The following is a 267828-nucleotide window of genomic DNA, read 5'->3' on the forward strand; positions in this document are numbered from 1 at the left end:
GTCCCACGTTCGTTACAGTCCTCTGTTTTACGGCTTCTTCATCAAGGACATTGGGGTATAGTGCGAACGAAACAACTTGCTCGTCAGCACTGTACTTGGTTCGGAATCGATGCTGCGATTACGAATATGTGTTCTTCGTGCCCGGCGTGTGCCGAACAACAGTCCGCACCGCCGCGGAAAGTCTTTGCGTGGCCAAAAGCCACTTCCCCTTGGCAACGCTTGCACGTTGATTTTGCTGGTCCATTCTGGAATGCTCGATGGTTGGTTCTGGTCGACGCCTTCAGTAATTTTCCTTTTGTTGTCCGGATGTCTTCCACGACGTCCTCCGCCACCATCCAAGCGTTGTCTGCTATCTTTTGCATTGAAGGTCTTCCGCAGACTATTGTTTCCGACAATGGCCCGCAATTCATGTCCGCAGAATTTCAGTCATTCTGCCAGGCCAATGGAATTCAACATCTGACATCCGCGCCGTTTTCGCCTCAGTCCAACGGTGCTGCTGAACGATTGGTCCGGACTTTCAAGTCACAGATGTTGAAATTGAAAGAGTCGCATTCTCGGGAGGACGCATTGTTGCTCTTTTTGTCTTCGTATCGCTCTCAGCCCCGAGATGGTCGCTCGCCGGCTGAGTTGCTCCACGGTCGTCCTCATCGCACCTTGATGTCTTTGCTGCATCCGCCGCATCAGGTTCCTGCGCAGCGGCAGACTCCTGTTTTTGCTCCAGGCGACGTTGTATTTTATCGCAACTATCGAGGTTCCCGGCGTTGGCTCGCAGGGCGCATTCTTCGCTGCCTCGGCCGCGCGATGTATTTGGTTTTGGGGGCCTCTGGTGAGGTGCGTCGGCATCTCAATCAGCTGCGCCTCTGTCGTCGCTCGGGTTCTGCCGCTCCCCGTCTGCTTTCAGCGACGGTGCCGTCCGGTCAGCGCCCTGGGGACCCATCTACTGGCTCGCCTCATCCCCAGGTGTTACCGACGATGCCTTCCATTTTGCCCCATGGCGACGCGCCGCCGCCGCCGCAGCAGCAGCAGCAGCAGCAGCCGCCGCCGCCGCCGACCGCATTCGACGCTTCGTTGCAGCCGCCAAGCGCCTCCCAGGGTCACGCGCCGCCGATCGCTTCCCGTGACCAGCTGTCCTCCGCCATGGAACGCCCGCCCGCTCCGGACCACATGACGTCATCGCGCGTCGGCTACCCCGACGCCATGGACATCGACCCTTCGGTCCCTCATGTCTTATTACGGGCGCATACACCGCATGTTGACGTGCACCCTGGACTAGTTTTGCAGGCGTTTCCTAGCTCCCCTCGGACCGGATGGCCGGGTGCGGGTGGCACAGCCTCGCCTGTTGTTAGGCTCCCCACCTCATCGCATACGTCAACATGTGGTCCTCCCCACGGCGGGCGGAAGCCTTATTACACGACCGTTCGCCGATTTGCGGGGGAGGAATGTGGTGTCACCGCCAGACACCACACTTGCTAGGTGGTAGTTTAAATCGGCCGCGGTCCATGTAGTACATGTCGGACCCGCGTGTCGCCACTGTGATCGCAGACCTAGCGCCACCACCAAGGCAGGTCTCGTGATACGAGAGTGGACTCGACCCCAGTTGTACGAGAACCAAGCTACCGCCCAGTTGTACGCGAACCTAGCTATCGCCCAGTTGTACGAAGCCTTTCTCTCTCATTAGCCGAGAGACATAATAGCCATCAGCTAAGTTAATGGCTAAGAACTAGCAAGGAGCCATTTGTATCAGTGCCTATAGCTTACGAGTAATCAAGAGAGATGTATTCCAAGGAATCATTAAAAGTTAAGTAAAAAGCATCTACATACTTTTCTTCTTATTCATTCATAAGTTTTTATGTTCCAGACTTCACGCCCGTCTGCTTATTGCCGTTCGTGCACTATCGGCCACAGCGTTAGTTTAGCATTCCTTTTCAGCAATCAACATCACGGTGTCGGTCCAGCTACCGACACTACAAGATGTACATTTTATTAATGACACATGGAAAAGTGCTCGAACTTTGTGATTCCCTCACAGGGAGAGAAAACTTTTACTATTGTCATTTTAGTCCATTGAGGCCTTGTATACAAATTATTTACACAAAGCCTATATTCATGCAGTGTCTGTATGTTACATTACTATGTCCTCCCGACATACATGTATGTCTGAGGAACATTGTAATGTAGTGTACAGACACCGTATAAATCCAGAAATTGTGGAAATCATTGCTTGTATCATTTCAGTCTTAAGCCAGCTCAGGAGAAGATCTATATCTACATCAATACTCCGGAAGCCTCCTGACGGTGTGTGGTGAAGGGTACTTCTGGTAGCACAAACGGATCCGCCTTCCCTGATCCAGTTGCGAATGGCGAGTGGGAAGGATGATTGCCGGTAAGCCTCTGTATTATCTCTAATTTTTCATTGCGGTCATTTCGCGAGATGTATGTGGAACGAAATAATATGTTGTCCGACTCTTGCCAAAAAGCACTGTCTTGGAATTTCAGAAGTAATCCTCTCCGTGATGCCCAACGCCTCTCTTCTAGAGTCTGCCACTGCAGTTTGTTGAACATTTCTGTAACGCTCTCGCGCCCATTAAACTATCACGTGACGAAACGCGCCTCTGTTCTTAAATATTCTGTCTCTTCTATCACTTTTATCTGGTAAGGTTCGCATATAGATGAACAATTCCCAACCGGACGACTGCACGCATCATGACGGAAAGGGGCGCAACGTCATACTGGTAAGTGGGCCCTTCCTGCCAAGTTCTTTGAAAATTTGACTCCATGTTGAATCCACTGAAACAACATTACATGTCCCCTTGAGTAGCTAATTTTCATTTCCTCCTTTCCCTCTGGTGCTCCACTTTTTTTGTCAGGAGGTGTGGTTGTCAACAGTGTCATGCTGCCGAATGAGAGCGTGTGTGAGAGAAACAAAAACTCACTGTTCGAGGTCGTTGATCAGCAGCTGGTGCTCCACTCTGTGGCGGTAGAGATGCTCCCGAAATTCTCGCTGCAAGTGTGGGGGGACCCTCACGTCCACAGGGTGGCCGGCGAAGTGCGCCTGCGACCAGAAGTCGAGGTCCGGCCGCTGCCGCCACTCTGCCAGCACAGGCAGCTGCTCCTCCGTGGGCACCAGACGATACACTTCGTGTCTGTACGAACAACACAGCCATTAGAACAACGTCCAAACGCTAAGCACAATGAAAAATTGTGGACATGTTCCTGAACACAACTTTGGAGCAACTACAGAACACAAAACAAACACAGCACACAAAATACACTACTGCCCATTAAAATTGCTACACCAAGAAGAAATGCAGATGATAAACGGGTATTCATTGGACAAATATATTATACGAGAACTGACATGTGATTACATTTTCACGCAATTTGGGTGCATAGATCCTCAGAAATAAGTTCCCAGAACAACCACCTCTGGCCGTAATAACGGCCTTGATACGCCTGGGCATTGAGTCAAACAGAGCTTGGGTGTCGTGTTCAGGTACAGCTGCCCATGCAGCTTCAACACGAGACCACAGTCCATCAAGAGTAGTGACTGGCGTATTGTGACGAGCCAGTTGCTCGGCCACCATTGACCAGACGTTGGTGAGAAATCTGGAGAATGTGCTGGCCAGGGCAGCAGTCGAACATTTTCTGTATCCAGAAAGGCCCGCACAGGACCTGCAACATGCGGTCGTGCATTATTCTGCTGAAGTGTAGGGTTTCGCAGGGATCGCGGGTCGTAACACATCTGAAACGTAACGTCCACTGTTCAAAGTGCCGTCAACGCGAACAAGAGGGGACCGAGACGTGAAACCAATGGCACCCCATATCATCATGTCGGGTGTTATGCCAGTATGGCGATCATGATGCTGTAAACAGAACCTGGATTCATCCGAAAAAATGACGTTTTGCCATTCGTGCACCCAGGTTCGACGCTGAGTACACCATCGCAGGCGTTCCTGTCTGTGATGCAACGTCAAGGGTAACCGCAGCCATTGTCTCCGAGCTGATAGTCCATGCTGCTGCAAACGTCGTCGAACTGTTCGTGCAGATGGTTGTTGTCTTGCTAACGTCCCCATCTGTTGACTCAGGGATCGAGACGTGGCTGCACGAGCAGTTACAAAAAAATGGTTCAAATGGCTCTGAGGTCATCAGTCTCCTAGAACTTAGAACTACTTAAACATAACTAACCTAAGAACATCACACACATCCATGGCCGAGGTAGGATTCGAACCTGCGACCGTAGCGGTCGCGCGGTTCCAGCCTGTAGCGCCTAGAACCGCTCGGCCACCCCAACCGGCGATCAGTTACAGCCATGCGGATAAGATGCCTGTCATCTCGACTGTTAGTGATACTAGTCCTTTGGGATCCAGCACGGCGTTCCGTATTATAATCCTGAACCTAGCTATTCCATATTCTGCTAATAGTCATTGGATCTCAACCAACGCGAGCAGCAACGTCGCGATACTATAAAAGGCAATTGCGATAGGCTACAATCCGACCTTTATCAAAGTCCGAAACGTAATGGTACGCATTTCTCCTCCTTACACGAGACACCACAACAACGTTTCACCAGGCAACGCCAGTCAACTGTTGTTTGTGTATGTGAAATCGGTTCGAAACTTTCTTCATGTCAGCACGTTGTAGGTGTCGCCACCGGCGCCAACCTTGTGTGAATGTTCTGAAAAGCTAATCATTTGCATATCACAGCATCTTCTTCCTGTCGGTTAAATTTCGCGTCTCTAGCACGTCATCTTCGTAATGTAGCAATTTTAATTGCCAGTAGTGTACTAGTAGCCCCGAGGAGACAACATGCTACTACGACATGATACAGTCTCTAGCCCTGAAAATGGCATTAATTCATTGAAAAAGAGCCTTCACAAGCTATTTTCAGGTGTGCCACATCTAAATGAAGCCGCACATTCATTACTAGAACCAGCAGAGCTACTAAATTGCTATGATATTAGTTGCTACATTTCAACTGCTGGTCCAAATGATCCCATATTAAGATCACACGGTTTAGCGGGCACTTCGAGATGTGATAGGTTGCCTAAGTCTCACTCCAACTAGGAACGAATCCGTGCAACTCCGCGAACACTCATGTTGTAGTCTTGGAAGACGGGAGAGTCCACAGAATACTCTTCACTAAGATGTAGAAGAAGGTGCAACAATTGGTCACCGAGAATGCTGGATGCGTAGGCCCAAAATCATGACACGAAAAGCACCCCAAAAGCCAACAGGACCACCTCTGGTCTGAACTACACCATTTACACATACATGCTACCAGTCAAATGTCTCACTGAGCTGTCGATGCACTCGACGGATTGCGTCTTACGAAAAGCACAGGGGTGACTCTTCAGACTAGCCTACAAGCCACCAGCCAGCTACCGTCCAGTTTATGTGTTGTCTGTTTCCGCCAGAAGAGATTGGAATGGTTCAAATGGCTCCAAGCACTATGGGACTTAACATCTGAGGTCATCAGTCCGCTAGACTTAGAACTACTTAAACATAACTGGTATAAGGACATCACACACATCCATTCCTGAGGCAGGATTCGAACCTGCGACCGTAGCAGCCGCGTGGTTTCGGACTGAAGCGCCTAGAACCGCTGGAGGATTGGAATGGATGCTGCAACTAAAAGGAAGGAGATCTGTGACAACTGCATTCTGACGGAGTCACACTTTGGGTTGCGAACCTCATACATGCATCTCCATTCATTAACCCTTTTCCTTCAGCCACCACCTAAGATGAGAGTCGCCGGACTTCGATCAGTCTCAGTGCCCCCTTACACAACGACTCCACCATCACCAAACTAAAATATTTCCGTGGCATTACTATGGCCCAACTGGCTACCATTTTCCGTCCGCATGAATGTCTTTCTCGTCCTCTCAACAGAAACCATAAATTATTGACACATTAAATCAAAACACTCCACAGTACATAAACACACATGTATGGAGTAATACTGTACAGATTGATGCAGCGACACCTGTTTAACGTAACACATCCTGCTGCAAGGTGGTATTAACTTCTTGGGCATCGATTACGTTGGTGTGCTTTACTGACCTCACGCTGAACACTAATTATGGTTTGACCCTCTTGTCCTATCAGCCATTTTAATGACTTCTGGACGCCAAGCAGCTGAGCGTAAACCAACAACTACTAAATTTGTATGGTTGGGAACAGATTACACGAAGGGAAAGTGACCAATGCAGCACAATATGTAGTTAAATTGATGAATACACTATCAGTTTGTATTTTCAGTAGAACAAGGAGATTAAGCATGGGCTCAGTACATCTCAGAGTGCTTGGTAAAGGATGAAAGTCAAATGTACATTAATTATTCCATGTAGAACCCTGAATGCTTACTTTGGAAATGATACTCAGGGAACTTAGTGAAGTGTCGCCCCCGAGAGAAAAGTAGAGCTCCCTGCCACCTTCTGGTAGGGGTGGTGGTAGTAATAGTAGTAACAGTAAGAGCAGAAGAGTTCAGTGGACGCAACTCTACTGAGGTCTAGAGGCGTCTCGTAAAGATGATACTCTCGCCGTTCAAAACTTCGATGCTGTGTGTCTGCTGACAAGCTATCCGACAGATGATCCAACATGTCAACGGTGAGTGACGTAATAGAGCACAGCCACTTTTAATATTTCAGATTCGTCTTTTCTGTAGTTTCTGGGAGCCCAGTTTTCGTCCTTTTTGTGCCAGTAGGCGGTTGTAATTTTATTCTGCCAATCGTAATACTTGTTACCTGCCGTTCAATCTCCTTAGTTCGATTTCATCGCCAACTCTCTTCTACCCCCACAGTTTGTTATATTTCATCTAAGAAAACTGTCCTTAATGTATTCCATCAGTTACCATGCGTTAAACGTCTTCTCATATAATTTTAAACGAATTGGATGCAATTTCATTTCAGGCAACGCTACACTGCAACACTGCCATGGGCCTTATGTGCAGCCCACAGCGTCAGATATCCTAATATTTGCTTGCACTACAAGCAGTTGTAAGGGACAAAATCTGTAAGAAATGTTGTGATTGTTCTTGTCTTGAAAAAGTAGTGAGTTCAGGCAAGTATTGAGGAAGGAATGTTCTTGGGTGACGATTTTATAGCTGTCTTGTCTAAGGATTTGTAGGCTGGGATTGTAAAAGCACACCTCTCTTAACAAGGCAAGCACCACAGCAAAAATAAAAACAAGTCAGACACAGTAGACAAACTGAAACATGAAATGTAAACGTGACTGTCTAACACGTAACCAAGAAGCCTGAAACGTTACACAAAAATATTCCAATGCCATAAAGCAATAGCACATGAAAATGGAAACCTATAACAGAGGCACACACAAGCTTTTAACAATAAAGTATTCTATGGAGTGGAAAACGTCATAAGAAAACAGGGAGTGCAAGAAACCTGCAGATCAGGTAAACACCACAAAAATAGTTACGAACGCCAAGTGGAGTCTCAGAGGAATTCAGCGAAACAGAGAGATCCTAGTTAACATGTACTGACTGAAAATCAATACGCGTGTGATGTAGCGTATTAAATCTTTCGAATAAAATGTAACACATGAGATCAATAATTACCGAACTTCCACAGTCCACATTTCTAGATAATTTCATAGCACACAACCGTCACCTTAATGACATAGGTCTCCAGGCCTTAAAGCGAACACGCTCCTCTACCAGTTCTTATACAAAAGAAAATTACTATGTTTACAATGCACTTAAATAGGGATAAAAACCCATCAATGGCGAAACTGTGTATTGCACTTCTCTTTCTAAACTGAAACGTAATTACCATATGATTAATAATAATAATCATAATGGTAATAATAATGCTCTAACTACATTTTGGTGTAGAAGATTTTTCAACACACGTAAATTACGAAGCATCACATAAAAATGGTTTCACATAAAAGAACTGGTAAATTACGTCGACTTCTCTAAAACAGCTAAGAACATGTTCGACGGTCTTCCTCCAACGAAACACAAGGGCTTGTGTGCCCTGTCGGTACCATTCCTCCTCCTCGTCATGAAGCCATTTCTTCACTGCGAGCATTATCCCCTCGTCATCCTCAAAATGTCTTCCACGAATGCCATCCTTTAATGGCTCAAACATGTGGAACTCTAAGAGAGTTCGATGAGGGCTACATATGGGTGGATGGGGGAAGACTGTCCAACCTTGTCTAATGATGTATTCCGAAGTCCTCAAATTTGTGTCAAGCCGAGCGTTATCATCTGGTCTGTTACGATGCTGAAGTTACTGTAAGCGCTTCTTGAGTTTGGTCAACGTGTTCACATACGCGCACTCCGGAAACTTCAAATAATGCATACCTAAAGTTTCGCATTTGTACCATTGTTGTTGGCTGAGAAAAAAGATGTGGTACATTACTTTCTGGGCGACCCTTGTAATCTACTGATACCCACGGATGGAGTGCATCGCCTCATTGGTGATAGCTGTCTGGACATATCTGGAGATGGATAGGCCACAGACGACTGGTGGAGTGGCCTCCATGTTCCTCAGACTTAAAACCGATAGTTTACTATCTGTGGGGACATGTGAATTCAAGTGAGTATGCGATGATCACAAACCTTGCACATCTCAGGGGGTAGATTGCTGATGTTCGCATTTTGGTACTTGTGTTAGTTATGGAATGGGCGAGGCGGGTAATAACAACCTTACAATACGCTGAACAACACACCGAGCACATCCTGCGGTCGCTATATGTTATCATCAGCGTTTTTCTTGTTCTATAAAATTGTAACTCGAGAATGAATAAAGCTATTTTAAAAAAGACACCATTGTTTTTCTCGTGTAGTTCTCTGTTTGGTATGTGACTTGACCCTCTTTATATGAAAATTACGAGTTTGATCCAAGAACGCGACTTTCAAAATGGCCATCATGTTGCTGACGTAGCTTCTCAAATTAGTGGATTTCAGGTCCATCTCTCATGCAAACAGCTATTTTCTGTATACACCTAAACATTTTTCAGCGCCTTTGAGCTATCGTCAGTGAGTACTCTATTCAGTTCCGTAATATGTAAACATGTTTTGAATAATAATTATTCTAACGAATGAAGATCATAGAATTAGTACAGAGCATGGAATACTGAAACTACTAAGCAACGAAATATAGACGAAAGAAGTGAACTGCCGCAACGACAAGGCTTGGCTTTATAAAATGTTGATGAGCTCAACTGATTCATTTGGTCTTTTCATATAAAAATGTTGCATCGATAGCAAGTGGTCTGCAATCAAACGACAAGGACCAGAGTCATCATCTCCTAGGAACCTGTTATCAGGACGTAGATGGCAATTAATAGCGTTATCGAACACACCATTCATAGTTATTCTGAAACAGTTGTTAGTTTTTAGGATCTGTTCTCACAATGACTTGGCCTATAGAAACTTTGATCTTGGTATGGAATAACAGATGTCGCGCAAATTTCATTAATATTGATAGAAAGCAGTTTTCTAAGACTTTACTTGGAATTACACCCAACGGCCCAAAGTCTGGATCACCTTTCACGTATCTAAGATGATTTGCTAGCATTGATTACAACAGTTACAACTTGGTAGTTCTCCAGAGTTGTTTGACACACAGTGCACTTGAAGCCCGCTAGTCTGGCCAGGTAATTTGCTCGTGCTGCTGTTCAGACTCACGCAACGTATACGACACTTCGGTGTGGCCAACGTCACCAAACTGTCAGAGCAGCAGTGCGGCTGCAGCTGAGAGGTATCCTGGTCATGCCAAACACTCACCATCTGTCTTTACAAACGTTGCCAAAATATTTAAAGAAACCCGAAGTTCGAATGATACAATACACCAACGAATAAGTACAGCAGCAGGTGAAAGAAATACACCTTACATTCAGCAGCAGTAACACACAGCCCACATCTCTTTACGTGGCAACTTGGTGTGCAAGTGAGATCAGCGAAATAAGTGTGTACGAATGATACGTTCTAATGCATATCATTTTTTCCACATTTCGCTCCATGCACTACTTCGATGTAATGACCTTCAGAATTGGTTGGATTTCTCCATTTGTTGTCTAAGACAACTACAATGCGTTGCAACGATTCTATGTAGGATTTTTGTTACGTCTGAAGCATTATTTACAAACCACAATGAAATTAATCCTGACATTATACACCAAAGGTCAATTGGAGATCCTTGCTGGCTGAGAGAAGTGGATAAACAATGACCTCGTCAACGTGTGATGTAATTTTCCAAGAGTCGCATCTTTGGTTACTTGTTTCATTGATGAGACTCTAAACAACGACAGATACCTTCAGGTCCTGGCAGGCATGCTGCCTCAGTTATTGGAAGTTATCGCACTGTTAGTAAGGAAATCCTTGTGGAGCATGGATGATGGCCCAATCATTCTGCACGGATAATTGCAGACTTCCTCAACAAAAAATTTTGACACCATTTGGCCCGTCGTTCGGGAAACACAAAATGGCCTACACGTTCGCACTTCTTAACACCTCTGGACTTTTATCTGTGGGAATAATTATAAGATCTACACTGACACATCGACGACTGTGGATGATATTAAATACGGTGATACTCTGCTCTGATCTGTGAGTATGACAGTCCGGAATCCCATTTAGCAGGTATAAATGACTGAGGTCAGCATTTTGAGCACTTGATGAGACAGTCATAATAATAAACACCACAGCTTTATTATGTATTTGCTTACTTTTGGTATTGTGGCACAGATTTTTGTGGCACCTATTCTGCTGACGGCGAGACAGTGGTTCACGGTGCTTTTGTCTTGTTACTGTCTGATCAAGCCCAACGCATGTAATGTCCATAAGATCTCATCGAAGGCTCTTTGCAGTGCCACTGAAGAACTATATATATTTCCATTAAAAAAATTGTTGTCATGACTCAGCCACTATAAATTAGCTATATTGTCCGTTATGATATACAAAACCGCAGCTCCATACATTAAATAGTTCTGGATATATGTTTGGGGCCTGTCCAAGTTGCCTTATCTTGTATCTCCTTTGTTCCACTGTGAGTAGTACGGATGATTTAGCTCCCTACTAGATGCATACATCTCCGGTCACATCTAGTACAGAGGCAGTAAAAAGCGAAGTGTATAGCTGAAAATCTTCAGTCGAGTGTGTCTGGTGGATCGCGGGACGAAACTTGTGTTTCATACTGTGATAACGATCACCCTCTTGTAATCAAAGCAAGAATCTCATCGTTACAAATTTCTCTGAAACCATTGATATACTCTCTTTCATCACATAACAAGAAGGAGAACTGAGGAGAAGTGGAAGGGTACAGTGTTGGAATATTTAAAAAAAAGTATTACAACAAGTATACCAGTTATATTAAGCATTTTAGACAGAAGGATTTAGAAAGAAATTTCTACAGGAATATGTAGTTTCTTGTTTGTAAAATCTCTGGTTCAAATGGCTCTGAGCACTATGGGACTTAACATCCGAGGTCATCAGTCCCCTAGAACTTAGAACTACTTATACCTAACTAACCTAACGACATCACACAAATCCATCCCCGAAGGAAGATTCGAAACTGCGACCGTAGCGGTCGCGCGGTTCCTGACTGAAGCGCCTAGAACCGCTCGGCCACAACGGCCGGCGTAAAATCTCTGAAACTCTTTCACACAACACTCTTATCTTTGAAGAGCATGCACATGTCTCTCCTACTTGCGATGGCTGATAGCAGTATCTCAGTTAACAGAGATCACATGATTTCGACAAGTATTGCCTGGTTCTTGATTGTTGCCGGCGTTAACTAACAGACGACACTGAATTTAGAGTGTCTATAACCACTAAACCAGAAATGACTGACGGACTTGATAATCACTGAAGTGTTGTGCGTAATTGACTAATCGATGTACTGACACGTTAGACGTAATATGCACTGTGTGTCATCTGGTAGCTAAATTTGCTAGGTCCCGGGAAGTATTCAAAGACGGTCAACGTATTTCGATTTGAATCGATTCAGGAACTCCCATAAGCAACTTCGCCAAGGATCATAGCGAGGATGTGAGCTATAGATGGACCTCCACTTCAGGTGGCGTAACATTAGCGAGACTCACCCCCTGTAGGAGACGGCGGCCAACGCAGGCGCCAGTAATGCCAGCAGCGGCAGCAGACACAGTGCAGAGGCGCGCATCCTGCCGTCTGGTGACTCCTCTGCTCGCCCCCCATCTATACCCGGCCTTATCTCGTTGCTAGCCTCTAATTATCCACTTCACTTAATGCCATATTTAGAAGCACTCGACCGCAGATCGATCGTTCATCATCATTTTTATGCACTGATGAGCCATTAAGAGCGTTACCCAGCGTGAGAACGCATGCTACATGTTAACGTGGCGGGCACGTGACGCTATAAGCAAAGTACAGTAGACCCTCGTTATTTCGAAATCGGATAAAGCGGTACTAGCTGTTCAATCCCTGCCGAATTACATCGAAAAAATCTACCTCATAAACCGAAGTTCGGATAATTCGTACTACAAACTAAAATTTGGTACCCACATTACTTGGTCCATGTCTTATTCTTCGTCTAAACTGAATAAGTATGTACGAGGGTGAGTCAAATGAAAACCTTAAATATCGTTTTAATTATTATTTATTGTGCAGGAGTGGTACGAAGCTGTATCATTTATCAACATAATCTCCCCCACGCTCAATGCAAGCCCTCCATCGCTTACAAAGTGCATGAGTTCCTTTACAAAAAAATTCTTTTGGTAGTCCGCGCAACCACTCATGCACCGCGTGGCGTACCTCTTCATCAGAACGGAACTTCTTTCCTCCCACTGTGTCTTTGAGTGGTCCACGGAAATCACTCGGGGCAAGTTCTGATGAGTATGGTGGATGAGGAAGACCTCAAAAAGCAGGTCTGTGATTGTTGCAACTGTTGTACCGGCAGTGTGGGGTCTTGCATTCTCATGTTGCAAAAGGACACCTGCTGACAACAGTCCATGTCACTTTGATCCGATTGCAGGCCGCATATGAAGTTTTAAATCTATGTATGATGCACTGGTGACAGTGGTCCCTCTAGGCATGTAAAGCTCCACAACGACGCCTTTTCGTCCCAAAAGAGAGTCAGCATAACCTTCCCTTCTGATGATTCTGTTCGAAACTTCTTTGGTTTTGGTGATGAGGAATGGCGCCATTCCTTGCTCGATCTCTTTGTTTCCGGTTGGTGGAAGTGAACCCAGGTTTCGTCCCCAGTAACGATTCTTGCAAGGAAGCCATCACCTTCTCGTTCAAAGCGCCGAAGAAATTCTTCACAAGTATCAACACTTCGTTCTCTCATTTCAGGACTCAGCTGCCGTGGCACCCATCCTGCAGACATTTTGTGAAACTGGAGCACATCATGCACAATGTGGTGCGCTGATCCATGACTAATCTGTAAACATGCTGCAACGTCATTCATTGTCACTCGGCGGTTTTCCTTCACTATGGCTTCAACTGCTGCAATGTTCTGTGGAGTCACAACTCGTTGTGCCTGACATGGACGAGGAGCATCGTCCACTGAAGTCACACCATTTGCGAACTTCCTACTCCATTCGTAGACTTTCTGCCGTGACAAACATGCATCACCGTACTGAACCTTCATTCGTCGATGAATATCAATAGGTTTCACACCTTCACTAAGCAAAAGCCGAATAACAGAATGCTGTTCTTCCCTGGTGCAAGTCGCAAGTGGGGCGGCCATCTTTATACTGGTACTGCGACGGTATGTGTGCATCTGCACCATTCTGCCACCTACAGGCCATTCTGCACGCTGTTTGGAGCATGCTTACCAACTTACAGGATAACGGCGCGAAATTTCGATTTGTTGTTACAAATTTAAGGTTTTCATTTGACTCACCCTCGTACATATGTAGTGCTGCATACTACGATATCTTCCATTATGGATTCCACATAATTTTTCACAGTAATATAATGCACTGTAATTTTGTAACAGCCGGCCGGAGTGGCCGTGCGGTTCTGGGCGCTACAGTCTGGAACCGAGCGACCGCTACGGTCGCAGGTTCGAATCCTGCCTCGGGCGTGGATGTGTGTGATGTCCTTAGGTTAGTTAGGTTTAATTAGTTCTACGTTCTAGGCCACTGATGACCTCAGGAGTTAAGTCGCATAGTGCTCAGAGCCAAGCCATTTTGTAGCAATGGCCCAATCGCTTGCTTGCTGCTCACGCGGCGCATTCACAGTGTAAGAGAGGGAAGGGAGGGGGAAGAGAGGGGTTCGCCAGCAGACAGGGATGGCGGTTATCGCTGAAACAACCGATTTTCGATTATATCGCTTTTTTCTATGCCAGTTTAACCCAACTGTTAAAACAGCTCAAGATAACCGATTTCCGGAATAACCGATTTTCATTTTTTTTTTATTCCTCTTATTTCCTGTAATAAATGTAGAAATCGAACAAAGACTGCAAAATTTTGACTCTCTCAGTTCAATATAAGTAGAATTAAAATATTAAATTAAATAGGCAAATAAAAGAAAACTTAGTCCGTCCACACTTCACCCCTTTTTCTCGAAAAGTGATAAATGGATGAATACTGCAAAAAATCGGCAATATTGTCCTATTGTTTCTAGTTTTTTGAAAATCTGCTCAAAAATCTTGTTGTAATCGAGGAATATGATCATTACGAATAGCCATTGCTGAAGGGTGAAAATTGAAGTTTAAGGATATGTTAATCCGTCCGTTTTCAAGGGCTATAAGCAGGTGAAGGTATACTCTTTAAACACAGGCAGAAGATTTTTAACGTAAACTATGAATGAAACGTTAAGTTTTAAGTGTTCTCCTTTGTTGTGGCTCCTCCAGTTTTTAATCTTTTAAACCAAATATAGCGTTGCACTTCACTGATACCGCACTTCGTAAAACACAGACCAGGGATGTCGCCATTCTGTGACATAACTGCTGTCTGAAGACGTCAGTGAAAACTGCTGTGTAGATCAGATGGGGCACGCCATGCACACTGCTTGTACATGCGTACCAGGTAAACGGCCACGCCACATGGCAACAGGGACAGTATTGTCTCAGCAGTGCTGTAGCAATTCTTATGCCACGTGTTTGTTGCTCGTTTCTGTCGGCATTCTCATTAAAATAGCACTCATCGCTTTTACAATATTGTGTTATAAGCAATATTTCCAGGCAGTGGAAGTTTTACGAATCAGAATTACTCATTTTTAAAAGGGTTAGCCGGCCGAGATGGCCGAGCAGTTCTAGGCGCTACTATCTGGAACCGCGCGACCGCTCCATTTACAGGTTAGAATCCTGTCTCGGGCATGGATGTGTGTGATGTCCTTAGGTTAGTTAGGTTTAAGTAGTTCTAAGTTCTAGGGGACTGATGACCTCAAAAGTTAAGTCCCATAGTGCTCAGAGCCATTTGAACCATTTTAAAAGGGTTTATTTGGAAACGAAAAATTTTAGCACTGCTGCTACGCCGTCAAAACATAAACGAGCTCATAACGCTCTAATGCTATAACAAAGGCAGAAAATACTACATGCGGTTGCCAGTGGAGAGAAGACAGAAAAACAGGTTGCAGAACACTTTTAGATCCCAAAACCTACTCCCTCACCGATAATATGTTCACGACAGAAAACAGAGGCAAATCTGACAAGCTGTTCATTCAGCAACTATAACTAAAGCACGAGACAGCCGATCGTGAAGAATTGGAGGAATCGCTGTCTCAGTGGTTCCAACATATGTGCTCGCTGCGAATTCCTTTGTCCAGCTCCATGCTTCAAGAAAAGGGTCGTGGAATTGCCCACAGAAAGACAAATGCTGTGTTTGTGCGTTCTGAGATCTGACTAAGACGTTTATAGAAGAGACGTTAGACCTGTGCTGTCAGTGTCTTTGTCGAAGCACATAGAATAATTGAGGAAGCTCCTAACGAGTGGACACGGGAATTTCAGTCGCTCTCATTTGTTCACCTAAGCGATGTTTTTAATATGAGTGACTCCAGCCTTTTTATAACATGATGTCTGAAGAAACATTACATGTTAAGGACAAAAACTGTCATGGAGGAAAATGTGGCAAGGAGAGACAGACGGTGGCATTGTGCTTTAATGTGGGTGAGTAGCTCAAACCATTAGTGACTGGAAAGTACAAAAATTAACATTGCTCTAAAAACGTCAACCTATTCAATCTGCTGTGCCACTAAAGAATAACAAAAAAGCTTGGAAGAGGATTGAGAAAGAGTGTGTGGGGAAATAGAGAATTCGCTTGGATATAGGAGATCGGCAGAGGCATGGAGGACGATAAGGAAGATGAAAATGGCTAACAATCCCGCACCCACAATACAACTTACATCTATTGCACAGTGGAAAAACACTTCATAGAGCTCCTGGTAGAAAAAAAGAATACGCCACTTGATAGATGTCAACAACAAAAGCAGTATATTAGAGAGTACGAAACCCATGCTAGAGGAAGAAGCAAAAGAGATGCTGAAAAACGCAAGAAATGGAAAAGGGAGAAGTTGTGATGGAATTGTGGAAATATGGGCCCCCTCAAATGGTGAGACTTATATGTAAACTATTCAGTTAGATTGTGGAGGAAGAGGAAATACCAAGGGAGTGGTGTGTGTCAGAAATATATACTATCTATTAAAAAGGGACACAAGAATCAATCAAATAATTATAGGGGAACTAGTGCATCTGTTAGCAGACCTTTTAGCGCTATTCTGAAAAACATGTTGGAGAATGAGGCTGAGGGAAATATGCGAGAGAAACAGGCAGGTTTTACTGTTGGAAGATCTTACGCAGATCATATTTTTAGTCTTAGACAAGTAAGTGAGAAGACGTATTCTGAGGGTCAAGAAGTACACCTAACATTAGTGGATTTAGGAAAAAGCGTGTGATTCTGTATCCGTTAACGTACTATGAAAAGCGATGTAGTATATAGGTGTAGAAGCACAACAAATATCCCTAGTTCAGAGACTATAGCACCAATCGTATTTCGCATTTAAAGTAGGGAGAAAGTTGATGAGACATTCCAAAAATCGAAAGAGAGAGGGCTGCAGTATGTTGCCGACCCTGTTTAAAATATATATACAGTATGCAGTGATGAACTAAAACAGTATGACCACCTGCTTAATACCTTACTTGTCAGTCTTTGGAACGAAATACATTTTGCGCATTATGGAGATATGCAGCATTAGATGTCTACACACAGGTCATCTAATTCGCGAAATAACGGGCCACTGATTTCCGTACGCGGTATGGCACCCGATCGCAATCGAGATGGGTTCCATAGGATTTACATCAGGCTAATTTGGTCGCCGAGACATCAACATGATTTCACTGTAATGCTTTTAAAACTACTGTAGCACCGTTCTGGCTCCGAAACACGGACAATTATACAGCTGAAAGATGACATCGCCTTCAGAAAAGACATTAATCATGAAGGAATGCAGATGGTTCGCAGCTGTTAGCGTGTCGTTGATTACTATCACAGGCCACATGCAAGTGCAGGTGAATGTCTGCTATACACTGATAAGCAAAAACGTTATGACCACTGCCCACTGGGACGTTGGATACTGCATGCTGGCGTTGCCAGCACGTGACGCAGAGACAAAAGTAACTGAGCCGAACAGAGGTGGACGGGGATCACCCCAGCAAAGATATGGGCTGCAAATTGGGAAATCCACTGAGATAAGCACCTTTGACAAAGGACAGATTATTAATATGAGGAGACTGTGAACGAGTATCCCGAAAACGGAGAAGCTGGTCGGATGTTCATGACCTCCTCTCCCTGGCACCTACAAAAAGAGGTAGGACAGTGAAACTAACCACTGGGCGCTAAATGGTTGGATGTCAAAGACTCTTAACAGAACGTGGGGTTCGTAGGCTTGTCTACTCAGTAAAGTAGGATACATAGTTATCTGAGGAATCTCTCCAGAAAGAGCACTACACTGGAGCACGCACACGTGCTCTATACTCGCAAAGCCTTCATGAGATCTATCCTTTCTTAGCTCTAGAAACGACACCTTATACTGTGGCAAGAAGATTCTCTATAACATCCTTCCTTCCAGGAATCCTGGTTTAGCAAGATATTTGGGAAAGCGACAGTGATGTTTGGAGAGTAGGAGATTGCTTGGCTAGCTCAGTCTGCCACTCTACCAAAGCTGAGGGTCCTGTTTCTTACGTCTTGCTTAAATTATTCTCACCTGCAATGTCAGAACAGCCTCGCTGGTTCCTTTACGTTCTCTAAGGCCAACCTGGCCATCAACTAACAAATCATCAATTTTCTTTTCCATTCTTTTGTATATTACTCTTGTTAGCAACTTGGCTGCCTCAGCCATTACACTTATTGCGCGATAGTTCTTATATATATATAGTATAATATAATAATAACTATAATAAAAAATCACTAATTTTACATACATTTCCGATAGGTGAATGTAATAAATATATAATAGATATAATTTATAATAAATTAAATATATGAAATTATTTAATTTCTGCTTTAGCAGCTATAAGATTATTATTTTTCCTTGTTTGTAAACGTTTTTTAAGATTACTCTTGTTTATATTTCTACTGCATTCACAAGTAACTTTAATTTTATTATGTTCCTTACAACATTCTTCACATACAAGTTTATGTGCACCTGTTCGATATTTATCTTTATAAAATTCCTCAATACTTTTTTAATCATACATTCACTACACTGTCTTAATTGTGGCCTAGTGTTTCCCTTCAAAATAAAATAAAATTAATGAGAAGATGATTTTTTGAAAATTTTACTTTTTGAACATAAGTAAATAATTATAATGTATTAACTAACAAAAAAAACTATTTTAAACATTTTACATTGCAAATTCTAAATCATGAAATTCGTTGTTTCTATTTTTAAGTATCTTCAATCTTTTATATCTTAATTTCATTTGTCCTTTTTTAATTATGTCAGAACCAAAATCGTCAATCAATTTAGAAAATCTAACTTTGTTAAATAACTTTAAAATCATTATTGAGTTCTACACAAAGTTGTTCTCCAAATTGAGTATTTAAATATTCACAGTTCATAATTTTATATAAAACATTTATCTCTAGCTCACTTACTTTTCTAGTTTCTTTAGAAATATTTAAATTATATAGCTTCTTGATTAAAGTAGTTTCCATTTATATAAAAAATATTTTTATTAGTCTATACAAAAATAAATTTATAGTTTGTATTTGCATATTTAAAAAAATTGAATTTTTGAACTTATAGCTAAATGATGCATTGAAAATTACTAATTTCATTTTTATAAATCTAATAACAATTATTTCTTATAAATAGATAACAAAAAATTTGAGCTATAAAATGGTAGTTATGAAATAATTGAGGTATGTGAAAAGATATTGATTGTCCTATTTGTTAAAGTGCTGAAAATAATAATCAATTTGTTAAAACAAACTGCAATCATATTTTTCATATAGACTGTATTGATAAATGCTTAAAGGGAAAAGAAGATTGTCCGCTTTGTAGAACAATTATTAAAAACAAACCACAAACATTAGCAGATGATGAAGCTGATATTGGAACTATGACATTGGATGAAATTCTCCATCATACAGCAGAGAATATACTTAACAAGTCATATTTTTAGATGGATTAGAATGATGATAAAAATTACAAAAATTTACTTTTTCATAAATCTAATAAATTTATTTTATATATTATGCAGCAAGCTCGAGCTGAAACAGGTTTATAAATGTGTCAAGTTCAACAAGAATCTTCTGTAAAAGCTAAATTTTTTAGATATTGTAATACAGAGAAATCATTATTAGGAAGATATTCAAATTTACGTACAGTTCATTTACTTAGATTTATTAATAGTAACCTCTGAATTATTATTAATAATCATCCAAATATTGTTAGAAATAATACAACAGTAGTAAGTGAAAATAATACAAATATTGTTCAAAATAATAATAATAAATCAGAAGTAAGTGAAAATTATATAACTGAACTAAGTAAAAATTATAAAAATATTGTTAATATTGATATATCTGAAAGCATTATTAAGATTGCTACAGCTGTCGGTAAAGATCAAACAAATAATGGTAAACATAATAAAGCTGATCGCAGCTCTGAGACTGCTTCAGCTATCACTGAACCCAGTGAAAATCTTTGGAAAAAGTTACCATTTCATGATATTTATGATGTTTTTCTAACTAAAGGAGATAAACCATTCTAAAACAATATTTCGATTTTCTACAAATTTATTTGTGAAACCGAAACCAAAAGATAATTAAAGATTACTAAGCTAAAAAGCATTTGAAAATAGATTACAAATCTTGAAAATGATATAGATATACTTGATCCTAAACATTTCTTAAATGTAGTAAAAATAAAAATTTTAAAAATTGTTAATGAGTGTTTGAAAGTACATCATGATTTATGGATAAATTAATAAATATGTTCAATTAAAACGATCATCTTATATTGTTTTAACTTAAGTAATAAAAAACAAAAAACTTGTATTAATGTAAAAGAGTGATAAAAATGTTTTCTATGGTCTACAAAAGCCGATTTGTTTCCTGTAGATAATAATGCAGAAAGAATAACAAATTATAAAGATGCTGCTCTTGATTTGTATTAGTTGATCATATTCCAAAATTAGAAAATATAATTAACTTAAATATTATTGTTTACTCATTTGATGATGTAGATAAAAAACATCAAGTAAAAAATAACTGAATGTAAAAAAGAAAAACATGTAATTCTACTTTTTTTCAGATAGACGGTATTTCACACTATTGTTATATAAAAAATTATCTAGAATTGTATCAAGTCAGATTACCAAAAATGAAACAGTTAAATTTATTTGTGACTTATGTTTACCACATTTTTAGCAAAGCAAAACTAGTTAATCATTCACCAAATAGGTTTCACTAAAAAAAAACATTAAAAGTTGAAATGTCAACTAAAGCTAAATATGTATATTTTAAAAATTATCTTCATACACCTAAAGTTCCATTTGTCATTTATGCTGATTTTGAAAGTTTAATTATAAAAATAGAAATTGTGAACCAAATCCAGAAAAACCGTATACAATGAAATATCAAAAACATCAACAAGTGGTTTTTGTTATTGTATTAAGTACATATAAGGAAATTATAAAGATCCAGCTGTTTATAGAGGACCAAATTAGTATAAGAAATCTATAGCATGTATAAAACAAGAAGGTGAAGAAATTGGAAGTGTATATTCTGAAATTGAAGAAATGAAACCACTTACAACTGAAGAAAATTAAATACAAAATAATTCTAAACGATGTACATTATGTAAATGTTATTATACAAAAGATAACAAAATAATTTGTTATCATGATCATTTAACTGTAAATATATTCCTCCATTACGTAATAATTGTAAAATAAAACTAAAACAACTGGATTTCTTACCTATTTATTTACATAATTTATCTGGTTAACGTTTACATCTTTTAGTAAAGGAACTTTATTACGATTATAAAGAAAAAGAATTAATACCAAATAATGAAAACAATTATATTAGTTTTGGTAAATATACAAAATTTTTAATAATGAGATTTTTTGATAGATTTAAACTAATGGTTTCTTTGCTTGATAAACTTTCATCAAATTTAAAGATAAATCAATTAAAAAATATTAAAAAGTTTTTTTTCAGAATGATTTAATTTAGCAATTAGAAAAGTTATTTATGCATTTGCTTATACAGTTTCTTGGAATAAATTTGGTGAAGCACAATTGCCAAAAAAGGCAGACTGTCATAGTAAAATTCTATGATAGTGATAGAAATGATCATGATTATAAACATCCAAAATTAGTTTGCAAAAAATTCAATATAAAAAATCTTACTCACTATCATGATTTATATCTAAAAACTGATGTATTATAGTAAAGTGATGTATTTCAAAATTTTAGAAAAACATGTATACAAACATATAATCCAGATCCTTCTCGCTATTTAACAGCTCCAGGTTTCTCCTGGGATATGATGTTAAAAATTACTGAAGAAAACTTGAGTTATTATATGATTATGATATGCTTGTAAAGGTTAAAATAGGAAAAAGGAGGTATAACACAATATTGTAAAAGGTATGTAAAAGAAAAATAATAAATGTTTGAAAGATTTTAACAATAAAGAAATATCAGATTTTATAACATATCTAGATGCAAATAATTTATAAGGTTATGCTATGAACCAATATTTACCATATGGTGGATTTCAATGGGAAGAACAAAATACCATTAAGTATACATAGATAATTGAAATGTAAAAACAGTAGCCAAGATGGATATATAATCAAAGGTGATCTAGAATATCAAAAAGAATTACATAACTTACCATTGGCTTCTGAATCAAAACTTGTTCCAGGTTCAAATGAAAGTAAATTAATAACTACTTTAGATAAAATTCATAATTATGTAGTCATTTATAGAAATCTTTAATAACATTTGTCTTTAGGAATGCAGCTTACAAAATTACATAAAGTTTTAAAATTTAATCAATCTGATTGGTTAAATAAGTATATAAATCTAAACACACAGGTAAGAACTAAAGCAACAAATGATTTTCATAAAGTTTAGTATAAATTAATAAATAATTCTATATTTTGTAAAACAATGGAAAATGTAAGAAACAGACAATAAATAAAATTAGTTTCGAATAGTAAAGTATGGGATAAACTTGTAGCTAGAGAAAACTTTAAATGTAGATCTAAATTTAATAAAAATCTTGCTGCTATTCATATGAATAAAACAAAAATTAAACTTAATAAACCTATTTATATTGGATTAAGTATATGTGGTTTATCTATAGAATTAATGCATGATTTTCACTATAGAGTTATGAAACATAAATATCGAGAAAATAATGAATTATGCTATCAAGGTACAGATAGTTATATTTATCATATTAAAACTGAAGAAATTTATGAAGACATCACATTAATGATTGATTACTTTGATACAAGTGATTTCCAACACATAATGTATATGGTATTCCACAAGTAAACAGTAAAGTTGTTGGTGAAACGAAACATGAATGTAATGGAAAGATAATGAAAGAATTTAGTGGTTTAAGAGCAAAGATGTAGGGTTATAAATTTTGTAGTGAAACAGAGAATAAATCTAAAGATATAAAAATGTGTCGTTAAAAACACAAAGAATTTAGATTATAAAGATTATATGTTTAACAATATAGAATAATATAGATAATTTAATGTAATTAAACAGTAAAAACATGAAATGTATACAATGCAAGACAGCACTAAATCCTCATGATACTAAAAGACATGTATTGGAAAATGAAGTAGATACATTACCATACGGCAATTATAGGTTATTAAATTATTAAAATTATTTCTATAAAATTTCTATTTAAATTGAACCTTTTTACAAAGTTAAAATAAAATATTTCAAAACACAAAACTACAAGGATTAAATAAATTAAGAAATGAAATAACTGAAATAAAAAATGATAGAGTTAACATGAAAGATGAAAGTATTAAAATAAAAACGAAAGAATAAAATTAAATAATTATATCATTAAATCAAAAGATGATTAAAATATAAATTAAAAACTAATTGACTGTTAAACTAAATAGTAAATTAATTCTTATAAAATCTAATTGTTTAAAAACTAATTGATTGTTAAACTAAATAACTTAATAGTAAACTAAGTAAAATATGATGCTTTAATTATAGCTGGTAAATTGCTAGGTCTAACTTATAATGAAATATGAAAGAACTTAATTAATTAATTAATTAATATTATATTCTCTTGTAATGGCTAAACAATTTAAAAATGCATTACAATTAATGCATTAAGGATTACAAATTAAAATAATTTAATATATTAAGTTATTTTCATTTACAATTTAATTTAATCATTATCATCAAGAAATACAAACTACAAATTTCAACTACAGGTTATTTTTTGCAAAATTAAAAAATATGTTTCTCCTAAATGTTACCGATTAGAGATCTAATCAACAAAAAACCTTACTTGCAACAATAAACTAGTTTTCATGCTTATTGATTAAGATGAAATTAGAAAACATGTTGATATTGATGATCGAGTAAGATACGGAAATTTATCTAAACCCGAAAAACTACTGGTGTTTAAACATAATGAATAATCTTCAATATTTTTTAATGAAGTTGAATATATTCTTAAATTTTATCTTCCAAAAAAGAAGAAGCTTAACAATTTAAAAGAAGGTTACACATGATTTTTTACCATCAATTAAAAACAGGGAGAATACAAAATTTACTTTTTACAAAGATATAATAAAATATAAAGATAATTGTATACAACAATTACAAAAATTAAATATACGAAACAGAAATTATTCAATTAAAAAATGGTCAAATAAAAAATTTGATAGAAAGAGTTCATACTGCTTCAGAAGCCGTAGGTAAAAGAAATGAAGAAATAAATAGTTTATTACCAGATGTAGTAATTAAACAATTGGTGACAGTTAAATACCAACATTCATTCTTTCAAAATTATTGAATGTTGATCGTGAACATTACTATTATGTCATTATAACACAACGAAAAAATTTACAAAAAACAACAAAAGTGTGTAGAAATGTTGGGATTGTACTATAATCCTAATTCAATTAATTTGTAAAAGAATGAAAGAAAATCTAAGGATTGTCCATCATCTGTACTATTTCAAAATTTTGGACAACTATAATCAAGAACAATTGATTAATTATATTAAAATGCTTCGTCAAACTGAACTAATATAAAATTACTTTATCTTTCTGTATCCAACTGCTATGTGAATTATCAAAACCAAATCGTTTAACAGAAACTTTATAAACTTTCTTTTTTAAAGCTTTTTCAAGTAGGTATACAACAGAGCATTTTGTTTTCCTTCTATATCTTTTAATTTATATGTAATTGGATAAGAAAAAATAACATATTCAATTTCAAATATTTCTATTGACCAATTACCTGTATATCCTTTTTCAAAAAGACATTTAAGTTCACTAATTCTATCTTTATTACCTTTTTAAAAACAGTTGTTTTGATGCTGTCAATAGACTGCCTTAGCTGTCGTTCATTGGTTCAAATATTATCGTTTCTAAAATTTTTCATTAATTTCTATTGGTTCCATTCTTATTGCAGAATGTTTTGTGTTATTACATTCATCAATTGCATCTATAAATATATATAACCATGTATATTTTCCATGTAAAGCAAATTCTTCCACATTTTTTCTTTCAGTGTGTTAAATCGTTCAACAACTGATACTTTTAATAAACCTGAAGCATCAACAATATTCTTATCTGCTTTTTCTTTAATAGGAGTAGCAAATGCATATTTTGAGAAAACATCAACTATTGTTAATAAATATTTACAACCTTTGTTTATTTTAGAAATGTCTTTCAAATTACCATAATTCATTTCAACTAAATCAAATTGCCATAAATCGTCTATATTAAAAGAAACAAAATTTTTTCTATTAAAATTCATTCAGGATGGTTTATGTAATAGATTAATTATATTTTCACGAATATTATTATTATATAAACCTTCACCAGCAACTAATGAAGCAGTCTCTGAACTTTGTTCATTTACAAAAATTTTTTAACAAATTTAGTTTTCTTAGATTTTGAAATTGTACAAAGACCTTAAATTCTTTGTCTTCCATTTTTAGTTGCTACTTTATATGGATTATGTGTATCAGTAAACCTTTACATTCTAAACAATGAATATGATAATCATGTGAGCATGATTGTGATTTTCCATTTATATATATAAAACTTTAAATAGATTTAAAAAATTTAATAAAGTCAAGATTTATCTAATTTTTCCAATACTTCTAGATCCTTACCTACTTTTTGTGTAAGCTATTTTTAATTTATGAATCTAACGATTTTCATAAATTTCTGCTGAATCAATTTTATTTAATGCATTAAAAAGATTTCTTTTCATATCGTTTATTTCTTTATTATAATGTGTGTTAATTCCATCAATAATACAGTTTCTTTAATTTAAATCTGAAAAATACTTGTTATAATCATCTTTATTCACATAGTTATTCAAAGCTTTTTCTTTTTCCTTTTTTGAGAAATAACCTGAAAAGTTTTTTCTACTTCCATGAAATTATTAATATTTATATTGTTATTTAGAAGAATCTGGTTTACTTTGTCATTACAGCACGTAGTGGTAACATAGTTATTAAATTGTGTTGGAATGCTTGTGTATTATGGTTTTGTAACATATTGCTTTTCTAAGTATTGTTTGTTGACTACATTTTTTACATCAATTGGATCATTTACCTTAACAAACGAATGTAACCTTTAGCTATTTTATAAATAACATTAAATACTTTTTGAAATTGTTTAATTGCATTAGTTATTTTATGATCTTTTGATGATTGTCGTTGTTGAATACTATTTTCGATATTTTCTAAATTTATTGACGATGTATTAACTATTTGTTCATTTTGTTTACATAAATTCTTTTTTTTTTCCAAAAATGTCCATTTATTAAATCTGAAATATCATTAAAATTATAATTTGCACAAAGCAATTTTAAAACAAATAAAAAACTAATGACCACATATTACATCATAAAAATTTTGTATTCTTTCTGTATTGTAGTATAGGTCCTTTTTCCATAAGTAGTTATCAAATTGTTTTGGTATATTATGACCAAATGTCTCATAAACAAATTTTTTATGGATGCAGTTTGAAAACTGCTTTAGCTGTCACCCATTATTTTTTTTAATAAGCCGTCCAATGAGTACCAGGATTATCAGATTATCTAAATTTACTATATAACATTTGATTTTAAATGGTTTATTTGGCAATTCATCAATCATGAATACATCATGGAAGTTTTTAATTATTTTCTGTTTAGTAAATTTTTCTATAACAGAATTTCTTAATGCATTAGGATATTTGTTAATTATTCCAGTGCCAGCTGAAGCAGGCTTAAGTCTGCACCCATTTCCAACTTTCTTTACAATTACCGAATTATGTCTTTTTGGTTCTTCTAGGTCTTTATCAGCATTCTTTTTATTTATAGTTGCATTTGCAATTGCTGCAGAACCACCAGCTAAGGAACCAATTGTTGGTAAATATGCTAAAGCAGATAATAATAATGGTAAAATTCTAACTTCATGTTGTGTTAATCTTTTACCATATTTCTTTTTGTTTAATATGCAATAATTTTTTTAACAACATGAGTACTTAATGTAATAAGTATATTTCCACCTATTTTTTATCTTTTTTACATTGTTGTGGTTCAGTTAAATTGGTTCAAATGCATTTAAGTGTTCATTATTTTACTTTAGTTTAATTAATTTTGGTTTTAGAAAAGTATAATTGGTTGTAAAGTAATTTATTTACATAGTTAAAAATTTAAAAAACGTTTTTATATAGTTTAAAAATGTATAACTATTTTTATAAAGTTTAATTATGTATAAAAAATTTATATAGTTTAAAAACGAATAATGATTTTAAATAATTCAAAAGGGAATAATAATTTTTATATAATGTAAAAATTTTTAAGCATTTTTGTAATCACCAGCCATTTTCGTCAATATTAACATTAATTCAAGTGCCAGCTGAAGCATGCTTCTCTGCACCCATACCTAATTTTCTTTTTCCATGCATTATTCTTCTAACTGCTATTGCTGATATTTTTTCACAAAATGTAGCATCATTTGCATACATTCTTTCTTTTGCAGCTAATTATAGTTCTTTATCAGCTATGTGTCTTTTTTCTAAAATCTTTTTTACCGCTTTTCGCGTTTTTTTAATAACGCATATACGAAAAGAGCCGCGAAATATCTGTTAATAATGCTGTGCTTTGAATTTCTTTATCATCATTACCTTTTAACAAAGCAAAATATATATATTGAGATCTTATTGTTCTGTATCTGGCCTACAATTAAAGGAACGTTTTTTTTCGTGACTGTAACTCATTCTAAAAATCAACATATCTTCATACTTTATAGTTATTGAAAATTGAAATTATTTGGTTATGAACACTGATGTTACAGTTCGTATGATCGTTCAACAACAAAATTTTGCAGTGGATTTTGTTTCTCGGTAAAACACCATTCAATACCACGACTAGCACAAGAACATGAGACTATTAAAAAAAATACCTTTTCACTATAAAGTTTGCCAGACCAGAACGGAGCACAGCAAGATTCCTATTACATTTTGACGGTACATTAACTTATTTGTACTGTGAGTTATATACTATCAGCAGCCCACGTCAACCTGCAACACATCATAAAATCTGCTGATCTGCACTGCAAGTCTGGGAGCTAAAAGAAATAATATTATTTTACTGTTACTTTACCGCTTCCTTGCGGTATGATAGACTATATTGGAAGTTGTTTGAATACGCCGCGGCAGCGGCTCTTTCGTTCGCCACGCAGCTCAGCACCACAGATAATATTTATATAACTGAAAAATGTCTCAACAGGATGGGATAATAGGCAAGCAAGCTTTAACAATTAATAATGCAAGTTTTCATTTACATAACTCTATTAAAACATTTAAATATTTCTATTGTTACACACCTTTATGAATTCACACGTAATGGCGTACATCTCTTAGTCTCGACAAAAGAATGCTACACTAGCGTTCGCTATTACGACACAGGATATCTTACTCGCTCGACTCCCAAATGAAGAAGACAAAGAAATTGATATTCGTCACGTTTTATATACTAGTTACTTATTTTAATCTTTGTTCGACATTTATCGTCTGTGGCGGTTTCATTACTCGCCGACGCAGATATTCTCAAAAATAAATAATAAAAAAATACATAATTTTATACAATAACACAATATGATACATATAATTTTCTCGTTACTACATAATATGTTGTTTTTGTTTCTTACTAGACGTTACAATGCCCCCTGGCAGCAATTGACTAACGTTAAGAATGTTCGGCAATATGCTGCCACTAACGTCTGTTTGGTTATTGTCTGTTACCTTGGTTGGAACATTCACATTAAACTTCTTAGTTCTTTTACACTGTAGGTTTAATTACACTTTTTATACTGTTCTTACACTTTGCGAGGTGACCATAAACCTAGTCCCAGGGTCATTACATTTATCTGGCTCCCCCATTCGGGCTACATGTGATCAGAAAACCTGGGAAAACTGCGCCGGAGCCGTAGTCATCTCGCCTGGTTTGTTTTAATACCCAGTTTGATCACAAAAGTTCAGACTCTATCCAATGTTCACAGATAACAAAGGCTATTTATGACAACGTGTTAAACTTTTAGTCTCCTTGTTACCAATATACCTTCTACCCTTTTTCACATTTGTGTTCTGTATTGAAATGAAAGTCACTCATTAAACAGTTTTACAGTGGTATAATGAATCGTCTCTGCACTTACTCACGACAATTGTTTTAAAATGTTCTAGCATTCGTGCAAGTTTACTTCATTAACACGACGAAAACATATTATATCTATACATCACTGAACCGATGAATACTTTGAGTCTGCATCGAGTAACTAAAGAAAAACACAATGCTTGTCACGTCATTTCGTGTCCAATATACCGTTTTCATATTAGTGCATTAACCACATAGTTGGTAGTTCATTTGAATGACAACAATGTTGTACGGAGCGGGCGGCGCGAAGCAATTGTTGAGTCGCGTCGTTTGGAACGCCACGTGCCGACGGCCGCTGGGTTCGACGACCAGCTCTCAGTAACAGCGACGTCGTGCTGACGTGGCGCAAGCAGTCGCGAACCGCGCCGAACCATTCGCCGATGTCGGCGAGTTGCCGTGGTTTACCGCGACCGGCCGGCTGGCGGCAAGGCACTCGTCTCTGCTTCTCCGCATGGCTCCCCGTCGTAGTGCATGAAACAAACATTCCACAACGGTGTACTGTCTCTAAGGACACAGATTACTAGCTGTGGAAGAAAATGCAACTTCTTTAAAAGTGTTTATTGTTCATTACGCCGTCGCTTCGCTGGTATGCACAGGATGTTTTGGCATGATAACAGGTTTCTTGTGGCATTGTGACACTGGTATTCAGGGTTCGTCACACGCACATTGTACTACACACTTTCACTTGTTCTCACGGTTGATACACTGCCAGAGCATCTTTCAACACGCGAAAATATTTCGGTACACACATACTAAATGTCTCCGTCGAGCGATGTTTGTTTGAATCGACTCCGAACGGATCACTAACTACCGTTTTTACTCATAGTGTACTACTGTTCGTTGAGCACTGCACTATGACAGTTAGTCACTCAACACTTAACTTATACCGACGTCTATATTGGTGCAGATACAACAGTCATTTTCTGTCCCTACTACACACAATATTCCGTCCTTTCCTAGGTTGTTTATGCACACAGTTTATTTTTAATGCATAACAACTGTTCTTAGCATAATCACTCTCATCTTCATTGAGCCCATTGTGTTACCTTCTCATTACACACTTTTAATACTATTACTAGGCATATATTGCTTTTTTGTAATTATTTAAAGGTGTGTGATTTTTTTTTGTACATAGCTTTCTTTTCCTCTTTTAGTGTAGCTTGCCAGGTTATCACCCATCTAGCAAACAGATTTTACCATGTGCATGACAGCTTGACTTGGGCATATTGTTCAATAAATACTTCATTTAGTATTAGTATTTTTTTTAACGGTCCGTCCTACAGGACTACAGTGTAGTTTCCGCGTAACTTGATTCGCGTACCGCATAATTAATATTCAAGAACGTGTGCCAAGTACACAGGCTTCAATTGAAGCATTAATACATACAAAGCATAGGTTACACGGAACGGTTATGTTTTTTATAGGATTCTGCTCCAGTGTCGTTCTCAGATCACTATTGGCAGTAAACATTACATCACATAATTATTTCGTACTACAAAGTCAATTTTTGGCTAGTATAGACTCTCTCTCAGGGTTCCTTGATTCTAACACAATTACATCTGCTACATATTTATATGAGATTTCATCATTAATTGTACTTACTTACTACAAAATGATTCAAGAAATTAATCATTATTTTATCAACAAAAGATTATTCATTGCTTGAAGAGCATGTAGTATTTTAATGACACTAACTGTCTGCAAACCAAGTCTTCCATTTGCATATTATTGCTCAGTTTACTGATTCTACTTCCTCAAAATTGTAACTATACATAAATTCTTTCTTAAAACTGACATACTTATACTGTAAAACACAATTGAAATCTTCTTACCAGTACTATTTACATCAGACATGTCACTGAATAAATAACTTTACATCTTTACGTGGACACAGTCCTTTTATTTTCCCCGTCTGGGGATGTGCTAACAAATAGCTACATTCGTGTGCCAACATCTTCCGAATCTCTTTAGCCACTACTTCCCTCCTCGACCAAGGGATGGAGTAAGTTGCGCGACAGTATGTTTTGTGGGGCATCACCTCTATGTGACAGTGGTACCCTTTGACTATTCCTGGTCGGTCGGTAAATACCATAGTATATTCCGATAGCAGCTGTGTCAACTGTTGCTTTTGGATATCGCTCAAACCTTCAGATTCCTGCACTTTGGTTTGAAATGTCTCAACATTTGTTTCAAAATTTCGATCCTCTAAATTCGGGTAATAGAGGTCTGCTACATGTGAAAAATCATCGAGGTGTAGTACCCAGGGGTTCCTACATTTGATTTTAATTCGATTACAACATGGCACAAGTACCTCCTTCGATTTCATCATAGACAACTCAATCCTCCTACCTTTATTAACTATGCTTAGTTTCCCCAAGGAGAGGTCGATCACTGCGTCCCTCTCACGGAGAAAATCTACTCCCAGAATGCAGGCCACCTTTAGTCCTTTAACAATGAGGAACGAGCTCACTATGGCTTCGCCCTCCTTACAAATCTCTACCTGCACCTGGTATTTAACTAATTGGCTCTGTGCACTTATGGCTCCAGACACCTTACAATTATTAACCGGGAAAGTCGGTATGCTACGTCCTTTTCCCAGTGCTTTAAATAACTCTATACTCATTACACTTACTGAGGCACCTGTGTCGATGATTATATTCACTGCAACATCATTGATTTTCGCTTCTATTATGGCTTGCGCATTTTCGTTATTATCTTTCTTACATTCGTGTGGTTCGTTCAGTAGATCTTTATCCATACTGATACCGTCGTTGTATCGCAGCATACATATTCCAGGTATATTATTATCATTCGTGTTGCTCTCACTCCACCCCTCGGCCAGCGATGGAAAGCATATCAAAGCCGATCCTAGTTTGTTGGATTGCTTACTTGTGAGGTACTTGGACGGCTATTGTCCGTGACCTCCACTATGTGTACATTCTGATTTGTAGGCCGCCACGGCTGCGCAATAGGCGCGTTTTGCGGTGGGGGTCTATTGTTGTCATACCGGTCATTACCCTGTCGCTCTGGGCTTGTTCTCTGATTCTGATGCCCATTTCGATTACTATCACTATAATTGCTATGCCACTGACCTCACGCATTTTTCCAGCGGTTGGTCCCTGACATTCCGGATTCGTACCGGTCGTCAAATCGACGCTTTTTGTTATAAGTTGGTTGCCCATACCCGTTCTGGCTTCTACCATTACTACCATTTTGCGAATGCTCTTGCCGCTTGTTACCACCCCCACCATTTCCATGGTTGTGGTTTTGTGCACTATTATTTCTGTCATGGTTACACCCTGATCCATTATTCCGCGAGTGATCGCACGCTGATTTTGCGTCTTCCTGGATCAAGTCTATTGAATCTAGAACAGACAGGAAGTTTTCCATGTCGCTTTCTGGTACGTGTATTAATTTCTCTTTGATATGAATGGGTAAATGTGATTTTAGTAGTCTTATTATGTCTCTTGGTGATATAGGCTCGTCCCAGTAGCGCGTTTTGTTTATATACTTTTCAAAATACCGTCTCAAATTCCCAAGACGGGGTGAGTACGGTTCGGGATTATATACTTCTTTTCTTAGACGCTCTTGTATACAAGGCGACCAATATTTCGACAGAAACGCCCTTTCGAACTGTTCATATGTCATGCAGCTGTCTGCTACTTCCGTAGCCCACAACGCTGCATCACCCTGAATGTATGACATTACGTATTGAATTTTCTGTGCTTCGTTCCACACACTAGGCAAGATATTTTTAAAGCTTTTTATGAATACTACTGGGTATACTGACTTCCGTTCAGTAGTAAACGTTTAAAACTGCCTATTTTTGATTAAACTTTCTTCAACTAATATTTTTGAACTATATGAATTTGCTCCTGGGACATATGCTGTCTGCCCCGAACCGAAGCTACAGCTCTTCGCATTATCGACTACAGATTCACCATTGTTGCATCGCGTATAAGTTTGTGTGTTGCCAAAAACATTGGCTGTTGGCGACATAGTTTCATGTTCAAGATGTTTGCTACTTTGTGTTAAACCCTTTTCCAAGTCTGATACCCGTTTGTTAATATTCACTTGCCACTGTGGGATATCCTCACTGAGTATTTGTTTAATGGTTTGCACATCGTTCTGTACCTGACTATTTACTGCGGTACTGAACGATTCGGAATCTCTATCTGCTATTGCTGCTTGTACCTTAGAATTAATATTTTTTTCGATCTCACTCTCCTTCACTTCTAGCCATGAGTTGAATTCGGTTTCAATTTTAGTCGCTTGTTCGTTCCACTTCTGCTCTACAAGCTGTGTGGAATCTACCTCTAGCTTTTCTAACCGGTTGGCTAAGACACCTATCTCATCTACCATGTTAGTGTTTGCTACTTGCAGGTTGTTGACCTGTACAGTCAACTCCTGCACGGCCTTAGGTATCGACTCATAATTCTGTTTCATACAGGCAATCTCCTTTTTCATATGTTCTAACGATTGCACAAGTTGCTGGTCCCGCTCAGCTTGCTGGCGATCTCGCTCCACTTGCTGGCGATCTCTCTCAGCCTGCTGGGCAAGTAAATTTTCTGTTAATTGGCGATCTCGCTCAGCTTGCTGGGCAAGAAACTTTTCCTCTAACTGGCGATCTCGCTCAGCTTGCTGGGCAAGTAAATTTTCTGCTAACTGGCGATCTCGCTCAGCTTGCTGGCGATCTCGCTCGGCTTGCTGTTGCGCAAATTTTGCCTGGTAATCCAGCACGCGCTCTAATATCGCCTGAAGTGAATATCCACCAGGCAGATTACCACTCTCTGGTTCCTGCTTTTCTGGAGGTGGTGTAATTTCTTTATCTACCTCTCCTTGAGCACTGGTGGGCGGTGGCATCACTTCCTGTGCCTCTGCCCCCACATTTTCGCATGGTATATCCTCAAAGAGAGTACTTGTGCTGCTTAATGCACCCGTTTCTACATTTCCTGCACTAACTAATGGCTGTTCCTCAGTATCCATATTGCTCGGACGTTGACTACGCAATTTAACCATATTCATAAATTACCTACTCGAACACAAGATCTGACAGTTTTGCCACTTACACACAAAATACGTTAATTTATCTACACTACACTGCCCACTAAAAATTACTATCTACCATCAACTTTGTCCTGTCATAACACTAACATCAAACTACGCACAATATGCACACCACTAGCGATATGAGATCACTTCACTGGAGCTCAGCTTCTACAAACAGGACAACTACACTGTAGTCTTACCTTTAGTTTATCTGATCTCGGGGTTCGGCTGCCCCCGGATTACATAGTCGTTACAGTTTCTCAGTACTATCAGGATCGTCTTCTCTGACTCGCTTGCAGTAGTACGTTTTTTCATGAAAGAGTGGTTGTACATTCATTAATACATTGCATTAATCATGATACACATACATACATTTATCACTAAATACATATATATATACATATATAACAATAGACACTGAAAGGAAAATACATAAAAATTTTGTGGCCACTGCAAATTCGGGCCCCGCGTTTTTGGGCGACAGTTTCGCGTTTTTTAAATAACACATATACGAAAAGAGCCGCGAAATATCTGTTAATAATGCTGTGCTTTGAATTTCTTTATCATCATTACCTTTTAACAAAGCAAAATATATATATTGAGATCTTATTGTTCTGTATCTGGCCTACAATTAAAGGAACGTTTTTTCGAGACTGTAACTCATTCTAAAAATCAACAATCTTCCATACTTTATAGTTATTGAATATTGAAATTACTTGGTTATGAACACTGATGTTACAGTTCGTATGATCGTTCAACAACAAAATTTTGCAGTGGATTTTGTTTCTCGGTAAAACACCATTCAATACCACGACTAGCACAAGAACATGAGACAATTAAAAAAATACCTTTTCACTATAAAGTTTGCCAGACCAGAACGGAGCACAGCAAGATTCCTATTACATTTTGACGGTACATTAACTTATTTGTACTGTGAGTTATATACTATCAGCAGCCCGCGTCAACTTGCAACACATCATAAAATCTGCTGATCTGCACTGCAAGTCTGGGAGCTAAAAGAAATAATATTATTTTACTGTTACTTTACCGCTTCCTTGCGGTATGATAGACTATATTGGAAGTTGTTTGAATACGCCGCGGCAGTGGCTCTTTCGTTCGCCATGCAGCTCAGCACCACAGCTAATATTTATATAACTGAAAAATGTCTCAACAGGATGGGATACTAGGCAAGCAAGCTTTAACAATTAATAATGCAAGTTTTCATTTACATAACTCTATTAAAACATTTAAATATTTCTATTGTTACACAGCTTTATGAAATCACACGTAATGGCGTACATCTCTTAGTCTCGACAAAAGAATGCTACACTAGCGTTCGCTACTACGACACAGGATATCTTACTCGCTCGACTCCCAGATGAAGAAGACAAAGAAATTGATATTCGTCACGTATTATATACTAGTTACTTATTTTAATCTTTGTTCGACATTTATCGTCTGTGGCGGTTTCATTACTCGTCGACGCAGATATTCTCAAAAATAAATAATAAAAAAATACATAATTTTATACAATAACACAATATGATACGTATAATTTTCTCGTTACTACATAATATGTTGTTTTTGTTTCTTACTAGACGTTACACGCTGTAAGCAATATCATGTTTTTTACAAGCTTCATCAAATAGATTTATACCTTTATGACCTTTAGCTAATCTTTCTTCTAATTTTGTACCTTGACAACAATAATTATAACCTGAACTACGCATTTCAAAAGGTAATTTATTAATTAATGGATTTACTAATCCTTTTACCTTTTTATTAGTTTTTCATAATGTATGTGGAAGATTATCTGAAAGTCTAATTAAATATTAAATTCCTTTTGGATTATCAATTATAAAATCGCTAAAATTATTTGTTGACATTAGTGCAATACTAACTTTTTCATTATGATAATTCTTATTGCCAGCTAATACTTCACCATGAATTACTGCTAATCTATTAATTAATCGTCTAACATCATGTAACCTAACATATTCAATCTATTTATCTGTATGTTTTTCATTTAATACTTTACCTTTCCGTTCTGGAGAGTTATTATCTGAAGAATCAATAGTTTGTTTTCTTAAATTTGGAAAATAAACATTAACAATTTCTTTTATTAAATTATTATATTTATTACATCTACTTGAACATATTTTATTTCGATTATTATCACAATATAATGTTCCTGAATTAAATAATATATCTACATGTTATGATAAATCTACAGCATCAAACTTTTTATTCAAATCTTTCATATTAATTTATTTTTCGGTTAAGAGTTTCATAATCAATCTGTACCATCATATGTTTTATCACTGATTTTTAAAATATCACCATTAAATTCTACAGGAAAATCACCAACATATTTAAACATAGCAACTGGTTTTAAACCAATACTTTACCTTCACTATAATAATTATATTTTAACACCTTTCACTAACATTTATATTTTGGATTCATTCAATTTTTACTTTTATAGTCATTTAGGTTATTTATATTTATATTTTTTCTTTATTATTATTTAATATATTTTTAATTTCTGTTTAACTTAATGTATCATTATATTTTCCAGAAATATCATCAGACCACCTGTTAATGGTGTAATTGGTGATACATCTCCAAAATCTTCTATATTATGATGATATGGAATCATTTGTTTTTCAATTTTCTTCAATTGCTTTTAAAACATTATCAACTAAACCTTCAATAACTTGTTTTACTTTTTCAATAGCATCAATAACAGTTTTATCTTCTTTTTTTATGTTTTTCAAATTCTGTTCTTGGTTGCTTTTTCTAAAGTTTCAATTTTTCTTTTAGTTTTTCCGCTTTCTTTCTATTTTGTTTAGCTAGCTTAACAACTTTTTCATCATACTTTGCAAATGTTCATTCATGAAGGAAAAACATCAGTTATGTCTATGCTTATGTTTACATTTACATTTACACTTTTGTTTGTGTTTATGTTTTTAAGAAATGTTGTATTCTATTTCTAAACTTACCTTCATTTGATTTTCTTGACATATCTATGGGTAAAAAACCAAATTCTTCATTCCAACATTTCCTACATGTTCCTTTAAAATTATCGAACTTTAAATCTTCACCAACAAACCCATGGTAAATAATTTTCAATTTGTATCACCTTGTTTGAATATATTTAAAAAAATTAAATTATCTTTAACCAACTGTTTTGGTAGTTTTGAATAAGTTTGAGCTACATAAAAACAATCTACACCTTTGTGTCTGCATATGGTAAAATAATCTATAACAATATATTGATATTCTTTGCTTCATTACTTTCAATGAAGCTATTAATTTATGTATTACCTATATTATTAATTTTTTTACATTGTTTTATAATTTTTGACACTTTGGTTAATCTAAACTTTTTGAATAAAGGTGTATATGTTTAATTTTATTCCAATTCCACCATCCTGGAGTTAAAATATAATTATCAATGATTAATGTTGTTTTACCACAACCACTTGGTCCAATTGTTGCACATCTTATAGAATTTGGTAAAGGTTTACTATGCTTGTTTTTAACTTATTTTCTGGAATTCTTACTTTAGGTTCCCAATCTGTTTTGTTCATTCATTAATAGTTTTTTTCACATAGTAAATAAGTAGATTGTTTCACCTTACTGATAAATCTTCAATACTAGGAAAAGATTAACTGTCCCAATACATGATAGCTGTACTAATGTTTCACTAGTTGGTTTTTATTCAACTTTTTAACAACAAATATTAAGACAGAAAATAATGAATTTTAATGTGATGGAGAAGAGAATTCCTATAGGTCAATATAGTTCTCAAAATTAAAAAAAAATATTTTTCGAACAAACTTAATATACATATTAAAGCAGATGAAATTTTAAATAGAATTACTATTGAAAGTGATTTAAAATTATATATGAATACACAAGATAGTATTGGTAGTTTACTTGGTTTTAATAATCAAATTGTTCAGCTAATGAAAAACCTATATCCAAAGATGTTCCTAAAATTATTCCTTTTGAATTAATAAATATTAATTTTAATCTTGCTGAAGGATCTATGTAAAACATAATGATCACTTTCATAAAGAAATTAATATTATTGCTTCATTTAAACATAATGCAGAATTTGGTGGACAAATAATTTATGAACCAAATTATCCTTAAAATGTTCCTATTTTTTATACAATTCGAGATTTAGAAGTTACTATATCCGATGAAAATGATAATTTAATTGACTTTACTGGTGCTATTGTAACAGTTATTTTAAAAGTATCTTATTAAGTTTTTTCCTTAATAAATCAGTGATAGCTAAAGCAATCTTTGACTGTGTCATGAATAAAAATGAAAATTTTCAGTTTTATTCATTTCCTGTTAAAGAAAAAACTAAAAATAAATGTTGGTGATGGTTGGCTACATCCAAATCGTGCACAATTATACGTGAATTTTAGTATTACTGGAAATGATGGTACTGATTATACAGTGTATGATGGAAAATCAAATTAAAAATTATTTGATAATTATAAGGCTAATTGTTTGACTTTATACCAATGAAAAAACGAATTATATTTTATCTAGATTTGAACATCCTTTTACTTCTTCATCAGTTTTACTTCATCTGACTTCATCTGATACTGACAAAATAAGTTTACACATACTTCTTCTTGAGATGCAATTTTATGTTGGTTTGATAAAAATGATGCAGTTGAAATTAAAGATACATTACCTAAAGTGGATATAATTATTATAGAATCTATGGAAATTCGAGAGCCTGTTATTAAATATGAACCAAATTGTGAACTTGAACATCATGAAAGTATTTTAAAAAATCGTAAAATTCCTATTTCTTTTTACGAACTTCAAACTGAAGAAGTTCCTGGTTTATCTAACAAAAACAGTTTTGAACTAGATATAACAAATTACTATAACTCTACAGAATTTTACATCCCATATTTTGTTTTTGTTATATTTCAGACAAATAATAAAAATAATCAGTTAGTGGATTTGTCATTATTTGATCATGCTAAACTACAGAATATTTCCAGAATGAGATTTACACTCTGCAGCGGAGTGTGCACTGATATGAAACTTCCTGGCAGATTAAAACTGTGTGACGGACCGAGACTCAAACTCGGGACCTTTGCCTTTCGAGGGCATGTGCTCTACCAACTGAGCTACCCAAGCACGACTCACACCCCATCCTCACAGCTTTACTTCTGCCAGTATCTCGTCTCCTACCTTCCAAACTTTACAGAAGTTCTCCTGCCAACCATGCAGAACTAGCATACCTGAAAGAAAGGATATGGGGAGACATGGCTTACCCTCAGCCTGGAGGATGTTTCCAGAATGAGATTTTCACCCTGCAGCGGAGTGTGCACTGATATGAAACTTCCTGGCAGATTGAAACTGTGTGACGGACTGAGACTCGAACTCGAGACCTTTGCCTTTCGTGGGCTCGTGGGCAAGTGCTCTACCAACTGAGCTACTGTAGCGTTGCTCTTGGGGGACGAAAAGAAAAAGAATTGTTATTTCTTTTTTAAATGTCGATAAAGTGAATATTTTGCTGGGCCACTTGGCAACAGATCAGGGATTGATTACACTATTATAATAACATACGTTGAGCATTAAATACCTGAATAAGAGCAGCATATTGATATATATATTTGAGATCATTCAGAAGAAACATTATCATTTCTGTGCATTTTTAGAGTCGTGATGTAGTCATACCCGAATCAACACTAAGGAACCAGAAGATTTATAGACTTTAAAAGAAATGCACCACTACACAAAAAAGTTGGTTCAGAAATAATAGGAGGACGATAATGTTCCTTCTGCCTCATGCTGCGTTTGGCCCATCAGCGTGATCGTAATTTCTGATGATGAAGTAACACAAATTAATTATAATTCAAGTAAATGAGGAGAAGGAAATCATCAAGGTTAATTTACTAAAATAAGCACACTTATCTGTAACACACCTTTTTTTTAATGCTACATACCTTTTCATATTAAATTACAATAGATGACCATTGTGGTTAAATACTTTATACATAACAGTCAAAATGTCCTCTTGATGCTGTCTGTTCGTAATTAGTTACAAGAAACTACATGTTTTCTGATTGAAAAAAAATAACGTTTAGCATATTCACTCAATATTTTCACATAGAATATAAAATACTGTTGAGGAATGCAGCAAGTCCGTGTTCGCCTTTCATAGAATACAAAACAGTAAAAAAGGTGAGGTGCCAAAAGCCTCATTTGTCTTGAAACAACAGAATTCTTTTTTATACCATTAATCGATACATGTACATAGAGATTTACAGGTACCGCGCAAGAACGGCAAAGATAAAGAATAATAGACTCTGTTGCTGCTATGCAATGGTTCATTTCTTTTACTTTACAATTGTTCAATAACTTTAGGCCATCAGGTATTTACTATTGTGCGTATATTAATGTTTGTGAGGCGAAAATTACTAATATTACACTGCCTCCCATGAGGAGGGAAGGAATACCGAAGGTATTACTTTCATCCTCATGCCCATTGGAATATTTGTAATTTTCGGGTGTAACATACAGGTTATTAAAAGTTTCATTTCACATTCATTCCATAATAAAAGAATTAACATTTCAATTTGTAATTACTGACAGTGGACCATTGTGAATTTGTTCTGTGTTTCTATCAGTGTTAGCATGGATTAAGTCTTTCTTGATGATTCTTAAAATTAAGGCTATAAGTACACATATTTACAAAATTTATAAGGAAATAGAGTCACACTTCATTTTTCATTGTTGCAAAAGTAATTTGAGTATCGCGACTGGTACACAACTTTCTGTTTTGACCGTATTCATTATATTGTCACCGTCTTGTCGATTGATTGCCTTGTCCATTGTCACACTTAATTATACATTTATTTTCATCGCACATACACTATTTATGATAGATTTTGATTGTAGAGTGGCCACTGGTGATGGCTCCGACAAGGAAGTCCATATCTTTCACTTTCAGGGCTCGAGTGTGGCTCTCTGAATTATTTCACATACGAAACAGATAAAATATCTTATATTAGAATAGCTTACAAAACTAATTTTATATACATGTGGGATGGGATATAAGAAGGATCGGATCCTTTGACGTATTTTTGTGTGCTTATTTTCATGCGTATCGTGACCTCTCGGTAAAGTTTACATTTCAATAGTGTTCATAGGTGAACTTGTGACTTATCTCTGTGTACAATTAGTCATTATACTAATTACGCTAACTTCTCTATCTTAGACTCTCTCAGAAGGTTTATGATACATACAAAAATGTTTTCAGTACTGGATGTGAATGTTTTTGCTACAGAATAGAGCGCACAGCAACTGCTGTTGGCGGCTGAAAGTTTACATTATTTCGTCACATGGTGGCTGTCCGCCTCCACTGTTGCGACCAATCTTGAAATTCGGTCTGTGTGTGCGCACGTGACCGGAGCTTTCTTGCAGAGCGTTGATTTCCCGTTTGAGATGCCGTGCGTCGCTTGTGTTCAGTGGATCGTGGCTCTGTGCTTTTTAGATTGCTGGAGGGAGCTTCTGCCACCGAAACTGCCTCACATCACTTCCTATCCACTATCCAACTACGGATTCACAGGTAAGTGGTAGCTACCGCTGCAACTGCGTTTGTGGAATGACATTGATTATTACACACTGCACACATCAATGAAATTTTTTTACATATATGGTGCAGTAGAATACTGCCACTAAAAATCGTCGAACTTTAAAACTTCACTTGCACTGTGGTGAGTGTCTGCGTGAATGGTGTATTAAAAGAAATTCTTGCTTCATAACATCGCGCTGTGTTTACAAGTTGATTTACATACTAATATTTACAAGAGTTCATTTAAATCGAGAAATAATCTAATTGACGACTTTGAATCAGAACAATTGTTTCTTAATTAGTCTTTTTTTTATTTATGCCTACGGTCACAGGTAAGCTATTATAAGTCCTTTTTCTTTGGCCAAATTCATTCCAATCTCCTTTACAAATTAATTTCATTCATGGTAATCTTTATCACGCTTGCTTATTCATTTTGTAGGCTCAATACATTTTCTTTAATGCTCATCTTATTTAGTGACTTGTGAGGGGAGCCTCATTTATGTCAAAGTTTCTCTCGTATGTGTTTGTCTTTAAAGAAAGTTCGAGGACAGATTTGAAAATAGCAAATCCGCCTCTGGATTTCGTCTAGAAACACAAGCAGTCGAAAAAGAAAAGTGAGAAAAGCGGGCCTACTCGCGGATCGTCGACAGAATTTAAATTACTCCTCAACCAGGTCAAAAATTTAATTTACATTGCGCATTACAAAAGCAATATACGCGTCGCGAACCTACTCATTTTTATATGTAGTGCCTCACTTTCCAAGCTCACGTGCATCTCTACAAGTTGATCCTGTGGGGTGGATAGGATCAAGGATCTTAAAGGATTTGCTCTTAGGAAAGGGATTCAATAATCACAGAGAAAACAATATGTATTGCAGTGCACACTTAAAATGAAACTTATCACTTCAAGCATTTATATCTAATATGTATCTTGCTGCAGCTTGCTTACTACTCTTTGTTCATTTCTTAGACTAAGTCATTTTTATGCATTACGCATTTGGGTATTAATTATCATTTGTATATATAACCCTCTCACTAGAGTGTTGTTGTTTGCTGCTGTCGCGACCTGTGAAGCTTGGGCGAGATTCTTATTCTATTTGCTGCTAGCTTGTGAATTTGCAGTATTGCTAATGCTCAATAGTACTGTGAAGTTGCCATAATAAACGATGTTACTCATATGTTCTTTTACTCAGCTTCTTTATAGTCTGGACTCATCTTACTTTGCGTTATATAATAAACTTCCTTTTTATTCCATCACGCTTTTACTTAATGTTAACGTCAGGCCATTTTAGAACAATTGCACTGCATTATCAATCTGTTCATGCTTAATCCTAGGTACCTGTTTACTTCAAAGAGATGTTATTTTATCGCTGGCACAGCACTGTGCTGGAAGTTACAAGTTAAATCTACCGACTGTTTAGCGCTAACAGGTGGTGCTTTATTTACGTCACATTTGAAAATAGGGAATAACCTCATGGAATCGAATCTTTTCACACAACTTTCCTCTTTTGTCTGGACGTTTAAGTATTTCATTTTAAAACAGGTCATTAATTTGTCCTCGATTAAATTTCACTTACTAATACTAAGCACATGTAATCATCATTTTCATATTACTATTTAGCGAGAGAAGTGCATTATGCGCTCCTTCCTGCTCATTCTCAAATTACTATTTAGCGAGAGAAGTGCATTATTCGCTCCTTCCTCTTTCCTCATTTTAGTACCTCAGGGCTAATTAATACCTCTCGAGTACATCATTTTTCTTACATACTAACTTATAACTAAAATTGAAAATCGCCTCTAGGACATGTCCTCCTGTTTACATAAAGATTATTCATATAAATACTTGTCTACAACTTATTCTGTATTTTATTTTCCAGACACGTTGTTTTAATACATAAGGTCTCCTTTTAGCACCGGTTAACGTCTGTAGTCAGTTCAGTTCAGTTCTTGTCACTCATTGGTTAATCCTGATCTCCAATACCTTAGAATTTTCTTACAGCATAAATTAACTTAATTCCTGGCGTTATAAAATTTTCTTCAATCATGATGGTGGAACAATCCTTTGATTTTATTCGTGGCAGGGTCAGATAACAAATAGCTACCAATGTGTGGTTTCCTCATTATTACAAAGGGACCTTCATAAATGTGTTGCCACTTACAATTCTTCTTTAACAACAGGGATGGTTTAAAGTGAGTCCTGACTAATACCTTTTCTCCTTCTTATCAAATGCCTTTTTTCGGAGGTTAGCATACGTTGTCAATGATATGAGAGCTTGCCTGATTTTTGCATCTAGGTCCAATTCGTTGTCTTGTAACTTTGGAAGGGGGGTCTATCCATTCATTCCTTTCTTTTGATCTCGACATTAACTCATGTGGCGTGAATCCGGTCGACAGATGAGGAAGGTGGTTTACAATCTGTTCGAAAGGTGTTACGAAGTCTACCCACTTAGATTGCTTATTCGGAATGTACGTCCTTATAAATCTGTTAAATTCTTTGAAGATTCTTTCTGTCGGATTCGATTGCGGTCTAAACAGGGATATCAAAATTTGCTTGATTCCATGGCGAGTAAGAAATGCACGCCACGGGCGTGATGTGAAATTTGAAGCATTATTGGACAAGATTGATTCTGGAACCCCGAATCGTGGGAAATAATCATTTTCAATGCGACGAATTATCGGATTTGCACAAGAAGATTTCACTGCGTACAGTCTTACGTGCATAGAAATATTGTCCAGGTTTGCTACTAAGTATTTAGCGCCTCCCCTACCGGTGGGTAGTGGACCTGCCAGATCAATACTAAGAAGCTGGTTTGGCCTTTAGCAATTATTGGATTTAGTGGGATTGAAGTGGAAATGTTTAAAGATTATGCCTTTTGACAGATGACACAGTTTCTCAATAATTTATGGATTCTCTGATGTAGATTCGGAATATAACAGTAAGTCGAGATTTTCCTTTTACATTTTTCTGGTCCGTAGTGACCCCATGAAATGTGAGTGTACCACAGAAGATGTTCAATGAAACTTCGAGGGAGCCAAACACCCCACCTCTCAGATGACTCAGACGTCTTATGAAATAGCACTTGGTTATGAACTTTATAAAACTTGGACAACTTGTGGGCTGGATTTTCGTGAAGAATTTGTCTAACGTTTTTCCATTTTGGATCTGTATTTTGAAGAATCTGAATCTGCCTACATAACTGAAGAAAATACTTTCTGTGAATTGGATCTTTCATTAACAAAACTTTGTAATTAGACATTTGTTCCACCAGTTCTCTGGTTTCTGGTAAGCCCTCAGGTAAGCGAGAAAGTGCCTCTGCTATAACATTATCTTTACCTTTTATATACACAATGTCAAAGTCACATTCCTGCAGGAATAAGCACCATCGAGTAAGACGAGGATGTTGCAACTTGCATGTAAGGAGGAATGATAAGGCTTGATGGTCTGAATAGACTTTAATTTTTCTTCCATAGATATAATAGTTAAATCGGCTAAAAGCCCATACTATGGTGAGTGCCTCCAACTCCGTAACCGAATAAGACTTTTCACACTCAGATAACACGCGACTCGCAAAGCTGATCACTTGGATTTGCTCGTATCCATTTACTAATTGAATCTGGAATAGACAAGCGACGATACCCACAAAGGAAGCGTCTGGAGTGATGCAAAATTCCTTATCCATCTGAGGATGATGGAGAATGTTACTGTTAACCAGACTGTCTTTAATTCTCTGAAATCCGTCTTGGCATTCCGGCGTCCAATTCCAATGTGAATTCTTTTTTAAAAGGTTGTGAAGAGCGGGATTGTTCAATACCTGATTGGGAACGAAACGTCTGAAAAATGACGTAAGACCGATAAATCCTTTCAGTTGCCTTTTTGTAACAGGGGTTGGAAAGTTTTGTATAGCAGACAATTTTTCCGGGTCAGGTTTAATTCCTTCAGGGGTGATGATATGTCCTAAAAATTTAATTTCAATTTTTCCAAACTTGGATTTCTTAAGATTTGCTGTAACACAATACTCTCTGAATCTCTCTGAATCGTTGAAATACCTTTTGCAGAAGGGCAACATGATCTTCCCAATTTTTCGATGCTACAAGAACGTCATCCACATAGACTGTTACCACATCTAAAAGTTCAGGACCTAGTACATAGTCAAGGGCAGAAATAAACATTCCGGATCTCACATTTAGTCCAAACGGTACAACTTTGAATGGTAAGATCTACCTGCAAATATAAACGCAGTGTACTTCCTAGACTCCTGCGCAAGTTTTACTTGCCAGTAACTGCTTTTCAAATCAAGGGTGCTCAAATACTTAACTCCATGAAACTTCTGCAGATCCTCTTCAAGAGCCTCTGGTCTCGTTCTTATGGGTACTATAATTTTATTGATTAATCTTGCATCTAGGACTAGCCTTACGCTACCATCTGATTTTAGTACAGACAATAAAGGACTCTAATAAGGTGAATGAGATACTTCTATCACATTCCGGCGTAACATTTTCTTGATCTTGCACTTGACAGCTTTGCCTCTCGCATATGGAATGGAATAGCTTCTTCTACAGTAGGCTGAATGGGGCAGGACATCCATTCGATATTCAAAGCCTTTTATTAGTCCAGGTTTCTTAGAAAATACTTGAACATAATCTGTTAACAAATTGTAAAGCTCATTCTTCTGTTGTTTGGATAATTCAGTGGACTCACTAGCTTTACCGTATAATTCATTCTGACCGGGAATTAGGTCTGTATACTCATCGTCATTAACACTTTCAAGATCTGTCATGTCTTCTGTCTGACTGTACTGTTGTCGTTTAGTCCATGGCCGTACTGCTATTTGAAGCACCCCAAAGTTTGTCTTCACCTTACTTCTTAACAAATTTACAGTTACTTGTTGCTGGCTCGCTACTAGAGTACAGATTCCACACTAGATGTCAATTTTAGCTTTCGTCTGCCTCAAGAATTCCATACTCAAGATACATGGCACTGATAGGTTTTTAATAATAAGAAAAATGCACGTTACTGAAATAGACTCTATCTGGATTTGAAGCTGAGTCTGAAGATTTACACATTGTGTTAGCGGACCAATTGCTCCCGAAACGGTGCAACCTTGAATTGGAAGTGATAAAACTTTGCATACAGAGGATATTTGCTTAAATGAACATAAAGATAAGACGTTTATATTAGCTCCTGTACCTACAATGGCTGTTACTGGTATGTTGCCAATTGATACTCTTATGGAAGCTTGAACTTGTTCGTCCCATACGTCATCATTGTCTTTCGTCTCAGTGTCTGCTGCTAGATCATCTCGTAAGTTTGTCTCTTTGTCATACCTAATTGCTTTAATTTCGTGTGGGCTAAGGGACAGGGTCCCCCCATTCAAACCTGCAGCATCCTCTAGAAGGCTCAAAGGTGCTGCTTTTAATTTTCCCCTCGACGCTTACATTCCTGCTGATTTATATTTCTTAAAGTTTCTTCCGTCTGGAACTGGCGTTGGTTTTGTGGTACGAACTCGGTTGGAAATGGATCATGTTGTCCTGGCGTATTCGCTTGCGCATAATAAATTTGCGTATTATGCGGGCGTTTAGGCTTCAGACTTCCCGAAGGTCCGTTCGCTTGTTGCGTGAAGTGTATATTTTGTGGCTGAAAGGTATTTTGCTGTGGCTTGTGTTGATTGTAACCGTTACTGAAAGGTGTACGTTGGTCTTCACCTTGATTATGCCACTTATTTCCTTTCCACTGACGATTTGAATCGTAAGACTGATCGTTTTGATAATTACCGTTGATCGGTTGCGTGTTTCCATATTGCTGGGGCTGTGTATTATAAAGTGCATTTCCGTACTGAGGTGGTGACGAATTGTATATTGGATTGTATCTCTGGCCGTTATTGTACTTATTTTTGTATTTGCTGTTGGAGTACGTAGTGTGTTTATTTTTGAAACCGTTGTGGCGTTGGTACTGGCCGTCGCTGTGACGCGCTTTCGCTCGGCCACCTTTGTTGCCTGCGTATTCTGTATTGTGCTGGCCGCCTGCACTGAAGTGGGCGTTGCCAACATCAACTCTAGCGTCCTCGTAAATCAGATCTAACGAGTCTAACACAGATAGGAAAGTGTCCGTATCGGCCTCAGACACGTTTACTAACTTTTCTCTGATCGCAATCGGCAGCTTAGTTTATAGAATCATAATAACGTCTTTGGCGGTGATCGGCAAATCCCAGAACTTGATTTTCGCTAAATACTTTTCAAAATATCTTCTCAAACTACCGCGCTTACTGTTAAACACTTCGGCGTTGTAAACCTCTTTTCTCAGGCGCTGCTGCACACCAGAACTCCAGAATTTAGCTAAAAACATCTCTTCAAACTCTTTGTAACTTTTACAAGAGTCGACCATTTCGGTTCCCCATAACGCAGCATCGCCTACGATAAATCCAGTAACGAATTGAATTCGCTGGCGGTCACTCCAGCTATTCGGGAAAATTCTTGAAAAATTTCGGAGGAACACTATAGGATGAATTTCTCTTTTCTGTGGGTGAAAGGTCGGAAAAACACGATGTTTGATCACGTTTTCCTCCTGCATCAAAATGACAAAAGTGGGTGGGCTGGTACTCTGGTTAAATTGTGCTTCTATAGAAGGCTTTGAGCACTATGGGACTTAACATCTTAGGTCATCAGTCCCCTAGAACTTAGAACTACTTAAACCTAACTAACCTAAGGACATCACACACATCCATGCCCGAGGCAGGATTCGAACCTGCGACCGTAGCAGTCCCGCGGTTCCGGACTGCAGCGCTAGAACCGCACGACCACCACGGCCGGCCTTCTATAGAACTATGAGTTTGAGCGTTATCAAATGGTGAACGGTAATGTACCCGCTGTTGTTCATTATATCGTGGTGAATTATTCCACTCTCTTGACACGGGAGGTGGGGAATTTTCAACCTGACATTTTAGTGTACGAACTTCATCAACTATCTGTTGACGCCATTCAGGTAAATCTTGAGCTAACGTTCGTGTTATCTGGCCTAATTCTGACATCAACGTGTCTCCTGTTTTTCCAGGGGCTGCCAATATTTCAAAGGTCACGTTTTGACAGTTTCTCTGAGTCCGTTCTTGACTTTGTTTTCTATGAATTCGTCTTTGTTTTTAATCCACTCTTGGTAGTGGTCGGACAATGCTTCAGCATGTGCCTTAACAGTATTCTTTATTTGACCCTCTACATTAAGAGTTTGAATCTGTTTGGAAAGATCATCAACAACATTCTCGATCGTGTCTACTGCGGTTTTAACTCCTTTGACCTCATCAGAGATTGCAGTATAATCTTCTTTTAAGGTCGCAGCTTGTTTTTGATATTCCATCACTTTTGAATTTATCTCTCCCTTGGCTGCTTCGATTTTTTCATCTAACCGTTTTGAAATATCCTCTATTTTTGACTCTACTTGCGTGTCAATTTCTAGCCTCATGGTCGTGATCTGACTACTAATTTGGCTTTGGACATTACCCAACAGGGTATTAAATCAGCTGTTATGTCTGCCTTTAGTTCGGCCTTTACCGAATTTAACCCTGTATTTAGGTCATTGACTCCGTTTGCAGATCTGTTTTTACTGAATTTATGTCTGTTTTTACTGAATTTATGTCTGCTTTTACTGAGTTGCACAGATTTGTAAGGACCTGATTTTTATTATGCCGTCTTTCGGCCTTCTCTTTTTCTTCACGGGCCTTTTCATCTAATTTTTCCTGCTTTTCACGTTCCTATCTTTGCGCTTCTCTCTGTCTTTGACTTTCGGACTTGCGTTCCATTATTGCTTCGATCATTGCAGCCAAGTCATTTTTTTCAAAAGCGGGAATAGTTTACACACTAGGACCGGCTTCTAAAACTTCGGTCGAGGCTGCTTCTGCCTCCGCTCGTGTACCTATCGCACGTGATTGTAATGGATAGTGAGGTCCATTTGCATCACCGCTGTCGTCTGCTTTTGTTTGTGTCCGTGCTGTTTACCGTCAGCCATGTTCATGAATTATTTGTCAAACGTCAAAATGCTACAGATATTGTTTGTCACTGCCGTCAGTCGTTTGTCTATGACGTAGTGCTATGGCTTACTGGGACCTAAGATGAAATTTTAACTCTGGGTAACAACTGACGTTCATGTACGCCAAGAAGACAAGATGGTTCCTACTAATTACAAACAAATGAAATATCATACGTTTTACCAGTTTTGAGCGTAATTATCCGCCATATCGTAATTTCTTTTATGCACTGACAACGATGGTACACTTTCACTGAACTTAACTACATAAGAATGGACTATGGACAAATTGAAATAAAGCTGTTTCAAGGCAAGGAAAGACAGGTTTACGTTCTGATCATCTCGAAAAATGCAACATCACTACGAAAGCTTGGCTACTGCGTATAAAAATTTCACTTCGTATGGCTGTCTTGCTGGTGATACGGCTGGATACTCGCGTTTTTTGGTAATTTCATCAATCGTTCTTCTGAATTAATTAAAAGGTTTTCCCACTTCTCTTTCTCGGTTGAATTGTATACACACGAAAAAATGAAACAATTATTAGAACAAGCACTGAAAAATTTTTAAACACATACATGAAATGATTTTTGATCACGTCCCTGTTCGGGCGCCAAGTGTAGCGTTGCTCTTGGGGGACGAAAAGAAAAAGAATTGTTATTTTATTTATTTTTTTTTTTTTTGGAAAAATGTCGAAAAAGTGAATATTTTGGTGGGCCACTTGGCAACAGCATCAGGGATTGAGTACACTATTATAATAACATACGTTGGGCATTAAATACCCGAATAAGAGCAGCATATTGATATATGTATTTGAGATCGTTCGGAAGAAACATTATCGTTTCTGTGCATTTTTAGAGTCGCGATGTAGTCATACCCAGATCAACACTAAGGGACCAGAAGATTTATAGACTTTAAAAGAAATGCAACACTACACAAAAAAGTTGGTTCAGAAATAATAGGAGAACGATAATGCTCCTTCTGCCTCATGCTACGTTCGGCCCATCAGCGTGATCGTAATTTCTGGTGATGAAGTAACACAAAATAATTATAATTCAAGTAAATGAGGAGATAGAAATCATCAAGGTTAATTTACTAAAATAAGCACACTTATCTGTAGCACACCTTTTTCTTAATGCTACGTACCTTTTCATATTAAATTACAATAGATGACCATTGTGGTTAAATACTTTATACATAACAGTCAAAATGTCCTCTTGATGCTGCCTGCTCGAAAATCAGCTACAAGAAACTACATGTTTTCTGATTGAAAAAAATAACATTTAGCATATTCACTCAATATTTTCACAAGAATATAAAATACTGTTGCAGAACGCAGCAAGTCCATGTCCGCCTTTCATAGAATACAAAACAGTAAAAAAGGGGAGGCGCCAAAAGCCTCATTTGTCTTGAAACAACAGAATTCTTTTTTATACCATTAATGGATACATGTACATAGAGATTTACAGGCACTGTGCAAGAACGGCAAAGATAAAGAATAATAGACTCTGTTGCTGCTATGCGATGGTTCATTTCTTTTACTTTACAATTGTTCGATAACATTAGGCCATCAGGCATTTACTATTGAGCGTATATTAATGTTTGTGAGGCGAAAATTAGTAATATTACACTACCCAAGCGCAACTCACTCCCTGTCCTCACAGCTTTACTTCTGCCAGTATCATAGCAGCGCACACTCCGTTGCAGAGTGAAAATCTCATTCTGGAAATATCCCCCAGGCTGTGGCTAAGCCATCTCTCCCCATATCCTTTCTTTCAGGAGTGCTAGTTCTGCAAGGTTTGCAGGAGAGCTTCTGTAAAGTTTGGAAGGTAGGAGACGAGATACTGGCAGAAGTAAAGCTGTGAGGACGGGGCGTGAGTCGTACTTGAGTAGCTCAGTTTGTAGAGCACTTGCCTGCGAAAGGCAAAGGTCCCGAGTTCGAGTCTTGGTCCGTCACATAGTTTTAATCTGCCAGGAAGTTTCATACAGAATATTTATTTAAAAATGGTAGAAATGTTGAATATTAATCCACCAAATAATTTTCTAAAGGGATATGATGCCTTTCTTGATTTCATAAGGATTACTTTACTGAAATTAGATACTGATATTAATCGATTTATAACTAAATATCTAATTTATGTAATCAATATGACCCGTAGAAAGAATGTTGTAACTACACAGAAAACTACTATGAAACTTTGTGCAACTTTTAATGATAAAATTCCAAATGATACACTTGCTTATATAATCATGTATGCTAAAAAGAATCTTACACATGATGCACAACACAGATTACTTACTGCTTGCTTATATATTAATGAATGACAAACTTTTAACAGTTATAAAAGTGTTAACTTCATGCTTATATATGTTTCTGAAATATTTAAAGAGGGATAGAAAAAATAAAAACTGAAAATTTTACAATAATGCACTTTGTTAACTAATGTATTTTAATTAACTTACTTATCTTCATATATGTAAGAAACGCACTTTACTTTCAACAAACAAGTTTCAACTACTTTTTCAAAACAATTTAATTTTATGAATGTGGTAGAATTGTATTAAAGAGATCACTAAAAAACATTTACAAACAACAAATGATAATAATCTTATGGTTCCTAAATCAGAAAGTAAATAATTTTAAATATTTAATTCATTATGTGTTATACATAAATTACATATTTATTACATTCACCTATGGAAAATGTATGTAAAATAAGTTATTTTTCATCATCATTATTATTATATTATTATGTATTACACTACTGGCCATTAAAATTGCTACACCAAGAAGAAATGCAGATGATAAATGGGTATTCATTGGACAAATATATTATATTAGAAAAGACGTGTGATTACATTTTCATGCAATTTGGGTGCATAGATCCTGAGAAATCAGTACCCAGAACAACCACCTCTGACCATAATAACAGCCTTGATACACCTGGGCATTGAGTCAAACAGGGCTTGGATGCAGCTACGGGTACAATAGCACAGTTCATCAAGAGTAGTGACTGGCATAGTGTGACGAGCCAGTTGCTCAGCCATCATTGACCAGACGTTTTCAGTCGGTGAGGGATCTGGAGAATGTGCTGGCCAGGGCAGCAGTCGAATATTTTCTGTATCCAGAAAGGCCTGTACAGGATCTGCAATATGCGGTCGTGCATTATCCTGCTGAAATGTAGGGTTTCACAGGGGTCGAATGAAGGGTAGAGCCATGGGTCGTAACACATCTGAAATATAACATCCACTGTTCAAAGTTCCATCCATGCAAACAAGAGGTGACCGAGATGTGTAACAAATGGCACCCCATACCATCACACTGGGTGATACGCCAGTATGGACATGACGAATTCACGCTTCCAATGTGCGTTCACTGTGATGTCGCCAAATATGGATGTGACCATCATGATGCTGTAAACAGAACCTGGATTCATCTGAAAAAAAATGACGTTTTGCCATTAATGCACTCAGGTTCGTCGTTGAGTACAGAGTCGCAGGCGCTTCTGTCTGTGATGCAGCATCTCCGAACTGATCGTCCATGCTGCTGCATACGTCGTCGAACTGTTCGTGCAGATGGTTGCTGTCTTGCAAACGTTCCCATCTGTTGACTCAGGGATCGAGACATGGCTGCACGATCCGTTACAGCCAAGCAGATATGATGCCTGCCAGCTCGACTGCTAGTGATACGAGGCTGTTGGGATCTAGCACGGCGTTCCGTATTTCCCTCCTGAACCCACTGATTCCATATTCTCCTAACAGTCATTGGATCTCGACGAACGCTAGCAGCAATGTCGCGATACGATAAACCGCATTCGCGATAGGCTACAATCCGACCTTTATCAAAGTTGGAAACGTGATGGTACGCATTTCTCCTCCTTACACGCGGCATCACAACAACGTTTCACCGTGCAACGCCGGTAAACTGCTGTTTGCATATGAGAAATCGGTTGGAAACTTTCCTCATGTCAGCACTTTGTAGGTGTCGCCACCGGCGCCAACCTTGTGTGAATGCTCTGGAAAGCTAATCATTTGCGTATCACAGCATCTTGTTCCCGTTGGTTAAATTTCACGTCTGTAGCACGTCATCTTCGTGGTGTAGTAATTTTAATGGCCAGTAGTGTATTAATCAGATTCCATTATTCGCCCGCCCATATATGCCACTATTCATTTGGTTGTGCGCGAGATATGATTAACACTTAGAGAAATCGTAGTTTCTGCCAAGTAGTCCTCATCTTGATAATAGCTATTTATTCACATGACGTTGCGTAGTAAACCTTCTTCCTGTCGGTATATAGCATGTGTACTCTCAGACTTACTGTGTAACGGTTCCTTCTTTATACCTTATAGCGTTTTTCCAACTGCAGGAACGCATCATATTACTGTGAGTCAAAAACGCCTCTAGTATTGTTCTCTTGTTGAACATTTATAGTCCTAGGTTTTCAGTGATTAATATAATCCACCTAGAACGGATTTTGAGTACTTGGTTGTTCACTTGACTTTCCATGAGATGACGTTAGAGATTTTCAGTCATTGGAGTTTCAGTCATCTGAACTTTCGTATTACACTTTTCAGTGCTATCGCACAACAATGTATTTTTTACAGATTGGATTTTCAGGATTTTTGTATATCATTTTAATTTTCAGTGCTATCACTCATCACTTGCATTTCTGTAGAATGTCATTGTTGATTCATGCAATTTTGGCATCAACATACAAATGTTTGTTTCATCTGTACATCGCCCTCTTAAATGAACGCAGGACATGCACTGAATTATGTCCAAAGTGTAATGAATAGTAGTGTAATAAACTTTTATCATTGTCTATGTATACATACAGGTCATTCGTATACAGTATACTGACACAGTTCTGTATTAGTAAATTACCTGTTTACTGGAAATTCCTGGAAATTTTGTCTTCCTCACCCATCACTCAAGTTTCTTGTTTTATCGGTAACTAGAAACCTGTACTGTGTGTTTCCAGCAATCTCCAAGTATGATATTAATTAGTATCATATCAGTTTCTATGTGTGCCTGAAAAATTTTTTTAATCGGTATTGTATTCTTTGAAAGCTATAATTAGATTTCCTTTATCACTTAGCAATTATTCACAATTCTAAAATACGTGCAATTCAAATAAAAGACGTCAACCCACATATGATGACCGAAACAGAAATATTTCCATAATTGATCCTGGTTTTCTACAGCAAAATGTCAAATATAAAGACAGTCATATTGCCACAGTCTGATGATTCAGTGGTTATCGATTGCATATTGTCAGAAAAGAGTGTTACATTCATCATCATCTTCCTCTTGGTACATTTTTTCTCATAGAATCTGTACATATATGGCTGTCTTAGACATATGTCTAGAGCATGCTGGATCACTTAATTGGTATGCATTAATATTTAAACGCCTACTCTTGCACGAGAGTGCATTCTCTTTCGTTAAAAAGTTTAACCGTTCGTGGTAAGTCCTCTGTAGCAATCGCACGATCGATTTATATTACTGAGCCTAGTAACTGTGCAGAAGTCAGCACCAGTAAATGCTGTTGAATGGAAGGACTGGACCTCAATCAGCATTAAAAGGAGCAACATCTTTATTTCACACTCAGAATTTAAAAGGATAACAATTTCGAACTTTAACAAAGTTATAAATTATTCTTTTTTTACTTTACTGTTCAAGAAAACAGTGAGTGGACTCAAATTTTCTCGGCAGGAAAATAAATTAATAATGTTAAACAATCAAAAAACTAATCCATAGAGAAAAAGGACTTTTAAAATTCAAAATAATGGAAGTACACATAAATAGTCAAATTACAAGAGTCTTAAAATTAGAAAAACACTTATCTCTTTCTTTGATTGTGGCAACAGGGACCCAAAAAATGTTAATTTGCAGAATACGCTCAGCCCAAGCTGCCGGAAATCATGACTATTATGTAGGTGTAAACTGATCAGTAGCACTGAGAGCCGGCCGTGATTGAAAACCAAAATCAAGTGCTGACATAGATCAAAATACAGCAACAGTATAACCTTAAGGAAGTTTCTAAACAACTAATTTAGGCCCAGGCGCATCATTTATTTATTTATTTTTTATTTATTTATTGATTTATTTAACCTGGCAAGATTAGGGCCATCATGCCCTCTCTTACATCTAACCAGGCATTCTACTTATTATATATTCATTTGTTTTAGTAGGCATGTTAAACTACATCTAGTACAAAAAGTGAAATAAACAATTAGAAAGGTAAACCTGTAAAAATACATACATATAGAGTTTATATTCGTAGATCATAAGTACTGTTATAATTTGACTTTATTTAAGAGACAGATTTTAGATAGGAGTGCTGGCAGCAGGGAGTATGAGACTCATGGTGAAGGGAGGAGAAGAATAGAGAGACATGATGAAACATAATTAAGTAAATATAAAGGAAAAGAAGATTGCGTGGCTAATAGAGATAGATGAAGAGGAAGGCATCTCAGAAGCAAGATAGGAGACGCTAGCTTTGCTATTTGACAGATGAGAGGATTGGCCTTGTACATTAATTTTGTGGAGAACTTTATGAGGATGATAGTAGGAAATGCTTCAACTTCTTCTTAAAAGCAGCAGGAGATTGAATTTTGCGCAAGGTAAGGGGCAGTTTGTTCCAGAGGCGGACAGCGGCAACTGAGAAGGAGTTTGCAAAAGTTTTTGTTTTGTGAGTGGGCACGGTTAGGATACCAAATAAGAGTGACCTCGTGTTTCGATTATGATGGCATGACAGGTTTCTAATCTCTGAAGCAAGGTACTGGGGTGCTTGCGTGACGAGGAGTCGGTGAAGTAGACATAGAGTGTGGTAGTCACGCAACTTGTCCGGCCGCAGCCACCCTAGCTCGGAGTATGAAGCACTAACATGATCATATCGGCGAGTGTTGCAGGTGTAACGCACACAGGCATTCATGGTTAGCTCCAGCCGTCTTTTGTTTTCACTACTCATGCCTTGTTGAATCACATCACAATAGTGGAGGTTCGGTAGAACGAGAGCTTGCACGAGCTGGCGTTTCAAATCCTGTGGAAATAAGTTCCGAAACTTTTTGAGAGCATAGAGACAAGCAGACGTCTTTCGGCACACTGCGACTGTATTCTCCGCCCAGTTGAGACGCTCATCCAAAGTTACACCCAAGTTCTTCACTGTTTTCTGATATGGTATTGGAGTATCGTCGAGCAGAATAGGAGGTAGCCATTCGCGGAAATCTGAACTTATTAATTTCTGATGGGCTATTAAGATTACTTGCGTCTTTTTTGCATTTAGTTTAAGCCCCAGGTTTTTCGCCCATGTCACTACTGAAGACAGATCATCATTCATCTGAGCGATTGTAGTGTTTACATCTTCAGGTCTGACGCTTAGGTAGAGCTGGAGGTCGTCGGCATAGAAATGATATTTACAGGAGGACAGAACTGACGAAATATCGTTGACATATAAAGAAAACAAAAGTAGTCCTAAGACTGATCCTTGTGGCACTCCTGAGGAAACATGTTTCCTGGAAGATTTTTCATTTACGCAGACAACACATTGCTGTCTGTCTTTTAAGTAGCTTTCAAACCATCTCATTGCACTATCAGAGAAAATAAGCTGTTGCATTTTTCTGAGCAATATGTCAAAGTTAACAGTGTCAAAAGCTTTGCTGAAGTCCAGTAGCGTCAATATTGTTGCCTTTCGATTGTCGATGGAATATTTCAGGTCATCAGTTACTTTAATTAGAGCAGTGTTTGTGCTGTGATATTTACGGAAACCGGATTGAAATTTGTCATATAGGCTGAATTCATGCAAGTGTTCAGTGATTTGGTCATGAACAATATATTCAAGTGCTTTGGAAACAGCAGGCAGTATGCTAATTGGTCGATAATCACTAGGCAGTTGCGGGTTTTCGATCTTAGGGAGGGGTCGAATTATGCTTCTTTTCCATGCCGGGGGGTATATTCCGTTCACGAGGGAAAAATTAAATATGTCAGTTAAGACAGGTACTAAGATATCAGCAACATTCTTAATCATGGTTATACCGATACTGTCGTTGCCTATTGCATCAGAAGAGATACTCATTATTGCTTTGCTTGCCGTATTTGTTGTTACATGTTTTAGATGGAAGGTATCGTTGTTAGTTATCTTGTTTGGGGATTCTTGTAGACGGTAATTATCAGCCGTGCTGGTATTCAGAGGTGCAGAGAAGAATTCATTTAATTCGTTAGGTGACACATGAAAAGTAGTTTCCGATTTTGCGTTTCCGACCCCCAAGCTACGGAGATTCTTCCATAGAGTCGTGGGCTTCAGATCGCTGCATACAAGGGAGCGAGCGTGCCTGATTTTAGCATTGTGAATGCATTGTTTCACTCTGTTCTGTAGCTTTCTATATTCTCCGAAACGCTCGGGTTTCGGATCTGCCTTGAAACGCCTGTGGGCAGCATCCCTATTAGTCATCATTTGACGTAATTCAGCTGTCAGCCATGGAGCAGGAGATTTTCTTACACGGATTGTGTGCACAGGTGCATGTTTGTTATAGAGGGCAGTGAGTTTATCGCCAAGTTCTTAATTTTGCCGTCGATTGTAGGTTCTCTGATTATTTGATGCCATGAGATTTCTGAGCAATCGGCTGTTAGAGCGTCAAGGTCAATACGTTTCATGTTCCTACAAGTTATGTAACGCGATTTGATCCTTGGGGGCTGCACAGAGTAGGCCAGGAATATTACATCATGTGCTGAAAGGCCAGGGGCCGATGTTTGACAAACATCTCTTACTTTGTCAGTCTGTTTCGTTGCGATTACGTCTATAAGAGTATGACTGTGCGCCGTATGGTGTGTAGGTTGTAATGGAAGAATGTTCATGCTATTGCAACTAAATAGTCTTCTTAGGTTTATTGCGGAGGGAGTGTCTCTTAGCAGGTCTATGTTCAAGTCACCCATTACGATGACATGTTCGTATTGACACTCAAGTGAATGTAATTCCGACTGGAAGGAACTCATTGAGCTTATTTTTGGCGGCTTGTACTCGACGCCAGTCAAGAATTTCCGACTTTGTGTATTTACTTCAATGAACATGAATTCAGCCTATTTTTCTTCAGCAGGATTTGACGTACATAAGACTTTCGCTTTGAGATCTGTTCGTATATACGCGCGGACCCCGCCACCTCGCTTTTTTGATCTGTCTGCCCTAAGAAATGTGTACCCTGGGAGATGAATAGATGCAGAGGATATGTGTGGTTTCAACCACATTTCGGATAAGAGGATTACGTGGTAGTTTAGTTGGTTGAAGAGGAGGCTAAGTTCTTCATAATGTGCAGGGAAAGATTGGATGTTGCAGTGAGCTGCTAAAAGCTCTGACGCGTTCCGCTGAGCAGCCTGGAGTTGGGTGGCAGACTGGTTTGTCCCTTTGTTAGGCACTACCTGCCGCGAGGGGGACTGGCCGCTGCTTCCGCCCAGTGACATAACACAGGGTTGTCCGAGATTTTGCGCGCCCTGTTTGTGACTCCGCGAGTGCCGAAATAAAGGCGACTGCAAGAGATTTCCTGAGGTTGCGGGAGTATAGAAAATGGATTAGTGGTATTCGGTGCAAGGAGAATATGACCAAAATAGTGACGGCTGTGTGTCACTGTGTATCCTATGTCGTAAGAGGAGAAATGTAATTAGCGTATTTGAAACAGCTTAGGGTGGAAATAAGGGAAAGGGGAGTGATTTAAGAGGCTGATGCTGCCAGCAGAGAGAAGTAAGCTTAATAATTAATAGATTATCGTAGGAAGCTAGAATTAAATTGAAATTCACTAAAGTGATACTGGTAGTGATTATCGTAGGAAGCTGCAATTGGATTGAAATTTGCTAAAGTGATACTGATAGTGATTTTTGTCATGAACAATTTAAACCGAAGAGATCGGTGATTAATGAACTAAAGGAGAGACTAATAATTGCAATAGAACTATTACAGAATGGAAGAGAATAAACTGATAAAATGAAAAAAGTATTAGCAGTAACTAAAATTAAGTAATGGTTAGAGTTTCAGACACAAAATAAAAAAAAATAGTGGAAAGTTAATACAGTTACAAAAACAATTAGTTGAAGGTACAAATATGGGTATAATTAAAAAGTTAATACAATTACAAGACTATATCTGAGTATAGGGCTGTTACAATTTGCAAATGGTGTTAAGTTTGCACTTTTGGCTCGAGTAGCTTCACTTAATGCTATTCATCATTAGTACGGAGAAAAGGCTATTAGTTAAGATATAGTGAATTTTCAGTACCAGATTCGATACGAAATAGAGTGTAATGTGGGGGTTTTGAGAAAGCTAACTAAAGTAAGCTACAAATAGTGGGAATAAGAAAGCTTTACTAGTTGCTCCCTAACTTTGATCAGTACTGTGCCAATAGTTCATTAATTACCTTTATAGCCGAATGAAGAGAAGACGTCTCAATTAGGATTAGCCTAAGTACAAGCTGCACCTTGACTCATCCATTAATCACACTAATCAGAAGATAACATTCACAACAGTAGTACACTTTAAAATTTTGTTGCCTTAGCGGCCCAATTAAACCGATGAGAGCTACTTCAGGGCTTGCTAATCAAAATCTAGGTACTCAAAACAAATATCTCTAGTAATATTAGCACTACGAACTGTCATCAGCCTTCAGAGGAGCTCAAACATCGAAACTGAAATAAGCGGCATTTAACAGCTAGCCAAAGCCAAGTAGAAGCTTGCTACTTTCAATATAAAAATGGAGAACAGTTTTCAACCAGCTTTTCTGCACCCAATACACGGGTGCGTACAGAGAAACACATGCCCAAAGCCTCAGGCGCAGCAACAGGACCGTGCCCTGCATCCAGAGACACTTAGCGGTAATCGAAGGGAAAAAAACTAAAACTCACAAAAGTTTTAATATTAGAAAAAAAGATAATGGTAGCACACAGTTCACTCTCAACATCATAGAAAGAGCTCCTTTCTTATCACGTGCACGCTACCTCAATAGGCAGCTTAAATAACGTCCATAAGCAAACCAACTGCTATTTCTTCTCTTTTCTTTTTTTAAAAAGGAGATAACATACAACATGTCGAGACTCAGAACCTCATGTAACAGCTTAAAAAGCACTTTCTAAATCACACAATTAACAGCGCCACAAGTAAAAGCAGAAGCAGTTCCTAAGAGTGAGAGATCTTCCCAATATGAAACAATTGAGCTCCCGGCTAGCCAAGAAGTAAATGGCTGACCAAAGCTCAAGAGGGCGCTACGGAGGGAGCACCAGGAAAGCCCGGCACACCACACTACGGCCAAGCAGATGCCAAATCCCTTTACCCAGCCGTACGGAGAAGCATTCAGTGTCTCTGCTCACTGCACAGGCCGCCTGTACTCGCCACAACAGTCCTGGTGCCGCCGCATGCCACCCAGCCGGCTCAAACAGCAGGAAACCAAAGAGCGCAACCTTTAATAAATATAGGATCTATACGGGCCGCCATGGCTCAGTCACTGAGGGGATCTGAACACTCCCGATGAACATGGCAGTAATTTTCACTGAAGTGTCACATAGACGAATCCAAGGATAATTTGTATAACTATATCGAGGATTTTCGAGAACCATCACCCGGGAGGACTCACGATCCAGCATCATTCCCGAGCTAAAGCGTTTGTTGCCACTGCTGTTTAAACTCTACGCTGAATTAAACAGCATTATATTATACATCACATGGTTGTGATGGTTTGCCTCTCCTGCACGAAAAAAAGGTAATGAGTTACACGTAAATACGGTACATTCTATTACAGTCATTATCACCGCTGATAATTACATGCCTGCTGCATTGAGGAGGGAAACTACATTGCTGCTATAGTTTTCGACATGTTCATTCTTGAAGGGCTTTTATGCGACAGAGAGAATACTATTTCATCTGTTCATAATACATCTCAATTGCGGCAGACTGTGCAACTTCAAAATACAAAAAATCTACCACCCCTACTTTTGGTATTAAAAACCATACTGTGGTGGTCTAAAGCCAGTTCATCGCAATTGTCCGTGCTGTCACCATGGATACTATCGAAAATTAGTAAGATTAAGATACATGATGCCAAATCTCAGAAACACAGGACGGTAGTTTTAGTTGATAATGTACGTGATTGTAACGAGTGTATACTGTCGGTTCTGAACAGTGGAGCATCTTTCAGTACTGTGAACTCACCGATTAAGTTAACTCAACAGACTGTTTTTTGTATTGTTTCACAAATTTTATTATTGTTACTGCACAACCTACGTTTACCAAGAACCCACAGTTGATTCAATTAAATTCATCCATTAAGTAACTACAAAAACAGAATGATATCCGCAAACCAACCAAGAAGATCAACAAGTATCTCCGAGAAGCAAAGGACAGAAAGGTCCCAGTTGCAATGTTTGGTATGTACCACATACCCTACACGCGTGTAAAAGTCTATATGGGAATGACCAGAAGGTCCATCAACGCCAAGATCACAGACAGTGAACGGCATTACAGGCTGGCACAAGTGAAGAAATCGATCGTTGTGGTGCAAGAGCGTTCTGAGACCCACCACATAATAAAATTTGATGACAGAGAAGTTCTTACTTTGTAGGAGAGATAGCACATCCTCTTGTTCAGAAAAAAGTTATAAATCCACATGCATGACAATTCATTCAATAAGAAAGAGGAAAGCTCGAGCCATATGGCTCTTTGATTCCAATTCTTCAGCGAACTAACTTTACAGTTACCAAGGGAGAACCACAGCCGAAATAACTCAGGAAAAGCCTTTAGACATTTTCATGACAGGTACAGTACATCTAATCTCCATCCGCGTCAGAAAACATCTTCTGTCGGCACATTTGTAAATGTTCCTTATTGACTTTTCCAGAAGAAGAAGTGACTTAAAATATTGAACTCATGAAAAAAACTTTGTTGAAAAAAACTCGCGGCCCAAACGTCTAAATTGGCACTTTGAAAAATTGAAACAGAGGTAACAGCAAGTGTCCATATGCAGATACCGTTGACTTTATTATACAGTTGTGTGTCGTGTTACTGACGGACTACACGACTGTATCGATGTCTTTCGTTCTTTTTCAGTAAGAGATCAACTGGACTTGATTTCTCAGTTACATCCGCTCTGAGCCATATCGTACACATTCTGTCTACTGACAGGTTCCATAATAGCTCTGATCTCAGCGACAAGCTCTTTACATGCAATAAGTCTGGATTTTTAGTTGTAGTAATGTGGGTTATCCTTTCTTCTTGAAAGTGTACATCAATCCAGCAGATGCTTTAAAATCCATTGCGGTTTGAACGCCCCCTGCCGCAAATTAATATCGCAGATGTTCATCTTCTCCTGAATGCGTTATCAAATTTATCTACATAGAATGTGTTGACCTTCGAAAACTGGAGATTATGCGTACTCAAGTTTTCAGTGTATTTACTCTAAATATACAGATTCCTTTTTTGTTTCAATAATTTAAAGTTCCTCTCGACAGTTCTGAAAGACAGATTTCCCATCTTTGCACTTTCCCAAAAGGTGACAGCTTGTTTCATATCATCCTCTGTTACAGACAAACTGGTACCTGCCGTCCTGGTTTTTATACCTGTGTTCCGTTGTACCAATATGGCAGTTGATGACTGTAAATGTTTTGAAAGGACACCCTCATCAGCATCTTCATGCTCACGTACAGAAGTATACAGCCGAGCCGCTGTTTCGCTCTATATGTAGCACGTCTTCACTTGTGAAGGTCTTTGATTTCTGCAATTAAATTTCAGTGTATAAATAATGGCACAAACAGAGCTCCAAACACTTTTATTTGCCTCATATAAAAGTTAGTCGAATAGACACATATAATTATGTTACTAACATGACAACATTATGAACACAAAACTGCCTACTCAGTACACTGTACAGTACTTCGCTCTCGGACAGTAATAAACAACCAGCGCACATGAACGTTTAAAAGTTGTACGTTCAGATAGTTCCAATTGCGAAGTATAAGAATTACTGCAAAAATTTTCATGTTGGGTCGATTGCTGCGACTGATATGCTGCAAATGCGCGTTTTTCCCTGAAAATTTTAGGTCAAGGTGATGACGTTCTCTTCTAAGGTAAGATCAGGCAATCCGCCCCAGCTCTGCAGTATATCCCGCCAGCATAATTGAAACTCTGACACAGCGTTAGTATTGTAAGGGTTCTCTTGTGGAAGTGGGTTGGCAGGACAGGTCACAGGCACCTCAAAGACAGTTAAAACCTTTATTTGTTTCTCAATAGTTCGTAACAGTAGACTCTTACAACCTTGGATAGGATCAGGGTGACAGGCGTTGCACCTGTACTATCAGGGGCCTACTTCTACTCTGTCAGCAACCCACGTTGCATCGGAGTTACGCGGGCTGCCGCCATCCCTGCAGATTACACACAAAGGCTGCTACATTCCGACGGTCAGTAGACGATAACCCATGCGCCGTCAGAGGTCGTTGACTCTGCTAACCTTTTCCTTTTACGAGCCACGTGAATGGAAAGAGGATGGGCTGTATACTTGTGCCGGGCTGTATTTAGACTATCGCAAGGGCAATGAGTTATGTTTTACTCCAAGTGGGCTTCCTGGACCAGGTGCCAAATGCATCTCATTCAATCAGTATGGAACTCAGTTTGAAGCTGCTGCAATGATGACACCGAATTTCGTGTTAGTGCTTCTGCGTAGGGACTGAGACTTCCTCTAGTGCCTTCTAGACTCTTAATTCTAGCACTTAGTGTTTGTACTTAAACTGTGAACTTTATTTAGTTACTTGAGATATCATCATCCTTCTGCCACAGTAACTGCCTATTGTTAACTTCAAAGGATTTTGTTTTGTTTGGTTACTGATTACCAAATTACCACAATCGGAAATTAATTTGTTAATTGTGTCTTAATAAACTTGAGATTCTTTGGATACCTGTACCTTCTTATCATGTCCACCTGTGGTGGAGTAAAACCCACGGTCCATGGTGTCAGATTTATAGTCGTGATGTTTCTTGCAGGTGCTACACCCAGTGTAGCTCGAAAGTGCAGAAACATTGTGTTGTAAGCATTTCAGGCTAGTGGCGGTGTGGGCTGTATCAGAAGCTGGCGTGGCAGTTTGGACCCACTACGTACTATCAAATTGAGTGGGAAGCCTGTCCAGCTGTAGCGAGTGAGAGAAGCTTAGACATATGGGACACGAACTCCATTACCATCATGTCGAAAGTGATGCTTAGCGTTGGCAGTTACCCAGTGGATCGGTGGCTGAAATGGCGTCAGTTCGCCCCATAGCCCATCAGCGCTACAGCTGGACTACTAAGCAGGCAGTCCTGTCAGGATGATGACTTTGTGATGGCGACTTCTTGGTGGAAGCCTACACTTCAGTGGACGCCGACTCAATGACTCGCCAAATTCTATCCAAGCCTGAACAGACCTGCCTGCAGAAGACCAGATTCGTTGTTGAGTCGTCACAGCTTACCGTAGTAGTTATGTCCCAGATCGTGGCAACTGATGGTCATTGACCAGACAGTCGTGCTGCAGCTACTAAGCAGATAGTGTAGCATTATGATGCTCTAACAGGTTTCGGCAAACAGTATGCTTATGGCAACGAGCACTTGCCTTGCCACATTCTGTTACATCCTTGCCCTCTTAGAAGAATTTAACCATTCAAATATATCGCTGTGATTGAACCTGAAGTTAATCAAGTTTTACATCATGTTAGACACATTCAGGTGAGTCTTTTTGGGTTCCACTATTTACAGGAATTTATTCACGATTTTACAACATGGATGCCAACACTGCTGACATAGGCTTGCTGTTTGAAGGTCAGTAGGGATAGAATTTGTGCTACTCCACTCTTGGGGCAGCGGGAGATGGCGCACAAGATTAAGAGTTCAGCGGACTTGGAGGTTCCTAAAGCGATTAATCTGCACTGATGTTCGTTATGGAACTGGGTTATCTGCACAAAAATAGTTGCTCCATCTGAATGTCACAGTTCTGGGCGGCTAGCATTTGCTTCAGCGGGGCAAGAAGTTTGGAGTCCATGGCAACGTTCAAGTAGGTTACCTCTAGGAATAATTTCGAAAGACTGGTCATGTGTGTAGTGTAGTGAGTATGCGGTTTTTAGCGGTGTGGTTCGGGTAATGAAGACAGGAAGGCGACGAGAGGGGCCAGTCATGTCACAAAAGCTGCCACTGATTATTAGAACTAGTTCTTGTGGCTCTAATCATTGCTTACTATTGGTCATAGCATATGCAGATGATAATCACCATCTGCATAAGCTACTACCAACAACAGATGATAAATACCTTAGAGAACCACCTACTAACTGCACTAACTATTTGACCAGTCTTCCGAAATTATTCCTAGAGATATCTTGACATACCTGAACGTTACCATGGATATGCCACTGAGAAGAGGCAATGTGAGCCGACACGTAAGATGCATTCAGTTTTACTTGTAATGATATCCTAAGGATACTCATACATGGGTTTCTCAATTCGGCACAAGTCGAATTCACTAGACTCAGGGCTTTGTATGGTTTACTGTGACTTGCTCGATACTGCACTGTTACAAGTAGTATGTGGGACTATCTTTCAGGCCCAGTTAATAGTATGTCTTGCACCTTCAGTGATACGAACTTCTTTGGAGTCCTCTACGCTGCTGAGTAGGAGATGACAGCACTCGAACGCGCACTCTCTACATGTCAACGGGGTATTTGTACCAAAACCTGTGAACGGGTTCCACCCTCGGTGACATCAACATTGGCTACATGGTGGTGTAAGAGTATGGACCCATCCTCCAACGTCGCTAGCAATTCCAGGCGTGCTGATAACCATTCCTACACCCTTTGCTGACTTTCTAGAAATTGCTGCATGGGTAAGAGTACTAGCGGTATGTGTGCATAGTTAGTGCGTTTAAATGATTCCTGCAGGTTGGTAGCTTCAATGTGAGCGTCAGTGATATTGTCTGTGAGAATCTAATAAAGCCTTGCGATGGTCAATTGGATAAAAAGTGTACCACAATCCAAAGGATATACTGTGAGTGCCCCTGCCTTCCCATATGTACCAAACATGCCCAAGACTGTCACTGTGATGAGCTTCTTGCTCTCCCAACTAACCTTGCCCGATACTTGAAGGCCTGAAGTGGTGTTGGCATATGCCATCTTCTGAGGACTGAACATAGTTTGGGTCTGGACCTCACTCTAGAGCCAGAGGATGTCATCAGTTAGTCCCCTAGGCCACCCTGTGAAGTTAAAGTGTACAGATAGGCTGAAGTATTTTTCTTTTCTCTCTTCCCCCCTCCCCCTTTTGTTTTCGAGAAACTCGCTGGCAGTTGCGGCAGGGCGTCAGAGGCACCCTCTGGTTGACAGACTTGTTTTGGGTGTGGCACAATGGTACAATTGGTAACTGAAACTTTGACCAGAGTGGTCATTTCGACCACCTGATATGGCCTCTGGTATCGCATAACAAAATTTTTGTGCTTCCATTTTGGAATATGTGGGATGATAAACATTACTTATTGCTCATCATGGTATTTCGGCCGCTTGACATCTTTTTCTGTGCACTTTCTTGCCCCCAAATGTCTTAGCAATGTTACATGTAGCTGATACATCTTCATCATGAATGGATTACACAGTTCGAACGAGTATGGAATCTTCTCTCAATAAACAATTTCATCTGGTTATAACAAAATACTTTCATGCACATTTGAGCTATAAGTTGCTACCAGAAATGGTAGTAAAACGTCCCAGTCACTACCGTAACGGCCGTGCGGTTCTAGGCGCTTCAGTCCGGAACCGTGGGACTGCTACGGTCGCAGGTTCGAATCCTGCCTCGGGCATGGATGTGTGTGATGTCCTTAGGTTAGTTAGGTTTAAGTAGTTCTAAGTTCTAGGGGACTGAAGACCTAAGATGTTAAGTCCCATAGTGCTCAGAGCCATTTTGAACCACTACCGTAACAACACACACATAGTAATGTAATATCTTCCCTGTGGTACAGTGAACTTGTTCTGCGCTCCCATTCACTTGCAGACGCAGTGCACTCGAATGGTAAAAGTACAGACAACTGATTCGTCAACTCATATATAAAATTAGTACCCTGACTGGATCCAAGGTTCTTTGCTGTGCTGCCGACACCAACTGTCGATGGTTTACGATGTTTGGTGAACAACCATTCTGCCATGGTAAGGTGTGCTATGGAATGATGTGTCTGCTGCGTGTTAGAGGTATTTATATCTGCCAGTCCAGTGTTTGGGCCTCATTTGTGTTAGTAGTGGGGGAGAGGGGGGGGAGGCAGGCGTACGGATGCGGTGGGGGCGGGGGAGAGGAATATCAGTGGTTTTTGAGACCCAGGTCCTCTTTAACTGTCTATAATAGACCTCGTATTTTGGCTGGTCTTATGTGGTATTTTCACAGTACTCTGCCTATTTTTGACGATACATTGTCAGGGAACGGTATGAAAGCGGTCTTATTATCGTCTCCTTCCTTGTTTTCAACCTCTGTGTCGGTCTTAGTGCTCTCGCGCTGCATGGCCGTCCGAATCTGTCGGTTTCTGTATCCATTCATATGGGGGACGGACTCCAGGTGCCTCAGGTCTGCCATCATACATTGTTTATCTGAAATGGCGTGTACTCTCTGTACTAGAATGTTGAACACTCTCTTCTTCTGTGAGGGATGGCGGATGCTGTACACACATTGATGTAAATCGGTAAAAATTTAATGGTACACACTGTGGGTAAGCGGACTGTGAGGCTTATGCTGAACTTAGACGTCAAGAAAAGACCTTTACCATCTTTTCCTACTTCCACGGTAAACCGGATATTTTCATGAATGTAATTCAGGTCTAAGATTTTCTGTAGTGTTTGAGATTAATGCGGCCGTGTAACGGAAGACCCAGCGGCATATGAAAAGAAACAAACAGATTTTAGTTTGGCGGTTTTCAGCGCTCCATCCTCGAAGTACTCCATGAACAAACTTGCTACAACTGACGACTGGGGACTGCCCATAACTGCCCCATCAGTCTGCTTACAGCATTGCCAATTGAAAATGAAATAGGTCGATATAAGAATGTGTCTATAACAGTGCAGCAAAGCATCTCTGCTTCATTAAGTAATGGGGTGCTTAATGATGACGCTGGCAAATCACTTCGCCAGTGCATTGCTGTACCAGCTGGCAAAGACCCACGAAGATGGCATTCGGCCAATAGTGGGCAACATGAGGCGCCAACATATTCCCTGGCGAAGCATCTGACTTGTATGTTGGGCCCTCATGTTGACAAGTGTACACATCACATATGAAACTCGAGTGATTTCATCGGTCAGCTGAAGGAGCTAAGGCTGCAGCAGTCTGACGTTATAGTCAATTTTAATGTCGTCTCAGTTTTCAGTCGACTTCCCTTGGAAGACTCTCTAAAACTAGTCAACCAGAAGTTCAGTCCTGAACTGACACAGTTTTATAGACACGGTCTGGCATCGACCTATTTTGGCTGACTGATGGCATAGCCATGGACAGCTCCTGCTCGCAGTTCTGGCAAATTTTTTATGGCGTACTTTGAGAACAAAGCACTGGAAACTGCTGAACTAAAACATGTTCGTTTCTTTCGGTATGTCGACGGCACTTTTGTCATCTGGTCACACAAATCCGAAAAAAGTTCTTAGAACATCTGAATTCCATCCGTAAAAAGTCCAGCTTACCACGGATAGCTCGCTTGCCCATAGTGTATACCGTAAGCCAATGCATAGTGATTAACACCTCCATGCCTATAACTGCCACCATCCCTCACAGAAGAAAACATCATTAGCGCTCTAATACATAGGGCATACTCCATTTCAGACGAATAAAATCTACGGCAGAGCTGCAGCACCTGCAATCACCCCTGCGATGCAAGAGCCCTCAGAACGACACAGAGGACGAAAATATGAAAGAATTATTCGACGGCTTTTATACCGGTTGTTGGCAATGTGTCGTCAAAAATGGGCAAACTACTGCGAAAACACCACGAAACGCCAGTTTTCTGCCTGCCAACTAATATATGAGCTTCATTAGGGACAATGAATAACGACCTGGGTCTCAGAAAAGCGGGGCTGTATCAAGTATCATGTGAATGAGGAAAAACTTATATTGGACAAACAATCCGCGCAATAGAAGATCGATATACAGAATATGGACGCCACACTGCCTTACTGCAGTCCAACAAGTCCGCAATAGCAGAACACAACACCGAGAGTGAACATAAAATGAATTACCACCAAACTAATGTCCTGACTAGCACCTATAAATTTTGAGACTATATTGTCAAAGAAGCAATTGAAATCCATGTGACATAAGTTAATCAACAGGGACTCGGGCTTCCAGCTGAGCAAGGCCTTGCAGCAAACACTAAGCTCCATCAAAGCAGGAAGTAACATCCGAACACAAGATGCGACACGGACAGTGTGCGGAAGGGAACTGGGAGTCTCTACCCCCAGTCTACCACGAATACAGCCACATGCCCCCCCCCTCCCCCCACCCCACCACCAACACCACTGAGCAGAGCACGGGGACAACGAGGCCTGAACTCTGCATTGGCATAAATTCTGGCAGCACCTTGTAGAAACATCATCCATAAGAACCACCTGATAATGGCAGAATTGTTATTTACCGAACTATTTTGGACCTTCGACAGCTGGATCAGGCAGTACACCCGAGAAGCTTGGAAACAGCATATATGCCGAGGAACCCTCAGACCCCACAGCATCCTCACTGGTTGTCACTGTCTCAAGTGCACCAAACTTCAAAATAACGTGGTTAACCATTGCCTGATCTACAGTTTCTACCTGCTGGTTTGGAACACCAGTTGTAGATAAATAATGCCGAACGTGATCATTATAGTCAAAACATACGAATTTGCGCACAGGTTCTAAGAATATCCATACCAAACATTCTGAACGACTTGCTGTTGTCTGGCAATCTCTGCAATGAAGTTCGCTGATGAATAAGCTCTGTTGATTTCACACACGCTATACACTGTGTCAAAATTTGCTCCATGTCCTACTCCTGTGTTTCCCATCAATAATTCTGTGTGATACATCATTCAGTAGTTTGACGACCACGGTGCAAAGCTAAGATAGACCTGTGGGCCTCGTCAGGTAAACTCACCGGAACAACTGTTTGTCGGCTACAAATTGTTTGTTTCTTCAACACACCATCGTCAGCACACATCTGAGCTTGTGGGAACTGCTTATGGTCTCGATCAGCTGCCAGAGCCTTTCGCCACTTATCTACAGACATGTCAACGTTTTCCACTCGAGTACTTTATGACTCAGCCCACCGGTGCTAGCAAGCATTTTCTGGCGCAGTACACAGCCAAATTCATTAAGCTGTAAAGCCCATTGTATCAAATAGCTAGTTGAAACTTTAAGGCCTATCAAACATATTAATGCTGTGTTATCCGTTATAATTTTGAAGAGTCTGCCAGAAATACGTGGTACCATAAATCAGGATAAGCATCTCCTTTTATGTGGTTTTATTTTTCTGCCTTATTTAGGTGGCTAGGCTGTCAGACAGTCTGCTCTGTCTCTTTCTTGACTTAATACGCATCCTAAGGTGTGGCTGCTGGTATCGTAAGTTAATATGAACTGTTTCTGATAATCTGAAAAAGTGAGGACAGGACCACTATCGACGTTGAGTGACTGTAGGAGGATACAAGTTGACTAAGAAAAAATTTCTAGTTAGTGTGAAGAAGGGCAGCTAGCTCTAAAAGAAGTAAGATGTAAGTTAATGCAGATAAGTAGGTTAAACAATCCCATAATGCAGCATTAGTAGTGTGTTACTTGAGACGGACACATCGATTAAATATCTAGGTGTAACGTTGCAAAGTGATATGAAATAAAACGTGCGTGCAAGAATGGTAGCAGCTATGCCGAATGGTCGACTTCAGTTTGTTGAAGAATTTAGGAAAGTGTGGCTCATCTGTGAAGGAGACTGTGTATTGTACACTAAGGTAAACCATTCTTGGGTACTACTTGAGTGTTTTAGCTCCCTTCCATGAAAAATTACAGGAAGAGATCGAAGCAATATAGAGACAGGCTGTTAAAGTTGTTACTGGTAGTTTCGATCATCATCGCAAGTACGAGTATTATAGAGATGCTGTGGGAATACAAATAGGAACCCCTGGAGGGAAGGTGACATTCTTCTCAAGGAATACTTTTGAGGAAATTTAGGGAACTGGCATTCGAAGCTGACTGCAGAACGATTCTACCGCCGCCAATTTACACTTCGCGTAAGGACAACAAAAGTAAAATAAGAGAAATTACGGCTCGCATGGAGGCATATAGACAGTTAGCCTTCTCTCATTCTATTTTCTAGAAGAATAGGAAAGGAAGTGACTAGTACTGGTACAAAGTACCGTCCACCACACACCACACAGTGGTTTTATGAGTATGTATGTACAGTAGATGCAAATGTAGAAGAAGTTTTAAAATTTGGCAAAGGCTTCTTTTCCGTCCAAGTCCATCGCAATTTTATTGCCTTCTTTAACAGACGGCCAAGGGGGCTAGATACTTCATCAAATTCCGTTACAAATTACGCCTAATAATTACCGAAACGTAAAAAGGACTGCAGGAAAATGTCACGTGGCTTCTACAAGCTGGAGGTCTGTTCCCACACCATTCTGGCTGATAACATGACCCGAATAGCGAACTTCCATCAACACGAGGTGACTTAGTATAAATGTACGACATGCTATTTAATGTGCTTAGGAACACAACTGCGTTAGTTAAATACACAACACATTGTTTCAGTTTTTGGCCATCGTAGTACTCCATTTTATAGGCACTGCCCATCGCTCGCCATTCTTAAATCTTTTCGGCATTCGGCAGCACTGGGAACGACCGTATGGACCCATAAAAAAGGTCTTGGATCGATCTTCCGGCACTACCAGCAACCGATGAACACATTTCGTAAATTCATGATCATACGATAATGATATTGTCCAAGGTTATTCAAAGTTTCTGTGACGTTTGACACTGGCTACGTACCCGATACGATCTTTTTTAGTCGTCAGACTCCGGGCTGGTTTGAAGTGACCCGCCGTGAATTTGTCCCCTGTGACAACATTTTCAACTCAGACTAGCACTTGTACCCTTCTTCTTCTTCTTTTTCTTCTTGTTGCAGATTCTCTACCCCAGTGGCTATCTTCTTCTCTCTTACCTTCCCTCAATATTCATATTACCATTTTCAATTGCCTCCTCCACATCATTAGGCAATTGCATCGTGTGTGACCCCTTTTCTTCTGTTGGGGTGGTAAACTATTGTAGAATCCTATTTGCTTACCTGTCTTCATTCTATTAACATGAACATGTCACATCAGCTGTTTTTGTTGACTGTTTTTATAGGAGTTCATCACTTATATCCCCATCCATTTCCATCCATTGACAGATAACATCATTTTTAGTCTATCCATACTAGTACAATTTGAGCCTCGTCTCCAGTAATTCATCTCAGTGGGAAGCAATTTATTCTTTATTTGTATTTATTTATTTATGTTATTAAAATCCCAGATTTCTGCTCCACACATAAATGCACACTGATTTTATATATTATTATACAGTCCCTTCTTTGTTGTTCATTTTATCCTTTTATTCCACAGAATACAGTTCGTTGCCATTGCTAACGGTCGTCCTTTATTAATCCTACAAGTGATTTCGTACATAGGTGTGCCTTGTTTCTTAAATAATACCCCAAGGTATTTAGCCTTCCCCACACGCACAAACACAATAACTTCAACATTTGCTTCCAAATTATTTATTTTCCCCTTTCCAACTGTCACTATTCACACTTCTTCATGTTCGTCTTCCGTTCCACCTTACTGTATTCCTCTGTAAGCTTTCTTATCATATAGCTCAGATCATCTTTCACCTTAGATCGTCAGTTGTTTGTTGGGTGTATTCTAGTCCTTGCCTTCCTCTACAATTTTTGCTCTCTACAGCTCCCTCTAGTTCTATGAGAGTTATTCCCTGATGTCTTAACACACGTCCTGTCATCTTGTCCCTTCTTCTTTCCAGTGTTTTCCAAATTTCGGATCTTCGCCGATTCTGCAGACAACTTCCCCATTCCTTATCATATCAATCCATCTACTTTTTAACATTCTTCCGCAGCATCGCATCTCAAATGCTTCGACTTTCTTCTTCCCAGCTTCCTCCAAAGTTCATTCATGGTTCACTTCCATACAATTCTGTGCTCCAGAAGTACAGTTTCTGATGTGAAACTTCTCACATTTCTCATTCATTTCTGAATGCTTTCGTCTTTCTTCGGTTTACTTTTAATCCATATTCTATATTCGTTAGACAATTCATTCTATTCAACAGAATCTACATATAATTCCTCTTCATCTTCACTGAACTCCTCTTAACATTTGGTATCCTTTCACCCCGAATTTTAATGTCGCCTTAGAACTTTTCCTGTAGCTCCGTCATTGCTTCTTCGATGCATAGACAGAACTGTAATGCCGAAAGACTGCATCCCTTCCTTACATCCTTTTTAATCCGAGCACTTCGTCCTTGATCTTCCAGTCTTTTTGTTCCCTCCTGACTCTCGTACATATTGCGTATCACTATTTCTTTCTGTAGCTTACTCCTATTTTTCTCAGAGTTTCGAACGTATTGCACCATTTTACACTGTTGAATTTTTTTCCAGATTGACAGATACTACGAAGGTGTGCTTTTCTCTTTAGCCTTCATTCCATTATCAAGTGCAACGCTAGAACCGCCTCTCTTTGGTCATTACTTTCTCTAAAGCCAAACTGAACGTCGCCTAACAGATCCTCAGTTGTCTTTTTAGTTGTTCAGTATATTAATCTTGCTAGAAACTTGGATGTCTGAGATGTTAAGCTGATTGTGCCATAGTTCTCGTACCGGTCTGTCCTTATATCTTTACTATTGTGTGACTGACATTTTTCAGAAAGACTGATGATGTTTACACGTACTCATAGACGCTGCAGACCAGCTTGAATTTTCGTTTTATTGCAACTTTGCCGAGTAATTGTAGAAATTCAAAACGAATGCTACTATGCGTTGCGGCTTGTTTCATCGGAAATCTCCCAGAGATCTGTAAAACTTTGACTCTAATACTGGGTTTCCATTGTCTACCACATTAACTCTGATTTCTTCTTCAATCACGTCATCAAACAGTTCCTGCAAATCGCGGAGGCCTATTTAATCCTTCCACTTATCCGCTCTATCCCTGCGTTTAATATTGGAATTCCATTTGTACTCTTATATGTAACCTTTGCTTTTAATTTCACCGACAGTGACTGTGGCTTTTCTATGTGTGAGTCAGTGCGTCTGAAGTTTTTTTTTTTTCGATTTCTTTGCCATTTCGCCTTGGTTTCCCCAAACTTATTTCATTCCCAAGTGACATATTTCAGTATTCCTTTCTTTACGCGAAGATTTTTGTACATCCTTGTTATTTGGATCACTTGAAGTGTTTCTTCCGTTACCCAATGTTTCTTCGCAGTTTCCTTCCATGTACAGTCGTGCTCAAAAGTATCCGAACGACCTGAATTGCATTTCGCCTGATTCAAATGGAACCCACATAGCGCAGCTGTCTAGCAGGTCCTCTAATCGCCCCTCGGTACAGTCGTTTGACTATTGAAAATGGTTCCAACAAGTCACCACTAGAAAACACTGCTCTGTATCGCAATAACTCAAGATGTAAAGTAATACCAAGGTACTACAAATATCAGGGAACATCTTATCACAGATAAGACGGTTCTTCAGGCTTGTAAGTTCACATTTATTACAATAAATGACATACATGAAATGTTACCACTCTCATTATTACGCCAGATAGGTAATTCACGTAGTAAGTTCGTCGTATTCATGATTTCCTCTTCAAAATAACATACCGTACTTATTATTTAACACAAAATGACATTAAAAATTTAAGTTATTCACGAGCAGCTAGTTGAGAATTTGTATGAACTTTAAATGGCACGACGAACCGTCTCGTTTTGCATATGGATTCAAACCCCGGTCACGCAGACTAAGCAAAGACTTCGTGACTGACGGAAACTAACAGTCATTCCTGACGATGAATACAGGGAGTGATATACCTCGATTTTAGACAGTATCAGTTAGCAAATATCAACTTTAAATTGCGTAACGTAAACATTGTTAACGGACGCGAATTCCTATCCAGCATCTATTGTCCTTGTTAACGAACTACGAGGGATGTTAAATATCGCTTCTTCACAAGTAACTTACTTGAAATGCCGTGAGGTAAAGCTTTGTGTTGGACAGGGATTCGAACACAGAACCTAACTAGATTGTCATCGAAGCACAATCAACTGTGACATATCGGATTTTCTCGGCAGTTGCTAGATGTTTTAACTGAAATGACGAGACGAAACATTAATTTTTTCTTTCCCAGGACTCCATCCTGGCGCCGACCGTGGTGGCCGTGCGGTTCTAGGCACTCCAGTCCGGAGCCGCGCTGCTGCTACGGTCGCAGGTTCGAATCCTGCCTCGGGCATGGGTGTGTGTGATGTCCTTATGTTAGTTAGGTTTAAGTAGTTCTAAGTTCTAGGGGACTGATGACCACAGCAGTTGAGTCCCATAGTGCTCAGAGCCACTCAAACCTGGCACCTATCGCTGTTATATTCTGGAGAAAACGAACGTTAAAAATGGGTTTGTTACACCAGCAGCGACATGGAGCATGTTTGAACTAGAAATAATATGACGAAGAGTTCAGTGCTGTCTGGGAATCGAGCCCCACACATATCGTTCACTGCACAAAAAGAGACTTCAGCCAGTGAATTTTTCTCCACCAGTAGCTCGGAATAACATCCTTGAATTTACAATGATTTCGCAAACAGTTCTGTGTCTCACTGGGACTCAAAAACGGCAGATACTGTTAGTCGTCTTTTCTTTTTCAAGTTTAGGTTTGGTTACTGATATTGGCGAAAATTTCTGTAATTCGGGCCTCTTCTTGACTAGTCAGCAATATGATATGATTAGATTAGATTAATACTTGTTCCATATATCATGAATACGACATTTCGTTATGATGTAGGATGTGTTATTTTAATGAAAGATTTCTTTACATACCATGATTCAGTTTCTTTGCAACAATTTTTTACTCTCTCTCTCTCTCATTCTTTTTTATTTTTATCTCTCTCGCTCTCTCTCTCTCTCTCTCTCTCTCTCTCTCTCTCTCTCTCTCTCTCTCACACACACACACACACACACACAGTCTTTTTCTATTTTTATTTGTTTGTTGTGCTCGACTATCGGCGAGGCACGAAAACGTTCGTCAATGATTTTCTTAGTTTTGAGTACACTTACGAAAGATATATAAAAACTACTATAAGAGTTACTGATTTATGAAGCTTGGTTTTCAGTCAGTTCTGAGTATTGTTAGTAACTACGCTCCAGTCCCTAAACCCAGTTACAGAAATGTGAATCAGACGGATTACGTATTCCAGGCCGTAGCAGCCGCGTCTTTGAGACGTCAGCTATGGTCACTTCCCAGCCTACTGTAGGATCATATCGGTTCGTCTTCTCTCTGCTGGTAATTTAACTGAGATTTGGCAATAAGGCAAGGTATATTTGGCAACACTGTGATCGACGAGTTCCCTTGATTTTTCCTGTCATTTCCATTGAATAATCTGAGTTATTATTAACGCTTGAGCTGTAACAAAAGACTGTAAATTTACGGTTTTCAGCCCGGGAAAGTCGCATCTAATCTCGTCCTTTAAATAACGGTTTACGAGTTCTAGCCACTACTGGTCTCGTGAGAGGAGACCTAGACGCATGCCTCTTCCCTAGCTCTGTGGAAACGTGCTAACCTGAGAGAAAGCGTCTGTTATGGTTTGCGGTTCCAGTCTTGCTGACTGTAACGTTTTTATCCCTTCTGTGAAAGAGCTACAAGCAGTCAGATCACACATCGATAAGGAAATCGCAAGAAAATACTTTCGGCTCATAGTGCAATGGTGAAAAACTTACAATACTGCACAACAGGTAACGCATCTATCCGCTGCTGACAAACAAATTTTGGGTTTCTAGGAATACATAACTTTATATATGAAATGCCACATTTGCATACCACTTGAGTATGACACAGCATACCAATCAAACAGAGACCAAATCGATATCTAAATGATTAGTATTTTACTAATTCGTGCCGATAGAGGCACGCTTGTGTACAGATACTCAGTTCTATTGAAACAGACTTTCGTCGTAAGTTTATCGTGGGTAGTTTTATTTCATTTCTTATAATACAGTGCACAATTTTCGTACGGTTTCTTTTAGTGTCGTTAAAACATTAGTTAACATGAGAGAGAAATTAATCATCAACGATATATGCGAATTCTCTGATGTTGTCTATAACAGCCTGACAATACAATGCAGTTTATCGATTACATGCATGTAGAAAACTTGTTCTGAGTTAAAGCTGTCAAACAAGGTTTTATGAAGAATAAAATGCCACTGCCACACGACAGATAATGTAGAAAATACTTTTCTGACGTATCTTGACACGATGCGCTCTCCCCATACATAATACAAAAGTTTCGAGATGCATCTGCAGCCTGGCCATCTATTAAACCTGAAAAGAACAAAATGTCGCAGAAGTTAGCCCTTTTTCCACATGCGACTGTTTTGGGTTGAGAAGTGAAGGGAATTATGTTCAAAGTTCCATTAGATCGCTAACTTCAGCAGACAGCAGTATGGCGTTTTAAAAAATGTAGCAGTGGATGTATCCAAACTCGCGACGCTTACCCTTACGCTACTAGCTGACACGCAGCTACAACACCTCCAAACCTCAACAACAATTCCTCCAGAACTTGCACATTCCACAGTGCTGTGAGATAATGCATATGGCCGGGTCTAGACTTCTGAGAGACAGACAGTTACAGCATTTCTTTTGCACTGCACGAAGTTTTTAACAAACAGATGGCGCAATTGAGTAGCTGAAGTCGAAAGGAACACTTCCTGTTTAAATTTATGCATCCTGCACTGTTGGCAGTTCTGTGTAGGTGTCAGTTACGTGATTTTATATCGGTGATTACAAAATAGAGTCGAATGTATGCACTGGGTAGCCGAGGCAGCTAGTTCATGGCAATTCGGCCAACCAAGTAAATGAATGTATTGAACATACTGCAAACCACTACAGGGAGTCTGTGTGTCAGAATTCTCATCCAGTGTGGCGCAACATTGTTATGATAGAAAAAGGAGTGATACAGCAGAGAATTTGGTGATCTCTTGGACTGATGCTAGGTTCATATACTTAATGGTCTGGGTTCGATTCGAACTTCTGCTGATGATTTTTGATAAGGAGAGACAGATTCTGTTCTCTTCTGGCTACGCCGAGTGAAGAAGGTATAATGGCATTGTGGTCTGACATTCATGTTAAGCATGATATTCCTTCTCTACCAAGTAGACGTTAGGTTGAACCACAATAAAGTCAGGAGTCGCGACACGTAGAAACTCTATGAACAGTAACCTTTCTTATACTAGTTATTTATTTCTAGTGACGAAACAAACGCTATGTAGGGTCACAGGACACTTATTCCACCTTTTATTTGAGCTTCTGTATGTCGATAAAATTGGTTCTGATCTGGGAATGCAACTCAGATCGCCCTTAACGCGGAATTTGATCCCTTAGTGACAATACAGCTCGACTGCAATTTGTTGTTTGTTCCAAACTGCAGATTCCTCAACACCTCCACATATTGCGCGTGAAAGGGTTCGAATCCTGGCCCGGCACTAAAGCTTTCATTGTGTATTATCAAGCTCTAACATGAGGACACCTATCTGCTGGTGGGTAATAATTTTGATTTTTAATGTATTTTCATTCGTTGTCAACACTAACGGTATCTGACGTTTTTGAGTCCCAGTGAGACACAGAACTGTTTGCGAAATCATTGTAAATTCAAGGATGTTATTCCGAGCTACTGGTGGAGAAAAATTCACTGGCTGAAGTCTCTTTGTGTGCAGTGAACGATATGTGTGGGGCTCGATTCCCAGACAGCACTGAACTCTTCGTCATATTATTTCTAGTTCAAACATGCTCACATGTCGCTGCTGGTGTAACAAACCCATTTTTAACGTTCGTTTTCTCCAGAATATAACAGCGATAGGTGCCAGGTTTGAGTGGCTCTGAGCACTATGGGACTCAACTGCTGTGGTCATCAGTCCCCTAGAACTTAGAACTACTTAAACCTAACTAACATAAGGACATCACACACACCCATGCCCGAGGCAGGATTTGAACCTGCGACCGTAGCAGCAGCGTGGCTCCGGACTGGAGTGCCTAGAACCGCACGGCCACCGCGGTCGGCGCCAGGATGGAGCCCTGGGAAAGAAAAAATTAATGTTTCGTCTCGTCATTTCAGTTAAAACATCTAGCTGCTGCTGAGAAAATCCGATATGTCACAGTTGATTGTGCTTCGATGACAATCTAGTTAGGTTCTGTGTTCGAATCCCTGTCCAGCACAAAGCTTTACCTCACGGCATTTCAAGTAAGTTACTTGTGAAGAAGCGGTATTTAACATCCCTCGTAGTTCGTTAACAAGGACAATAGATGCTGGGTAGGAATTCGCGTCCGTTAACAACGTTTACGTTACGCAATTTAAAGTTGATATTTGCTAACTGATACTGTCTAAAATCGAGGTATATCACTCTCTGTATTTATCGTCAGGAATGACTGTTAGTTTCCGTCAGTCACGAAGTCTTTGCTTAATCTGCGTGACCGGGGTTTGAATCCATATGCAAAACGAGACGGTTCGTCGTGCCATTTAAAGTTCATACATATTCTCAACTAGCTGCTCGTGAATAACTTAAATTTTTAATGTCATATTGTGTTAAATAATAAGTACGGTATGTTATTTTGAAGAGGAAATCATGAATACGACGTACTTACTACGTGAATTACCTATCTGGCGTAATAATGAGAGTGGTAACATTTCATGTATGTCATTTATTGTAATAAATGTGAACTTACAAGCCTGAAGAACCGTCTTATCTGTGATAAGATGTTCCCTGATATTTGTAGCACCTTGGTATTACTTTTCATCTTGAGTTATTGCGATACAGAGCAGTGTTTTCTAGTGGTGACTTGTTGGAACCATTTTCAATAGTCAAACGACTGTACCGAGGGGCGATTAGAGGACCTGCTAGACAGCTGCGCTATGTGGGTTGCATTCGAATCAGGCGAAATGCAATTCAGGTCGTTCGGATACTTTTGAGCACGACTGTACTTATGTCTGCCTGTGCAACATCCGTGATTGTTCTTCTCGGAGATTTCCATTCCTCTTCATCTGAACTACTTACTATGGTATTACTTATCGCGGTATCCACATCCTTAGAGAATTTCAAATGCGTCTCATCATTCCTCGTACTTCAGTTTTCCACTTCCTTCCCCACTGGTTCTTCTTGACGAGTCTCTTAAACTTCAGTGTATTCTTCATCATTGCCCATACTGCTCTCCACATATGCTTAATGCTTCTAGTATTTTGCCTAATTGCACACCCATAATACCTTTGCAATCTATCAATTGCTTCATCTGTCAATCTTCCTCTTCCTCCAAGGGTCTTACCATCACTAAGCTTCTGGGACCCTCATGTCTGCTTTAGTTTGTGCAAACAAGCCCCCATGCACTTCTGCACATGTCCAATGCTCTCCTGCTGTTTAATATGAATTTCATTGCCGGCCGCGGTGGTCTCGTGGTTCTAGGCGCGCAGTCCGGAACCCCGCGACTGCTACGGTCGCAGGTTCGAATCCTGCCTCGGGCATGGATGTGTGTGATATCCTTAGGTTAGTTAGGTTTAAGTAGTTCCAAGTTCTAGGGGACTGATGACCACAGCTGTTAAGTCCCATAGTGCTCAGAGCCATTTGAACCATTTAGAATTTCATTGCCATAAGGTTTGACTTCCTCTATAGCTTTATATCCCTTATAATCACCATCTCCAAGATGGTTAGTGTATCGTACTTTATACCACTCCTGTGATCTGGAAAAATTTGCTTTCACTCCCTCTACTTCCATGGCTCCACTCGTGCTGTGAAAATTTGCTTCACAACTTTCACTATGTTCGTCCATGGTATTGCTCTTAAATCTGCAATGTTTTGAGAGAATAGCAACATCAGTTACTTTGCAACTGTCTCCACTGGTAGCTGTCACAACTCTAATAAAAGATTTTGCCTGAAATTTAGCAACTTCGCTAATATGAATCCACTGCAAAACTGTAGGAGGTTAAAGTAAAGCACGATTTCCATTTGTTTTATTGTTATTGGTCTGGTGAATCTCATAAAACGTTTCCCAGATGCGTATCTGCAGTAGTTTTCCAGAACATCTAGAGAAGCAAAGATTATTATATAAGTAAATTTGTTTACTTTCCATTATGGATGTACAAAGGTTTATGTCATTGTTGGCAACCGTTAGTGACTTGTTTCAGTCGTTTCCTAACCTTGAAATGAGCTAGTTTTCTATATTGTTCATTGAAATAACATAATAATAAGAGTATATTTAAGTGAAACCACATAGTAAATGTTGTAGTTTGTAGATTATTTGTGAAATAGGGCTGCCTTTCAAATTTACGACACAGTAATACGCCGATATGGTGTTTATTTATGTCAAATGTGATGGTAATGTTACGAATATCGCGTACGTTATCCAACTCGGAGGATTCCGAATGCACGGATCATTAGTGGAGTATTTCGAATGTTACGGAGGCAAGTTCTGTACATAGCTATCATAATCTGAATGTTCTGGAAAACTACTGCAGATACACATCTGGGACACATTTTATAGGACTCACCAGATCAATAACAACAAAATAAATGGAAATCGAGCTTTACTTCAACCTCGTACAGTATTGCGATGGCTAAACTATTTTCTTTAGTTTCACTTGTAAAATAATATATTAAGATATTTGCATATCCTCGTGAATCAATCTGTATAATAATTCAATTTTTACAGCATTATCCAAATAATTCTCTTCTATATGCCTTTAATTCGGCCTGAATTGTATTCACACCTATAGGTGCAATTACATGTAAAGGCATTCCTTCAGTAATTTCAGCTTCCACAGAAGTTATGCTTGTATGCTGTCCAAATGCATATTTTGGTATTGGAGGCATGTCGTCATTTATTCACTGTTCTAATTGATTTATATCTACACTGTGCACACGCAAGTAGTCACTCAAGTCGCAATATGAAAGTGTAATATAAGGACGAAAGCAATTCAGTCAGTTTGCGACAATAAGTTAAGCATTGTACAGGTTGTTTAAATTCACCACACTTGAATGATTAATATGTATGACCGCTCTTTCACATTACAAGTCAAGCAATGCATCTCCACACATGCTGACAATTTACACCTCATTCTTTAACATGCTACTGTTCATAGGAGTATTCGATGCGTTATATTCCGTCGTCATCTTTCCCTCTATGACTATCACACTATACCGATAGTCCCATCTCCACCACGAATACTATATTCTGCTACTGCTACAAAGACTCTGAATGTTCTTTATCTCAATCACAACATCAAAGTCACAGTGGCGTGATAGACCTACACTGAGGTGACGGGATAGCGATAAATACATGCATACATGACCGTATATCATGTACACAAACTATAAAAGGGCACTGCATTTGCGGAGCTGTCATTTGTATTCAGGTGATTCATGTGAAAAGGTTTCCAACGCGATTATGGCCCAACAAATGGAATTAACAGACTTTGAACACGAATAGTAGTCGAAGATAGACGCATGAGATACTCCATTTCGTAAATCGTTAAGGAATTCAATATTGTGCCGAGTATACCGAATTTCAGGTATTACCTCTCACCACTGACAACACAGTGGCCAACGGCCTGCAGTTAATGACCATGAGCTGTGGCGTTTGCGAAGAGTTGTGAATGCTAACAGACAAGTACCACTACCTGAAATAGCAGCAGAAATTATGAGGGGCGTATGACGAACGTGTCCATTAGGGCAGTGAAGCGGAATTTTGTCGTTAATGGAGTATGACAGCAGACGACCGACGCGAGTAGTACCTTTGCTAACATAAACAAATCGCCTGCAGCGTCTTTGATGAGCTTCTGACCAAATCGGTTGGACACTAGACGACTGGAGAAACCTTGACAGGTCAGATGAGTCCCGATTTCAGTTGGCAAGAGCTAATAGTAGGGTTAGAGTGTGGCGCAGATCCCTCGAAGCCATGGACCAAAATTGACAACGAGGCACTGTGCGGGCTTAAGGTGGCTCCGTAATGATATGAGCTGTTTTTACATTGAATTTACTAGGTCCGTTTAGCCCACTGAACCGATCATTGATTGGTTATGGCTATGTTCGGATGCCTGGAGACTAACAACTTTGGAATTTTTAATCGATGACAATGATCTACGTCACCGGGCCACAAATGTTCGCCATTGGAGCGAAGAACATTCGAGCAAATACTTATCCAGCCAGATCGCCTGCCTGACGTGAATCCCATCGAACATTTATGGGACATGGTCGAGAGGGTAAACATTTTCTCAATTGTGAAAGTTTATAGAGGCAGTATGACTCAGTATTTCTGTAGCGGACTTTCAACGACTTGTCAAGTCCATGCCACGTAGAGTTGCTTAACTACTCCGGGCAAAAGGAGGTTCGACACGATATCAGGAGGTATTCCATGACTTTTGGCACCTTGTTGTGCAACTAGGGGAGCGGTAGATACCGTCTACAGGTAAATTAAAGAGATTTTCTGAGAAAAGTAAAGCAGCTGTACGAACATCAAGAGACCAGATGGAAACCCAGTTCTAAGCAAAGAAGGGAAAGGTGAAAGGTGGAAGAAGTGCATAGAAGGGCTACACAAGGAAATGTACTTGAACGCAATATCATAGAGGACGTAGGTGAAGATGAAATAGGAGACATGACACTGCGAGAAGAATTTGACAGAGCACTGAAAGACTAGGTCGAAACGAGGCCTCTGGAGTAGACGACATTCCCTCTGAACTACTGACAGCCTGAAGACAGCCAGCCGTAACAAAATTCCTCAATCTGTAAAGCAAGATGTATGAGACAGGGAAAATACTTTCAGCCTTCAAGAAGAATGTCATAATTCAAGTTCCAAGAAAAACAGCTGCTAAAAAATGTGAATGTCACCCAGTTATCACTTTAATAAGTGATGGCTGCAAAATACGAACAGGGATTATCTACAGAAGTACAAAATATTTGATCAAGTGAATCCCCTCTACTGACGAACATATTTATAGAATAAAAATCCCCTTCAGTTGCCAGTCATTTTCTCAAATTATTCTACGACCGGTTTCTAAGTTTAAAGGTCCATCATCACTTGGGAGAGCAATTGAACGGAATGGACAGTGCCTTGAAAGGAGGATACAAGCTGAAGGTTAACAAAGCAAAAGTAGCCAATGAATGTAGTTGAATTAAATCACGCAGTGCTTGGGGATTTACATTAGGAAACGAGACAGCAAAGGTAGTAGATGAGTTTTGTTACTTGAGCAGTAAAATAACTAGTGATGATCGAAGTATGAAGAATATAACATGTACAACGAAAATGACAAAATAATCGTTTCGAAGAAGCGGAACTTGTTAAAATCGAATATAGATTTAAGTTTTTAAAAGTCGTTTCTGAAGGTATTTACCTGAAGTGTAGCCTTTTATGGAAGTAAGATCGGACGATAAAGAGTTCAAATATGCCATTCCCAAGCCTCTAATACCTTCTCGGTATGTGTGTAAAGTGTAGTCTATGTGATGTGAAATTTCGTTACGCAACCGAGCGCGGCCAGCGGTGATACAGAAGTGACGGCAGCGAGTTCGCTATTTACTCTCTGGTAAGAGCGTCGCTTACTCCAAGAAATAAGATTATAAATTAAGAGATTTCCTTCGCGTTACTTCTAGTTAAAGGAAAAGTTGTAATTTATCAAATTAGGGGGTGTGGGGCGAGAATCTACCCACTGAATTAGAAGGTACTAAACTTAAAAATATGTAGTTATCTACATTAATCAAGGTATGTTCAGCGAATTTCTCGGTAATTTCTGAGTCCTATTTCATGTACCATGAAATTTCTCGACGTAAGGTAGAGGGGAGAGTAAAGGCTGACGGGTTGGTCGAATCCAGCAACGCGGTCCTTGCCATTCACGTAAAGGCGTAAAAAATGGAATTGCACGTTAATGTACAACATATCCAGAATTCCCCACCATGCTCCACGCTGAGGTTCGCCATAGCACATTAGACGAATTCCCTGATTCTGAAATCAGACGCAGCATTTCATGGCGGAGACAGTCATTCGGCGATAAATGATTTCAGCAAAGTTATTCAGGTTTCATTGGCAGATATATTATGAACTTTTGGTGTTTTCTGGATTACGAGAACTAACGACGTTCACATTTGTCTGATCTTTAAGACAGAGATTCAACGCCAGGTGGACGATGAAGACACTGAATTCCTTTCTGCAAAAAGAGACAGCTAGTCAAAGTTGACAAACATTATTAATTCAGTTTAATCTGCTTCGCGTCTGACAGACTATAAATATGAATGCCAACTAGACCAGCAACCTTTATAGACATTCAAGTAATTTTTTTTAACTTGTCAGCCACATAGATATTCTTTAAATATTCTGGTTAGATACAGTATACAGACAAGAAGACAACAGAAGCTTTTGAAATGTGATGTTACAAAAGAATGCTGAAGAATGAGGAGACGTGGCAGAAAATGTATTTGTCTCATAATTTGTCTAAAAGAAGGGGTCGGCTGATGGTGCACTTTCTGAGTCATCAGTGTCTCACCAATTTCGTATTGGAGGGAAGAGTTTGGACAGAGGGAAGTAAAAATTGTAGACAGAGGTCGAGAGACAAATACGGTAAGCAGGTTCGAAAGGACGTAAGCTGCATTTGTTATTCGGAGATGGAATTTGCACATGATAGAGTAGCGCGGAGAGCTGCATCAAACCTGACCAAGTTCCACAACAAACACAATACAATAGCTCTGGTTGCAGCAGACCTTCTGTGATGTTCAATAATAAAGTCATCAGTTCTCTGTTCGGTCTTAGATCCCACGTCAAGGGAAAGCTAAGTTTCAATAGGATGCATTCCATGCATTCGCTCAACGAGACGGTCTGTAACTCTCCCTTAGTCTTGTGTATTACGAGGTCATTTTAGGTGTTACCTTAATAACTTCCTAACTCTTAAAATATCCTTAATTACGAACCTTTTTGCGAACTAATCAACAGTGGGAAATAAGGCAGGATACATGGAATAGGAACTTACTTTTAACACTGAATGCGGCTAATGTCTATCATCAGAAGGACCTGTCAAGGTTGGGGCAGTAACGTCGGACGCAGTGTAAATCTTTCTCGTCTTTCCGAGCTGGATTGAATCTCTTCTTGTAGCACTGGATACAAATGTAACAAATCAGCAACGTATTACGGTTACATGTAAATAAACTGTAGGAGCAGTACCATTGCACCTTGACAGGCTGTTATGTGATGGTGATCATAACCGAACACTTTTCGGTCAGTCATTGTCCGATTCGAATATCGGTTTGTGCTACCTCTGCGAGCTACCAATGTTTTGGTCATGAGGTGGCTACAGTTTCAGTTTCTAAAGGGTATGTCGTAGGTACTTGAGATTTCTACGTAGCAGAAATAAAATGCAGACTCGTCTTCCTTAGAATGATTGTCACCTGCCCGTACGATCATTTGCAGAGACTGATTAGTACAACGTGCGATAACGTGATTGCTAGGTAAATCACAGAAATTTAATCTTATCACTTAACAGCAGTGCCCCCAGAACAGAAATTCGCGTTACCGTTAATTAAGCGAGCGGAAATAACCGTAAACTGATAAGACTAAACACTACATTGACATTGGAGACTTAATTTCTGAGGCCATCCTCTGCCTGATACACGTTATGTTTTCGGGTGGATGAATGCTTCAGACATCTTACTCTTCAGACACACGTTCCACTTAACTATATTCCACACTTATGAGGATCAAGTCAACACGAACAAAACCGAAATTTCTGGGCACCGGCAAATTTCCTAATTTCACTTGTCATTTCAATCGTGTAATAAGTTCTGTTAATAGCAGCTTCTCTGTGAGCACTAGTTTTGTAAAGTTGTGCCGTGCCTTTTCCGTGGATCATTGGAAATTATTGCAAACTGCTTTTGGAGGATCCTAAAGTGATAGTAAGTTTTTCGTTGACCTGTTATTTATCTTCAGACCATAAGTCATACGCTCTGTCTGCGAGCTCGCAGTCTTTCTTGTGAATTTTTATATAGCAAGGTTGCAGAGTGTTTACGACACTGAGACGACAGAAGTTCCTCTTTCTTTCCGGCCATCCATAATCTACTGGCCATTAAAATTCCTACACCACGAAGATGACGTGCCACAGACGCGAAATTTAACCGACAGGAAGAAGATGCTGTGATATGAAAATGATTAGCTTGTCAGAGTATTCACACAAAGTTGGCGCCGGTGGCGACACCTACAACGTGCTGACACGAGGAAAGTTTCCAACCGATTTCCCATACAGCAGTTGACTGGCGTTACCTCGTGAAACGTTGTTGTGATGCCTCGTGTAAGGAGGAGAAATGCACGCCATCACGTTTCCGACTTTGATAAAGGTCGGATTGTAGCCTAACGCGATTGCGGTTTATCGTATCGCGACATTGCTGCTCGCGTTGGTCGAGATCCAATGACTGTTAGCAGAATATGGAAACGGTGGGTTCAGGAGGGTAATACGGAACGCCGTGCAGGATCCCAACGGCCTCGTATGACTAGCAGTCGAGATGACAGGCATCTTATCCGCATGACTGTAACGGATCGTGCAGCCACGTCTCGATGCCTGAGTCAACAGATGGGGACGTTTGCTAGACAACAGCCATCTGCACGAACAGTTCGACGACGTTTGCAGCAGCATGGACTATCAGCTCGGAGACCATGGCTGGGGTTACCCTTGACGCTGCATCACAGACAGGAGCGCCTGCGATGGTGTACTCAACGACGAACCTGGGTGCACGAATGGCGAAACGTCATTTTTTCCGGATCAATCCAGGCTCTGTTTACAGAATCATGATGGTCGCATCCGTGTTTAGCGACATCGCGATGAACGCACATTGGAAGCGTGTATTCGTCATCGCCATACTGGCGTATCACCTGGTGTGATGGTATGGGGTGCCATTTGTTACACGTCTCGGTCACCTCCTGTTCGCATTGACGGCACTTTGAACAGTGGAGTTACATTTCAGATCTGTTACGACCCGTGGCTCTACCCTTCCTTCGATTCCTGCGAAACCCTACATTTTAGCAGGATAATGCACGACCGCATGTTGCAGGTCCTGTACGGGCCTTTCTGAATACAGAAAATGTTAGACTGCTGCCCTGGCCAGCACATTCTCCAGATCTCTCACCAACTAAAAACGTCTGGTCAATGGTGGCCGAGCAACTGGCTCGTCACAATACGCCAGTCAATATTGTTGATGAACTGTGGTATCGTGCTGAAGCTGCATGGGCAGCTGCACCTGTACACGCCATCCAAGTTCTGTTTGACTCAATGCCCAGGCGTATCAAGGCAGTTATTGCGGCCAGAGGTGGTTTTTCTGGTTCTGATTTCTCAGGATCTATGCACCGAAATTGCTGAAAATGTAATCATATGTCAGTTGTAGTATAATATATTTGTCCAATGAATTCCCGTTTATCATATGCATTTCTTCTTGGTGTAGCAATTTTAATGGCCAGCAATGTGTAAGTGTCCTGCTTTTTCTAAATCGCTTAAGGCACGTGTCTTTCTGTTTGCGTTGAATAGGACACGGCCGATTTCCTTCCCCAATCCGAGCTTACGCTTCGGCTCTATTGATTTCATCGTCGACAGTATGGCTGGCAAACGATGCTCGCGTTCAGACTCAAATTTCCCGATACGACGCAGACATGGTATCGAGCACTACTTGGACAATCGCGTGACAATTGTCTCACGCTGCATGAGAGCAAATGACAGACGAGAAACTAAAAACAGCTTTATCTGCTTAAAATTTGGCAATTTCAGGAAGCACTAGAGGAAATAGCATTAAACACTACCACTGGACAAACTCTTCACGTATTGAACTAATTTGAAAAGTTCTCAAACAGTGCGGTATGTATGCATTACGAGCTCTTCGTCCAGGCCATGATGCCCAAGAGATGTCGACCAACTAAAGAAACTAATCATACTATGCTGACTGTAACTGAGACAGCGAGAACAAATTACTGCGCAAGTTCCTTCGCTGAGACAGTACCAACTGACGCCAACAGATCGCGCGACAATCGAAGATTGAGCGTGGCCCAATGTTTCTGGAGCTGTGATGGTAGCTGCTCGAGACGATCGAGGTGTGCTCGATAAGACGTTAAGCCCTAGTCTTATTTCTTTTTCATTGTGGGCATATAGATTTCTTTTTTCTTAATGAGCCATTACCACTCGAAAATAAGTTTCATGCAAGCGTATATGATTACAGCGTTACACGTAGAAATCTATGTGTCACTCAGTGATTGGGGCTCATGGAATGTAGTGAAACGCTGGGTTTGGAGCTCTGTACTTCTCTCAACGTAATGGAACAGCTGCAGATACAGCAAGTGCCTACTTTATGATCGGCAATTACGGAAATTTGAAGAAAACAACTTTCTCTCCGTGACTCATCGATAAGTGCTTCAGACATTTGAATGGGATCGCATTGTGGGCCTGCAGGAAGTTGGGTGTATGTATTGACGAATTGCTGCACATGTGTGGCACGATGTATCGGTTGTGTGTCGTCTGTGTGGAACAGACGCACGTCAACATCCAGGCATTTTGCAAGTAGCGGTGCAGACCGTATGTCATCCAGGGAAGAAATCAGGGTGCATGCTGCTCCAGCTGTGTCGTCAGGGACCATCGGAAAGCGTCTGCTTGCAACAGGATTAAGATCACGTGTGCTCCTAGGCAGGCACTTTTGCTGTTTCTGCAGGGCAAAGTATCCAGTACCCGCTGCATTGTACAGACTGTTGTCTCCTTAGTACTCCAATTTCTTCAACAGGAAGGTGATGTACTTTTCCAACAGGATAATGAAATCTACAAATGGTATTATATTAAAATGTACTCTTAGTGGTGTACAGCAACTGCTCTGGTCAATAATATCACCGGAGATCCTGCCGAGTAACACATATGAGGCGTGATGAAGCAGGAGTTCACTTGTTCTCCAGAACATGCAAGAATCACAGTCGAATTGAGAAAAAAAACTCAAAGTGCTTGAAATAGTCTATCACAGGATGCATTTCGACACGTTTATGATCGTCTGCACACAGGAAAACGCTCCTTCACTGCTGCCATAAGGGGATGCATTATGTACTGATGCTACTGTGACGTGTGTTTCACCTTTTGTCATTACTCTTACAATGATGAATACTTGTTTGTCAGCCCATTTATCAATAAAATAACCTTGCCGAGAATGATGTTGCATCTTACACATATCACACACAAACACACACACACACACACACACACACACACACACACACACACACTACAGGTACGGATTCCTCACTGGAAATGGCGTAAAAAAGCTCCTATGGCATGTGTCCGTAAATACATTATTGTCACGGGTAGATGACGCTGAAGAATGAAAGTTCCTCTGACCACGTGCTGTGTCTGTAGCCTACAGATGACGATTATGCAGACTGATGATGCCTATTCTGGTAAAGGTAGCCTCGCACGTAAAGAGGACTGATGACAGAAATCCAACTTTTGCGAAAAATTCATTCCCGTAGTGGGAAATACGCTACTGATAATCCTTGCACTCTTTGAAGGTGATAGGATAGTAGCGGTTGTCATGCGGGATACACATAATTGGACTTTGGCTTACACTACAAGGTGATTCAAAAAGAATACCACAACTTTAAAAATGTGTATTTAATGAAAGAAACATAATATAACCTTCTGTTATACATAATTACAAAGAGTATTTAAAAAGGTTTTGTTTTCACTCAAAAGCAAGTTCAGAGATGTTCAATATGGCCCCCTCCAGACACACGAGCAATATCAACCCGATGCTCCAACTCGTTCCACACTCTCTGTAGCATATCAGGCGTAACAGTTTTGATAGCTGCTGTTATTTCTCGTTTCAAATCATCAATGGTGGCTGGGAGAGGTGGCCGAAACACCATAACCTGAACATACCCCCATAAGAAAAAATCGCAGGGGGTAAGATCAGGGCTTCTTGGAGGCCAGTGATGAAGTGCTCTGTCACGGGCTGCCTGGCGGCCGATCCATCGCCTCGGGTAGTTGACGTTCAGGTTTCATAACTAACCTTTTTCGTAGGACTCTCCATACAGTTGATTGTGGAATTTGCAGCTCTCTGCTAGCTCTGCGAGTCGATTTTCCTGGGCTGCGAACAAATGCTTGCTGGATGCGTGCTACATTTTCATCACTCGTTCTCGGCCGTCCAGAACTTTTCCCTTTGCACAAACACCCATCCTCTGTAAACTGTTTATACCAACGTTTAATACACCACCTATCAGGAGGTTCAACACCATACTTCTTTCGAAATGCACGCTGAACAACTGTCGTCGATTCACTTCTGCCGTACTCAATAACACAAAAAGCTTTCTGTTGAGCGGTCGCCATCTTAGCATCAACTGACGCTGACGCCTAGTCAACAGCGCCTCAAGCGAACAAATGTACAACTAAATGAAACTTTATAGCTCCCTTAATTCGCCGACAGATAGTGCTTAGCTCTGCCTTTTGTCGTTGCAGAGTTTTAAATTCCTAAAGTTGTGGTATTCTTTTTGAATCACCCTGTACTTTGGCGGACCACTTGCTTGGAGCTGCTACTAGGGTTAGTCTCAATGTCCTTTAGAACCTGGTCCTCCATATCTGGAGTATGCACAGTCCTCCGCCTACCTACACTTTCGTCGCTCTGAAAAGACACATGATAATACAAACGCCCAAAAAGGAATTGAAATGCTGTGTGATGTACTTGGTGTCTGTGAGGGTACCTGTTTCGGTATAGCCGTCCTGGCTCTCGACCGTTTCCGTTTGCTTGGTCTACAGAAACACCATCTCGGCTTGTTCCCGACATGAATACAGGACCTTTCTGCTGCTTACAGTACCCTGCGTCAGTCACACAGCCTGCGAAGCACAAGGAACACACGACACATGGTCAGAGGAACTTTCATTCGTCAGCGTCGTGTACCTAACAGTAGATACGTCTATCACAGACCATTACAGAAAAAGCTGGAAACAGTGATTCTGATACACCAACCATTTGCTGTCATATATCACTAGATGAGCAACTCCATGGCCGTCTCCCACACCCTTTGTCCCGAATACTTTGCTGTGTCATTACGTTTGAGTGAGGGAGAGGAGCAGACGTGTTTAGTGTCACACAAGATGATGATCAGAATGAAATAGCGCGCGTTCTGGTCGACAGGTATTTGAGGCAAAATTTGTGGCTGTTTGTGCAAGAGTTTAAGGTTATATATGTTTTGAAAAAAATCCGGAAAACTCTGGAGTGCCATATTTAGCGCCCATATTGCTTGAAATGGTCTTGTAGCGAGCATCAACAGTAACTATCCGAAAACAGTTCCAAAACGAGAAAACAACGCTCGAGTGAAGGAAAGCATGGAACACAGTGCAACGATCTCTCAATGTCGTTAATTTTTGAAAATGAGAATTAAGAGATGGTCGTGTTGAAACATTGCCAAAAAGAACCTTCACCTCTATCCTTACAAATTTACTGTTGTACATAAGTTGAGGAGCCTAGACGAACTTTCGCGTGTTGAGTTCTGCCTGTGGTTTCTAGATGAACTGAAATTATGAGTTTTGGATCCTCAGTTTTTCATTTCTTCAGGTGATGCCTGGTTCTGGGTGTCAGGCTGTGGGAATTCACAAAACATGCATTATTATGCATCTGAAAGTTCCAGTTAGTACTTTGAAGAGGCGTTACATAATCTCAGGACAGGTGTTTGGTGCGCATATGTGGAGCACTCACAGAAGTTGAAAGACTGTACTGATATTTTCAGCACGTTGTAGAAATAGCAAACATTGCCTTGACAGACTTGCCGCGAGTGAATAAGCCTCCTTGACAGATTTGGTAACTTTCGTCACTAAAGTTGCTGTAACGATATTATGATCGCTAATACCGTAGACTTTCTTTGAATGACTGTAGAACTGTCACAGCGGAGTCGGGTGGCCGGAACAAACATCCAGCAATTAATTTGTTTTCCATCTACAGCTGTTATACGCGACCAGATAAATTCACTGTCACACTCAACTTCGACTTCAATAGTGACAATATTTTTGTCAACTGCAGAGAACACTCCCCCTTCTATGGCCTCTATCTTTGAAAACCTCTGCATTGAAGACGAATAGTATGTACCCGCAGTTCATGTGGCCTGTAATTGAAAAAGTGTCATGTTGATATCTCTGTTGGCAAAAGATTCCGCAACAGCACGCCATTCGCATCACAAGGACAGGACTGCCGATGGCGAGGTGACCGTTAAGAACAAGTTTGAATACGAAACAAAACGATAGTATTCTACGTGTCGGGGGATGAATCTCGGAAATTTGAATTTAGCAGAGAATACAAAAGCTTGGTCTAGATACAGTGGGGGGTCAGTAAAGTGAAATGGAGAGAAGGTAAGAATTTATGGTCAGACGAATAAAGAGTAATAGCAACAACAGCAGAAAATGGTTTAGCGGTGTAGGGTTCATCATGAACAGAAAAATATGGCAGAGAGTGAGTTACTGTGAAAAGTTCATGGATAGGGTTATTATTATCAGAATCAACAGTAAACAAACGCTAACAACAATAGTTCAGGTTTGCATGTTAAAACCAGTAGCAGAAAATGAAGAGACAAACAAAGTATTCGAGGAATCTAAACGTAAAAGTCAGTAAATTATGAGAGATGGAAGTCTAAGACTGGCGTGTAATTCGAACGCTGTAGTAGGTCATGAGACGCGTGGTCTGAGGTTCGAGCCCTCCCTCGGGCATGGGTGTCTTTGTTGTCCATAGTGTAAGTTAGTTTAAGTTAGGTTAAACAGTGTGTAGGCATAGGAACCGATGACCTCAGCAGTTTGGTCCCATAAGACCTTACCACAAATTTTCAAATTTTAGTAGGGGATGGATCAGGAGACGGAGTTACCGGAGTAGAAGAAATGACAGAGGAGGGATACTAATTTAGTTCTGTAAGACATTGCAGGTAGTAATAGCGAACGCACTGTTCAAAAACCACAAGAGGAGGATGTATCCATGGCAAACTGACACGAGAAGGTAATACCTGAATTACAGAGAGATCAAACAGAGATTTCGAAACCAGTTACTGAATTTTAAGACGTACTCCAGGAACAGAAAACTCTAATGCTTTAGATATTGAGATAATGAATACCACAATAGGTAGTTCTGTTGAAGGAGAACAAACATCGATTACAAGGATAGTCAAATAAGTTGGACGGGTAGAGAAGGAAGTACAGAAATGCTCAGGTAAAGACAGGAAATAGGCAATATGCAACTTAGGAATGAAATAAGAAGTTCAGAGAAGCCAAGGCGAAATGGCTGCAGGAAAAATTCAAAGAAATCGAAAAAAAGTTTTTCGTAGGAAGGAGTCAGCCATCATACGCCATTCCATGAAAAGTGAAGATTTTGCTACATCTGTAACACTTCCTGTTCCTTTGTTTGCTATCAAATGAATACAGTTCGCATCATCTAACCTTCGCCGTATATTTCCTTGTTTAGGTCTATCGGTTTTCTTTCTAAATCTAATGCTGATACTTCATTGTCAATTGCACAAATGCAATGTCCGTAGGCATGGAATGACCCCATGCAGAAAAGCCACAACCACCTTTTCGAAATTAAAAATAAAGGCATGAATATTAAGAGTGCAGGAGGAATTCCACTGTATTATTACGTGATGGCAAAATAAATGAGAGTCAACACGAAAACGCTAGGGAATACAGTGTTTGAGTTATAGTTTAACAGAGCATTTGAAGATCTGCGGGCAAACAAGTTGTAAGACATATGTAAACGTAGGCTCCCGCCGCCATTGTCACAGTCAATAAAATTCTACTTGATTGGGGACCGCATTGTCAAATATAAAATTCCGACATTTCCTCTGGGTGTATTGCAATACACTCTGAGGAGGGCGTCTTGCAATAGTCGCCGAAACGTCGGAATTTTGTAGTTGACAATGCGGTCCCAAACCCAGAATAGTTTTATTGACTTATAAGAGATTACAAACCTTTGGAATTTCTAAAATCGTTGCTGGTGGGGGGGGGGGGGGGGGAGGGGGGAGAAGAGCGGCAATCAAGCGACAATTCAAGTTGATTTGTAGAATCTATCAGTCTTGGCAGACACAATCAGATTTTCAGGTAAATATCCTTCTCACAATCCTGAAGACAGTAAAGGCAGACAAGTGCAAGAACCATTATCTAATCAGTTTAACAGCTCAGGCTCCCAAGTTGCTGACAAAAGTAATATACGGAAGAATGGAAAATATTACTGCCGATTTGTTGGATGAGGGTCCGTTTGGCTTTTGGTAAGGTAAAGGCATCAGTTTGGCAGTTTGAACGTTGCAGTTGATAATGGAAATAGGACTGAGGAAGAGTCAAGACACATTCATAGGATTTGTCGATCTGGAAAAAGCATTCGACAACGTAAAATGCGTGGTGTGTGTGTGTGTGTGTGTGTGTGTGTGTGTGTGTGTGTGTGTGTGCATTTGCAGTGAACACTGTGTCTGGATGACTTAGTGGTTGCCGGCACGGTGTCTCAGCGTGTTCTCTATAACAGAAAAAACCGAGTGAATGGATCAACAATGAATCTCAGCGGGTGTTATGTGACGTCCGCCATGACCAAACGCAACGAATAATAACGGACAAAATGAAAAAAGAAAAAAGTGATCGGAGCATGTGCCTGATAAGCATAAGACCCGGGTTAGAATCCTGATGCGACACAAATATTCACCTTTGCCCAATGATCTCAGTCTATACCCGTTCACAGCTCATGGCTATAATTGCTTTGTGCCTTAATTTCTTCAGCGCAGTTGCACACCAGGCTCGAATTCTTATCGTAATCGGCGAAAGGCCGCGAGTAATGAGGATAATGGGCGGAGGACACAACGTTAGTAGTGTGTGGATAAGTTGAATCAAAATGGTTCAAATGGCTCTGACCACTATGCGACTTAACTACTGAGATCATCAGTCGCCTGGAACATAGAACTACTTAAACCTAACTAACTTAAGGACATCACACACATCCATGCTCGGGGCAGGATTCGAACCAGCGACCGTAGCGGTCGCTCAGCTCCAGACTGTAGCGCCTAGAACCGCACGGCCACTACGGCCGGCGGATAAGTTGAGAATTTGGGTCTAACGGGAGGCTTGCTATGGTTGTCCGCAATGTTGCGGTGACCACAGTGTCCGGATGGCTTACTAGTCAGAGCATCTGCCTAGTAAGCAGGAGGTCTGGTTCGAATCCCCCTGCGGCACAAACTTTCAGCTTTTCCCAGCGATTTCAGTCTATGCCCGTTTGCAGCCAATGTCCGTAATCCATTTGTGTCTTAATTCATAATGGCTGCTGGATCAAAAATGGTGTCCATTCTTCCGGACATTTCCGAAAGAACAGGTACCACGTATGTAGATATATTCTTCACCGCGACGGAGGCGCGGAGGCTAGAAGGTGTCAGCGGTGGAATAGGAGCATGTTTTCGCTCGCTTCATTCGTTTTCCCGAATACCTCAGAGAGTACCGAATGATTATTGTGTCTTTGCCCTTCACCCAGATCGAAAATACAATGGAGAAATTTCTTAAAAGATTTTCGTAGTTCTCGACGTGTGGCATAAGTGGCAGTGCCGGAAGCGAATCGAAACCGGAAAAATGTACGCCAGTTAACTATAGGATGGTTTTACTGTCATGGATAATAAACCTCAATCTGTAATTTTCGACGAAGTATCTTCACGTGAGAGTATGAAACCACCAAAGTTCATGTGTCACTTCTCAACTAAACATTGCAAGGAAGTTGATAAACCGCTGGATTTCCTCGAAAGAAAACTGAAAACGCATTACTATCGAGAAACTTCAGTGGTTCAGGCAATAAATTTGTATTGTATTTCTTTGATTAAAAATAATATTTGTTAGTTTTTTTTGTTTCTGCGATTTAACAGTCTTTTTTATCAGATTTTATGTATCCAGCGTCAGCGAGAATGCGTTATCAGCTAGCGACTAAGTCGCACACCGAGTCGCTAAAACAGGGAATCCGCATACAGATGCAGAGAATCTTATTTTGCCAGCAGCTCTGGGTACAGTTGAAATTATCTTAGGTAAGCAGGCGGCAAACAAGCTTAAAAGCATACCATTTCCTCATAACACCACTAACGCATAACAAACGATGTCGCTGATGACATTCGAGAACAATTAGTCGAAAAAGTAAAAACTGTCCATAATTTGCTTCACAGTTTGTTTAATGTACTGATGTTTCAGATTGTGCGCTATTCATGGCTTTTGTTCTCTTTGAAGCAGATGAAAGTATCATGGATGACACTTTATTTTACAACACACTTCCTGCAACCACTACCGGTCAGTATAATTACGACATGTATTTAGAAAGCACACGCAACTACGAGAATGATTGGAAAAGATGTATAGTGATTTGAAGTTATTGTGCTAAAGCTATGACTGGCAATGAAAGTGGGCTCGTTGCGAAATGTAAATCAATATCAGACGTTTCATGGACAAACTGCTTTCTTCATCGATAAGCTCTGTCAGCCACGGTATTAGCTTCTGCTTTAAATGATGTGCTTTAAGAATCGATAGAAGCTCTGAACTCTATTACAGGTAAAGCTTTTCAAACTCATTTGTTTAGTATCATTTGCGAAGACACAGATTCGTTCCATCAAAACCTCCTTTATCACTTAGAGGTCCGGTGGCTTTCCAAAGAAATGATATTAACACGTGTTCTGGAGCTAAAAGCTGAAATGTTAATGTCCTTACAACATTCTAAATCAGGACATACGAATTATTTTTGTTACCCCGTTTGACTACTAAAATTAGCATTTATAGCTGCTCTTCTTAACCACCCAAGTATTTTAAACGAAAGCCTCCAAGGGAAGGAAGAAAAGATTATAACGGCCAAGAAAATATAAAAGGTTTCCTCGCAAAACTTTGATTACGATCAACATCTTTACAAAAGGGGATATTGGAATATTTCCCTTGCTTTCAGAAGATTGTTCAAGAAATCGCAATAGAGAAGCTGGTGGTAGAAAGTTCTCACATCCCTTGCATGATACAGAGCTTGCATAATTTGGAAAGGTCACTATTGTTATTGACTTCACTCTTGATGGTATGGCTTACGCTCCGCGGGAAGTAAATAACACAGATAACGAAAAACGCCGAAGAATAAATAGCGCAATGTTTATGTCAGTATTATGGTAACGATGAACAAAGTACATTCAAATCTCGCTTAATCGTAGCAATACCAAGGGAGCAGAGGGGTAACGCCCTCAAAAGATCGTTGTGGACACCATTACATTAAAAAAAGTCGCGGTGCACATACCAATATATCTGTGATCGATGTTAGTAAACACATGTTTTTGTCTGATTTGTAGTTCAAACCTTAAACTACTCAAAGCAAAAGATGCAGTTAGTGATTATTCTTGATTTCCATCAGTAAAAATACTCATATGTTGAAGGCAAAGTCGCTTCACACTGCAAAAACTTCATAAGTAATGAATTCAGTATGCGAGCTGCTCGGACACCGCTTTGTTCTGAGCGTAAGTTGCTCTCAGTAAAAACTAGCTCGTATGTAATTTTGCTTGATAGTTGAGATAATGGTTTCTTCAAATTACCAAATATTTAACCAAAGGCATCGTCTGACGTAGAGATAAGAGTTAGCATTCTAAGTGCCGTTAATAGCATTATTTAGAGCCTTGAACTTCTTTACTTTTTCTATAGCCTTATCATTAATGTGTCTGTCGCGTAGGAGGGCGAAGTCTAACACGAGAGATGATTGTTAGCCATATCAGACGATATGATGAAGCATTCTTCCCGTACTTACTTTTCGATATAACATTCTAATATGTGTCACGTTAATATCACGCGTCGGACGTTTGACTGAATGCTCACCTCCAGTACAAATTTGAAACTGGATGCATGCTAGCTGAAGGTGAACTCTGTAATCATTTCTTTCAGAACTCAACCCACACCCACATTATTTGTCCTTTTTTTTATTTTCAGACAGTTTCTGTGTACTGATGACTCGTGTGCTGAGGTTTCCTCAGCGTAATTGATTAATAGTAACTGCAAGACACCAGCCAGAACATTATGACCACCTACCTAAACCCGGTTTGTCCACCTTTGGCACGGATAACAGCGGCGACACGTCATGGCATGAAGAGATGTGGCCTTGGTAGGGCACTGGAGGGAGTCGTCATCACATCTGCACACATAAATCACCTAACGCGCATAAATTCCGGAGAGGCGGGCGATGAACTCTGATGCTACGTTCAACCACATCCTAGATGTGTTCGATTGGGTCCAGATCTGGCGAGTTTGGGGGACTAGCACATAATCTGAACTCGCCACTGTGTTCCTCGAACCACTCTATCACACTCCTAGGTGTGTGACATGACGCATTATCTTGTTATCTTGTTGAAAAATACCATTGCTAGCGCGAAACTTGACCGTCATGAAGTGGTGTACGTGGCCTGCAACCAGTGTACGATACTCCTTGGCTGCCATGGTCCTCTGCATGAGCGCCACTGGACCAGTGGATGTCCACCGCATGAATTTTCCCCAGAGCATAATGTAGCTGCTGCCAAGTTTTCTCCGTCCCGCGGTACAGGTGTAAAGGAGCTGTTACCCCGGAAGACAACGGATTCGCCTCCTCCCGTTGGCATGAAGCAGAGGGTATCGGGATTCATCAGACAATGCAACGCTCTGCCACTGCACCAACGTACAGTGCCGATGGTCACGTGCCCATTTCAGTCGCAGTAGCCGATGTCGTGGTGTTAACATCGGGAGTACATGGATCTGAAGGCCCATCGTTAGGACTATTCGGTGCACTGTGTATTCGGCCACAGCTGTATACCGCCCAGAATTAATCTCTGATGTTAGTTCCGCCACAGGTCGCCTACTGTTCTGTTTAACGAATCTGCCCAGCCTACGACGTCCGTTTCTGTAATGTGCCAACCCCACGACGTCTATCACGATGCATCCGTAAAGACGCGAATGCAGTCCGCTTTGCGAATCTGGTAATTGGGTTGCTTATCTGCAGGTGCGAACTAATTCGATGATTCGAGGTGATGATACGATGGCGAGGATTAACAATGGCAGCCGCGCGGGATTAGCCGAGCGGTCTAGGGCACTGCAGTCCTGGACTGTGCGGCTGGTCCCGGCGGAGGTTCGAGTACGCCGTCGGGCATGGGTGTGTGTGTGTTTGACCTTAGGATAATTTAGGTTAAGTAGTGTATAAGCTTAGGGACTGATGACCTTAGCAGTTAAGTCCCATAAGATTTCACACACATTTGAACATTTTGAACAGTGGCACTAGAGAACAGCGCAGCCTACAGGTGCAATCTGTAACTATAAAAACTCTGCTAACAAATAGTAAGTTTCCCTTTAAAAGTGGGACACATACCTAGCAATAAAATGCAACAGATTCCAGTTGGTTCTCTAGAAACTTATCGTAGGGGATCAAGCGTCCCATTGGTAGTCAAAGGGTTATAATAGCGTGTATATCCAACTTTGTAAAATAGCGATTCTGCGGGCATAAGTTCGACAACTCCTTGACAGGTTTAGGGAGGTACGTGGCGTCACATGTCCCCGCACAGGTCACACCATTTCTTGATGACGTCCAAGATCTGTTCCAGAGCTTAAAGATCAGGCCAGTCTGGTGGCGAGGATAACAACGCTACTTAATCATCACAAGCCTCAAAGCACTGTAGTACGACTCTGGCCTCGTGTCACTGACAGTTACCCTGCTGGAAGATGTCATCACCGTCGAGGGAGACATCAACCGTAAAGGGATGCAGGTGGTCCGCAGTAGTGTTTACACGCTTCTCATCTTTCATAGTGCCTTCGATTACTACCACAGGTTCCCCGGAAGTCCATTTAACTGCCCCACATAGTAAACAGTGCCCCCATCTGCAAGATTCTGCGGCACGATATACACTATGTGATCAGAAGTATCCGGACACCTGGCTGAAAATGACTTACAAGTTCATGGTGCACTCCATCCGTAATGCTGGAATTCAGTTTGGTGTTGGCCCACCCTTATCCTCCATGACAGCTTCCACTTTCGAAGGCATACGTTCAATCAGGTGCTGGAAGGTTTCTTCGGGAATGGCAAACCATTCTTCACGGAGAGCTGCACTGAGGAGAGGTATCGATGTCGATCGGTGAGGCCTGGCCCGAAGTCGGCGTTCCAAAACATCCCAAAGGTGTTCTATAGGACAGAGGTGAGGACTATGTGCAGGCCAGTCCATCACAGGGACGTTATTGTCGTGTTACCACTCCGCCACAGACCGTGCATTATGAACAGGTGTTGAAAGATGCAGTCACTTTCCCTCAATTGCTCTTCAACAGTGGGAAGCAAGAAGGTGCTTAGAACATCAATGTAGGCCTGTGCTGTGACAGTGCCACGCAAAACAACAAGGGGGGCAAGCCCCCTCCATGAAAAACACGACCACACCATAACACCACCGCCTCCGAAGTTTACTGTCGGCTCTGCACATGCTGGCAGACGACGTTCACCGGGCATTCGCCATACCCACTCCCTGCCATCGGATCGCCACATTGTATACCGTGATTGCTCACTCCACACAACGTTTTTGCACTCTTCAGTCGTCCAATATTTACGCTACTTACACTCAGCGAGGCGTCGATTGGTGTTTACCGGCGTGATGTGTGGCTTGTGAGCAGCCGCTCGACCCTGAAATCCAAGTTTTCTCACCTCCTGCCTAACTGCCATAGTACTTGTAGTGGATCCTGATGCGGTTTAGAACTCCTCTGCGATGGTCTGGGTAGATGTCTGCCTATTACACATTTCGACCCTCTTCAACTGTCAGCGGTCTCTGTTAGTCAACAAACGAAGTCGGCCTGTACGCTTTTGTGCTGTACGTGTCCCTTCACGTTTCGACGTCACTATCACACCGGAAACAGTGGACCTAGGGATGTTTAGGAGTGTGTAAATCTCGCTTACAGATGTAAGACACAAGTGACATCCAAATCACTTGACCACGTTCGAAGTCCGTGAGTTCCACGGAGTACCCCATTCTGCTCTATCACGATGTCTAATGACTTCTGAGGTCGCTGATATGAAGTAAGTAGCAGTAAGTGTCAGCAAAATGCACCGAATATAAAAACGTATGATTTTGGGGATGTCAAGATACTTTTGGTCACATAGTGTATGTCTCAAGCAGCCGTTCAGCTGGATAACAGCGTATCACCAAGCTGACAAAAGTCACGGGATACCTCCTAATATCGTGGCAGACCTCCTTTTGTCTCCGTAGTGCAGCAACTCCACGTTGCATATACTCAACAAGTCACTGGAAGTTCCCTGGAGAAACAGTGAGCTATCGTGGCTTTACAGCCGTCCATGGTTGCGAAAGTGTTATCGGTGCAGGATTTTGTGCACGAACTAACCTCTCAATTATGTCCCATAAAAGTTGATGGGCTTCATGACATACTATCTCGGGGCCAAGCCATTCGCTTGAATTGTCCAGAATGTTCTTAAAACCAACTGCAAACAACTGTGGCCCAGTGACATGGAGCATTGCCATCCATAAAAATTCCATCATTGTTTGGGAACATGAAGTCCCTGAATGGCTACAAATGGTCTCCGAGGACCCAGTCCATTACTTGTGAGCACCGCCCACAGCATCATGGAGCCACCACCAGCTTGCACAGAGCCATGGCTTTGTGGAGTCTGCGCCACACTCGAACGTTTCCACCAGCTCATGCCGACTGTAATGGGGACTCGTCTGACCAGGCAACGGTTTTCCAATCTTCTATGCTCCGAGCGATACAGTCAGGAGCTCAGGAGAGGCGCTGCAGGCGGTGTCGTGCATTCGCGTCAGTCATCTGTTGCCACGGCCCATTGACGCCAAATTTCTCCACATTGTCACAACATACACGTTCGTTGTGCGTCCCACATTGATTTCTGCTGTTATTTCACGCAGTGTTTTTGTCCGCTGGCACTGAAAACTGTACGAAACGCCGCTGCTGTCGGTCGTTAAGTGAAGGCCGTCGGCCACTGTGTTGTCCGTGGTTAGAGGTAATGCCTGAAATTTGGTATTCTCGGCATGCTCTTCACACTGTGGATCTCGGAATATTGAATTTCCTAACTTTGCGAAGTGGAACGTCCGATGTGTCTAGCTCCAACTTCCATCCCGCTCTGAAAGTCTGTTAATTCACGTCCCGCGGCCATCATCATGTGAGACACTTTTCACATGAATCACCTGAGTAGAAATGACAGCTTTGCTAATGCACTGTCATTTTATACCTTGTGAACGTGATACTACCGCTATCTGTATGTGTGCATATCGTTATCCCATGACTTTAGGTGCGTCAGTATACCACCCCCATCAGCGTGTGTCCATGCCACGATATATTGTCTCAAGAAGCCATTCAGCTGAAAGACGCAGTGTCCGGTCACGACCATCAATGTGGAATAACTTTAAATGTGATTTATCCGACCAGGCGACTCGTTTTCATTGATCCGTGGTCCACTCTTGTGTGCTGTACGGTGTTCTCTGAAACGCGACTGCACCAAAATTGTATTCTGCCGGTAGATCTGCCACAAACGCCGCCAATACTACTCCACAGTGCGGCCAATCTTGCGACATCTACGTTCTGTGATGAGGCTTGGAAGTCAGACATTTAGTGAGCTACTCATGGTTTCACGGTACTTCATCCATTTTCCACAGAAGCTGAAGCTGTACCTCACGAACAGCGGAACAGATTGCTCGTATCCGAGACGCTCTCTTCCAAGCGGTGGTCGTAACCATCTGTCAGTGGATTTCCCCATGCGTGGCCGCATTTCGCGTTGAACAGTGATTGTAATGTTACGGCTCATCGTTATATAGAAAATATGATGAGGGTTTGCATCGGTTGTTGAGAGTTCCTAAATATGGCACTAAATGAAGTGGATAATTAGAGGCTAGGAACGAGATAAGGATGGGTATATACGCGGAGGGCGGGCGGCGAGGTAGCCACACGACAGGATGCGCGCCTCTGCACTGTGTCTGCTGCCGCTGGCTGCGCTTCTAGCGCCTGCGCTGGCAGCCGTCCCCTACAGTGGGTGAGTCTCGCCAGTGTTAGCTACCTGCCGCGGCGGTCCGTCTAAGCCTCTTCTACACTATCGATTTTCTTATCTCAGTTGGCTTCTCGAGACAAGTGCGTCTACTGCAGCGCCCCTGGCGCTTTATTCCTCTACTGAGTCTCGTCTGTTTTGAGTAGTCAGTTTCGTTTACACGTCTGCACCGAAATGGGCGATATTGCGAGAGCTGTCTGCTGTGCACTTTGGCAACTCAATGGTGAAAGTGAGGTTATGAGGGGCTATCTTATTACGGAAAAATCGAAACATAGGAATAAAATGTAGGAACAAGCAATGACAATAGGATTTATTAATGGCCAAAGGAGAATTCGTTGTGGAAGTTCTTGTCAAAGACTGTTTAGTGAATTGTTCACTGTCCTGAGAACTGAAATAATAGGTTAAGTGTCATCCAAACATTTCAGAACATATACACGTTTTTGCTCGAGAAAATATATATATTCTTACAAACACACCAGAGCCAGCCGAGGTGGCCGAGGTGGCCGAGCGGTTCTAGGTTCTACAGTCTGGAGCCGCGCGACCTCTACGGTCGCAGGTTCGAATCCTGCCTCGGGCATGGATGTGTGTTCTGTCCTTAGGTTAGTTAGGTTTAAGTAGTTCTAAGTTCTAGGAGACTGATGACCTTAGAAGTTAAGTCCCATAGTGCTCAGAGCCATTTGAACCAAACACACCAGATAATACACGTAATGCACTAAATAGCACCTTTTTGCTTTAACTTTTGTATCATGTTTTCTGGCTAAGTGCCAAATAACAACGAAAATTATCTTTCTCGCTGTCAAAATAATTTTCGTTAAAACATGTATATCTGTTTACGTTCTTATTTATGCGTAGTGTAGTTTCTTTCTCTGTAAAAAGCAAATAAAATTGTTTCCCGATACGTCGTCTCTCTTGTAGAAAGAACACTCGCAGGAAAAAACAAAAAACAGGAACATTGGTAACTTTTCAATGTGCCACGAAAACACGGCACATAACACATTAAAAAATTAAGAAGACCAAAAAGCATAAAATATATTTCCATAATAGGTGGGAGCTCTATCAGAATACGTTATAACTTTCGATGTTAGTATACGCCGGCATAGTCCCTTGTCTCTGCGCATGCGCAACGTGCAGCATACTCGGCACTACCTATAGTTCATTGAAGTCACGGACACATTCTCGTCGTTGTTGGTTGCCAATATACGCGCAAGCACGAAAGGCGCACGCACTGCGAGTTGAGTTTAGCCAGAAATTCGCTCGCGTAAAACTGGTGTAACACACACTTCGTTGGTATTCAAATGGCTCTGAGCACTATGGGACTTAACATCTGTGGTCATCAGTCCCCTAGAACTTAGAACTACTTAAATCTAACTAACCTAAGGACGTCACACACATCCATGCCCGAGGCAGGATTCGAACCTGCGACCGTAGCAGTCGCGCGGTTCCGGACTGAGCGCCTAGAACCGCTAGACCACCGCGGCCGGCTCGTTGCTATTCGTACGAAGGTCACTCAAAAGAAATTCACACTATTTTTGTAAAAATACAATTTTCATTCTGGATGCGTGCAAGTTTTACAGTGTGTATATACATTCTTCCCACTTCTTTTCATACTTAGTTCAACCCGTTCCCGTCAGTGGCGCCGTCACAGGACGTCTTCAAGATGGCTGCTACAATTGACGTTCGTCAGAAGCAACGTGCTGTCATAGAATTCCTGTGCTGTGAAAAAAAGACAGTGGCAAACATCCACAAGAGGTTGAAAAAGGTGTATGGAGATGCTGCTGTCGAGCGCAGTACAGTTAGTCGGTGGGCAAGCAGATTACGTGATGAAAGCGGGCACGGCAATGTTGAGAATTGTCCTCGCAGCGGCAGGCCTCGTACTGACCACACTCCAGACAATGTGCAGACAGTTAACGAGTTGGTCACTGCTGACAGACGCATCACAGTGAACCAATTGTCACGCTACGTTGGGATAGGGGAAGGAAGTGTTTGCAGAATACTGAAAGTGTTGGCGTTAAAAAAGGTTTGTGCCAGGTGGGTTCCCAGGATGTTGACAGTGGCTCACAAAGAAACAAGAATAACGGCATGCAGCGAACTTTTGGAACAGTACGAGAATGTTGGAGATGAATTTCTTGGAAGAATTGTGACAGGTGATGAAACATGGCTCCATCACTTTTCATCAGAGATGAAGAGGCAATCAATGGAGTGGCATCATGCAAATTCATCCAAGAAAAAAAATTCAAAACCACACCTTCTGCTGGAAATGTTATGGCTACAGTGTTTTTCGATTTTGAAGGACTCTCGCTTGTTGACAACATGCCAAGTGGAACCACCATAAATTCTGATGCATATATGACGACACTGAAGAAACTTCAGGCTCGACTGAGTCGTGTTCGACCACATCGGCAAAAGCAGGATGTTTTGCTGTTGCACGACAATGCACGGTCACATGTCAGTCAAAAAACCATGGAAGCGATCAGAAAAAACTCGGATGGACAACACTGAAACACCCGCCTTACAGTCCTGACCTGGCTCCATGTGACTATCATCTCTTTGGGAAACTGTAAGACTCTCTTCGTGGAACAAGGTTTGAAGATGATGACTCCCTTGTGCACGCCGCCAGACAGTGGCTCCCACAGGTGGGTTCAGAATTTTACCGTGTGGGTATACAGGCACTGGTTCCAAGATGGCGTAAGGCAGTTGAGATGGATGGAAATTATGTGGAGAAATTAAAAGATTGTTCTTGAAGAATGTATCTACACACTGTTCAACTTTCAAACATGTAGAATAAAAGATGGATTTTTAAAAAAATAGTGTGCATTTCTTTTGGAGTGACCCTCGTACATTCAAAGAATATTCTCAGCCAAGTGACTAATGGAAGTTCTTGAATCGAGTCAAATCGACTAACTTTGACTGCTTTTCGCTACCTGACAAATTTAGCTAACAGACGACACAGTGTGCCCCGGAACCGAACGTGTGAATAAATCAATTATTCAACTGCTCACAACTTTTCGGTGGTCGTTAAGCCTGTCATCCACCTTTGGTTTAGTAGTTACAGACACCTTAAACCCAGCGTCTTCTGCTATTTAACGGTGGCAACGATCAGGGACAAGTCGCCATCGATTGATATCGTTTGATTTCTATCGATTCAGATACTGCTATCAGCCATCGCAACGAGATCCTTATAATGTGCAAACAGAAGAGATATACCCATGCTGTTTAAAAATAAGGTTATTGTGTGAAAGAGTTTCATGCATTTCTTAAACAATAAATCATGTTTTCCTCCAGAAACTTCATTCTGAGTGCTTCCGTGTAATATGCTTAATATAACTGCTATATTAATTGCCATTTTTTCCTTGCATTGCACCCTTCCAATTCTAGTTCTTTCGCGTTGTCGAAGAGAGTAAACCAACGGTTCTGAAATACTGTATAACGATGAGATTCTTGGTCTGGTTACAAGCGGGTGATCACTACCACATTTCGTCCCCATTACTCACGAAAGACATTTAACAGAAAATTTTCAGCTATACACTTCGCGTTCTATTGCCTCCACACTCGAGGTGACCGGAAGCGTATCCACCTAACAGGGCAGCTAAGTGATGCGTTCTATGCACAATGGGTCAAAGAAGAAGTACTCGTATGTTAATGTAACTAGGATAGACTCTCAAAACACATCCCGAACGATTAAATATTTTTATCTGTGGCTTTAGATAACTTACAGCGGACATTATCGCGAAGTTATAGCGGCCGAAGTATGAGCTCAATTTCTTTAATGGAACTATGTACGTTTTCTTTTGCACTGGTAGGAGCTTTCGTAGAGGAGTTATGCGCCTAGTATGTATAGATCTTGACAACAGCAGCAAGATAATAGTGCCGCAGCCCTGTCTTATTGTCAGCAAAAGTTATAACACAAAAATCTGTGCTACTGTTCTAAATGTGAACAATACGTAATTCAGGTATGGTGTTTCTTATTACGACTGTCACATCAGATGCTCAAATTGTTGATCTGAATCATTGATACCATCTGAAAGCGATTCCGGACAGACAATACTCGCGGATCACTGCAGTGTTTCACCGTATTTAATTTCATCGGAAGTCGTCTACGTTTCCTTCCAGATCTGTTAGATTTTCTCACATATAAAGGTCCAGAAGTGTAGGCCATTTTTTGTTTCCCGAACGATGGACCAAACGATGTCAAAACGTTCTACGCATGGTCTCTAATTATCTGCGCGTAATTCATGGGCCATCATACACACTTGTACCTCAAGGATTGCCTTACGCACAGTGGGATGTCTTCCAATAACTGCAGCAGTATGTCTGCTAGGACCTGAAGCTACTTGTCGTTACTTAGAGTCCCATCAATGAAATAAGAAACCACCTATTGATAAACTTGTATTACACGTTAATGTCCTAAGGTCATTGTTTGTCCACTTCTCTAAGCCACTTTCAAATGCTTCAAATGGCTCTGAGTACTGTGGGCTTAACATCTATGGTCATCAGTCCCCTAGAACTTAGGGCAACTTAAACCTAACTAACCTAAGGACATCACACAACACCCAGTCATCACGAGGCAGAGAAAATCCCTGACCCCGCCGGGAATCGAACCCGGGAACCCGGGCGCGGGAAACGAGAACGCTACCACACGACCACGAGCTGCGGACTAAGCCACTTTCAACTGACCTGTAGATTAATATGATCATGGTTTGTACGCAATGCCTCATGCGCAAAGAAAAATCTAATATAGGAACGCTGCATTATTTTGCATTTGTCGATGATGGCAGTCGGAGAACGGTAACAGATTTTGAAGTTCACTACTACAGAGCTTTGTATGGAGCGAAATGTGGAAAGGATGAAATTCAGTGGAACACTCGCATGCCTGATCCCACTAGCACATTAAGTTTCCTCGAAGCGACATGCGGCCTGTGTGTTATCGTTGCTAAAATATGAGCTGCATTTCTCTCATTTGTTGCTGTTCCTTTTTGTTGGCTTACTTTAGTCTTCACACTTTGAGTTTCTTGAAATATTTTTATGACGTTTATAAAGACAGATCTTGAGGGTCTGGCATGACCAGTATACTTTTCAGCTTCAACCACACAGCTATTCTAACAGTTTGGTGACGTTCGTCGCACCGAAAACTTTTCCATCTCTCGTTATATGAGAAAGTCTCAATAGCAGCACGAGCAAACTGTCTAGCCAATCTGGCGGCGTTAAAGCGCACAGTGTCTCTTACAACTGTGGAGAACTACCAAGATGTAACGGTTATCGTACTTGTGCTAGAGGATGTATATGAAGAGAGGAATAGCAGTATTTCAATCTCGTAACTGAGTACAGGTTGAATGGAACGTGTGTTATATTACTGTGGTCGAAGCTAGCAAATTATATGAGACAATTGAAGGTGATTCTGCCTCACTGGTTCGTTGGTTGTATTTCTAAGGCACGTCTTAGAACAAGTTCCGTCAATATTATTCTCTCCCGTGTCAACCTTCATCTCCGAGCAGCACTTTCAATCTACGTCCTCAATTATTTGCTGGATGTATTCAAATCTCGGTCTCCCTCTACATTTTTTACCCTCTAGAGTTCCCTCCAATACCATGGAGGTTATTCCCTGACTCCTTAACGCATGTCCTGTCAACCTGACACTTCTTCTTGTCAGTGTTTTCCATACGTTCCTTTCCTCGAGGATTCTGCAGAGAACCTCCTCATTCCTTACCTATGACAGTCCCCTAACTTTCAACAGACTTCTGTCGTACCACATTCCGAATCCTTCAATTCTCTTCTGTCCCTGTTTTCCTACAGTCCATGTCCACGTTTCACTGCCGTACAATGCTGTGCTCCAAACGTACATTCCCAAATTAAGGCCTATGTTTGATACTAACAGACTTCTCTTGGCCAGGACTGCCCTTTCTGCCCTTTTTTCCTAGTACTAGTCTGCTTTTTATGTTCTCCTTGTTCTGTCAGTCACGAGTTGTTTTGCTGCCTAGGTAGCAGAATTCCTTAACTTCATCTACTTCCTGACCACCAATTCTGATGTTAAGTTTCTCGGTATTTTCATTTCTGCTACTACTCATTACCTTTCTCTTACTTCGATTTACTCTCAGTTCATATTTTGTGCTCATTTGATTGTTTATTTCACTCAACAGATCCTGTAATTCTTCTTCATTTTCACTGAGGATAGAAATATTATCAGAGAATATTATCATACATGATCCTTCACCTCCATTTTTAATCCCATTATTGAACTTTTATTTTATTTCTGTAATAGCTTCTTAGAAGTATAGACTAAAGAGTAGTGCTGAAAGACTGCATCCGTGTCTTACAATCTTTTTAAACCGAGTACTTCGTTCCTGGTCTTCCAGACTTATTGTTCTCTCTCGGTTCTTGTACACACGGTATATTATCCGTCTTTCCCTATAGCTTACCCTTATTCTTCTCGGTATTTCGAACACCTTGCACCACTTTACGCTGTCGAAAGCTTTCTCCAGGTCGACAAATTCAATGAACGTGTCTTCATTTTTCTTCATTCTTGCTTCCATTACCAGTCTCAACGTCAGAATTACCTCTCTGGTGCCTTTACGTTTCCTAAATCCAAAATGATCGTCATCTAGCAGATCCTCAATCTTCTTTTCCATTCTTCTACATATTATTGTTCTCAGCAGCTTGGATGCATGAGTTACAAAGCTGATTGTGTGATGTTTCTCGCAGTTTTCTTTTCTTGCAATCCTCGGAATTGAGTGAATGACACTTTTGAGAAAGTCTGATGGTATATCACCAGTCTCACACATTCTACACATCAACAGTATAGTTGTTTTGTTGTCATTTCCCCATGATTTCAGAAATTCCGATGGAATATTATCTATCACTTGTGCCTTATTTAACCTTAAGTCTACCAAACCTCTTTTAAATTGTGATTCTAATAATGGATCGACTGTCTCTACCCTACCGACTGCTATTGCTTCTCCTATCACATCAGACAAGTCCTCCCGCACATAGAGGCCTTCAGTGTACTCTTTCCACGTATCCGCTCTCTCCTCTGCATTTAACAGTAGAATCCCTCTTGCGTTCTTAATGTGAGCACCCTTGCTTTAAATTTAATTGAAGATTGTTTTGACAGTCCTTTCGATAATTATTTCCATCTCGAGTTCACGTTTTTCATGCAGCCATTTCGCCTTAGCTTCCCTGCACTTCCTGTTTGTTTCATTCCAAAGTGACTTGTATTTTTGTATTCCTGAATTTCCCTGTACATTTTTGCACTTTCTTCTTTCATCGATGAATTGAAGCATTTCTTCTGTTACCCATGGTTCCTTCTCAGTTACCTTCCTTGTACCTAAGTCAGTGTTGGTTTGCTGTCGATTCTGATAACGCACTCTCTGTCCTATCTTCTTGTTCACAACTAATCCTTCTCCTGTTATATCTTTTTCTGCTGCTATTGATATCACTGTATAACTCATATGACCAGAGGTCCATGTTTTCTTTCCATTTCACTTCAGTGATCCTCGCTATATCTAGATTGAGCACTAACATTTCCCTTTTCACGTTTTCTAGAGTCTCTACCACTTTCAAACTTCTTCCATGCCGCGACTCGTAGAACGTTATCCTTTCGTTGGTTATTCGAACTTTTTCTCATGGTCACCTTCTCTTTCGCAGCTGCTCCCAGTCATCCGAATGGGCAACTAGTCCGTAATCTTTTGCTACTGGAGATACCATCATTACACTTTTTCAGTTACAGACCACATGTCCTGTGAATACACATTATGCGACTCTAACGCACTGTTTGCATTGCTTTTTGAATCCTCATGTCGTTGATCGTTGCTGATTTTTCTGCCTTTTAGGTTCAGTTTCTCGCCCCAAGGGCAAGAGCCTTCCCTGAACCTCTGTCCGCTCCTCCACCTTCTTTGTCATGCCATTAGCAAGCAGAATGAGGGCGACTTCTTAAGGCGGAAGTCTTTGGCCGCCATTGTTGATGGTTTTTATTCAGAATTTAAGCATTGTTAAGCGCGAACTCGTGGCTGAGGACGTCAAAGACGCTACCCCTAGACCACGGGTCTCATTGCATGCAAAGAGCAGAAGTTGCTATAACAATGTCATTGAGGTAATTGTCCTCAAAACCTATTAAATGCTTTAGACCAGCTGTAAGAAGCTGTACTCAATAATGATGTTAATTGCCGTATTTGTCCTGATAACAAGTTCTATTACCTCTGTCGTTTGACTGCAGACCACTAAACCTGCTATCGATGCAGCATTTTAAAGATAACACAAGTGAATCATTTAGGAAAAACAGTCAAGATCGCGGAATATCTCAATTATTAAAATGACCGACTTGGGCAATTTAATGGGCCATCTTCAGATTGTGGGCTCCATTTGGCAGGAACTGGTGGCATGGTGAGCAGCTGCTTGTGATCACAAGTAGTGGCCATTGCAACCGTTTCTCCAGACGTCATTGCATGGTAGTTTCGGCATCGCATGCTCTCCACTTATTCTATTATCTTCTTTCGTTAGAATAATTACTGTTTAAAACATAAGTACATTTTACAGAACTGAATAAATAGAACCCTCTGATTATTGTATAAATGTCCGGAGAAATGTTTCGGTTTTGATAAAAAGCAGTTGTCTGCATAACAAGCGGACCTGAAATACAAAGAACTGCGAGGCTATATTACCAACATGGCGACTACTTTGGAAGCCACCATCTTGGGTCTATCTCGTAATTTTCAAGTGGAGGTCTTGTGACATTTAAAAAAGGTCGAAAGTTACATGAGAAACATAAAGGTGCCTTTTTAAAAAAATAGCTTTATTCATTTTGGTAGTTATGTCACATTTTTACACAATTAGGCATATGCTGGTGTAAATGTACATGGGTTGTTGTCTTTGGCTATGAGTGGGTGGAGTTCTTTAAGTGGATATTTTAATTAGATGATTGAATGTGACCTTGGAGTATTTAGTAGCAGCAAACTATCACTCATCAAATCAATGGTTAAGGAATGAGTCTGACTACTAAATCAGACAAAGACCAATTACATCATTTTATTATTTGGCAGTAATCAGATCTCTCAAGAAACAAATTTAACAATAACTGAAATTAATAAACTAAGATCTTGACAAACCAGCATAAAGGATTTGGATTGGCAATTCGATGTTGCTGCATGTCTGAACAAATCATTTAAATTTGCAGAGACTGTACTGTGACTGGGGTAGGTTAGTTCATAGAGATCGAAAATACTACATAAGGATATGTGTGTGCATCTGTAACCAGAATTGAAAACATGTTCAACTTCTGACTGCAGATAAGTGTTAGAAATAAGGATTGGAATTATTGAACACAGTTATATAAACCTCGAGTTTCCCTAAAGTTCACTTCGCTCTTGCGACTGTGTCTCACCATACAAAGAGTCTGCAGGTGGTAGATGTGGTGGCTGAAAAATCAGTCGTTGTTCAAAGGTTTTAATGACGTTAGTCCCATTTGGGAACTGAAATGTATCAACGGTAACAGGTGAAAATTTCTGCCGGACCAGAGTAGTGGGTGACTAACTGTTGCCCACTCACTGGTGTTATGCAATGAGCTGTATAAATGAGCAAGTGCTGTGTCATACCTGAAGAATTACGCAATGGAATCTCAAGGTGTGAACATCAGTGAGGACTTTAAGACCTTCTGCGATGAAGAGTATGGGCTGTTCATATTTACAAATGTTTCATTCAAAGTGTGCACAGAAGATGCTGGTACAATAGAGACATTCTCATCATGCGTTCTGAGGTCTTTCAAGGATTTGAAGTTCAAATTTTCAAATGTGTGTGAATTCCTAAGGGACCAAACTGCTGGGGTCTTCGGCCCCTAGTCTTACACACTATTTAAACTAACTTACACTAAGAACAACACACACACTCATTCCCGAGGGAGGACTCGAACCTCCGGTGGGAGGGGCCTCGCAATCTGTGACATGGCGCCTCAAACCGCGCGGCCAGTCCGCGTGGCAGGGATGTAAAGTGTTTTAAGAGATGGAGGAGTGCAAAGTGGTTAAAACATTTCTGCCATGGAACTCACTGGGATGATCATGATATACCCTACAGATATATGGTGGCATTGCTTCGATTATTTGACCACACGCAAACCCTCAGCTACGTCAAAGGCGAGGAGGTCATGTGGATGCGTTGAATCTTCAAGTTTGATGCTATTCAAAACGCGGAAAACTACGTGTACCTTGCTCTACATCGGCTCAAGATAAAGACTTCTGTTCTTTGGGGCCTGCAGTGTAAAATACGTCCTCTAAAGATATAATTATTATTATTATACAACTTTCGTTTGGTGTTTTTACCTTAGATGTAATATCGTTGTTGCTATGTACTGCCTTTCTGTAGAATTGTTAGTTTCTGCTTTGATGTACGTATATCTCACTTTAGACGGGTTTATATATGCTATTTTTCTCTTGACAGCTTGAATGACAGTTGATCAGCGATATTACATGTTTACATAGTTACCATTACAAGTTAAGTGGTGTGTGGATATTGGTTCTTTTTTTATATTTTTTATATTTTCTGCTCTAATTGACCGCGCCGATAGCTGAGTGGTCAGCGCGGCGGTCTGTCACGCCAAGGGGCCCGGGATCGATTCCCGGCTGGGTCGGAGATTTTCTCCGCTCAGGGACTAGGTGTTGTGTTGTCCTCATTATCATTTCATCATCACCAGTGGAAGGCAACGGGCAACCGCCACTGGAATCACTTCCCTAGACGCTCATGCGGTGCACCTCTCTGACGAGGCTTCCCCCATGACAAGACCTGCCCTAAGGCAGAACACACAGTTTACTTGTTCTACTTATGTCTTTGCCGGGAATTTGTTTTAGTTACAGTTTAGATTTTTGTATTATATTTTTATTTTTCTGTATCAATTTTGTTGCTGTCTATGATTTGTAATTTTTTCTTACTATTATGTCTTCGTCATATACTATTCATGTTGTTATCGCTGTTAGTATGGATGTGTATTATTTAGTGTCTCTCATTTATTACTTTACCCATTTCTTGCTTTATAATGTGAATAGTGTTTTCTGTGATCTTTATATTCTTTATGTCAGTTTTTTCATTCATAAATGTATGAGGTTGCTGTATGCGTTTGAATATGTCTATATTCCCTCAAGGATGTTCATGATTACTCCCTTTTCCGTAATATGGAGAATTTCTGGTGTTTCGTTTATGGGTTTTACGTTGCGTTTTTCTGTTTGTACAGGGTGTTTCAAAAATGACCGGTATATTTGAAACGGCAATAAAAACTGAACGAGCAGCGATAGAAATACACCGTTTGTTGCAATATGCTTGGAACAACAGTACATTTTCAGGCGGACAAACTTTCGAAATTACAGTAGTTACAATTTTCAACAACAGATGGCGCTGCAAGTGATGTGAAACATATAGAAGACAACGCAGTCTGTGGGTGTGCCATTCTGCACGTCGTCTTTCTGCTGTAAGCGTGTGCTGTTCACAACGTGCAAGTGTGCTGTAGACAACATGGTTTCTTCCTTATAACAGAGGATTCTGGTGTTGGAATTCCACCGCCTAGAACACAGTGTTGTTGCAACAAGACGAAGTTTTCAACGGAGGTTTAATGTAACCAAAGGACCGAAAAAGCGATACAATAAAGGATCTGTTTGAAAAATTTCAACGGACTGGGAACGTGACGGATGAACGTGCTGGAAAGGTAGGGCGACCGCGTACGGCAACCACAGAGGGCAACGCGCAGCTAGTGCAGCAGGTGATCCAACAGCGGCCTCGGGTTTCCGTTCGCCGTGTTGCAGCTGCGGTCCAAATGACGCCAACGTCCACGTATCGTCTCATGCACCAGAGTTTACACCTCTATCCATACAAAATTCAAACGCGGCAACCCCTGAGCGCTGCTACCATTGCTGCACGAGAGACATTCGCTAACGATATAGTGCACAGGATTGATGACGGCGATATGCATGTGGGCAGCATTTGGTTTACTGACGAAGCTTATTTTTACCTGGACGGCTTCGTCAATAAACAGAACTGGCGCATATGGGGAACCGAAAAGCCCCATGTTGCAGTCCTATCGTCCCTGCATCCTCAAAAAGTACTGGTCCGGGCCGCCATTTCTTCCAAAGGAATCATTGGCCCATTTTTCAGATCTGAAACGATTACTGCATCACGCTATCTGGACATTCTTCGTGAATTTGTGGCGGTACAAACTGCCTTAGACGACACTGCGAACACCTCATGGTTTATGCAAGATGGTGCCCGGCCACATCGCACGGCCGACGTCTTTAATTTCCTGAATGAATATTTCGATGATCGTGTGATTGCTTTGGGCTATCCGAAACATACAGGAGGCGGCGTGGATTGGCCTCCCTATTCGCCAGACATGAACCCCTGTGACTTCTTTCTGTGGGGACACTTGAAAGACCAGGTGTACCGCCAGAATCCAGAAACAATTGAACAGCTGAAGCAGTACATCTCATCTGCATGTGAAGCCATTCCGCCAGACACGTTGTCAAAGGCTTCGGGTAATTTCATTCAGAGACTACGCCATATTATTGCTACGCATGGTGGATATGTGGAAAATATCGTACTATAGAGTTTCCCAGACCGCAGCGCCATCTGTTGTTGAAAATTGTAACTACTGTAATTTCGAAAGTTTGTCTGCCTGAAAATGTACTGTTGTCCCAAGCATATTGCAACAAACGGTGTATTTCTATCGCTGCTCGTTTAGTTTTTATTGCCGTTTCAAATATACCGGTCATTTTTGAAACACCCTGTAAATACTGATAAGATGTGGGTGGATTGGTTCAAATGGCTCTGAGCACTATGGGACTTAACATCTCAGGTCATCAGTCCCCTAGAACTTAGAACTACTTAAACCTAACTAACCTAAGGACAGCACACACATCGGTGCCCGAGGCAGGTTCGAACCTGCGACCGTAGCAGCAGCGCGGTTCCAGACTGAAGCTCCTAGAATCGCTCGGCCTCAGTGGCCGGCTTGGGTGGATTGTTTTCACTTTCTTTGGTGTACTCTTTATATCTTATGCTGGAGTTTCTACCGATTTGTTCTATGTAGAATTTATCGATGTGCAAACCCGAGCGTTTACAGAATTCCTTTCATTAGGCTGATAATCTTCTTGTTCCATGGAACAATACTATAAGGTTTATCAGCTGTGTATAAGAATGTGTTTAATTCAGAAGACGTGGTACATAATTACTTCATATGGATTAACGTTCTTCGCCGGCCGAAGTGGCCGTGCGGTTCAAGGCGCTGCAGTCTGGAACCGCAAGACCGCTACGGTCGCAGGTTCGAATCCTGCCTCGGGCATGGATGTTTGTGATGTCCTTAGGTTAGTTAGGTTTAACTAGTTCTAAGTTCTAGGGGACTAATGACCTCAGCAGTTGAGTCCCATAGTGCTCAGAGCCATTTGAACCATTTTTTTTATTAACGTTCTTCACCCAATAGATGAAGCTATCTGTATCCATATAAAGTAATTTCGGACTATCTGAATGAATTTTCGCAAACTCATAATGAAAACGGTACACTTGGAGTTTGGGTAGGTCCAGTATGCATATCACCACACAGATAAGTTTTTTGAACTCTACAGCAACCTTCGGCATCTTCACAGAAACAAAGTTCTTATTGAATATGTTGACCCATTTGAAATTTGGTCTGGCGATGTATTCCCTTACACCATAACGCCCTCTCCATGCGCTCCTAATAAGAATATCTTAGTGATTTTTTAAATTCTTCATAGTTGTGCCAAAAACCGCATTGTTCATTAATTTGAAAAAAAAATCTATTTCGAAATCATACGTCACGGAAGCCCTCGGTGTGGTATTTAGATCAATATACTCTTTCAAACAGGGTCCCTGGTTGAAGGCGATAACATATCTAATTCCACCCAGAGCCATCCATAACCGAAGACACTGCTGAAGGTTACAGTAATGAATAACATACCTCTGCATGTCCCCCAGCGTTGTCATCAGCTTAGGCAAGGAACCTGTATTTCGCAGAACTAGTCACTCTGGACACAGTGGCAAATCAGCATGTCCATCGTGCATACTAACAGGATATGCGAGGTCTGCGTCTGTAACACACCCAATATCAGAATCATCTGACATGCCACCATTTTTAAATATCTCACCTAATCCACTGAGATCTTCTTCAGGCACCCATTGAAACCTACCAATTGGTAGCGGTTGTTGCATTGCGCGCTCGTGTGAGATATTCACATCCAAATACATGACGCAACTATGCTCAATGGATGCACTGAACATCTCACCCATCTGTGGTTTTTTTTGTCTTGGCGTGCCTATGGACACATTGGCAAAGCACCCCATGGATCCATCGCTCAAAGAAAAGAAACATGTCCACATCGATCAATAGTCTGATGGTTTTCTTCGTTTTCTTGAACATTGCATCTCAAGACAACCTCAGTTCTGTGTAACAAAAGGCAAATTCGATTTTTTATGTGGTCATGCATACAGTCTGGAATTTTACAAAAACATTCACAAGCAAATGTACGTCTGTGACCATGTGCAGCTTTGCGTATCCACGCAAAGTTGAGGTATTAAATTCCTTCCAGCCATTCACAACATGCTCGTACTCTGCATCCGTTATGGCATTACCAGTGAGATTACTGGAGAGTACAATTATACCAGATAATCTTGTTTCAACGAATTTTGCTATACTATCCAGATACGCATAAGAAAAAATCCCGTTCCTAGTCACAAGCTGAAACCTTGTATCATAGGGAAATGGACATTGCATCATGTGCATAGCACCTTGATACATTGTTTCAACAAGTTTGTGGAGTGTTGCCTGCTTAAAACGTAGCGACTCGAGGAAGTGTAGCATAATTCTACACGTCATTCGTTTAGAGAATAATACATATTTCTTGATGCACTCAGGTATGACATTAACTTAATCACTTTTATTGATTGGCGACTCCATGGAGTGCTGTGTGCACATCGACCATATATGTTAAATTAAAAGAAAGTTCAGCGATGGTCGTAATATTGATGTTTTATTGATAGCAGAATCGATTTTCGATCACATAGTGATCATCTTCGGTGCTGTACACATTAAACACAGATCACTTCTCGGTTTTGGTTGTTGATGACTTGATACCAGTGTCTGAGTTTAATGTGTACAGCACCGAAGATGATCACTATGTGATCGAAAATCGATTCTGCTATCAATAAAACATCAATATTAAGACCAACGCTGACCTTCCTTTTAATTTAATCACTTTTCATAGCGAAATCAGTAAAGTATTCAACAATAAACCGAACATCATACCCACTCGAATTATCGAAAAAAACTGGTATGTGTCGTTGTAATTGATATTTCAGGTTGCATGCATTGTGAGCTGCAACGCAGCTGCCGTTAGGTGGCAATGGTCCTTGTGGGGAGTTTCCGCTTTCCAGTCTAATGTCAACCCAAAAATATTAAAGTCAACAGTATTCTTGTACAAATCATAATCCTCCTTTGTCATGTGGACGATGTTGCTGTAAAGCTTATAGACCTTCCATGAAAGTTTCTTGAGCTCAGTGAGCAACCAAATCACAGAATTATCCCTGGCATATGATTCGTGATGACTGAGACAGGAATCAAAGTTACATACTACCAGGTACGCCGTAATACCGTTGAAAGATTACAGTTTGGTGAAGTTAGAATCCTGGTGTAAGGGAGCATCGAGACGGATCGATGTCCGGCGACTCACAGCTTAGGTGGTGGTTGAAGGAAAGGGGTTAACGAACGGAATTACATGTATGAGGTCCGCAGCCCTGAGTGTGACTTTCCAAGAGCGCAATTGTTGCATGTTCCCTTCTTTTTAGTCACATTATCCATTTGCATCGGCCTCGGCGGAAACAGACGACACATCAACTGGACAGTAGCTAGCTGGCATGTACAGTAGTAGCTGGCATGTACGAGGCGTGTTTTTTTAAGTAAGGTCCGTTTTGTTGTAGACACTAGTAGTTCGCGCTCATACCGCAACGAGTGCGTGCGTCGTGTACCGGCATGCCTCGGGAACAACTGTGCTCAGTTTCAGCTCTGTAGCTAACCTGTACAGTTCTGTTCTGTGCTTTAAAAATGTTTAAGATTACCAACTCGCCCGCCGCGTGTGAGGTTCGCTCGATGATACGGTTTTTGTCACCAAGGAACCTGTCTGCTACAGAAATTCATCGACAGATTTGCGAAGTGTACGTTGATACTGTTGTGAGTGAAACAAAAGTGCGTAAGTGGGTTCGAGAATTCAAAGATGGCCGTGACAACGTCCATGATGAGGACTGCTCCAGTCGCCCTTCTTTGATTACAAACGATTTGGTGGCTTCAGTTGAATCGAGGATTCTTGAGAACAGGCGCTTCACATTAACAGGTCTCTCAAACGAATTTCCTGACGTGTCGAGATCAGTGCTTCACAGCGTTGCTTCTGAACACCTAAACTTTAGGAAACTGTGCTCCCATTGGGTCCCGAAACTCCTAACAGAGGACCACAAAAACCAAAGTTTTGAGTGTGCGATGAAGTTCTTGACTCGTTATCATGAAGAAGGTGACGGCTTCTTAAGTCAGATCGTAACTGGAGACTAAACATGAGTTTTCATATAACGTCCGAATCAAAGCAACAGAGCATGGAATGAAGACGCACACACTCACCTGTAAAGGTGAAGACCAAACAGACTCCGTCCCAGTGCAAAATCATGGTGTCGGTGTTTTGGCCGGCCGCAGTGGCCGAGCGATTCTAGGCGCTTCAGTCTGGAACCGCGCGACCGATACGGTCGCAGGTTCGAATCCTGCCTCGGGCATTGATGTATTTGATGTCTTTAGGTTAGTTAAGTTTAAGTAGTCCTAAGTCTAGGGGAGTGATGACCTCAGATCCCATAGTGATCAGAGCCATTAGGACCATTTGGTGTTTTGGAATAGGCATGGTGTTTTGTTGGTCGACTTCATGCAACGAGGAACCACTATCAAAGCAGAAGCATACTGCCTAACCCTGAGAAAGCTACGGAGAGCGATTCAAAACAAAAGACGCAGCATGCTGACAAAGGGAATTGCCCTTCTCCATGATATTGCAAGACCTCACACTGCAGGTCAGACTCTCGATTTGTTGGACAGTTTTGGCTGGGAAGTTGTAGACCCCCCACCCTACAGTCCTGATCTTGCGCCGAGCGATTACAATCTGTTCCTCCACCTCAAACAACACCTCAGTGGCAACTGTTACAATGATGGCGACGACGTGAAAACGGCAGTGAACTCTTGGTTATCGGAGCAGGTGGTAAGTTTTTATGAAGAGGGTATTTTAAAACTGGTTGAGAGGTATGATACGTGTTTGAACATACTTGGCAACTATGTCGAAAAATAGAGTGAAGTATGTACTTCCTGAAAATAAATTTCTTTTTTGAAATAACCTATCGTTTTGTACTTACGTTCAAATGGACCTTACTTAAAAAACACGCCTCATAGTCTGGTCTGACGACTTTCCTCTTCAAGAGATGTAAGACGTGGAAAGTATTGACCTTCAAAGATAAATTTAACCTGGAGTGTGTATGTGTGTTGGTCAGACCGGAGTTGTTAAAGTGACATTTTGGGGTGTTTTTTCCTACCATGACTTGGTCCTACTCACCCACCTTTCCAGGTGACCAATTGCTGTCATTACTTCTACATCCCCGTGACGAGTAAGCTGTGGACCGTAGATGTTGCAAGACGACAACATGAGTGATAAAGAGCAGCACCTATACGTTCCCGGTTTGACGGACATTCAGGCACCCTCTCGCAAGTCGACGGGCCCGCTAAATCATCTGATCTCAGTCCCACAGAAAATTTCGGGGGCTATTTGGGACAGCGAGTGAAACGTAGCAACCAATATTATAACAATTCGGCAGAGTCACTGATTCTAGTAATGATTCTTTGGCTTCAAATGAATATGGTATACCTGAAAAACTTGTGGAGTGTATTCCTTGTGGTCAGGCTAGAGGCGGTGTTACACCATATTAGCGTGACACCTCCTTGTGATGACTAATATTACGTTTTGCTATGATTACCTTGTGTCTCTTAGCTGTTCAGATATATGCCTTAACTTCTTCATTGTGCTTAGCGTTTGGACGATAGTCTAATGGCTGCGTTCTTCGTACAGACACAAAGTGTACCGACTGGTGCCCACGGAGGAGCAGCTGCCCGTCGTGGCAGAGTGGCGGCAGCGCGAGGGCATCGACTTCTGGTCGAAGGCGCACCTCGCTGGCCACCCTGTGGACGTGAGGGTCCCCCCACACTTGCAGCGAGAATTCCTGGTGCATCTCTACCGGCACAGAGTGGAGCACCAGCTGCTGATCAACGACCTCGAAGAGTGAGTTTTCCTTTCTCTCACACACGCTTTGATCCGACAGACTGACACTGTTCTCAACACATCCTGTCAAGAAATGTGAAGCTCGCAGAAGGGAAGGTTAAGTGGCCATGTGAAGTTCTTTCAGTGATAGCAAAGTAGAATCAAATTTTCAAAGAATTTGGCAGCGCGAGCCCACTTATCAGTGTAACGTTGTACCTCGCTCTGGCCTGGACACATGCATTCGGTTTGAAAGGGTGTCACGAAGCCGGCGTATCGTCACCTAAGCAGAGAAGGTTTAAGGGCCAAGCAACTCAACTAGCCGCTTGTGGCGCCAGGATGAGAGGGGTGCCAAAGGCAACCACACTACATAATTTGTACACGATCTGTATCGTAATTAGTAGCAAACACAAAGCATCTCTTTGCTCAGTAAGGTTATATTAATTATTAAAGTTCTTACCAAGAGCGCAGGGTACGGCAACTAATATATGGGTGAAATATCGGTTGTTTGCAAAACTGGGAGAGTACGGAGCACCAAGTAATATGTCGTTTGTGTGACCCTGTTACTGAAGCAAGCTGGCCAAAAACTGTTGCAACTGGTCCTTAGTATCCTGGATATCGGTCTTGGGACGGAGTTCACGTTCGAGCTGGTTCCACACATCTACATCTACATCTACATATACATGGATAGTTTGCAAATCACACTTAAGTGCCTGGCAGAGAGTTCATCTAATCACCTTCACAATAATTCTCTATCATTCCAGTTTCGAACAGCTCGAGGAAAAAACGAACATCTACATCTTTCCGTGCGTGCTCTGATTTCCCTTATTTTATTAAGATGATCCTTTCTGCGTATGTAGGTCGGCGTCAACAGAATATTTTCACACTCGGAGGAGGAAGTTGGTGATTGAAATTTAGTGATAACATACGGCTGCAACGAGAAACACCTTTGTTTTAATGATGTCCACCCAAAATTCTTTCCCCTATTTCTCAATAATACAAAACGTACTGCTCTTCTTTGAACTTTCTCGATGTAATCAGTTAATTCTGTCTGTTAAGGATGCAATACCTCGCAGCAGTACTCCAAAACAGGACGGACGAGCGTAGTGTAGGCTGTCTCTCTTGTACATCTGTTGCATGTTCTAAGTGTTCTGTCAATAAATCTCACTCTTTGGTTCACTTTCTCCACAGCATTTTCTATGCGTTCTTTCCTATTTAAGTTGTTCGTAATTTTAATTCCTAAGAATCTACTTGAATTTACGGCCTTAAGGTCTCATTGATTTATCGTGTATCCGAAGTTTAACGCATTCCTTTTAAGGGGCTCCGGAACGCCCTATACTTGCAATGTTAAAATAACGCTTATAAATTACATCTTTCCTCACAAAGTATTTGAGGTAGGAAGTTGAACTTTTTACAGATTATTTATTGGAATATGGGCTACAACTTAACACAGGGATTTTACAAAATTTTAGTTCAGTTATTAAAGATGATTTTTTTTCAATTGTAATGAAAATTCAAAACATTTTTTTGCAATTTTTTATTTATATATTCAATAATATACAGTTTTTTGGAAAAAGGCTGTGTTAAATTATGCAGAAGGTACTGTGTAACATTTACTGAAAGTTTGAAACAAATATGTTTGGAAGATCCTTAGAAAACATGTAATTAGTATGAGAAAATAAAAGTTTTGGGAATCGAGCGACAAAGATTGGATTAACTTTTTAGTGCATTCCAGGTCCATAGGATGGATTATCTTCATCCTCTGCAAACTCCTCCTCCAGCTTCCTCTTGTTCCTCCCCCTGTTTACTCTTGCTTGTATTTCTAGACTCTTTACAGCCCTGTCTGCAGCCCGAAGGCGTTCCCTGTCCAAATGACGAGTACCATGTTAGAACCTATCTTCATTCCTATATTTCTAAATACCTTGCACCTTACAATGTTGCCATCATTGAAAGTCGCAACAGCATCATACACACCAAAGTGAAGTGTTTCTATTCCAACAAATACAGTCTTGGGGATTCTCGACCATATAACACTATTTACACTTTCATTGGGGTTTTGAGTTTTTCCGTGAATACACTTTTTCAACAGTTCAGGTGCTGCTAAGTCTCTGAAAATAGGTTTTATCACCTCCATTATTGCATATACTTGATCTCACATCACTAAAATGTACCTGATGAACACGGACGTTAATAATAACACCATTTGACAGCAGTTTAACAGCGCCACAGTGGGTCACGCCCATGTAGAACACATTTCAAAAAAAATTTAAAAATAGTTGTAGTCTTCGGAATTGAATAAATTATATATCTATTAAAAGGTAATAGTCTGCAGATTCAGAAAACGCAAAAAAGTAAAAATTGAACTTTTCATGATTTTGAGTCTTTCCGGAGCCCCTTAACACTCATTTGCATGACCTCATACTTTTCATTATTTAAGGTCAATTGCCAATTTTCACACCGTACAGATAGCTTCTCTAAATCCTTTTGCAATTTGTTATGATCTTCTGATGACTTGTCTACACAATAAACGACAGTATCATACGGCTGGTTAGATTGTCTCCTAAATCGTTTACATAGATAAGGAACTCAGAGAGCCTATAACACTACCCTGCGAACCGCGAGAAATCGCTTCTGTTTTACTCGATGACTTAACATCAGTTACTTCAGTCTGTGACCTCTCTCACAGAAAGTCACGAATCCAGTCGCATAACAGAGTCGATATTCCATAAAAACCCAATTTGATTACAAGTCGCTAGTGATATACAGTGCAAAAGGCTTTTGGAAATATAGAACACGGAATCAATTTGAAATCCCTTGCCAATAGCACTTAACAGTTCGTGAGAGTAAAAAGCTAGTTGTGTTTCACAAGAACGATGTTTTCTAAATTCGCGTTGACAGGCTGTCAAAGACCGTTCTCTTCGAGGTAAGTCATAATTTTCCAACACAAAATACGTACTAAAATGCTGCTGCATATTGACTTTAATGATATGGACCTGTAATTTAGTGGATTACTCCTGTTGACTTCCTTGAATACTGGTGTGACCTGTGTAACTTTCCAATCTTTGGATACGGATCTTTCATCAAGAGAACGGTTGAATATGATTGTTAAGTACGGAACTATTGCATCAGCATACTCTGAAAAGAACCTAATGGGTATACAGTCTGGATCAGAAGGCTGGCTTTCATTAATTGATTTAAGTTGCTTCACTACTCCGAGGATATCAAGTTCTAAGTTACTACTGTTGGCAGCTGTTCTTGATTCGGATTCTGGAGTATTTGCTTCATTTTCTTTGGTGAAGGAATTTCGGAAAGCTGTAGTTAGTAACTCTGCTTTAGCAGCACTGTCATCGATACTATTCCTATTCCTATCACGCAGAGAGGACATTGGTTGCGTCTTGCCACTAGTATACTTTACATATGATCATAATTTCTTTCGATTTTCTGTCTGGTGTCGAGACAAAGTTCCGTTGTGGGAACTATTATAAAAATCTTGCATTTAAGCCCGCACTGAACTTTGAGCTCTGTAAAAGATCGCCAATCCTGCGGCTTTTGTGTCATGTTGGAGACACACTGTCCACCTTGCTGGCCGCAGAAGTACCCCAAAGTCACACAGATAGTTCAGACAGATACGTGCCATGTGTGGACGAGTATTTTCCTGTTGAGAAATGGCACCAAGATACTGTCGCATGAAAGGCAATAAATGAGGACACATGGTATCAATGAGTTACCATTGTTCCCCCAGTCACTACCAATAGTGACCTGTAGTCACCATGGCACCTGAAGAAACACCGCTACGCTCTCTCCCCTATTCAAAACATTGGACCCCTGGGACCCCTCCGCAGATTGCCGTCATACTCACAAACTGATATCTGGGGTATGCAAGAACCGCGGTCCATCGCTGAACACGGTGCGACACCATGTATCAGCAGTGTTTGGGTCCCGGTCATGACACCACTCCAACCGCAGCCGTTTGTGTTGTGTTTACAGCAGCCAACAGGTGGCACAGTTGTTCTCTAGTCTGGCTGCCGCTAGGCTCCGGCCAATGGTGCAGGATGACCCAGAATCTTATGGGGAGTCTATTACTTCTTGGATGACAGGCGCAGACGTCAGAGGGATACCTTGTGTTTTGTGCACAACAAGGTGATCCTGCCTTGTGGTGGTCAGATGTGAGCGATCGGAATCTTGACCCCGACTATACCTGCCCTGAAGTTCCATTCAATTCACTATCAGGCCAGTGTCACATACGAAAGTCCCACAAATCTGGATATTGCACGATTCGACCAGCCGGCCAAACAAAGACTCACAACAAGGCCTCATTCCAACTCTGTCAGGTGCTGATGACCACGAGTCAGTCTACCACGAGTAGGCGATGTCTCCCTGTTCTTCACCGTGATCAAAACGTCTGGTGTTTTTCCCGATCCTTATGCATCTTTATTCATCTTCCCAGGTCTGGTAACAACGCTAAACACGAACAGCATTAGTTCACTCTGGTGCCCGTTCTGTCTGTCACAGAGACTTGCAACTCTAGTCATTTACGTATCCGCCGATGGTGGTTACGTATTCGAAGTTACAACGACGGCCGACCGAGTCTTCTGGGTGCTTAACTTTTTATGCTGTGCTGTGTAGATCCTGTCGTGCACTGGTTCATAAGTATAGTCTGTTCCAGGAATGAACCATAGAAGAAAATGAACAAGTTAAATTCAAAATGCAATCTGTTTACCCTCATATAGCTTATAACATATAAGGTGCGTACTTTGGTTTATTTGCAGCAATGAAACATATTTGAAAATATTGACTTGTGAGAATGTACATCATCTGAATCGCTTTGGATGCGACCAGCCGTACTATTAATATAGAAGATCCCACAGGTCGTCCTAGATAAGCGACACTCGGCTAAGTTGCCCGACTGCCTTCTTGGCACACTATTTCGACAATATAACTAACCTAGATGGGGAACCACGCTACCTGAGATCCTCGCCCTAGAATAGCGAGAAGTTGTAGCAGATCAGGCAGTTGCTGCCCAGGAGCGAGAGGCTCAATGTCTTTTTTTTTCGTAGGTACTCCCTCCAAGGCAGCTTTGGTGGTGGTAGTCTACAAATATCAACTCTTTCCTACCTTCCTACATTCTTAATACATAAATCGTTGATTTTAAGCATTTCCTTTTGCTGGTAAGACATATTAGAATATGAAAAAACGAAATTAGCTTCATTTTAAGTCAGTATACAATTTAAAATTACGCAAACAAACTCTGTCCTAATCATTAAATTGGAGGTTAAATTTAGATGGCAGCAAGTAAAAAATATAAAATAACGCGGATCATCGTCAGGTGCAGAGGAAGGTACTCTACGGTTTATACAATATGTGCTGATTGTGTTGAAGTTCATATACCGGTATAGCTGGGGAACACCTTAAATTGGTCTTGTGGTAGTGGATAGCTCTTAATTACATCTTTATAGATGCACTCAGATCGGCAGAGTAGCTACACTACTGGCCATTAAAATTGCAACTAAACGAAGATGACGTGTTACAGACGCGAAGTTTAACCGACAGGAAGAAGATGCTGTGATATGCAAATGATTTGCTTTCCAGAGCATTCACACAAGGTTAGGGCCGGTGGCAACACCTACAACGTGCTGACATGAGGAAAGTTTCCAACCGATTTCTCATACACAAACAGCAGTTGACCGGTGTTGCCTGGTGAAATGTTGTTGTGATGCCTCGTGTAAAGAGGAGAAATGCCTACCATCACGTTTCCGACTCTGATAACGGTCAGATTGTAGTCTATCGCGATTGCGGTTTATCGTATCGCGACATTGCTGCTCGCGTTGGTCGAGATACAAGGACTGTTAGCAGAACATGGAATCGGTGGGTTCAGGAGGGTAATACGGAACGCCATGCTGGATCCCAACGGCCTCGTATCACTAGCAGTCGAGATGACAGGCATCTTATCAGCATGGCTGTAACGGATCGTGCAGCCACGTCTCGATTCCTGAGTCAACAGATGAGGACGTTTGCAAGACAACAACCATCTGCACGAACAGTTCGACGACGTTTGCAGCAGCATGGACTATCAGCTCGGAGACCATGGTTGCGGTTATCCTTGACGTTGCATCACAGACAGGAGCGCCTGCGATGGTGTACTCAACGACGAACCTGGGTGTACGAATGGCAAAACGTCATTTTTTCGGCTGAATCCGGGTTCTGTTTAAAGCATCATGGTGGCCGCATCCGTGTTTGGCGACATCGCGATGAACGCACATTGGAAGCGTGTATTCGTCATCGCCATACTGGCGTAACCCCCGGCGTGATGGCATGGGGTGCCATTGGTTACACGTCTCGGTCACCTCCTGTTCGCATTGATGGCACTTTGAACAGTGGACGATACATTTCGGATGTGTTACGACCCGTGGCTCTACCCTTCATTCGATCCCTGCGAAACCCTACATTTCAGCAGGATAATGCACGACCTTATGTTGCAGGTCCTGTACGGGCCTTTCTGGATACAGAAAATGTTCGACTGCTGCCCTGGCCAGCACATTCTCCAGATCTCTCACTAATGAAATCGTCTGGCCAGTGGTGGCCGAGCAACTGGCTCGTCACAATACGCCAGTCACTACTTTTGATGAACTGTGGTATCGTGTTGAAGCTGCATGGGCAGCTGTACCTGTACACGCCATCCAAGCTCTGTTTGACTCAATGCCCAGGCGTATCAAGGCCGTTATTACGGTCAGAGGTGGTTGTTCTAGGTAGTGATTTTTCAGGATCTATGCACCCAAATTTCGTGAAAATGTAATGACATGTCAGTTCTAGTGTAATATATTTGTCCAATCAATACCCGTTTATCATTTGCATTTCTTCTTGGTATGACAATTTTAATGGCCAGTAGTGTATATCCAACTTAATGGATATCTTGTTTTCCATGTTTATGTACAACAACTTCTCTTTCCCACACATGTAGATCATTAATCGTATCACGTAATTAACATTTTCGAACCTGTTCAAATACGTGGGCGTTAAACAAGCGTTAGGCACACAGGGAATGCTTTCAAACAAATGGTGCTATAGTGCAACAACTCATCCCCTGGGCGGCGGTGGTGTTGATGGCCTGCTGTGGCATGTTGTGGGGTTGTGAACCACTGAGGGCTACGGCAGGACGAAGCCTCTCCGTCGTTTCTAGGTCCCCGGTTCAATACACGCACATACACGCAACTCAGATAATTAAAAAAAGAGTTTCTCAGGCATATTCTTTACATATTTCCGATGACAATTTTATTAATGCGTCTGTTCCTACATTACCTTCCTTTTCTCAACGGAAGAAACAATTAAAGAAGCTTATTGTATGTTCATTTACCATTTCTTCAGGGTAATGGTATGTAAATACGCTTATAGTTATTGAGGTGATACGCTTCCGTTATTAAACAACCATAATTTTTATTACCTGCCCAGCTGTATATGGGAGTTATTACACCTTCTTCATTGCGTTACAAACGCTTCGTGGATGTTCAAGTCAACAATCTGGTTATCTACACTCCTGGAAATTGAAATAAGAACACCGTGAATTCATTGTCCCAGGAAGGGGAAACTTTATTGACACATTCCTGGGGTCAGATACATCACATGATCACACTGACAGAACCACAGGCACATAGACACAGGCAACAGAGCATGCACAATGTCGGCACTAGTACAGTGTATATCCACCTTTCGCAGCAATGCAGGCTGCTATTCTCCCATGGAGACGATCGTAGAGATGCTGGATGTAGTCCTGTGGAACGGCTTGCCATGCCATTTCCACCTGGCGCCTCAGTTGGACCAGCGTTCGTGCTGGACGTGCAGACCGCGTGAGACGACGCTTCATCCAGTCCCAAACATGCTCGATGGGGGACAGATCCGGAGATCTTGCTGGCCAGGGTAGTTGACTTACACCTTCTAGAGCACGTTGGGTGGCACGGGATACATGCGGACGTGCATTGTCCTGTTGGAACAGCAAGTTCCCTTGCCGGTCTAGGAATGGTAGAACGATGGGTTCGATGACGGTTTGGATGTACCGTGCACTATTCAGTGTCCCCTCGACGATCACCAGTGGTGTACGGCCAGTGTAGGAGATCGCTCCCCACACCATGACGCCGGGTGTTGGCCCTGTGTGCCTCGGTCGTATGCAGTCCTGATTGTGGCGCTCACCTGCACGGCGCCAAGGCAGAAGCGACTCTCATCGCTGAAGACGACACGTCTCCATTCGTCCCTCCATTCACGCCTGTCGCGACACCACTGGAGGCGGGCTGCACGATGTTGGGGCGTGAGCGGAAGACGGCCTAACGGTGTGCGGGACCGTAGCCCAGCTTCATGGAGACGGTTGCGAATGGTCCTCGCCGATACCTCAGGAGCAACAGTGTCCCTAATTTGCTGGGAAGTGGCGGTGTGGTCCCCTACGGCACTGCGTAGGATCCTACGGTCTTGGCGTGCATCCGTGCGTCGCTGCGGTCCGGTCTCAGGTCGACGGGCACGTGCACCTTCCGCCGACCACTGGCGACAACATCGATGTACTGTGGAGACCTCACGCCCCACGTGTTGAGCAATTCGGCGGTACGTCCACCCGGCCTCCCGCATGCCCACTATACGCCCTCGCTCAAAGTCCGTCAACTGCACATACGGTTCACGTCCACGCTGTCGCGGCATGCTACCAGTGTTAAAGACTGCGATGGAGCTCCGTATGCCACGGCAAACTGGCTGACACTGACGGCGGCGGTGCACAAATGCTGCGCAGCTAGCGCCATTCGACGGCCAACACCGCGGTTCCTGGTGTGTCCGCTGTGCCGTGCGTGTGATCATTGCTTGTACAGCCCTCTCGCAGTGTCCGGAGCAAGTATGGTGGGTCTGACACACCGGTGTCAATGTGTTCTTTTTTCCATTTCCAGGAGTGTATATTCTTTATATTGTAGAACTGTTGTTGGTGTCGTCCTCTGTCCTAAAGCACGGTTGATGTAGCTCTCCACACTAGTCTATACTGTGGAAGCCTCCCCATTTCTGAATAACTGCTGGAGAGGTGCTTACTGTAGTCTGGCATTGGTTTCGGTCTGAAATTTTGACCCCTTTCCAGCACACACTTTCCTCTGTTGCCAAACTGACGAATACTTGATGCATCAATATGTATCCTATCAACTGATCCCCATTGTTGTTCACGTTGTTCCATAAATTTCTTTTCCCCCCAATTCGAATAAGTACCTCCTCTTTAGTTACTCGATCTGCCCATCTGAAACTTACCATTCTACTGTGGCATCATATTTTAAATGATTCTATTTCCTTCTTGTTTGTACTGCTTGTCTTTCACCTTTCACTTCCGTATAAGGCTGCACTTCAGACAATTACCTTTAGAAAAGACGAAGAAACATTTAAATTTGCATTCGGTGTGAACATATGTCTCTTTTTCGTTCTGAAACTCTTTTCTTGCTGTTGCCATTCTACGTTTTACGTTCTCTCCACGTCTGCTATCGCCACCTACTTTGGTGCTAATGTAGCGAACGTCGTCTACTCCTGATCCAGTACACTCACTTTCCCCAGATTTTATTCGACTACATTCCATTTCTCTTGATTTAGATCTACCTGTACATGCATGCCGTGCAAAGTACTGTGAAATGAATGACAGAGGGTACTTCCCATTGTACCAGATGTTAGGGCTTCCTCCCGTTCCATTCACCTACAAGAATGTTCAAATGCCTCTGTGTGTGCTGTAATTAATCTGATAGTGTCCTCTCGATCCATTCGGGAGCGACAGATAGAGAGGCTTCATTCCGTTCAACTGGTCTTCCAGTTCTTTGTGCAATTACAAAATATGATAGAGGATGATGTGACTGTTGCGGACATTTATAAGTTTCAAAAGCGATTGTACTAGACGCTGTATTATATTGTTGTCAGGCTTATAATGTATTTAATTCAGCTCATATGCATATTGCAAGTTGCAAAATTATTGCGATAATCTACAGTAGATAATGGTTTGAGCGCAAAAACCATATAGTATCTTTAAGGATAGTTTGCTTCTCATCCTTATAAATAGTGTTCTGAAACATGATGACTGAGTGACATAGCAAATTAGATAATTTTACACGATTTTCGGACTAGTGAGTTAACGACATTACTAGCTATACTTCCACAGACTATGTTGACGATTCTAGAGAACAGTATTCTCATTGGCAGTTAGATTTAGCTGGTTTTAGCGTTCCACTATTTAGGCCAATTCTTTAACCGGGAGACCGGTATCTCGGTAGTTGATAACATTTTCTTCAACGTAATTTCGCCAGACAAGGCAATGTTGTCCCTGATATCTAGTACATGCAACCATGACCATCATTAAATTGAAAATCTATTTGTGAAGCATCATGGAGCTAGGTCAGGTAACATCGTTGCTGCCGATCGCACGTAAGGACAGAGCGAGCTGGTTCAGTGGTTAGCACACTGGACTCGTAGTCGGATGGACGACGGTTCAAACTCGCGTCTGACCATACAGATTTAGGTTTTCCGTGATTTTTCTCAATCGCTTCAGGCAAATGGCGGAATGGTACCTTTGAAAGGGCACGGCTGATTTCCTTCCCCATCCTTCCCTATGCCAATGGGACCGATGACCTCGCTGTTTGGTCCCCTCCCCCAAACCAACCAACCAATCGTACGTCAGGCATTGTCTTCCCTTCAGTAGGATAATTTCTCCGCAGCCCAGACTGGAACTTCAAGATCGGCAAATACTGGACCTATAATGTTTTTACAGGAAATTTTCACCTCGCATCTGGACATTTGTGACCAGTGTCCTCTGTGTATAATCGCCAGTTCAGGGCTATGGTGTTTCTATATAGGTATCGTAGACGTTATAATTAAATTATTATCATTGTCGATGCAATTTTTGTATCAAGCGATTTTTAGTCTGTGTATAACGTTTCAGTGTCGGTTTGCAGGGTCTTCGAAAACGAGCGACATCAGGCGCAGACCAGAGCAGTCTCTAAAAACCCCGAGTCTCGCATATCATTCACCGAGTACCTTCAGTATGATGAGGTATGTTACCATAAGGTAAAAGTGCAAATTCACAATCATAAGTTTACGCAGTGGTGTGCCACTAAGTTAACGTGGGTAACTTAAATTACTCTACTTGACAAAAAAGTGATGCACCCGGAAACATAGGAAAAAACGAAATGAATCTTCCCTGGAGAAAAAGGTATGTGATTTTAATGAGTGACCACGAAATCAAGTGTATTGAGAAAAGAATATGGCAATATAAGTCCTCTTATCAGAATCATGTTGCTCCCCATCCAGCTGGATGCGTGTACTGATTCAGTTGGGAAATGTGTCATAAAGCGGTCGTATCTGTTCTGAAGCAAGCATTTCATTATGCCATCTTCAGGCCCCATATACATCAGATTAGATTAGCTTAAATTTACTTTCATTCCAGTTGATCCATAGTGAGGACGTCCTCCAGGATGTAAAACATGTCAAAAAAACAATAATACGTGACAAATATTTACAACTCATACAAAGGTTCCAAGTGAAATGATCGTCATTTTTTTAATGACCACTATATGAAAAAGTAATTTTAGAGACACTAATGCACTGAATTTAAAATAAAAAAGTTTTTTATTTATTTATAAGGTAGTAAACATGTAATAGAACTACTATAATACTTATTTACAATGAACACATTACTGCACTGAAATGGTGCAGAAGTTACACACACACACATACATACACTTATTTACAATGAACACATTACTGCACTGAAATTGGGCAGAATATATATATATATATATATATATATATATATATATATATATATATATATATGCAGTAGACGGAGTTGGCCACCAATAAATCCTTTAGGCTTTGTTTAAACTGAATTTCATTGGTTGTTAAGCTTTTTATGGCTGCTGGCAAGTTATTGAAAATGTGTGTTCCTGAATAATGCCCACCTTTTTCCTGAATAATGCACACCCTTTTCCTGAATAATGCACACCTTTTTGTACAAGAGTAAGTGACTTCAAATCCTTGTGAAGATTATTCTTATTTCTAGTATTGATTCCTTGCATTGAGCTGTTGGTTTGAGAAAGTGATATATTTTAATGATATATTTTAATGTTTTTTCATTAAGGAATAAATATATTGGGAAGCAGTAGTTAGTATCACTGGTTCCCTAAATAGGCTTCTGTAGGATGTTCTTGGGTTCACACCACATATAACTCTTACTGCACGTTTTTGTGCCTGGAAAACTTTAGCTTGGCTTGATGAATTACCCCAAAAAATAATCCCATATGACATTATGGAATGAAAGTAAGCAGCTTTTTCATTTTTATTTCCCATATGTCTGACACAATTCGCATTTCAAGTAGAGATCTGTTAAGATGCTTCAGTAGTTCTGTGATGTGCTCCTCCCAGTTGAATTTATTATCAAGCTGTAATCCAAAGAAATAACACTGTCCACTTCTTCTATCTGCCTGTCGTTGTATGTTAGGTGTACACTCGTGGGACACCCCTTACAAGTTCTGAACTGCATGTAGTGTGTTTTTTTTTCAAAGTTTAGTGACAAAGAATTGGCTAGGAACCAGTCATTAATGTCAACAAATATTTTAATAGCCGATCTTTCTAAGACTACACTTGCTATTTATTGCAATGTTTGTATCATTGGCAAACAAATCGAACTTGGCATCTGGTATTGTTGCTGATGATAGGTCATTGATACACACAAGAAAAAGTAAGGGCCCTAAAATGGAACCTTATGGGACCCCACGTTACTTAACTCAGAATCGCATTCTTTAATTAACTTTGTTGATATTTCATCATACCCACTAGATGTTTTTGATTTTAAAGATTTTATGATGGACATTATTTCTGCTGGAGTAGTGAGGGTCAAATTCATATTGTGGAAGTTACTTGAAATGTCTGTTCTGAGGTATTGCCTAGCAGCATCTATAGAACCTGACAAACCCATCTTTTCAGTAACAGTTATAAAATGTTTGTTAAAAATTTCTGCAACACTATACACATCTGTCACCAATGTATCATTTACTCTTAATGCTATTTGTCCCTCTTCATGGCTGATTCGACTGGTCTCCTCCTTCACTATATCCCATATTGTCTTTATTTTGTTATCTGATATTACTACTTTTTCCTTGTAAGTCTTTAATATTTTGCACTATTTTTTGTAATGTGCTACAGCAACAACATCAGAACTGTTTCGTATTGACAGATACAGTTTTCTTTTTGTTTTACAAGATACCACTATTCTTTGGGTAACCCATGGCTTCTTTGTAGACTAACCTTGGTTAGTTTTGGGGGAAAACAGTGTTCATATATGGTAAGCACTTTATTAGCAAAAATGTTATAGTTTTCATTCATGCCATGAGCACTGTAAACATCACTCCAGTGAATGTCTCACAGAAGTGTCCTAAAATAATCAATTTTTGGCTTATTGATTACCTCTTGAGCTCAGATTTAACAGATTTTATATCCTGTTCAGTATTAACATAACAGCAGGAACTGCATGTCATGGTCTGAGAGGCCATTGACTATTTATTGGTTCTGTAATATAATTTTGGTCATTGGAGGTTCCTATAAAGATAATATCAATGGCTGTTTGTGAGCAATTGGCTACGCTAGTGGGGAACTTTACAGTGGGAATTAAATTCAATGATAGTGTTACTAACTCAGGTAAGTTCTTATTGGGAGAGTCTTTAAGGAAATCTACACTGAAATCACCACCAACCACTATTTCTTTGTTTTTGGTTGTTAAATGGGCCAGTACAGCTTCAAGGTGGTTTATGAACAGATTAAAGTTACCTGCAGGTGCTCGATAAACACTTTCCAAGTGTGTATGAACATTGTCATGTCGAAAAATCGTACCAGGATATTATAGCATGAGAGGAAACACATGAGCACGAACAATGTTCGTCACCGTTACGCTATCAGAGCTCCCTCAATCACTGACCTGAAATCATGCCAGGTGATTCCCCACACCATGTCGCCAGGAATTTCTCCTTCATATCTCCTCAAAGCGTTGGAACAATGGTACTTCTCCCCAGGTCGCCACCGTGGCCGCCGACGATTGTCATCCAGGATGATTCAGAGCCGCAGTTCATCACGGAATTCATCAGCAGTCCAAGCTTCTGGGTCACGGCACCGTTTGTGTTTCGGCGTAAAAGGCAGCGTACGTGTGAGCCGGTAATTCCATAGTCTGTTTGCTGGTAGTGAGCGACCAATGGTGTGGGATTACGCAGTGTTACAGAGTCCACTACTTGTTCCTTGTAGGCAGGTGCCGATGTAAAGGGGTTAAGATCCTCCTTTGTGGCGATCAGACGTGGTCGACAGGTATCCTGACGATGGGTATGCCTGGCCCCATGTTCCATGCAGTCCAGCGTGATGCAAGTGCCACATGTTACACGATTAGACCAGGCGGTCAACTTGCAACGTCCCCTTAGAAAAATTAGTGAATTACTGTGCTGATACTGACACACAATATTTTTAGCGCAACGCAATCTGACTTTCAAAAATCCCTACAAAAGAATGGCCCTGACTAACAATAACCTATACATTTCATGACTCACTTACCACACAAAAATCTTCGTTTCTCAAACTACCGCAATACAGCGTGCGCCAATACTGCCAGCTGAACAAAAGATTCTAACTACTGAAGGGACTAACTACTGAGAGGCATAGTTATCAAATGAAAGATTTTGATAATGAACAAACAATGTATTTACCTTAATAGTGTTCAAAAGTCATTTTATATATATATATATATATATATATATATATATATATATATATATATATATATATATATATATATATATATCAGTTCATGACATCCAGTCTTACAAATTTACTGTCTCTGATGGACACACGTCCAGATCATCCGCTCTCAAAACTCCGCCATCTCTCTCCCCACATCCACCACTGCTGGCGGCTCACCTCCAACTGCGCAACGCTACGCGCTGTTAACAGCCAACTGCCCAACATACAATAGCAAATTCCAACGACGCAAACCAGCCACAGACTGCACACAGCACTTTCAGTGATTTTCATATAGAGCGCTACATGGCGTTCCAACATAAAACCTAAACAGCCTACTTACAAACTGCAGACCCACAATGAGGTCCTTTCAGACTCTGTCAGTTGCTGAAACGCCGTCTCACACGATTACACGGCGTTTTCATGTCCTTCACAGTGATCACTCCACATTTAACACTTTTCGCACTTCTTATATAACCTCTAGAACCTGGTAACAACACTAGACACGAATAACACTAATGCAATATAGTGACTGTACTACCTTTCACAGAGAACTGCAACTCCAATCATTTACATGCCCACTGACTTGTAGTGTACCAAGTTACATTAATATCCGACCATGTCTTCTGGGTGCTTCATTTTTTTTGTCAGGCATTCTAGCCATCTGTACACTAAGAATATCCACCATGTTTTTTTTCTTTTTTCTTTTAAAGCTCTTCCGCGAGTCTTTCTCAAAGATCCTGGAGTTGACCTTCGGTTTTGCACTTGTGCACCTTGCGCCTAGTCGTTGCGCACCTGTGTTCTGTGTTCGTCTCACACTCAAGAAGAGCCAAGCGTGTAGATGCATCCCTCTTTCTCGTCGTGTGCGCATGCTTTATTCCTTTCACAACCAGATACAACTACACACGCTGTTCCAATGATCAACATGTCCTCTTTGCCAGCAGATATTGTCGCCGTAGTCGAACATTTCTAGTCTGGAAAAATCGTAGAACAAGCGCAAGTATTGGGATAATTAATATCTTTTCCGTATTGAGTGTGAATGTGTGATGGAAAACATAAAGATGGAAGGAATAAGATGTTTAATAACTTTAATTGTATTTCGAACTAGTGTTTCATACTGTTGAAGCACTTATAAGAAAAGATAATACTAAACACAGATAAGCTATACCAGTGGCCGACAATGTTATCTCCCAAACCTTAGACTTCTTGCTACCGGTGGTATTTATCCCAGTTTTAAGTTTCAGTTCAAGATACAACATACATTGAAATCCAACATCATCCTAGACGTTTTCCATGCTCTGGCGAAATTCCTGTAAGGCTGCGCTATTAGATCAAACGTGTTTGGACACCTATTACTGGACATTAATATGGAGTGTGTCCACCCAATCGCCTTTATAATCGCCTGAACTCTGCTGGGGACACTTTCTGTGAGGTGTCCGAAAGTCTGTGGCGTACGGCAGCATGTTCTTACTGAAGACCCGGAAGCAGAGTAAGTAGTGATGATGGATGCTGGGGTCTGGAGTGGAAGCGACATTCTAACTCAGCCCAAATGTGTGGCTCCGTCCCGCGTGACAGTCCCACGGATCTGCTAGCAGGTTTCGATGCTGTGTCACTTTTTATCAGAGCTCCTCTTGAAGATTCTTTGCAGTTAATTGCTGAAAAATTGGACGAAGAAACAACTAAGCTTTGTTGCCATGTATTGAGTCGACGTATTTTCTAGTTAATAACAAATGCTTTGAACAAACTTATGGAATGACTAAGGGGAGTCCATTATCCCACATAGTCGCCAATTTGTTTATGAAAGATTTTGAGGACACAGTACTCAAGACGGCGTTCTTAAAACATACCTGTTTTTGGTGATACGTCGACGATACGTTTATGGTATGGTCACATGGGAAGGATGTTCTGGATCGTTAACTGTCTGCATCCCAACAATAACTTCACGTTGAAAAGGATGGAAAACTTCTGTTTTTAGATATCTTGGTCCACAGGAGGGATGATGTGACACTAAAACACAGTGTTAACCTAAGCCCACGCATATGGACCAGTATCTTCCTGCATCAACTTGTCATACATTGTACCAACCCAAAGGGGTTCTACGTACATTAGTAAAAAGAACTTACGCCATCTCAGATGCAAATAGTTTGACACAACTTAGTCATCTAACAGCAACGTTCAAGCATAATGGTTATACCGACAACCAGATCCGTCGTGCTCTACAGATCAGACCTTCGCGGGAACCAACAGAAGATACAAGCAAATAGGTGACGTCCTACCTGGAAGCATATCTTCAACGTTAGGAAGAATTTTAAAGAGCTTTAATATGAAAAGTGTATTCCGTCCACTAGCTAAGGCTAGATCGTTGTTTGGCTCAGTGAAGGGTGATTTTCGTTTGAGGAAACCCGATGTCTAGAAAATTCCCTGCCATTGCGAGGAAGATTATACTGGACAAACGATTCGCATGGTCCAAGACTAATGCGTCGTGCGCCGTCGTCACACGCGTTCATTTCGGCCTAAATATTCTGCGGTTGCGGAACATTGTCTTATTTATTTATTTATTTTATTTACGCGTCAAGTTCCGTAGGACTAAATTGAGGAGCAAATCTGCACGGTCATTGAACGTGTCAGTACATGTAATTACAACATAAAAGTAATAACATTTATTTTAATGTTTATGAACACGAAAAAGTCAATCCATAAGTTTAAGTAAACGCAATCAACAATACAATAAGAATCAGCTTAATTTTTCAAGGAACTCCTCGACAGAATAGGAGTGACCCATGAGGAAACTCTTCAGTTTCGATTTGAAAGCGCGTGCATTAATGCTAAGATTTTTGAATTCGACTGGTAGCTTATTGAAAATGGATGCAGCACTATACTGCACACCTTTTTGCACAAGATTTAAGGATGTCCGATCAAAATGCAGGTTTGATTTCTGCCGAGTATTGACCGAGTGAAAACTGCTTATTCTTGGGAATAAGCTAACATTGTTAACAAGAAATAACAGTAAGGTATATATATATTGAGAAGAAAATCTCAAAATACCCAGACTCCTGAACAGCAGTCGACAAGAGGTTCGTGAACTAACCATTTATTGCCCTAACTGCCCGTTTCTCAGCCAAAAATATCCTTTAAGAATGGGATGATGTCGAATAATACTTTTCATGCAACCGCAGGGCGACGTGTTACGGCTCAAACTGTACGCAGTAGGCTGCATGATGCGCAACTTCACTCCCTACGTCCATCTTTGCAACCATGACAACATGCAATGCGTACAGATGGGTCCAGCAACATGCCGAATGGACCGCTCAGGATTGGCATCACGTTCTCTTCACCGATGAGTGTCGCATATGCCTTCAACCAGAGAATCGTCGGAGACGTGTTTAGAGGCAACCCAGTCAGGCTGAATGCCTTAGACACACTGTCCAGCGAGTTCAGCAAGGTGGAGGTTCCCTAGCCTTTTGGGGTGGCATTAAGTATGGCCGACGTACGCCGCTGGTTGTCATGGAAGGCGCCGTAACGGCTGTACGATACGTGAATGCCATCCTCCGACCGATAGTACAACCATATCGGCAGCATATTGGCGAGGCATTCGTCTTAATGGACGACAATTGGCGCCCCCATCGTGCAGATCTTGTGAATGACTTCCTTCAGGATAAGAACATCGCTTTACTAGATTGGCCAGCATGTTTTCCAGACATGATACCTGGAATAGATTGAAAAGTGCTGTTTACGAAAGACGTTACTTACCAACTACTCTGAGGGATCTACGCCGAATCGCCGTTGAGGGGTGCGACAATCTGGACGAAGAGTGCCTTGATGAACTTGTGGATAGTATGCCGCGACGAATACAGGCATGCATCAATGCAAGAGGACGTGCTACTGGGTATTAGGGGTACTGGTGTGTACAGCAATCTGGACCACCAACTCTGAAGGTCTCGCTGTGTGGTGGTACAACATGCAATTTGTGGTTTTCATGAGCAATAAAAAGAGTGGAAATGATGTTTATGTTGATCTCTATTCCAATGTTCTGTACAGGTTCCGGAGTCTCGGAACCGAGGTGATGCAAAACTTTTTTTGATGTGTGTATTTGCTCTCGTAGCAAAGAGGTTCTTAAAGCAACCCGGACGGCTAAGGCGCATCAAGGCCACACTAATCAGTCCAGTCGTCGTAAGTACGAATGAAAATTTCTCATTTTTTTAGGTTTGCCTTTGTTGTCTCCAAGTTTTACATAGTTGTGAGGGGCCGACCGCTGTGGACGAGCAGTTCTAGGCGCTTCAGTGTGAAACCGCGCGTCCGCTCCGGCGTTGGTTCGAATCCTGCTTCGGGCATGGATGTGTGTGATGTTTAAGTAGTTCTAACTTCTAGGTGACTGATGACCTCAGAAGTTAAGTCCCATAGTGCTCAGAGCCATTCGAACCATTTTTATTTTTGAGGAACCACAGATGATCATCACATTTCAGTCTTCATAACCTCCCAAAATTAACTAACCAAATACACTGGACGTTGATGTTCTTAGACAGTATTTTATCTTCTTAGACCACTCGGCCAAAGTGCTAATGCAAAGGAAAATTTGAATGCATGCGAGAAACTGAACCTTTCACCAGTAATATGTGGTGAAACGAAGCACCAGACGGAGAGAAGCACCGACTGGCGCACGACTGTTGCCCGATTCTCATTGCTGGGGTGACGTGACTGTGATGCCCTTGGCCTGTGTGCACATATTAGAGGCAGGCGTGAATCGTCACAGATGCATCCGCCTCTTGGCTCTTGGTGCAATGACCGCATGCACGTGCTGTGTGCCAAGTAGCACAGGTGTAAGCGCACCTTAAGTCGTTTACGGGCGGTGTCGTGAGTGAAAGGGAAGCACATTACCAAATATTGGAATTGGGGCTATTGCAATTCCTATGTCTAACTCAGAAATCTCTTGTTTGTATTGTCCCTGGCGGGACCAACTTCTCACGGCAGTATTCTCTCATGATTGTTTGATCTGAGGAGTGATCAATGGTGTTGTTGGACGTTGGGGTTTCTTCCAATTTTGTGGGTTGGGTATGGATTTCTGATATTTCAATTTTCCGCCCAACGTATGTATACATTCTCTGTCGAAAGTTCACGGTCTAGGATATAACAGGAGGAAATATCGGTAATGGTCACTGTGTCAGTAAATATAACACTCAGCCTGACAAGGGAATATGACAAAAGTGTGAGAGGTACTAAGAACTCACTTTTTTACCCAGCAAGCACTACAGGTATGGAAATTGTAAAAGTAGCAGTTTGGCAGAATTACTGAGGCGCAAACGGCTTCAGCTACAAAGATTACATCCTCTTTCCAGAGGTGCAAAAATTTAGGAATGGTATAGCAACCTATTAAAAGGAATGTTACATCATATTTATGGGCCACTGAGTATGGCCCACATTCTTCTGCAAGGTAGGAACGAGACATAGAAGCCTATGTGAGTGTGGTGAACGAGACAGACTTAAACAAGTAGTTCTTAAGTATACAGCAAGTAAAGATATGCTAAGCAGCAAATTAGTAAGGAAGCGGGCGAGGAAAATTTTGAACAGCTGGTGTTACTCATTCGCCTGGAAGTATCAACAGCCACCAACTAGGGAGCGTAAACATTTCAACAAACCGCGTCATTTTGTATGCAGCTGCGACCGAGCTCTGCAAAAAAATGGTTAGAAGAGTACAGACCGAACTGCCTTCGTCACTCTCATATCATGTAAGAGATACCATGTACGACTCAGCAGCGCCTAGCAGGCATTTCACTAAGCAGTGGAGACTCAGTAACAAATTTACTAAACAAATGCAGCGAAACTGGAGACCGCTGAAAACTCTAGAAGAGCAGAGCAGATTCACTCATTACGAATGGTGTCACAGAACGGAGCCTCTCCTCGAAAACATAAATACTCCACCTCCACTAGTTTAGAGCACTCGATCAATGGGATCGCTAGCTTTCATGTAGTTCGCACTCGATTCTCTAGTCATCGTAAAGAAAGATCTTGTGTGTGAAATTGTTCTAGTATTAGTCTTACACTTCCTGCCTCATGAGAAGATCAGTAATCCATAGCCGTGGATAATGAAGTCTACCACCCAGTAACGAAGTCAGCGTAGCAGTCAGCACTAAGGCTAGGCGCAAATTGAGTCGCGTATAGCACGTGTGACGTGACACGACACTACAGCGCGACACGCACGTTCCGCACAGGTCGCGCGGGTGCAGCGCATATTGCGACGCGTACACCATACTTCGCACGCTCCGGCTGGCGACGCTCTGCGCTGACAGAACCGAAGCGCGCCCAACCTGTTATCTTTCTCAAACGATTTTACAGAAACTATTCACTGAAAATATATAATTTTTCCCTTACTTGTAGCGTTATATGTCAGCTTCGTGACGAAGTGTCCATCAAATCGCTAATGACCGTTCTTATTGTGATGTACACATTTTAGTAAGACACTACGAAAAGTCAAAAAGTTTGCAACGAAAATTAGGGGCTTCTATGATTTTGCGTTTGGTGCGTATTAAACCGTATGTTGCTGCATATGAAATTTAGCTAACATGTTGAATTTTTGATTACATTTGGGAGGAGGTCTCTATCTGCCTCCGATCTCGAGAAAATGGATCCCATGTAGCGCGCTCACTTCCGATTTCACGCCCGCGAGAATTAAATACTCGCAACATCTCTCATATCTCCTAAACCGCTCGAGACATCGAATCGAAAGATTGGCTAATGATAGCACACAAGGAGGAGAGTGTTTTGTCAATTCTTAAACACGCGGAACTTTCTTACCTATGGCGATATTTGAGTACTTATACTTCCATTTTTATTTATTTCACTTCAGTGACTGTAATTTTTTAAGAGTTATCGACAGCTAGCGAAACAAGAGCTTCCTAGTATAAAAATAAACATGAAATTTCTTCTTTTATGTTACTGCAAACCGACACTATGAGGTTTTTCGTAAGCTATTGAGCTCTGTGATTGCCAATTACTTGTTTAATGAGGAACTCCGTTTCGGAATTCTGTCTCAATAGCTGCTGTGAGATGAGTTTGGCAAATTACACTGTGACAAAGAAAGTACAATTAAACCATTCACCAAGAGAAATGTGGCCGTTACTCACAAACGGCAATGCTTCTTCGAATGAGAAAAGATTAACAACTCACACAAAAATAGATTGCCAATTCCGTTGGAATTTTGGTGGAATCCACGTAACCCGTCGTGTTTTTAACACTGAGCGACTGGAATGGAAACTTATCCAAGGATTTTATTCCTTCTCTTGATCTGAGCAGTATTAAAATAATGACGAGCGTTCCTTCAGGCGGAATGATAGGCACATGCCAGATACTGGTTACTCACCTACGGCTTGCCAAACTGACAATGTGTGATCGCGAATAAAATAGCTGTTATTGAGAAAAATAAACAACTGATCTGTCGCACAAGACAATGGTCCGTGTATTGTCAGCAGCGGAGGATATTGCGCGCGACAGGAATGCACAAGCTAGCCGTGTGTGCCTTGTGAGTTGGAGTTCGAAAAACATTTTCATGAAAGTAGATCTGCCTTTGTCAGCAGTACATTTCAACAAATTAAATATATCTAATCATAACACTCTTTTAGGATATTCCTACTTTCGTAATAATACCGACCATTTTCTTCATTTGTGTAGCCTGTTGTATAATTAGTTTATTAATGCTGATAATGTGCATGCAGCAATTGAAATGCTTTTTCTCATCACGGCGAACCAATTAAAACATCGTTATTTGTGACTGCTTTTCGACTGTTTGTACCTTGCAGTGGAAATGTGACGTTCACATGCAAGTAGTACAGTGTGTCGTATTACATCCATATCAGAGTAATCACAGTGTGACTTCTGTGCTTCAGATCTTGGACGCTTTTTACCAGGAGCACAAAGAGATCACACCTGTGGAGATTATCCCTTTCTAAATTTTTGTAACAGACCGTACAGATACACCAGCATACTAGGCAGCGAGAATATAACCTTGTTTTACTTTCCTACATTGATTCTTAATCACATGATTTTATAATATTCCTTGCTTCCTTATTCACTACCCTCTGTCCATTCTTACGATCTGAAAACATCGCGGAGGCATATGATACAATTGCAGCGGCCAATGGCTCATCAGTTACTGAAGTATGCATCTTTCTTGACAGAAGAAAAACAAAACAAAACTATGCATATATAAATAACAGAAAAGTATAATGTACTAACGAAGAGAGATGGAGCGTTTAAATGGCGAAAAACGAAACAGTACCCAAGGGCAATGAAATTTAGTTCACAGTAAGGCAAAATTTATCGTATGGGCTGCTCATATGCACCGTTCCGATGTGAGCATATGGCCGGGCTACTTTTCCGCTCCCCGTCTCAAATTTCCCACGGTGCCAGCGAGGCACGCGCGACGCGCGGCACGAGAAACTGTGCCACAACCACAACGCCTCGTGACTTGGCGCAGGCGCGTGTCGCGTCCCAGTCGCGTCGCGTCGCAATTTGTGCGGTCCCATTTGAACCTGTGGAGTTATAAAAACGCTGCGTCGAGCCACACGCGCTATACGCATCTCAATTTGCGCCTAGCCTAATGGGTTGTCCAGGGGGCCAACCAACACGGCTCCAGTCCAGGGCAGAAGCTGCCCTGAAACTCCAGCGTTACACGAGTCTTACGGCCTACAAAACCGCCGGGCCAAGTACAGCATTCAACACATCACGGTACTAGACAGTGCGGTCCTCCCGAGGCGACAATACGGGCAGTGATCTGGGAGGGACTGAGTACTCCGCAAAATGGCGCCTGAACCAAACACACATGTCGCGATCACCGCCATCTCCAAGCAGGGCTACCAACAGGGCATGCCTACCTCGCCAGCGGCCGGCAAACAGCCTCCCCTGGGTATCAGAGACATAACGCCACTTCACATTTGGCTGGAAATGTCCAGGATCCGGGTTGATGTAGCGTCCTCAGCAGCCGTGAGTCTGCTGTTGAATTCAGCGCATTCCTCTCCAGATTACGCAGACACCAGCCATCGCAGAAGGCACAGCAACGACTTGTGTTATGAGCAATAAATGGAATAATCTTCACTACTGCTTTACTGCATCTAACGACGCCACACAACTCCTCGGTATGCATCCTCACAAAATAGTAGGGGTTCCCAGCATGGCAGTGGGCGACTCCTACAGATCTTAGGAATGACAACGATAAAACAGAAACATTAAATGGAATTGTAAGAGACTGAAACAAATGGGTATATGTGAACAATAGTACAAACTGGTTTTGATAACGACAACACAGAAAATATTTAAGGTATCAAAATTAACATGGAGGCATCGCACCAACAAAATACAACGGATGACTTAATTATGTAAACAGCAAACACCCGCAGTAAAGGGAAAGACTGAGTGAAACCAAGACGATGCTACAAGGAGATCACCTGACAGTAACAGGGAACAGGAGACAAAAGGTTTGTGTTTTGGTCAGTGGGCAGCCTCAGGTGTGGGTGCTACAGAGACATTGTTCAGTCTTCGTGAGACATCGAATCCATGAAAAACGTTGTGGTAAAGCACCTGTCATCTTACAGCAAACCTCATTCGATATGTAACAGATGTACGCTGTTCTGACGAATACTTAATATCTATATCAAAATCCGTTTGGAACGTTAACTGGTAAAATTGACAAAAAGACTATGTAGAATGAATTTACTGTTCGGAAACTTATGGAGTTACCAGTACCATATAAATATTGAAGTCAGCATGAACGTTAAAGTTACACATATTCTTTCTGTTATTGATTTCATTACTTAAAACTGGATAGCAAGATTTTTCGTTGTAAACTTACACAATATATGACGACTCAAAACGGTCTCTCACTGGTGCGGTAGTTTTACTCAGTTGCGGTTTGCTTCTTCCAACATATTATCACCAGTGCTTGTTTGGCTGGAAATATCTAGGATTAGGTTAATGACCATGGGCATGAAGTGGAAACTTTTCTTTGACTAAGGCAGTGACTATTTGTGTGTTATAATGTCTATATAAGGCTACCGATTGACTTCCCGTCACACATCTGCAGCATCAGTCAAAAAGTTTTGTGTTTTCTCTCAGAAATGATGTATAATACCATTTACCACCATTCACAATTAATATTCCTCGATCCCCAGACTGATCTGCAAGTCAAAGGCGGCAATAGAACATAAGGAGCATATTGTGGCATTACTGCCACATATAGATAAGCTATATTGTTTCATTTTCCACTTTTTCATGATTATTTTATTGGTAGTACTGGACATGTAGGCTTGGGAGGAACGCTTTGCATTTTTCGCGCTGGCTAGGCGCACTCCAAGTGTGGTCTCAGAGTCCTGTTGTCGGCAGAAGGTAGTCAGAAGGGGCGAGCTTCCCCAGACGGGCAGACGGACAAAGCCAGTGAAAGGCCTATCTGAGGGCACGGCATACCGTGCTAAGCATAACTGAGTATGATGTTTTTACCTTGTCTGGCCAAACATCGAAGGTAGAGGCGCCATGGCGCCGCCCAGCCAGTGTGAAAAGAGGGTTGTTTGCTCCAAAACTTTGCTCAATCAGTTTGGTTTAGTAGACCCCCCACTGTGTTTGGTGCAAAGAGGCCGACCAATTGAGAAGACACTGATCTAGGCCACTAACAACCTCATGTTTGTTAATGTAGGTGTTGTACACCGAGGGCACAAAGTTTCTGCTGCATTTCCTTGTTTTTTCATGAAATAAGCGATATTGTCACCCATCACATTGCCAACTGTATTGCCAACTCCATGGAGAGTTTTTTGAAAGTAGAGGGTTGAGGACAGACAACGAAGTTCCAAGACATTCGTGTTCTGGTTGCTTCGGCTTTTTGTCCGCCCCAATAGCTGAGTGGTCAGCGTGACGGATTGTCGTCCTACTGGCCCGGGTTCGATTCCCGGCTGGGTCGGGGATTTTCTCCACTGAGGAACTGAGTATTGTGTTGTCTTCATCATCATTTCATCCTCATCAGGCGCGCAGGTCACCCAATGTGGCGTCGAATGCATTAAAACGTACGCCAAGGTAGTCGAACCTGCCCCGTAAGGGGCCTCCCCGCCAATGACGCCAAACGCTCATTTCCATTTCCATTGCTTCGGCTTTGGCATCCCCACCCCCCTCCCCTCACTGCCATCTACTGCTGATAGGTGCATGCTTTGATGCTTTTGGTGAAACGTAAGTTCCTGCAGTTGTACAATCTGTATTCTGAGCAGCAAGCTTCTTACTTTTTATGGCACTCAACTAGAACTGCCCATTTGATTACAATTTGTGATTTTGTCTCATGCACGTTGAACTTGTGAGCTGCCCAGAAAAGGTTAAATTGTTGCGTTTTCCCCATGCAGTCTACCATATAATTTCCTACTTCCCAACAGTGTTAACGTCTTTTTTGTGTGCATTCAACCAAATTTTTAGAAAATGGTGCTTGTGCATTGTACCGATATCCAATAACTGGAGCAAATGAAAATCTGTTATTCTCGGGCTTGATTATTTAAACTGTCGTACAACGTTTCCGTTGTTAGGTAACCACAGATAATAACTATAATCAGTTGCACACCTAAGCTTATTGTTCTCACTGTGTGAGGGTATTACAGTTGTCCATAGTGGCCAAACTCACCAAACTCAAAGATCATTCTCTTATTATTCAGTGAAGGCAAGGAGCTTTGCACTCCCTCATCCTATTTGATTGCATATCTGTTTATTAGCTGGAAAGAACTGTGTCGATTTCTCCTAGGATTATAAGTTTAACGTGTGATGTTTCGTGGCTATTTGGCTAACATTGCAGTATTAATACGTAATAAGCAACAATGTTTTGTAGCAATGTCATAGAATAACATAGATTTGTGGTTAAGAACCCACACAAACGGCATAATTACTGTCAAACAACACCTCTTTAATCAGATATTAAACTTTAATTTAACACTGCGTGGTTTCGGTTCTGCTCCTTGGTGTTACAGATTCTACAATATCTGTCGGATCTGGCTTCCAACTACTCCGACACGGTGACAGTAGAGTCCATTGGGAATAGCTATGCGGGCCGCGACCTGGGTATCATCAAGATATCCTCCGGAGGTGACGATACCAGGCCGATCATCCTGATCGACGCCGGCATCCACGCCAGGGAGTGGATCGCGCCTGCTGCTGCCCTCTACGTCATCAACCAGCTGGTCGAGAACGCTGAAGAGAGCGCCCTCACGGATAGCGTCGACTGGCACATCATACCCGTGATCAACCCTGATGGTTACGAGTACACCTTCACAACGGTAAAGGCTCCAGAAACTATAGGGGAACTTATATTTATACACTTTAAGAGGCGTCACGAAGAAATTATCCCGATGGGACAGAAATCGGTAGATGTGATGCACGTGCATTTCAGAAAATTTGGACCATTTACTGAAGAGAAAGTGCTACACAAATTGCGTAAGTCAATAACGCGTTGGTCCATCTCTGACCCTTACGCAAGCAGTTACACGGCTTGGCATTGATTGATAGAGTTGTTGATTGTTCTCTTGAAGGGTATCGTGCCAAATTATGTCGAAATGGCGCTTTTGATCGTCAAAGGCCGAGATGGTTGCAGGGACCTGCCTATAACCAGCAAAGCCGTGTTTGGAGACGCCACAGGCAGCGGTGGCATACCAACCTGAATGTCACCCCCATAGAGCCCGACAATCAGGGATAATATTTAGTGTGCTTTTTTTTCATAGCAAGATCCTTTTGGTTGTCACTCGCAGCCTTACAGCACAGCGGTACGTCGACGATATTCTGTGCTCCGTTTTGTTGCCCTTCGTGACAAACAATGCTGCACGTACATTTCAGCAAGATAATGTCCTAAAATTAAAATTTAAAACAGTCTTGATCGCAATTTTTTTTATTGGAGTGAGTGACCGGTTTCGACTCTTTCATAGAGTCATCTTCAGACTCTGTAAAGATATATTGCCAAAGCAGTGTAGACGTTATACTAAGCACGTAAAAGATATATAAAAATAAGGTAAATAGTAATAAATTATAGCCAGATCGGTGGATGGACACTGCTAAATGAGTTCCGTCGACCCTTGACGCTCGTGTAACTGCTGACTGTTCGTGGAGGGGACGGGTATTAATAGGGCTGGACACACTCACCGTTCTGAGTGTGACATCATAAGTAGCCAGTCAGAAAACACGTGTGTCTGCCCAGGCCTATTAATACCCGTCCCCTCCATGAACAGTCAGCAGTTACACGAGCGCCGAGGGTCGACGGAACTCGTCTGGCAGTGTCCATCCACCGATCTGGGTATAATTTATTACTATTTACCTTATTTTTATATATCTTTTATATGCTTAGTTTAACGTCTACACTGCTTTGGCAATACATCTTTACAGAGTCTGAAGATGACTCTATGAAAGATCCGAAGCCGCTCACTCACTCCAATAAAGAAAATTGCGATCAAGACTGTTTTAACTTTTAATTTTAACAAATTTTAAGCTCGCTGAGTATGTTTTCAAAAATTTCAAACATATTAAGATAATGTCCGCCCACACACGTTGAGCGTTTTTACTGTTTGTCTTCGTGCTTCTAAAACACTACACTGGCCAGCAAGGTCGCCAAATCTTACCCCACTTGAGAACGTTTGAATCATAATGGGCAGAGCTCTCCAACCATCTCGGGATTTTGATGATCTAACGCTCAAATTGGTCCTACTTTGTCACGGTATCCCTCGACAGGCCATCCGTTGACTTCATGTCGGTCATCATCAAGCCGAATAAATGCTTGCATAAGGGGCAGACGTTGTCCAATCCGTTGTTAACTTGCTCTATTTGTGAAGCTCTTTCTTTTGAATAAACTGAATAAATCATCCAATTTTTTGAATCTGTTATCATTTGTTTTCTGTGCAAATACATCACATCTACCGATTTCCGTCCCATCCGGATAATTCCTTCCTGGTGCGTGGACTTTCTTTCTTTCTTTCTTTCCTTTTTTTAAGTTTCGTAGACGGTGGTGCATAGTTGATAATCAATGTTTGTTTAGTGCAATTACTGTGAAATTTACGGTTTTCCCATTATACAAACAGTCCAGAAAAGAATGTCCTCCCAGATGATCATTTCCCTAGAAGATTCCATTAGGAATGACATTTGCACCTACGTCTCCATGCTCACTCCGTAAAACACAGTTAAGTGCATGGAAGAGGATTATTAACATCGTACTGAATGTTATGCTTTCTTCGTATTCCAACTGAGTTCTATGTGCGGGAGAAATGACTGCTAAAGCCCCTCTGTGCACTCTGTAATTAGTCTGATTTTCATAACTATTGCCAATGCGGCATGACGTAAATCGGTCAGATGGTACATACTGCCGAAAATCGTCTTTTTTAATTTCTCATGGTCGCGATTCAAGGTCCTGTAGAATATTTTAAAGGACATCATATTCGCCGTTTATTGTAGAAATTATTTATTTCACAATCGGAATTTCGGCGTTTGCGCCATTTTCAAGTGGTACTGCAAAATATTTTGCTTCAGCACATGGCAAACTTTAAAAGCCTCTGTCATGTATACATGTCATCGTCAAAAATAAGCTTTTCACTGTAGAAATAATCGCCTGATGTTACTGTATAGGATACGTCTGTCAATTAGTGAAGCAAACTCTTTTGCACTTCGACCTGAAAATGGCCTAAAGGCCGAAATGGCAATTGTGATAATAATAGCTTCTACAGTCAACGGTGAATTTGATATCTTTTAAAAAATTCTTTCATTTATTTATTGTATTAGAGTGTGGTATGAACTGATTATAATATCAATGTATCACAACTCATGTAAATACCTGGTGAAAAGGGTTCGTATGGATATGAAATCGACCAAACACATAGGCTTAATTGCATGTAAAGGACGTGTCAGACTTTGTTTCATTTGCAATATACTTACAAATCAATTGTGCGTCCGATCTTAGGGTATTCGTCAGGTATACTATATAGGACTAACAGGAAATACTACAAGCATGCAAATAACGCCGACATGAATCGTTTGTTTGAATAACGATAGCACGTCACGGAAAGTTTGGAAAATCTGAATTGGCACACGCTTGAAGAAAGACGCAAATTTTCCCGCGAACGTCTATATAAAAAGTTTCAAAAACCCGTACTGAGCGAAAAGTATAGGTATTCTCTTTATCCCCTACGTATTGGTCCCGTGAAGACAAGGTAAGACCTCTTACAGTACACCCAGAGACATTTAAACAGTCATCCTTACTACGCTCATAAGCACGACAGCAACGGGAAGGAACCAAAGCACACACACTGATCAGCCAAAACATTTCGACCACTGACCGTCGCGACGTTGGATGCCGCCTGGTGGCGTTGCGGGCACGTGACACAAAAATATGTAAGCGGAGATGACACGGACGGTGGATCACGCAAGCGAAGGTATGGGCTGAAACGAGGAAATCTATTGAGATAAACGACTCCGACAAAGGGCAGATTATTATTACGCAAAGCCTGGAACTAGTATCTCGAAAACGGCGAAGCTAGTGGAATGTTCACGTGCTACTGTCGTGATCATCCATGGAAAGAGATAGGAGGACAGTGAAGCTATCACTAGGCGCTAAATGGTTGGACTTCCACGACTCTTCGCAGAACGTGGTGTTCCGATGCTTGTCTGCTCTGTAAAGTAGGACAGATGGTGACCCGCGGCATCTCTGCCGACAGAGCACAATACTGGTGCACACAGAAGTATTTCGGAGTACACCGTTCATCGTACGTTGTTGAACATGGAGCTCTCTGCACACATGTTGAGCCAACGACATCGTCAGTTATGATTGCAGTTGGCAAAGGACCATTGGGATTCGACTGTCAGTCAATGAAAACGTTTCAGCTCTTCTGGTAAGTCACGTTTTTGCTACACTAGGTCGCTGGCCGTCTCCACAAACGCCGTCATCGAGGAGAATGGCGACTCGAGACGTGCAGCGCGTCACGGACGCAGGCTGTTGGAAGCAGCATTATGCTGTGGCAGACATTCTCCTACGCCTGCATGCGACCTGTGGTAGTAATCGAAGACACGCTGACAGCTGCGAACCACCTGAATGCCTTCGTGCTTGATGTCTCCCCTGACGGCGACGTCATCTTTCAGTAGTGCAACTATCCGTGTCTCGGAGCCAGAGACTGGGTTACAGTGCTTTGAGGAGCGTTATACTGAACTCACATTGATGTCTCGGCGAACAGATTCGTCTGATGTAAATCCGATGACACGCTTCTGGATCGCTAGTGGCTACCATCACCAACTACGCAAATCAGCGGCCCATCTTTTGGGCGAATTACGTGACCTGTGGGTAGAAATCTAATGTCACATATCTCCACAAACTTACTATCAAAATGTCAGACCAATCAGTGATGTATTTTGTTCCAAAGATGGATAAACAAGCTATTAAGCACGTGGCAATTATGTTTCGGCTCATCAGTGTAGTGCCATGCTAAGTACTATCCGTCATGCACTTCACAGTGGATTTCAGAATATGTATGTAAATATGTGGATGTAGGTGCTTATGACAGGGTGTAGTTGCTACTCCATTAGTATTGTGTATTTAAACCAGGGAGCTAGACACGACAGAAAGGCTTCGTCCCGCCGTAGCCCTCAGTGGTTCACAAACCCACAACACGCCACAGCAGTCCACCCACCCCACCCGCGCCCCACGCCGAACCCAGGGTTCCTGTGCGGTTCGGCCCCAGTATACTCCACCCCCCCGCCCTCTCCCTCCCGAGAATGTCTCATACCAGACGAGAGTAACCCCGAATGTTCGCGCGGTAGAGCAATTATGGTGTACGTGTACGTGGAGACAGTGTTTGCGCAGCGATCGCCGACTGAAGCGGAATAAGGTGAACCAGCCCGCATTCGCCGAGGTAGATGGAAAACCGCCTTAAAAACCATCAAGAGGCAGGCCGGCAAGCCGGACCTCGACACCAATCCGCTGGGTGTATTCGTGTCAGAGACCGGCACGCCTTCACGCTCGGGAAGCAGCGCGTTAGACTGAGACGCTAGCCGCACGAGCCACTCCATTAGTACTCTGCACGCTGTATTTTTCGTAATCAGGAAAGGAAGGCTGATTGGAGTTTAACGCACTGTCTTCAACCCGGTCATTATAGGAGGAACACTAGCTCAGATTACAAAAGGAAACCTGCTGTGCGCTTTTCAAATGAGTCATCACTGCATTTGCTTGTAGATATTCATGGAAATCACGAGAAACTTAAATTCAGGTGGAAGGTCGGGGATCTGAACCGTCATCCTCCCGAAGTGTGCTGACGCTGCGCCACCTCGCTCGGTTTTATTTTTCGATGCGTGCTGTTAATGAATCTTTTTCCACGTGATGCGACACCATCTTAAACAATACTGGACGTAAAATAATGTGGTCTAGGGGTAGCGTCTTTGATTCATAATCAAAACGTCTACGGTCCAGCATTCGAATCCCGCCACTACTTAAAATTTGATTAATAATCAGTTTTAGGGGCTAAAGACTTCTGGCATGAGAATTCACCCTCATTCTGTCATCGGCCTTGTCAAAGAGGGCGGAGGAGCGGACAGAGGTTAAGGACACTCTCTTGTCCTAGGTGTGGGAAGCTGCCACTAAAGGCGGAAGAATCAGCAATGATCAACGGCATGAGGATGCAGAAGGCAATGGCAACCATCGGATTAAAGACACGTGACGTGAATTCACAGGACATGTGACCTGTAAGTGTCATGATGATCTCTCCACTGGCAAAAGAATCCGGAATAGTCCCCCATTCGGATCTGCGGGAGGGGACTGCTAAGGGGGAGGTTATCATGAGAAAAAGACTGAATAATCAACGAAAGGATAACATTCTACGAGTCGGGGAGTGGAATGTCAAAAGCTTGAATGTGGTAGGGAAACTAGAAAATCTGAAAAGGGAAATGCAAAGGCACAATCTAGATATAGTAGGGGTCAGTGAAGTGAACTGAAAGAAGACAAGGATTTCTGGTCAGATGAGTATTGGGTAATATCAACAGCAGCAGAAAATCGTATAACGGGAGTAGGATTCGTTTTGAATAGGAAGGTAGGGCAGAAAGTGTGTTACTGTGAACAGTTCAGTGATAGGGTTGTTTTTATCGGAATCGACAGCGAACCAATACCGATAATGATAGTTCAGGTATACATGCCGACGTCGCAAGCTGAAGATGAAGAGATAGAGAAAGTGTATGAGGATATTGAAAGTGTAATAGAGTATGTAAAGGGGGATGAAAATCTAATAGTCATGGGGGACTGAAATGCAGTTGTAGGGGAAGAAGTAGAAGGAAAAGTTGCAGGAAAATATGAGCTTGGTACAAGAAATGCGAGACGAGAAGGACTAATTGAGTTCTGTAACAAGTTTCAGCTAGTAATAGCGAATACTCTGTCCAAGCGGAGGAGGTATACTTGGAAAAGGCCGAGTGATACGGGAAGATTTCAGTTACATGACATGATGGTCAGACAGAGATTCCGAAATCAGATACTGGATTGTAAGACGTACCCAGGGACAGATATAGACTCAGGTCACTATATAGTAGTGATGAAGAGTAGGCTGAAGTTCAAGACATTAGTCAGGAAGAATCAATACGCAAAGAAGTGGGATACGGAAGTACTAAGGAATGACGAGATACGTTTGAAGTTCTCTAACGCTATAGCTACAGCAATAAGGAATACCGCAGTAGGCAGTACAGTTGAAGAGGAATGGACATCTCTAAAAAGGGCCATCACAGAAGTTGGGAAGGAAAACATAGGTACAAAGAAGGTAGCTGCGAAGAAACCATGGGTAACAGAAGAAATACTTCAGCTGATTGATGAAAGGAGGAAGTACAAACATGTTCCGGGAAAATCGGGAATACAGAAATACAAGTCGCTGAGGAATGAAATAAATAGGGAAGCTAAGACGAAATGGCTGCAGGAAAAATGTGAAGACATCGAAAAAGAAATGATTGTCTGAAGGACAGACTCAGCATACAGGAAAGTCAAAACAACCTTCGGTGATATTAAAAACAAAGGTGATAACATTAAAAGTGGAACGGGAATTCCACTGTTAAATGCAGGGGAGAGTGCGGATAGGTGGAAAGAATACACTGAAAGCCTTTATAAGGGTGAAGATTTTTCTTTTGTGGTAGAAGAAGAAACAGGAGTCGATTCAGTATTAGAATCGGAATTTCAAAGAGCTTTGGAGGACTTAAGATCAAATAAGGCAGAACGGATAGATAACATTCCTTTAGAATTTCTAAAATCATTGGTGGAACTGGCAACAAAACGACTACTCACGTTGGCGTGTAGAATGTATGAGTCTGGCGACTTACCATCTGACTTTCGGAAAGGCATCATCCACACAATTCCGAAGACGACAAGAGCTGACAATTATCGCACAATCAGCTGAACAGCTCATGCATCCAAGTTGCTTACAAGAATAATATACAGAAGAATGGAAAAGAAAATTGAGGATGTGCTGGATGACGATCAGTCTGGCTTTAGGAAAGGTAAAAGCACGAGAGAGGCAATTCTGACTTTGCGGTTAATGATAGAAGCAAGACTAAAGAAAAATCAAGACATGTTTATAGGATTTGTGGACCTGGAAAAAGCGTTCGACAATGTAAAATGGTGCAAGATGCTGAAAATTCTGAAAAATGTAGGAATAAGCTGTAGGGAGAGACCGGTCATATACAATATGTACAACAGCCTACAGGGAATAATAAGAGTGAACGACCATGAACGAAGTACTCATATTAAAAAGGGTGTAAGACAAGGATGTAGCTTTTCGCCCCTACTGTTCAATCTATACATCGAGGAAGCAATGATGGAAATAAAGGAAATGTTCAGAAGTGGAATTAAAATTCAGGGTGAAAGGATATCAATGATACGATTTGCTGATGACATTGCTATCCTGAGTGAAGCTGAAGAAAAATTTCATGATCTGCTTAACAGAATGAACAGTCTAATGAGTACAGAGTATGGAATGGGAGTAATGACGAAGGTAATGGGAAGCAAGAAGCTTAACATCAGGATTGATGGTTACGAAGTAGATGAAGTTACGGAATTCTGCTATCTAGGCAGTAAAATAACTAATGACGTACGGAGCAAGGAAGACATCAAAAGCAGACTATCAATGGCAAAAAGGGCATTCCTGGCCAAGAGAAGTCTAATAATATCTAATATCGGCCTTAATTTGAGGAAGAAATTTCTGAGAATGTACGTCTGGTGTACAGCATTGTATGGGAGTGAAACATGGACTGTGGGAAAACAGAAGAGAATCTAAGCATTTGAGATGTGGTTCTACAGACGAATGTTGAAAATTAGGTGGACTGATAAGGTAAGGAATCGGAGAGGAAAGGAGTATGTGGAAAACACTGATAAGGTGAAGGGACAGGACATCTGTTAAATCATGAGAAAATGACTTCCATGGTACTAGAGGGAGCTGTAGAGGGCAAAAAATGTAGACGAAGACAGAGATTGGTATACATTCAGCAAATAATTGAGGACGGAGGTTGCATGTGTTACTCTGAGGTGGAGACGTTACCATATGAGAGGAATTCGTGGCGGGCTGCAACAAACCATTCAGAAGATGACAAAATAACAAAACACTTTCCTGCTGTTTTCCTGGAGCTACATCCCCCTGCATCATACATTAAATGCACGTTTACAGGTTTCTGTAACGAGTCTTTGACAGCCAGTCGCTACTGTCGATCTCCATCGCAAATTCCTGATTACTATTTCACTAAATAGCACTACCAACGTCGATGAGGCAGGGATTTGTTTACTATAAAATTACGCATTTTACATGCTTTATGTCCCACATGCATTCGTCATTCAAGACGTCATATCGAAATATTAATTTCAAACTATTGACTTCCTGTATGAAAATTTTCAGTTTAGGATTCTCTAGCGTCTGTATAATTTTGACCCGATACGTTAGACATTCTTCCTAGCACCCCACTAAACCGTGAAATGAAATGATCGTCTGGCATAGATGGCTAGAAGTCCCCACCTTGAGAAGTTAGGCTGCCAAATTGCAAGTCTTTCCAGCTGACACCACAAGGGCGACTTTCTTGTCGATGATGATGAAATGACGATGAGCACAACAAAACATGTAGTCTCCCAGTGGAGAAAATTTCGGACCTCGTCGAGAATCCAACCTGGGCCAGCTGCATTGCAGTTAGACGTGCTGATCATTCAGATAATGGGGTGGTCGCTGGAACCATAATTGTGTTCCACCATGAATGTTTGTATGATTATCTGTACAAATATGAAGAGTAGAAACGACAAACATTCTAGGAGTCTTTTTTATGCGTTTTCAGTGCTATTGTGATCTCGGAACTCTGTTCCATGTTTCTATACTTGATCCACGTGCCAAACCATGGAGAAAGCCATTGAAACATGCCTTAGTTTAGCTCATGGTCTTCGTGTCAAACTGAGCTTCCCTTTGGGGTCCAATTTATAAGATACTAAAAGTGGCTTTTACATGCTTATGTCCCACATGCATTCGTCATTCAAGACGTCATATGGAAATATTAATTTCAAAATATTGACTTCCTGTATGAAAATTCTACTTGTCAAAAACCTAATGCTTTATTTCTGTACTTGTACTATCACGAAGAAACGTAGCGCCTCAATGTCAATAGCATTTGCAATAAAAACTTCTTATTACATCGAAACCACTTTTCTGATAAAATGGATGTGTACAAAATACAAGTTCATTCTTGAAAAGAAGAAAACAGTTAGTAACCCTGTTTATTTACATCAGTAGCGCCGTTGCCGAACACCTTGGACACGCTGTAATCATAAACAAGACTACTACTGCATAAATCTATCCCAAGCTCTGGAGCAATGTTTGTAATTATATTTCCTTCTATAATGAATATCAGTATTTTATAGGAGAAATGCATTAAAATTTCCCCATTAGTGAGCGCAACTGCTTCTACTCACGCCTCGTAGAGTTAGATACGTATCTCTTCTTACTTGCATTTTTATTGTCGCAGGAGCGTATGTGGAGGAAGACCCGATCTACCGAAATCGTAACATGCGTTGGAGTGGACGGTAACAGGAACTTCAATTTTCACTGGAATGGTAAGAGCAATTTCATACAGCATATGAAATTTTCATTTTATTGCCTACGACTCAAACACACTAAACACTAATTTTATGGACCATGGTGGGAATTCCTTGTTAGCCTTACAAGTGAAAAGCACAAAATTGTGGATAATGTAGAGCATTTATTTATTGCATTAACCTATTTTCCACGTACAAAACGATTGTCAGAGCTTAACTGGCTGTCATTGTCAAACAAGATACACTATGTGATCAAAAGTATCCGGACACCTCGCTGAATATGACATAAAAATTCGTGGCACCCTCCATCGGTAATGCTGGAATTCAATATGTTGTTGGCCCACCCTTAGCCATCATGACAGCTTCCACTCTCGCAGGAATACATTAGGTGCTGGAAGGTTTCTTGGGGAATGGGAGCCCATTCTTCACGGAGTGCTGCACTGAGGAGAGGTATCGATGTGGGTCGGTGAGGCTTGGCACGAAGTTGGCGTTCCAAAACATCCCAAAGGTGCTCTGTAGGATTAAGATCAGGGCTCTGCACAGGCCTGTCCATTAGAGGGATGTTATTGCCGTGTAACTACTCCGCCACAGGACGTGCTTTATGAACAGGTGCTCGATCGTGTTGAAAGATGAAAACGCCAGCTCCGAATGCTCTTCAACAGTGGGAAACAAGAAGGTGCTTAAAACATCAATGTTGGCCTGTGCTGTGATAGTGTCACGCAAAACAACAAGGGTTGCAAGCCCCCTCCATGAAAAACGCGACCACACCATAACACCACGGCCTTCGAATTGCACTGTTGGCATTACATAACATTCACTGGGTATTCGCCATACCCACACCCTGCCATCGGATCGACACATTGTGTACAGTGATTCGTCACTCCACACAACGTTTTTCCACTGTTCAATCGTCCAATCTTGGCGCTCCTTACCCCAAGCGAGACGTAGTTTCTCCTTTACCGGCGTGATGTGTGGCTTATGAGCAGCCGCGCGACCATGAAATCCCAGTTTCTCACCTCCCACCTAACTTCGTAGTACTTGCAGTAGATCCTGATGCAGTTTCGAATTCCTGTGTGATGGTCTGGATAGATGTCTGCCTATTACACATTACGACTCTCTTCAACTGTCTGCGGTCTCTGTCAGTCAACAGACGAGGTGAGCATGTACGCTTTTGTGCAGTATGTGTCCCTTCACGTTTCCACTTCACTATCACGTCGGATCCACCCGTCGGAGGTTCGAGTCCTCCCTGGGGCATCGGTGTTGTCCATAGCGTAAGTTATGGTTCATTTAGATTAAGTAGTGTGTAAGCTAAGGGACCGACGACCTAAGCAGTTTGGTCCCATAAGACCTTACCACAAATTTACAAATTTCATCGGTAACAGTGGACCTAGGAATGTTTATGAGTGTGGAAATCTCGAGTACGGATGTATGAACAAGTGACACCCTATCACCTGACCATGTTCGAAGTCTCGCGGAGCGCCCCATTCTGCTCTCTCACGATGTCTAATGCCTAATGGGGTCGCTGATATGGAGTAGCTAGCAGTAGGTGGCAGCACAATGCACCTAATATGAAAAACAAGTGTTTTGGGGGGTGTTCGAATACTTTTGATCACATAGTGTGTATTACTGCTGAAAAGCATTCAAAAATATATTACACTTGCAGAGTGAGCTGCAAATACAAAGTAAATGTCTTCTTTGGTGGTGGAATAGTGACTTAACTGAAAATTTTAAAGCTAAATATTTTGTAAATATAAAGAAAATGTAGACGGAAATTCTGAAGGTGGCAGAGGTCAAATACAGGGAGCGACAAGCTATTTACAATTTGTACAGAAACCAGATGGCAGGCCGGCCGCGGTGGCCGAGCGGTTCTAGGCGCTTCAGTCCGGAACCGTGCGACTGCTACAGTCGCAGGTTCGAATCTTGCCTCAGGCATGGATGTATGTGATGTCCTTAGGTTAGTTAGGTTTAAGTAGTTCTAAGTTCTAGGGGACTGATGACCTCAGATGTTAAGTCCCATAGTTCTCAGAGCCATTTGAACCATTTGAACCAGATGGCAGTTATAAGAGTCGAGGGGCATGAAAGAGAAGCAGTGGTTGGGAAGGGAGAGAGTCAGGGTTGTAGCCTCTCCCCGATGTCATTCAATCTGTATATTGAGCAAGCAGTGAAGGAAACAAAAGAAAAATTCCGAGTAGGAATTAAAATCCATGGTGAAGAAATAAAAACTTTGAGGTTCGCCGATGACATTGTAATTCTGTCAGAGACAGCAAAGGACCTCGAAGTTCAGCTGAACGGAATGGACAGTGTCTTGAAAGGAGGATATAAGATGAACATCAACAGAAGCAAAACGAGGATACTGGAATGTAGTCGAATTAAATCGGGTGATGCTGAGGTTTTAGATTAGGAAATGAGACTCTTAAAGTAGTAAATGAGTTTTGCTATTTGGGGATCAAAATAACTGATGATGGTCGAAGTAGAGAGGATATAAAATGTAGACTGGCAATGGCAAGGAAAGCGTTTCTGAAGAAGAGAAATTTGTTAACATCGAGTACAGATTTAAGTGTCAGGAAGTCGTTTCTGAAAGTATTTGTATGGAGTGTAGCCATGTATGGAAGCGAAACATAGACGATAAATAGTTTAGACAAGAAGAGAATAGAAGCATTCGAAATGTGGTGCTACAGAAGAATGCTGAAGATTAGATGGGTAGATCACGTAACTAATGAGGAGGTATTGAACAGAATTGGGGAGAAGAGAAATTTGTGGCACAACTTAACTAGAAGAAGGGATCGGTTGGTAGGGCATACTCTGAGGAATCAAGGGATCACCAATTTAGTACTGGAGGGCAGCGTGGAGGGTAAAAATCGTAGAGGAAGACCAAGAGATGAAGACACTAAACAGATTCAGAAGGATGTAGGTTGCAGTCGGTACTGGGAGAAGAAGAAGCTTGCACAGGATAGAGTAGCAAGGAGAGTTGCATTACACCAGTCTCAGGACTGAAGACCACAACAACAACACGCGGAAAACATGAGATGATGAAGTGGGGGAAGAAGAGGACAACATGAGCAAAGCATCGTGGTCAACAAAGAAGGGTTGATATAGACGTGATTAAACAGCCTATTCGTCTGTATAAAAATTAAATGAAATTAAAAATTTCAATAACATAAAATAAAATAAATAGAAATTAACAGTACTGAGAAATAGCTTGAAAAAGCTTTATTTATGGAAGCTGGAATTGAAACAGAGTAAAGGTGTAACTGAAAATATTGACAGAAAATACTTAATCGAAACCATGTCTTAGTGGAATAATTAATCTTATACTGTAGGAGACATGTATATATAATCAAACAACAGAATATATGGAGCACATAGTCACATTTAAATAAATGTACGGAAAAGTAGAGGACTAGGAAGTAGGAGAGAGTGTGGGAAGAATTAGATAAATATGGACTGTGTGCCAAATATTTATTTATCTCTTGGGGGTTCTAAGAGACTCAGTTTTCGGCCTTTGTTTCCCGAGTGGAAGACATATGATTGCTATTGGAAGCTGTAACTTTCGTATAAAATGTCCAGTCAAAAGCCTAAATAACCACATTTTGGAGCACGGACTGCTACGAGATGTGCAAGAAGAGAGTCATGGAGATTCTGGAAGGTACTGACAGGGATGTGGGGCCATGGCGACTCCAGGCTGGCCTGCTGCGCTAGGTTTCGCGGTTGAGCATCCATTGCGTGAACAGACCGATGGAGCTGGTCCTATAGATTCTTCATTAGGTTTAAATCTGGGGAGTTTACTCGCTGGGGGGATACGGTAACCTTGTCCTACTGCTCTTAGAACCACACATGTACACTGTGAGCTGTATGATAAGTTGAATTGTTCTGCTCGTAGGTGCTATCGTGCCAAGAAAAAGCAAACTGCATGTATAGGTGGACATGTTCCCCAAGGATAGATACATACAAAACATTTTAACAGCCCAACTTCAGAGAGTACTAGAGAGTATCAATGATACGAAAACAGTAGAGAAAGTAAACAACAAAGTACATAAATGGATAACATTTGATCATGAAACACGCGCTCAGACAGACACAAAACAATACGCAACTTATTAGCAGACAGTATTTAAGCTACAAATGGCACGTAATGGCAAACAAGAACCAATTCACATACTGAGTAGGAAACATACTAAATGTAGAGGGGCTCATCATAGCATACAGAACTAGCAGCACATTACAGAACAAACTTGGAAGACAAACCACTAACATTGATAAGGATAGCCAGTCTGGTCTCTATCAGCTAACTTGCTATTACTGCCAGTCTGTATATGTGCGCGAAACGTGTAGGAACTTCAAAACCAGATGGACACAAAATCTAAGATCATTATAAATTAAGAGCTCTCACCCAACATTTCCAGAGCATCTAGTGGCACAGAATCACTACCCTAAAATCACAGAAACAGATCTGAAAATTCTTGATGCTAGCAATAACTTACTCCAAAAATTAACAGCCGAAGAGCATGATCCTCAGAAAAACATACTGAATGAATAAATATCACTCTGCAATGCAGTAAAAAAGTATTTTCTGGAACAGAAGAACTATATAAAGAACCTCACCTTCTCACCTCAACGAACACATCACACATACACATACATACAGTAAGTACCCTGACTAATAACAGTATTTAGAAACTCACGCGCCAGCCATCTAATAAGCGCACAGTGAAACAAATAAGCAAAATACAGACACACTAACATGTTAAACGCCAATTGAAATCTTGTGTTTTTGTGACATAATGAACAAAAACGCATGTGTAACCAGCAAAACTTCCAGTAACAGAGGCAATAAGTATATTAACAGATCCAAAACAAGGGACGACAAGTCTACAAAACCCGAAAACACATTTAAAATGCTAAACAACGCGATTTTCGATAGGAAACGAATTTTGGAGTAGAATAATAGAAAACGGTTTGTTGTTTATGGTAGTTGTGCAGCTATCAACCTAAAATAACTTGTTATCATTATGTAAGGGATGAATGAAACTATATAAATATTTGTTGTTCACTAATATTCTGGACTTAGTTTTCGCCACAGTATAAACATGTAATATTCCTTGTCTTAGTTATATTACGCGTGTCATAAATTGTATATGTAAATCAATGACAAAAACTGATGCTAGTTTTCACTCCTTTACATATAAAAATACGAGTAACTTTAAGCTGAAATGCAAATGTTATAATATCACAATAATTTTCTGATCGAGAAATAAAAAAAATTCACTGAAGATAGCACAAAGATGCTGAAATATGTTTGGGTAAAGTAAAACTAAACAAACACTGCCTTCATAAAGTGGAATATCTCTCTAGTTTTTTCTGAGCAAGCACAGAAGGAAAGAAGAGCATCAACATGGGAAAGATGAATACATGACCTTTCTTGAGCAATAATGAAAACCGTATGGCTACTTCTCGCGTGTACACATATGCACAAATCTTCCCTCTACTCTTTGAGTGGTCGTATGGAAGTCGCAATATCTCCTTCCATTCCTGGCCAGTTACTGCTGACTACATTTTCTTCCACAGCAGGATTGAAACTAGTGTACTCCCAGCTCAGAGCTACGTCAGTAGATAACCTGAGTGACGTAGGCTGTGGACTCGAGTTAGATTTTTTTTGATCACAGAGAGTGATATGTATTAATCTGCAAGCTGTACATTTCTGCTTTTTCAGAGACGGGCTCCAGCAGCGACCCCTGTTCTGACACTTATGCCGGGCCTATGGATTTCTCCGAAGTGGAGACCAGTTACCTGAGGAACCACATCAACAGGAACATCGATCGCATCAAGCTTTACCTTACGTTCCACAGCTATGGTGCCGTAAGTAATAATGTACCACTGTTCCAAAGACATGTAACGAACCATTTGGTAAACAGTAAATTTTAATTTAATACTGAACAAACGAACAGTCTTTATACTTTATCAGTAAATAAAAAATAAGTGACCTGGGGGGAATGGAGAATGGACAGTTTTGAAATAAACGGCAGTACGTTTTCTTTTCTTTTCTTTTTTTTCAAGAAAAAACTTTATATATCTATGTATCTATTTGATTTATAGTGTCACTTAAGAAAAGTTATGTCGATGAAATGTCGACTGTTATCCTGAATACAATTTTCAATTCTCTGCCATAAGTTGCTCACAACTCAAGCAAAGAATCATTGATCAATGTAACACACCACTTCTTTTAATACTAGCTTTTAGTTCCACTAAACTTTGGATTTGTTAACACAGACAAACCATTTCAAAAACCCCCAAAAGAATAAGCCACAATTGGATTCACGTAAACGAGTAATGGAGAGTCCAAGGAAAATGTTACTCACAATTGTTATGGATGCATTTGAAGTCTGTGATGTTTCATCATCCTTTTGAAAACAGAAAGTTTTGTGTGCATCAGGCACATCCACAATTCTGGTCGACAGAATGTCTTCAGCACCTGTACATAACGTTCTGAGCACACTGTCACTGTTGTGCATTCCCCCTCGAAGATTCCAGTTACGTCACCAACAGCAGCAGCACACCACATGTGGGGAGTACAGCACAAGGCTGTTCAGGGAGCTAAAGCAATAATTCTGTTAATTAACTGACTCAGTTATGTGAAAGTGCACCGTTCACTCATAAACGATGTTGTGTTTGTGCGTCTTCAAAGGTCATTCTAATACGCACAGAGTGTCTTTTCATTATTGAAACTTCCTATCTCTCATCTGCTGAATCACCAGAACTTCACCAGGACGTAATTTTAAACTCATATGTAAATACTGTTAGATTAAAGGAGACTACTCACCAAAAGCAGAAGTGTTGAGCTGTCGATAGGCGCAAACAGAAAGAAAGAAAACGTCCTAGCTTTCGGAGTAATCCTTTTATGAGCTAGAGAAAAATACACACAACAAACACACACGCATGCACGCACGCACACACACACAAACACACACACACACACAAACACACACACACACACACACACACACACACACACATAAGCATGCATGCATACACACACCTATGCCTCTACGTGTTGCCAGCTGGACTAAAAGCAATACTGCTCCATTTCAGCAAGTGGATTAGGTTGTGGTGGGGTTAGCGTCGAGTGTGGTGGGTAGAGGGAGAGGAAGGTGTGAAGCAGGCACAGGAATTGAGGGTAGGTGGCTGGCGGTATGCCAGCTAGGAATGAGAGAGGTAGGAGTGGCAGGAGTGGTATACAGGCTAGGCACGTGATGCATCGCTGTCGAAGACAGTGGGGGGTAGTGCACGCTGTGGGTGACATTGTATGTGAACTAGGAGGAGGTGACTTGATGGAGAAAGGGGGAAACTATTGGATGGAGGGTGTGGGGGGGAGTGATTTACCAGAGATTGAGGCAGGACAGTTATGTGAGTGAATGCTATGTTGTAAGGATAACTCCCACCTGCATACTTCAGAGAAGTTGGTGGTGGAGAGAAGGATTAAGATGGTCCATGCTGTGAAGCAGCCATCGGAATTGAGCATGTTATGCTCAGTTGCATGTTGTGCCACTGAGTGAGCATCTTTATTCTCTGAAACAAATTGGACATTCATATTAGTAGACAGCTGGTTGGTAGTGATACTGACAGACGTGTGCACTGTTTACAGCAGAGTTGGTATATGACATGGTAGCTTTCACAGGCAGCCCATCCTGTGATGGGGTAGGATAAGCCTGTGACGCGACTGGAATAGTAAGTGCTGGGTGGGTGGATTGGACATGTTTTGTACCTTAGTCTGTCACAGGGAAATGATCGCTGTGCCAAGGGACTGGGAGTGGGAGTGAATTAGGGAAGGAATATGATGTACTTTAGGTTGGGTGCGAGGCGAAGTACCACATTAGGAGGGGTGGGGGGGGGGGATCTTGGATAGGATACCCTTCATTTCAATACATGATGAGAGATGATCAAAGTCCTGGCGAAGGATATGCTTAGTTGCTCCAGTCCAGGGTGATATTGGGTGACAAGGGGGCGGGGGAGGGGGGGGGGCGTTCTTTTGCACCCGTATCTTGGAGATTTCCTACAACACATATTCAAATTTCAATTACCTAACGTAATCAGCCTTGTAGGAGGCGATCTGGATTTGTAAATGTTGAAGTCTTCTATTACGCAAACTTCATTTGCCAAGTTCGCAATTGTTTTTATAGTGATGACTGTTTTCAGCAAATTTGAACTGCCGTCTTCAAACATGTAGGTGCATAAGATATAACATGCTGGTGAATATTCGACTTGAATATGGAAGCTACTGCTTGTAGTAATATGGTATGTAATTCTTTTACTTCTTTCTCTGTCAAGTAATATTACATAGGCATGTCGAACATTCTCTTTTAGCTTACATATTACGCATTTTCAGATTTGAAAATGGCAGTTAAAATTTGCCTAACTAGTCACCACTGTACAAATAATTGCGATCTTTGCAAATAAAGTTTTTGTTTTAGAAGACTTCAGCATTTAAAAATTCAAATGTAACATTTTTCTTACAGACTCACAGCTCATTGTCCAAGGACAGTGTACATGTTGACGTGTGCAGAGTTTTGGGATAATGATGTTTGCCTCTCTCACAATGGCGACATTTCCACTTCTTCATGATATTTTGTCGGGTCCTGGCGACTTTGTTTCCTGTTATTCTGAAAGTTGTAACCTATCGTGTACTTGTATTTCGACTTGGAACACTGTGATTCAAAAAGCGACGAAATATCCGCCATCTAGCAACATGCGTTTAGGACAAAAGAATCGCAAGCAGTCCCAAAGTGTATGATGAATGCTCCATCTGCCTCCCACCACTGACAGCCGTGTATTAGCCAAGCTAGAAACTTCTGTTTCCCACCCACATTTTGCTCGAGTTCCCAGACCTGTCAAAATCTATAAGTTACTACAATGTTTCAATCGTGTACTAGTCGGTTATTGTCAGATAGCCATGAAGTATTGAGTCGACGTACTGTGTTCAATTTAACAACTTGACAAAATTTATTTCATTACACTCAGTATTGTTTCTACAATATCACTGAATTTCCAAAGCCTGTAGCTGACACAGAATAAATGAAGCAGCTCACCATACCCCATCAGTACAAAACTTAAAATAAGTAACTGGATTAATAAAAAATAGAGAAAATTGAAGATAATGGTTTTAATGCTTCAGGTGTTCCACATAACTTCCCTTCACCTGAGAACAACGTATCGAACATTCATGCATCGATTTGAAATATCAGATAAGATCTTCTTTGAGATATTGTTCAACTCATGTGTCACACTGGCTTACACGTTGGTTACGTCATGAGACCCTGTAACTTCGCCGGGCGGGGTGGCCGAGCGGCTCTAGGCGCTACAGTCTGGAACCGCGCGACCGCTACGGTCGCACGTTCGAATCCTGCCTCGGGCATGGACGTGTGTGATGTCCTTAGGTTAGGTTGGTTTAGGTAGTTCTAAGTTCTATGGGACTGATGACCTTAGAAGTTAAGTCCCATAGTGCTCAGAGCCATTTGAACCTGTAACTTCGTGAGAATTTCTGCACCTTGTTGTTTTGTGGTAGGTTCGTACTGATAAGACGAAGATGGTTATGTCCATAAACAGCTGTACACATTTTCATTTTTCATTTCAACCTAGTCATGGCTGGTGTCCATCTGCCATTTTTTTTCGTTCTGAACAAAGCGGTTCTCTGAAGAGCCGCAGTGGAGTCCGACTGCTGGTCCTTGTTGATGAGGAGGGACGAAACTAAAGTAATATAAAATACGAGGCGTATTCGGAAAGTAAAGAAAGTTTGCATATATACTGTCTGACAAAGAAAAAAAAGGAAGCAGCCAGAATACATGGTCAGATGGCAATGTGATTTCGAACATGTACACACTACTGGAGGGAATGCAACTGAGTAGAGGTGCAATTCCCAGTGACACGTAGAATGGCCACCACAGTGCGTAAGTGTTGTTACCAAGGCTGGTGGGATATATGAGGGGCGTGAACAGCGTCAGATACTGAGTGATCACTGTGAAGAACAGGGAAATGCCGCAAACTCAAGTGAGACAGTGTTATCAGCACCTGATAGAGATTAAAAGGATCATTTGGCAGGCTCGTTAAATCTCGTAATATCCAGATCTGTGGGAAATTCAGTCATGACAGCAACTAGATGTTGGACTGGTTGGAAGAATGAGGGCAGGTATACATATCGTGCATCAAGCGCATCTTAACCCTTCCTTCCCTCAAGAGTCGCGACATATTGTAAAAAGTCAGCCAAATATTTGTGACAACCCAGAATGGGAATATCATTGCTGGTCGTTCCACCCGAAGCGATTTCATTCTTTGTTTACTAATCATACAGAAGTCACAAAATAGGGGTAATTCATTCCTGAGAGCACACCCTTAGATATAAATGACATAGAACACTGCAATTCGTACATCTATTAAACAAATGAAAGAATGTCCCAAAATGTGTTACAAACGCTAAGATGAAAAAAATTTTAGGATAAGAGGGACACAAACCTACTCCCTTACAGTCCATCATTCACAATCTGACAAATTGCTGACACGCTACGTCGGGGATTTGCAAGTTGGAACATCAGTATTGTTTATCTTCGAGTCTCTTGAGGCTTTTGCTGCTGGTGCCTTATTATTGCCATTTAATTGTAAGAAATCCAGCTGAGTGTGACGTTTTTGTGAGAAATCTTCAATGCTCCATTGTCTTGATATGGCACTCTGCAAGCTATAGTACCAAAACTGCGGAATACGACAAATCGGTTTGGCGTCTGTCGCATGGATTGATCGAGTGGCATGTCATTCTGAAGTCACTTCCTAACAAGCCGAGTGTGGCGCTAGCTTCTCCTGGTACACAGAAGTTCTTGCTACAGAATCTCTTTGCCTGAGTAGCTGCTCATTGGTTAGTAGCACAGCGAGCTTGCTTGGTTGGGGAGAATTGTATGTTGAGTATATGAGAACTCCTGGTTTACCCAGAATGGTACAAGTGAAGTGAAATGGTTAGCATAGGGCACAAAGGGTGCAGACGTCAAAGATAGCAGAGATCACAGTATGTCAGGTAATGGCTACAACAGAATACTATGAAATTGTATAGTAATTCACAGAAACGTCGTACAAACATATAAGTAAATCTTGGTGATCAGGAAACTGTTTTAACAGTAATTATACTGTAAAATTATGGAACTTATGCCAGAACAGCCGGCCGCTGTGGCCGAGCGGTTGTAGGTGCTTCAGTCCGTAACCACGCGGCTGCTACGGTCCCAGGTTCGAATCCTGCCTCGGTCATGGATGTGTGTGATGTCCTTAGTTAGGTTTACGTAGTTCTAAGTTCTATTGGACTGATGAACTCAGATGTTATGTCCCATAGTGCTCAGAGCCATTTGAACCATTTGAACCATTTTTATGCCAGAACAACATATAAACAATAATACTTAAACCTTTAAAAATAAATATCTCGCAAACACTTCGAGCGATATTTAGAGTCTAGGTGTTTGACGATAGTTGGGCATGCCAGCTACCATCGCAGAAGATCACACATCACTGTTTTACACACTTTCTTATATCATGTTTCAATTATTGTAAATACACAAATCTGTCAGAAGATCGATTCCTCTACATAAAACTCAATACGAAAGTAGCATGTTGTACCCTGAATAATTCCCCACTTTCAACATAATGTATGTATAGTTTTTAGACTGATTTATTGATTAATTAATTAAATACTCGTCTGGCTGATAATCATGATGTTTCATAAAAGAAAGTCCAAAAATATGTTACAAACGATAAGATGAAAAAAATATTAGCGTATAGCAGGACACAAACCTATTTTCTTACACTCCATCATCCACGATCTGACAAATTATACATGTACATATGCTACATATGTAAACTCTTACACCAGCATTGGATAGAGCCCCAAAAGGTGCTTCTTATGAACACGCTGTGTTTACTGTTAACTGATTATTTGTGATGTTATCTCTGTTGTGAATGTTGAGTACAGGTGCAGATAATTTGTACTTAAATTACTTGTGACTAAACTATTCGGCCTAAAATAATGTGTGTGGCTTGAGAAGGACCAACGACTGAGGCACTCTTCTCAATATGTACATATCACCTGTCAGCTGTGTGTGTGTTTTAAATGGTACTCCAACTTGTTCAAATAACACATTTTGGCTGGCTAAAAGAGGCATGCAAAGGAGTGCATCTGGCCATTCAGGGTCATTGTGTTTGGAGCCATTAGGAGCCATTGGACTCGAAGGTTTGTTCAGGCTGACCTGAGGTTGCAGAGTGATAGATATAGGACGGCATGTGGCTGTACGATACTTTGTCATTTTCAGGAACTTAGTAAAATTCGCTACTGACAAGTGGGTTGAACGTAGAAGCTGGCAGCCATTTGAGATTCTGACTTCTGTGAGTGGGTAGAGTGGGACTTATTATTATTTGAACAGCTTTTGAGATATACTATAGATTAGACTGAGAGGATATATGAATACATTAAGGAACTTTAGGTGTTGGTCACACTACTCAACTATAATATGTGGGTTATCGGTGGACAGTTTAAGCGATGCATGACTCAGTGGAACTTTTCTCAAAAACCCCCGCTCTTTTTAAGTCGGCTAATTACTGCTCGTACTTCTTAAGAAGCGAGATGCTGCATAGGCAGTGTTCAGTCCAGGCCATACGCCATGTCCGAAACAGAGGCCAACCGAACATTACTGCACCTTTAGAAAGAAATAATAAGTGAAGATACCCTGATCCTTTAGTTACCATTCAGTTTGTAATTGCTCATTCATCCACAGAACATAGAACATATTGCAGGATAGTGCAGGATGCCGATGAAAAATACACTAGACTGAAAAAAATATACAGTGGTTCCCCTGGGAATATTTATCCCAACGATTACTTCTGAAAAGCAAAAAGCAGCAGTATGGACTGCTAGATTCATCGAATGTAAATTAGTGATACTCTTGTGACATGTCCAGCTAAACATCTCGTTCAAAAAAAAAAAAAAAAAAAAATTGACCAGTGATGCAGCTGAGCATAAATCCGCATCACACGCTGACATTGGGGCTTTCTGTTTCTGTTTCAAGTCTAACATGAGGACACTCTGGTCCCAATACACCAACGTTATGACTGTCCAGTTTAACAGATACCTAAAAATATGACTCAGCGGAGAAACGACTCTTCCCAAAAAACCGTTTGTACATTTATCTTGGCCAGCATATCCATTCCAACTTCTTCGCGCTGGGTTTGCTCTTCGGCTTCAGTCTCTGAAGCACCTGCGCCTTGTAGGCCTAAGGACGTGACTGCTTACATAGGACTCGGTGCACTGTTGATAGTAGCATTACCAACTCCCTGGCAGCCATAAGTAGTGGCTTTATCGGACGCCTTACTCACAACAAACGGATGGGCGACCTGCCCCCCGTTTATTGAAAACACAACTGTTTCAATAAATGACGTATTCCAAGCCTGAACAATGGTCGGTACGGTGATTCTCTTCCAAACTGTGTCGTGGCGTTTCGTTGCATCTGGTTGTCGGACTTCGTCTCTGCGGACCAGAACTTTCTACTGTGGCGTCCGCATTTATAGGCAGATTTACGGCACCTGCTTAATTCATATATTAAAAAGTCCCTTGACTTCCCTCCCAGCGTAGTGAAAACCAGTTATTACACAGCAAATACAATTTATGGGGATTGGTATTTATATTTTTTATATATTTTTGGTGTAGATGTGTAAGCCAATGTTTATTTTGATGTTTGAGGTTATATAATTGTTTTTATTACCAATGAATGAGGAGATTAGCTTTTTCATTTGTAGCTCAAATAAAAACATATGAATGGAACACAGCTATTGGTTTGATTTCCAGGAATGAAGAACAGTGTCGCCACACAGTGTGCATGAACTTACCTTTGACGTTGTCAGGTACTGATCCGAAGTGTCTTTTATCACTTAAAATTTGCACCGCAATTATTTTGATAATGGAAGAAGCAACTGATGATATGCGGATTTCACAGATTGGAATGTGACCAGGGACCCATCTCTGCAGCTCTTAAACAGAGTGTTACAAGTTTCGAACGTGTTTTTATTTAGCAAAGGTACAAATATTTCAGTGGAACAATACCCATTGACAGTACCACAATAACAGTAAACTAAATTAGAATGTCAATAGTGTCTGTTGCAGGCGTCTAGTGCAAGTAGTTTACTAGATATCGCAGCTTGAAGACTGTAAACAGCGAAAGTTGTTTGTTCCAGGTGATTGCAAAAAAAAATGGTTCAAATGGCTCTGAGCATTATGGAACTTAACTTCTGAGGTCATCAGTCCCCTAGAACTTAGAACTAATTAAACATAAATAACCTAAGGACAGCACACACATCCATGCCCCAAGCAGGATGCAAACCTGCGACCGTAGCGGTCGCTCGGTTCCCTACTGTAGCGCCTAGAACCGCTCGGCCACACAGGCCAGCCCAGGTGGTAGCACAAACGAATGTGAATTTCACAAGGGTGCATATGTGCAGCCCTAAACAGATGCTCATACGTCTCCAATTGTGTCGGTTTGTTAAACAGGGCACTGCCTAGGTCAAACGAAAGACAAACAAATGTGAATACACTACCTCCGTGAGGACTGACACGAAGAAACCAATGTAGCCTCAAAGCCTGTGCTCAAAATGACGACCACCAGCGGCAGTACAAGCCCGCATTCTGGCAAGCAACGACTGCTTTACAGATTCTAGCATATCAGCGGAAATTGCAAAGCAGGCAGCAGTAATAAGCCGCATCACATCATATGCATTATTTGAAATGATTAAGAGGTTGGCGTCTACTGGCATTTCTTTTGGAGTACATGGTACACGAATGAAAACATATTTCTTACACTTACCACAAAGCATGAGTATGTCCAACATTTTTTTCGCTCTGGGAGGTAGCGTCTTACGAACACGTCATACTTACGTCGACTCTTTCACAGCAACTAACAGGTCAGTTGCAGTGCAATTGCAGTGCACACACAACAGAATGTAAACAAACTCAACGTCGTCACCTGACTTGTAAGTAGTTAAATGGGACAAACAGCTGTCGGTGTTTTAAAATGTTCACAATATGATAACTCGTAAACCACTTGCACTAGCTTCCCGCAACAAAAACCACTGGCATTCCCATTTACGCTTCTTTTAGGATTTCACTATCAGTAGGCATTGTCCTATTTAAAAATCTGTAACTCCTGTAAATAACAGCACATCCGTCATCGTCTCAAAATCTGCGAATACGCTCTCTTGCCTACAATTCAATTCTGTGAAACCGCTTATCGATAGTGCATCCCATGTCCGAAATATATGCGCTGTAATGTCCTGGTTGACTAAGTGACTCATCATCGCCCAGCCCAAACCGCTAAGGATAGAAACTTTAAATTTGGAAAAGGTGTGGATATTATATTGTAGGCGTCGTTAAAAAGGGATTTTTCGAAATTCCAACCCTAAGGGATTGAAGTAGAAGATGAAGGTTTTTTGTTTTTTTGAAAACTGTCGCTATTAAGTCAATTTTGAAGCTAGACCTACTAAAATTGGTATTTGGTTAATGTCGTTACTCTGTCAGAAATAAAGAACTACATGTTTCAGGATTTGTGGAAACTTAACCCCATGAAAGTGAAATAGTGGCCGAAAGCTTTTTTTTTGTTTTGAAAATATATCATTGTTAATGAACTACTAAAGTATTTTTAAAGCTTCAGTTATGAACATTGGTATTTGACTTCTCGGTTACAAATTAAATGAATGCTTGTTTCAGTGTTTTTGAAAACTGAACTCCTAAGGAGGTGAAATAGATGAGGTTCTTATGAAAATATTTTATTATGAAAGCCTATCTAAAGCTAAATCTATGAAAATTTAAATTTGGCTTCTCACTTAGAAATAAAAAAGTACGTGTGTCACCGTCTTTGGAAATTCAACCCCTGTGAGAGTGAAAAGGGAGACGAAAGTTACTGTGGCAATATTTCATTGTGCAAGCATTTTTGTAGCTGAATCTATGAAAACCTGTATTTGGTTACTCTGTTAGAAGTAAAACATATACACATATCACAGTTTTTGGAAATTCAACCCATAAAGTGGTGAAATAGGCGTGAAAAGTTTTGTGAAATTATTTCATTGTCAAAGCATTTTTACAGATAAATTTTGAAAATCGGAGCTTGGCTTCTCGGTTAGAGATGAAAAAATATGTTTTTCACTGTTTTTGGAAATTCAACTCATCATCGCCCAGCCCAAACTGCTAAGGATAGAAACTTGGAGTTTGGAGACGGTGTGGATCTTATAGTGTAGGCTTCAATTTAGGAAGGGATTGTCCGAAATTCCACTCCAGAGGGCGTGAAGGAAGTTATGAAAGGCTTTTTGAAAGTGTGTCGATAAGGGGATTTTGAAGCTACAACTACGAAAACTGGTATTTGGTTTCGCAGTTAGAAAATAAAAAAATCCGTATTTCAGCACTTTTGGAAATTCAACCACTAATGCGTTAAAATAGTGGGTGAAAGTTTTTTTGAAAATAAATAATTGCTAATCTACTAATAAAGGATTTTTAGGGCTACATCTATGAAAATTGGGATCTGGCTTCTGCGTAAGAAGTAAAAAAAATACGTGTTTCAGTGTTACTGCAAATTTAACCCCTAAGGGAGTGCAATAAGGGATGAAAATTTTTAAGAAAATATTTGAAAGCTAAATTTACGAACATTGGTATTTCACTTTTCTGTTAGATATAAATAAATATTTGTTGGGGGATGAAACTTGCTATGGAAGTATCTCCACAAGAATGCAGCGGGCATTTGGACTCCAGCTACCAGAGTCTTATTTTGATCGCAAATACATTCAAAACAGGCCACGCTCATGTGACCTTAATCACCGTGAAAAGCTTAGATGTTGCAATTTGTGAACAACATAAAAATTCTATTAAATAAAAACAAAAAAGACTGTGCAGGCCATGCAGTCTAAGCGAGCGAAGCATCCAGCGTTAAGTTAGTATTATATAACTTATTTTATATAAATTTCTCACAGAGTACTGGTCCGGTCTGCCAGTAACTCACATTAATTTTGATTGAAACGGGATGATATTCACGATAAAAGGGTTGAAAACATTGAAGAAGAAACTCTGTTTTAGAATTGCCAAAATAAAGATGGTATTATAATGTACGCTACTGGCGTCCGCAGCTCGTGGTCGTGCGGTAGCGTTCTCGCTTCCCACGCCCGGGTTCCCGTGTTCGATTCACGGCGGGGTCAGGGATTTTCTCTGACTGGGTGTTGTGTGATGTCCTTAGGTTAGTTAGGTTTAAGTAGTTCTAAGTTCTAGGGGACTGATGACCATAGATGTTAAGTCCCATTGTGCTCAGAGCCATTTGAACCATTTTTTTTTACACTACTGGCCATTAAAATTGCTTGGTTCAAATGGTTCAAATGGCCCTGAGCACTATGCGACTTAACTTCTTAGGTCATCAGTCGCCTAGAACTTAGAACTAATTAAACCTAACTAACCTAAAGACATCACACACATCCATGCCCGAGGCAGGATTCGAACCTGCGACCGTAGCGGTCACGCGGTTCCAGACTGAAGCGCCTTTAACCGCACGGCCACACCGGCCGGCATTAAAATTGCTACACCACGAAGATGACCTGCTGCAGATGCGAAATTTAACCGACAGGAAGAAGATGCTGTGATATGTTAATGTAGCTTTTCAGAGCATTCACACAAGGTTGGCGCCGGTGGCGACACCTACAACGTGCTGACATGAGGAAAGTTTCCAACCGATTTCTCATACACAAACAGCAGTTGACCGGCGTTGCCTGGTGAAACGTTGTTGTGATGCCTCGTGTAAGGAGGAGAAATGCGTACCATCACGTTTTCGGCTTTGATAAAGGTAGGATTGTAGCCCCCTCGCGATTGCGGTTTATCGTATCGCGACATTGCTGCTCTCGTTGGTCTAGATCCAATGACTGTTAGCAGAATATGGAATCGGTGGGTTCAGGAGGGTAATACGGAACGCCGTGCTGGATCCCAACCGCCTCGTATCACTAGAAATCGAGATGACAGGCACCTTATCCGCATGGCTGTAACGGATCGTGCAGCCACGTCTCCATCCCTGAGTCAACAGATGGGGACGTTTGCAACACAACAACCAATTGCACGAACAGTTCGACGACGTTTGTAGTAGCATGGGCTACCAGCTCGGAGACCATGGCTGCGGTTACCCTTGACGCTGCATCACAGACAGGAGCGCCTCCGACGGTGTACTCGACGACGAACCTGGTGCACGAATGACAAAACGTCATTTTTTCGGATGAATCCAGGATCTGTTTACAGCATCATGATGGTCGCATCCGTGTTTGGCGACATCGCGGTGAACGCACATTGGAAGCGTGTATTCGTCATCGCCATACTGGCGTATCATCCGGTGTGATGGTATGGGGTGCCACTGGTTACACGTCTCGGTCACCTCTTGTTCGCACTGACGGCACTTTGAACAGAGGACTTTACATTTCAGATGTGTTACGACCCGTGGCTCTACTCTTCATTCGATCCCTACGAAACCCTACATTTCAGCAGGATAGCGCACGACCGCATGTTGCAGGTCCTGTACGGGCCTTTCTGGATACAGAAAATGTTCGACTGCTGCCCTGGCCAGCCCATTTTACAGATCTCTCACCAATTGAAAACGTCTGGTCAATGGTGGCCGAGCAACTGGCTCGTCACAATACGCCAGTCACTACTCTTGATGAACTGTGGTATCATGTTGAAGCTGCATGGGCAGCTGTACCTGTACACGCCATCCAATCTCTGTTTGACTCAATGCCCAGGCGTATCAAGGCCGTTATTACGGCCAGAGGTGGTTGCTCTGGGTACTGATCTCTCCGGATCGTTGTAGGTGTCACCACCGGCGCAAACCTTGTGTGAATGCTCTGAAAAGCTAATCATTTGCATATCACAGCATCTTCTTCCTGTCGGTTAAATTTCGCGTCTGTAGCATGTCATCTTCGTGGTGTAGCAATTTTAATGACCAGTAGTGTATATCATGCAATAGTGTGTCAACATGAGAATTCCGAGATGTTTATTGAACCGGAACGGTCGTGTGTGTGTGAATACCAACATAAAATAGAGTTCCAGTACAGGAGATTACGGTAAAGGCTGAAATGAAACACACGCATTGGAACTTTGTGTAAAGTTACTCTGCACGAGTACAAACGGAACAAAAATGGTTCAAAATCAACAACTGCGCTTCAAAATAGTCCTCCAGTGCGTATGCACAATGTTGCCAAAAATGCAGAAGGCGTTGAATGCCATCAGTGTGTGCCACTTGTCGCCGAAATGCTGTGAGGACGTTCGCCCTGTTTGCAAACCGCTCCCACGCAATGGTTACCTGGTCTGACGTCGAGTGGAGTGAATAGGATGGTGCGGCGGGATCCATCATGTAGCACTGTCATTCTCACACTGAATGATTCAGGAAGTGATACAGAGTCATCTTCTCACGCGATCGCAATCCGCCCTTTTATTTCGGTAGTGTTTGCTCCCCACTTTCGAGTGTATTAAGTACCATTACGGTTCCAAGATAATATTATTATTACGATGATAGCACACGTCCGCACGATATACCATAGTTGCCATGACTTATTGACTGCCCCTCATATAAAGAATATCAGTGATGATTCTGGAAATGGTATAAAAAATACGCCTCTAAATTTTGCTATTTACAGATTAAAGACAGTATTTCTCTTTAAATCTGGCGTACAATTAGGGGGGTTTTACCCTCTTATTTACATATTTTGAAGTGCGTAGCTTTTCCCTCGTCGTTAGCGGAGGCTGAAGTCAAACGTGGTAGCACATTGACTTTCAACAATTTTTTCGACATTTATGAACGTGCTTTTTCTTATTCTGCATTTGCGTTTTTTCCACTTCACTTTACTCTTGTAAAGTTCACAAGTGAAATAACTGTAGTTTCACGTGTTCCGCAGTCAGCATAGTATTTCGATTTATTCATTCGTTTACTCCGTAGGCTGTACTGCCAACCTTGTGAATGGAATTTTTTTACACTTCCGTAGTCTTATGTTTGCGTGTGTAAGTGTGGTCGTGGGTGTAAATTAGAGAAGACACGTCAGGTGTTAGCAGAGATTGCCCTCACTGTGCGTGGGGCGAGCGTTCCTGCTAAACAGTGACGTTATGTTTAGACAATATTTATCTGCAAATTACTGAGACGAAATTACATGTTGTGTTTAGAAAAATGTGATTAATACAAACACTTCCTGGCAGATTAAAACTGTGTGCCGGGCCGATATTCGAACTCGGGACCTTTGCCTTTAGCGGGCAAGTGCTCTACCAACTGAGCTACCCAAGCACAGCTTTACTTCTGCCAGTACCTCGCCTCCTACCTTCCAAACTTTACAGAAGCTCTCCTGCGAACCCTGCAGAACTAGCACTCCTGAAAGAAAGGATATTGCGGAGGCATGGCTTAGCCACAGCCTGGGGGATGTTTCCAGAATGAGATTTTCACTCTGCAGCGGAGTGTGCGCTGATATGAAACTTCCTGGCAGATCAAAACTGTGTGCCGGGCCGAGACTCGAACTCAGGACCTTTGCCTTTCGCGGGAAAGTGCTATACCAACTGAGCTACCCAAGCACTACTCACGCCCCGACCTCACAGCCTTACTTCTGCCAGTACCTCGCCTCCCACCTTCCAAACTTTACATAAGCTCTCCTGCGAAACCCTGCAGAACTAGCACTCCTGAAAGAAAGGATATTGCTGCAGAGTGCAAATCTCATTCTGGAAACATCCCCTAGGCTGCGGCTAAGCCATGTCTCCGCAATATCCTTTCTTTCAGGAGTCCTAGTTCTGCAGGGTTCGCAGGAGCGCTTCTGTTAAGTTTGGAAGGTAGTAGGCGAGGTACAGGCAGAAAGTAAAGCTGTGGGGAAGGGGGCGTAAGTCGTGCTTGGGTAGCTCAGATGACGCCGGCACAGTAGCTCAGCGTGTTCGGTCAGAGAGCCGATTGGCCTCTGTAATAAGAAAACTGAGTGGAACGATCAACAAACGAATTTGAACGGATGTTATTGTTACGTCCGCAACGACCAAAACACAACAATCAACAACGAACAAAATGCAAAATAAAGAAAAAAGAAAAGCTGGTAGAGCTGTTGCCCGTGAAAGGTAAAGGTCCCGAGTTCGAGTCTCGGTCCGGCACACAGTTTTAATCTGCCAAGAAGTTTCATATCAGCGCACACTCCGCTGCAGAGTGAAAATCTCATTCTGGTGATTAATATAGTTCTAGCTTTCACATTACTTTTATTTTGAAGTACTATCAGAGTGTCAATATACTCTGTGTCTTCAGTAGAGATTAATAATGAACGTGTAATTTCTTTTCAGTACATACTTTATCCCTGGGGCTACACTGGCGACTTGCCTGATGACTGGGAAACTCTGGTAAGCTAAACTTACCGTTCTATTTAAGTAGTAGTTGTTTTAAATGACTTTGTGAACTGAGATGTTAAATTCCGTTACTTCCACAGGACGCCTTGGCCCAAGACGCAAATGAAGCGCAGCTGGCAGCGGGAGGCCCCGAGTACACCATCGGCAGCTTCAACAACGTCTTGTGTGAGTAGACCCACAGCCACCATTTTCAAACAGCACTGATTTAGGAAACTCGCGAGAGTCTTTTTATGTGTAACTTTCTCTCCCGATGTGTCACTACTACGGTCAGGTTGAAACACTGTGCATCAGACCCAGCACCAGCGAACTAATAGATTGCCTCACAGAGAAAGGAAACCTCCAGAAGGAGAGGAGAAAACTGAATGAAACTTCACTGCTTGAGAGGGTAAGTGATGTCACTTCAGTGATAACAAAATTGAATAAAATATACAACGAGATTTGCAATATGTGTCCAACTATCAGTCTGACGTTGCACCCTCTCTAGCCTGGATAGATGCACTGATTCGGTGATTCCGTAGCATCCTCTCCTCAGGCAAACTGGTCCACAGCCGTTGTAACTGCTCCTTGACATTCTGGATACTCGCAGTGTGATGGAGCTGACATTCGGGAGAGCCCTATTTGCGCTTTAGCGTCGGCAACCACGATCTTTTCTGATGTTCTGAGGGGAGTAAAGGGCTTCGAAATATTTGCAGCCGCATCCGCCCATTGACAAACGCAGGTACTAGAGCTGACACTAGCAATCTCCGTTTATGTAGCAGCATCCGTTTTCTGAACAGGCTTCTTAAGAACTGAAGCAAAGGAGTTAGCGAACGTGTGAGGCGGCATGGCCTTATTCATATATTTTGGCCCCAACATATGGGTTGCGCTTCGTAGTTATAAGCTCTTGTATCCTCTGCTCATCAACATATACTCTGCACTCCCTACTCCAGATAGGGTGATCCCCAGAGCAATTCACACACTTCAAAGGAAAGAGGTATCTCCCTTACACACAGAGCGCTGACGTTTTAAACAGGTCACTGGGTTGGGGATATAAGACCGCACATTTAAACAAAGGAAACCTGCATTGTCATATTCTGGTAGCTTCGTGTTATGGAAAGCGAGTATGAACGAGTCGAATTTGATCAGATCGTCGTCCATGCTTTTTATGATATTCCGCACATCAGGAGTGCCGTCTTGGGTGCACTCAGTTTTCAGTTCTTTGGGATTGTCCTCCATACTCGTACATGACACACTACCTTTGCTGTTGTTCATGGTTGTGTATAACTCAGTTTCGGTCACATATTCACCAAGGTTTTTGGCGTTCTGTAGGTTTGTCGTTTTTTGGGAACTAGAGGTTCGACCAACAGCCTTCCATTACCCAAATCCTTGAAGGATTTTAATGTAGCTTCTATGTCCTCTAAACCATTTAGAATGTAGAAAGAGGAAGCTTTCTCAATGCATAGCCCCTTCATTAAAATATTAAAAACGAATTCTGGCTCACAGCATGTATTCTATTATTAAAGACTGAACTACCCTGAATAAATATAACATCTGGAAGCCTCTTGAGAGATTGGGTGTTGTTACGTACCTGTGGCTCACCATTTCCACTGGGAGATGGAGGAAAAAAATTCGGGTGTTCCATCTCTGTTCCACGAGTAGATAGGGAACTAAGGGTCCACTGAGACTCAGCCCCGCTTGCGTATGACAGGCTTATACAACTGAGGTCGGGCAGCTTCCCCCAGATTTTGCCAGCTAACAACTTTCCACCTAATCTCATCGGCTCACAGTGCACCTTCAGATTGAGGGTTTCATAGAGGTTTTCGCCATCCTCGCGATCCGGGCAGTCAAGCCAAGATCCTGTTCACTGTGGCACACAATACTCCACCGCCGCACCGAACAGTGATCGCTGAAGCATGCCCAGAGCTTACAGTGAAAGGGGACTGGCGGCGCGTACCGAGCCTCAGCTCAGGAGCACCAGCATCACCAACCCAAAACCAGCAAACGAATGCCGAGCCACTGAGAGCTTCTGAGATATCTTTCTTTAACAAAAGCACGACAATTTCCTGTTTTGATTACTCTGGAAATTTCCCTGGTGTCAATTACTCATTTATCATGTTTGTTAAGAGACCGTGTAAACTCCTTATGCATTGCTTCAGCACCCACATTGGAACTTCATTTAAGTCTACTGACTTTTTATCCTTTAGATTTTCAACGGCTTTTCTGACTTCATGTTCTGTGTTTGGTAGTAACTCCATTGCACTTAGTGCACAGTTACATATAGGGTTTGCCGACCAGGGTGGCCGAGCGGTTCTAGGCGCTACGGCCGCAGGTTCGAATCCTGCCTTGGGCATGGATGTGTGTGATGTCCTTAGGTTAGTTAGGTTTAAGTATTTCTAAGTTCCAGGGGACTGATGACCTTAGAAGTTAAGTCCCAGAGTGCTCAGTGCCATTTGAACCATTTGAACTTATAGGGTTTGTAACTGTTTTTGGGAATTTTGTAGTAATTCCTCTGCAATACTTGAAAAATGGTCAGTCACATAATTTGCTAGGAGGTATGGATCACTTATTACTTTATCCCCATCCTCATCGGTATGTTATTATGTGTCATTTATATCCACCTGTTTACTGTCTCATGACGTCCCAGAGTGCATTCAATTTCTTCTTTGCATTGTATGTCAACTGTGCATTCCTATATATAATTTTTTATTGACTGTATATCTTGATGACGAGTTTCTAAGTCTATGAAATGTTCCCATTACTTTTTCCAATAATTCCTTTTCCTTTATTACACATAGTATGTGTGCCATTTGGTGTGTTAGGATCTATATTGTAAGTGCTTATAGCAGAATTTTTAAAGATGATGAAGATACCCTTTAGACAGAATAATCTGTTATCTGAATTTATCCTAAAATGGAACTACTTCTACTACCAATGACAACAGGTATTGTCTACGCATGGCCCGAGATCTACCCCGTACGCTCCCATGAATCAGACGTACCAATTTTCCCTTCCCAGTCCAGTTTAGGTGTAGGCTGTGACTTGTTAAATCCCATCTGTCGATAGTTCCGACTGTTACTAAAGCAATATGCGCAATGTCGGCTGCTAACAGTGCAATTTCTAACTCATTAATTCGCCTCACAGCTCCATTAACGCGTAGACGACCATTACGTCGGAACAGCTCGACAAAGTGAACGTTGATGTCATGAATCAGGGAAACTATTTTGTCCAGATCGTCACCTACTACATATGCCATATCCCAGTTCAAACTGTTTTCAGTCGCATCCCGTTGTCATAGAATGATCCTCTTTTTCAACTAAGTTATCTATCATCTGACTTAGCCCAGCAGTTCCTGCTGCATACTTTCATCAACTTAGCATGGGTTTCTGTGGCGTTGTTCCCCCTTACAACTGCCAAACGATAATACACTTTATCAATGCCCTGGGCCATTTTCTTTGTCCCTCTAGCAGTATGTAGCTGCAACTAAAAAGAAATTTAGCTTTATTTTTCGGATGTCTTAATTAAAACTTTATAACAAACCTTGGTATTTTTCACGCCCCACATTTGTCAATAAAATAAGAATCTTTAATACGATACAGTGGCTTATGGAGTACATAAGTAAACGTAGATCAAGAAGCAGATAGGAATGAAGACTGATTTATTACTTAATACACGAATCAAAAAAAGTTTTGCATCACTTCGGTTCTGAGACTTCCGGAACCTGTACAGAAAATTGGAAGACAGATCAATATAAACATCATTTCCGCCCTTTTTATTGCTCATGAAAATCGCACATGGCATGTTGTACCATTACTGTACACACCGGTACCTCTAATACCCAGTAGCACGTCCTCTTGCATTGATGCATGCCTGTATTCGCCGTGGCCATACTATCCATAAGTTTATCAAGGCACTGTTGGTCCAGATTGTCCCACTCCTCAACGGCCTTTCGGCGTGGATCTCTCTGAGTGGTTGGTGGGTCACGTCGTCCATAAACAGCCCTTTCCAATCTATCCCAGATATGGTCAATAGTTCGATAGTTTTCATGCTGGCCACTCTAGTCGAGCGATATAGTTATCCTGAAGAAAGTCAGTCACAAGATGTGCACGGTGATGGTGCGAATTGTTTTCCATGAAGAGTAATGCCTTGCCAATATGCTGCCGATATGGTTGCACTATAGGTCGGAGGATGGCATTCAAGTATCGCACAGCCGTTACGGCACCTTCCATGACCACCAGCGGCATACGTCGTCCCCACATAATGCCACCCCAAAAAAGCAGGAAACCTCCACCTTGCTGCACTCGCTGGACAGTGTGACTAAGGCGTTCAGCCTGACCAGGCTGCCTCCAAAGACGTCTCCGACGATTATCTAGTTGAAGGCATATGCGACACTCATCGGTGAAAATAATGTGACGCCAATCTTCAGCATGTTGCTCGGCCCATCTTTACCGCGCTGCATGGTGTCGTGGTTGCAAAGATGGACCTCGCCATGGACGTCGGGAGTGAAGTTGCGCACAATGCATCCTACTGTGCACAGTTTGAGTCGCAACACGACGTCCTGTGGCCGCACGAAAAGCATTATTCAACATGGTGGCGTTGTGGAGTTGCTGTCAGGGTTCCTTTGAGCCATAATCCTTAGGTAGTGGTCATCCACTGCAGTAGTAGTCCTTGGGTGGCCTGAGCAGGGCATGTCATCGACAGTTCCTGTCTCTCTGTATCCCTTCCATGTCAGAACATCGCTATGGTTCACTCCGAGGCGGCTGGACACTTACCTTGTTGAGAGACCTTCCTGGCACAAAGTAACAATGCGGACACGATCGAACTACAGACAACACGAGCCGTGTACCTCCCTCCTTGTGGAATGACTGCAACTGATCGGCTGTCGGATCCCCTCCGTCTAATAGGCGCTGCTCATGCGCGGTTGTTTACATTTTTGGGCGGGTTTAGTGACATCTCTGAACAGTCAAAGTGACTGTGTTTTTGATACAACAACCACAGTCAACGCCTATCTTCAGGAGTTCCGAGAACTGGGGTGATGCAAAACTTTTTTTGATGTGTGTAGTTGAACACGAGAGTCCTATGAGCCTCGCGATCTTTAAGACTATGCTTTTATTTTTCATTTCTAGGATTTTGTTCTCCATTCTCGTAGGCTGTCATGTATATTTATAACCGATGGGACTACCCGTGTTTTTTACAGACACGGCGTCTGGCGTGAGCAGCGACTGGGTGAAAGGTGTGGCTGGGGTGAACCTCTCCTTCACCCTTGAACTGCCTGGTGGCGGGGACGAGGGTTTCGATCCTCCAGCATCCGACATCCTCAGCATTGTGACACCGTTCTTTGAGGCAATACGCGTCTTCGGCCAATATATTGCTGACAACTATGGACGATGAAGATCGGTTCTGAAGCAGTTTCTATGAGTGAGATATGATTCTTTATAATAAATACAATTTTCCGTATTATATTCTCGTTGTCAGTGTAAAGGCAAATAATAAATTATACGCACCTTTCGCCACCCTTCTACAGTGTAACACATTTCTCCTTACTCACCCTAGTTAGCAAGCTAAGTAAAGGTACATAAACATTATCTGTATTATGGATTCTAGATATTACACTGCTGGCCACCGTAAATGCAACACCAAGAAAGACTAGAGGTAGCACAACAAAATTTATTTTGTAGATAACATGTTGACCAACTATCAAATGATTACGTTTACAGACGTCTGTGACATGTGGTTCCTGCCAGAATCAGTAGCCAGAGTAGCCGCCATTGTTGGAGATCACCGCTGCCACACGTCTCGGCATTGAGTCAAAGAGACGTTGGATGTGTTCCTGGGCTACAGCAGCCCAAGCAGCTTCCACACGTTGCCAAAGATCATCTGGTGTGGCAGCTGGGGATGTAATCTGGGTCACTCGTTGAGCAACCATGGACCACATGTTTTCTATCGGCGAAAGATCCGGAGAGCGAGCCGGCCAGGGAAGCAATTCAATCTGGTTATTGACGAAGAACCTTTGGACAATGCGTGCCACGTGTGGTCGCGCATTATCCTGTTGAAATATGGCTGTGGCCGAGCCCTGAAGGTAAGGAAGGACAACTGGCTCCAGCACCTCGGATATGTAGCGCCGGCTATTTAAAGTACCGGCAATGCGTACTAGAGGCGTGCGAGAGTAATATCCAATACCGCCCCATACCATAATACCCGGTGCAAGACCAGTGTGGCGGTGCATAATGCAGCTGTCCAGCATCCTCTCTCCACGGTGTCTCCACACTCGAATCCGACCATCGTGGTGCTGCAGACAGAAGCGTGCCTCGTCAGTAAAGACAACGTCATTCCATTCTGCCGTCCACATCCGTCTGCCATCACACCATTGGCGACGGAGACGTCTGTGGTTCTGCGTCAATGGTAGACGAGGCAATGGACGTCTTGCGGACAGACCACTCTGCTGTAAACGGCGTCGAATGGTACGCGCAGACACTGGATGATGCGTTACAGACGCAATGTGCTGTGCTATGGTTCGGGATGTCACTGAGCGATCCGTCACTGCCATGCGCACAATTTGCCTATCAGCACGTGCAGTGGTGCACCGAGGTGAATGCGATCGACCACGTCGATCCGTCGTACCCTCCTGCATCCAACGGTCACATATCCGCATTACAGTTGTTTGGTTTCGTCCAACACGACTAGCAATTTCTCTGTATGATAATCCACAATCTCGGTAAGCCACTATCCTTCCTCTGTCGAACTCGGATACTTGATCAAACGATGTTCGCTGTTGTCTACGAGGCATAACTGATCGTCTTGTGAAACAACCACAAGGTAAACACACGTGCCGAACGTACACTCGTCGAAATCGCCAAGCCTTAAATGGCGCTATGAGGTGGTGCCACAGGCGCGCGTGATGTGCGTCTGCGCTGAAATTCTAATCAGTTGCATATCTCATCGCTGCAAACTCATGGTGTAAATTTCACTCGATTCGGATGCTTCCTTCAGGGTGTTGCATTTACGGTGGCGAGCAGTGTAGTTGATAAGTTAACTGTTATATAGCATCTATTCAACGTACAAAAAGTTGTGTTAACGGTTACTACTTGTTTCGTGAGTCTCGTTATCATGGTCAGTCTGACCGAGCTCAAATCGTCAATCGGAGCAACTATTTGTAATTTACGGAAAAAATAAGTGGATTTAAATATTTGAGGTATTGGCTTAAGCATAAAAAATCAGATGATGTTGAAATAAAGTTTGAAAGATTTAGGCATTTTTGTGGAAAAATGCAACGAACTTTTAAACGTAAGGTTCGAAAGGAAAACCGACCGTTGCTCTACCGTCATTGTTGTATGAAGCAAAAGCTGGGGTCCAACGTTTGAGCAAATAAGACAAATTGAACGGTCTGAAATAAGATTTCTCACAATGTATAGCGGGATAACCACACCTAGATCGTAAGAAGCTCTAAATTAGGATTACACACTGCTTAATGTAGCTTGGACAACACACACGCCCATACCCGATGGAGGACTCGAACCTCCGACTGGGGGAGCCGCGTGAAACGTGGCAAGGTGCTTAAGACAGCTGAAATGACAGGTAACAGCTGAAATGGAAGACGTCTAGTGGGAAAAAAATTTAAAAAATGTAAGCAGGAGACCCAGGTTCAAGTCCCGGGCATAGCACAAATTTTAATTTATTTCTTCAGCTTTTGTCATTACTGAAAAGAAAGTTGAGACTCATATGTATCAAGGAAATTGTAATTTCATCATATCAATAGATCATAGTGACAAATGTGTAAATACATCTACATCTACATTTATACTCCACAATCCACCCAACGGTGTGTGGCGGAGGGCTCTTTACGTGCCACTGTCATTACCTCTCTTTTCTGTTCCAGTCGCGTATGGTTCGCTGGAAGAGCGACTGTCTGAAAGCCTCCGTGCGTGCTCGAATCTCTCTAATTTTACATTCGTGATCTCCTCGGAGGTATAAGTAGGGGGAAGCAATATATTCGATACCTCATCCAGAAACGCACCCTCTCGAAACCTGGCGAGCAAGCTACACCGCGATGCAGAGCGCCTTTCTTGCAGAGTCTGCCACTTGAGTTTGCTAAACATCTCCGTAGCGCTATCACGGTTACCAAATAACCCTGTGACGAAACGCGCCGCTCTTCTTTGGATCTTCTCTATCTCCTCCGTCAACCCGATCTGGTACGGATTCCACACTGATGACCAATACTCAAGTATAGGTCGAACGAGTGTTTTGTAAGTCACCTCCTTTGTTGATGGACTACATTTTCTAAGGACTCTCCCAATGAATCTCAACCTGGTACCCGCCTTACCAACAATTAATTTTATATTATCATTCCACTTCAAATCGTTCCGCACGCATACTCCCAGATATTTTACAGAAGTAACTGCTACCAGTGTTTGTTCCGCTATCATGTAATCGTACAATAAAGGATCCTTCTTTCTATGTATTCGCAATACATTACATTTGTCCATGTTAAGGGTCAGCCGCCACTCCCTGCACCAAGTGCCTATCCGCTACAGATCTCCCTGCATTTCGCCACAATTTTCTAATGCTGCAACTTCTCTGTATACTACAGCATCATCCGCGAAAAGCCGCATGGAACTTCCGACACTATCTACTAGGTCATTTATATATATTGTGAAAAGCAATGACCCCGTAACACTCCCCTGTGGCACGCTAGAGGTTACTTTAACGTCTGTAGACGTCTCTCCATTGATAACAACATGCTGTGTTCTGTTTGCTAAAAATTCTTCAATCCAGCCACACAGCTGGTCTGATATTCCATAGGCTCTTACTTTGTTTATCAGGCGACAGTGTGGAACTGTATCGAACGCCTTCCGGAAGTCAAGGAAAATAGCATCTACCTGGGAGCCTGTATCTAATATTTTCTGGGTCTCACGAACAAATAAAGCGAGTTGGGTCTCACACGATCGCTGTTTCCGGAATTCATGTTGATTCCTTCAGAGTAGATTCTGGGTTTCCAAAAACGTTATGATACTCGAGCAAAAAACATGTTCTATAATTATACAACAGATCGACGTTTTGCTCATCTGCTCGACGACCCTTCTTAAAGACTGGGACTACCTGCGCTCTTTTCCAATCTTTTGGAACCTTCCGTTCCTCTAGAGACTTGCGGTACACGGCTGTTAGAAGGGGGGCAAGTTCTTTCGCGTACTCTGTGTAGAATCGAATTGGTATCACGTCAGGTCAAGTGGACTTTCCTCTGTTGAGTGATTCCAGTTGCTTTTCTATTCCTTGGACACTTATTTCGATGTCAGCCATTTTTTCGTTTGTGCGGGGATTTAGAGAAGGAACTGCAGTGCGGTCTTCCTCTGTGAAACAGCTTTGGAAAAAGGTGTTCAGTATTTCAACTTTACGCGTGTCATCCTCTGTTTCAATGCCATCATCATGCCGGAGTGTCTGGATATGCTGTTTCGAGCCACTTACGGATTTAGCTTCCTAGGATTTTCTGTCAAGTCGGTACATAGAATTTTACTTTCGAATTCATTGAACGCTTCACGCATAGCCCTCCTTACGCTAACTTTGACATCGTTTAGCTTCTGTTTGTCTGAGAGGTTTTCGCTGCGTTTTAACTTGGAGTGAAGCTCTCTTTGCTTTCGCAATAGTTTCGTAACTTTGTTGTTGAACCACGGCGGGTTTTTCCCGTCCCTCACAGTTTTACTCGGCACGTACCTGTCTAAAACGCATTTTACGATTGCCTTGAACTTTTTCCATAAACACTCAACATTGTCAGTGTCGGAACAGAAATTTTCGTTTTCATCTGTTAGGTAGTCTGAAATCTGCCTTCTAATACTCTTGCTAAACAGATAAACCTTCCTCCCTTTTTATATTCCTATTAACTTCCATATTCAGGGATGCTGCAAAGGCCTTATGATCACTGATTCCCTGTTCTGCACTTACAGAGTCGAAAAGTTCGGGTCTGTTTGTTATCAGTAGGTCCAAGATGTTATCTCCACGAGTCGGTTCTCTGTTAATTGCTCGAGGTAATTTTCGGATACTGCACTCAGTACAATGTCACTCGATGCTCTGTCCCTACCACCCGTCCTAAACATCTGAGTGTCCCAGTCTACATGTGGTAAATTGAAATCTCCACCTAAGACTATTATAAAATGCTGAGAAAATTTATGTGAAATGTGTTCCAAATTTTCTCTCAGTTGTTCTGCCACTAATGCTGCTGAGTCGGGAGATCGGTAAAAGGAGCCAATTATTAACCTAGCTCGGTTGTTGAGTGTAACCTCCACCCATAATAATTCACAGGAACTATCCACTTCTAGTTCACTACAGGATAAACTACTACTAACAGCGACAAACACGCCACTACCGGTCGCATGCAATCTATCCTTCCTAAACACCGTCTGTGCCTTTGTAAAAATTTCAGCAGAATTTATTTCTGGCTTCAGCCAGCTATCTCTACCTATAACGATTTCAGCTTCGGTGCTTTCTATCAGCGCTTGAAGTTCCGGTACTTTACCAATGCAGCTTCGACAGTTTACAATTACAATTCCGATTGCTGCTTGGTCCCCGCATGTCCTGACTTTGCCCCGCACCCTTTGAGGCTGTTGCCCTTTATGTACTTGCCCGAGGCCATCTAACCTAAAAAACCGCCCAGTGCACGCCACACAACCCCTGCTACCCGTGTAGCCGTTTGCTGCATGTAGTGGACTCCTGACCAATCCAGCGGAATCCGAAACCCCACCACCCTATGGCGCAAGTCGAGGAATCTGCAGCCCACACGGTTGCAGAACCGTCTCAGCCTCTGATTCAGACCCTCCACTCGGCTCTGTACCAAAGGTCCGCAGTCAGTCCTGTCGACGATGCTGCAGATGGCGAGTTCTGCTTTCATCCCGCTAGCGAGACTGACAGTCTTCACCAAATCAGATAGCCACTAGAAGCCAGAGAGAATTTCCTCTGATCCATAGCGACACACATCATTGGTGCCGACATGAGTGACCACCTGCAGATGGGTGCACCCTGTACCCTTCATGGCATCCGGAAGGACCCTTTCCACATCTGGAATGACTCTCCCCGGTATGCACATGGAGGGCACATTGGTTTTCTTCCTCTCTCTTGCTGCCATATCCCTAAGGGGCCCCATTATGCGCCTGACGCTGGAGCTCCCAACTACCAGTAAGCCCACCCTCTGCGACCGCCCGGATCTTGCAGACTGAGGGGCAACCTCTGGAACAGAACAAGCAGCCATGTCCGGCCGAAGATCAGTATCAGCCTGAGACAGAGCCTGAAACCGGTTCGTCAGACAAACTGGAGAGGCCTTCCATTCAGCCCTCTGGAATGTCTTTCACTCCCTGCCACACCTCGAGACGACCTCCCACTCTACCACAGGTGAGGGATCAGTCTCAATGTGGGCAGTATCCTGGGCAGCCACAGTCGTAGTCCGATCGGGGGATGCGTGGGACGAGCTGACCGACCCCGACAAACCCCCATCCGGACCCCCACAGTGATGCCCATTGGCAACAGCCTCAAGCTGTGTGACCAAAGCCAACACTGCCTGAAGCTGGGAGCGAAGGGATGCCAACTCAGCCTGCATCCGAACACAGCAGTTGCAGTCCCTATCCACGCTAAAAACTGTTGTGCAAAGAGCGTCTGAACTAATCTACAGAGAGCACAAACAACTCGACACAAAATTTAAACGGTTATTAAAATACAAGATTGCCTAGTAAATGCAGTAATGCTGCTACTTGCGCACTGCTGACACACTGCTCGGCGGCGGAAGGAGACTACGCGATTTTACGCTATTCAGGCACTAAAACGCGATGCTACAAGCCTTAAATACTATAATACGGCCGAAATTTATGAATTAAACAAAGCAAGTACTAAAAACACGCAAAGAAATTAAGAATTAAACTATCTAACAAATAAGTGAGTTAGGAGTATACGACTTTCTGCTGGCAGCTGCTTATCCAACGGCGGCAGGGAGCCCACTGGCTGTGACCAACCGACACTGGCCGTTCAAAACAAAAACCGTTTTTTCAAAGTCGTGTCCCACAGGCTATAGCGGCCGTCACGTTAATAGACACCCTGAAGTCATCTCAGCGCCCTACACAGCATTGCCAGTCAGTTCTCATTTCAAATGTTAGCAAAAATTCCGAAAAAGCGTCTGATGGTGTACATTCCAAAAGAAAATTCTTGCCAGCTGTTACGAAAACAAAAAAAGAAAAACTAATTTTGTTCTACTTCAACCTAAAGGGAAAAGAGAACACTGACGTATTTGGACTGAAAATAATCTGTGAACTGTCTCAAAGTTTATATATGCTTGTGATACACATCTTATCCTGGAAACATAGAATTATTCCGAGATAAAAAATAAAATATCGTCAGAAGTGTGCAGGTGTTACACTTGTGTAACGAAAAATGTCGTCGCTGACGAATTTGCGTTCTGTTGATCCTTGAAGAAACTTTCAGCGAGAAAGCTGTTAAGAAAGTTACGGAATTAATTCTGGTAATATCTGAGACATCGTTATTATATCGTGTCACGTATGAACGTGAGAGTCTCCTACAACACGCGAGTACTTGTATGCCGCCGCGAGGATTTTAGTTCCGATGACTCGCCTTAATACGATCGAGAATATTCTGTCTCCCGAAAAAATTTTATTTGCATCTCTTGTTGACTCTTCATCGCTACACCAGTCACCGAAACTGCCGATATACGCAGTACAAAAGTAGCTGCACGTACTTTCAGTGCAGTAATACTGTTGAAGTCAATCAAAATATGTTTTTGTGTGTGGCCTTCTGAAACCCAAGTTTTAGCGAAGTATGCTACAAGACAATTGTCCTCAGCACGCAGAAAGTGCACATTACACAAAACTTCGTTCTTGCTGCTGCAATGTCTGTGTATTCTAAAAAAAAAATTTGTCCGTCATTATACTTCCTGAATCGAAAACCAGATGAGCGGAGAAAACAAGGAACAAATGTCTCTGAGGCAGATTTTTCACGGGGATCACTCTGTTTTTCTAGCGGTCGGATACTCTCCTCCGCCACACTATCAAAGTACAACGTTTTGTAAAAATCGTCAACTTCCGTAGTTTCCGTTTTCATTTACATACCATTCTTACAGAATCAAAACATATGGTCATCCCTAAAGATTCTGCCGATGTTACTGCACTGTTAATGAGGAATACAGTCGATTCGGATATACAACAAGGTTTTGTTCTCATTTTATGAAACTGCGAAAAATTTATATTATTCCTGGCTTCTACACTGTTGACCAAATGAGTAGAATATCTTAAGTACGTTCCATATGACAAACTCAATTGTTTTCGAATGACTTGCCTTTCAAGCACACCGACCGGTGTAGGTGTTGCTAGTCATGAGAAAATGTGACCGGTTAATACCGATATAGGTATTGCAGTTCTGAATAACAGGTATTTTTAGATTTTGTTTGGTCTCTGTTATAGGAGGTATTTTTTATTATTTTTACTAATAACCAAGTAAAAAGCGGAAGTATTGATTAGCCATAGAAGCAGTGCTGAAATATTTTGTTTCTAAGTAAACCTGTTTTAAAAATGTGTAATTTTTATTCGTGAAAGTTGCAGTGGTTTGAAACATGAAAATGTGAAAAGCGATCAGTGCTATTCTTTTAATAATACCGACAGGAACAAGCAATAAACGCATGGCATAAGAATTAGTACGGCATTACTGAGATAATAATGTCCCTGTTGCCATGTGTGTTGGCTTATAATGTACACGTATATGTGCAGTGTGCTTTAATATTATGATTCTATGTACCATGAAACTGAGAGAGTCAACATTTTTCAATGTTTGTTCCATTCCTACGTCTATTACAGGAAATAATAAGAAGGAAACCGAAAATCGGTTATTTCGAAACCGGTTTTAACAGTCACATTAAACTGGCGTGAGAAAAACCGATATAACCGAGAACCAATTGTTTCAACGATTCCTGCCGTGCTTATCTCTTGCTCCTGCATTAGGCTCACCACCAAATATGAGTCAGTGCTCCAGTCCACGTAAGACTGAAATTACACGTGGACACACGATATCGCACGGAAACATTGAACATTCACCTGGCGCTGACCGACTGTTAAAAGGTATATGTGGCAAGAAAAGTGTGAGGTGGGCGAATCACAGTACTTGGCGCCGGTGGACTGCAGGAAGAGGATGTGACATTGAGGTGTCAAGTTTCGTGAAAGCCACTCCAATAATAAACTCTGTACAGTGATGCGTCACATTCGCATTCATTTTATTACCAAGGAATTTGAGTAGCAACGGTGGATACAAGCGGAGTGCACCGACTCGGTCGGCCGCGAGGTTTCAGTGTATAACCGTCGGCGTGGGAGGAGGCGCCAGAACGACCTCGTCGTGGGCACTGTGGTAGGCGGCGACGGCGTCTGCATCTAGTAGGTCGTCCCCGGCCCTCGGATGAGCCAGCAGCTCGCTGTCTGGGTCGAGCTTCAGCAGCTGGCCTCGGAGCACGTCATTCCTCTGGCGCAGTTCCTCCAGTATCGACTCGGTTTCCTGTCCGCAGCAGTACACGCTGATAACGCGCTTCTTTTTTCCCCCTTATCGTTATTTCCATTCCCCATCAGGGGCAGGCTAGCAGCAGCATAAGCGCTGCTCTCCAGCCGAGAGACATAAGTAGACAGGAAGACATTTAAAACAATATAAAGAAGAAAACATGGCGGAATATAGAAACAAAAAAGTCGGAACATAAGAAAGAAAGCATACAAAGCGGTGACAGTAAAACGGAGGTACAAATGTAAAAAAGTAATTTACGCAAAAAAAACACACTCTGGATTAAAAGGCACCAGCCAAAGTACGGCCGAAGCATAACGATTAAAGCAGCCACATGATGGACGGCATAGCACGGAACAATCGTGGACGATAAACAGGTCGAGCACACAATTAAAACCACATCATTAGAGGACACTGTATAACGGCACCGAAACACAACACTAACACAGCACACTGATAATGAATAAAAACCTGGGAGGATCTGCCAGAGGGGCAGACAAGGGAGGAGGGAAAAGGAGGCGAGGAGGCGGGTGAGAAAGGGGGATGAGGTGGGGGGGGGTGCTGAGGGACTGCTGGGGAGGGAAGGGACGGAGAGAAAAACAGCGTAGGAGGGGGAGAAGAGACTCCGGGGAAAGGAGGGAAATCCACTCTGGGAGAAGGAGGGGAGAGGAGGGGCAGGGGAAGGGGCTGGCAAACAAGGCCAAGTTAGAGTTGAAAGGAAGGTCAGATGTCACAGCGAAGTTCAACATCTTGGAGGGGTGGGGGCGCTCGAAATTGCCCTGATGAAGGAGATGGAGGGTGTGGAGGTGGAGAGAGGGATGGATGCAGCGATAGAGGCGCGGCAACAGGCGGGGGGTGGCAAAGAAGGAGGAAACCAGGGGGTGAGGAGGGTCAAGCATGCTGACAGTGTAATGGATGCAGAGATGTTGGAGGAAAAGGAGGAGTTGGGGGAAAGGGATGAGGTAATATAGGAGTTGTGTGGGAGAAGGAAAGCGGATACAGAAGGCAAGGCATAGTGTGTGGTGTTCGAGGAGTTGGAGGGCCTTGTAAAAGCGAGGGTGGGGGGGGGGGGGAAGATCCAGGTAATGCTTGCATAACAGAGGGTAGGACAGGTGAGGGAGTTATACGTGTGGAGTGATAGCACGCAGTTATCACAGTCTTAAATCAGGTGGTAATGGCATGTGCAACAGTATCCTGAAAAGTAAAGCTACAGAACTTTTTATTCTGTTCTCAATATTGGTTGAGGTATTACATGTACTGGGTAATTATAATTAAACTTTCTCTATTTAACAAATTGTAACACGAAAACTAATCGCTATGTGAGTACCAAACTTGGTAGCATTAATGTTCAGAGTATTGGGTGCATGACTTCCATGCATAACAGTACCATCATCCAGTTCCAACTACGGCCACCAGGTGCCGTGATCAGTCATTGTGATTCATAGTCTCACACACCTGACCAGCACATTGGACTCATATTCGGGAGGACGACGGTGCAAATCCGAGTCCGGCCTTCCTGATTTAGGTTTTCTGTGGTTTCCCTAAATCGCTTAAGGCAAATGCCAGGACATTTCCCTTGAAAGGATATGGCCAACTTCCTTTCCCATCTTTCCCTAATCCAATAGGACCGATGACCTCGCCGTTTAGTCCCTTCCCCCAACATCTCGCGTGTCGCAGTGTACTTGTTGACCTGTCAACAAGAGTTTGGACAAAAGGAGCAGGTCATTATTGGTGAAGCTCTATTATCAAAACAACATAATGCTGCAGCTGTACTTCGAGAATATCGCCAGCTGAAAGATTATGGAAGGGTCCTCTTTCTCCACCTGTTAGGCGGAGCATGATGAAGAAGTTCCAATCAACTATAAAACTGGGCATCTCTCCGGGAAGAGGTCAAAGACCGGTTGCTCCACAGGTGGTTGATGAAATCACTGTTGCTATGACAGACAACCCTCCACACAGTTACCAATCATCAGGCAGCGTGCGTGTTGTTTCATGACAGCTGAACATCCCGTGGTCCACTGTGCTTCGAATGATTCTCAGGTGGTATCCGTGCAAGATCCGTATCATATAGCAGCTTGCACGACAGGACGCACAACGACGTGTTAATTCCGCTCTGCACTTTCTCACAATGATTGAAGTTGACGAGGGCTGGCTCTGGACCATCCTATGGACAGACGAACCTCATTTATCTCTGACGGGCGAGGTGAACACGCAGAACTGCTGATCGTGGGGATCTACATCTCCAGTCACTATGCATGAAGTTCCTCTGTATGGTGAACATGTCAGTGTATGTTGTGGTTTCATGGCTACTTTCATAATTGGCCCACTCTTTTTTGAACAGTTGGCACTCAAGAAGCAAAGGCATACAATGTCAATGGCCAGTGTTATTGCGATATGCTTCGCCAGAACGTCATACCCGCCCTACAGGAGACAGATTCATTAAACTCAATAGTTTTCAAGCAAGATTGGCCCCTACCGCACATTGCTCGTGAAGGTCACCGGATTCTCTAAAACACATTGGGAAACAATCGAACTATCAGCCGATCGTTTCCAAATGCTTGGCTGGCACGATCACCTGGTCTCACTCCCTGTGATTTCTGGTTGTGAGGCTACCTGAAGCACAGGGTTTTCCATGGGAACATTCACATGTGCTGATCTGCAGCGCAGCATATCAAGAGAGGTAGCCAGCATACTTATAGACAAGCTTCGTTCTGACATGCAGAACTCAATCCTGCACCTTCAGACACTTCTGGACACGGATGGGCGCCATATTGAGCCGCTTTTGTAGCAGTAATGGTATCAGTATGTAATAGTGTGATGTACCCTATCCACACATGAAAAGTGTATCAGTTGAACTGATTCTGCATTATTTCTCTTCTCCATTACCTTGACGGAAATGCTACCAAATCTGATCCTCGCTCAGTAATTAGTGTCCGTGTTATAACGTATTAAATAGGGAAAGTTTAATTATAACCGCGCAGTATATTACTAGGTCGACCACCTGTGAACCACCCACAGCTTCTGACTCCGCTACTTTTATCTTACCTTTTACGACCGTCCTACCCAGTTAAGTAAAGCATTAAAATACCTCAGGTTAATACTTGATCGTCGACTAACATGGAAGCCCCATCTACTAACCATTCAACAGAAAGCCCACAATAGACTAAAATTACTAAAGCTACTAACCGGCTGAACATGGTGATTGCACCCTTCCACAATCCTCCACACCTATAAATCTTTGGTCCGACACGTCCTCTGCTATGCAAATGTGTTATGGACTTCCACTCCTCCATCGCTTTATCCTCGAACGCCATGTACTCCGTCTAGCACTTCGAATCCATATACCCTCCCCCACCCACATCCTCTAACAACTTATAAAATTCCGCTCCATCCTCTTCCATCTGGAGCACCTCCGAGTATCCTACGTTATCTGTAAGCTCAACACTACCCACCCCCTGTTCCCCCCCTTCCCCTATTCATTACTCATTGTACTCTGCCGCACCTCTCCCACCACATTCCGCAAATGCTACCCCTCCACACTCTACATATCCTCTCCCAACGAAACTTTAACCGTCTTCCCCTACCCGACCATTACATCCAACCTGATATATACCCGTCCTAACAGATCAAAACAGAACGCACCCCACCTCCACAAATCAGGACTCCCTTCCCTTCCACTCGTCTCCGCCGACATTCTAAGCCGTGGTCCGGAATGGCATCCGTCTCCACTCCCCTGAATTCCTCCACTAAACATCCACCCGCACCAACACTCTCTTGTGCTCTAGCCTAACTGCTATATTCCCTTGATGCCCTTCTTCCTGGCAGTATATGCCCCTTCATGACTTCATTCATCTATGTATCTGTTTTAATCAGTCAACGCACTAGCTTATTAATTTTTTAACTTCTGCAACTGCCCCTCTGTCTTTTATCTTTCGTGAAATACTCATTTGCCATTTCATCTGTGTCAATCTTTTAATTAATCAACAAACCCGATTATTATATTTTAAATAAATTCAACTGAATCCACGTCTTTTTATTGTGTCAGTTATTCATTTTGTCAATTGCTGTGTTCACTTTTATAATATGTTTTAAACTTTTTACTCTCATATCGCTGAATACAAGCGACTTCTAACCGCTGACAGCCCACTCCCGCCCATATGGGGCGAGGGGCATCAAATGACAATAAAGAAAACAAAAAAGCTTTCTGACTACGATGTCATTTTCTGCCCTCTAGAGGCCGATGAATTGAAACCTATAACATGGCGGTGTGTAACGTAACTACGAGTATGTCGGTGCGTGAGAAACAGCGTGCTGCAATCGAGTTTCTAATCGCAGAAAACTTGCCTCCAAGTGAAGTCCGTAGAAGAGTAAAAGCTTTGTACGGTGATGATTGTATTAACATCAGTAATGTGCGACGTCGGTTGTTCGTGCTCGTAATCAAGGAAACGGTGGTGATGAACGCAACTTGTGTGTCTGGGTTCGGCGTGGACGACGACGAAAAGCAACCGACGAGCCTCATCGGAATCGGGTCGATGAAATCATCAAAGAAAATCGTCGGGTAACAGGCACAGCTCTCAGGAAAGATCTCCAAAACTTGTAGAACACTTTCGAGGACTTCACTTTCACTGTGATGAAGCAGTACAAACAGACATGAGGTTGTGGCTCTGTCATCATAGTAAAATATTTTACAGTGACAGTATAAAGTGAACTCTCATCGGGAAAAATGTGTTCGTCACCAGGGTGACTACGCTGAGAAATAAATCTGTAGAAAAGGAGAGTAAAGCTGTCGAATGTTAATAAAGTTTGTTTTGATTAAAAATCTTTAACATAAAACTATTACGAGGCTTTAGTTCTCAGTATGCCCTGATAATATACCGTGAGACAAAATTGTATGACCACGTCGTCAACAGAATGATGATCCATCTCTGGAACGCAATACAGCAGCGATTCAACTTAACAAGGATTCAACAAGTTCCTCGCCGCACGGTGGTGGCTTATGGGCGCGCAGATGGCGCCCAATAGCTTCCCAAGCAGACTTTATTCAGGTTGTACGACCCATTCTAGAGTACTGCCCCGGTGCTTGGGAATCCCACCAAGTCAGATTAAAGGAAGACATCGAAACAGTTCAGAGGCGTGCTGCTAGTTTCTTGCTAGTAGATTCGACCAACAATCAAGTCCTGTGGAGATCCTTCGTGAAAACAAATGGGAACTGCTAGAGAGAAGATACACTATTAAGAAAATTTACAGTACAGGCATTTCGAGCTGACTGCAGAACGATTCTACTGGAGAGAACGTACAGTTTGGGTAAGGACCGCCAAGATAAGAGAAATTAGGACTCGAATAGAGGTATTGGACAATTCACCCCTCGCTCCATTTGCGAGTGGAACAGGAAAGGAAATGACGTAGTAGCACTGTGTACACTCCGTCATGCACCACATGGGAGCTTGTGGGGTATAAATGAAGATATTCGGATCAGTCTTATTTGATGGTAAAGACATCAGCGTGAGTTCACTATAAACCTCTATATAGTTCCGACTTGGCTCCAGCCGATTTTCATGTTTCCAAAACGACACCTTCGAGGACTTCACTTTGACAGCGATGAAGCTGTGCAGGCAGAGGTAAGTTCGTGGCTCCGTCAACAAAGTCAGACTTTCTATAGTGACAGGTATCAACAATCTGGTCTCTTCTTGGGAGAAATGTGTTCGTCGGAGGGGTGACTGTGTTGGGAAATAAGTATGTAGACATGAAGAATAAATAAGTAAAATGTTAATAACGTTTGTTTTATTTTCAAAAAACCTTAAGAGTTTTAGCATAAAGTCGGCGGCTTTACTTTTCAGCACGCTCTCTTAACAAGCCAAGTTTCGAGTAACGCCCGGCGACCTCAGAAATACACTCGCTTATATTCTGAAAAACCTTCAATGAAATAACCAAATTGCAATGCATATTTGGAAATAGCTGGGGTGTGGCCAGAATTAATTCTTGGTCGCTCTAGACAAGTAATCCCAGAAAATTTCGTGTCCAAATACCGCAAAAAATTTACAAATACTCGCATAGCACTATCAGTTAACAGTTTCCTACACAGGACAGAGATTTTAGTCAGGCAGTGTTACAGAAGTTTCTCAGTGATACAGTCACAAATATCTCGTTAATTATTCATGATCGCGTGTATGTAAACACAAAAGGCTTTCACTTATTAGTCGACAGAGCAAACTTCTGTTGATATACTTCCACTCGATTCTTCATAACATTCAAAGCACATTGCAATAAAACGTTTTTAACACTAGCAGAAGAATTGCTACGTTCAGCATCACGCAGTTTACGTTGCGATACGCCACTGTCTTTACTACGGACACGGTTCCCGACACACAGCGACAAACTCCCGCCCGTGCTGGAAATTAAGCCCAGTTCCGGCGACATTGCTTAGCGTTGGTGCTCTACTTACAGGTAAACCTACCTAAGGGATACATTACGAGATTGATGGGCTTTAAACAGCAAAACGTATTGCATCATCAATACCAAATTCAGGCATATATGGTGAAATTATACACCAAATACACGTTTCTCAGAAATAAGCTAATAAGCCAAAAATACCTCTACATTGCTGTGCGTGTTCCCGATATGTGTCCTCTTTAACGTCAATTGTCATGTTTGGTTGTTTAATAAATCTTTCTCAGATAAATGTACTCTGAATATATATTCTACCCGTATTGTTGTATATGTATATATATATTTTCTTTAATTTTTTGAAATACAAAATTTATTGTGTTCTATTTCATCTTTCTTTTTACATTTGGTGAACAGTATTTTTCTTCTTTTTTTCTTTTTTTTAAGTCGTAACCTTTTCAGGCATAATTACGTTTTATTTTAAACTGTTTAAGCATTACTCTTGTAACATTACTGTAAATCTGTACAGCAATGAGGAAGTGCAGAATTGTTTGGGTCGAAAAAATACTGAATACACTTTGATTCTGTGCACCAAGCACATCGGACAATTGCAATTTTGCGACAGGAGCGGGAGGGAAGAAAAGAAATCCGCTCTCTTACTCTCACCGCACCAATGTTCCCCAGCGCACGGGCAGCGAACTGGGGACATTTTTGCGTTTACTATGTGCAAAGTTTGATTAGCCACAATATAATGTTGAAACTATGATCACTAGCAAAGAAATAACTTTTGTATCACAGTTATAAAATGTGGCTGTAGGTTCTATTGTAATGACGTATTCACGAAAAGCACACTACTTTAAGATTTTAAATCGAAACTGAAATTTCAGACACTGTTCTAAGGGAAGAACACTACAAAGAGGATTATGAAGGAACGGTAAAATACGCTAAAAAAGCAAAACATGACATAAATCTTGAGGAAAAACAAAAAGCCATTACAATTTGACACTCTGGTAAAAAATAATTTGAAAGTGTAAAACACAGATACAGAAAGGGCACAAAGGAGAAGATCTGTATAAATGGGATGCACAAATTGTTGTAAGTTGAACGAGAAATGAAAAGTTATTAGGTATTTCCAAGTATGATTAGGCACATTTCAAACTGAGAATCAGTAACAATACATGATCTGGATGTAAAGAGGTGTGATTTACAATCAATGCATGATTGTAATTTACCACAGCATTTATACAAAGCTTTCTCGAAATGTATTCATAATTTTAAGGTAAGACACCGGACTGTTTTAAAAAAACTCAATAAAGTCATCACTCAAGCTCAGTTAGCGAATAAAGAAGAACTGAGCGGAAAATCTTACGAATTTGTGGAGACTGTGTAATCAAAAAGTGTATGATTGGAAACTCCATTGTGTATAGTTCTGACAAGTCAGGTTTCAATTTGGAAATGCATGCAGGACGAACATTATCCTTCAGAGGAACATCAAAAGTCGAAATTCTAGCAAAATCTCTGAATGCTTAAACACATACTTACACAATACGGTCCATTATATCTGCAGGGGTAAATTTTATGACCCACTTACTCATAATTTTGAAAAAAAAACAGAAGATGGCAAGTTCTGCCTAAAAGTCCAAAAAGATTCATACACAGCAGATATTATCCTTGTATTTGCTCCTACGTTCGATAAATTGGCAGCGTAGCTCATAAGCAAATTCTCTGAACTGGTTCACATACCTAATACGACTGAACAATTTGTCTTGTGTTTAGATTCATGGGTAGGGCAAAATGAAAAAAAAAAAATTAACACCACTGATAAACATGAAAAACGAGTGAATATTTAAAAGATTTCTTGCGAAAGCACTGGTATGATTCAGCCACAAGACATATATACATTTTGGCCGTGGAAAAAGCCTCGAAACGTTCTTCAGATGTAATTATATAATTACGATGTTAACTCGCATTTAAGAAATAATATTGTAAAAATTCAATCCGTAATTCACAATTAGTTTTCTTCTCGCAGATTCGACAACCTTTTTAAATACGCATTGTACAAGAGAGCTTATATTGAACAGAAACCACCTAAATGTGAGACGCCTGTTCACTATTGCTTTAAAAACTGTGATCCTGTATGTGACTCCTGTCATGAAATTGCAACTGTCCGATGTGTTTGGTGAGCAAAAAAAAAAAAAAAAAAAATGCATTCAGAATTTTTTATCGTAACAGTTCTGTGCTATCTCATTATCGTGCAGGTTTACAATGATGTTACAAAAATTGCGTACAAGCAATCTAAAATAGAACATAATTCACTCTGAAAATGTTACAACTTGCAAACCAAAACAAAAAAAATACCGATCACCTAATGAAAAACGGAAACACAAATGCAACATAATTTATTTTATATTTCATAAAATTAAAAGAAAATATATATACATACAGAACAATATATGGAGCATATACATTTAGAACATAGTTATGGAGAACGACTTATTAAACAAACCAATATGACAGTTGACATTGAAGTGGATACATATCGGGAGCACGTACCGTAATGTAGAGGTATTTCTAGCTTATTAGCTCATTTCTGACAAATGCATGTTTGGTATACCACCTCATCATATATGACTGAATCTGGTGTTAATGATGATATACGTTGGTTGATTGGTAGGGCATGTTCTGAGGCATCAAGGGATCACCAGTTTGGTATTGGAGGGCAGCGTGGAGGGTAAAAATTGTAGAGGGAGACCAAGACGTGTATACACTAAGCAGATTCAGACAGATGTAGGTTGCAGTAGGTACTGGGAGATGAAGAAGATTGCACAGGATAGAGTAGCATGGAGAGCTGCATCAAACCAGTTTCAGGACTGAAGACCACAACAACAACAACGTTTTACTATTAGTCAAATTTCGAAATGAAAAAATAATGTGGAAGATGGTATTTTGTAAAAAATGATTTTTGAGTAAAATCTGGATGAAGCGTTGTGAGGTGCATTAAAACACATAGAACTTTTGTTTGAAAGTTCTCTTATATCTGTTAGCGTTTTAACGCAATCCATTCAGAAATATTAAACTCCGTTTTTTTCAAGGGGGGGCTTCACACCTTTAAAGGCAGTATGGGCATGTATAAAATCCGTGTGTGTCTCTTATTTTGCTCTGCACGACAACGTATTAAAAGCCGATCAAAATCATAGTGTGTCCCTTAGGTAGGTTACTAGTTAGACTTTCAGATTAGGAGTCAAGTCAGACTGAGACCTGAATACAATATTTGGCCTCTCAGGTATTGACATTGCCGAGTGAGGCAACCGTACACTCTCACGACGTGGCCAGACTATTAAATCTACTGTTGTTATTCCTAATTCTACAAAAACTCCCTCTATACCTTTCTGACTGACGTTGTGGGATATAAGTGTCGGTAAATTTCGTTTTATCAAACAATCGGTGAAGCGCCAATGATTCATTAAGAACATTAAAAATATAATAAAAGCAGTCTAGAACACATAAAATATTTTATTTTAAAAGACATTGTTCGCCTTCCATCGATGTCTGATGATCCTCAGACCGTTGCGTGCTCTGTAGATGGAGTAGCAAGATAGTTATTGAAGGACACGTGAAAGTAAAACAACAGTAAAAACTGTATAACTGGAATACAGGTAGAAGAAGAGATAGCATTGCTGAGCGCTGGAGCTGGCGGGATGGACCACTGACTGCTCCGGGCTGGTGTGTAGAGCGATCGCTGCATGACGTGCAGTTGCGGTCACGTAGATAACGAAAGTTCCGCCCACCGTCTCCAGAATTAAATCAGTGATAGCTAGCGGCCGTCAAATACGAATAAAATCAGTAAAAACACAATTGTGGTTCAAAATTATTCGATCACGATCACAGTCACTAAAATATGAACTTGGTTTGCAGAAAATACAGGATGACGCAGATAAAAGTATCCCGTGTAATAAAAACGGAAATACAGTGAAATTGCAGAAACGGAGAGCTGAATCTGAATTACCATTCATTTAAAATGAGAAATACAGTGAAGAATGCATTTGTAGATGGTGTTGAAAGACACCCATCAGTAAACGGCTGTGCACGTCTAAGAGTATTCATACACACCCGGCATAAAGTTCGGATATCAATGGCAGCAACTTCACGGCTGTGTTTCTATCTGTTCCTGTATTGTGTGTGTATTTGTTTCAGAGACCTTGCTCTTCTAGTGTCCCCACAGGAAAAAACATTTGTTGTTAGATCCGGCGAACGTGGTGGCCATGAATGTTAGCTGACAGTTAATTCCTCAGTGAAGACGTCATGCACAGTTCCAGTGATATCTGGCGTGTGTAGCTTGATGTCCCATCTTGCTGGAAGAAGCAGTATTGTCTTTCATATTGAGAGAGTAGAGCACAAAACGTATCAAAAATCCCAATTCATGCAACCATGTTGAGGGTTGTCTCAAAAAATATCGGTCCACTGATGCGCGTTGTTTTTACAATGTACCAAAAACTGATTTCTTCGTCATGGGGTGGTTGCTGACACACTAGGTTAGGGTTCTCCGTTGCCCTATACTTCGTGTTCTTTGAATTCACGTGACCGGAGGGATGAAACCATGCTTCACGCGTCATGGCGTGATGGAAATGGTCTAACAAACCATCGTTGACGTTATTCAAAAGTTATGTATAGTAATCTACAGCTTTTGACAGTCATCCTCCAGTAATTAGCGCACAACTGTCACGCGATATGACTTCGCATTAAGACCTTTCAATATCCGCTGGCAACTCAGCCTGCTTACATGCGCCTGTTGGGCCAATTTACGTGTAGACTTTCTTGGGCTCTGAATCATTCTTCGGCAAATGTCTGCACTTCCTTCTTACGCTTCCACAGATCCGTAGATGCGCCAGTTTTTATACAGACTCTGTATTACTCTGTTTGCTAATAGTCCTCTATCTGGATACCTGACTTCGAAAATCTCGCGAGTTTCCTTAATCGAGCTTGTTTTCACATACGCTTTCTCAATTTCAATTATTTCTTCTATCCAGAATGTCATTTTGCAGACCGCAAAGAGAAAAGTCTAACTTCCCTGGTAAAATAAACTGAAATGTTCACAGAAAAATGCCAACAATCGTTTACTGCATAAAACTGTCCTTTGTCCTACCTGTTTATTCTATTTCAGAAGTCGAAATACTGCATTCGCTTTCAAACTGGAGGTGGACTGTTTCTGACTGCACCACCTTGTGTAATAAAAGAAGCGAAGTAAGGAAATAAACCAGCAACATTCGAACTAGACCCGAAGTGGGAAACGCCATAGATAATGAGTCCATAATAGAAAACTGAGCACAGTCTAAAATAAACCGGAGGAAGGAAAGCATTCGTGGCCTTCTTTCAGTTAATAGCCTGGAATTCGGTTAAAATGCTTTAGACAAAAATGGGAAAAGCTAATTGTGAGAGAAGTAGAGTGGAAATTTTACCCCGATTTTGCGGAAAAAAATCCAGTGTCTCAAGCTCTGTACCACCTTCCTTGGTGTTTACACTAGGAGACCTGGTCTTACACTGTCACAAAGATTATAGGTAGACGCTTTTGCATCAACTACGAAAAACCCAGACTCAGGCCGTGTAAGAGCAGAAAAATGTACAGTATCTTATCGAAATTATCCGGATACCTATTAGTTGACATTAGTATGGAATGTGTCCACCCTTCGGCTTTATAACGGCTTGATCTCTATTGGGGATACTTTCAATTAGGTATCTGCATGTCTATGGAAGAATTCCTCAAGAGGCGAAAGAAGAGAAGGTAGAGATGTTGCAAGCCAGGATCAAGAACGAAGTTAACGTTCTGATTCATCCGAAAGATAATCAACTGCGTTCCGGTCCGGACTTTCGGCAGGCGAGTCCATTTCAGGAATGTAATTGTCCACAAACCACGGCCTTGGTGACAGGGAGTGTTTTCATGCTGATACAAAAATCATCATCTCCGAAACAATTCTGTAAAATGTATTCACATCGTTTGGCATTTAGTGTTGTGTTAAGTACAATACGGAGGCAACAACCTAGCCACGAAAAACAATCACATATCCTTATATTACCTACTACGCACTTCACTTTTGGCACTGCACATCATGGCTGATATTGTTCTCCAGACATTCGCAGAACCCGAAGTTTTCCATCCGATTCCTACAGGATACAGTGTGATTCATCATTACACCAGATCGCTCGTTTCCAGTCAGTCACTGTCCAGTGGTGACGCTCTTTCGGCCGCTGTGGCCGAGCGGCTCTAGGCGCTTCAGTCCGGAACCGCGCGACTGCTGCGGTCGCAGGTTCGAATCCTGCCTTGGGCATGGATGTGTGTGATGTCCTTAGGTTAGTTAGGTTTAAGTAGTTCTAAATTCTAGGGGTCTGATGGCCTCAGATGTTAAGTCCCATAGTGCTGAGAGTCATTTGAACCATTATTGGCGTCGCTCTTTACACCACCTCAAGCATAACTTAGCACCGGCTACAGAAATGTGCAGCTCGACCATTGTAACCCATTGTTTTTAACTCCCTACGCACAGTCATTCTGGTACCTGCACTGCTAGTAGCCCTTTGTAACTCACGAGTTATTCCTTCTGCTGATTTCATGCAATTTTTTTACAAGCAGCCCCTGCAATTCTCGACGGTCCCTGTCCGTCAGTACGTGAGGTCTCCCTGGTCTTGAATTAGCTGTGGCTGTTCATTACCATCACATCAGCAAGAGTCGACTTCTTCAGTTTTAGAACGGTTGAAGTGTCCCTGGTGGATTTGTTACTCAGGTGACCCGTGAGGCGTAACCTATCAATCTGCAGATAATTATCTGTTGTTCCCACTATCTCTCTAACTGATCAAGGATAGTCGTAACCTTGAGCAAGCATCTTGCTCTTGTAGTGAGTGTTCGTCTTTGATTTTTTTTTTCGTTTATTGAATGCTGCCAGCAGTGTAATATGCTGCTCTGCAGCCTACAGAAAAGTTAAAAAAACATAATGAGAATATAAACAAACAAGAAAAACAAGTGACAGAACGGTGACACTGTGGAAAACTGTAAAATATCGGAAAGTTTTGGAATTTAAAATATAAAAACACTGAGGTGACGATGCAGATGAAGATACACAAGAAGGAGACAGGCACAATTAAAAAATATGGCGACAGTCTGGTTTCTGATGAGATAAAAAACACAATGAGCGACAGTATGGTGGCAGGTTCGCAGGAGAGCTTCTGTGAAGTTTGTAAAGTAGGAGACGAGGTACTGGCGGAAGTAAAGCTGTGAAGACGGGGCGTGAGTCGTGCTTGGGTAGCTCAGTTGGTAGAGCACTTGCCCGCAAAAGGCAAAGGTTCCGAGTTCGAAACTCGGTCCGGCACACAGTTTTAATCTGCCAGGAAGTTTCAGTATGGTGGCCGTTTGCAACACTGACAGGGGACTCACAACACAGAACACTCACTTATAACAGCACTATATAGGTGACAAGGCTGCAGATGGGGAGGCGGGACCCAAACCTATGATAGGGAAAAGGGGGGAGGAGAGAAAAGAAAAAAGCGGGGGAGCTGAAGGAGGGAGGGGACATAGAAAAGGAGGGGCTGGGCAGACGCGAGAAGGAGTGGGAAAGGAAGGAGAGGTGAGAGCAAAAAGGATCGGGGGAGAGAAGGAAGGCAGAGAGAGGGTAGGTGGGGAAAAAACCTGGATGGAAAGGTTTGGGGAAGAGGGAGCCCAGGGAAAGGACAGGAAGGGAGGGGGAGGTGAGGATCAGAGTTGATAGGAGAGATAAATGGAGGGAGAGAGAACATCATCTGGGAGGAGGAGTCGACAGAAGCCACCTTGGGAAAGGAGATGAAGGGTGTAGAGGTGAAGATTAGGGGGGACACAACGGTGAATTGTCTTTGACCCACATGTGTGCGGAAATTTTCTATTTCTTTTGCGCATGTCACGAGAGCGAAAGTGGACGCAGCGTATCTGCAAGGCAGGGACGATGAGCACTTGGGAACCTGCTCTTGGAGACACCTGCTGATCGTGGCAATGATTCTGTGAAAGCGCTGTCTCACCTCCGAGTTTCGCTGCGAACCACGGAACCTCGCCGAGCATGGACAATGGTCGTGATTTCACCTTTCGAGAGAAACACAGAGAGGGTGTACGGAGAGCAAATAGGAAAGACCAATCTGTATTGTGAACTCTATTAAAGTCGCATGATGTAGTAAAATATAAAATGGAGTGTATGTAATGGAGGTGAAATACACGTGCCCTAAAGAAGCAGCACGTGAATTCGTAATTGGTGTTTCAGATTCCCAGCTGGTACGAACTTTGCTTCTCCAAGAAAGGCTGATGCCTCAAGATACGGCAACACGGTCAGGCAGATAATATAGATAAGTAACGATAGATAACTATCGGCGACCACAAAAACCTTTAAGAAGACCACCTCCATATAACGCCAGAACAACGGCAGGCGCGTCACATTATACATCCAACGACTAGTGCACGTTCCAAGTCAGTGATCTCTCCTGACCCACCAATTGTGCTGTTACTGCTTCTCTAGTGACAGCACGATGCACCTCCTTTTATACTGGCGGGTCCGCATCTTGTGACATCAAAAAATGGCTCTGAGCACTATGGGACTCAACATCTGAGGTCATCAGTCCCCTAGAACTTAGAACTACTTAAACCTAACTAACCTAAGGACAGCACACACGTCCATGGCCGAGGCAAGATTCGAACCTGCGACCGTAGCGGTCGCGCGGTTCCAGACTGAAGCGCCTCTTGTGACATCTAGTGGTCAGTTCTATATTTCATAAGGCTGTCCGGTTACTTTTAATGGATAGTGCCCGACAGAAAACTGTGTAAGGCAGGAATGCCATCTTCTCCATATCGTTCAGCCTATACATCGAAAGGGCCATAACGGAAACATAAAACACGTTCAGGAGTGGCGCTAAATATCCTGGTGAAATGATATCAATAAGATTTGCCGATGACATTTCTAACCTCACTGAAACTGAGGAAGAATTGCAGGATCAGTTCAATGGAATGAACATTTTACTGACTGTAGTATATGGGTGGAGAGAAAACCTGAAAAAAGCGAAAGGAATGAAAAGTAGCAGAAATTGGAATAGCGACACTGTCAACATAAAAACTGGGAATCGCGTAGTAGATGAAGTCAAGGAATTCTGCTATTTCGGAAGCAAAATCATACATGTAGCGGATTAGCACAGAGAGCCGATTCTTCGCTAATAGAAGTCAACTACTATTAGACACACATCTTGATTTGAGGAAGAAATTTCTGACAATGTACTGGATGTCTATAAATTAGTTATACAAAAGTAATCTTTAACTGTGATAAGGGTAAAAACTTACAGAAATTTTTGATGCATCACTGAATGCAGCATATGTTCAAGTTTTATTCCCGCCTAACACTGTTAGTTCCCGACGTCACCGCTAGGTGAAATGCGCGAATGAATTAATAGAACAGCCATCATGGATTCGTATGACGGTGCAGTGCGTGCGCAGTGTTGTTCATCATTTCATGAAACCAAATCCGCTACTACAGTTCAGAGACAATTCAGGTCCAAATATCGCAAGCCACCGCCTCAAAGGAAAACTGTTATTAATTAGTGCAATCGTTTCACCGAAACTGCCTGTGTACCAGCGTCAGCCGGCAGTCTCTGTCGCAGCAATTGAACAATTTGAACAATCTTACATTCGTACTCCGGGTAAATCAACGAGACGTGCTCCAAATCACAGTTAAGTACGTCTAGTGTTACGGTGTGGAAGGTATTACGGAAACGCCTATCACTCAAACCTTAGAAATTGGAATTGTTGCAAGATTTAAAAGAAACTGACAAAAAAATGAGCCGAGCTTTATATGAGAGGCATTCAATTACATTGCACATTTCTTTCCTGAAAGCAGCTTGGTTTTATTGAGGATTCCAATAAAACAATTATTCCCCACTCTTTTGGTTACAAAACTCCATTTTTTCAGCATAATTTCCGTTCAGTGCGACGGCCTTACACCGCCTTACTGCCAGCATGGTACCACTCTACTGGTCGACTTCAGAGCCAACGCTTTGCTGCATGATAACCTCTTCACCATGCACGAACAGCTTCCAGCAGAGAGCATACTTCATTGGGCCAAGTAGATGGAACTCTTCTGTTAGCCGGCGAGGAACCCAGCGATCGCACACCTTTGAGTACCCCAACTGGTCGACGATTATGCCAGCACCATAAGACAGAGATGTACAGTTGACCATAGTAGTGTTTGAATGTGACACGTCGTGCGCCTCCAATGAGAGTGTCCGCACGTTCCCACATTTCTGGAGCTGTGTGGGGGCAGCTGGCACGCGGGAGATCGGACAGGTTTGCGCGACTTTGTTGTTATGATGACAGATGCCTCGCCAAACGACTCACCGTGCTTTTGTTCACTGTCAGTTCGCCGTAGACGTTCTGCAAGCGCCGACGAATATCTGTGACGCTTTGGTTTTCCGCAAAAAGAAACACAGTTACAGCTCCCTGCTTGGAACACTCCTCCGTTGCAGACGCCATTTTGAAGGCTGCGTATAGCGCCGCCAACTATCGGAACTTCATCAAACTGTACATGCTGAAGAGGGAATGCTCCACGATGTCCCACAACAGTTCTACATTTCTAACCGAACTTGGTAGAGAAAAAATGTATTACTTATTCAAAGCACCTCGTAGAAATGTTTAACAAATGCTGACTGAAGATGATTTTCTTAATAAAAATGTGTTCAGTGACAGTGCCTCCTGGGTCCTTTCTTTTTTGGCGAGTCAGCTGTAGCTGGAATATCGTACCAGGGCCTGCTCTAACGTTATCTAATGCCGCAATTACAGCATGATATGGGCACAGATTTTACTTTCTAGAAAGATGGCGCACCACCACATTATCATCGTGAAGTTGTCGTGTATCTTCGTAGGAATGTGCTACCTTCGATTGGACATGGTGGAACAATATCCTGCCAACACGATCTCCTAATTTAATCCCAGTGGACTTCTCTGTATGGGGTTACATTAAAGCGAAAGTGTCTGGTCTTTCGCTTCCGAGAAACGTCGACGAGCCGTGGCAACTCATAACACAGGCAATTGCCACCACACATCGATACTTGCTTCGTAGAACTTTGCAGGAAACTGTTTACATATAGAAAATTTGTCTTGTTACAAAAGATAACACTGAACATCTGTAAATAAAACTGGAAGATATACTGCATTCAGTGTTATATCAAACACTTCTGTAAGTTATTTACTTTTTTCTTAATAAAAGGTTACTTTTGTATACGTAATTTATAAACAACTTGTATGTCTGGAGCTCGGCACTGTATAGTGGTGAATCGTGGGCTGTCAGAAAACAGGAAAAACAGAAGAACTGAACCGTGCGATATGTGAAGTTACAGAAAGATTCGTAAAATTAAGTAAGACTGATAATAGCCGGCCTTTGTAGCCGTGTGGTCAGCGTCTCTGACTCTCACGCGGCGGACCCAGGTTCAATTTCAGGTACTACCAAGTACTGTTTCTTGTTGCGAGGACTAGCGCGGAGTGCAGTCGGGTTTTAACTTGTAACGGGTTTTTATTAATACTTCCACTTAATTTGATTTCACTTACCGATTATTTGCGTGTAGGAGAGTAATAATGTAACGGACAGACATCTAAATACAATACTGATAGAATTTTTTGGGTGCAACACATTTAAATTTCAATTGAATATACATGGAGTGAAAAAATTTCAACACTAAAAAAATCATTACTGTAGAGTAATGTAATTTCGGGGATACATTTGTCAAGATGAGTCATTAACATTGCAAGATCGCATGTTAATACGAGTATAACCGCCAGATAAGCCATTGCAAATGTGAAATGCTAGTACATTAATAGCCGATGTAGCCGTCAGAATGTTGAATGCATGTATTCAAAGGTGCATGCATTGTGTTGCACAGGTGCCGGATGTCAGTGTGCGGGATGGAGTTCCATGCCTGTTGAACTTGGGCAGTGAGTACAGGGACGGTTGATGCTGTTTGTGGATGACACTAGACTGTCGTCCCGTGATGTCCCATGTGTTCTCGATTGGAAACAGAGCTGGAGACCGAGCGGGCCAAGGCAACATGACTACATTCTGTACGGCACGTTGTGTGACAACAGCGGTATGTGAGAGAGCATTATCTTGTTGGAAAACAACCACTGGAATGTTGTTCATGAATAGCAGAACAACAGCTCGAATCACCAGACTGACGTACAAATTTGCAGTCACGGTGTGTGGAATAACCACAAGATGCTCCTGCTGTAATACGAAATCGCACACCAGACCAAATTCCAGCTATACGTCCATTGTACGAGGGACACTCCAAAAGAAATGCACACTATTTTTTTTTAAATCCATCTTTTCTTCTACATGTTTGAAAGTTTTACAGTGTGTAGATACATCCTTTAGGAACAATATTTTCATTTCTCCACATAATTTCCATACCTCTCAACTGTCTTACGCCATCTTGGGACCAGGGCCTGTATACCCGCACGGTAAAATTCTGGACCAACCTGTTGGAGCCACTGTTTGGTAGCGTTCACAAGGAAGTCATCATGTTCAAACCTTGTTCCACGAAGAGAGTCTTTCAGTTTCCCAAAGAGATGATAGCCACATGGAGCCAGGTCAGGACTGTAAGGCGGGTGTTTCAGTGTTGTCCATCCGAGTTTTGTGATCGCTTCCATGGTTTTTTAACTGACATGTGGCCGTGCATTGTCGTGCAACAGCAAAACATCCTGCTTTTGCCGATGTGGTCGAGCACGACTCAGTCGAGCTTAAAGTTTCTTCAGTGTCGTCAGATATGCATCAGAATTTATGCTGGTTCCACTTGGCATGATGTCCAGAAGCAAGAGTCCTTCGGAATCGAAAAACACCGTAGCCATAAGTTTTCCAGCGGAAGGTGCGGTTTTGAATTTTCTTTCCTTGGGTGAATTTGCATGATGCCACTCCATTGATTACCTCTTCGTCTCTGGTCAAACATGATGGAGCCATATTTCATCACCTGTCACAATTCTTCCAAGAAATTCATCTCCACCATTCTCGTACTGTTGCAAAAGTTAAATGCATACCGTTTTTCTTGTTTCTTTGTGAGCCACTGTCAACATCCTGGGAACCCACATGGCACAAACCTTTTTTAACGCCAACTCTTTCAGTATTCTGCAAACACTTCCTTCCCCTATCTCATCGTAGCGTGACAATTCGTTCACTGTGATGCATCTGTCAGCAGTCACCAATTCGTTAACTCTCTGCACATTGTCTGGAGTGTGTGCCGCTGCGAGGACAATCCTCAATATTGCCGTGCCCGCTTTCATCACGTAACCTACTTGCCCATAGACTAACTGTACTGCGATCGACAGCAGCATCTCCACAAACCTTTTTCAACCTCTTGTGGATGTTTCCCACTGTCTCGTTTTCACAGCACACGAATTCTGTGACAGCACGTTGCTTCTGACGAACGTCAAGTGTAGCAGCCATATTGAAGACATTCTGTGACGACGTCACTCACGGTAACAGGTTGAAGTAAGTTTGAAAACAAGTGGGAAGGATGTATCTACACACTGTGAAACTTTCACACATGCAGAATGAAAACAGTATTTTTACAAAAATAGTGTACATTTCTTTTGGAGTGACCCTCGTATCTAGAACGCAGACAGGTTGGTTACAGGCCCTCAACTGGGCTCCTCCTAGCCAACACACGCTCGTCACTGACACAGAGGCAGAACCAGATTTCATCAGAAAACGAAACAGTCTTCAACTCTGTCCTGCAATGTACTCACGATTGCCACAACTGAAGCAGCAAATAACGGTGGTCTGGGGTCAGTGGAATGCACGCTACAGGTCTTCCGTCCTTGAAGTAACCGATTTCTAACATTTATTTGTGTCTCTGTGGTGCCAACAGCTGCCCAAATGGCTGCTGCAGATGCAGTACGACGCGCCAGAGCCATAGGCCGAACAGAATGGTTTTCCCTCTCGATAGTGCCGCGTGGCTGTCCAGAGCAGAATTATCTTGCAACAGTACATTATCGTGACCACCGCTGTCAGCAAGCATGTACAGCTGCTACATTCGAGCCAAGTTGGTTCAAATGGCTCTCAGCACTATGCGACTTAACTTCTGAGGTCATGAGTCGCCTAGAACTTAGAACTATTTAAACCTAACTAACCTAAGGACATCACACACATCCATGCCCGAGGCAGGATTCGAACCTGCGACCGTAGCGGTCGTTCGGCTCCAGACTGTAGCGCATAGAAACTCACGGCCACTGCGGCCGGCTCGAGCCAAGTCTTTCTGCAATACCGCAGAAGGAACATCCAGGTTCTCGTAGCCCTATTCCACAACCTAGTTTAGAATCAGTGAGGTGTATATAATGGCGTCTTTGCCACCTTCATAGTATTCTTGCCTAATATCAACTAACCAATTCAGTCTCAAAGACAACTAACATTCACGACAGTTACAGCATGTATTTAAAGCAAAACTAATTTGTATCCTCATACTGGAGCTACTAACGCTATAGTTATGCGACTGGCGCGAAATTTAAATAGACATTATCTATCAGATGTAGAAACAAGACTACCAACTTTCGTTTATGTTGCGCAGCTCCTTCTTGTTGTTGCGACCCGGTAATTTCCAAGAATGATTGCCTATCGAAGTCGCAGGGACCAAACGGCACATATCGAACGTGCCATTGTAAACGATCGTGTGACTCTCGTCGCGGGCGTTATGAGTATGTTTACGGTGGTCACTACCAGAACGACAAAAGAAGAGCGTTAAAAAAAATACTTCTAATTACAAAGGAGACGACTTACCTTACTCGTTGTCGATCGTGTCGTCATGAGAAAGTCCATATGACGTGTACGCTACAATGACAGTTCCCTTTTTGCCATAACCTGCGTAAACTCCGCCAATATCACACAAGAACATCGGCAGAGTGTCACATGCGTTAACTTTTCCCTGCAAACGCAAGTTGTGGAAATAGAGATATTGAAACAAGTACAGTCCGTCTCTTTGTCCTGGACGCCCTTCTCTTGTAATGGAAGACTTCACAAATTTCTATAGGCGCTCGGTATTCTGCGTGTGCACACTAGCATCATCCAAAGATGCGAACTCTACGGAGTGGTTCACGAACTCGTGGTCGAATCCTTCATCTTTCAGAGTCTTGTAGGACTGAAAACCGTCTGTAATGACTTTAGTACCAGGCAGCATGAAGTGCTTTATCAGACCCACTAAAGTCACCTTGTCTCGGGACAATATTCTCACAACGAAACACTTCCGGGACTCTCTTTCTATTCCACCGAATACCCAAATATGATCTATTTCACTCTTTGAAGGTCGTACTCTCTGGTTCTCCCTTCTAGCTATATGAGATTCGCCCACTTTCACAACATTACTCGCTCCACCAGTTGGTACACTGTCGTTTGTCACAACCAGATAACAGATTTCTCTGCAAAAACCCGAAAGAATCACACACGGTATTAGCAGATAACTCAGTTTCCGATTCTGTTGTTTGCAACGTGTAGTCTCGAATCCAGCAAGATAGAAAAATTACGCTGGTCTGGATGGATAATTTGGAAGAGTAGAACCACGTATTCTTCCTGAAACCGTTTTCCGCACTTTCCTCAATGAAATTGAAACTGTATTTCGGCATCGAAACTCCTCTTATGGATTTTACACACTTCGCACCAGCATAATCCATACACTCCCTCCTTTTGTCGTCCGGTAGTACTCCATATTTGCGACAGAAAGTCAAACAATTTTCTACTCTGGATAAGCATGAAATTAGATTTTTCCATGTGAGAGAATCTGCCGAAGAAACGTCAGGAATAACAGACCTCACACTCACTATCGACTGAAATCGTCTGCGTTTCCCAAGCGCGGAGGAATGTAATTTAGAGCAACTAAAGGAATGACGGAAAACATATAAAAACGACGATCACAAATAATGGATCATAACGCCCGCAACGATACTCGCATGATCGATTTACTATCGCACGTTCGATATGTGTCGTTTGGACCCCGCGACTTCGATAAGCAATCATTCTTGTAAATTACCGATTTCCCTGTCAGTGTATGTTCCTAGGCACATGGTCATGTTGTTCCTTGGAACGCTTTTACACATTTGGAAAAACCTTACTTTTCCACAGTATGAAAAAGACTGTATCACACAGAAACTGAATTTATCATTTAAAGAGTGAGTAAGAAAATATGTTAAACTTCTGTTACGAAGCTGGGCTAGAGGCGGAAGTCTGTTAAGTGTTCCAAGCTACAACAGTGTCCCCTATGTTAAGATTGAGCGCAGTTCTGAGCAAAAGGAATTGAAAGAGGAGAGGAAGTCGTGATGGACCAGATCAAGCCAGTCAGAAGGCTGGTAACATGGAAACAAAATGTCTAAGAAGCGAGCCACCAGTCCCAGACGCAGGTCTCACCTTGAGGCGTTCGCGCACGCTCTCCATCTCGGCGGCTGTGGGCCGGATGTCGCCCAGGGCTTTGCGCACGTACTCCACGGGATCTTCAGGTTTCTCGTACTCGTCGTAGAGCGAGACAAGCGCTCTCGTCACCGACATCATGACGTTGCCGCGCTCCAGGTACTGACGGAACTCCTCGCGCTTCTCGTCCACCACCTCCCGGATCGAAGCCATTGGCCACACGCCGACCTAAAGCACCTCCGGAACCTTTAGTTGCTAGGCAACAGCCGTCTCTGTTGATCACCGCCAAAACAATGACCCTATTTTACGTTACACACAGTCAACTTCGATTCCAAACAGATTTCAACTGGTTTAGTGCCGTAATTCATCGCTTACCTGTTTGTGCTAACCTCTACAACATGTCCGAGTTTGGGAAACAAATACAGAGTAATTACGAGAGGCGTTCAATAAGTAACGCAACACGTTTCTTTCGGAAAGCTATGCACTATGCACTCCGTCTTCAGGCCACAAGTGGCCCATCGGGAACATCCGACCGCCATGTCATCCTCAGCTGAGGATACGGATAGGAGGGGCGTCTGGTCAGCACACCGCTCTCCCAGTCGTTATGATGGTTTTCTTTGACCGGAGCCGCTACTATTCGGTCGAGTAGCTCCTCAATTGGCATCACGAGGCTGAGTGCACCCCGAAAATGGCAACAGAGCATGATGGCCCAGATGGTCACCCACCCAAGTGCCAGCCATGCCAGACAGCGCTTAACTTCGGTGATCTGACGGGAACCGGTGTATCCACTGCGGCAAGTCTTTCTGAAAGCAGGGTGGTTTTATTCATGATTGCAATATACCATATAACTCCTCATTTTTTTGGCTATAAAATCCTATTTTTAAACAACATCTCTGGTCAGTTCGACACTCCTACGCCACCTTACTGGAAGGGCCCGTATGCCCGCATGGTACCAACCTACTGGTCGACGTCGGTGACAACATCTTGCTGTATCAGTAACCTCACCACCATCAACGAACTGCTTCCCACGGAGTACATCGTTCATTGGGCCAAACAGATGGGAGATCGAATGTGCGAGATCCAGGCTGTGTGGTGGATGAGGAAGAACAGTCCAATGAAGTTTTCTGAGCTCTTCTCGGGTGCGCTGACTTGTGTGAGGCCTTGCGTTGTCATGGAGAAGGAGAAGTTCGTTTGCGCTTGCGCGGCGACGAACAAGTTGAAAACCCCTATTAATATTCCTGAGTGTAGCAAAATACACGTCAGATGTGACCACTGCACCATGAGGGAGGACATCAAACAGAGTAACCCTTTCAGAGTCACAGAAGACCGTCGCCATGACTTTACGGCTGAGGGTGAAGCTTTAACTTTTTTTCGGAGGAGAGGTGATGTGGCGCCACCCCATGGGTTTGTAGATTTGTTTCCGGTTCTTAGCGATCGATCCATGTGTCATCGCCTGTGACGACATTCGACAAAAAATTGTGACGCTCACCCTTGTAACGTGCAAGTAATTCCGCACAGATGATGTTCTTTATGGTCTTCTATTAGGCGGCGATAAACGCAGCGGCCACTCACCATTGAGTACCCCAGCTGGAGGACGAGTATGTCATCGCTACAACAGAGACATCCAGTTGAGCAGCGAGATGTTTGATTGTAATCCGCCAGTCACATCAAATCAGAGTGACTGTAACGTACCAACGTTGTAGGGGTCACAGCTGTGTGCCGCTGGCAGGCACGTGGGAGCTCGGACAGGGTTGCGCAACCTTGTTGCGATGACAGACGCCTCGTGTAAGAAAAGCACTGACAAAAAACATTAGCGGGACCGCTGTAACCGTTAGCAAAATAGTTATTTTAATATGACGGAAGGCGGTAACAAATGAGGGAAACCTCATTCAATTTTTTTGTCAATTAATAGAGAGACTCTGTCTTTAGTTCTCGTGGGAAGAAGACGTTTTTTCTTGTGAATCAATGAGTTGTCTGAATAATAATCCTATGAAAATATTCAGTGTAAAAACTCGTTTTTTGTGCAAAACCACGTAAGTTTTCTTTTCTTCCACGCACCATCTCAATATCAGGTCCACAAGAGGCGTGCATCTGAAGAAGAAGCCCGATTAAGAACTGTTATACACACGATCAACAGGTAAATACTAATGGCGGAAAAAGATGAATATAATCAAGGACACCACGTAAGTTCACGACACCACTGGCCCACAATTTACAGGATATCTGAATTAAACGCGATAAAACAATTTATTCTCTCCAAAAACTCATAAAAACCAAATATGTCAATAGTATACAATCAAGTTGTTTAATTATATATATTTTATATTACTACACTACTGGCCATTAAAAATTACTACACCAAGAAGAAATGCAGATGATAAACGGGTATTCATTGGACAAATATATTATACTAGAACTGACATGTGATTACATTTTCACGCAATTTATGTGCATAGATTCTGAGAAATCAGTATCCAGAACAACCACGTCTGGCCGTAATAACGGCGTTGATACGCTTGGGCATTGAGTCAGAGCTTGGATGGCGTGTACAGGTACAGCTGCCCATGCAGCTTCAACACGATACCACAGTTCAAGAGTAGTGACTGGCGTATTGTGACGAGCCAGTTGCTCGGCCACCATTGACCAGACGTTTTCAGTTGGTGAGAGATCTGGAGAATGTGCTGGCCAGGGCAGCAGTCGAACATTTTCTGTATGCAGAAAGGCCCGTACAGGAACTGCAACATGCTGCCGAGCATTATCCTGCTGAAATGTAGGGTTTCGCAGGGATCGAATGAAGGTTAGAGCCACGGGTCGTAACACATCTGAAATGTAACGTCCACTGTTCAAAGTGCCGTCAATGCGAACAAGAGGCGACCGAGACGTGTAACCTATGACACCCCATACCATCACGCCGGGTGATACGCCAGTATGGCGATGACAAATATACACGCTTCCAATGTGTGTTCACCGCGTTGTCGCCAAACACGGATGAGACCATCATGATGCTGTAAACAGAACCGAAAGAATGACTTTTTGCCATTCGTGCACCCAGGTTCGTCGTTGAGTACACCATCGCACCCGCTCCTGTCTGTGATGCAGGGTCAGGGGTAACCGCAGCCACGGTCTCCGAGCTGATAGTCCATGCTGCTGCAAACGTCGTCGAACTGTTCGTGCAGATGGTTGTTGTCTTGCAAACGTCCCCATCTGTTGACTTATGGATCGAGACGTGGCTGCACGGTCCGTTACAGTCATGCGGATAAGATGCCTGTCATCTCGACTGCTAGTCATACGAGGCCGTTGGGATCCAGCATGGCGTTCCGTATTACCCTCCTCAACCCACCGATTCCATATTCTGCTAACAGTCATTGGATCTCGACCAACGCGAGAAGCAATTTCGTGATACGATAAACCGCAATCGCGATAGGCTACAATCCGACCTTTATCAAAGTCGGAAACGGGATGGTACACATTTCTGCTCCTTACACGAGGCATCACAACAACGTTTCACCAGGCAACGATGGTCAACTGCTGTTTGTGTATGAGAAATTGATTGGAAACATTCCTCATGTCAGCACATTGTAGGTGTCGCTATCGGCGCCAACCTTGTGTGAATGCTCTGAAAAGCTAATCATGTGAGTATCACAGCATCTGCTTCCTGTCGGTTAACTTTCGCGTCTGTACTCGTAGCACGTCATCTTCGTGGTGTAGCAATTTTAATGGCCAGTAGTGTATTTTTATTACTATATATAAATTTTCACACTCGAGCGACGATTCACAGTGCTTTTGTTCACTGCCAGGTCTTCGTAGACATCCTGCAAGCACGTATAAGTGTCAGCGATGCTCTGATTTTCCTCCAAAAGAAATTCAATGACAGTTCTCTGCTTGGAACTTACCTCTGTTACAGAGGGTATTTTGAAGGCTGCGTATAGAGCCGCAACCTATCTGAACTTCATGAGATTATGGGAGCCACGATGTGTCACAACGTATTCTGCATTACAGGGCTATTACAAATGATTGAAGCGATTTCATAAATTCACTGTAGCTCCATTCATTGACATATGGTCACAACACACTACAGATATGTAGAAAAACTCATAAAGTTTTGTTCGGCTGAAGCCGCACTTCAGGTTTCTGCCGTCAGAGCGCTCGAGAGCGCAGTGAGACAAAATGGCGACAGGAGCCGAGAAAGCGTATGTCGTGCTTGAAATGCACTCACATCAGTCAGTCATAACAGTGCAACGACACTTCAGGACGAAGTTCAACAAAGATCCACCAACTGCTAACTCCATTCGGCGATGGTATGCGCAGTTTAAAGCTTCTGGATGCCTCTGTAAGGGGAAATCAACGGGTCGGCCTGCAGTGAGCGAAGAAACAGTTGAACGCGTGCGGGCAAGTTTCACGCGTAGCCCGCGGAAAATTGGCTCATGCCACAACTGGAGACCGACAGCGCCGACTTCATCTTTCAACAGGATGGTGCTCCACCGCACTTCCATCATGATGTTCGGCATTTCTTAAACAGGAGATTGGAAAACCGATGGATCGGTCGTGGTGCAGATCATGATCAGCAATTCATGTCATGGCCTCCACGCTCTCCCAACTTAACCCCATGCGATTTCTTTCTGTGGGGTTATGTGAAAGATTCAGTGTTTAAACCTCCTCTACCAAGAAACGTGCCAGAACTGCGAGCTCGCATCAACGATGCTTTCGAACTCATTGATGGGGACATGCTGCGCCGAGTGTGGGAGGAACTTGATTATCGGCTTGATGTCTGCCGAATCACTAAAGGGGCACATATCGAACATTTGTGAATGCCTAAAAAATTTTTTGAGTTTTTGTATGTGTGTGCAAAGCATTTTGAAAATATCTCAAATAATAAAGTTATTGTAGAGCTGTGAAATCGCTTCAATCATTGGTAATAACCCTGTATTTCAGCCTAAAGCCGCCGAGAAAAAGATGTGTTGCATTGCTTGTTGAACACCCTTCGTATAAAGCCAATGAAACAGTTTAAAAACTGGTATACGTACACGGTTAAACATGACATAGAGTGAAAGACAAACGCTCAGGTTTTCTTTAACATGGTGCCGGCAAGTTTGGTACTGTTCCACTTCTATTATGTACCTTGAAGACTTTCGACATCTCATCACAGCAGCAGTTCTTACCACCACACTTGATATGCTGGGTCGGATGTGCGCAGAACTGGACTACCTATGAGATGTTTGCCGTGTGATGAAGGGTGGACACACGCAACCATTTTAAACGCTGTAAAAGAAAATTTGAGTGCCTGTTTTTCATATTCCGTGCCATTTGTTGCGTCATTCTTGGTCACTTATCTGTACCAATTTTCTAAAAATGTTTTATGACCTTATAAGTGTCGTGAAGTTGTTTTATTGGGATCCCTGCTTTGAAGCTGACGAAGAACATTGTTGTCAGTATTGCATCGTTTTGTTTCAATACTGCGTTGTTCTAGTTGCGCCTTGGCTGATGTGATCTGACTCAGTAAACAGTGTTTAGGAGTGACTGGAGATGTGTCTGAAGCTGCACGAACGTCCGCAGACAGGACAAACAATGACACAGACAGTGAGTTATTTTAGAGGTCGCTTTGGCAAAGCCTCAGACAGTAAAGCAGGTCTGCTTGATTGGGAGAAACGTACTTTTTTTCAGGCAGTGTGAAATGTATACAGCGTAGTGAACGTAAGAAAAAGGGAATCAGTTGAGCATCCACCGATGAAATACACGCACGAAGGAGCAACTGAATCTGAAGTACAGTGCATGATCACATGAAAAAAAAAAAAAAGATTTCAGAATGAATGGATTTAGACAGATGTTTTGAATGAGTTGTCTAACAAAGACTTGGAGCAGTGAGTTGCACGATTTCCATTTGCCGTGTCTCGCTCAAGAGTGATATTTTCCAAGTAATGTGCAATACGTCGCAGTTCACACAGGAGGCATGTGGTTTTCTTGTCTAAGGACCATCCCCATGGTGTCCAAGAGTTGGAAAGTAATGCTGGTCATGTTATGGTATGAACCAGGATGTCATCACGATGTCGGTTAAGACCACAGTTTTTTGAGGGGAGCGTGGGTGGAATTCTCGTTTGGTCACAATGCAAACCTGGTTGATACCTCTGCTCAAAGACAAGGGAATCATGGACGAAGTGTGTAAGTACAGCAGGACGGAGGTCCAGCACACTTTGCTACTCAGGTGCGTGAGTTCCTTGATGAACAATTTCGAGGCAGCTGGACAGGACGTGGTTCAGCAAAACCTACAGGCTCTCGATCAAACAAGCCCAGGCTTTACCACGTCAGACATATCATTACGTCAACAACACGTCAAGGAGAATATGAAGTCACATAAATCCCCGAATAAGGTGCGGTGGTCCACATACAGATCTACCGGATGCATAGTGCATACACGAGGGACATTACATAAGTACTGCAACACCTTTTTTCCGAAAGCTGGGTCGTTTCATTCAGGATTCCAATACTCCATATTATTCCCTACTGTTCTGGCTACAAAACCCTATTTTTCAACGTAATCTCCGTTCGATGCGTCGGTCTTACGCCACCTTACTCGGAGGGCCTGTGTGCCCGCATAGTGCCACTCTACTGGTCGACGTCGGAGCTCAAGTCTTGCTGCTTCAATAACCTCCCCATCATCCATGTGCTGCTTACCGCGGAGTGCACCCTTCACGATCTGGGCAGCCGTCTTTGGTTGTTTGCAGATGACGCTGTCGTTTACCGACTAATAAAGTCGTAATAACTTCAAAACAAACTGCAAGACGATTTAGAAAAAATATCGGAATGGTGCGAAATGTGGCAGTTGACCTTAAATAACGAAAAGTGTGAGGTCATACGCATGAGTGCTAAAAGGAATTCGTTAAACTTCGGTTACACGATAAATCAGACAAATCTAAAAGCCGTAAATTCAACTAAATACCTAAATATTACAATCACGAACAATTTAAATTGGAAGGAACACATAGAACATGTTGTGAGGAAGGCTATCCAAACACTGCGTTTTATTGGCAGGACACTTGGAAAATGGCGGGCCGGTGTGCCCGTGCGGTTCTAGGTGCTTCAGTCTCGAACCGCGTGACCGCTACGTTCGCAGGTTCGAATCCTGCCTCGGGCATGGATGTGTGTGATGTCCTTATGTTAGTTAGGTTTAAGTAGTTCTAAGTTTTAGGGAACTGATGACCACAGATGTTAAGTCCTATAGTGCTCAGAGCCATTTGAACCATTTGAACTTGGAAAATGTAACAGATCTATTAAGGAGCCTGCCAACACTACGCTTCTCCGTCCTCTTTTAGAATACTGCTGCGCGGTGTGGGATCCTTACCAGATAGGACTGACGGAGTACATCGAAAAAGTTCAAAGAAGGCAGCACGTTTTGTATTATCGCGAAATATGGGAGAGAGTGTCACAGAAATGACACAGGATTTGGGCTGGACTTCATTAAAAGCAAAGCGTTTTTCGTTGCGATGGAATCTTCTCACGAAATTCCAATCACCAACTTTCTCCTTCGAAAGCGAAAATATTTTTTTGACACCGACCTACATAGGAGGAAACGATTACCACGATAAAATAAGGGAAATCAGAGCTCGTATGGAAAGATATGGGTGTTCGTTCTTTACGCGCGCTGCACGACATTGGAATAACAGAGAATTGTGAAGGTGGTTCGATGAACCCTCGGCCAGGCACTTCAATGTGATTTGCAGAGTATCCATGTAGATGCAGATGTTGGGAGGTGCGAGATCTTGGCTGTAGGTTGGATGCCTATACAGGCATAAACACTGTAGCAGTGATGAATGAAAAACAGTCAATTATAAATAGTGCAGCGCAGAAAATAATGCAAAATACCAAAAACTGCAGATGTGAAATGAAGCCTATCGACATCAACCACTGCTAGCAAGAGGGGAAGGTGCAGGCTACGTAAAGAAACACCAATGCCACAGAATATGTTTTATAAATAAAAGCGAAACGCGTCTGGTGTACTTCTTTTTAATTACACTACAGTCAGCTCAAGACAGATCACCTACAATAACAGATGTTAGCAGCTGCTGCGGAAGATCGCCACACAAAGAAACGTATTAAAAACTTTCAGGTTTGCCGATGGCATTGCAATTCTGTCAGAGACAGGAAAGGACTTGGAAGCGCAGTTGAATGGAATGGACGTTGTCGTGAAAGTACGATATAAGATGAACAGCAACAACAACAAAACAACGATATTGGAATGTAGTGGAATTAAATCAGGCGATTCTGAGGGAATTAGACTAGGAAACAAGACATTTAAAGTAGTAGATGAGTTTTTCTATTTGGGCAGCAAAACAACTGACGATAGCCAACGAAGAGAGGATGTAAAATGTAGACTGGCAATGACAAAACAAGCATTTCTGAAGAAGAGAAATTTGTTAACATCGAATACAGATTAAGAGTTAGGAAGTCTTTTCTGAAACTATTTGTCAGAGTGCAGTCATGTATGGAAGTGAAACATGGACGATAGACAGTTTAGACAAAAAGATAATAGGAGCTTTCTAAATGTGGTGCTACAGAAGAATATTGAAGATTAGATAGGTCGATCACGGAACTTATGAGGAGGTACTGAATAGAACTGGGAAGACAAGAAATTTGTGGCACAACTTGATGAAGAGGAGTGATTGATAGGAGACATTCTGAGACATCAAGGGATCATCAGTTTAGTATTGGAGGGAAGTGTGGCGGGTAAAAATCGTAGAGGGAGACCATGAGGTGGATATAGTAAGCAGATTCGGAATAATGTAGGTTGCAGAAGTTATTCGGAGATGATGAGGCTCACACTGATTGCCCGATAGTGTACATGATGAGATTCGGAACAACGCATTGTTTCCGAAGTAAACCAAATTGTCTTTAAGAGCGTGTATAACTTACTTCTATTACGGTATACCGATAGTTTTTACTTATGGACCCGCTGACAGCAACTGAATAAAACACAATTTTAGTGCCATACGCGTTTCGCCTTTATTTTCTGCAAGGCATCACCAGTGGCAAGTTGCATGGACAATTTCTTATATATTACGCTCCTGTTGCATTTTTGGTGCTATGCTTCTTGTTGTTGTTGTTGTTGTTGTCGTGGTCTTCAGTCCTGAGACTGGTTTGATGCAGCTTTCCATGCTACTCTATCCTGTGCAAGCTTCTTCATCTCCCAGTACCTACTGCAGCTACATCATTCTGAATCTGCTTAGTGTATTCATCTCTTGGTCTCCCTCTACGATTTTTACCCTCCACGCTGCCCTCCAGTACTAAATTGGTGACCCCTTGATGCCTCAGAACATGTCCTACCAACCGATCCCTTCTTCTAGTCAAGTTGTGCCACAAACTCCTCCCCAATTCTATTCAATACATCCTCATTAGTTGTGTGATCTACCCATCTAATCTTCAGCATTCTTCTGTAGCACCACATTTCGAAAGCTTCTATTCTCTTCTTGTCTAAACTATTTATCGTCCATGTTTCACTTCAATAGATGGCTACACTCCATACAAATACTTTCAGAAACGACTTTCTGACACTTAAATCAATACTCGATGTTAACAAATTTCTCTTCTTCAGGAACGCTTTCCTTGCCATTGCCAGTCTACATTTTATATCCTCTCTACTTCAACCAACATCAGATATTTTGCTTCCCAAATAGCAAAACTCCTTTACTACTTCAAGTGTCTCATTTCCTAATCTAATTCCCTCAGCATCACCCGACTTAATATGACTACATTCCATTATCCTCGCTTTGCTTTTGTTGATGTTCATCTTATACCCTCCTTTCAAGACACTGTCCATTCCGTTCAACTGCTCTTCCAAGTCCTTTGCTGTCTCTGACAGAATTACAATGTCATCGGCGGACCTCAAAGTTTTTATTTCCTCTCCATGGATTTTAATACCAACACCGAAGTTTTCCTTTGTTTCCTTTACTGCTTGCTCAATATACAGATTGAATAGCATCGGGGAGAGGCTACAACCCAGTCTCACTCCCTTCCCAACCACTGCTTCCCTTTTATGTCCCTCGACTGTTATAACTGCCATCTGCTTTCTGTACAAATTGTAAATAGCCTTTCGCTCCCTGTATTTTACCCCTGCCACCTTCAGAATTTGAAAGAGAGTATTCCAGTCAACATTGTCAAAAGCTTTCCCTAAGTCTACAAATGCTAGAAACATAGGTTTGCCTTTCCTTAATCTTTCTTCTAAGATAAGTGGCTCGGGCTCTGAGCACTATGCGACTTAACATCTGAGGTCATCAGTCGCCTAGAACTTAAAACTAATTAAACCTAACCTAAGGACATCACACACATCCATGCCCGAGGCAGGATTAGAACCTGCGACCGTAGCGGTCGCTCCGTTCCAGACTGTAGCGCCTAGAACCGCACGGCCAAACTGATCTTCCCCGAGATCGGCTTCTACCAGTTTTTCCATTCGTCTGTAAAGAATTCGCGTTAGTATTTTGCAGTTGTGACTTATTAAACCCATAGTTCGGTAATTTTCACATCTGTCAACACCTGCTTTCTTTGGGATTGGAATTATTATATTATTCTTGAAGTCTGAGACGTGTGTATGATACAAAATATTCCTGCCTGTAAAAAAATTGTAAGTCTACGCTAAGTAAATCGCTTCGACTTGCAGTTTAGTTGAACACCTGTACTGAAGCAACTATACTGTTATCGCTGGAGTTCTCACAAACGACACAGTAATCGAGTCACATCACATTAACGCTTATCTTTAAAGATTGCACTGACCTAAACTGAAAACAGATTTAAATGTTTTCTTCTATCAATTTTCGTTCACAAGCGCTAACAAAAGATATAACTGCCGTAATACTGCACACCAAGCCAACTCCTGCGCATTCACTACAACCACACGATATGGATAACATAAATAATTTTTTTTTTCCTCAAGTGTGTCAGAAGCAATGTTTTAATCGTTTAGTTTTTCTAAAAATGCTCATGGTTATTCAAATGGTCTTCACGCTGAAGATCTATTGTTGTTACATGAACAATCTTTCAGTGACTATGGCTGTAGAGGATCGACGCATGATATAGCGAGAGACAGTTGATCTTCAACGTAATAAAATTTAATGTACTGCGCACAAACAGGTAGAAAGAACAACTGTGTGATTATACGAATGCACAACGAGTACTGGAAGCACTCACAATGGAGTTGAGCTCTACCAAAATTATGGTTCGTTACTTTCTGTTATACCACATAAATTACGTAATAAATGATAGGATTACCGGTAGTACAGAGAGCATTGGTGGGGAAGGAAAAGCAAATGAATGTGTAAGTGAAAAACAGGCAGCCGACAACTTCTCTTCCTTTTTTTTTTAAATTTATTTGGGTGTTTGTTTGCACATAATTACGAGGGTTGAATGAAAAGTAATGCCTCCACCTTCGTTAATTGGGTTTGGATGGGAATATTTTAGTAAATCAAACGCAGAAAAAATCCTTGGAATGTGATCTTTAATTAGCAATATTCACTTTTCCACATAATCACCAGCCAATTGGATACATCCCTGGCAACAATGAACAAGTTTTCTGAAGCCATCACGGAAGAAGTCGACACCCTGCTTCCGCAACCACAGCCTCACAGTTCTCTCAGCGTCTTCATCAGAAGAATAATGACATCCCCGCAGATCGTCCTTCATTATCGGGAACAGATGGAAGTCAGGCGGTGCTAAATCTGGACTGTATGGAGGATGCCGTACGGTAGTGAGATTCAATCTCTGAAGTTTAGCTGTGGTGGAAAGTGAAGTGTGTGGTTTGGCATTGCCATGCCGCAGGAAAACATTTCCCGTTTCAATTCGGTCTCTGGGTCGTAATGGTGTACCCACGTTTCGTGTCCTGTCATAATTGAATGGAGAAAGGCGTCACATTCATTCTCATAAAGCGACAGGAGTTCCTGGCAAATTTCAAGTCTGTGCACTTTCATTTCAGGACTCAGCATCCGGGGTACCCATCGTCCATCGATCTTCCGACAGCTAAGAAAAGCAATAATGTGACCCACACGTTCTTGTGGAATGCTGATTGTGCTTGCAATTTCTCTCTGAGTGATATGACGAACGTCATGAATCAATCCGTCAACATGTTGCCGGTGGAGCTCGGTGGTTGCTGTCACAGGTCGTCCAACTCTTTGTTTGTCACGCAGGACAGACGTTCCCGCCTCAACGTCTTTAAACTTACTCACCCAACGACGCACAGTACTCAAATCAACACAATCACCATAAACTGCTTTCATTCTCTGATGAATCTCCTTTGGGGTGACACCTTCTGCTGTCAAGATTTCAATGACTGCACGTTGCTTAAATCGCATTGAGCGACCGTCTGCACAGGGTTCCATACTTTACACTGTAACAAAACAACCGTTCAATACTAATGCTTCCCGCCAACTGGAGCTGTAGAGAAGAGACTACGGAACAAGCCAATACCTGCCGGATACCAGTGCTGCCAACTGTTGAAGAGTTACAAAGGTGGAGGCATTACTTTTCAATCAACTCTCGTAGAATCGCACATCATTCAGTGTTAGTTCATCCTGTATTTTATATACATAAAAATTTCAAATTGCGTTTCTACTCAATAGAACGTTCTTCGTCATGATCAAAGGCCAGAGTATCCTGTGATTATTGATAAAATATGGGAAAGTTGTTTATGAATAACAGAAACATGTTTTATATAAGTTGACAAAGTACTGAAGCGATGTTTGACCTTTGTTGCATTGTGGTTTCTTTTGTTTTACCTTTTCGTTGAGGAAATCGCGTTTTCTAGCGCTGTGTGATAAATCTGTACTGTGTTCTTTATTTTTGCTACAACATCTGTCAGTCTCATGTTACAAATCAGTCATTTATGAATAAAACCTGAATTAAATACTGACAATTTTAACTTTGCTGTAAATCCTGTTTACATTGATGTAGCAGACAGGAGGATAACTACAGTATTTAAAACAAAAATGTCCCGTAGGTTACAGTTATGCAACACGCCTAACGAGCAGGTAACGCAGGTATGACCTTAACTGACCAAAGCTACTAGCAAAACTGCCGCAGTCTATGCATAGTGTTGAAAGTGTACAGTAGCCTACAGTGGTTTTACAGCTCTAAGCCACAACCCTTTAATATCTAAGAACATGCGTTCATAGATATTTAAAGTCGAACTAACCCATAAAATCAATTGCGGGTAATCTTAAGGAAGTGTAATACACCCAAAAAGGAGTTAGTTAACAAAAATCCCGTTCCATCAACATTATAAATTTGCTCGTCAGTATGGGATCCGTCCCAGACAGGAATCATGGAGGAAATACAGGAGATTCAAAGAAGAACAGCGCATTTCTTTACAGGTTCATAAAGTAAGCGGGAAAGCATCCCACTGATTCTCATCGAATTCCAGTGGCCGCTGTTACACGCGATGCGTGGTCCATTACCGTGTGATTTATGGTTAACATTCTACGAGCATAAATTCCCAAAAGAGTCAACCAACACATCGTTTCATCCTATGTATATATCGTGAAAAGAAAATGAAGATATGCTTGGATTTAGCAATTTAGATTTAGCAATAATCGTTCTTCCCACGGGTCATTCGCGATTGTAACAGAAAAGGGGAAGTGACAGTGGCACACAGTATAACCTCTGACACACACCATAAAGTGGTTTGCGAAGTATAGATTAAGTGATGTAAGAAAACTGTAGGAAAAAGATGCTTAGTTCATGCATCAGTTACATCAGAATCCTCATTCAATAATCGAATACAACCAGGATATAGGAACAGGATCTCATCCTTGGAACTATGTAGTAGGAAAAACGTCAAGATTACAATAAACTACGCTATAAAAGCAACTGTATTTCTTAAAAAATCATTCACTAGGATTGCCATACAAATTAACAGTTGTTCTTGGATGATTTTTAGGCTCCTTACACACACAAGGTATCTAGATGCAGTGAGCCGCTTCCTGCACAAGTCCTATTTATCGTAGCTGAACTGCTTTCTGTCTGCGTGTTGTCGAGCCACTCAGATCAATCAGATACAAAGTGCTTCCTGTAGCAGAAATACAGTGAAACCTCACTAATTTGGAGTAACTGGTGCAAGTCTCAGTCTGAATTACTGAAAGTGTGAATTAGAGAAAACATTACCCAAAATGTTTATTTGAAGAGCAGCTGAACGGAATGGACAGTGTCTTGAAAGGAGGATATAAGATCAACATCAACAGAAGCAAAACGAGGATAATGGAATGTAGTCGAATTAAATCGAGTGATACTGCGGGAATTAGATTGGGAAATGCTTAAAGTATACTACTGGCCATTAATACTGCTACAAATGCCGGTTCTCTAAATTTTTTGAGTAGTGTTTCTCGAAAAGAACGTTGCCTTCCCTCTAGCGATTCCCATTTGAGTTCGCGTAGCATCTCCGTAACACTTGCGTGTTGTTCGAACCAACCGGTAACAAATCCAGCAGCTCGCCTCTGAATTGCTTCGATGTCTTCCATCAATCCCATATCATATGGATCCCAAACACTCGAGCAGTATTCAAGAATAGGTCGCACCAGCGTCCTTTATGCGATCTCTTTTACAAGTGAACCACTCATTCCTAAAATTCTATCAATAAACCGAAGTTGACCAGTCACCATCATTATCACAATTCTCACTTGCTCGTTCCACCTCACATCGCTTTGAAAATTTCTACAGGAATGTCACGAGTATTTACAACTGATTCTGAACATTAATTTGATACAGACACTTTACAAGTCTCTCACTCAGAGTACATTTAAAAATAGCTCCCACGTATACAGGTAACAGCCAGCCTTTCGACTGGAAGGTGTCCCATGGCCGGCGTGTAGTTAGTTTCATCTCACTCATGTGGATTTTTTTCCTTGTGGGATTACATGAATCTGTGGTGTATGACACCCCGCCGGAAGCCTAAGAGCAACTGGTTGGTAGGATCCCAGCTGGTTGCCTCATTGCCCAACAGACAGCACGAACATTTGAGAGAGTGTGGATTGATTTAAATGCGCTGCGGTGAAGTTTGCTTTGAGACTAACGGTTGTCACTTTGATTAGTTGCTCTGAAATTAAGCTGGTAGTATGAAGTAAATCGTTTATGCAACTAAACAACTAAATATTCTTTTCCAAGCGTTATTTCATTATCTAGAAGTACTCAGTTTACGACCCTCTTCCAGCTGTATAGTTTTGATCTAGTATCTATATTTTACGTTCAGCGGTTCCATAGTCATTGCATGACTCCTGTACCAACCACAAAGCAATGGGATTAGTAGAATACCGTTGCCTTCACTGTCCTCTGAATCCTTCATCCGAATCCGGTTCCATGCGACTCTTGTAGAGAAGGTCGTTTCTCGTCCTTCACCAGCGAGTGTTGCGAAATGACTAATGAATTACAAACATAATCGTTCACTGGTATACACTGTACAAGTCATGTAAGAGCTCCCAATAATACATCCACCACCGCAATGAAATCATTCTTGCTCGATTTTGTTTTGTACGTCGTACTATGTCTATTACCGATAACTGACATTACTGTATGTTTCTGTAAAGTGTAACACACACTCTGAAAAGCTTTCCTTTACCACTGGTCTTGCACATATCTTTCCCAAATGACGAAATTATTTTCGTGAGATCCTCCGTTACGTTAAACGCCACATGAAATGCTGTCATTTCCTGTAGAGATTAATAGCACAACATTCCATCTAGGAGACATAGCAGCCAGAGATAGACCCGTATGAAGCAAATACATAGTTTGAGAGTTACGCAGCATCGGAAAATATTTCGCAATAGAACTATGTTATGCCAGGTGTTTCTAAATGAGTATATCGGGGTTTTAAGCCTTTGTAGCATTTATTACATTCAACCTACATATATAAATAAGGTATTACAAATGAAAGAGCAACTCAAATAGCTATTCTTACAAGTGTCCGAAGTGAACTCCGTTTGCCACACGGCACACATCGAGTCGATAGGCGAGTTCTTCCCAACCCTTGATCAGTGTGTCTGGAATAATAGTTGCAACAACTGCTTCATCCATTTATCTGAAGACGGGTAGATCAAGTGGTAGTGGAGGAACATACAAATAATCCTTTACGAACTCCTCAAAGATAAAAATCGTATAACGTCAGATCGGGTGAACGTGGAGGCTACGCGAAACAAGCCTTGTCATTCAGCCCCTTGTGACCAATCCAGCGGACGAGGACAATGTAAAGCTGTAAGGACGGTCATGGGTCGTGCTTGGGTAGCTCAATTGGTGGGGCACTTGCCCGTGTAAGGCCGTATGGTCAGAAGTGCGGGCTCGCACAACCGTCCCTTCAAGGTGACAGCGCATGAGTGCTGTGATCTGTGCTTTGACGCAGTTCACAGTTGTACATATTTCAGGCGGAAAGGGCATCGTAGAGCAGTCCCTCAATACTTGGTAATATAAGTTCAGGGACTGCCTCCTCCAAGTTTCCGAATCTCAGTCATTCGCCAATATGGCCTGGCGGAGGGCAGGTTTTGCACAGGACAGTCACCACGACGACGTAGACGTGTAAGCGCCATGGCAGCGGTGTCGTGATTCACACGTCACCTTGGTTAGTTTCCGACAGTAAGGAGACGCCAAAAGGGCCACATGCAGCTTCCAAACACCCATCCATGTTACACCGTCTGGCAGTCGAGTGTGATGGTGCAGACATACTCTGCATGGTCGGAAAAAACGTCAGGCCAAATCTGAGCCAGTCGGGTTCGTCCCACCAGCGAACGTGAGATATACAAGCGACCATAGTGACTGGAATAATGTGTAGTGTAGTGCGTGAAACCAGGGCGGTCACCATGAAAATGTTTCCACATGCCGGCCGAAGTGGCCGTGCGGTTAAAGGCGCTGCAGTCTGCAACCGCAAGACCGCTACGGTCGCAGGTTCGAATCCAGCCTCGGGCATGGATGTTTGTGATGTCATTAGGTTAGTTAGGTTTAACTAGTTCTAAGTTCTAGGGGACTAATGACCTCAGCAGTAGAGTCCCATAGTGCTCAGAGCCATTTGAACCATTTTGTTTCCACATGTCCGCAAGTTGGAGACAGTCGACGATCGTGGCAAGCTCTGCGCAGGCAAACGACGTGGCAGATGGTGTTTGGAGCAGAGGGTAGAATTAAAATCACACCCAGGTACGTACCTAGCCACCAGCAAGGTTGAACCACCTGAAGATGACGGACAGTCGCTCTGAGGAAATATTGTGGAATTTGCATAACGTGATCCGACGGCAAACCCGTGAAGACTGTTTACACAAGACATGTGCTTTGTCAGTTCAGGTTTGATCTGTTGCATTCCATTTAAGATGAGGTAGGCCTCGAAGATCTGCCATTTTTCCGCGACGTGACTGATGACTCATCTGTAAGGCAGATACGACCACGTCCATCAGTACCTCAAAATGAAGTTCGAAAACACTCACTGTGCGGAGGCTGAACGCTCCATGATAAACTGAAACAGCTCTGACACGGCCATCAGGGTGTTTGAATCTCAGTCCCTAGGTGCAGCGTCACAAAACATCAGCGCAAACCGCTTCCGTCCGCAGTTTGATACAAATCACGCTGTTCGTGACATTGAAAACGTGAATTCCTACATCTTGACGTGCAAAATGAAGTTCGTCACGTATGAACTGTTCCATTTCTTGCGCTCGAGATTGTACATGTTCCACTTTAAAGGTGATTTTTATAGTCACACGGCAGTGAGATAACGCCACTGCAGGTCATAAGTTGGAGGAAGTCAGCGACGTAGCACCGCGCGCTAACATGCGAACACAAGCGCGCCTGTTGAGCTCTGCTCAGAGCACAGAGCACGTCTGACTCATATCACGGCTTGAGCCGATTGTGGCCAACTAAGCTACCCAAGCACAATTCACGACCCGTCCTTACAGCTATACTACCGTCGATAACTCGTTTCACAGAAGTTCTCCTGCGAAACTTGCACGACTAGCACTTCTGGATGAAAGGATATTGCGGAGACGTGGCTTAGTCACGACCTCGGGGATGTTTCTAGAAAGAAATTTTCACTCTGCAGCAGAGTGTATGCTGATACGAAACTTCCTAGCAGATTAAAACTGTCATCAAGGGACTGTGGTGCGAGCCCGCACCTGTGACCATATGGCTTTCGAAAATCTGTTGATGTGCCACGTTGTAGCAGACGGGCAACAACGTCACTGGGCTTAATTCGAAAAATAACTAATGACAATGGCAGACAACATGACACCTAATGCGGCCCTTCATGCCCATTGTGCTAGGCATTCTTCATTGAAGAAGAATCTCAGTTCACGTTCTGCCCAATACTAAAAGACGCGACAGTATCATTGAAGGCACCAGTAACAGAAGACGAAGTCCTTATTGCTATCCGAGTGGGAACTGTTAACAAGCTACTGTTATCTGTGGAGAACTGATGTCCCCCCCCCCCCCCGGTGAGGGTTCCTGATGACTTTCTAGAGGACCTCATTGTCTCTATTCACAAACCGCATAAGTGTGCACACATCGCCGGCCGCTGTGGCCGAGCGGTTCTAGGCGCTTCAGTCTGGAACCGCGCGACCGCTACGGTCGCAAGTTCGAATCCTGCCTCGGGCATGGATGAGTGTGATGTCCTTAGGTTAGTTAAGTTTAAGTAGTTCTAAGTTCTAGGGGACAGCCATTTGTGCTCAGAGTCATTTGAACCATTTGTCCACACATCGGAGGCTAACGCCTGTTCACCCCGTTAAACAGCGACATGGTCTTTACACGCCTTTTGGCAGCGCGACTTAAGAGTACGGCCCATCATGTCGTGTCCTATGATCAGGCGTCGCTAGGGGAGCATATAACTAACATTCGGATAGTGTTTTGCTGCAACATGGATCTCATTGCACTCGCAGGGCTCAACATTTGCCCGCAACTTTGTCATCCTTAGACTTCAGCCAGGCATTTGAATGGGTCGATCATTCTTTTCTTACGGTTGGTCTCCGTCATATGGGATACCCAGAAGCTGTTGGCGAGGTGATCATACGTCCCATGCGTGGTGTGTCATTCAGGGTGCCATATAATGATAGGCTCACCCAATCTATCCCGATCACGTGTTCGGTATGACGGGGGTGGGCCCTGTGGGCGCTGCTGTACGTCTTTGCCCTAGAATCATTGTCATGTGGACTACGACAACAATTGATCAGGAGGTCGCTAGGTAGATATCAATTTGTTGCACCGCCTATGCGGACGATTTGGTACCGATGAAACCCTGGCGGCACTTGCATCGGTGGCGAGCTACAGGGAGGCGTCGGGCAGCTTTCTTGAGGTACGTAAATCACGAGCTATGTATATTGGTACAGGCCTGCCTTCGTATCGATTTTATGACTGATCGCGGCGCTCTATGGCCCTCAACTACAGACGCCTGTTGCAGAGGATCAAGTTTGAACTCGCTGAATATCGCCTCAGTTCCCATGACCCCCATGAACGTACGCGCTATGTCAACAATTACATAGTGTCACAGATCCCTCACACGATATAAATTCTTCTGGTCCCACACACATTGGCTCGCCGCTTGTTGGCTGCGATGGGTTCCTTTGTTAGCCAAGTGCAGATCTCCCAACGCCCGATGAGCCCTTTACCTTCCCCAGGCGGGCTGGAGATTTTCTCTGCCCGGGGACTGAGTATTTGTGTTCTCCTCATCATTTCATCATCATCATCATCATCATCATTTGTGACAGTTGCTAGATTGGACTGAGTTAGGGTCTGCAACTGCTGTGTTCGGATGCAGGCTGAGTTGGCATCCCTTCGCTCCCAGCTTCAGGCAGTGTTGGCTTCGGTCACACAGCTTGAGGCTGTTGCCAATGGGCATCACTGTGGGGGTCCGGATGGGGGTTTGTCGGGGACGGCCAGCTCGTCCCACGCATCCCCTGATCGGACTACGACTGTGGTTGCCCGGGATACTGCCCGCATTGAGGCTGATCCCTCACCTGTGGTAGAGTGGGAGGTCGTCTCAAGGTGTGGCAGGGGGCGAAAGACATTCCGGAGGGCTGAATGGAAAGCTTCTCCAGTTTGTCTGACGAACCGGTTTCAGGCTCTGTCTCAGGCTGATACTGATCTTCGGCCGGACATGGCTGCTTGTCCTGTTCCAGAGGTTGCCCCTCAGTCTGCAAGATCCGGGCATTCGCAGAGGGTGGGCTTACTGGTAGTTGGGAGCTCCAACGTCAGGCGCGTAATGGGGCCCCTTAGGGAAATGGCAGCAAGAGAGGGGAAGAAAACCAATGTGCACTCCGTGTGCATACCGGGGGGAGTCATTCCAGATGTGGAAAGGGTCCTTCCGGATGCAATGAAGGGTACAGGGTGCACCCATCTGCAGGTGGTCGCTCATGTCGGCACCAATGATGTGTGTCGCTATGGATCGGAGGAAATCCTCTCTGGCTTCCGGCGGCTATCTGATTTGGTGAAGACTGCCAGTCTCGCTAGCCGGATGAAAGCAGAGCTCACCATCTGCAGCATCGTCGACAGGACTGACTGCGGACCTTTGGTACAGAGCTGAGTGGAGGGTCTGAATCAGAGGCTGAGACGGTTCTGCGACCGTATGGGCTGCAGATTCCTCGACTTGCGCCATAGGGTGGTGGGGTTTCGGGTTCCGCTGGATAGGTCAGGAGTCCACTACACGCAACAAGCGGCTACACGGGTAGCAGGGGTTGTGTGGCGTGGGCTGGGCGGTTTTTTAGGTTAGATGGCCTTGGGCAAGTGCAGAAAGGGCAACAACCTCAACGGGTGCGGGGCAAAGTCAGGACATGCGGGGACCAAGCAGCAATCGGTATTGTAATTGTCAACTGTCGAAGCTGCGTTGGTAAAGTACCAGAACTTCAAGCGCTGATAGAAAGCACCGAAGCTGAAATCGTTATAGGCACAGAAAGCTGGCTTAAGCCAGAGATAAATTCTGCCGAAATTTTTACAAAGGTACAGACGGTGTTTAGAAAGGATAGATTGCATGCAACCGGTGGTGGAGTGTTTATCGCTGTTAGTAGTAGTTTATCCTGTAGTGAAGTAGAAGTGTATAGTTCCTGTGAATTATTATGGGTGGAGGTTACACTCAACAACCGAACTAGATTAATAATTGGCTCCTTTTACCGACCTCCCGACTCAGCAGCATTAGTGACAGAACAACTGAGAGAAAATTTGGAATACATTTCACATAAATTTTCTCAGCATGTTATAGTCTTAGGTGGAGATTTCAATTTACCAGATATAGACTGGGACACTCAGATGTTTAGGACGGGTGGTAGGGACAGAGCATCGAGTGACATTATACGGGGTGCACTATCCGAAAATTACCTCGAGCAATTAAACAGAGAACCGACTCGTGGAGATAACATCTTGGACCTACTGATAACAAACAGACCCGAACTTTTCGACTCTGTATGTACAGAACAGGGAATCAGTGATCATAAGGCCGTTGCAGCATCCCTGAATATGGAAGTTAATAGGAATATAAAAAAAAGGGAGGAAGGTTTATCTGTTTAGCAAGAGTAATAGAAGGCAGATTTCAGACTATCTAACAGATCAAAACGAAAATTTCTGTTCCGACACTGACAATGTTGAGTGTTTATGGAAAAAGTTCAAGGCAATCGTAAAATGCGTTTTAGACAGGTACGTGCCGAGTAAAACTGTGAGGGACGGGAAAAACCCACCGTGGTACAACAACAAAGTTAGGAAACTATTGCGAAAGCAAAGAGAGCTCCACCCCAAGTTTAAACGCAGCCAAAACCTCTCAGACAAACAGAAGCTAAACGATGTCAAAGTTAGCGTAAGGAGGGCTATGCGTGAAGCGTTCAGTGAATTCGAAAGTAAAATTCTATGTACCGACTTGACAGAAAATCCTAGGAAGTTCTGGTCTTACGTTAAATCAGTAAGTGGCTCGAAACAGCATATCCAGACACAACGGGATGATGATGGCATTGAAACAGAGGATGACACGCGTAAAGCTGAAATACTAAACACCTTTTTCCAAAGCTGTTTCACAGAGGAAGAGCGCACTGCAGTTCCTTCTCTAAATCCTTGCACAAACGAAAAAATGGCTGACATCGAAGTAAGTGTCCAAGGAATAGAAAAGCAACTGGAAACACTCAATAGAGGAAAGTCCACTGGACCTGACGGGATACCAATTCGATTCTACACAGAGTACGCGAAAGAACTTGCCCCCCTTCTAACAGCCGTGTACCGCAAGTCTCTAGAGGAACGGAGGGTTCCAAATGATTGGAAAAGAGCACAGATAGTCCCAGTCTTCAAGAAGGGTCGTCGAGCAGATGCGCAAAACTATAGACCTATATCTCTGACGTCGATCTGTTGTAGAATTTTAGAACATGTTTTTTGCTCGAGTATCATAACGTTTTTGGAAACCCAGAATCTACTATGTAGGAATCAACATGGATTTCGGAAACAGCGATCGTGTGAGACCCAACTCGCTTTATTTGTTCATGAGACCCAGAAAATATTAGATACAGGCTCCCAGGTAGATGCTATTTTTCTTGACTTCCGGAAGGCGTTCGATACAGTTCCGCATTGTCGCTTGATAAACAAAGTAAGAGCCTACGGAATATCAGACCAGCTGTGTGGCTGGATTGAAGAGTTTCTAGCAAACAGAACACAGCATGTTGTTATCAATGGAGAGACGTCTACAGACGTTAAAGTATCCTCTGGCGTGCCACAGGGGAGTGTTATGGGACCATTGCTTTTCACAATATATATAAATGACCTAGTAGATAGTGTCGGAAGTTCCATGCGGCTTTTCGCGGATGATGCTGTAGTATACAGAGAAGTTGCAGCACTAGAAAATTGTAGCGAAATGCAGGAAGATCTGCAGCGGATAGGCACTTGGTGCAGGGAGTGGCAACTCACCCTTAACATAGACAAATGTAATGTATTGCAAATACATAGAAAGAAGGATCCTTTATTGTATGATTATATGATAGCGGAACAAACACTGGTAGCAGTTACTTCTGTAAAATATCTGGGAGTATGCGTGCGGAACGATTTGAAGTGGAATGATCATATAAAATTAATTGTTGGTAAGGCGGGTACCAGGTTGAGATTCATTGGGAGAGTGCTTAGAAAATGTAGTCCATCAACAAAGGAGGTGGCTTACAAAACACTCGTTCGACCTATACTTGAGTATTGCTCATCAGTGTGGGATCCGTACCAGATCAGTCTGACGGAGGAGATAGAGAAGATCCAAAGAAGAGCGGCGCGTTTCGTCACAGGGTTATTTGGTAACCGTGATAGTGTTACGGAGATGTTTAATAAACTCAAGTGGCAGACTCTGCAAGAGAGGCGCTCTGCATCGCGGTGTAGCTTGCTCGCCAGGTTTCGAGAGGGTGCGTTTCTGGATGAGGTATCGAATATATTGCTTCCCCCTACTTATACCTCCCGAGGAGATCACGAATGTAAAATTAGAGAGATTAGAGCGCGCACGGAGGCTTTCAGACAGTCGTTCTTCCCGCGAACCATACGCGACTGGAACAGGAAAGGGAGGTAATGACAGTGGCACGTAAAGTGCCCTCCGCCACACACCGTTGGGTGGCTTGCGGAGTATAAATGTAGATGTAGATGTAAAAATTGAGACTTTGTACAGGCGCTGATGACCGCGCAGTTTAGGGCCCCACAAACCAAACATCGTCATCGACCTTCGGGAAATAAACGAATTGTTCTCGTCTCCACCAAATTACAATGAAAGGAACACCCCTAGCTGCTTACATGCGTTTACATTCGTCAACGGGGACAGATGAAAACGTGTGGCCCGACTGGGACTCGAACCCGGGATCTCCTGCTTACATGGCAGACGCCCTATCCATCTGAGCCACCGAGGACACAGAGGATAGCGCGACTGCAGGGATTTATCTCTGGCACGCCTCCCGCGAAACCCACATTCTCAACGTATTGTCCCGCACTACATTCGTAGTGCCCCCGCTCATTATACTCATTACTCGCAGCGCGTTGCCGATTCCCGTAAGAGTTCGGTCAGTGTCTGTGCATTCGGACAGAAGAAGAAGATGGTCAAGTAGCCGGTGAGCCTTAACTATATATTTACTAGAATGGTATCTGTTCTTTCGGACATGTCCAAAATAACAGATAAAATCTTAGTAAATGTCCACCAAATTAGCCTCTTCGACTCTCCACTTAGCCTCGCGTGCAGGGTGCCGGATACTGACGGTCGTCGATTCTTTTCTGGCCCAGCAGTAGACGTCTGGCCCTCGGTCCAGCGAATTCTGGCCTTCCTCATACGTGCCGCTCCTGACCGAATAACAACGCAGTCGATCTTGTTCCCGCATGACGTCTACTATCCGCAGACGAAGACTCCCTGTGTGAATTGATTCCGCGACCTTGCACTTAGTTATTTTTTGTCACTGGTGACATGAGTATTCTTGATTTTTGGACTTACTCGAACGAACGGTATTGCGCCATTCTCCATAATCCGAAATACAGGCAATAGTTTTACAGCTTCCTTTGGAGTGCCTTCTACGACCCGCCTTGCAGTTGGAATGTCCCTGCAATGAGCAGTTGATCTGGTGCACAATTTTTAATTTTTTGCTATTACAATCCCCAACGGTATTCCCTTATTTCGAGAAGGCGTCCATCGATTTCTCCACGGCTGTGGGGGACTTTCATGGACTTCACTCTATAGGTCCGAGGAATAAATAAACTTTTTCTCTGTGAAATACATTTGTTACCCTCTCCCTGCTTTCGTTCCCTTCTTTCTTAGTTTAGGTAGATGTGGTGTTGGGACAGGCGCAGTTGGAGGCCAGGGCCTAGAGTGGTGCAGACATTTTTGTTTTTAGGGTCAAATTGGCGGTGGCAAATAGACCCCTTTTTTATAGGTTTCTTAATAATCAGGAAACTGGGGAGGAAAGCGAAAGAGGTGATCAATGTAAAAAAAAAAAAGTGGTTAGGTCATAGCGTTGTGGCCACAATAACCTACGTTAAATTCCTGGTCACGACAATTTAAAAAAATGTTTGTAGAACAGCTGCCCGCGAAAGGCAGAGTCTGGGTCCGGCAATCAGTTTTAATTTTCCGGGAAGTTTGATAACAGCGCACACTCCGCTGAAGTGTGAAAATTTAATTCTGAGTATAACGTAGATTAACCAGTTGCATACCGAGTTATGCCAATGAGGTGATCCACAGTCATGCTGCCAAATAAAGTTCTGTGGAACAGCTTCTTCCAACTGAGGGAACAGCCATAGTTCTAGCGCATCAAGATACGGAACACCAATTACCTTTGCTTCACCGAATAAGAAATACCCACAAACGTTCCGCCGAGATGTGATACAAGAAACATTCATCTTAGAGGAGTCTCGGGGAAACTCCATAATCTCGTGGGGATTTGCTGCCCCCCACAAGCGCACACTATGTGTGTTCACATTTCCACTTAGGCGAAATATCGATTCATTACTGAACACGACACGATCCAGAAAATCTGAATCGTCATGCAGAAATATTTTGTTTGCAAAGTTGGCACGTCAACCACAGTCTCTAGGCTGTAAATCTTGCAAAAACTGCAAACGATAACGTCGCAGTTGTAAGTGTCTCCTTAAAGGTCTCCACACAGACGCCACTGGAACTGGTAATTCATGACTAGGGTGTCGCGTTTGACACTATGACCCAGGTTGACAACACCCGAACTTTTGTTCTACATTGACCATACTCCCTGTTGTGGATTGGCAGAAGACCAACCCACTAAATTTAGAGGAAGCCGAAAGGCACGCGTTTTAGCTCACGCAGGCTGGCGTGAGGTCTGGAACAGGCCAAGGAAATTAGAACTTAGAAAAACGGACGCAGATGGTGGAATACTTAACTTTAATCCATAATGTTGAACGCAGCTCTTGTCTGTACATTATTTACAATATCAATAGTAACTGAACATGGCGCCTTGCTAGGTCGTAGCAAATGACGTAGCTGAAGGCTATGCTAACTATCGTCTCGGCAAATGAGAGCGTATTGTGTCAGTGAACCATCGCTAGCAAAGTCGGTTGTACAACTGGGGCGAGTGCTAGGAAGTCTCTCTAGACCTGCCGTGTGGCGGCGCTCGGTCTGCAATCACTGATAGTGGCGACACGCGGGTCCTACGTATACTAACGGACCTCTGACGATTTAAAGGCTACCACCTAGCAAGTGCGGTGTCTGGCGGTGACATCGCACTCTCTATTGACGCTTTCGCGCAGCATGCAAAGGGGCTGACAGCTACAGCAAGTTGGAATCAATACTGCGAGTAGAAGGGAAGTTCTCGCTGAGCGTGAAGAAACACCTGATACGGATAAACGGTTTGTTTACTTGGCTGTTCCTAATCGGAAGGAACCGTGGTCAGTCGCACGGAGTCATTGTGTATGCTGGGAACGAACGCGCTGTGAGCTTACTGAATATGAATAAGCCGGACTCACAGAAACTTTGTGTGTCCATTGTGTGGAACATTCAGTTCCTTCTGGTACTGTGTACTGTTGGTTACCTCGCCACTTCATGATTTTCGATTCTTATGATATATTTTATTTGCTCACGAAACCGTTCATGTGTATTTCACGTGCTACGTGAGATGTAGAGAGTCAACGCTTTCGGGTACAACTCTTTATTACAGAGGTATTTGCCTGATTTACCGCTTATGTGTGTAGTATTACATGTATTTCATTAAAATGTGTATGGTGTATGCTTGTTTAGTTCTTAACACTCTTGTGCAGGGCGCATTTGTCAGTGAAGCTTTGTAGTGGTTGTTTCTAACACTGGCCTGTTTCAAATACGCTATCAGATATTGAATTCTATCCGTCATATGAAGGAACTCAAAGGTTGATGATATATATACTGCATATAACGGCGCAGCGCCTCGAACCTAAGAAAGCTACGCACAAAGAAAGGAACCGTCCCAAATATTACTTCTGTTATACGTTCACTAGTGGATGCTATACCAAGTCATTTGCTATGTTTATTGGTGAGTTAAGTAAAGTCTAAAGAGTTATGTACAACTGTTACCCTCGTAATGGTTTTGCTGAGACCACGTCTTCCATTCCTATCCCCCTAAAGTCATTTAATTCCCGTAGGTTCCAGAGCAGGTGCCAAGTTTATTTCTTTGAGCAATGTTGAATATTTGCTTACTCCTGGGTTCCTGTAGTGAATAATTATCACGGTTCAGCTTTGATAATTTGCTAATTGTTTGGATTGTGTTAATGTAGCTATGACTCATTAGTTTCCACCCTTTCTTATTCTATGGCCCAGTACATGTTACACTAGCCTTCCGAATTGATTTCTTGGGGCTATGCGTGGAATACCCTCTCATTTGTTCAACACGATCGTCGATCACTCTTGTGCGCCCTGTGAGGAATGGTGCTCACACTAAACACTTCTAAGGAAAACGTTTTGAGCTACGCTTTCTTTTGATGTATTATTTAGAATTTTAAGTTAAATGAAATAAATGCTACAAAGCCTTAAAACCCCAATATTCATATTGAAACACCCAGTATAACTGAAAAGCACAGAGGAAAGCTGCTAAGGCGAGAAAACACAGTATTCTAGACTTTAAAAAGTGGTCTGAATAACGTACTGATGTTATCAGAGAGACTTTTGACCAGGCTGGCTGGATCTTTCATTTCAGTGGTGGAGCTCAAGTGGTTACGAGTGGCACTCCACGACGATATCCGCCTATCGAATAAATCAAATAACAAATTGAGTAACTCCGCCAACAAACAAAAATGAACTTTCAGCTTCTTTAGGAAATTAAAGAGCTCTGAAAGCAGAATCTCCCTACCACCAGATACACAGTGAAGCAATCAAACTTTCAAAACTCATCCTCATGGCAAGTGTTAGTTCAAATACTGTTAGTTAATTCTCTGAATTCATCATCAAATGCTTCAAAGGTGCTGTCGTCCATTGTGCTTCGCTTTGGACATTGTTCATCATGACATGCTTATTATCCATGATTATCGGGCAGTGATAATCAAGATGTTTCGAAAATGATCCTGCCCGGGCGTGTCAGCATACTTATGTCCCTTAAGTTTGTCTGCGGAAACGAACTTGGAGTATATTTCACGTGTTGCGAAACAAAAAAGCTTTTTATTTCTTGGCTGATGTAAATCATGCGTAGGGAGGTCTCTGGTGTTCGCTGACACGGCACCACCGCTGAGGCAATTGGGTGACGAGTGGGAGGAGAGGGTGGGTCACTGCAGTTATCGACTTTTCCTAAATGTAAGTACGAGGCTGGTTTTACAAGTCTGTTAAAAATGCAAGAATTTTTTTTCCTAAACAACTCACCTTACTTCTTGAAGTAGCCTCCTCTGAGGCATATACGCTTGGTCCTGCGATCCTCCAGCTTTCTATCCCGTCGGGAAAACAGATCCTGTCAAAATCTGTAAAATGCTCGTTGTCTGCAATTATCACTTCCTCATATGATGAAAATTTCTTCCCAACAAGCTAAAGATTCAAGCTGGGGACAGGAGAAAGATGAATATGGTGGATGAGGAATCGATTCAAAGCACAATTAATGCACTTATTGCCGTTGTTATGGCTGATGCGTGGGTTGATGCATTATCCTGGTGGAAGAGTACTTTTTTGCGTGACAATTTTCTTCAGCCAAGGTAGGTTTTAAACGTCCTAACAATGAAGTATAATAGATTCCAGTTACGGCTATGCCTTTTCCAAGTAATCTGTGAGCGTTATCGCTTGGGAAACCCAAAAAAAAAAAATTGTGGCCGTCACCTTATCAGTAGACAAAATGTTCCTTGCCTTATTCGGTGCACTTTCACCAGACTTTGTCCATTGTTTCGATTGCCGTTTTGACTCTGCTGTGTAATGATCGACCGAGGTTCCATTAACAGTCAAAAATCGGTGCAAAAAATTCTACGATTAAACGTCGCCAGCCATTGTGTTGAAATGTGCCGGATGAGTTTTTGGTCGACTGTGTGCAGTCGCAGCACCCATCTCGCACGTGGCTTCTTCATAGCCAATTGTCACTGCACAATACTATGCACCACGCTCGGTTTAGATGCCTGGGGTCTCAGCAATCTCACCAATTTTTATCCGGTGGTCTTGCGTTACCATACCATGGATTTTGTCAGTGGTTCCTTTATGATGATCTCGGTTGGATGGCCGGAGTGCGATTCGTCTTCGGTACTAATCCGACCGCGTTTAAATTAATTAATCCAAAAGCAATTCTTCTTCAATGATGGTGCAGAGTCCCCCCCTGAACTTCATACAATTGCAGTCTAATCATTCAAATGAAAGTAAAAACAGCACGAAACTCAGATTTCTCATTTTCAATTGTAGTCGACACACCGGCCAATTCAGTCGGTTGTCAACAGTGAACTGTACGCTTTACATCGTTGAGATCCTTACCAACGACGAAGGCGTAACAAAAATGTTCAATTCTCTCACGGAAGTTTACCAGCTGCATATGTAGCACGCTAGTAAGTCCTATACAGAAACGTATTGCTTACGCACAAAGCTTCTTATTGAGTACTGTACCTAATCGTAAAATCTGTATATACAGTAATACAGTGTCTTTAAAGCGTGATTTCATCAGATTTATCAGAGTCCGTGGCCAAATGATACAACTTCCTTCCGATTATCTGGCTGAGGCAACATTCAAAAAGTTTCTACAGTGGATTAATAAAAAAACAAAAAATTTCAGATCGTTGTTTTAATCCTTGAGGTTTTCTACAGCAATCTCCGCCCAATGGGCTACAAAGCACACAACGTTCATAAAACCTTGTGACACTGTCGGAAAAGTCTTTCTCTGGTATGTTGTTCAACTTGTGCGTCACTGTGCCTTGAATGGCGGTTATGTCGTCAAGTCGTTAACCCTTAATGTGAATTTCTGCACTTTATTGTTTTGTGGTAGACTCGTATTCATAACATCAAGTCTCAACACCTGTGTTTTTTTTGCTAAAAGAATTGTATGCGTTCTTCAATGAAGTCGCGGCAGGCATCCACAAGAATTTTTTTTTTTTTTTTTTCGGAGTCAACCTGTGCGGGGCTAACTTTGCACACACTTCATCTTCTTCAAGACATTCGACAGAATGTTTTGAAGGCATCCACAAGATTTTATTTTTTCGGAGTCAACCTGTGCGGGGCTAACTTTGCACACACTTCATCTTCTTCAAAACATTGTGCCGAATGTCTTCAACACTCGATCTGGAGATTATACTTCACTATGATTTGGTAAGCAACAATGTCAACACGATACGGCCGAATGTCCGCTATTTAACACTGTCTGTTCACAACTGACTGTTGTTTAGAATTGTTAGTTCAAACTGTTATCATAGTTACTGCGGTGACATCACTAAGACGTCTCTAATAAAATCAGTCTTGGAATTTTGGACTGGCGGTTTAGCTGTCCTGGTCACTCCTGTCTTCATTACTTTCAGATAAAACCCGTGTTAAAACCGTTTCAAGGTCCTGCCATATTGAATCATCACCTTTCAATGATTTTAACGTGTGAATAAGGTTTACCCATTCTTTTACACTTACTTGTTTTATGCAGCTTTCTGCCAGCCCCTATATTGCTTTCAATGAAAGCAACGACTTCTTGCTTGTAACTTTTCTTGAATTACATTCTCAAGCTGTTGGATTAAATTTAGGCCTGCACCATAGAAACATAATCGCAGAAAAGAAATATCCTTTTTTAAAATAAATCCTGTCAACGACGTGCACATTATTACGTTCATTTTCCTTAAAAATTTCCGACAATTCTGGCTTTAAGTGTTTTCCGTCTATGAGATGTGGCTTTGCTTAAGCACGAGGATGTATTTGCTTTGTGGAAAGCAATTTTGAGGGCTTTGTTTTTCTGAACTATGAGAACTGGGCTAAAATTATACATATTGTTTCCTCCTCTACTCAAAACAGCGCCTGGGAACTACCTGACAATATCAAAGACGCAGTAAAGCTAACGTGAGCGGTCTTACCTGTGAATACGACAACCCAAAATGACGATGTGAGTACAAAGAACCATGTTCTCTCAGACAACAAACAGAAAACATAATAATGAAATTATTGGGTTCACCTATAATTTAAACTTTATTACACATAACATCTGTTTCTGTGTGTGTAACTACGAGGGTGAGTCAAATGAAAACCTTAAATATTTTTTTAAACATTATTTATTGTGGAGAAGTGGTACAAAGCTGTATCACTTTTCATCTCCCCCACGCTCAATGCCAGTCCTCCAGTACTTAAAAACTGCATGAATTCCTTTAGAAAAAAATTCTTTTGGTAGTCCGCACAACCAATCATGCACCGCGCGGCGTACCTCTTCGTCAGAACGTAACTTCTTTCCTCCCATTGCGTCTTTGAGTGGTCCAGACATATGGACATCACTTGGGGCAAGGTCTGGTGAGTATGGTCGATGAGGAAGACACTCAAAATGCAGGTCTGTGGCTGTTGCAACTGTTGTACGGGCAGTGTGGGGCCTTGCATTGTCATGTTGCAAAAGGACACATGCCGACAGCAATCCACGTCGCTTTGATTTGATTGCAGGCCACAGATGATTTTTTAGGAAATATGTGTATGATGCACTGGTGACAGTGGTCCCTCTGGGCATGTAATGCTCCAAAAATGACGCCTTTTTCGTCCCAAAAGAGAGTCAGCATAACCTTCCCTGCTGATGGTTCTGTTCGAAACTCCTTTGGTTTTGGTGATGAGGAATGGCGTCATTCCTTGCTCGCTCTCTTCGTTTCCGGTTGGTGGACGTGAACCCAGGTTTCTACACCAGTAGCGATTCTTGCAAGGAAGCCATCACCTTCTCGTTCAAAGCACCGAAGATGTTCTTCACAAGCATCAACACGTCGTTCTCTCATTTCAGCAGTCAGCTGCCGTGGTACCCATCTTGCAGACACTCTGTGAAACTGGAGCACATCTTGCACAATGTGGTGTGCTGATCCATGAGTAATCTGTAAACATGCTGCAATGTTATTCAGTGTCACTCGGTGGTTTTCCTTCACTATGGCTTCAACTGCTGCAATGTTCTTTGGAGTCACAACTCGTTGTGCCTGACCTGGACGAGGAGCAACTTCCACTGAAGTCACACCATTTGCGAACTTCCTACTCCATTCGTAAAACTGCTGCTGCGACAATCATGCATCACCGTACTAAACCTTCATTCGTCGATGAATTTCAATAGGTTTCACACCTTCACTACGCAAAAACCGAATAACAGAACGCTGTTCTTCCCTGGTGCAAGTCGCAAGTGGGGCAGCCATCTTTATGCTGATACTGCGATGGTATGTGTGCATCTGCACTATGCTGCCACCTACAGGCCATTCTGCATGCTGTTTGTAGCACGCTTAGCATCTTACAGGTTATCGGCGAGAAATTTCGATTTGTTATTACAAATTTAAGGTTTTCATTAGACTCACCCTCGTAATAAGTAGGCAACCACTCCACAGTGCTTGACGAAATAGTGTTTTGAGATTGTCTCACTGTAAAAAACAAAACAAAAAACTTTTCCATTTTTGAGTGGACACTGTATATCACTCTGTGCGATTGCTGAACCTTGTCTACGGCCACAAACATATTTTAATGTACCTGGTGACTAAGTATTGTGCACGGATAGGTTTGATGGGTATGGAGGCACTGCGATACATTTTATGCACTGTATATAGTACAAACAAATTGACTGCGTCCTCGAAGAAACGGATTTTCAAGCAGTGGGACCACAATACGCTGGAAAAACCTCACGATGATTATACTGTCTGCATACAGAGCCCCCTCATATCAGATGTCAAGATCAATTGTTAAGTGCAAGTTGATTGTGGAGAAAGTCAGCGCTCGCTGTCCAAACTGGGATAACCTAAGTGAGAACAGGCTAGAAAAAGCCATAACTGAAGTAATAATGAAAGAGAACAATACCTAATGACGGATCACTGACCAAAAAAAACCGGTTACTGAAAATCAGTAGAGTGGTAGGCATATGTTTTGCCAATCCCATTGCTGCACAGTCCATTACTTGAATAAAGAAAGGTTCAGGAGCCTCTTGCTTCGGACCGTCTGCTTCTTCTAATACGTTCGTGTGAAACAACGATAGCGACAGCAACTCCAGTCCAGTCAACATAAAGTGGATTATACAGAGAGGAAACTGGAGTGGATTATAGGGAGAATGAGGCGCACAAAATTGAGAGTTCGACCGTAACGGGGGACCCCACAAGGAGCTACACTAGTTACGTATTATGTATTGGACAAGCAGCGTGGACATCTGTCCCTTTACATAAACCATACATTTGCATCAGAGGATATCTACTTCGTGATGGGACAAAAACCGCAGTACAACCGTCACCGAAAGAAGAAGTTCTCATAAACAATACGAACAGCAAGTTACGCAGAAAAATCTTATTAAGCTTAATCAAATCTGAGTAGAGGCTAAAAATGTCTTCAAGAACAAAAAGTCAAAAAGCGGGAGGGTTGGAAAAACCTTTAAGACACGTTTTCCTCGATGCAGCTATCACGATTATCTTTGAACAATGATCGTGCAACAATAATCGTAGAACACTATTACTTTGCTTTTCTTATGGAGCTGTTTTACTTTGAGTCTCTGCTGACAGTCGATAACGACGACACTACATCTCGAATAGTAGTACGGGAGAAAGATGACTAGGCTTCAGTCTCTGCTGATTTCTATTATAAAAGACCACTGGCATGATGGCTCCTTCGTTTTCTGTCGCAGATGATGAAAATCCTGTCGTAGAAGCAGCGAATCTTCCGTCACTGTGGCAGCTGTCAAATGTGTCTTGCAAGGATCAAAGGGTCAAGGACACTATATGGGCTCAGACTGCCAACGAAGTTGGAAAACCAAGTAAATTATTCTTTGTTGTTTAAGTACAGGTATTTACCTTAAATAATTTGCAATGTAAAATTTGCGGACGAAAAGGCACTACGTAATGAGCAAAGTTTTAATACGAACTTCCAGCATGCTGAAATAATTGTGGGTCAGCAACTTCTGTTAATCAGTAAAACAAAACACCAGGCAAAGTTACAAATTTATCTTCTTTTGTTCACTCGATGACTAGTTTCGGGCCGGGATCCATTTTCAGATCATCTTAACATAGTCAAAAATGTTGTTTCCAAAGGTGCAATGGTGTCAAAAATGTGAAAACAGCGCTGTTATTGTTCGTTTGCACATTTTTGACACGGTTGCATTTTCAGAAATACTATGTTTGACTACGTTACGAAGATGGCCTGAAACTAGTTATTGAGAGAACAAAAGAAGTGAAATTTGTAACTTCGGATGATCTTTCGTTTTACAGAAAATTTTAATATACTCAGTAACTACATTATATAATGTTGTGCAATTCGTGTACAAGGTTAGAAAAAATAATAAGGATGATTATAATAGCCACACTGTTAATAATAATAAAACGTCAGTATTAAACGTTCGTGACATTTTGTTCGTAGCTGAGATCAATAGAGCAAGGTTTTTCATATAGTAGTAATACATGGAAGAAAATAATAGTACCGTACCGATAATTAATTTCCATCGGTTCAATTAACTTGTTGATCTTACTAGCCCAGCCTCCCGTCGCTGGTGAAATGTGTAGCAAATGAATCTCTTACTTCAAATCCTTCAACATTTGCTTACGCACGAGCACCTGCCAAACTGATCAAATCGTCTCTAAAACATTTTTGGATGATGACTGCCAAGAGGCGTTAAGTAATATGTAAAATGCATATTTGAAGCACCAGCTGTTTTTATTCTAAACCCAAACTCTATTGATTTCCGTCTTCAGTCATGGTTTCAACCATTTTAACACTTCATCTGTGAAGGTGGTCCATGACCGAAACCGATAGAATTTGAGTTTAAAATAGAAACATTTGATGCTTTAAATATGGTATTTTATACAAATTGCCACTGCATGAATTTTGTGAAGTGTCTGGTTCATAATAAAAAGTTCACTTTTTCGGCACAGGCATTTAACAGTACGTTGTGTAAGCAGCAGGAAATTATTGCAGCTCCGTTGATAGTTTCGGGGAGTAAATTTATTGGGGTACAGAAAATAAGGAAAACTTGTGCTAATAATCTAAATGCATTATCAGAAGTTCGGCAAACGCCGCACAAACTGTAAGTAAACACAGATTTCGAGGTGTCTCGTGATTATGGCTCCAGCATGTTTTGGAGCAAGCGAAAAGCTTTATCGTGACGAGCTCGTGAGATAACGCCAGATCGGAGATGGGTAGCTTGCTTGGAAGTGGAAGCAAAGCTCGATTATAGAACAGTCTCCCAGAGAAGACCGTTCGAAAATTCCTCAATCACTTTCTTTCCACAGGATCCCACGCCGATATAGATGAATTTACAATCTGCGTCGACAATAGGCAGAAGCACTGTTGAAAAAAAAAACCTTTTCTAGTTATGAAAACGAGAAAAGGAATTTTTCCGGCATACAATTCGAATATTTTTTCCATCAATGGCTCCTGAACAGTAGGAGGAATCCCTTTTCAACTCAAATTCTTTTGATTTTCTTTTCAAGTCTTCTTGAGCCAGGGGCGGCAACATTAATGATAATAAAGTCTTTGAATGCTGCCCGACATGTGTTTTACTATTTTACGAATTTCACTTACCCTTAACAGAAACTGAAATTGCAGAGAATGAAAGGAATCACCAGTTGCCAAATACCTGGAAATAAGAACGAGAAAATCACTGTCACTTACTAATTTATTATCGGTTACTACATTCTAAATTAATAATGTATGTTGGTTTACTTATTATATATTTGTTTGCAGTTGATCAATGCGTAGCACGCTGGAGGAACATAAAAGACAACTTTGAAAGAAAAGAACACCGGCACAGCAGCTGCTCCAAGGAAATAAGGAAAAAAATGACCTCTAGAGGAAAAATTGTCAGTTCTAAGAACATATAAATACATCTTGGGTTTGTAGCTAATTTTCAAAATAAATAAATCCTAAAACTATTACGTATGACATTAACTGTACACGATTTCCTTTCAGGAACTTCTCCAGTCTCAATCTGTCACAAGAAAATGAATTAGATTCACTTTCGCCAGGTGAAGAGCAAATTTCACTGATACAAACGTCAACAGCAACGGTAAACTTGCGGAAACTTCAACAACGACAGCAGCAACCATTCCGATTACGTACTCTTGTAATACCACAACACACAGAGCAAGAATATCACACAATAGAGAAAGAATTGCAGACAGTCTACGAGGGTAAGTCCATTATTATTCGCAATTTAGTTATATTTTTGTTTATTTTGGTAGTACTATTGTTTTACGTTGACGACGCATGCTTTGTTTATTTGATGTTATATCTTTGCAATTTTCAAGCTGCTAGGTTAGTTTCGTTATCGCTGCTCCACTGTCTATTTGCACCAAAGAAGAGCAACGTCCAGTGATGCGTTTTTTGTGGTCGGAAGGCGTACCAGGGGCCGAAATTCATCGAAGACTTTCAGTAGAGTGCGCGAACAGTGTTTAGCCACAATGGAGTGTCTACGAATAGACTGAAAAATTCCGAAATGGTGGCGCAAGTGCTACGCACGATGTAGGAGCCGAACGACCGTTTACCGCCACAAATGAAGAAACCATTGAGCGTTCATGTGAAATGATTCTCTTAGACAGACGAGTAACTATTGACGAAGTGGCACATCATCTGTAAATTAGTCCGGTTCTGCCTAAGAAATCATCTACAACGGACTTTGTGCAAGATGGGTCCCAAAACAACTCACACAGTTGCATAAACAAACGCGCTTGGACATCTGCAAAAAACATTTGGATCTCTGTGGTAACGAAGGGGACTTCTTAGACAGGATCATTATTGGTGACGAAACATGGATCCATCATTACGAGACGGAGAGTAAACGGCAGAGTATGGAATGGAAACATCCAAATTCGCCGTGCACGAAAAAGTTCAAGACCCAACCGTCCGCAGAAAAACTGATGCTTACGGTTTTTGGGAAGCTCAAGGTCCAGTATGGGAACATTCTGGGGAAAGGGGCACAGCAATAAACAGTGTACGTTACAGTGAGGTGCTTAGTGTCAGGCTAAAGCCTGCAAGTCGAAGCAAACGCCGAGGATTGCTGTCAAAAGGTTTTGTGTTGTTGCACAATGCCCGTCCGCATACTACTGCCCACACTGCTGAAACGCTCCAGAAACTCAAATTTGAAGTACTGGTTCATTCTCCATATAGTTCCGATCTTGCCCCTTCTGACTATCACATGTTTGGTCCACTCAAACAGGCATTAAAAGGCCGTCGATTTGCCTCGGACGAAGCAGTGAAAGAAGCAGTGCATTCCTGGCTCGTAGCTCAATCGAAGACCTTCTTTTATGAGGGCATCAGGAAGCTTGTACAACGATGGACTAAGTGCGTTGAAACGCAAGGAGACTATGTCGAAAAATGATGTTCTTATAAGTTTCCCATCTGGTTACAATAAAATTTTATAACTACTTTGAGGATAATAATTGACTTACCCTCGTAGAAAAGAGGCAATCTGGTCGAAATGAAATTATGAAGGCATTGCTTGTAGAAGAAAGTGAGAATGATGCTGACCTATTTACAAAAGTTTGTCCAATCCCTAATAAAATTAACACCTGCTCTACAGGATAGACTAAAAACTGAAACGTTACACGTAATACCAAGGCCGGAAACTGAAATGAGGGAATCCATACAGTATGGTTCCTACTGAATTTCCCATAGCAGAGCTTTTGCAGTAATTACGGAGCTACTGTTTCACCTCTGTCGTTACCGCCAAATTATGAAGCAAATTATTCAAGTCAAAGCTATACGCTAACAGAGATACTTTGTTTCTCTCAACCTCATTTTCCTTCTGAACTTCCGAAAAGTTTTCCCGTCGGAGATGAAGCTCTTGCATAAATTAATCGATGTAGAATATTTTGCTTCCTACAATTTGAATATTTGGAACTTTATCTTTCAATAAATTTGTTCACTATACACTGATTTTTATTATGCTTACTTCTATTGTACATATGTAAATTTCGAAAATACAACACAATAGAATTTCAGAGTGTAAATACCAGTAGCACTTACCTTAAGGTAGTAGCAAGTTTTTCTTCCGGTGTTACACAATACAAATCTCTGTTGTATGATTCTTTGTAGATACAGCCTTTGATTGATCCTAGAACGAATGAAATTGGCCAACGGAAAGACGGAAAAATTCGGAGAACTTTTTATTGTCTTCGCCTGTATGGGTCATGATAAATGTTCGATACTGTCCCTCTTCGTTTTTGAGCTCAAACATGTGCTGTATTTTGGCTCTTTTCGAGGTATACATCTGGAAAAGTATTTCGTCGTTTTCCATCTCATCAACCGGAAGGCATTTAAGTAGCATTCTTTTATGCTTACTGAAATTTAAAGTCATTGTATCAACCTTCGCTAGAACGATGTGACTGAGAATAGAGATTAGTAAAAATCAACAAATCGCAGACGTTCCAAGTTAACTGATAACGAACGTATCGTTCAATGTTTAATCGTTCACAGTTATCTTGAACAATCGTCGTGGTAATCATCATCATCATTTTGAACAATTTTCAAGCCCAGGCTGTATCAGGTTGGAACATAAGTCTCGCCATTTGTGTTCATTCTGGTCCATTCGTCGCCACTTTTTTCAACAGACTTCTCCAGACCTTTTAGCCATCTATCTCTTTGTCTTCCTCTTGGTCATTTCCATAGCATCTCCATTTCATCTACCTTCTTTGGAATCTTCTTGTATACCATTATCTTTAAATGTTCACACCATTTTAGGTTTGATGTTTCTATCATGTTCTGCAAGGGTTCGTCTTTCACTATTTCCTCTACCCTTTCAATCCTCGTCCTATTTCTCCTTGTCACTCCTAGCCTACTTCTGACAAACTAAATTCCACCTGCTTGTAACCTGTTTAATCTCTTTTCTTTATTACCCGAATTTCAATACTTCTTCTAGGTATCACTTCTTTCCTTTTTGTGGGACGTCTTTAATTCAAATCAGGTTCCTAACACATTGCAGGAATGCTTCTGCCTTTCTAGCACGTTCACTGATCTTTTTCTCATTTCTTCCACCTTCCTGTCTCGCACGTCTAAAATACTCAGCACTTTCACCTTCTTCAATTGATCACCTCCAATCCCTACTCTGTTAGTTTGTCTGCCTTCTTTCTTGTTGTTACCAGGATCTCATGTTTCTTTGGGTTAAATTTCGTCCCATACTCTCACAATTTCTTCCCAGGCCTCCATTTGCTCCTGAACCTCCTCCTCCCCGTTTCCCAAGACATCTGCAAACACAATTGTTTTAATCTAGCCTTATTCAGTTTAGTCCATCTTCGTCATTATCTCATCCAAGACCGAGGAAAACGTACCTTCAAGAGACTGAAAATCATAACTCATATGTCACGAATGATACCTGGCGCCAGCCTCAGTTTCTTTTGGCGATTGGCTCAGTTCGTGAAGGCCAGACGATTCTGCAACGATATCGGATGCGAATTTCTCGACCTCCGCCATAGGTCGAGAATTGTACTCTCTCCCACCGCCCCCCCCCCCCCCCCTATCCCACCCCTGTCCCGTCAATAGTCAATAGGTCAGAAGTCCTGTTCCTCCTGCCATCGATCTTCATTAATTCCCGCTATATCTAACTTTAACCTATCCATTTCCCTTTTTTTTAAATCTTCTAACCTACATGCCCGATTAAGGGTTCAGACATTCCGCGCTCCGACCCATAGATCACCAGTTTTGTTTCTCCTAATAATGACGTCCTCCTGAGTAATCCCCGCCCGCAGATCCGAATAAGGGACTATTTTACTTCCGGAATATTTTACCCAAGAGGATGGCGTCATCATTTAACCATACAGTAGAGCTTCATTTTCTGGGAAAAAATTACGACTGCAGTTTCCCCTTGCTTCCAGCGCAGTACCAGCACAGCAAAGTCGTTTCGTTGACGTTACTAGCCCAATTCAGTGAATCATCCAGATTATTGCCCCTGCAACTACTGAAAAGGCTGCTGTCCCTCTTCAGGAAGCACACGTTTGTCTGGCCTCTCAAGAGATACCCCTCCGTTGTGGTAGCACGTCTACCTGTACCGCTGAGGCACTCAAATCTCCACACCAACGACAATGTCCGTGCTTCGGCAGGGGGGGGGGGCAAGATCTGCTTACATACAGATATTACAATATTTATTTCTATTAATCTGTATACCGAAGTTTGTAATCAAATCGCCGCGCGGGGTAGCCGAGCTGTCTGGGGCGTCTTGTCACGGTCCACGCGGCTTCCCCTGTCGGAGGTTCGAGTCCTCCCTCGTGCATGGGTGTGTGTGTGTGTGTGTGTGTGTGTGTGTGTGTGTGTGTGTGTGTGTGTGTGTGTGTGTCGCCCTTAGCGTAAGTTACATTAGGTAGGGTGTAAGCTTAGGGACCGATGACCTCATCAGTTCAGTCCCATAAGTCCTTACCACAAATTTCCAAAATTATAATCAGATCATTTACATGCACATTAAATAGAGTTAGTGACTGGTTGCCCTTATGTGTAGTGATTCCTTCAGTTTTATTATTACCAACGTTTATTATTATTTTTGTGTTCTTGTATAATGATTTTATTGGTTTAATAAGATGTCCAGTATATCCAGCTTTATTATTTTCAGCCATAATGGCTATGTTTGTGAACCGTGACTGTGTTGGACAATTATTTATTTCAAGTTTCTGCTACCAATCACTTTTTATTTTATGCTTAATCTAACATAATGCAACGCGTTTCGAACATGTTTTGTTCATCTTCAGGCGTTTATACATACATACATTGAGAAATGTTACTTAAAATATACAGTCTTAAACTAGATTAATCTACAACACTTTGTCCATTGTTTTTTACTGTCGCTGCTGGTGTAGCATTTGGGTGGAAGGAGGGGGGCAGTGTGTGGCTAGAAATCGAAATCAGTTATGTCTTCTGCTGGTTTTCTTCTTTGTGGTTGACTAAGTGTATCACAGCCTGTATAGGATGCAGAAAGATTTGCATCGGTTATGTGTTACGATAATAGTGTGAAAGGCTTTTATATGACAGTTGATCACTTACGATTTCATAATCTTGCTGCTTCCCCTGCATCACTGGTGTAGTAGCGGAACTGTTGGTGGACGTTGCACTATTGCACGTTATAATTATGTCACTTATTTCCAACGTAATTCACTGCACAAATTGGTTCGATGTTATACACACGGCACAAGATGGCAGCCTGTAGCATGTGAGTCTGTATCGATTATCGAGGTTTTCTATCGATATTCTTGGTATTGACAGATTTGTAGTCACTTATTTACATTGAAATATCTTGAATCTATTGAGTTAGAACTGGCTTAACACTGCTGAAGAATTCTGAGTTTTTGAATTCGGTTATTTCATTAAGAATGTCATCTCCATGCTTTGTGTTATGTATGAAAATTTCCATTTCTTCCATGATATCCATTCTTTTACTTTTTCCTATTTGTTGTAAAATTTCGAGATTGTCTTCGATTTTCAAAAGGTGGCCAGTGTCTTTAATGTTAGTTGCTACTGCTGATTTGTTACATTGATCGAGCCTGTAGGAGTCTAAATGTTCTTTGAATCGGGTTCTGAAATTTCTGCCTGTTTGGCCGATATAATATTTATTACATAGGCTGCAGGTAACTTTGTAAATGCCAGATGCATCAAGACTTGTATCTGGTGGTTTTATATTGTGAAGAAGCTTCCTACTTGGGTTGTTGTTGGTGATGAAGCTGATTTTTACTTCTGTGGTTTTGAATAGTCTTGCTAATTTGTCAGATACTATTCCAAGATATGGAATTTTTACATATTTGACTGCTGGGGCACTGTCAGTTGTGAGTGTACTTTGATGTTGTTTGTTCAGTTTATTTTTTGTCTGTTGTGACATGGTATTAATTAGAGAAGGGTCATATCCATTGTTTATTGCAGTATATGTTATGGTTTCTATTTCTTGTTGGAGTTCTGTATGTTGAAGTGGAAATTTGTGTGCTCTGAATGCTCACTAAAGATAGCTAGTGACTTTGCAAAACTTAATGACACTGATCAAACAGCACTAGGCCAGAAGGCTAATAAAATTATACAGAAACACATAACCACAAAAGCAACAAAAACAAACAACTTTGAAATAAATGAACTCCAGTCAATCAATAAGAAACTACAAAACCATGAACTCTAGTCAATCAATAAGAAACTACAAAACCATAATGCCCTGGCAGTAAAATCTGATAATGATTCCACAACAGTTAGTATGTTTAAGGATGATTCTATGCACAAAACACTCGAATTCTTTGCAAACAACCACATGATAAAATGTTAACATGACAATCAAAGTTAAATTCTTTAAGAGATATGTAGATAACACCCTCAGTCTATTTGATGCCACAGAGGAGGAAGTGGCAAACCATTTTATTAAATTCAATAGCCTACATAAAAATATCTTACAGAAAACCTACTGGCACTGGCACCACTATACCAAACTCCTCAACACATCCCTCCTCCCACAAAAAAGCTGCTTATAGATCAATGCTGTACAGAGCACACAAATTTCCACTTCAACATACAGAACTCCAACAAGAAATAGAAACCATAACATATACTGCAATAAACAATGGATATGACCCTTCTCTAATTAATACCATGTCACAACAGACAAAAAAATAAACTGAACAAACAACATCAAAGTACACTCACAACTGACAGTGCCCCAGCAGCCAAATATGTAAAAATTCCATATTTTGGAATAGTATCTGACAAATTAGCAAGACTATTCAAAACCACAGAAGTAAAAGTCAGCTTCACCACCAACAACAACCCAAGTAGGAAGCTTCTTCACAATATAAAACCACCAGATACAAGTCTTGATGCATCTGGCATTTACAAAGTTACCTGCAGCCTATGTAATAAATATTATATCGGCCAAACAGGCAGAAATTTCAGAACCCGATTCAAAGAACATTTAGACTCCTACAGGCTCGATCAATGTAACAAATCAGCAGTAGTAACTAACATTAAAGACACTGGCCACCCTTTGAAAATCGAAGACAATCTCAAAATTTTACAACAAATAGGAAAAAGTAAAAGAATGGATATCATGGAAGAAATGGAAATTTTCATACATAACACAAAGCATGGAGATGACATTCTTAATGAAATAACCGAATTCAAAAACTCAGAATTCTTCAGCAGTGTTAAGCCAGTTCTAACTCAATAGATTCAAGATATTTCAATGTAAATAAGTGACTACAAATCTGTCAGTACCAAGAATATCGATAGAAAACCTCGATAATCGATACAGACTCACATGCTACAGGCTGCCATCTTGTGCTGTGTGTATGACATCGAAGCAATTTGTGCAGTGAATTACGTTGGAAATAAGTGACATAATTATAATGTGCAATAGTGCAATGTCCATCAACAGCTCCGCTATTACACCAGTGATGCAGGTTAAGCAGCAAGATTATGAAATCGTAAGTGATCAACTGTCATATAAAAGCCTTTCACACTATTTTCGTAACACATAACTGATGCAAATCTTTCTGCATCCTGTACAGGCTGTGATATACCTAGTCAACCACAAAGAAGAAAACCAGCAGAAGACATAACTGATTTCGATTTCTAGCCATACACTGCCCCCCTCCTTCCACCCAAATGCCACATCAGCAGCTACAGTAAAAAACAATGGACAAAGTGTTGTACATTAATCTAGTTTATTTTAAGTAACATTTCTCTATTTATGTATGTATAAACGCCTGAAGATGATCAAAACATGTTCGCAACGCGTTGCATTATGTTAGATTAAGCATAAAATAAAAAGTGACTGGTAGCTGAAACTTGAAATTAATAAATATCCAGCTTTAATCCTCATGTCCCATAGTTTCTTTTTCTTCACACATTCAAAAGCTTTTTCGTGGTCAATAAAAGCTATATGTGTCTATAAATTGAATTCTCGTCGTCTCTCCAAAATTCTCTTTATGGTTTGGACAAGATACCTGTGTCATTGCACAGGGATCATGTGAAAGAACTTGTTCCCTTTGAAGCAATGGTTTATTGTACGTTGCTGGAGCAACAAAAGATACCCGGAGACTATAAAAGTGCAGAACAGATCCATTTCAAAGAAGGGTCTTAGGACAGATGCAGATAATAATAGGCCTATATCTGTGCTGACATCTACATCGCTGACGTCAGTCTGTTGCAGAATTATGGACCATGTTTTATGCACACTTTTCATGACGTTCTTGGAAAAAGAAAATCTGCTCTAAAAATCAGCTTGGATTTCGAAAACAGAGATCTTGTAAATCTCAACTAGTTCTGTTCCTCCATGCGATCCAGAGCGCTATATTCATCGACGACCTGGTTGATGCTTCGCAGTGCTATATAGAATTATGAATCGAGATCAGCGAGAATCTGATCAGATTTGTCACTGACTTCTTGACTTCCTTGCTGACAGAAATTTACAAGGTGCTCTTAACGAAACGAGCTCGACAGATGTAAAGGTAATTGCAGTAATACTCCTAGAAATAGTGAGAGCATCATAAATATGTTAGTAGACAACATCTAAAGCTCCATAAGGCTATTCGCAGATGATGCGACTGTCTGTAATAGGGTAGAAACTCCAGAAGACTATAAAGAACTGCAAAAAGACGTCCAGAGGTGTCAATGATTGTTCGTCACTGGCACTTTACCATAAACGCGAATAAATGTAACGTATTGTGCATAAACATGCGAAGAAATCCACTACTGTACGATTGCACTATTGACGACAAATCAGTAGAAACAATATCAATGGAAAAACACAAAGGAGTAACCATTCGGAGGGACATAAAGTGGAATAACCACTCAAAACAGAATGTACAGAAAGTACGAGTAAATGCCGGGATGAGATTCGTTGGAGGAAGCTTAAGGAACTGTAATTCATCCACGAAAGACTGTCTTACAAAACACTTGTTCTGCCTATTGTTGAATATTGCTCGTCAGTCTGGAACCTCTGTCAGGTTGGATTAACAGAAGAGACACATAAGATCCAACGAAGAGCGGCCCATTTCGTCACGAGATCGCGTAGTCCAGTCGTTAACAACCTTTGCCTCCTCGTATCGTGTTTACAACCCTGGGATATCTCATCTTCACTTCTATTTTCATTTATTTTTTGCTTCTATCCAAAAGCTTTATTTCTCATTAATCTGGAATCCTCACTTTAGTGAGTCAGGATTATCAAATTTTGACTAATATAAACTCCAGTGTTTCAGAGGAGTAGTAGCCGAAATAGAAATGTCTTTATGTCTTACTTAAAAACTTAAAAATGTAATTGTATTGTTTTCATTCAGCAACAATTTTCACATCGTGCATTCCTCTTTTTATGTGGTGAAAATCACAAGAAAAATGTAGAACATTAGTGAGATGGTTGAAATTGTTTTTCTTTAAGCCGTTCCTAAATGTTTAGTTTCAAACTTAAAGCAAAACTGAGGTCATTCTCCACGTTCAGGTAATTGCAATGTTTCCTATTCATGATCGCTAGTGTCGAGAATCCAGTCTCACAAAGATGAGAACTGCACCAGGACTTTTAAGGCTTCCTTTACCACTCATAGACTAATAGGAAGGAAACTGGCCCAAAATTCTTGCAACAGTATTTGCTTGAAACTGCTCCTAGCAACCGAATCACATTTCATTTCAATTGCATCCTCTTGCCCTGTCAGTCTTCTGAAGATAAATGGGGAAATTAAGTTTGAACTCCCCTTGGAGCCGTTCTAGGTGTTCCCTGATATTAGCTCTACACTCGTTCACATCGCACAGTTGCCTATCCATATGTTCACTGAATCGATGGAAATGGCGATAAGTTAGTAATGGGACCATCCAGGCGACACTTTCATCAGTGGAGTACCGATGCTCAGCCTTCCATTGACTAGTTCTAACTCTGACTCTGACTTCAGTTCATACATTATGCCCTTCGAAAGTCAGTAGGCTTTGGTATGAAAGATTGGTGTTCAGCATTGAGATCATTTCATAGGACTCGAGAAAAAAACGAATATTGACAGCATTTGACGTAATTTTATCTACTACACTGATAGCCACTTTCAGTGCAGTGTTCCAGTTTTAGAAACTATGACCTGTCTCTGGATCATACAGTGAGCGCCAATAAGATTAGGAGTCTTTTCTTTGGCAATACTTAAGAAGTTGGTGCTCTGACAGTACAAATTCCGATAACTCTGTCCCAAGACAAATAATTTTCAACGCAAAATTCATTAACCACAGAAAACACATCAGAATTTTTAACGTTGTTTCCAATTTTTTAGAAAACAATTGTACTTCCGTTATTGTTTTCGCATCCACAGGCGTTGATATAAGTCAACGGGTACAGTTGTAAATGTGTGCCCCGACCGGGACTCGAACCGGGGATCTCCTGCTTACATGCCAAAAGTTCTATCCATCTTTTTTTTGCATTTTTTTCGTTGTTGATCGTTGTGTTTGGTCGTTGCGGACGTCACATGACATCCGATCAAGTTTGTTTGTTCATCCTTCAACTCAGTTTTTTATTACAGAGGCCAACCTGCTCTCTGACCGAACACGCTGAGCTACCGTGCCGGCTAACCATCTGAGCCACTGAGGACAGAGAGGATAGTGCGACTGCAGGGACTTATCTCTGCCATGCTTCCCGTGAGACCCACATTCGCAACTTACTGTCCCGCACTATATCATAGTGCCCCTGCCCATCATACTCATTAGTCGCGGCTTTACTGCCGATTCCCGTAAGAGTTCGGGCACTCTTGTACATCCGCACAGAAGAAGATGGCCAAATGGCCGGTGAGTTATATATGAAGACGGTATCTGTTCTTTCGGACATTGGCAAGGGCACCATGAATATAGGGCGGGATAATAAGTTGCGAATGTGGGTCTCGCCGGCACGGTAGCTCAGCGTGTTCGGTCAGAGAGCTGGTTGGCCCCTGTAATAAAAAACTGAGTGAAAGGATCAACAACGAACTTCAATGCATATCATGTGACGTCCGCAACGACCAAATACACCGATCAGACGCGAAAAAAAGGATGGATAGAGTATCTGCCATGTAAGCAGGTGATCCCGGATTCGAGTCCCGGTCGGGGCACACATTTTCAACTGCCCCCGTTGACTTATATCAACGCCTGTATGCAGCTAAGAGTATTCATTTCATTGTAATTTCATTCCAACGAGCTGCATGGTCACTGATGGTATCTGTTCTTTCAGATATATATATATATATATATATATATATATATATATATATAAATGAAATTACTAATTACTTGAACAATTAAAATTCCTGTTATTAATTTCGGTATCTTGGACTGTTTACTATGTATATTTCTGGATTAATTTCTGAAAGTAATTGAAGTTAATAACGTAATGACAATCGGTAGGAATTCAATTGTTAAGAAAAACTGTAAACCTTTTCGAATATAATTATTTTCGCAGAAAGTGGTAGTGGTAAGCTTGCCTCTGATGTGATCGGACACTTTTTTGTATAATAGGTAGGAACAATGTAATTTCGGATTTGTTAATGTGAAAAATCAAAATACTGTATGATATACTGAAATGTGAGAAAATCAGTGGAAAAGATATTTACGTAAAAAATTCTGCGACATCAATCTTCTAATTTATTTAGTTCAAATCAATCATGAGGATCTGATCTAGATTTTCAGCTTCAAGAATCAGACTCCTAGACAAGAAGAACTGGAGCCATCTCAACATGACAAGCTAAGTAAATTTGAAAGTTTATTGTTATCTTCAGTCCTCTCAAATCTTCATAAAAGACTTTTCTCATTAATTACTTAGACTGGGCATTGTTTAATGTGGACAATAGGTGAAAGAAGGAAGGAGGGGGGAAATTACAGCCTTCAAGCTCTGTACGGACGGAGTTTAGAGTACTTAGGTTTTTGATAAATGAGGGGACATGAATATGATGACAGCTATCATGTCTTTCATCTTCTTCATCTTTGAAGAGATACGCTGGCCTATCTTACAAACATTCGTAAATGATCATTACCATAAAACATTTATCATTACTGGATTTTCTTAATGATGAAAGTGACATGAAATAATTCTCCTCTGATTTCAGTCTTTTTTTCGGTAACTACAAATCTGCAGTGGAATCTTCAATTATACTGCACATTTCCTGTTGCAGTTCACACGTTCTTTCCTTAGACACTTCGCTGTCTGAAAATAAAGGTAGGAAATTCTCTTTTTTCACAAGTGAAAATGTTCACATAAACACCAGAGTTGAAGTACTGTTAGCGTTTTAAGTAGCCATTTTACCAACGATACATCTGTCTTCTTTTAAACATATTTGCATAACAGTTGATCTCTAGAGTTACAGGTGCATTTATTTCATTTTATCAATGACAGTTTAACTGCTGGCATGCTTTCAGCTATGAAACCAAGTTTGTTTTACTGTACTCCCGATCACGAAATTGCACTTGCAGCTACAACACCTGCTAACACAATTAATTAGTGTGTCAGGTGTGAAAATTGGTAGCTTCAAGTTTCTTCTTTACATGAAAGATTTCACTCACTACCTTACAAAATAACAAATTGTACAAATCCATGTAGTCGATAGAATGTATGGCAGTGTAGTTCTGATAACCAACAGAAACAGAAATTATAAAAAAGTAAAACAGAGTTTTCAACGGGAATTTCTGATAGTCCACAATTTAATTCAAGGAGCAATTTGCTTGCCATTAATTTGGTACCCTCAAAAATTAATATTTCTGGCTACGCGAGTGGTGCTAATAG

General features: G+C 41.6%; 2 protein-coding genes across 2 annotated transcripts; one reads left to right on the top strand and one right to left on the bottom strand.

Annotated features, from left to right (window-relative positions):
* Window positions 1-105203: 105203 nt before the first annotated feature.
* On the top strand, window positions 105204-187233 carry LOC124796030 (carboxypeptidase B-like). Its single transcript, XM_047260115.1, has 9 exons — window positions 105204-105280; window positions 123406-123615; window positions 134532-134628; window positions 150330-150635; window positions 160342-160429; window positions 166122-166267; window positions 181782-181838; window positions 181925-182009; window positions 187018-187233. The coding sequence occupies exons 1-9, from the start codon at window positions 105204-105206 to the stop codon at window positions 187209-187211; spliced, it is 1260 nt and encodes a 419-aa protein (XP_047116071.1). The 3' UTR covers window positions 187212-187233.
* An 8906-nt stretch (window positions 187234-196139) lies between these two features.
* On the bottom strand, window positions 196140-219361 carry LOC124796031 (c-Myc-binding protein-like). The gene is made up of 2 exons (XM_047260116.1): window positions 219149-219361; window positions 196140-196343 (listed from the first exon to the last, which is right to left on the bottom strand). The coding sequence occupies exons 1-2, from the start codon at window positions 219359-219361 to the stop codon at window positions 196140-196142; spliced, it is 417 nt and encodes a 138-aa protein (XP_047116072.1).
* Between the last annotated feature and the right edge of the window lie 48467 nt (window positions 219362-267828).

This window comes from Schistocerca piceifrons, chromosome 4 (assembly GCF_021461385.2).
Source record: "Schistocerca piceifrons isolate TAMUIC-IGC-003096 chromosome 4, iqSchPice1.1, whole genome shotgun sequence".
Taxonomy (NCBI): domain Eukaryota; kingdom Metazoa; phylum Arthropoda; class Insecta; order Orthoptera; family Acrididae; genus Schistocerca; species Schistocerca piceifrons.

Excerpts from the sequence above, each read along its gene's own strand:
- LOC124796031 (XM_047260116.1), bottom strand. The coding sequence starts at position 219,361 with ATGGCTTCGATCCGGGAGGTGGTGGACGAGAAGCGCGAGGAGTTCCGT. Across the intron at positions 196,344-219,148 it reads GCGTGCGCGAACGCCTCAAG|GAAACCGAGTCGATACTGGA; the intron begins GTGAGACCTGCG and ends TGCTGCGGACAG.
- LOC124796030 (XM_047260115.1), top strand. The coding sequence starts at position 105,204 with ATGCGCGCCTCTGCACTGTGTCTGCTGCCGCTGGCTGCGCTTCTAGCG. Across the intron at positions 181,839-181,924 it reads CTGATGACTGGGAAACTCTG|GACGCCTTGGCCCAAGACGC; the intron begins GTAAGCTAAACT and ends TTACTTCCACAG. Across the intron at positions 182,010-187,017 it reads CAGCTTCAACAACGTCTTGT|ACACGGCGTCTGGCGTGAGC; the intron begins GTGAGTAGACCC and ends TGTTTTTTACAG.